We start from the raw sequence: 288,358 nt of genomic DNA, 5'->3' as shown, positions 1-288,358 counted from the left end.
AACAGAAAATCCTTTGGCATAGAAGGAGAGATGTTCCACTGCACTATCCCATACTAGTACTCCTTGGAGAAAGTTATTATAAAAGTTGCAGTAATTTATTGCTCTTAAATATGTTTAATATGTGCATATCAGAGCCTCATTGTTCTTCTCTAGAAGAAGGGTTGTTATTTCAAGATAAGCAAATACAGTAATAGTTTATGTTTTGGTTCTCATTGTGGAATGGAAAAACTGTGAAAAGGCATACCACTCTTTTCCCCACCTTCCATTTACTCTTTGCTGAAAAAAATAATCTAATAATCTGAGCGACAAAGCTCATTCTAGGGTTTCTTTGCCGGAAAAGTGATTCCTACAAATATACACTACACAAAGTTTGTTGAGTGGAGTCACTGTATTTTAATCCTGCCCTGTACAAAGCATTACGCTTTAGCCCCAAAAGTTCTTTTCTCTCTCTTCCCCAATAAAAAGGCTGATCGAGCAGAAATTTCTTGTTTCAAGGAAATCATGATTTTCGCAGGCTTTTGGGTCACCCAGGCAAAGAGCTGATATACCCGGACAGCCAGAGATGAAGGCAGCAGCTGGATTCGTAGAACATTTGAGACCTCGAGCAACTGGCAGAGAAGGTTGAAGAGGAGAGAGACCAGCAGAGTGCAGATCAGCTAAGAAAGAACAGAGGAAGAAGTCATCTTTCACATCTGCTCACGGCAGTTAACAAGATCACCATTGCACAAAACAGTGAAGACTGCAACAACATGCAATTATGCTGAGGATGCATTCAGATATAATGAACTAACTTGGTACTGTCTCTGTAAATAAAATCAGCATCTGGACCCACCTCTCTTTAAATCCCTGCTGGGTTTAAAGCCTTGCCAGAGAACTAGATAGAAACATATTTAACACACCTGTTAAACTGTCAACAACCACCCAAGGCCTAAACAAGGCTCAAGAGGCAACACAAGGAAAAATTTAAAGCACTGATTTTGGCAGTTTCCTTTGCTACTGCTGCTGTTGCTGCTATTGTTACAGGCCTGCTATAGCGCTCTCTCTATATATACACACACACATACACACACACACACATATACATATACAGTGGTACCTCGGGTTAAGAACTTAATTCATTCTGGAGGTCTGTTCTTAACCTGAAACTGTTCTTAACCTGAAGCACCACTTTAGCTAATGGGGCCTCCTCCTGCTGTTGCGCCGCTGCTGCATGATTTCTGTTCTCATCCTGAAGCAAAGTTCTTAACCCGAGGTAATATTTCTGGGTTAGTGGAGTCTGTAACCTGAAGCATATGTAACCCGAGGTACCATTGTATATGTGTGTGTGTGTGTTCATTACTTACACACACACACACACACACATATATATACACATACAGTCATACCTCGTGTTGCATCCACTTCATGTTGTGTCTTCTCGTGTTACGTCCTGCAGCAACCCGGAAGTACTGGAACGGGTTACTTCCGGGTTTCACTGCATGCGCAGAAGCACCAAATTGTGCCACACCCCTGCGCAGATGCAGCACTTCGAGTTGCGGGCATTTCACGTTATGGACGGGCCTCCGGAACGGATCTCATCCGTAACACGAGGTACCACTGTATGCACTGAATAAAGGTATCAAAACCAGGCCCTGTGTAACCTACAAGGCCACAATTACCCTCCTTTAAAAGGTTTTCTCAAATGTGTGAATTTTGACCTGCCTTGAATCTTCAGCATCTGGTCATATACAGCACCTTATGCCCACCCACCCCAACTCAGAATTCTCTACACCCGCATCTGATCTTCTCTGCTATCCTGTTCACTTTGCAGACTGTTAGGCAGTGGCCTTTTTTGATCTTGAGGCTCTGGCAAAGGCTGGTGACAAGAGCACCAAAATTACAAGAAATCAAGCCTTCAGTGTCTTTGGCCCAGTCCTGAAGAACACCCTGCCAACAGATATTCAGCAGGCACCTTCTGTACCAACTTTTAAATGTTTGCTAAAAACTTTTCTATTCTGCCAGGTTTATGCAGGAAATTAAGAGCACATTCCTTACAATGGTCTATTGATGTTTGTTTTTAATTTCTTTTTGCTTTTAACTTGTTTTTAACTTTGTATGATGTTTTTGATTAGTTTTATGTTTTATATTGTTGTAAACTGCTGTGATATATTTTTATGATACAGCAGTATATACGGTAATCATTTTAAATAACTAACTAACTAAATAAATAAATAAAGGAGATAGAAGAGTTCAGCTTCCTTTACATGTGTGCACCTTAGACCATATTTACAAACACACACTTTGTCATTCTTATGGCTGCCTTCATGTATAAATATGGCTGGTCCTATCATGGCTAGTTTTTGGCTCTCTTCCTAAGGCTAACCAACCTGCTGTGAAAATATGACTGGAGAATCAACTACGCCCCCTTTGACTTGAGATCTTTAGAAGAAGAGCAAATCAGTAGCATAGTCCTATGCTTGTCTACTCAGAAGTTGGCAGGAGCTGGGACAGAGCAACTGGAGCTCACCCCATCACAGGGATTCGAACTGCCGACCTTCCGATCAGCAAGCCCAAGAGACTCAGTGGTTTAGACCACAGCGCCACCTGCGTCCATGCCAACCTAGCAGTTTGAAAGCATGCCAGTGCAAGTAGATAAATAGGTACCGCTGTGTGAGAAGGTAAACGGCATTTCAGTGCACTCTGGCACTCGTCACAGTTCTCTGTGTGCCAGTAGTGGTTTAGTCATGCTGGCCACATGACCCGGAAAACTCTGTGGACAAATGCCGGCTCCCTCGGCCTGAAAGCAAGATGAGTGTCGCAACCCCATAGTCGCCTTTGACTGGACTTAACCGTCCAGGGGTCCTTTACCTTTTACCTTACTCAGAAGTAAATCCCTTTAGCGGGATAGGGCTCACTTACAGTGCAATGGATAGAGGATTGCACCCTAGAAATGCATTAATAGTATCTAAAGCAATTATTCTGTAATGCTGAAGCAAACAGATAAGGGACTCACATCTTTTAGGCTGCAGTCCCAACAAATAGTCTTTCCGTGTGTCTCCTGCCCCCACTGCAGCAGTGTTCACTGCACAACCAACTGGCTTCTATTACTGTGACTTGTGGATTTATGTAACTCTTATTGATCTCAAAAGGGGTTTATAATTCCTTTTAGCTAGCTAGCTTTGAGCACCCACCCCACCCAAAAAAAGCAAACACTCAAAACAGGAAAGCAACAAGCATTTCACAAGACAGATTCAGATCTTAACACAGCTATCAGAACACCAAAATGTGCACACTTCATATCCTCTGTTTCACCTAAAGGTGTGTTCATCATTGTGAGCTGCTAGCACTTGTACAAAAGCTTATTCTATTGAAGGAAATTTTAGGAAGCAGTTGTGGTTTTGTGAAAATAGCACAGAAAAAAATGTGAAAACCTGTGGTCGTCTGCTACCCATTGCCTTTTCAGGATTGTAGGTAGGATGCAAACCACACAAGGATTTAGAATTCTAATCCCAAACCTATTATTCCATGACCTGGGAATGATTAATTTGGTACAAACTTGGTCCTTTCCATCTTGCCTACAGAAATATGCTTTGAGAAGTAGACGGAGAGGGAAAAACCTTTTTGTGCTCATCTGAAAAAAAAAAGGAGTACAACTTACCATTACTGTGTTATACAATGAACTTTTGTCCAAGCAATACTGTTTTACATTATGGTCCAATTTGTCTGAAATAAAGGCAGAAAGCCCTTTTATCTGGACAGCCTCTTTTGAACTCAAATAGGCAGGCTTGGGTTTCATTTTTTTCACAGGTAGAGTTGTCCTAATGTCACTTGTTGAGGATCTTCTGTGCATCTTGCCCTGATTGTTATTTCCTCTAGACTCATTTTCTGATTCGAGGTCAGCATTCCCATCAGAATTATCAGAGGGTGGCATCTTTATCTCTTTAGTGATGGAAACTTGGGCTGAAAACAAAAGTTCAGCTTCAGTAACGTGATAGGTAATTTTAGTCGGATTACAAAAACTGCATCAGCTGTGCTATGAAAGTACATTGAACAAAACTGTTTTTGTTTAAGTGTTCAGAAATGCACCAGCTTTGTATAACAGGAATTAGCTCTCCTTTAGATAGCCATTCAGGAAAGTCAAGGGCTAAATTGCCTCTGCAATATCAGTAATACACATTTACCCAGGCACAAATGAAGACTTGGTCCCATTCAAGTGACAAACTGCTTTCAAAACTGATAATACTCTCAGGATGAGAACAGCTGCAAAATCCATAGAATAGTTTATGGAAAGTAGCATACTCACATTCCCAATTCTTAACAAAAATGAATTTTCTCATTATCAAATGTGGTGCTTTGGAGAAGGCAAGTGACAGTTTAACATCATTTTTCACCATTAAGTGCAAGCCTTGCTGCAAACAAAATGGATCTTCACCCAATAATAAACCCAGTGATGTAAGTGAACCTGCCTATTACACTGGCAAAAACAGAAGTGTTCACCATTATTCAAGTGGAAATGCTGCTGACTTACTGTCACTCCAATTCCTATAATTAGAAAAACGCTTTGTGCATAGCCACACACATGGATACAAACAAAATTAAGTCCTAGCGTCTTTGAGTTTACTCCCAAATAGGATTGTATCTTTTAGTCACTTATGCATAAATAAATTCTATATATGTTTGATGGTATGTGCCAATATTTTTTTTTGGTGGGGGGGGGAGCTGTGGCATGTTTGAGAGGACATCTTTTAACATAGTATGCTGCAAAAAGCAGTTTTGTTGTTACAGCAGCAATTCCACTCCAAAGCGATAATTGTGCTACAGTGACTCCTGGCCCCCAACATACCACTGTATCAGAGCAAAAATAACAGGATTTACTTACAGACTTAGTAACTAGTAGGCATTCAAGTGTGCTTTCACTGGGCATGGTTTGACTAGAAAAGTACCATTTTAGTAGCCTTTGCCCCAGAGCATCTAACCATGGGATCCCAAGAGTCTTTGGTTTCTGCCTCAATAAATCTGTATTAACAGGACAATAAAGTGGTGAATCGCTCACCATATTAGAAAGGAAACACCTAGGATGGATTTAAAGGCAACAGACTGTGAAACCCTCTCCTTTCATATTAAAATTTTACAAGCTGCAAAACACTGAAGAGATACCTACTCAGGGCCAACCCACCCATGAGGCAGAGTGAAGCAGCCTGCCTCAAGCGGTGGGATCCTGCAGGGCGGTGCCCCTGCTGCAGTTGCCAGAGTCACACAGTGACAGTTTCCAGCAAGCTCTTGGAAGAGTTCTGTGAGATTGCGCCAGCAGGTGCCACCACACGACCCCAGTAAGCAAGGCTTCAGCGCAAGGGTGGCACCTTCCCCATTTGCCTCAGGTGGTGAAACAAGCTAGGCTGCCCCCTGTACCTTACTGTACTTGCACTATAGGTGTTGCAATCTCAAGAATGCCAACACACAAGTTATTAAAAATAGATCGAACAGAAAGCAAAACTGAAGTTGAAACATGAGATAATAAAGCATTCTTATCCAAATGAGCTCTAGATATTTCTATTAAAATAGCAGTTCAACAATGAACAGTTATGGAGAGAGAGAGAAAAATAAAAAAATATTCTAGTTTTTCTAGTGCCTCTGTTTCCAAATTACAAAGCAAAGCAGCTTCCGTTCCCATTAGGATTGTCAAGCCTTTTAATTTTTTATCTGTCACAGGCTAGTTAAGAGGTACACTATGCCTTCAAACTTGGCCAAAAGACAAATGACTAGGCTAAGCACCCATTCCTTTTTCAGTGATTCTAGTGATTCTGCCATTGACAAACAGTACACACTAGCGGTAAAAATAGTTTGAAGCTACCCTTTTCACAGCAGAGTATCTCAAGAATGATTATGACTTGCAGTGCCTGCAGTCACCTCCTATTCTATCCAGTTTGAGATTTTTGAACTTGCAAGTTGCAGTAGCAATGTTTCTTATTTGAAAACATAAGCAAGCATAGTATTGTGTATGTGAAGTGAAATAATAAAATATAAAAATAGACAAGGCAGAACAAGCCAAAGGAATTCAAACAAGAAATTTCTCCTCAGCTGCATCAACTCTCCCTTTTCAGCCACTATATATGTTCTCTTTCATACCAACAATCGTGAGGTGTGCAAGTACCGTACAGTACAGGTTTCAACCAAATTACAGTGGTACCTCGGGTTAAGTACTTAATTCGTTCCGGAGGTCCGTACTTAACCTGAAACTGTTCTTAACCTGAAGCACCATTTTAGCTAATAGGGCCTCCTGCTGCTGCTGCCGGAGCCAGATTTCTGTTCTTCTCCTGAAGCAAAGTTCTTAACCTGAAGCACTATTTCTGGGTTAGCAGAGTCTATAACCTTAAGCGTATGTAACCTGAGGTACCACTGTACAAGGCTTATTTGGGTATACCAGAACCGTTAACAAACCTTCCCGATACAAAGTTTATTTTTAGACTTGAATAAAAAAAACAGTTATTTAAAACAATGTTGTCAAAACTTTAAATTCTCCATGTCTTTTTTTCTTTTGAAACTGCCTAAATGCCTGACACACAAGATCAGCATTAAGCTAAAAATAGTTTTGTAACACAATGCTTTAAAAGGAAAGCTAATACCTAAAGCCTTAATACACAAGCACATCTTAGCTGTCTCACAGCAAGACTTACCATCATTAAGTAGATGTTGAAGCCAGAAAATGAAAAGAATCAGTAATATTCCAAAAGGCAAACAAAACCAAAAGAAAAGGACAGGAAATGTTAGGTCATTAATTAAAGGGACCAGAGGGTACTTCATTTCTGCTCCAAAATCCACCTCAGCTGACTGTGCACATGTTTTACTAATACTTGCTGTGCTGCACTAAGCACCTTAAGATAACTACACTCTGTTATTACGTCACAACATGACTCACAAAGCAACTATGCTGTCATTCCAACACCACTGATTTTAAAAGAAGGCTGCAATCCCATTAAGGGAGGAACACAAAGCTTATATTGAGGTTAATTGGAGAACCTGCAGCACACCTGGTATAATGACACCTCCTGTACTTGTAATTAGAAACAACAAACTAATGGGAAAATAACAGAGCTCCTCAAATTCCTTTATTAGGCCCACCAATGGTCCCAAAAATAATGATATTGTGTTCTCTTTTCACAGTTATCACCAAATATTCCTACTTTTTTCTAAGATATATCTCATCTCACAGGTAATGTTTTCCAATATTGTGGGGCACTGCAAAGTAGTATTAAGCCTGTTTTGCAGGTGGAGGGCATAAAAGCGTATAGCCCAAAAATGTAGCCTGGTGTATTTCACTGGTTGATGGGGGGTTGGGGGCAGCTGCATACTGGGTCTCAAAAACAGTTCTCAGTGAGGAACCTGCAACCTTTCCCTGCCATTACAATATCCCTGGGCAGAGGCAAAAGCAGTCAGCACATGGCTACGGTAATTATCTTCATTCTGAAAATCATAGTCCTCTGAGGGGAACAGAGTTGCTTCCTAACAACCCTATGCACCCTTAATAAATTACAGCTCCCAGGATTCCTGTTTAAATTGGTATGATACTGCTCCTTTAAATGCATGGTGCAGAAGTGACATAAATCAGGCGCAGGGCGAGAGGTCAGATAAACATGCCAGGCGTGCCAACCTTTGGGCTACAATTCCCACCATCCCTAGCCAGTGTGACCAATGCACAGGACTGATGGGGGTTGCAGCCCCAAAGATAGATGGACATGGCATTCATACAAAAGAAAAACAATTTAAAAAGAAAGGAACGTCAAGGATGTGAGGGTCTTCCATGCTTCAAATTTGTATGGGGTTGATGTGACCATACAAGAACACAGGGCTGGAACTCAGCCTAATTCCATCACGCCTCCACGGGGAAAACCTTCCAGGAAAACTCCCAACCAGTCCAAGAAACCGGAGAAGCGTGTAAACTGCAAGTGCTGCGGCACCTTGAATGCTAAGAAACGTGTTGCATGGTATAAATACTCCAAATGCGTGTGTAAGTTTGAGCGACAGAGCGAGGAAACCCCGCTTTTCGTTATGGGGGCCCGACTGAAGAGCGGAACCTCGAAAACGCCGCTCTGGTTTCCAGCCGGCGGAGGGAACGGAAGTAGCCGAGGCAGGTCCGACGGAGAGGCGTCCCCCCATCCACCCCCTCCGTACGCGTGCCGGACGGGCGATGGAGGAGGCCGGAGGGGTCTTCCCCTTCCGCGACGTCCGCTGGGACCCGGACCCGGCGCTGGAGCCGAGCCCGGCCGTGCGCGTGCCTTCTCCGGCTCCCTTGGTGCTGGACAACGGCTCCTTCCAGCTGCGCCTGGGCTGGGCCTGCCGGGCCTCCGAGGTGCCCAGCGAGCCTCTGCTCCGATTCCGGTCGCTGGTGGCGCGCAGCCGCGGGGCGCGCGGAGGGGCCGGCCCCGAGACTCAGGTGGGCAACGACCTGGGCAGCCCCGAGCCCCTCCGCTGGCTGCTGCGCTCGCCCTTCGACCGCAACGTGCCGGTGCAGATGGAGCTGCAGGAGCTGCTCTTCGACCACGGCTTCCAGCGCCTCGGGGTCGCCTCGCAGGTATCGCCATCTAGTACCGTGGTTCCCAGCGTGGGACACACGCTTTTAATTTGCATACCGCCTTTCTATCTTACAATACCCAAGGCGGGTTACAAGCTGAAGAAACAAAGAACAAACACCTTGTAACAGTCTAACGCAATACAAAAATGTGATGATAAAACATAACTTTGAAATATGCAACCTACGTCAAACAAAGTAACATTCAGCAATCATTAGAATAGTATAGAATCATATTAAATATCAGCATATAAAATTTAAACAGAAATCTACGCTTAACAATTACAATAAATAATTTCTGAACTACAATCGATAAAACGACGACAAGTATATAAATAAATATAGTGGCATACTCATTGTTAAAATTAAAATCAGAATGTACGTGGTGGTCAGCTGGTGACAATGGAAAGGTTATCTAAACAAAAGTTTTTCTAAACAGAAAATACTATTTTTTCATATCACTTCATATTACTGTATTATCAGGATATTTAGAGATGCTTAGGTGGGGCATGGTAAAAAAAAAAGGTTGGGAACCATTGATCTAGTCCAAACCCCATGCAATGCAGGAATATGCAATTGGCCCATTCCTGGGATCAAACCTGCAACTGTGGCATGAACAGCACCAGACTGACCAACAGACCTGCCCAGGAGTTTGTGCATGTCCTACTCAACGTATATAGTTCCGTTTCATCAGTACAGCGATACCCAGCCTGCTTCCCGCCAGATGCTGATGACTGGCCTGCCAGTCACTGCCTCTCAGGATTCATAGATCATCGAGCTGTAGAGTTGGAAGGAGCTCCTGAGAGTCATCTGTTTTCTTGTATAGCTCTTTAAATAACTTTCAAACCTAGGTAAACTGTTTTAACCAGGTCTTCATTTCTTGCCATTTCATTACAGGGCTGTGTTGACCACCCAGTTGTGGTCACTGAAGCGGTCTGCAACCCTCTCTATTCAAGACAAATGATGTCGGAGCTCCTGTTTGAATGTTACCAAGTTCCCAAGGTTTCTTATGGCGTGGACAGTTTGTACAGTTTGTATCACAACAAGAGGCAGGGCTGGCCTTGCAGTGGTCTCATAGTTTCCTCTGGATATCAATGTACACATATTTTGCCAGTCTTGGATGGCCGGTGAGTTGGCTGCAATAAACTGTATCCAAGCATTAGTGGACATTACTAACTTATCAGTGGGTCAACTCTTAGTAAAATTTAGTTGGATGCAATTCAGTTTTTTGCTTGATACTTTAAAATACTGTGAAGTTCTGCTTCTAAAGATGACCATCAATTTATATAACAAAGGCTGCGGCACAGTTTGGTGTTGCCAACATGTTCTGAAAGAGCGTCTTTATCAAATTAATGTTTATGCTCCCTTGATAAAAATGTTTTTGAAAGGCGTTGGGAAAATGAATCTGTGCAGCTGTCTTTCATTTTGTTTGTCATCTTTACCACTGCAATTGATCCATTGATTTTGTGTCGTGACTTTTACTAATCCTGTATGCGAGAAGTTGCTAGAATATGTAGATGCTAGTACCTTAGTTTTGCTTACAGTTACAGATAGGTAGCCGTGTTGGTCTGCCATAGTCAAAACAAAACAAATTCCTTCCAGTAGCACCTTAAAGACCAACTAAGTCAGTTCTTGGTATGAGCTTTCGTGTGCATGCACACTTCTTCAGTTTATAGTTTATAGTCATGGGGTGGTTGTTGTCGCCTCAGTTTCCCTCGAGTGTGTGAACTCTCTTATGCAGTAACTAGTGGGGCATCCCTGATTCAGAGAAAATAGTTTTTACTTGTGCTGCATGAATATTCCCTGAAGGCAACAGAAGAGAGTTGCTATATGAATTGGTATGGGTTTTCTCTGCTTTTTGGGGAGGAAGGGTGACATATAAATTTAGTAATAATAAAGTGTGGAAATGTATATCTAAAATGTGGACACTAAATTTTGTTAGAGCATTTGTTTTAAGCTGCTCAGAATTCTGGCATAGTTTTTTTTTAACTTAGATGATAACCTGCTATTGAGAACTCTAGTAGAAAGAACTTACTGAACCATTCCTATATTGTGTACCAACTCACATTTACTTTGTTTCTATGGATTGGTAGGTTGGATGCTAGAAACTGCAAGCGTATAAATATTGGAGGGTGCCAGGCTGCTCTGTACCTTCAGCGTCTCCTGCAGCTAAAATATCCTGGGCATTTTGCTGCCATTACCCTCAGCCGTGTAGAGGAAATACTGCATGAGCACAGCTATGTTGCAGAAGATTATAAGGATGGTAAGCATTGCTATTAATGGCTGTCATGCAGCTTTAAAGTTACATACTATATTCCCTCATGGTTTGGTAAAAAATATTTTTTCTCTTAGGCTTCTGGCAATCCCAGGAGAAAAAAATCTTAAGAAGTAATTTTATATTGTTAAAGAGGTATGAAAATATTGTAAATATTAAAATGCTGGTCATGGTTAGTTTTAAACCTGCTTTAAAAACATGGTTAACATTAAGTATATTGCAGATGTAAAACTTAATTTATAAGATTGATTAGACACCCTTCAACATAAGGTCCAACAATAAAATAATGCAGTTATAATAACAATGACAACCATTGCAATTATAGGAACTGTATGCATTCAAGAAAAGAGGTAGGTCCCACCAAACAAAATACCTTCATTGTCAAAGGGTAAAGTCATACATCTTTAGCATACAGCAAAATCTGAACAGTGAACAGGATAGCTGCACCCCTCACGGGGCCACCATCCTCTTTACTTATGAGAGTGATGAGACTACCACGGGCATCCTCTCTGCAGTTCTAAACACCTAAGAAGGTTGGTGGGATGGAGGCAATCTTTCAGATATTTGGGACCTAAATCATTCATATCTTAAAATACTAATGTGAGCTATTAGTAACAGGAAAGTTAACCTGATTTTACCTTATTAATCTTTTGTATGGTGAATAATCTTTCGGATGCAGCAGCTTATCCCAAGCAGTATCTAGTGATGCAGATTGCTTTGAGCAAACTTATTTATTATGTGCACTTATAAAAAAATAAAGTGTATTAAAGGGGCTGAATTACCTTGTTGAATCTGGTCGGCAACTGGTTTTAGGAGGTCCATTTGGCAGACACCATAAAAGACTGTATGCCTATTCTCCATCCTACTCCAGACTGTCAGCAAATCACATTGCATCATTGCATCATGTCATTTGCACACTTTCTCCCTCTAGGTTTGCATTAGGGAGAGTTGGCTCTTGGGATTCTACTTGCTCATTCTTCTGAAGCATAGCTACTCCTTGGAACAAGGGTCTGGGACCTGAGTACCTTTTGCTCCTTTCCTTTTCATTCATGTCTCCTTCTACTTGGTGCAAAACTGTCGGGAAAAATATGTGCATCTAACAGACAATAGCAGTTTCAATTTGAAAAGTAAGCAAGAACAGTAATAGTTCAGGCTGTTTGTTTCATTGTTTATAAGCTACCTTTGAGAGTTAACCTCCCAAGGTGGCTCACAACATTTTTTTTAAGATAACATTTTGTTATAGATTATCAGATGGCTTTCCCTGTAATTTCCAAATACCCAAACTTGCCAAAGGCGTTTGTTTAGCAGCACAGAGACCCTGTAGAGTTGTGCCTGCAAAACTCATTATTGTGCTTCTGAAACTTCTGAGCAGAAATGCAGAAGTGGAGGTCACCTGAATATTATGAGAACCATGTGCATAAGATGCAGCTGCCCTTTTCAAATAAGCTGCTGGGGAGCACCCTCACATCTGAAGAGAAGCAGGAGAGGCGGCAGCAACAACTTCGACGGCTCCAGGAGCTCAATGCTCGCCGAAGAGAGGAAAAGCTGCAGCTTGATCAAGAGAGGTTGGACAGGCTGCTTTATGTTCAGGTAACCCTGCACAATGTTTGAGATGCAGCTTTGGGGAAGTTGAAAAGGAGAAGCTGATGGCAGGAGAACATGATATGAAAATACCAGATTTCATTCTTGGGGAAAATACTTAATGTCATGGGATCACTATGATATCATCTCAGTGAGAGAATTGCAGATACCACAATAGTCGCCAGAAAATAAGGGCAAGTTTTTTGCTCATTTGGAAATGTTCTCCTGCCCTGGGCTTTTCTGCAATATTCCCCTTAGTTATATTGCAGCCAACAGAAATCACATTGTATTGTGTTTTGTGTGCAGGAACTACTGGAGGAAGGTCATATGGATCAGTTTCACAAAGGCTTGATGGAACTCAACATGGACTCTGCTGAGGAACTTCAGTCTTACATTCATAAGCTGAGTATGGCCATTGAGCAAACCAAGCAGAAAATCCTACAGGCAGAAGTGAGCGTTGAAGTGGACGTTGTTGATAGCAAGCCGGAGGTACTGCAGTAAGGTTGCATTAATTCTGCCAGCACATAACCCTTCTGTATTTTACTGGCTATGTTACAACTTCCTGCAAGTTGTCTATTGCTATATTCTCCTGCAGCTGTATCCTTTTTGTCTTGCCATCCATCACCATCCGTCTGTCTTATACTGATCTCAGTTAGTGAGTGCCAGCAGGACTGCAGCAAAAATATGGCCACTGAGAAACAAAAGGGAAGTACAGTGGTACCTCAGATTACATACGCTTCAGGTTACAGACTCCGCTAACCCAGAAATAGTACCTCGGGTTAAGAACTTTGCTTCAGGATGAAAACAGAAATCGTGCTCTGGCGGCACGGCGGCAGCAGGAGGCCCCATTAGCTAAAGTGGTGCTTCAGGTTAAGAACAGTTTCAGGTTAAATACGGACTTCCAGAATGAATTAAGTACTTAACCTGAGGTATCACTGTATTGCATTGCTCGAGAGAATCCAAAGGGTTGCAGAAGTAGAAAAAGATAGTCGGGGTGGGGGGGGAGCCTAAAGAGTCCCCTCCACCTATGAAAAAAAAATTGCCCAATGAGGACTGAGCATGGTCTGGGGTCACAGAATGCTTAGTGTCTAGGGAAGAAAATGGGAAATGGATGGGTGCAGAGGAACAAAGTGTCTTGAAGAAGGATATGGCTGGCGTGAAAGAAGGACATGAAAGCTGAACAGGAGCCACTCCACTCTCCAGTGGAGCTGCTGAGAAGTAGGAGTGGGCCCTCATGTATCTCAAGGTATGCAGAAATGCAAAATATAAAAACATGGAGGAAAATCTTCCCCCAAGAGTTCTGTGAGGCTATGCTAATATTTGCTGACCTCAGAGCTTAGTAGCCTCATCTCCTTGCAGAAAACTGAGCTGCCATTTGTTTTGAGCACTCTTGAGACAGACCATAGCCTGTTTTAAAATAAATAAATAAATATGACCTATTAGAGGTTGAGGATAGGAAAGCGGTGGATATTCAAGTTGGAATTATGCAAAGGTTCCTCGTTGGCATTTGGCATCTTTCTTGAGCGTACCTTGTGCCCTGTTAGAAAAAAAGTCAAAAATGGAATATGAAATTAGGGTCAGCTTCACATAACAGAATTGGGTAGATGCCAAGAATATACCGTACTTTTTCATGTATAAGACTATGTGTTTTTTTTTACTAAAATGTATCCTCTTCTGGATACATTTGAAACAACTATGTATTGCTCCAAACTACTCATCTCAGAAGTGAAGATGCCTATTGACTGAGCCACTTAGCAATATCATGGGCAGGGCTTTTTTCAGCCAGAACTCACCTGAACTGTGTTCCGGCACCAAAAAAAGCCCTGATCATGGGTCATAAACCAGTAGTAATGAAACTGGTGAAACGTTAATGTCATAATGTTAATATGAGGGGAATGATAGAGGAGGGTGTGTGAAAGTTAATTGATAGCTGTTGGCATTGCATACCACATTCTGAGTCTATGATTTCCATAAACTATGAAAATGAATACTGGTCGTGTAATGGCTTTGTTTTCATGAGCATTTGTCTAGCATGCGTAGGGCAAAGGAGAACCATGCACTGAAATCAGTGACATCTTCTAAGCAGGAGTTATTTGAGGATACATTTTTACTTCCATGCAGAAAAATGTTTAATCTTTATCGTTATGTAAGCCTTTATTTATAAGTTCTGTAAACGTTCTCATATTTGCTAAATTCAAAAATAGCCTTTTTTGGTTTACAGCTGGCAAAACCAAATTCTTGGCATGAAATTCCCAAACCCCAATTGCTTAGCATTACAGCTCTAAGTAAAGTAGCCTACCTCAGGTTTGAAACCTCACTCAGTAAATAGTTTTTTGTTTTTTTTAATATCTTCAGCCAGCCCTGGCAAGAACTATGGAGGCATCCTGATTCAGTCATTTTAGCAGCCTGGTCTTTATTGCCCCTTCTGGCATAATACTTACTTTCACTGAACTTTGCCACCTGAAAGTAGCAATTTCCCACTATTTACAAAACCTCTTCTTTAGACTGCAAATATTGGCTTACCAGCTTCACATGAACAGACAAAAATACTTCATAAACCTGTTGATGAGTCTTAAATGTAGCAAGTTTGTGCTATGCTGAACATCTAAACTTACTCTAGTCTTTTGGTATCAATTATATATTTATGTTTGTATGTATATGTGGATTAGGCATGCTTTTGAACAGAGGATTTAAAAAAAGTGGATAACTGTGTTAAAGTAATTGGATGTATATAAATATATTGATTGATTTTATTATCTCATAAAATTTATACACATAACACCAGTCCTGAGAGATCTGCATTGGCTCCCAGTACGTTTCTGAGCACAATTCTAAGTGTTGGTGCTGACCTTTAAAGCCCTAAACGGCCTCGTATGAAGGAGCATCTCCATCCTCATCGTTCAGCCCGGACACTGAGATCCAGCGCCAAGGGCCTTCTGGCGGTTCCCTCATTGCGAGAGTGAGGTTACAGGGAACCAGACAGAGGGCCTTCTCAGTGGCGCCCACCTTGTGGAACACCCTCTCATCAGATGTCAAGGAAATAAGCAGCTGTCCTATTTTTAGGGAAGTTTTTAATATTTAATGCTGTATTGTTTTTAACACTCGATTGGGAGCCACCCAGAGTGGCTGGGGAAACTTGGGGAAACTCAGCCAGATGAGCGGAGTATAAATAATAAATAATAAATTATTATTATTATTATTATTATTATTATTATTGAAAACCTCTCAAAGCTGTTTACAAAAAGATAAAACAATAAAATTGAGGAGGAGAAATGTTTACTAAGGCTGTAGTCCCAAGCACATTTAGTAGCCCCCTTGTATGTGGGACTTTTAGTAGTCCACCTTGTAGGTGGGACCCCCTTTAGTAGGTGGGACTTTATGATTAATCGCATCGTCTTAGAACCGCATAGCTGGCATTCAGCCAGCAGGAAAGGCTTGTTCATTCTGGTCTTAACTGGTTTTAGACGTTGGCATTGGCAAGCCAGCTTCTGTGGCTTCACTGTTTTAATATAAGAACCTGTGGTCTCTTTCGTTTTCAAGATGCCTGATCTGGATCCAATGGGCAGCGAACAATCAATGGAAGACGTAGAAAGCATGAATGAATTTGAGCCCTTATTTGCTGAGGAGCAACCCGAAGTTGAAAAGCCAGTTACTACAGTACAGGTTTGTCTTTATACACATCCTATCTCTTAGTCTACTTTACGATATATATTTTTGCAAGGTTTTGCACAACCTTGGTGGCAGAAAGTGAGGAGGAATTAAAGAACATTTTAATGAGGGTGAAAGAGGAGAGCGCAAAATATGGTCTGAAGCTCAACATCAAAAAAACTAAGATCATGGCCACTGGTCCCATCACCTCCTGGCAAATAGAAGGGGAAGAAATGGAGGCAGTGAGAGATTTTACTTTCTTGGGCTCCATGATCACTGCAGATGTTGACCGCAGTCATGAAATTAAAAGATGCCTGCTTCTTGGGAGAAAAGCAATGGCAAACCTAGACAGCATCTTAAAAGCAGAGACATCACCTTGCCGACAAAGGTCCGTATAGTTAAAGCTATGGTTTTCCCAGTAGTGATGTATGGAAGTGAGAGCTGGACCATAAAGAAGGCTGGTCGCCGAAGAATTGATGCTTTTGAATTATGGTGCTGGAGGAGATTCTTGAGAGCCCCATGGACTGCAAGAAAAGCAAACCTATACATTCTGAAGGAAATCAGCCCTGAGTGCTCACTGGAAGCACAGATCGTGAAGCTGAGGCTCCAATACTTTGGCCACCTCATGAGAAGAGAAGACTCCCTGGAAAAGACCCTGATGTTGGGAAAGATGGAGGGCACAAGGAGAAGGGGACGACAGAGGACGAGATGGTTGGACAGTGTTCTCGAAGCTACCAGCATGAGTTTGACCAAACTGCGGGAGGCAGTGGGAGACAGGAGTGCCTGGCATGCTCTGGTTCATGGGGTCACAAAGAGTCGGACATGACTAAACGACTAAACAACAACAACAACAATTTTTGCATTTAGTCAGCTACACTGGGCATGGATTTTGAGCTCTGGCCTTACTGAGTAAGTCCGTGGAAGAGAATCTATCCCTTGACCTGCTTATTATCTGTCAATAATAATAGTGACTTAAACCCATGGCATTGAACAATGAAGATTACAATCTAGTAAATGCAGTACAAAAGGAACAAGGCATAGGAAAAGAACTGGGGAAGTAAATTCAGGAACTAATGTTACCCAAATGTTGAATGACCAGGTAGCATGGTTGTGGGAAATTGTTCTGGGAGGGGAGAAGCCCGAAAGGCTTTCAGACCCAGCTGATAGAGTATCTTATGCTATCTCATCTTTCCTTCTACTGCAACTACCTATAATATCTCATAACAGAATGTGTTGAAAAGTTGAAGTCTCTCTCTGGATGAGGGCAGACAATACAAATTCGTATCTGAAGAAGTGTGCATGCACACGAAAGCTCATACCAAGAACTGACTTAGTTGGTCTTTAAGGTGCTACTGGAAGGAATTTGTTTTGTTTTAATACAAATTCTGGTGGTGATAGAGCTTAATCCATATTTACAACATATTTTCAATAAAATGTCGAGCGTTACATAAAAGGTTCTGACAAGCAGCAGTATGTTTCTGATTCTGATATTTTTACAGCCCGTGTTTAACCTGGCAGAGTATCACCAGCTCTTTATTGGCACAGAAAGAATCCGGGTTCCTGAAATTATCTTCCAGCCATCCTTAATAGGAGAAGAACAGGCTGGGATGACAGAAACCATACAGTTTGTCCTGGACAGGTTAGTTTTCAAAAGTGAACTCCTATTTAAATGACAGTGCAATCCTGTACATGTGTATCTGGAAATAAGCCTAGTTGAATTAAATGGTACTCTTAGGTAAATGTGGGTAGCATTGCAGCCTCTGTGTATTTAAGAACAAGCTGTCACTGTTAAGAGAGTACTTGTTTTTTCTCCTGTAGAACCCAAATAACTAGTCTCCTCGCTTTTTTTTTTTAATAACCCCCCCCCTCAGTTTTGCAAAATACTGGGGGATCTTGTGTGATTATACATTTTGTTAGCTGCCTTGAACATAGTGCATGATGCAGGGCACAAATTATAAAAGAAGATGGTTGAGACACATTTGAAAGCCATGTACGCACACAGCCCCCCCCCGGTGTCTCATTGTTAAAATTTAAATTAACAGGCAGTCTGAAGAGAGGAGCTGTTTACTGGAAGGATCTTTTGAATTGGAGCAAACTAAAATCAGATTTGTGCTTTAATCCTTGAAAAAGTTTAAACATTAAATCGGCCTCTACCACTACAGGGATTTCCCCTTCCCATCCACCCTTAGCACAGGGGTGGGGAATGTTTTTCAGTCCAGGGGCCACATTCTTTTCTGGGCCACCTTCTGGGGGCCATATGCCAGTGGTGGGTGGGGCCAGAGGCAAAAGAGGGCAAAACGACAAATGAATTTTACCTTCTATTCTCTGTCCTCAATCCCAGTCAGCTAGAAGCACTTTGAATCTGTTAAGGGAGTTTTATTTCTTCAGGTATCCTAAAGAGCAGCAGGAAAAACTTGTCCAGAATGTCTTCCTTACTGGTGGGAACATGATGTATCCTGGAATGAAAGCCAGGATCTACAAGGAGCTGCTTGAAATGAGGCCATTCCAGTCGTCTTTTCAGGTGTAGTATTGGCTTTAGCAATGCAATGGCTACATGCAACATCCAAATACTGTACATGGCAACGATGACCAAACTTTATTGCACATCTGAAGCTAAGGGGGGCATTTGAACTGGTGTGAAAAATCTCCTGAATTGGGCAGCAAGCTTACAGAGGAATGTAAATTTATAGAATACATTGGTAACCATGCTGGCCAGCATAAAGTACTGTAAAGGTAAAGGGACCCCTGACCATTAGGTCCAGTCGTGGCCGACTCTGGGGTTGCAGCGCTCATCTCGCTTTATTGGCCGAGGGAGCCGGCGTACAGCTTCCGGATCATGTGGCCAGCATGACTAAGCTGCTTCTGGCGAACCAGAGCAGCACACGGAAACGCTGCTTACCTTCCTGCCGGAGCGGTACCTGTTTATCTACTTCAGTGTTTCCCAACCTTGTGCCTCCAGCTGTTTTTGAACTACAACTCCCATCATCCCTGACTAGCAAGACCAGTGGCAAGGGATGATGGGAATTGTAGTCCAAAAACAGCTAGAGGCACAAGATTGGGAAACACTGATCTACTTGCACTTTGACGTGCTTTCGAACTGCTAGGTTGGCAGGAGCAGGGACCGAGCAACGGGAGCTCACCCCGTCACGGGGATTCAAACCGCCGACCTTCTGATCGGCAAGTCCTAGGCTCTGGTTCAACCCACAGCGCCACCCAGGCAAAAATATTGTCCAGCACTTGAACCTTCCTGTTCAGGGACAGTATGACCTCGAACTTGCTTGTTGGGAAGCAACCGTGTGGGAGAGCTACTGATAGCCCTGCTTTGTTTGAGTACTTTCTTGGTTCATCACTGAGGAATAGGATGCTGGCTAAGAGGAAGCTTTTGGCTTTCATATTCTGGCAATAGAACAACAAACAGAGGACATGGTTGCTGCATTCTGCTTTGTGTCTTTATAAAGGTAACCCTCCTTCCCGTTTTTCAGTATACAAGGCAGTTTACAAATGATCAAAGGAACAAGTTCTGAGAATGCACTGCAAGGGGCAGACCATAGAATATGATAGTGTTAAATCCAAAAAGCAAAAGAAGCACTCCTTAAAGACTTGAGGAAAAGAAAAGCATTTTAGATTGGTGTCTAAGAAAGAAGAACTGACACCCAGCAAACCTTTCTGGGGAATGCATTCTATACAAGAGCTAGCAGAATAGAAAAGACTTTCGCTCTGGTTGTTACATTGCCAGCGTCAGAGGTCAGGGCCATCGAGAGCACAGCCTCAGAAGGTAACCTTAAGGAACAGGTTGTTTCATACCAAATAGGATTGTCAGATGTTAGCACCATGTAGCTTTGCGTGTTGCCATTCTTATTCTGTGGCCTTTGACTTCCACTAAACAGATCTTTTTGTTGTCTTGCTGCCATCCAGGTGCATCTTGCTTCCAATCCTGTTTTAGATGCATGGTATGGAGCCCGAGAGTGGGCCCTAGAGTACATGAACCGCGATGAAGGCTGGATTACTAGGAAAGATTATGAAGAAAAGGGTGGAGAATACCTTAAGGAGCACTGTACTTCCAACGTCTATGTGCCCATCCGTCTCCCAAAGCAGGCTCCGCGGGCAGCTGAAACTCCAGCATCCAGCAAAGCGCCGGGAACTGCCGCAAACAATGTCTCTGAGCAAGCATAGTATGCAGGCTGCAATGGTATGTAACTGCAAAATAGACACAACCTGTGTAAAGCTTTTCAGAACTGCAAGGCAGCTGCCATCCTGCAAAACCGGGTGCAAGTTTAAGTTCGATATTTCCGGGCACCTCAGCTTGTGCAGTGATCAATTGTGTGTTTTATCCATGGTTGCCATGGAAGAATTGCAGGCTCTTCACCAGTTTTTGGTGTAAAAATGCAAAAGAAATATTGGCCTCATTGAGGCTAACATATCATGTGTTTTATATTAATAGACCATGCTGTAAAAAGCTGTTGGCAATGTAAATAAAGTCTTTTGGGTTTTCCCCTCCCCATGTTTATCAGTGTCAAATGTTCCTAACATACCATAGGACTGATTTCCAGAGAGGTAGCCATATTCGTCTGCTGCAACAAAAACGATGAAAACCCTTATGTCAATATGGACCAAAGTGTTTATTTCAAGCTTTGGTCAATGTGAGCTCGCTTCATCAGATACATCAGTAGCAATGTTAATCCAGGAGGGGGAGCCTTTACCCAAAGGAAGAAGGTAGTTTGAAGGAACAAATCTTTGCTGAAATTGAGATTTGGGGTTTTGTTTCTTATTCTAGTCATCTGTTCAGATGGTTGTGGACTTTTCCTTTCTTTTGTTCAATAGCTAAAGGGGGGGGGGACCCACAGTATAGTTTCAGAAGTTTATTCTGACACACGTTTGTAAAACGAGAAGGTTCAGCAATGCATCAGTTTTTGAAACATTTATTACATAAGGGAGGCAAACACTGGTGTTGGTAGAGAGAGAAAACGCCATATTTGGTTCAGTCAGGGCATCCTACATTAGTGATGAATTACTAATTGAACATGGCTTCATTGGTTAGTGACCCCCTGCATGCCAAGGAGAACAAAACCCTTGTTCATTACTCTTGCTTATATTAAGCAGCCATTGTTTTAGCCTGTCATAGTGCCACACAGATTTTCTTCTAAATGAATGTATCCCTGTATGCTTGTATATCGGCTCTGTTAATCAGGCACACAACTGTGAATTAAGGAAAAACTAACTCTTTAACAAGGGGAGAAAATAGGGAAAGCAATTAGCCCAAATTATGGCCCAGTTTTCAACTGTCAGTTATTGTAGTACTGTCCAGGTAAAACAGAACATTAGTCTGCAAGGAACTGATCCGAGATTGCTCTTATCACAGAAACTGGAGATAATTTGTAATTAATTGGTGCCTATATTCTTGTATAAGGTCTAGTTCAGGGTTTGCTTGGGTAGGCTACACCCAGCTGCAGATGCTGTTTTATTTATTACATCTAAATGCGTTTGGTTGCTGATGTGCCCTCAAACACTCATTAAGGTATAGCAAAATGTTAATGTCATAGTTTTCTCAAGGTGGGAAACTTTCAAGCTCTCAGAACGAGGTGAAAAAGCATAAGCTGGGATGTATATTTCTCAGTGTAGAACACTGGGAAGTTCACAAACTTAAGTACCGTATTTTTCACCCTATAGGACGCACTTTTCCCCCTCCAAAAATGAAGGGGAAATGTGTGTGCGTCCTATGGGGCGAATGCAGGCTTTCGCTGAAGCCTGGTGAGCGAGAGGGGTCAGTGCGCACTGACCCCTCTCGCTCTCCTGGCTTCGCGCAGCTCTCTGCAAGTTGTGGGAGGGCTGCGCAAAGTCGCGCAGCTCTCCCATGGCTTTTGGAGAGCTGCCTGTTCTGGGGGCTGGGGTCGGGGGAAGCTCAGGTTTCCCCAGCACCGCATCTGGGGGGGAAATAATTTTTTTTCTTTATTTCCCTTCCAAAAAACTAGGTGCGCCCTATGGGCCAAAAAATACGGTAGGTTTTCTAACAATAAAAAAGCAAAGCAGCCGAATGGCCACAAATAACCTCTCTGAACAAATGTACATTGATCATTTCATATACAACAACCAAATGTGTGTTGTATATGTAATATCATCCTCAGTAACGTCTTAATGATCTGGATTCTTACAACATAGACAACACCCTGCCTTTCAGTCCAATTTGCCAATTGCAAATACATCAACACTAGCTTCTTGGCATCATGTACATTTGCCTTAGAATAGTAATTAGGCTGTCTTCTTAACATTCTTCTAAATAACTTACAAAATGAATCTATAAACATTGTAGTTTACTGCTTTTTTATTAATATGCATCCCAACTTACATATTTGCTTGCTGTTGAGTGAGAATTACATTTGTGTTTCCTGTCTAAGAAAAAGATTCCACACTCCTTCAGCTCAGATGTAAGACATAATACTTTTATGTAATGTTGTGCTTGAGCACAGGTGATCCATAATAGGGAGTCCATTTATAGGCAGTTGGCAAGCATTAGCTGTCTTACAGAGTCTGCTTGGTTTGTTCAAGTCTGTCACTTTTGGCCCCAGGCCACAGTCAGGGCAATTGAGGCCCCCAAGGCTGCAGAAGTAGATTATCAAGGCAACTCTTAGGTGGTTAGGTTTCAAACATCCTGTATCTTTCTTGCTTTGCCTATGTCATTCTTGGAATGCGATTTAACTTTTCAACATGGCAGTATCTAGAACTGAATGCAGTACTGCAGATAAGACTGTAACCATTGCTGGAGAGACAGACACGCACATTTCTTTCCAGTTCTTAGGTACACAGTGCTTCTGTGTTAATGTAAAACAGTGATTGTCGTTGAACCACACATGTCTCTGAAAGGTAATGAAACCAGATTATTGTAAACTTCATTATTCCTCATTGAATGGTTAAAATCTACAGAATTATGTGACCTGTACCATGTTCAGAATTGTGGAATATACAAAATCCTCAGGTTAAACACACAAGATGCAACAATTCTGCGCTCAGAAGGCACAAGCATTTTGTACATGTTGCCTGAAACTTGCTTAGAAAAGTCCAACCCTTATTTTAATACTCTACTTAGGCATATTGAAAAAAGATAGGAAGCTTTGTGCAGCTGACTGCTTGCAAGTTGTTTCTGCCCCAAATTTGGCCACCACATGGTTTATCTTCAAAATGATTGTTTTTTTTTTTTTCATCTTGCCTTGACAAAAGATTAAGACTCTAATCTCCCACTAAATCAGTAGCAAACGTCCTGCTGATTTTAACGGGCAGGATTGTACCTTGACTTTAAATTGCAAAGAGAAAGCAGGAATAATCAGGTAGTACTATTTTTGTTTTGCCCTGCTCCTTTGGCAAGCTTTCTAACAGCACTTTAGCTTCAAAACGTCATTCCCAGAACTCTACCATTAACCACAATAATGGGTCAATTAAGTGTACCAGGAAGTAATGACAAGGAAATAACAAGAGACGTGTTGATTTCAGCTGCCCCCAGACAAAAGAAAATTAATGTTTGCCAAGTGGAAAATGTTAAAATCAACAGCAGGGGAGTGGAATAAATATGTTCAAGTTTGTAAAGTCTTATGAAGGACACAACACAGTAGAAACTAGGGCTGCAGTCCTGAGCACTCTTCCTAGGAAAAGGGTCCCATTTAACTGAGTGGGACTCCTGTGTGAGTAAACATACTTAGAAGCAGCTGTAAGTCCCATCACCAGTGTTAACTGGAGTTTGCAATTTAGTTAAATCAATTTACAACCTGTACCAATTTACAACAAGTATTTGGCACTTTGCATGGCCAAGCACATAAAGAAGAAAATCAGCAATCATTTTTAACTTTTTTATTATTTTATTTTGCTGGGTGGGTGGTGGTGGTAATTCTAGTCTAGGGGTCGATGCTGTGCCTGCAGTATGTGATGAGTTTTGAACAAGTTGTTGTTGTTGTTGATGATGATGATGATGATGAACCACCCTCTTGATGAAGGGTGGTGTGTAAATCTAATAAGCAAAGTTAAATTGATGAAACAGTTTAATTGATGAAAATAAAATTAAAATAAAAGGTATCCTATTGCATTATAGAAGTTAACACTTACAATTCCATATATACTTATCTAATGTGTAAGTATGATTGTTTATCTATCCCCTGCCATACTTTGTATAAATGCTTTTCATGTGTCATTATACTTGTTCATGCAACGTCTCTGTCTATAAGCAATCCTTTCATAAGTTGCAAGTGCAGTCATATCTTTACAGTGCATCAGTATCAGTCTTTTGACACAAAGAATCCATTTATGTTAATAGGTCTTGACTTTTGGGCAGGTACTCCTTGGGAGTGAGAGTTGAGTTAAACATACAGTAGTGACCAAAAGATTCAAATATACTTTCTCTCAGATAAGTGTGTGAGCATATATTCTCTTTTGCACACAAAATCTAGTGACCAAATTAGATTTGTATATGTGGTTACTATTACAAAGATAGCCTGGTCCCAGCTTATGTTCTTGCATAGGGTGATTTCTACCCTTCTGGCCTAGTAATTTAATTACGCTAATCTGTGTTTATTGGGATGCGGGTGGCGCTGTGGGTTAAACCACTGAGCCTAGGGTTTGCCGATCAGAAGGTTGGCGATTTTAATCCCTTCGGGGTGAGCTCCCGTTGCCCGGTCCCTGCTCCTGCCAACCTAGCAGTTTGAAAGCACGCCAAAAAGTGCAAGTAGATAACTAGGTACTGCTCCAGCGGGAAGGTGAACGGTGCTTCCGTGCGCTGCTCTGGTTTGCCAGAAGTGGCTTAGTCATGCTGGCCACATGACCCGGAAGCTGTACGCCGACTCTCTCGGCCAGTAAAGCGAGATGAGCACTGCAACCCCAGAGTCGTCTGCGAATGGACCTAACGGTCAGGAATCCCTTTTGTTTATCTCCTTTATGAAACATGCAGTTCAACTACCAGAGACAGCCACAGAGGTTAGTTTTTGCCTATGATGTAGAAGCAGAACCTAGACTTTCCCTAAAGCTCAGGTCCCATAGAAAACAGAACCTATTATCTCTTAAATCATTACGGGCTGCTGCAGTTCCTTACATACCTTTTCACTGGCTTGGCTGTTTTAATTAATATGCCACATCTGTGTTTTTAGGCAACCGCATACTTTTGATCCATGAATAATTGAACTTGTGGCCAAGCTACATGTTATGCAACTATATATATATATATATATATATATATATATATATATATATATATATATGTGTGTGTGTGTGTGTGTGTGTGTGTGTGTATATATATAATCAGGAGTCTGGTGGTCATTTTAAAGTGTTAAAAACAGCAGCTTCTAATGAGTGCAACTAGGAATTGAGATGCAGGGGAAAGGAGGATCTAACCCCCCCTTCATTTTATCAACACAAAAAGCAGCGACAATTTGTTGTTGACAAAGGACATATAAAAAGCCCCATTACCTTCAGTAGCTTAGGGCCTCATCAAACCTAAATCTGGCCCTGATTGTCCTCTACTCTGACTAATCTTCGCCAAACACAGTTTTTTCTACCACCATAACAGCCCTCAGAAAACTGATGTATGCTGTTGTGTACAAGTGTACCATTTGAGCTTCCCTAAGCACCACACTAGTTCACCTATGTTAGACATTCACTGGTTTGGCAGGGTTAAAGGCACACTCTCTCTTGAGCAGTTGCCTGGCAAAAGGAGATCGACGTTTCTGCACTCCTTTCCAAGTCATTTATTACCTTGGGAATTGACACACATTCCTGTTTCTAGGTCACTCAAGCGTCTGCTAGTGGCTCGGAGACAGATTTTGCTAGAGAACAGTGCCGTATATCATAAGAGGTCTTGAGAGGAGGTCAAGGGCCCCTGGGACATTTTGTTCTGCATCCAAATGGAAGGAGGCAGGCCATTTCCCCTTTTAGTTGGGAAGAGAAGTGCACACACCCCTCATGTTCTCAGGCCACGTGTAGATTAGTCTTTGGAAATGGCTCTCACAGGCAACTATTGTACCCTGTGAGCTAGTGTTAGTGTTTACACAATAAAAAATAAAGTGCACATAAATGAGGTGCAAATACATAAGGTGCACATTTTATTGCTGCCATAAAAGCAGCGACTGCCTTGTATTAACATGTTTTTTTTTTTTTGCGTGGGGGGGGGGATTATCAACACTCATTTAAAAAATGTTTAAAAAATTAATTTTTATGTTGTGTGTACTTTGGAACAAGTCTTTCAACTTCCTCCTGAACTCTGAAAGAGCTGCCTTTGTCCAAATGTTTTAGAGAAGATCCTGATATTCTGTGAAGCTGTCTCTGTGTATGTGTTCTTTAAAAATGGATAGATGAATGTGGTAAGAAAATAGCTCTTGGCAGAAGACTCTGGCGTGAGTACGAGTAAGGCCTTCTCAAAAATTCACTTTTTGAGTCTGGTTTTTCTTACGGTACAAAGAAGCAGGTTTTCATACATCTTCCAGATGGTTCCTTACAATGATTTTAAAATACAAGTCAAGGAATACCTAGGAATAGCATTCAGAAAACATCTGGAAACAGCTGCATTGATTGATGGTGCCATTTGCAGGTCTTGTTTTGGAATGAATTATACTGTTGATCTTACAAGCGATACGCCAATTCCACCTTTTTTTCTTTTTTACACAAGGGGGTTCCTGCGTCTGTCTAATATTAGGCAGAATTAGTCTGTGTAATATGTGACTTAGGAGTCAGAGGGAACAACTCGTAAATCTGAGATACAAACTGAGATACTCATAAGTTGCTGGCAGTGGTGCTTGGTGGGTTCAGTCCTACTCATGCATGCTGGAGGTTCTTATTCAACTTATTGGGTGTCTCTCCGATGATGGAAAGCAACTGGCAGCAGAACAGGGATGGAAGAAATTTTCAGCAATTCCTCCCCCTGCACCCCTTCCCAAAATCTACTCCAAAGGATTGCATCTGGAGCAGTTTTTGAGAGAGGTTGCAGGGAACGGGGGGAATTGCTGCAAGCTTGCAGCCCTCCTTTTTTTGCTAACAGATGCCTTCCATCAGCGAAGTGACACCCATTAAATTCAACATACAGTGGTACCTCTGCTTACAGACGCTTCAGGTTACAGACGCTTCGGGTTACAGACTCTGCTAACCCAGAAATAGTACCTCGGGTTAAGAACCTTGCTTCAGGATGAGAACAGAAATCGTGCGGCGGCAGCAGGAGGCCCCATTAGCTAAGGTGGTGCTTCAGGTTAAGAACAGTTTCAAGTTAAGAACGGACCACCAGAACGAATTAAGTACGTAACCAGAGGTACCACTGTAGTGAGAAAATGTGGCGTAAACAGGCACAGGGTCGGACTGTTAGAAGCTGCGAGTACATCTGATAATGTGTGTGTCGAGTCCCATTAGCAACCTAGATAGGATGATTATTCTAAGTTTTGAATGCCTTCAAAAAAATCCCCAGTTGTAATTCTTGGGGCTTTGCAGGTTTTCTTCCAGGTAACGGCTGTGGGCAGCATTTGTCAGATCCAGGCTGGAGTTAGTTACTCCTAACTTCCATGAAGTCAATGTTACACCAGCATTCTAATTCTACCATGCCCCTATTTTTCTCCAGCGCGGCACCGCAAGCCACCTTCTGTTTTCTACAGTGCTCAAAAAGATATGGAAGTAGTGCAAGTTTCTTTGCTTCTGAGTCAGCTTACCCAGTGGCTTCTGAGTGGCAATAAACCTAAGGTTTGTGAGCAGGGTTTGACGTTTCAGCCTTTGCTAAGAGAAGGAAGGTTGTAGATTTAAATAAAACATTACCTTGAATGCCCCCACCAAACCTTGTAGTCTAAACCAGTGATTCCCAGTTAGCTAATTACAGATATTTTTCAAAATCCAAGCCACAGACCCCCTACTTTTGAAAATTTTGATAATTCTATGGCAGTTGCCTCTGCAAAGCAATTTTTTGAACAAAATGTGGGTTAGCCTCGAATAAGCAAAGGATTTTTGGTATACTAAAAAACAGACCGTAAAATTTGTGATATTACCATGCAAAAATGACAAAAATATAGTTGAAGGGGGGAGGCAAGGGATGGGGCCCTAGACCCCCTGGGTATGTTCTGCGGACCCCCAGGGATCTTTGGACCCCTAATTGGGAACCACTGGTCTACACCCTTAATGAGCAGATTGCGTGCATGCAATGATTCTGGAAGTGTGCAGAAAAAACGTAGAACATATTGCTAGCTGTGGCAGTCACATTCTTGATAGTGTGCATGCATGTATACAGACACTTCAAAACACATTTTTTTTTTTTGCCTTTATGCCAAAAATATATGCTTGAAAGTATACGGAGAGGGATAATACTCTTTGCAGTCTTGGGATCAAGAGGTTGGGAATGAGGCTTCAGGGCCCTGCCTGATGACCACACGAAGCAACTGCAAACATATACATGTTTATGAAGAAGTAAGCCCAACTGTGTTTTTAGCTAAGCGTGTGTAGCATAGGAGCTGGATTCACTATCTCTACTGCAAGGTAAATGGAGGTGGGAAAAGTGGGTCACACTATAGGCTCATACTTCACCTGCGGTGATCCATATAATAATGTGATGCTATAGAATCTCAAGTTGTAGAGTCGGGGTTCCAGATACTGCCCAGTTGCAAGAGTGTGCCCTGCCAGTGCTGCAATTTGCCATTGCTTTTATTTTGATAGATTCCTGTTAGAAGATATTGTGGCAGGATGTGTTCAGGGGAGAAATTATCTCTGTGGTAGCCAGACAACTGCATGATTAATACCTATTACCGCTAAACAAACAGCTCATTAAGTTCTCTCCAGGAACCATGCTACAACGCACCACTTGAGGTTAAAATGAAGATGTTCCGAGTCTTCTGAAATTAGATGGAGAGGGGAAGCATCGTTTTGGGTTGAAAATAACTTGCTTTTGATTAACAATAAACAGAGATCCAAGTGCTTGCAATGTAGTGGATTGTTACAGATGGTAGGGGTAAGTAGACTTCAGTTTTCTGAGATCTACTTGCCTTTTGTTTAGAACTCTGGGGAACCCTATTGGACCAGATCTCTATCTCCCCATCCTGGCTTGCCAACTTCAATAGGAGATACTGCCGGTGCAGGATTAAACTCCCCACATATCAGCTGTTGCGCAGGGAGTTCGATTCTGATTTCTGCAGGGTTCAGGCACATCAGCTACCGTATTTTTTGCACCATAACACTCACTTTTTTCCTCCTAGAAAGTAAGGGGAAGTGGGGAGGAGAGAGAGATAGAGAGCCTGCTTCTTTAAAGGAGCAAAGCGGGAGAGGAGAGGAGCCGCTTACACAAGTGTAAGTGGCTCCTGTCCGGTTGGTTCATTTAAAGCAAGCAGGCTCTCTGTCCCTCTCTCCTCCCCACTCAGCTCGCTAAATAGCAAAGTTTTTCAGCTCGCTAAGCCGGGGATGAGCGGGGAGGAGGGAGAAAAGCAGAGCCTGCTTGCTTTAAAGGAGCAAAGCGGGAGAGGAGAGGAGCCTTCTCCCCTTATACCCCTCTTCTGCATTATTAGCAGCATCCTTCTCCACCCACCCCACGCGTGTTCCTTGTCCCTTGAGTGCTTGGGAGGAAAGGAAAAGTTGCATTGGGCTACTCCAAACTCACTGTCAGATCACATGTCTGTGGCCACAGCATGAACCACAAAAATCATACATCCACTGTTTCGTTTAGAATATTTTTTTTCTTGTTTTCCTCCTCTAAAAACTACGTGCGTGTTATGGTCGGGTGCGTGTTATAGAGCGGAAAATACAGTAGTTTCTCGTGGAAATCAGCTGGCGCACCCAAGCCAATCAGGAATAAACTCCCTGCTTTCTACAGCCTCTTCTCTATCTTCTCATCACATGCGATATCCTTGCCATTCAAAGATCACTGTCTCTCTAGAGAGGCCAGTTCTATGTGCTGACCCACCATCACCACCCCAAACTCTGCTCCAACCTCCACTTACCCTGGGACTGCAGAAAGGAAGGTCCTTGGATTGGTGGCAAAAAAAGACCTCTGGGAAGTTCTACCATTTTCATCCAAGCAAGAAAACAGCAAAAGCATATTGCCTGGCCCAAACTGTTCATAATTCAGCATGGATGGTCAAATGTACTCCATCATGTGTGCCTTTTTCTTCCACTCTTCTTCCCTTGAGTGTCCTTTTCTTTTTAGGATACACATTCTTCAGAGGGGAAAAACCCCCACTTAAGAAACATCTCTCAGTACTGTACATTATTTCAGAGCAGAAGTAGCAGTCTCACCTTCCCTTATTGCAAAAGGAACATGCAAGTCCCTATGCAGTTTTTTCGGAGCTGAGCTAACCTTTCTCAGAATCTAATAATAAAAAAGCAATATTTTAGCAACTGTGAAGGCATGAGGGAAACATCTCATATTACATTGATGGTTGTGGGCACTGTGTCCAGGACAGTTAAAACAGCAACAACCAGGCATATAAGTAGAAATACACAACTTTTTTTATTAAAGTGTACAGTTCCACCAGCAACTGCAATTTGTGTAACCTCTTTTCCCTACAACAGAGGCGAAATGCTTGTATGAGTCATGCAAATGCTTGCAAGTGTGCCTTGATCACCACCAAAACTAGTTGTTCTGTATAAGCCTTTTGCATTTGCAGCTGTCTTCATTGCCCTCTGCTGTTTTCCAAGAAAAAAACATGAAATTTAAAAATGCAGGGGTTAATAAAAGGTGGGTAGTGCAGAGCCAGAGGCAAAACTAAGTGGAATCTTAAAATTGTTAAATCAATAAATCTAGCTGATCGATTAAAATATTTCAACTCAAACCATAACCTGTTCCAAGCATAGTGTTGGATTAGAAGTCTGAACAAAGAAAAACAGCTGCCTGATTATGTGCTTGAAAGACAAATAATACATTTTAAAAATAGAAAACATGCCCTTAAGCACTTGATTTTAATGCAGTTTTGACGCCTTTTGCTATGAAAGCAGGAAGTATGCTCATCTGAGGTAAAAGCCATTAAAAATGAACAATGAGTTCATTTCTCTGTCTCCAAAGTGGTCTGTAAAATGTTATCTAGCTTCACCAGCTCTAGCAATATAATCCTATAAACTTCTATTTAGAAGTAAGCCCCGTTGAGTTCAGTGAGATTTACTCAAGCGAAAGTATGTGCAGGAGTGCCGCCTAAAATGCTGTCTCTGGGTGCACACACATGCCTTGATGTCATATGCTGACCAGTTTATTCAGGGTTTATTCAGAAGGGTAATTAAATTAGGTAGGTTCAAATGGAAGCCAAGTAGATCTGACAATTTTGCATATATATTCAGTGCTAACAACTAAATTGCTAAGTAGCGTTTCTTTGGAGCAAGCTGGGATCAGCTCCAAAGTAAACCACTGCATTCCTCAGTAACTGCATAGTAACTGCATAGTCTAGGATCTGCTGCCTGACATCTCTTTCAAGAAGATAGGCCAAACATAAACCATAGCTTTGATTTTGGGTGATATCCGATGTTAGTTTTCCACTGTTGAACCCAAGGCAGTGTATATGTGCTTCCCAGTCCAGGCACTGACCAGATGCAGATCTGTTTATCTTCAGCAAGATGGTGGTTTTATATGCTTTCTGCCATAACCTGATAACTTTCCCCCCATTAGGCATTTTGCCCACTTGGTCATTCCATCACACGTCCCAAAATCCTGCGGCAGAGGTTGCTCACCAGCCAAACTGATGTGGAAAGGGTTTCCCTCAAGCTAGAGGCTGAAAATGATTGCTCTGAAAGAAAGCACTCTACAACAAAGTGTCTACATCTTCAGAACAATTGTGCACACAACTAGATGATAGGCTGAGGCTGGGCCAACCTTGGAATACTGAAAATTTCAGGTGACAGACACAGCTTGTAGAAAGGAAGATTAAGGGGAGCAGTCTTCAAATATCAAAGGGCTGTCATGCAGAAGATTTCAACTATATGCTGTATATAAACATATCTTACCATAGGGAAAGACTTCCTCATGCTGACAGCTATTCAACAGCGGACAAGACTGTGCTCTCTCTTTTGTTGGATGTATTTAAGCAGAGACTGAACAGCCATCTGTCAGGAATGCGGCAGTTTCAAGATTCCTGTATTGACCAGTGGGTTTAACTAGATGCACTCAAAGTTCTCAGCATTACAGTGGCACCTCTGGTTGCGAATGGGATCCATTCCAGAACCCCGTTCACAACATGAGCAGAACACAACCCGCATCTGTGCGTGCGTGGGTCGTGATTCGCAGCTTCTGCACATGGGCATGACATCATTTTGAGCATTGCACATGCACAAGCGGCGAAACCCAGAAGTAACCCTTTCCAGTACTTCCGGGTCGCCGCAAGACGCAACCTGAAAATATTTAACCTGAAGCAAATGTAATAAGAGGTGTGACTATATATGGGTGGCATCCAGCTGAAATTTACTCAGAGGAGATTAATGAACATGACTAAGTTTGGACCATTAATTCCAATGGGCCTACTTTGAGTAAACATTCGTTGAATACAACCCTATATCTTTCATATTATCTCTTCTAAACCTCTTCTGTCATTCTGCTATTTCATGCTTGAAGAGGTAACTGAAACAGACAGCATGGCGAGCTGAGAAGTAAAACCAAACAGTTTATACACATTTTTCCTCCCATCTTAACAGGACTGGGCAGCCATGCAAGTTTGTACAGAAGAAAAGAAACTCTGCTGCTGTTAGAGGAAATCATTTGTAGGTCTTAAGTGAAAAATGGAGGTTATCCAGCCAGAAGTTAATCACTTTAAAGTCTATTGATTTTCAAAAAGAGATTGCTTAAATCTCTTCTATTGAAATCGATGGGATTTAAAAGTGATTAACTTTTATTGGATCAGGCCCAATAGATCTCTTTTAAAAATGTTTTCGGTGCTTTTCTACCAGGCTTCTATATCTCCCTGGCTCAACTCTGGAATTTAATTTTGCATTGTAATGTCTGAACAATGTGCTTGAACAAGTTCTCAGGCAGTTTATATTGTTCAGGGCGGCAAACTAGTCTTTGCTGCCTCATTTTACTTAAACTCCCTCTACCACTTTCCCTAAGAAGCAATTTCTGGCTTTTAAAGGGTTGTGTTGCCTAGTCTGTACCTCTGTCTCAGTTGCTGATTGCTTCCTTTCTCTCCTCTTCTCTGACAAGTCCTAATTTTCCAGCAAAGGAATGTAAATTCTGCAGCTCATAAAGCTGAAATTGGGGGCCTTCTTCAGCCTCGTGGATTTATTCCCATTTGTTTGTTTAATTTATGGACCACCTACCTTTTTATTTGTTTATACCCTGCCCCTTTCCCTGAAAACAATCATTAAAAACAGTTAAACATTGATAGAATTAAAACTACATATGTACCTAAAATATATTACAACCATACACATAATCACAATAAAAACAGCAGGGCACCAGCCCTTTCCTTAAAAGTAGTCAGTTCCCCAAAGCCTGTTTGAACAATAAAGTCTTCAGCTGCCAGTGGAAGGACAAGGAGGGAGCAAGTCTTTAGGGAGGGAGTTTCAAAGTCTGGGAGCAGCCACAGAGAAGGCCCATGTTTGTCAAGGTAATGTACAAAGATACACAAATCAGAAACAAAAAACCTCATGTGACATGGCACTACAGAACAACATCTTTTTGTGTTGCAGTCTCCCATTTCATACCTACAAATATATCTGTAATATCTCCTTTATGTTGCCATACTACCATGCTCCTCATCATCTGTGTTCCCTTGCACCAGGAAAGTGGTCAGTGGCTGCAAAATGTGGGGTGCGTAGGGCTAAATCATGCTCACCAACCCCACAAAAACATTATTTTATTATAATTTATTGAATTGATATACCGCCATATGCCCGCAGGTCTCAGGGCAATACACAGGATAAAATCAGAATATAAAACCACAAAGTACATGATCAAAATAAAAACAGCAACAACCCAATAACCCCCGGTTCACTCTGCTGTGAACTGGAAAAGGGGGCTTCCTTTCTCCAGGCACAGAAACAGCAAGTTGCCTATGGTGGGAAAGAGTGGTCTCTTCCAGTTGACTACTTTGATACATGCCCAGTATCAAAGATAGAACCAGTTAAGTTACAAATGTGTCGTGCCTGAACCCAGTAATCAAGGTTCAACAAACAGGACACTATGTAACTGAGGAAATAGACCTTGAAGTTTATAGGCCTTATCTAATGCTAGTCTTGTTCAGAGTAGACCCATTGCGAGTACTGAGACCATATAAAACTGGTCCTGAAAGACCTACATTGGCTCCCAGTACATTTCTGAGCACAATTCAAAGTGTTGGTGTTGATCTTTAAAGCCCTAAACGGCCTTGGCCCAGTATACCTGAAGGAGCATCTCCACCCCTATTGTTCTGCCCGGACACTGAGGTTCAGTGTCGAGCGCCTTCTGGTGGTTCCCTCAGTGCAAGAAGCTAAGCTACAGGGAACCAGGCAGAGGGCCTTCTTGGTAGTGGTGCCCGCCTTGTGGAATGCCCTCCCATCAGATGTCAAAGAGATAAACAACTACATGACATTTAGAAGACATCTGAAGGCAGCTCTGTTCAGGGAAGTTTTTAATGTGTGACATTTTAATGTATTTTTAATCTTTGTTGGAAGTAGCCCAGAGTGGCTGGGGAAACCCAGCCAGATGGGCGGGGTACAAATAATAAATTACTATTACTATTACTGAATATGACTAAATTAGGTTCCATTTAATTTCAATGGGATGCAGCCTCAACAGTCACTGGCAGGGGAAGAGGAGTGTGGGGGGAGCACACTGCCCCCAGCAGCGCGATCCCGGTGGGGTGCCATTGCGGTTGCCCCCCCCCCCCGCACTGGGCACCACGCCCCCAGGATGTGCGCCAGCCCCGCCTCCGCCTGCTCTCCGCTCCCCTGTGCATGAAGCTCTGCCACTGTCGACAGTGTACTCCAAGGAATACAGAAACTCATCAACTGTTTTGTCCAAGCCTGAGTGGCGTTTGGCCATGGAATCCCTTGCAGTTGACCACAGTGCCTGGAGGCAGACAGGTTGTGTATCCGCAGCAGTGACCAGTGGAGAAATGAGTGCTGGGAGGAACGCGGAGAGAAGGAACACCATGGTACATCTGAAACAGCAAAACCAGACGCCTTCATCTGCCCCAGCTGCAATAAAACATGTCTCTCCTGTATCAGTCTCTATAGCCACAGCAGGTGCTGTAACTCTCCAGTAGTTTGACTTGATCCCTGAAGGCGTACTTTTCCACTCTCCCAAGAGAGATGGATGCCAACATTGTTGCTCTAGGTAGGACCAGCATTGGGTACATCCTTAAATTCACAATGCTTAAAAAATAAAATGTAAAATTGTTTTTATTAATAATCTTACTGTTTTATTCGTTTTTGTAAGCCACATTGAGGTTTTTTACATAAAATGTATTATATACATTTAAATGTATATAATAAATTTTTATGAAATACATTTTATGAAATAAACAAACCTTAAGGTCTAGAAATGTGAGTTTAATGTTTAAAAACAAAGACAGGTGGGATTATCAAAATGTTTAATTGTGCACCCCATAAACACTTTGTATTTCTAAACATGCTGCACTGAAGGTCAAAGTGGTGGAAAGGCAGAGCATCAATCTTTTTAGCAAACAGTAGAGGGGCCCATCACAAAAAAATGTAAGGTGGTCAGATGCCCTCTCTCCTCAACTCCAATAATTTGCGCAGTGTTTTTCCCTTACCTGGTGACAGTGATGGACATGTTAAGCAAGCATTTTAAGCTCTGCATAAGTGGGAAGCTGCTCAAGTGTCCTTTCAATCACCCATCTCTCCTGCTCTGTTCTTGGAAGGTCACAGCTTATCCTCTTATTTACTAAAGTGTGACTTCTTTATCCACTATCTTGGGATTTCTTGCAAGCACGCTTAGCTCCCCTTTGCTAGAATGGCTCTGTCCTTACACCCAAGTGCAAGCCTTTAAGGCTGCAATCCTACAGACGCTTACTCAGGAGTAAAAATCCCATTGAAATCAATTGATGGGTGTAAGTCACTTAGGATTCCTGATAGGTAAGCAATCGGGGGTTGTCATACACGATAATACTGTCAGCCTAGGACCTGAATCAATGGATTCAAGTTATAAGAAAGGAGATTCCGACTAAACACCAGGAAATACTTTGTGACAGTAAGAGCTGTCCGACAGTAGAAAGGACTTCTTCTGAAGCTGGTGGACTCTCCTTCCTTGGAAGTTTTTAAGCAAAGGTTGGATGGCCACCTGTCATGTATGATCTTGTTGATATTCCTATATTGCAAGGGGTTGAATTAGATCAGCGTTGGGGTCCTTTCCAAGTCCACAATTACATGGTTCTATTGTTAGGCTTCCTGAAAGAATCCTGGGAACTGTGGCTTGTTTAAGGGTGTTGGGAAGGTAAACTATAGTTCACAGGATTCTTTGTGCTTTATAGGTTGAAGATTGAAGTCTAGTATCGTTTAATAGGCTGTTCTAGTAGCAATAGCTAAAACTATCCCCCCCCCCGCCATATCATTTTTATTAATTTTACAATAATGCTTTCCATTACAATTTCTCCTCTTATACATTTTTGCTTTTTAGGGCCATGACTTCCTTCAAACCTTCTTTGTGATTTTCTATCTTTCATTTCAAATTTCTGCATTTTCACTGCTTAACCATTGCTTTCAAATCAAAAACATCAAAGCATCATATTTTCTTCTTCTCCTCTGCAGTGATTTTTCTACCTTTCCTTACAAAGCTTCTTGCAATCCTACCAACGTGTTTGATTGACTACAATTGTCTTTCAAATATTTTAAAAATTTAGTCCAGTTCTTGAACTTCTGGTCCCGCTGTTCTCAGATTCTTCCTGTCATTTTGGCCAGTTCCGCATGCTCCATTAACTTCAGTTGCCATTCTTCCTTTGTCGGTAATTCCTCTTGTTTCCATTTCTGTGCTAATAAACTTCTTGCTGCAGATGTTGCATATAGGAAAAGCTTAGTACAGTATCTTGTCTGTTAATGTCTGTGCCTACAATTCCCAGTAGAAAAGCTTCCGATTTTTTAGTATATGTATATTTCAACATTTTCTTAATTTCATTATATATCATATCCCAGAAGCATTTCACTTTCTTACATTCCCAAGCAATAGCTAAAACTTGGTTCAGTGCTGTAGCTGAAATAAACATGACAGTAGTTTCTTGCCAGACACCCAGTCATCTATATTATAATAAATATAACATTTCTACTGCTTCAGGTAGCATGAGTGCCTTCTCATGTTGGCATTTTGCTTCACAGGGTTAGCTGAAAGCACTAGATGTTTTAAAACGAGCAGGTCCAGTAGCACATATAGCGACAGTCTGTGTAAATGGGGTTTTCTAATAAGACTGATGTGAGCGAAGCTTTAACATGCAGACTTGATGAAATATACATCAGAAGCAAATCTGACCTGGACACATCATGTGTGAATTTTAGCTCTCTAGAGCAATAATTAGGAATTTGATTCAAATGAATTTAAAACAGGATACCAGGTTCCTCCATTAATTACTACTCCTTACAAATCCCAGAGGGATAGTGCATGTTTGTGATGTCTTGAAGGCTCAGCAGATTTATTGTAGCATAACCCTCCATCCCCTAGAGTCCCTTATTCTGATAATACAAATGCCACACACAAAGGCTTGTTAGCCTTTAAGGTGGGACAAGATTTTTCTTGGTATTGGCTAATTTTCACACTCTGCCACTGAGGCATTTAAACTGTTGTTGCTTCCTGTGACCCGATCCTTAAATTACCGTAATTATTTGTCAGGGCAAGATTCTGGAGCACAGCTTCAGCCAAAGGGGTGTGAGGGTCAGATTCAGTTTGTGTGTCACCATCTACCTGTGGCCAAAGGAGAGAACACAAACGCTCTGCTGGATCCGGCCAAAGGCCCATCTAGTCCAACATCCTGTTCTCACCAGATGCCCATGGGAAGCCCAAACTACAGGGAGACTGGCTAAGAAGCCTCTCTTAACAACAAATAAGAGGTGCCTGTTGCCCAAACAGGACTGTGTTTTTAAATATCAATTTTGCTAATAAAGGACATAACAAAGCTTGGTACTGATGTCTTGGAAAAGTCACATAGGGAAAATATTTCTTTATTAAAACAATATATTTGTATTACATCTTTCCATTAACCCCCACAAACCCTCAAGATGCCTTACAAAACATTGGAATCAAGTGACATAATACTGTCTTTACTCGAATGTGATGTGCCATCAAATCTAATGCGCACCTCAAATTTCAAAACCTTGAAACCAAAAAAGTATTTGCTGGCGAATGTAAATGCACCATGAAATCTAATGCACACCCTAATTTTCGTGGCGTAATTTGGCCTCAGAAGGTGCACATTATGTTTAAGTAAATGCGGCAAATACAATAACAACTGTGGATGGAGAAAACAGCAGATAAATGCAGATAAGATACAGGAAGTTTAAAATTTAGTAGGTTGGCAAAGCAAATTCTTTTTGGAAGACAAAAAATGCTTTCTGCTGTGTCAGAAGGCTAACCAAAAGTAAGTTCTGTTGAGGAGAGTCGCTACCTCTTTTATAATACACTTGTAAGGATGACCACATCCACACCATACATTTAAAGCACTATGATACAACTTTAACAATCAAGGCTTCCCCCAAAGAATCCTGGGAAGTGTAGTTTGTTAAGGACACAGAGTTGTAAGGAAGCACCTATTCCCCTCACAGAGCTAGAATTCCCAAAATGGGCTAAGAACCAACCCTTCTCTGGGAACTATGAGAATTGCAGCTCTGTGAGCTCTGTTAACAACTGTTAACACTTTTGCCAAACTACAGTTCCCAGGATTCTTTGGGTGGAGCCACGACTGGTAAAGTAGTATCATAGTTTTTAACTGTTTGGTGTGGATGTGGGCCATGTTTACTCAGAAGTAAGTACCACTGACTTCAAGGGGGCTTACTTTCTACTAAGACTTAGTGTGAGGAAGCAAGTTACCGTATTTTTCGCCCTATAGGAGGTACTTTTTCCCCTCCAAAAATGAAGGGGAAATGTGTGTGCATCCTATGGGGCAAATTCAGGCTTTCACTGAAGCCTGGAGAGCGAGAGGCGTCGGTGCGCACCGACCCCTCTTGCTCTCCAGGCTTCAGGAAGCTATCCGCAAGCCTTGTGCACCCGGCGGGAGTTCCCGCGGGCGCGCAAGGCTTGCGGGCGGCAACCTGCAGCACGGAGCACGGGGCGCCCTCTTGAGGACGCCCCGTGCTTCGCACAGGTGTCTGCAAGCCTTGCGCGCCTGGCGGTAGTTCCTGCGGGCTCGCAAGCTTGCAGGCGGCAGCCTGTTCTGGGGGCTGGGGTCGGGGAAGCTCAGCCTTCCCCAGCCCCAGCCCCACGGCTGGAGGGGGAAATAATTTTTTTTTATTCATCCCCCCCCCCCCAAATGAGGTGCGTCCTATGGGCCAGTGCGCCCTATAGGGCGAAAAATACGGTATGTGTTTCATGAAAGGGCAGCAAATGGTTATTTATTTGCCGCTATTGTTTATTAATTTATTGAACCGCCTTTGGCATGCCTCTGAAGGTGATTTAAAGCCATACCATAAAACCAGCTGAAAATAGTTTTTAAAATAGTACTTCCTCTCAAAAATGGGGAGGTGTTAAGAAGTACAAAAGGAATGCTGAAGGAAACCCTTTTCATCCAGCTGGAAAAGCTTGTCAAAACAAAAATGTCCTCAATTGTTTCCGGAAAGTACAGATAACAGGCACCTGTTGTATCTCAACAGGGATGCTGTTCCAGAAAACATGCCCTGATTGTCTTTTTTACTGCCAGGGAAGAAGAGAGGTGCCTGTTTGGAATTCTGCCTCAAATGCCAAAATGGCATGACTGGCCTTGAGTATTATGCACCTTGAACAGGTGAGGGGACAGAAAGCCATTTTGCTGCTTGGGTCCTACTTGGCCAATGGTGGGAAACTTCTTTAAAGCCAAGGGCTGCTTTCCCTTGCGAGCTGCATGCCAGAGGTGAGGCAACAGATGTGAGTCTTTATCTTTGCACAATAGGCTCCAGTCTAGCCACATAAAAGCCAGAAGTTTCTACACAGATCTCTCTCTTTCTCCAGGCAAGCAAGAAGTGTTATTACAGCTCAAGGACACATTTTAGCCAAGCCAAAGAACCAGAGTTGCGTGTGGAGCAGGGCCAGTGAAGGTTGTGGCCTGGGAAGGAGGCTTCTGAGGGCCAGATAAGAATGGCTTGGAGGGCCATCTTTGGTCCTCAGGCCCTTGGTTTCCTACCCCTGAACAAGGCACACCGCCAAACTTTTTGTTTTGTGTTTTTTTTTTACTTCCAGGCTGTAACTTTCCTTTCTGCTTTTTAGGTCAGGTACCTGGAGGGACTACCTCCATTTGGGTCGCAAAGCTGTGTCAGATTCTCCCATCTCCCGAGATCTATGGTTTACTTTTTACTCCCACATTTAGTGCAGATACATTTAAGGCCTGTGAATTTAGGTTAGACATTTTCTCCTCCCCAGAAGTATTGGTCATGCAGCCTTAATGCCACAATTAAGTTTACTTGGCGTAAAATAAAAGATGGAAGGGCCCCTCCTGTAATTCAACAGTTATACAAGGCAGAACTGTAGTATGTGCTTATTTACAAGTCTTACTTACAAGATTAAGAGAGGCCTGCGAAAGCCCAACTTCTACACAATTATTAAAAGGTATGGTTGCCAAATTTTATTCATCCACTGTAGCTGTTTCTTTAACAGCAGAGTTTTTTCTCTCTCTCTAGCAAGAAACAGGTGAGGATGTTTACTTCCATGCTTTGAAAGCACAGCTTAGGCACATCTGCTGCTATTAGAGATATAGGAGCAGGCCAAGTTATTCTCCCTCCCTCCATCAGTTGGCAACCTTAATTAAAAGCATAGGAGCCCTGTCGCCCTTGCCTTTGAGATCGGGGCAGGTTCTGTGGTGGGTAGCCTGCAAGTCCCCCAAAGCCTCATGTCATATTGTGGCTTTTGATACATTCTACTTCAGAGGAAAAAAGTGATGTTGTAGATTCAGGCCATGAAGATTTAGAAAACTGGGGGGCAAGCAGATTGTAGCTGGGGGAAAGGGAGATTCCTTCAGCTAGAAAGCTTTCCAGAGCACAGTGGTACCTCGGGTTACCAGAGAACTTTGCCTCAGGATGAGAACAGAAATCGTGTTCCGGCGGCGCGGCAACAGCAGGAGGCCCCATTAGCTAAAGTGGTGCTTCAGGTTAAGAACAGATTCAGGTTAAGTACGGACCTCCAGAACGAATTAAGTACTTAACCCGAGGTACCACTGTACCAATATTCAGCAACTGCTAGAGGACCCTGAAGAACAGCTGGATGAAAAGTTCTCAGCTTTAGATGTTTTTGTATTATTTTACAGCCTATCTTTAGTTACTTTTAAACAACCATTAGCTGTTTTTATGCTATGTTTGTAAATTGCCTTGACATGTAAAAGCTGATAGATGTGCCCAGGTGGATCTGGACTGCTTGGGTGTGACATACTTGCCAAGATGGCTGCTCTGTAGCCTGTCCTTGAGACTGCTAGTTTGCACAAACCCTGCCTGCTTAAATGCCTCATTCTCATCCAGAAACTTGTTTTAGACATGGTGGTACCCACTTGCCCTCTGTCTGCTAATCTCATTCCTATCCATTGTCCTTATCCTCAATCTACTGCTGCCCTTCTCTTGTTCCCTCTGGGTTTGCTGCTCCTTCTTTCTCCCTACTAATCCCTATATCAGGTCTAGGGAACTTTTGGTCCTCCAGATGTCGCTGAACCAAAATGCCCATCAGCCCCAGCAAGCAAGGTCAATGAGGGTTGTAGTTCAGCAACAACTGGAGGATCAAAGGTTGCCCACACTTGTCCTATACCTTATTGAAACTAACAAAAATATGTGTCATTGGAATAATCACATGTTCTTCCCCTGTCTACTCATGCTTCCATTTCACCCTTCTAATGTTGTTTTCCTGTGTCTATTCTATGTTGTAAGGCCCTTGGGGTAAGGACTTGCCATACCTGCTCTTTGTAACATGTTGTGGACCACCCAAGGGAAAATCAACCCTTTATCAAAGGGCTCACAGCTGCTCCTGTAAGCCTACGGTATATGGTAGATCTCAAATAAACAGCCAGTGGATTTGAGTTTACCTTACTAGACCCACTACTTTAATCCACACTTCTGTCAGTTGTGCTTAATGCTGTGACCCCTAATTACACTAATGAACTCCCAAAGGCATTGTAGGGAGAAAACCGTACATCTTTTCACAGCAAATACAGGCTTTGATTAAACATTGGCAGACTAGTCTAGTAGTTAAAGCTAAATACTTTCAAACAAACAAAGACTTCTAGCTTTTGAGAAGACACTGTCTCAAACAACTTATTTGGTTCGTTGATTCATTAACTTATATTGAGCGCCTTGAGATTGTTCAGCAACCTAGAAGTACAAAGCAGTGTTAATGCAGCACCTGCTCAAGTTTTACTCTTAACCTTGAGTACAACTATAAGTTATTCATCCCCTTAGCCCAGCTTTCCCCAACCTGGTGCCCTCCAAATGTTTTGGATTACAAATCTAATCAGCCCCAAGTAGTACAGACATAATCATAGGAATTTATTTATTACTATATTTCCAGCTTGACTGGGGGTGCTTCCAGAAGGAGACTTTATTTGCAAATGGGTCATTGGCAACAGCTCTTTTTTAAAAATAACAACAACATTGATTTCTCATTGGAAGCACAAATCTGGATTAAATTGAGAAAAATATAGGCTGGCATTTTGATACCAACAATGTCATGTGAACTTTGCAAAGAAACACCTTCCATGCATCAGGAGAGCCAATCTCACAATAAACAGCCATCTCAAAGCTCCCTTGAAAATTGTATAAATTGTGACAATATGGGATGCAAAATTAAAATTATTGACCTGACTCATTTTAATAGAAATTTGTGGTCTTGTCCTTTGAACAGTAGGAGTGACTGGACTTCAACATTGCAGAAATTTCATACTGATCACCATTGGAAGGACCTCTAGACTATAAGAAGTTCTGGCTTGATTCAACATTAATGGGAGCCATGTTCATCCCCTCTCACGCACTTACAACTCAGATTTCACTGCAAGTGCACATAAGATTGCAGTCTGAGTCCAACTGGGCTTATATCTTTGGTTTTCTTTTCTGGATTGTATGACAACAATAATTGCTATGGCTGAAACCCACAAACCACTTAAACTGGAATGCTTGCATTTAAACCAACACTGTTGCCAAGCCTCAAACCAAAGCAGAGTACTTGGAATGGGTTTTCTTTTCTTTAATCAGAATTTAGCCCTTGTAAAAAAGAAAAGTGCATTGGGGAAGGCGAACTTTGCCCTACATATATGTCTTAAACAGAATTAAGCCTTAATGATTTTGATGTTGTTAACTTTCAAGTATGATGCATGTTTAGAAGAGCAGCCTTATTTTCAAAACAGGACCCAGACATTTTGCTGCCTGAGACTAAATACAAGATGGACCAGCCTATTTCACATGCAAAAGCTGACCAGACTGACACCTACATCTCAGTTTGCACAGTTTGGGGGCCTGATCCCCCCCCCAAAAAAAATTGGCAACAGCAGCAGCAATATATACACAAGGTGCTTGGATGGGTGAAGTCCATCACTCTGACAGGAATGCAAACCACCCCATCCCTTTTCATCAGATCAATACTTCAATAAAAGGAGAGAGGGCTACAAACTCCATCCTCAGCTGATCTACCTAGGATCAGCTAACAGAGGTGTGTGCCTGTAAGAGTGTAGGATAGCCACACCCACTCATGCAATAAGCCTCCTGAGAGTTTAGGATAGAGTGAATGTGGACCTCAGCCCAGAAAAAGGCTATTCCCCCCCCCCCGTTGTGCTCATTTATGAGAATTATATTAAGATTCTGCTTATTATGCATATTTTATATAGCTGCCCTGCGGCCATTACTTTTGTTAAGCATACCAATTGTTTTGAGAACGTTGTGCTTATGCTTATATCCTGTTTCTTGAAAATATGTAAAAAGGATAAAGAATACCGAAAGCACACAAATAAATGCATACATAAAAATGGGTCATCATCCCTTGCAGACTATCTGGGATGTGCTACTCACAACTTTGCCCTCCAAGATCTCTGTACTACCGTGTGAAAATGTACTTTGGGATTGTGTATATGCTTGCATTGGGTACAGGAATATATATGCGCGCGGGCGTGTGTGTATTCCAAGTATCTGATTCGTCTCTGGGAGCACAATTTCGAGGTTTGGTGGAGCATCCTTTTAGCCCTGCAGCCTGGCTCTCTCCCGTTTGTGCCCGCGCCTTTCCCATCTCCCCATCTCCCCTCCTTTACGCGCCCGCCCGCCGCTCAGCACCTTCCTCACTGCTCAGCATCCCTGGTCCACGGCCTCCCCCCTCTCCACTTTGCATAGCCCCGCCTCGTGGGGCGGAGCTGGGCGGGGCCACCGAAGACCGGACCCAAAGGCTGTACCATCGGATCCGGCGGCTTTCATTCTCTTTCCCCCCGCCCGCCCGCCCTTCTTTGGGTGAGTCCTCCTGCCTCCTGCCGCTTCTTGAGCCCGCAAAGGACACTGAGGCTGCTGGGGGCGAGCGGTTCCCCGGAGCGCCGGCTGCAGCAGGGTTCCGCTGCTTCGCTTGGGGCCGGCGGCTGCGGTGGGGATTTGGTCAGGCGCCTCGGGCGGATCTGGGCTGCTTGCCGCTGAGCCGCGTTAAGCGAGTGGCGGAGCAGCTGCGGCTGGTTCAGAGCGGCTCTTTGCAGCGGGTCGCTTCGCGGGCGCGTCTCGCACCTAGGCGCCACCATCGCTGCTTCGGAGCCGCTGCAGGAAGGAGGTGGGTAGCTTTTTCTTCTTGTTCTTGTTAGGGATTGATGCGGAGGAGACCCCGCGTATTACCTGAAGAAGGGTCTAACACGTATGTTCGAGATCGTCTCCTAGGCTGTGCCTATTTCCCCCCCGTGCGTTTTGCTGAACGCAAAAAGAGAACTTCCAGCTTTTTATTTCAGAAGTTTAGAAGGAAAGAGCTAATGAAATGGCCTCGGGGCTCTCACCTGTGGAAAACCCTACAGGTGTGGGGGCATGGTTATGCAGACGTTCACACGGTCCGTCAACACGTGTAAGGAGGAAAGGATGGGGGTCCTCTCTCCCTCTTTCTGCAGGGGAGAGAAAGGAGGAGTGACACTCTGCACATCGTTAGAGGTTCTCTTGCCCTCATTGTGTTGGCTGATGTAGGGCAAACTGGAGTGTATTTGGGGTTTGAGCCTTTGCCTCAAAAGAAGCCCAGCATGTAAGCAGACCTTATGGGAAAGTGGGGATAGATTGGAGGCTCTGAGAACTGAAGTGGGTTGGACTAGATGACCCTTGGGGTTCCTTCCAGCTCTGCAATTGTATGGTTAGGGAATCCAAATCCATACAGAAACAGAAAAGCATTCCTAAAGCTTTGCATTCATATAACGGAGCTCCAATGCGTTTAAGACTCCGCCTTTCTTCCTTGGCTTCCTTAGAGTGTGTCTGCATATATGCAATAATGTGTGCATATTCATGTTTCCTTGGTGGCTTAAGGGAGTCCTTCTGCTATGGATGTTTCAATCTCTTAAGCCGTGGGCAGTGCAGTGTACATTTCTCTCTCTCCCATGTGTGTTCCTGCTCCTATTGCATGCATTATTCTGCCCTGGTCTTCTGCATAGCTCTGGTGAATGCATAGCAGTTATTTCCTGACACCCTTTTGCTATTTCCATTCCGTGCCTTCTCCAAATATCCACAGGAGGGAAATCGGGTTGGGGAGTGTGATTGAGGGTGTCGTAATGCCACCGCTGTGTTAGCAAATGAGGGGGGGTGCTTGCATGGGAGCTTGGAGAGGGAGGACTTGTGTGGGTGAGGCAGGGCAGAGATGCAGAACCGTTGGGGAAGGAAAAGGAGACCGGGGGAGGGGGGGGCGTGATTTTGGAATTAGTCCTTTCTGAAACATCAAATTTGAAAGTTATAAAATGATTTTACGTTCATGGACGTATGATTGTATTTTTAGGTGCTTTCATCTAAGTTGCTGTCTTCATTTGGAATAAGGTGACATTTGCAATAACATGCTCAGTTCTTTTAAAAATATATATCCTTCCCCTAAGCAAAGCAATGTTAGGAAGGGTGATGTATGAGTTAAAACTTAGGGATAGGAGGTATGGAGACAGGAACCTCCTAGCTTCAGGTCAGCTATACAAGGGTTCTACTCCTTTGACACAGCTGCTTACTGATGTTCACTTTTAAGATAAGTAAAGTGAATATACATGCAGAGACTGTGCTCCAACCTGTGTGTGTTTAAACTGACTTTATCAACATACCATGCATAGGCTCTGTTCATGTAATCCCTGACCATGCCAGTGCATATATCGTTTGACTGTTTGCAGGATCTGTTTCCAAGGTCAATTGCATGTGCATCATTTGGGGACAGGGACAGCAGGTGTGATTCTAACACCACCACCTGTCACAAACCCAATATGTGGTCTGGAAAAGGGCTCTGTATTCCGTTCCTCTGCAGCTTTTTGAATTGTATATGATTGTAAGCTGCTTTGGGGGTATTTTTGCCTTTCAAACTGCAAAAGTCTATTCAAACAAACTTGAATGTTAGGAACTTGCTTCTTCAAATAGGTTAAGAAGCTAAGGTTCTCAGCAAGGGCATACCTTTTCTGCATTAAATGCCAAATTAGATGTGGTATTAGGAAATATGAGCTGCACTGATAGTGTATCCTAATGTACAGTGTGTTTGCCTGTTCTGAGCACTGAATGGGCCTGTTAATGTACTCAAACCTGTCTCCTACACACAGTGATGATTAACTTGCGTTATTTCACTTGCACATTCACAGCTGATGAGAATCATCCAGTTGAAACTGCTGTGATGTCATTCACACTGGACCTGGGCAGGCCAAGGCATTACAGCCACCATGGTTGTCATCAGTTGCTATGATGACAAAATGAGCTTTGACACCCTTGGGCCAGGCAGAGTACTGCAGAGGGTGCACTTGGGAGATGTAGCAATTTTATTAAGGGGGGGGGGGGACTTGATGGGCAGTTTCTGGCAGACGAAGCTAGATCTGCAGTTTCTGCATGCCAGAAATTTTGAATACCCCCCCCCTTGCTTATGTAAATCAGTGAAGCTGGGTTGATGAGGGCAGGATAGCCAGCATGTTTCCATATGTAAGTGATGCCTGCTGAGTGGGTGCAAGAATCAGAAGTAAGGATAAATTTGTGATGCGGGAAGCAGAGGGGGAGGTTGCAATTCCGACAGTAGGCTATGTGCCCTCCCTTCCCTTGCACCCTTGACCTCCTGAAGGTATTTTGGTGATAGATGAGGTTGCAAACAACCAAATGGATAATCTAGTTGAGTCCTCCTACATGAAGGAGGATAAGGCTGTATATGTTAATCCTGGTGTACTACTTTGGGACAGGAGGGCAGTTTATTCCATTGCACGATTGGCTTTGGGTGTTATCACTTTGCAGAGTTTCCATTATCGCAGAGTGGCAGCCAATTTAGAGGTGTGCTTTTTTTCATTTTCCTTCTGCCATTCTTGTGCTTTCACTTTGCTTCACTTTGAATTTTCTTCCACCTTAACTGCGATCTAGGCACCATCTTGTAGTTAAGCAAAATGTGAGTGCTTTTTTATTTTTTAAAAAATGAAATCGTGTTTGAAAAGTAGGGAGCATCTGGGATTGATTGCTCTATTGCAGTTTTCCACTGAGTCTCTCAAAGCGAAAATGCCAATGTAAAAATCTAATTTGGGAGAGGAAAGAGAGAGTTTTCATGTCTTGGATGATGTATGTTGTCTCAGTACAGCATCTAAGCCGCATTAGGAACAATCCTATTAAATTTTTTTCATTTAATGATGAAGTTCATCATTTATATAGCACTTATGGTAATATAATAAAGTATGTTAGAATAGCATTTTCCTCAATAAAACACAATGAAATTTGCATCTTCCCTGGCCTTGTTACAGGTAGGATGCTAAAAACACAGGTGGACATTTATAAATAAAATAATAACTGCCTAACCTAGTGATGAGAGCCATCCAAACTATTGGGAACTATTAATATTAACCACTCTCAGTACGTATAAAAATGTCTTGGTTCTGAGTCACATAGGCAGGATCCAACACCTTATTGTTGTAGTTACTATTTACTTATATGTCTTGCTTTTCCTCTAAGGAGGTCAAAGTAGCACATATGGTATCCTTTCGCCTCCCTCCCTTATAACTTTACAACAATACTGCGAGGTAGGTTAGGCTGATGGTTGTGAGTGGCCCTCTGTCATGCACTGAGTCAACAGTGGAGTGGAGATTTGAACCTAAGCTTCAGGGTTGTTGTGATGATACAATGGGATAAAAGGGAGAACCAAGGGTGCTCACCTACAGTAAGCTCCCTGGAAGTAGGGTAGTATAAAAATGTAGTAATTTCTCATCACTTCTGAACTGCAGCACTGAAATCACTATCTGTTTCCATAAGGGTGCTGAAATATCTGTACAGCAGTACTCTCTTGATCAGCCTTGGTTATAGGAGCTGTCCTATTGGCAAAATGAGTTTGGGTTTGTCTGCTGTGAAAGCCATGTCTGTGTGGCCTGCCGATCTGTCACAGCAGTCGCGGAATGAGAGGTGCCTATGAATTCACCCTTAAAACTACCTTTGGGAAATGGGGAGATGCCTCCAGGAAAATGTTGTTATGCCTCTGTCTGCCCTTGCTGTTTTCATTAGATGCACAAAGAGCTCATTTCTTGGTAGCTGCAATGGTGTGTGTGTGTGTGGGGGGGGGAATACTCTCTAAAACCATGGGTAGGCAAACTAAGGCCCAGGGGCTGGATGCGGCCCAATCTCCTTCTAAATCCGGCCCATGGACGGTCCGGGAATCAGTGTATTTTTACATGAGTAGCGTGTGTCTTTTTGTTTAAAATGCATCTCTGGGTTATTTGTGGGGCCTGCCTGGTGTTTTTGCATGAGTAGAATGTGTACTTTTATTTAAAATGCATCTCTGGGTTATTTGTGGGGCCTGCCTGGTGTTTTTGCATGAGTAGAATGTGTACTTTTATTTAAAATGCATCTCTGGGTTATTTGTGGGGCATAGGAATCCGTTCATTTTTCTCTCCAAAATATAGTCTGGCCCCCCACATGGTCTGAGGGACGGTGGACCAGTCCCCAGCTGAAAAAGGTTGCTGACCCCTGCTCTAAACTCAAGTATGCAGGGCCCAAGCCACTCACAGCTTAACAGATCAAGAAGACAAGGATGACCCTGCAGCAAATGTTGCATGCCGATTGCTCATATTCCAGACACTGCATTTCATACACCTTCTCTCCCCCCCCCAACCCACTCCCACACTAATTTTCCACCCCCTACTTCTGAACAGACACTCAGCAACCTCTAGCCAATGAATCTTCTCAGATAGTCCTCATTGAACTGTTAGTGCTTTTTCCACCCTTGGGTTTCTTCCCCTAATTATTTCTTTTCTTTTTTCTCAATTCTGAAAACCTCAGGGTTACTCAAAGGCTTTTGGTTGTGTGAATGTTTTGCTTGTATAAGGATCCCCACTTGGATAATGAGCTCACTGTTAGTATTTAGGATGGTGATTAGAACCACAAAATTTGTTTTTGCAAATGTCATGTGTGGTGCAATTCCTTGTATGCATACTTGGAACACAGTTCTGCTTACTTCAGTGAGCCTCAGGTAAATGTGCATATTTGTTTATTGTTATTATTATTATTATCTTTTAAAACACATACCAAGTCATACCTTGTGTTGCGTTCCATTCTTGTTACGGACTTTCAGCTTATGAATGTGGCAAACCCAGAAGTGTTTACTTCTAGGTTCGCCGCCTGCGCATGTGCAAAAGCAATCTACGCGCTTCGTGCACGTGCAGAAGCTCTCGATCGTGCTGCGCACATGTGCAGAAAAGGCGCTCTAGTTGCGGACATTTCAGGGTGCAAACGGCACCCAGAAATGGATTAAGTCCGCAACTAGAGGTACCACTGTATTTTTTCCTCCAGATAAAGAAGCTCAAAGTGGGTTTTCAGTGATAAAATATGCATGCAGTAAAACAAAATCCACAAGGTGCATTAAACAACCAATAGGATTGCAACCTTTATAAGTCCACTCTGCCCACACATCATGCATTTAAAGTACATGGTTTCTCCCCTTCCCCAAGAATCCAGGGAACTGTAGTTTAAGGGAATCCTGGGAGCTGTAGTTTAAAGGAACTGGGAATTGTAGCACTGCAAGGGGTAAAGTACAGTTCCCAGGGCTTTGGAGAAGTAATGCACAAAGTCTTCATCCAATTCCCCACACAAGGGAAATGTCAGGAGGGGACACCTTGGTGATGTCCTTCTGTTGACCTGCACTGTTTTGAAATGCAGGCCCTCCAGTTAAATGTGGAATGTTTGGCACCCATCGCTGAGTCGCTCAGCTGAAGGCTTTTTCTCTGCCTTAGCACAAAGCAGGCAGTGATGCTCTGGTCTCTTGGTACAGAAACATTGCATGCATGGCTGAAGCTTCCACATCTTCCCAGCATGAACTCCCTTTTGAACATTACACATCATTTGTGCATTTGCTTGTTGGCCTGTTCAACAGCATCCGAAGCGGCCACTGATTATGGAAATGTATCCTTCATAGGGCTTTCTTTGAAAACAGTGACCAGAAGCTGCAGGTAGCTTGGAGCAGAACTGCTTGCCTATGAATGGGAATGGCCTCAAAGAGTATGTGGTGCTCCAGGGTTTGCACTGATTCTTTGATTCTCTTGTACGTACCTGAAGAGGTTTCAGATGTTACTGGAAGAATAAACAACTGGCCTCATTAGGGTCTCATCTTGCTGCTTTTGGGATACAGAACTCACTTTCCTTTTTAAACTTTTTACAATTATATTGAGTGCATCCTGTCTGCATCCTCAGCCAGACCCTGTTGCTTCAGAATGATGATTATTGCTCTTGGTGGCTGTAACTTTTAATAAAAATTATATTTTCTGTTCATTTGGGAACCATACTGAACCCACAAAAACTACCCTGGGGTAAGTGTGCTGAACTACTCTCCTGCCAAGTGGGTATTTAAACAATCACATAGCAGGTGCTAATGTGTAGTAGGACAGGTGTTCATGTGGTTGTCTTCATGTGCTTGTTATCTCCCCTTAATGCAAGTAGGGTCGGGTCACCCATCTGTCAGTCATTTGATATCCTGATGGCATCAAGGGGCTGAAAGGTGAGCGATCCTGCAAACACCTCAAAAGTTTATCTGCATGTGGGTGCTTGCTTTTCCAGCAGGATTGAACCCTCTTCTCACTAATCTTCACCTGCCAGGGAGTCCAGATTGGCCTGTAAGACCATTTCCCACAAACCACTGACGTCTGCCCATCAGCTGACGTCACTAGGCGACATCAGCTGATAGTCAGTGGGGGACAGGGTTCAATCCTGATGGTTGCTGCTGTGACAGCACACTAACAAACTAGACTTCTGCAGCCAGCAGGATTAAACCCTGCTCCCTGCCCATCAGCTGAGGTCATCCAGTGATGTCAGCTGATGGCCAGGTGGGTAAGGCTTGTAGGAGATGGCCTCATGGGCCAACACAGATTCCTTGGCAGGCCAAAATTGGTCCATGGGCTGGAGATTCTCTGTTACATTAATATTCAGGATAGGACAGAAAACAATGTGGTATGTTCTTAGCTACATGGTGATGAGAGATAACATGTGTAATTTATCTCCTCTGCTGATTTATAGTGTGGCTCTCTTTGTCAGGACTCCTGTTCAGTGTGGTGGTGCAATTAGATGATCGTCAGGTTCTGCGTGAAACTGAAATGTTGCTGTTGGTGCTGGTAATAGAGGGAGAAACCTTTTGTTTTTTTTAGGAATGGGAGTGTCAAAAGGAAAGGAAAGTTAGCCCCATGCAGTGTTCGGAACTCCCATTGTTCTAGGCACATTTTGCGACAGGGAATTTCATTAGCACAAGCAGTTTCTGAGCTCTGGGCACAGTACTGCACCTAAGATTTCAGATTAAAACTGCCGGGTGGAAGGAAAGGAGGGCCTTTTTTTGCCTCTTCACTTCCAGCTACTCTCTTCAGGCTGGAGAAGAGACAAGGATATTAGGGAGATGGGCAGGGGAAGGACTACACCATGTGAAAAATGAACGTAATATTTTAGCTGCAATTCATTCATTTTCAGCTTTGTATTCTTGTTATTTAAAAAAGCGTGCCTAGGCATTCTGTTGTTGCGCCCACAACCTAGGCTTAAGGTGCCATTTAACTCATAGCTTTCATACCACAGTTTCTAACACTGGTCCCATGTGGAGGCTTGTTCTGAATCCTAGGCATAGAAATGAGCAGCATTGTCCCTTGCTCTTCTTAAGAATCTTTATCCAGCTGACTCATTTCTAACAAGGTTTCTTTATTAGGGAACTGACCTCGTGTGGATTCTGTTGTACTCATGGTACCAGCTTTATCTTGGCATTTGTCCCCTACTCCCCCTTTTTCTGCTGCATCATGTTTAGCCTGCTTTTTGCATTTGAAAGAAACAGTGTGTTTTAGTTAATGCCTAATACTGCACAGCCATCTATAGAGCTGTTTCATGCTCTCCTTTGACTGGATTCTGGTGTTTATAGAGTGCTTATATGCTAGTGTTTGGCTGTGTGCGGCTGGTCACGCTGTCTCTGTTATTTACATTTCAATAAGAATTGCATTTCTCAGTCATTGGTTCTCTCTGGTTGTACAGCAGCAAAACAAAAAAAAACCCACTGCTGAATTGTTCTCTGGGCCTCGCCTCCATCAAAATCTAACTGCCGCCTGTCTATAAATTCACTTTGTGCCACCATAACTTGATTGGGGCCCATTTCCACTGAGATCCAATTTGATCCACTCAGTAGATGGTGGCACTCAAGCAATAGTTTTGTCTGGGCTTTTGATTTAATGATGTTGCTTCCTGCTTCTATCACCTGGTTTGTTTTGGGTGTATGGGATTTTACTGCAAATTGTTTTATGGATTTATTACATTATGATCCCACCTTTCTTTCAAAGGGCTCAGTTCCGCCCCTTCTCTTTTTATCCTTACAAAACACACACACAAAAAACACCCTGTGAGGTAAGTTAGGCTGTACTAGGCAGTGTGGGTTGCTGGCATCTGGGGGCAGGTGTTGTGCCCCCTGGTGGACTGGGCAGCTGGGAGGGCGTGTGTGGATTCCACATGGAGGGTGGATGGAGCCTGCCTTCAACAGGCTCCTTGCCTGCTGCCTCCACCGACCTGCCCACTACTAGACCAACTTGCCTGCTGCTGTTCTTCATCTGCCAGGGCTCCATGCCTGTCATGGGGGTGCCTGACTGCGCCCCCTCAAAAATGTGTGCCCGGGACCATGGCCCCCACCCCCACGACACATTTGGCTGTAGGGGAACCACTGGTCTGGCAGATGTTTCAAAACTACAACTTCCATCAGCTCCAGCATGCATGGACCCAGATGCTGGGAGTTGTAGTTCAGTAACATCCAAAGGGCCCCAGGTTCCCCACGCCTGCTGTCAGAGAATAGCTGGTCCAAGGTCCCCCAATGCATTTTCTGGCTGAGCAGGATTTTGAACACTGTTATCTCAGGCTCTCAAGTTGATTTGTGCTATGGAACCAGCAAATTTTGTACAATGTCCTTCAATATGGTGGTATTATTTTAGTTTGCCTTTCTTCTGAGTACTAAACCTGCAACCCTAAGCACACCAGTATAATTATGGAGTGAATAAACCCCATGGAGCACAATGGGACTTTATTCTCAGTTAATAAACTTAGGATTGTGCTTCGCATCCATTATTGTACCTTTCTTTTTAAAGGAGCACAGTTTCTCTCTTTCTTGTTGGACTTCAGTTCTGTTTAGATTTTGTGATTGCATCTTTCTTCTTAAGCAAAAAAGACAATACAGAGCAAGGCGGGCAAAAGCTTCTCTTTGTCTGGCTCTGTGGTGAGGTTCAGGCTGTGCTTTAATGCTGTTTGAGCAAGCAGCACACAAGCTAAGGCTGTGTTCCTACTCTGTTTACTGCGCACTCACTGGCTCTCCAGGGCTGAGTTCTCAATCTGTGCTCACAGTTACCCAAAATGCATATGTATCCCTACTTGGTTATAAAATGCAACTGTTTGATGTGTTGTTTCTTACAAACCAGCTTCACACCGACCAGAGCCCTTGAGCCATTCCTAAGTAATTTCTAGCCAACTAGTGAACACCTTGGCATAGGGTGAAGACATTCTTATCCATCAACATCCCTGTGTACACAAGCAGATATGGATCTAATGCTAATTAAGCTGCTCTGATGTGAACAGTTGCGGGGGGTGGGGTGGGGAGAGCTGTGATATGGTACCCTATTATAGTGGCAGCAGCTGCATCCTGGTTGTTAGCCCCACCTGCCCTGACCAGTTATGAGGGAGTGAGGGAGTCTCTGTTCTCACTGGGGCTCCTGCAATGGAGTCTGCTGAGTCCAAGGAGGACAGTTCCACATCTCTGGGCTGGAAGAGCAGACTCGTGGAAGTGCTACTGGGGTTGTCTCTGTGCTCCCTTCCTGCTTCTGATTTGGAGTCCCTCAACTCTTGAAGAAAGGGAAGTTGCCTCCATGTTCCTGACACCATTCTAGGCTTTCCCCTTCATGGTTCAGGAGGACAAAAGTGTGAAAGGTGAATTACTTTCCCAGTATGTTTCCGAGCACAATTCAAAGTGTTGGTGCTGACCTTTAAAGCCCTAAACGGCCTCGGTCCAGTATACCTGAAGGAGCGTCTCCACCCCCATCGTTCTGCCCAGACACTGAGGTCCAGTGCTGAGGGCCTTCTGGCAATTCCCTTGCTGCGAGAAGCTAAGTTACAGGGAACCAGGCAGAGGGCCTTCTCGGTAGTGGCGCCCGCCCTGTGGAACGCCCTCCCACCAGATGTCAAAGAGAAAAACAACTACCAGACTTTTAGAAGACATCTGAAGGCAGCCCTGTTTAGGGAAGCTTGTAATGTTTAGTAGACTATTGTATTTTAATATTCTGTTGGAAGCCGCCCAGAGTGGCTGGGGAAACCCAGCCAGATGGGTGGGGTATAAATAATAAATTGTTGTTGTTGTTGTTGTTGTTGACTGTGTCCACCCTGAGCTTCTGGATGCTGGTGGTTTTCACCCTTCAGTTGTGATCCTGCCTCCCTCGGGGAAAGCAGTAATTGGAGACAAGCTATTGAACAAATGAATTTGTACTTTTCCAAACATGCAGCAGAGCAAATGCCATGGTGATTCCTTATGGATGAAAGGATACTAGTCCGTGTCAGGTGTGACCTTGGCTGCGGGGAGGTGGTGACATTTCTTTGCAAAGGGACCTGGGCTGAGCATAGACTGCCATAAAATGTTCTGATGCCTGAGGACCCCCCCAAAAGCCAACACTAAATGACATCCTTTACCCCATTCATGACAAAAAATACACTAAGAAGCTTAAGTAATGGACAATTTTTCTCTCTTTGATGCTATCCCAAGAAGGGTTGCAACTTGGGCAAGGTCTTCTCTCAGTGCTTGACACAGCTTTGTGTGGAATTTGAATGACTTTTGCTAGCAAGAAATGTTCAGCAGCCGTGTTTAGGTTGATCCGTAAGCTGCCCCTAAATGGTTTGAAAACTGGTGAGTTAGCCTGCCCAGATTCCCCTCCTGTGAAAAGGGTGGATAATTTCTAGTGCAACACTGGACCCCAGTTTTAATAGTAAGATTATTTTATTATTGTTAAGCAAAGGGCTTGGTCCTCACTGCGTCTAGCTCTCCTGAGTCGGTGCTTCTCAAAGTATTTGATGCAGCAGACCAGCAATTCTCCCCCTCAATGTGCCAGGGACCAGTAACCTATTTGTACTATATTAACATGTTTGCTTCAGCACAAAGCACATTTACTTCACCTTTCAACTTTAAAACCCCCCTTTGTGTCAGAAGATAGTGCATCTTCTATATTCATAAAAAGGACATGGACAATTTCTTAAAAGGTGACGGCTTTTCCCATCATTTTACATAAAGGTAAAGGACCCCCGACAGTTAAGTCCAGTTGTGACTTAATGACTCTGGGGTTGCGGCGCTCATCTCGCTTTACTGGCCGAGGGAGCCGACGTTTGTCCGCAGACAGTTTTTCTGGGTCATGTGGCCAGCATAACCAAGCCACTCCTGGTGAAACCAGAGCAATGCACAGAAATGCCATTTACCTTCCTGCCGGAGCAGGAATTTATCTATTTATCTACTTGCACTTTGATGTACTTTCGAACTGCTAGGTTGGCAAGACCTGGGACCGAGCAATGGGAGCTCACCCTGTTGCGGGGATTCGAACCACTGACCTTCCGATCGGCAAGCCCTAGGCTCATTGGTTTACACTGCAGCACCACCCATCATTTTACATACCCTCCTCCTTAAATTAGGGAAGATACAAAGGGTCAACAGTCTCCCCATTTAATAGAGGAAGAGAGAGGAGACAGGAGGGTTGTTCTTGCTGTTTTTGATGATCCTGGATTTAACTGGGAGGCTGTTCTATATGAATCTGGGTAGTGGGGTAGAAATGATGACCCCATTTTGACACTGTCCTGCATGCATGTGGAAATGAGGAAGAAGAGAGAGGAAGGTGGTGGCAGCAGCAGCGGGATCTGCTACAGGGTGTGGAGACCTGCACATGTTGGAAGGAGGGCGTGGGAAGGAAAGCAACAGGAAGTGGGGAAGAGCTCAGTAATCCTAGAGAGCAGGTGATAAGGATTTACAGGGTGTGTAGACCCTTTCCTGGAAGCAGAGCAACAGCCAATGGCTCGTTGACTAGCACTAGCCTGCAGACCACCACTCTGAGTGGCACATACTTTCCTAGGCCACTGCTTCCTCCTTCCACCAGTAAGAACATTCAGCATTAACTTATTGAGGGGGTGGGGAGCTGAGGATCTCATCACCATCACATACCCAAATTGTTTCATTGAAGAATTGTAATCCCTTCACAAGAGTCCAGTTGTACCTCGAGTTAAGTACTTAATTTGTTTAGGAGGTCCATTCTTAACCTGAAAGTGTTCTTAACCTGAAGCACTACTTTAGCTAATGGGGCCTCCCGCTGCTGCCACCGTGCCGCCAAAGCATGATTTCTGTTCTTATCCTGAAGCAAAATTCTTAACCCAAGATACTATTTCTGGGTTAGCAGAGTCTGTAACCTGAAACGTATGTAACCTGAGGTACCACTCTACTTGGTTAAATCTAACCACGACCTATTCATTTTGCCCCCTACAAATAGGGTGGAGAATTTTGGTCTAACCCCAAAACCTGGCCACCCTATTTATTGCAGCTTTAGAGGAGCAGACAGAGAGAAACTTGAATAAATAGTCTTTATTTGATTTCAAAATAAATAAGTAGCAGACAGAAGGCAGTGGTCCAAGGTCCAATCAAGGCAAGAATTTTTTCTGGGGGGGGGGGCAGAAGTCCAGGCCCCCATTCAGCAGAATGAGCAGAAGGGTTCCCAAACTCAACAGTGCTGTCTTGCCACATTTTGAGGGAGATGAATAAATATTTATTGCCATTTTCAGAGGCGGAGTCTTGTAAGACCATTAAGCCCAGGGTTGTAAAAGTACCTAATTGCACCATGGTCTGAGTGAAAAAGTATTACTTGATAGTAGCCCAAATGTTTCGATTGGTTACTACTTATGTAAATCTGTGTAAACAGCTTGAGCTGTCTCTCACACTCTTTCTTAATAGGCATCTCTCTCAAATGTTGTTATATATACACACACACAAAGCTCTTGATCATCTCCTGTCTAGCCTCGGTGGAGTAAATAAATTTCCTCATTCATTAATCATATCCATTAATCTTTCTGCCATTCTGCCACTTTTCTTGAGCTTCCTTTTGAAAACTGCACTGCTTCCTTGGTTTAGAAATTTTTGGCTTTAAAGCAGGATGTAAGCCACGGAATTCTGCATTAATTGCTCTGTATACACACCCTAAATCTAAAACTTCACATTTTGCTCTTTCGGCCAAGTATAGAAAACTGGTTGCTGCTGCGGGGGCGGGGGGCGGGGATATAACTGCATATTATGGTTCCAAGATATTGTTGGACTGTGGAGAGAGAGTGAATCAGTGTTTTATTGTTTTACAAAAGCCATGTGAGCAATATTGAGAAAGGGTCTATGTTGCATTGTCAATGGAGTGAAGATTTCTCAGTCAGTCCTCCACTGTATGCAAACAAATGCAAACTACCCTTTCCTTAGACAACGACACTTTGATCGGTAAATAGTGGAATTTTTTTGGAGTAGTGAAAGGTGTAGGTGCCTATTCTACTCAGTTTCAGTGGTCAAGAGAGCATTTTACCTTCAGGACCATAATAGACATTAATTTCATGATTGCAGTTACTATGTGTGTCTTTTGTTAGGTCTGGAATAGCTTGAGCGACCTGGAGCCATTGGGTGCAGGGAATTCCCTGCAATGGCCATTGATAAAAAAACATATTTCTGCATCTGTTATTTGGTTTTCAAGGGAAGCTCTCATTTACACCAGTTGAGGCTTCCCTTGCTGCTGGGGGCAGGGGGCAGGGAATTAATCCTACTCAGGATTCATTGTGGCTAAAGTTTCCATATAAAAAATATGCACAAATGCCATGCCCCATGTAGACCTTCTTGTCTGAGTTTTCACATCCCACATTCAGAATAAGCCCATCTTTTCCATAAAGCTTTTGACGCGTACCTGTAATCTCTATATTCTACTGCAACAAAACTTTGGTACCCCACCCTCATCTCGTTTACTATTCTTCATCCTCCTTTCTGTTTTGTAATGCATTGTGGATACAGTGTGTTTGCATGCATGTGCACACAGAGAACTCCCATTTCCTCTTTAGCTGTGGAATCATGAAAATTTTCCAAGGTTGCATAGACCTAGTTACCTCCTTAGGCTCACGGGGGCATAAAGAAAGCTGAAGGAAAGAAGCAGCCGCAGGATAGGAAAGGAACCGCCTCGTAGCCAACCACTTTTGTCAAGTTACACCTCCTGGGACTGATTTGCCAGCTGGATCACCCTTTAGGGAAACTTAAAGAGGCTTATTGCAATCTTACCCGAAATCTGTCTTCTCCAATTAGGCAGCTTGCCGTTCCAACTTCTTTCCATGTGCTTGCCTGTTCATCTATGCAGATGGATCTCTACCATTCAGTTCTGTGCACAATCTCTGCATTGCTCAATGACAGAAACATTCCTTCATTCCCCTTCTCATGTGCTGTAGCTTCTTGCTGGCTTCTTAATGTATTTTTGGTCTGAGTATTTTATTTTGAAAGTTATCTCTTAAGCAGGGTTCTGGTGACTCTCTGGGTGATTTGGGCAGGTCTCTTGGGACCTTGGTCAGCAATTTTTTTTGCTGGAGGGTTGCTTTGACAGGGGAGGGAGAGGTGGCAGAGATCAAAGCCCCATGCATCTCAAATGGGCTGCTTTCAGGTTGGGTGAAGCAGGTGGCATCAGCCAGTGGGCCAGATTTGCTGACTGAAGAACCACTTGCACAAATATTAGATGGGGGACACCTGGCATGCCAGTAGTCCATGTGAAAAGGATCTTGGGGTTTTAGTAGACCATGAGTCAACAGCTGCATCAACAGAAGTATAATGTCCTGATCAAGGGAAGTCATAGTCCCACTCTGTTCTGCCTTGGTCAGACCACATCTGGAGTACTATGTCCAATTCTTGGTGCCACAATTTAAGAAGGATATTGACAAGCAGGAACATATTGGAGATAAGGGGTGGGAAGACAGCCTTCCACTTAAAAAAAAAAGTACATGGGACTACACATGTATGGATAAGTGCTTATCTTTCAATATTCTTAAAAATGCAAATGTCCAAGAGGAAAACGTGGTACTTAAACTTCACATTCACCTAGACTATGTTATACCTTCAGCCTTAGTACAGATTCACAACATACATTAGAAACATACTCAAAGCACATGATTTCCCCCATTGGGTCTTGAGAACCGTGGTTAGTTAAGGATGTTGGGAATTTTAGCTCTGTGAGGAGAAAGCTACAGTTCCCAGGATTATTCAGGGAAAGTCATGCAGCTGAAATGTGTGTTGACTGTGCTTTAAATGTGTGTAGATCTGCCTGCCTGCCTAATAAAATGTATGATATGTTGAACCATATCAAGTGACTATTTCATTCTTAATCTTCTCTGAAAAGGTGAGTTCAGAGCAGGGGAGTAGGATTGGTATGCAGAGATGAGGATTTTGTGTTACAATACAGCAAACATCCTGGGCAATTTATCCCCTCCCCCCTTGCCCCTTCTCCTGGAATTACGGAAATGAGTTCAGTAGTTATTTTTCTGTTTATATCTAGAACAGTTTGGCAGAACTCAGGATTAATGAGGCTAAATGGAGAATGTGAAGTCAGTCTGATAACTTTCCATTTATCGAGGGGAAAGAGCAGGTTTCCCACACTCTCCCCCAGGCAGAGTTTTTGCACTTGAAGCAAGTACTCTATTTGTTTCTGTTGATTCCCATAAGCCTAAGGCTTGAAACACTGGGCATTAGTGGCAGCGTAGTATGTCAAGTGAATTGGGATCTACTGGCATCTTTGCATTGTGAATGGACATGTAACTCATAGGTGGGGACTGAATGCATAAGCAATGGCTTGTGGGGCGGGTAGCAATACTGTTGAGGTAGCAGTGATACACCTGGCAATGGGATACTTATTCCTCAGGCCTCTCTGGGGCTCTGTGTAGGATCCCGGGGAGCACCTCTCAGTTCATGGCAAAGCCTACAGCAGCCTTTCTCAACCTGTGGGTCCCCAGGTGTTGTTGAACTACAACTCCCATCACCCCTAGCTAGCAAGGCCAGAGCTCAGAGATGATGGGAGTTGTAGTCCAACAACATCTGGGGACCCACAGGTTGAGAACCAGGTGCCTTGATCTGCTCCAGGGATGAGCCCAAGCATGCACACACAATTCTGCTGGTGGTTGCCTGTCTTAACATTTATTTTCAGGGGAACCACTGTTGCTTCTTGACTACCTGCTTATTGAGCATTCAATGCAGCATCTGAACTTAGAATGGAATAAAGCAAGGCATTGAATCGGGAGTAGACAGAGGCAAGATGTCAGGAGGTCGCTTCTACACGACCTGTTTATTCAGCACAAATCTTGGTTTGTTTGCACAAACTTTGCAGGGAAGTTAGAGGGTGTCAGCTGCTCGTTGAGCATTCATTCTGGTGTGTTTGCAGGGATGTTGCTTGGCATTGCATCAAGCTGTTGTTATCCCACATTGCCCAATGCATTTTCCTGTCACTTTCCTTACTGCAAAAAGTTTCTGGCATGTGATGGAATCCCACCTGCAAAATATTGACTGTCTGGAAGCACCCTGTCTTTACCTACCCATAGACTAAGAGCTGAACATGTATTTCTTCCCATTTTACTGATATGCAAGCACAGATTGGAACCTATGGAATAACCTGATAAAGCAGGGGTTGCCCCCCCCTCTTGGATTATTGAGCAAGTGCCATTGATGCCACCTCTGGTGACTTCTGCCCCAAGAGAGAGAGAGAGAGAGAGAGAGCATGCTTAAGTTTTCCAAGGGATCTAGGTAAATGGTGGATCAAGTAGAATTAGATTGAGCCTTGAAGCACATACTGTACAGCTGAAAGCAAGAAGTGGGGAAAAGTGGAACTCTTCCAACTTCATCCTTCAGTTCTCTCTGCTTTCCAAGGGAGAAAAAGGTAATAACTTTCACTGCCTTTTTACCAAGGGGATGGTGAGTGTGGTGGTGTCAGAAGCTTTTGCGGGCACTGAAGACCTTCAAGGACACCTTGCACCCACAGGCACTATACTGGTGACTTCTGCAATTAAAAATAAGGGAGCCCCCTCCCTACAAGGGTGCATTTCTTTTGGGCTTCAAAGTGCACTTCAGGTGCTTGACTTTTTAAACTAGGTTACTGGCTAGAAACCATTCCCTTGAATCCTGGACGTGTGTAGGGTGATTGTATTTGTTTATAGTGGTAAGGGAAAATACTCTGCACATGCTCAATGGCACCTTTATTATTTTAACATTCCACCTTTATTATGTAACATTTTACATTCCAAGCTTCTCTCTCTGGCACTCCAAAACCCCGATGCATTATCAAAAATCAACATGCATTGCATATCATGCTTAAATGAATGGATATTCTTGGTTAGCTGAGCTGTTAATTGGTTAAAAGCCTAACCGTCAGTTGAATTGAAACGCTTGGTTGATGTTTCTCAATTACTTGCACCTGTGGATCAGCCATTTCAAAACAAAAAGAAAATGTGGAGTTTTCCAGATTTCCTAGAGCCTAGACTGTATATCTGTGTGCATGCAAGTATACATGTGACAGTCCTGACGCCTGACTCCTTTGGTTCCCCACTCAGCACTGGCAAGCATCACCTGGAAGGCTGGCCAGGATCCTGCATGCTCTTAGGTGGCAGCAGAGTGAAACTAAACCAGGACCTGGGCAATGAGGGTTACTGCTCCCCAGATCTATTGCACCTTGTAAAGTAGAGCTGCAGCAGCTGCAGCTGCTGCAGGATTCCTTTTCCTGGGGTTTAAGTGTCATTCCGGTGCCCAGCTCAATTACTCAGGCCATGGATGGGAGCACAGATGAAAGAAGCCGCCTCATTTACAGAGCTCTTTCTGTTTGACCACTGCCTTGCAACATCCTTACCCGTGTGCCAAGGAAAGAAGCGAATTCATAACTCTCCTGCAGGGATGAACATCCGTATTTGTTCCTCAGTGCTGATTATCTTTTATACTGAAGGTCTCTTTAAGTGCTTGCACTAGAGAATCCATATTCTGCGAGATCTTTTTATCCTAGCTTGCTGTTGCTGCGAAGCTTTGCTCAAGCATTGAGCTCATTAAAAAGAAAAGGGAGAAAAAGACTCACGAGCCGCATAACATAATTTAGGGTCCTTGGCAGGCATGCCTTTATGTTTTGGGAAATCAGACCTTGGACAGTGGCCAGTTGTTGACAAGTCAGCTGTCAGCCAGCACCGATAATTTAATTCACTGCTTAGAGTATAATAATAATAAATAATAATAAGTATGACTAATGGAATTATTTGGGGTTGTTTTTTTCTCCCCTAAAAAAGAAAAGTAAAAGCTCAGATGAGAGGGGGCACCTGATTGAAGAAGGAAACACAGTTAAAAATGTGGAGTTCTGAGAGGTCCAGTCCCATTTAATATAAATAAGACTTAAAATAATATAAATAAGTTCTGAAACAGTGGTTGTGATTCGTATTCATCAGGAAAATGCTGTGTAAGATTTCGAAGAAGGCAAGGAAGCCACTTGACCATTGTATTGCCAGAACGGCCAGATTCAGGGCTTCCAAGAGGCATCTGCATTGCCACTGTTGGAAGTAGGATGTTGGAATGGAGAACCTCTTGCTCAAATCCAGTAGGTATCTAACATTCTTACTGCTCCTGAAATGGTTGTCACTGCAGGATGATCCATATTTCCTCCTAGGCTGAACTTGGATGAGGGTGGCCAACCTCAGGCCCAGGTGCCAAAGGTGGCCCTTCAGTCCATTTTGCTTGGCCCTTGGAACACTCCCTTGGCCATGCCCCATCCCAAGCTAGACTCCTTGCCAGTCCTTCACACTCTCCTTTAGTGCTTTTGCCTAGCAGGATTGCATCCTTGAACTGTGGTGCTTTCTTCATGTTTTCTGGATGGATGGGTGTATATGTGTATAAACTTCTGACTTGTGTGTGGCTGGAATGTGTGGCCACCATATGCTCTGTTTATTTCTGTCCTTGGTGTTGCGCTCCACTGGCATGCAGGCTCTGGAAGAATCTCCACAAGGGAAAATAGTTTGCGGGCTGAAAAGTGTCGCCCACCGCTAGGCCTGGGTGATGTATCGATACATCACCCAGAACCGGTTTGAGGGCCAGAGCATGGTGGTGCCTTCACCCACCTCCCTCTGCTGCCGGCACTTGGAGAAATGAGCTGCATCTACCCCAGCCTGTGAGGTGCTGGGGTGAAACCACCACCGCTTCTACCAAGAAAGCAGAGGTGGTTTCTCTCAGGGGGCTGGGCCCAAGGCAGCTTGTTCCTCCCTCAACTTTTAACATTGTGATGTATTGCTATATCACGATGCTTGGCTGGTGGTGATACATTGCGATGTTGAAAAGCTGATATCACCCAGCCCGGCCTACTACAGTTCCTAGGATTGTATCCAATGCTAGTCCTATGCTGAATAGATCTATGGAAATTAACTGACATGGCTATGTTGTATTAATTCCAATGGGTCTACTCTTGGTAGGATTAGCATTGGCTACAACCTCTGGGTATATACACCATATATTTAAAGCTCATAACTTCCACAAAGAATCATGGGGAACAGTAGTTTACCCCTCACATGCCCTTAACAAATGACAGTTCCTAGGATTCCTTGGGGGTAAATCATATGCTTCAGATGCATGTTGTGCATGCATCCCAATTCTCTAAAGAGCACAGAAGAGGCAGAGTGGAGGCAGAAATCTAAAATCTTAATTCACTTCCACCCCTCCATGAGAGCAAGTTGTCCTCTAGGGAGCTCTCCTTGGTGCTGCAACAACTGAGCTGCTTTGCCCTGTGGACTCCTCCTTGACCAGAACAGGACAACATGGGGCTTTGGGGGCTTCTCATTAGCTGCAGTCTTCAAGGTGCTCGTGAAAGTTGCAGGCCGTACAAGGACTGTGAAATCCAACCCGCTGAGGGCGAAGTTGGCACATACATTTTCAGTTGTTATGCCTTCTGGTTTTGGACCAGTTCCTCTGCTTCTGGATCTGTGCTGGTAGCAGTAAGCCAAAGGCACAAGATGTTTCTGTGTAATCATTCGTTACATTGCTGCTGCAGAGAACGAGCATCCAACAATCCTTTAGGAAAATGAAGATGGCAGATCCAAATGAAAAGGTACCAAGATTCAAGGAAGAAGTGTCCTTTTTTCCTTTTTCTTTTTGGCTAGGTGAAAGTTTTGAGGGAAGTGAGTGCAGGGAAGAAATGTGATTAGGGAAGAGACGTGAACATGCAAAAAGACTTTGCTGGAGAACTTGAAAAGGCTTGATGTGGGGGAAGAAAATAAATCGTTAAATGTCTATTAGCCTCCACTGAAATTTTGTTTTTTTTTTTAAATAATATTTTTTAAATTTTATTTGACAATAAATATATATAAAAACATATCAATTTCAGATATCATTTCATAAACATCCTTGGACTTCCTCACGCCTCTTGTTCCTACTCTCTAGACTCATAAGTTTTACCAGCAAATTATTAACTTAATTTAGTTTATCTAATTAAAATTTCCCAATATTCAAATCTCAAATTTAATCTTTTAGATTTCTTTTGTCAAAGGTTAATTATAGGATACCATTTATCCACAATTTATCTTTTTTTTCAATTACATTGACTTTTATACATAAAGGTTATTAGTTTGTTAGAGCCTTGATGTTACAGATCTTACATTTTTCTTAACATTCATACAGTTTACAATGCTTTTGCTGATAGTCTTTAAACTTCTTCCAGTTCTCCTCCTCCAATTCTTCTCCCTGGTCTCGGATTCTGCCAGTCATCTCATCTAGTTCCATATAGTCCATCAGTTGCATCTGCCATTCTTCCAGTGTGGGCAAGTCTTGAGTTTTCCAGCCTTTAGCAATAAGTATCCTTGCTGCTGTTGTAGCATACATAAAAAAGGTTCAGTCCTTCTTTTGCACACTGGCCGACAATGCCGAGGAGGAAGGCCTCTGGTTTCTTAAGAAAGGTATACTTAAATACCTTTTTCAGCTCGTTATATATCATTTCCCAGAAAGCCTTCACTCTAGGGCACGTCCACCAGAGGTGAAAGAATGTTCCTTCAGCCTCTTTACACTTCCAACATTTATTATCAGGCAAATGATATATCTTTGCAAGCTTGACTGGGGTCATGTACCACCTGTATATCATTTTCATAATGTTTTCTTTCAAGGTATTACATGCCGTAAATTTCATACCAGTGGTCCATAACTTTTCCCAGTCAGCAAACATGATGTTGTACCCTGTGTCCTGTGCCCATTTTATCATAGCTGATTTGACCGTTTCATCCTGTGTATTCCATTTTAGCAGCAAGTTGTACATTCTTGAAAGTATCTTAGAGCTGGGTTCTAACAGTTCTGTTTCTAACTTTGATTTTTCCACCTGAAATCCTATCTTTTTGTCCAACTTAAAGACTTCTTTAATCTGAGCATAATGTAACCAATCTCGCACTTTATCTTTTATTTTCTCCATACTCTGCAACCTCCAGTTATCTCCATCTTTTTCTATTATTTCCCAATATTTCGGCTGCCTCCACTGAAATTTTGAAGCAGATTATCCTGCTTGACATTTCTCCTCTGGTACTGGGGAAAAAGTTAGGCAGAGAAGATTGGGAGGTATCTAGCTAAATAGATCCAGCAGTGCAAGAATTTTCACTGGTACAACAGAACAACATCTCCCTGTGCAATGCTGTGCAGTGCCAGGTCAATGATGAATAAAACCACTGCCATCCACGACCTGATTGTGGATGGAGGATTTGACCTGGCATGTGTGACAGAGACCTGGTTGGATGAAGCAGATGGGCCTGTCCTTGCCGCTGCTTGTCCACCAGGTTTCTCTTATGCACAGCTACCCAGGCCTTGTGGGCGGGGAGGGGGGGTTGCAGTGATTTTTAGGAAGTCATTAGTTTGCACCAGGTGTCTTATTGGAAAGACCCAGTTCTCTGAGTGCATGTTCTGGAAGTTGGGCAATAGGGGCAGTACAGGATTCCTTTTGGTGTACCGACCTCCCCGCTGCACCAAGGATTCCCTGCCCGAGCTGCTTCAGGTCATGGTGGATGTCCTCCTGGAGACACCTAGTTTGGTTGTCCTAGGGGATTTAAACATCCATGCCGACACGACCTTACAAGGGGCTGCTCGGGACTTCGTGGAAAGCATGGCCTCCATGGGGCTGTCCCTGAATAAGTCTGGCCCAACTCATAGCCACGGACATGCCTTGGACCTGGTGTTCACCTCTATGGATGTTGGTGATCTGACACTAAGTAAAAGCGAAACCAAAGAAGTGCCATGGTCAGATCACTTCCTGGTGCAACTGGACTTCTCCGCGACCCTTCCCCTCTGCAGGGAGGTGGGACCGATTCAGATGGTCCGCCCCCGCCACTTAATGGATCCAAATGGTTTCCAGAGAGTGGCAGGGGATGTTTTATCTCATGTTGATGGCCTTTCAGCTGATTCCCTGGTGGCCCGCTGGAATGTGGAGTTAACCAGGGCTATTGACTGTTTGGCTCCAAAGCGCCTTCTCCGATTGCATGGAGCCCAGACAGCCCCGTGGTTATCCACGGATCTGAGGGCAATGAAACAATCGTTGAGACAGCTAGAGCGCCGGTGGTGGATAATCCATTCTGAATCTGACCGGACACGGGTTACAGCTCAATGTAGAGCCTACCAAGTGGCGATAGCGACGGCGAAGAAGACTTTCTTCACCGCCTCTATTGCATCTGTGGAAAACAGCAGCAGGAGACTCTTTCAGGTGGTTCGCAATTTAGCGGAACTACCTGCTCCATCAGGGCCCAGTATGGGCCACATGGTCTCCTGCAATGACTTTGCAAAGTTTTTTGCAGATCAAGTCGCTCAGATTCGAGAAGAGGTAGACTCCACCATGGGAGCAGGGCCGGGGCGGGAGAGTGCTAGAGTCAAGTTGTGTGGGATCAATTCCAATCTGTTACCTCCGAGGATGTGGACAGGCTGCTTGGACGAGTGAAGCCAACCACCTGTCTCCTGGATCCTTGCCCATCCTGGCTTATAAAAGCTAGCCGGGAAGGACTGGGCGATGGGCTTCGTGGGGTGGTGAATGCTTCCCTCCGTGAGGGAGCCTTCCCAGACCCGCTGAAAGAGGCGGTTATTAAACCGCTTCTTAAAAAACCATCTTTAGATGCGGCCACGATAGCCAACTATCGCCCAGTCTCAAATCTTCCATTCTTGGGCAAGGTGATTGAGCGAGTGGTTGCTGAACAACTCCAGGCATGCCTGGAAGAAGCGGACCATTTGGATCCCTTCCAGTCGGGATTCAGGCCTCATCATGGGACTGAAACTGCCTTGGTCGCACTGGTTGATGATCTCCGGCGGGCTAGGGACAAAGGTGAGAGTTGTTTCCTAGTTCTGCTGGATCTCTCAGTGGCCTTTGATAACATCAACCATAACATCCTTCTGGACCGTCTTGAGGGGCTGGGAGCTGGGGGCACTGTTATACAGTGGTTCCGCTCCTTCCTCCTGGGCCATGTTCAGAAGGTGGGGGGGGGATGAGTGTTCAGACCCCTGGGCTCTCACTTGTGGGGTGCCTCAGGGTTCTGTCCTCTCCCCCATGCTTTTCAACATCTACATGAAGCCGCTGGGAGAGATCATCAGGGGATTTGGGCTGGGTGTTCATCAATATACGGATGATACCCAGCTCTACCTCTCTTTCAGATCAGAACCAGTGAAGGTCCTCTGTGAGTGCCTGGAGGCGGTTGGAGGTTGGATGGCGGCTAACAGATTGAGGTTGAATCCTGACAAGACAGAAGTACTGTTTTTGGGGGACAGGAGGCGGGCAGGTGTGGAGGATTCCCTGGTCCTGAATGTGGTAACTGTGCCCCTGAAGGACCAGGTGTGCAGCCTGGGAGTCATTTTGGACTTACAGCTGTCCATGGAGGCACAGGTCAAATCTGTGTCCAGGGCAGCTGTTTACCAGCTCCATCTGGTACTCAGGCTTAGACCCTATCTGCCTGCGGACTGTCTCGCCAGAGTGGTGCATGCTCTGGTTATCTCCCGCTTGGATTACTGCAATGCACTCTACGTGGGGCTACCTTTGAAGGTGACCCGGAAACTACAACTAATCCAGAACGCGGCAGCTAGACTGGTGACTGGGAGTGGCTGCAGAGACCACATAACACCAGTCTTGAAAGACCTACATTGGCTCCCAGTACGTTTCCGAGCACAATTCAAAGTGTTGGTGCTGACCTTTAAAGCCCTAAACAGCCTTGGTCCAGTATATCTGAAGGAGCGTCTCCTCCCCCATCGTTCTACCCGGACACTGAGGTCCAGCACCGAGGGCCTTCTGGCGGTTCCCTCACTGCGAGAAGCCAAGTTACAGGGAACCAGGCAGAGGGCCTTCTCGGTAGTGGCGCCTTCCCTGTGGAACACCCTCCCACCAGATGTCAAAGAGAACAACAACTACCAGGCTTTTAGAAGACATCTGAAGGCAGCCCTGTTTTGGGAAGCTTTTAATGTTTGATGTATTATAGTATTTTAATATTCTTTTGGAAGCTGCCCAGAGTGGCTGGGGAAGCCCAGCCAGATGGGCGGGGTATAAATAATAAATTATTATTATTATTATTATTATTATTATTATTATTCATCTCCGCACTCTCCATGAATCTGCTTTGAAGCATTGGGGGGAAACCCCATAACAGATTTATTTGCACAGCCCAAAGTCTTTTTAGTCCGATACCAACCACTGTTTCTAATGGGTGTGTCTACTGTGTCTTTTACTAGAACCTTGAGATCTAACAGCAGCAGGCAGGTGCAAAAGACAAACTGAGCCTGTTGCCTCTGAGCTGAGGGATTTGTTTTGAGTACCAGAACTGAACAGAGCTTGCTGTCATGGGTCAGGAGTTGGCTTCACCTGCTGAGCAGCAGCCTGAAGGAGCAGAAGCCAAAGTGACTCTACCAGCTGGTGATCAGCCTTCTTCTTGCCCCTTCTGAGCACTAGCTGGCTCCAGGTTTCTTCAGCAGGGTTTCCAGCCTCAGATTCTGGAAACAGCATTAATGGCCCCAGGCCAGACCTTGCTGCTGCTTGCTTCTCGTGACCTTGGACTCTCAACTTTCTTGATCCCCAGATCATCTGACTCCATGAATTGAGATACTCCTGACCTTAAGACTAGACCGAACCTTGCATATGGACTCTTGCCTCCAGGCAAGTACCCCCCTGAGACTCAGCTGGTTGGCTCACTTCTCCCTCCACTGAGCTCTGCCATGGCTGGCTGCACAGGACTAGGACACTTGCAGTCTACATTAAAATCTATTCCTGGTCCCTGAAAGTTTTCTTCATTTCATCTGTCTAATTGAGGGTAGGAAGTCATTTTGGTGTTGTTACACAAATCAGCATTGGAAATCCTTCCTGATCTACTGCAAATCCTGATATACTTTTTGCCCACACTTTTTTTTTTAATACTACGTGCTAGAGCAGGAAAATTAAAGTGATAATTTTTCACAACATGCTAGTTTTATTATTTGGAAGGAGATTTAAAGCAGCAGCAGCAGCCCTTGACACCCACTGTGTCAAGACAACAGCTTGAAGTTTAGAGTCACTGCTCTGAGACACATCACCCATCAATCTCATAGAATCATAGAGTTGGAAGAGACCACAAGGGCCATCGAGTCCAACCCCCTGCCAAGCAGGAAACACCATCAGAATACTCCTGACATATGACCATCAAGCCTCTGCTTAAAGACCTCCAAAGAAGGAGACTCCACCACACTCCTTGGCAGCAAATTCCACTGTCGAACAGCTCTCACTGTCAGGAAGTCCCTCCTAATGTTTAGGTAAAAACAAAATAAAAAAATTCCTTCCAGTAGCACCTTAAAGACCAACTAAGTTAGTTCTTGGTATGAGCTTTCGTGTGCATGCACACTTCTTCAGATACTGTATCTGAAGAAGTGTGCATGCACACGAAATGTATCTGAAGAAGTGTGCATGCACACGAAAGCTCATACCAAGAACTAACTTAGTTGGTCTTTAAGGTGCTACTGGAAGGAATTTTTTTATTTTGTTTTGACTATGGCAGACCAACACGGCTACCTATCTGTAACTGGAACTAATGTTTAGGTGGAATCTTTTTTCTTGTAGTTTGGAACCATTGCTCTGTGTCCGCTTCTCTGGAGCAGCAGAAAACAACCTTTCTCCCTCCTCTATGTGACATCCTTTTATATATTTGAACATGGCTATCATATCACCCCTTAACCTCCTCTTCTCCAGGCTAAACATGCCCAGCTCCCTTAGCCGTTCCTCATAAGGCATCGTTTCCAGGCCTTTGACCATTTTGGTTGCCCTCCTCACAAATTCATGTGCAGCTTTTTCTTATATCGAAAGGATTCCTGTGTCAGATGAAGCACGGTGGCCTCAGTAGGACAGTAACTGCGTGTGATCAGAATCTTAAGACCCCTGCTTTCAGACCAAAGGTTTCATCTAGTTCAGTGTCCTCCTTTCCACAGCGACTAGCTATCTGGGCATAAAGACAACAGCCTCCAGCATCTGTTGTCTGGGGGCTGTTGCTTCTGGAGGTTCCATTTAGTGTCATGGCTAATAACAGTGATGCTCCCAATGTCCTTCCAACCAGAAGACTAATGAGATCTACACCCACACAGCTTTAGCAATCCTGGGGCTGCAGCTGCTCCAACAACATGTGAACCAGTTGTGAACATTTGCGAACTCCCCCTCTCAAAACTGCATGCTTGGTAAAAGGGGAAGGGAACCTTCCCCTGAAAGGGTTTGTCCTTTTAGGAAAACTGGAATGGTGCTTTCCTCCTTGATTTAGGAAAGTACACTTGAGAAGCCTTCCTTTAGTCTTCATCTCAAAGCACATCTCATAAATCAGTGCTTGGCTTTTGGTCAGCTCGCACCGCTCTCTTGATCTGCAATACGCTGCTTTCTTCTTAATTATAAATCATTGCATCCAAAGAGCATTGGGAGCTATGGAATTGAAAGACACATTATTAATGTAAGAGATTTCCTATTAGTCATGGTTCTATAGGTTTTGCTTCCAGCTAACTGGCAGTGCCCTTCACCGCTGAATAACACTTTTGGCCAAAAGCATTATTACCAGGCCCGCCAGTTTCCCTGTTCATGCAAGTGTGGGAACTTGTAAGTTACAGATGATTGTACTCCACAGGGGTGACTGTATCGCACCTGCACACACACAGTTACATAGGGGAAATAGCCAACTGAGACAACTAAGTCTCAATTTGGGCTTAAACAGAAGGGTGCTTATTTACAGTGCCAAGTGGTGGTTAGAGAGTATAATGGATTTGTGGCTTGAAGTGACAAATGCAGTGTTGGTTGGTTAGAACAGGTTCATACACAGGCTACCAAAACCCATATTGCCTGGGTCATCAGCTAATTACTACTAGTACTACTACTACTACTACTACTATTACTATTACAATAGTTTATTTATATGCCGCCCATCTGACTGGGCTGCCCCAGCCACTCTGGGCAGCTTCCAACAATTATAAAACCACAGTAAAACACCAGACATTAAAAACATCCCTATAAGGGAAGATGTCTTCTAAAAGTCAGATAGTTGTTTATTTCCTTGACATCTGATGGGAGGGTGTCCCACAAGGCAGGCGCCACTACCGAGAAGGCCCTCTGCCTGGTTGCCTGTAACTTCACTTCTCACAGTGAGGGAGCTGTCCAAAGGCCCTTGGAGCTCAGTGTCTGGGCTGAATGATGGCGGTGGAGACATTCCTTCAGGTATACATGGCTGAAGACGTTTAGAGGAGGGGTCAGCAAACTTTTTCAGCAGGGGGTCAGTCCACTGTCCCTCAGACCTTGGGGGGGGGGGCGGACTATATTTTGAAGGGGAAAAAAGATGAACGAATTCCTATGCCCCACAGAGATTCATTTTAAATAAAAGCACACATTCTACTCATGTAAAAACACCAGGCAGGCACCACAAATAACCCAGAGATGCATTTTAAATAAAAGGACACATTCTACTCACGTAAAAACACACTGATTCCAGGACCATCCGCGGGCCGGATTTAGAAGGAGATTGGGCCGGATTCGGCCCCCTGGCCTTAGTTTGCCTACCTATGGTTTAGGGCATCATAGGTCAACGCCAACACTTTGAATCGTACCCAGAAATGGACGAGGAGCCAATGTAGATCTTTTAGGACCAGTATTACTGTGACAGAGATATTGGTCACATACTTTCAAGCCTATGTTCTTCATGACTAATCTCTTGGAGGGTTTTGTTTTTGTAAACAAAAAACACAATTTTCAGGGTGTATCATGTTTTACAGGACACAGCATTACAGAGCATGCAGAGGACCTAAAGTGAAAGACAAATTTGCAGATACCTGGAGCACTAGCATTGATCCCGTCTTTAGCGCATGGGACACTATGGTGAAATGTGTGTCCACCAATTTGTTGATGCTTCAGTGAGTTGAAGCAGAAGTGTGAACTCAAAGAAGAAAGTGGGTAATGTGACAAGAACATCAGCCCTGCAGCGTTTGTTAATGTGGTTATGGTTCAGGGGGGAAACCACTTTAAAAAGTTGTATTCAGTACCAAATTCCTATGTGCTCTTGGAGTGGTTGAATAACTGAACTGTTTCGGAAATGCAAGAGAAGGCAGTTGGTACGGTGTCCCTGGCAATGATAACATGTCAGAATTTAGGTAGGGGAACTACATCTCCTACCCATCCACAGTGTCCAAAACTGCCACTATGTGAAAATCTTAAGGAAAGCAATTCTAACCTTTTGTTGTCCTTATCAAATGCAGACAACATATGATGAACCTGAGAAAGGCATGCAGTTGAGTGAAGGTTTTTAAGGGAGTAAATATGAGGGAGTGGTTTAAAACACAGAAGGTAGGTGAGGGTTGAGAGGTCAGACTTTTTGTATTACTTACAAACACTCTGGGAAATGAGATCCTCGGTCACTGAGATTTCTGCAGAGCATGCATGTAATTCCATTGGTGTAGGAAGGGCAAGCTATGTCAAGTATGCATTCACACAAACCATGCTGAGGTGGGTGTAAAGTAGCTGTGCTACACAGCACACAGACTTCCTGATATATTTCTGCAGCAGCAGCTTTTGCTGCTCGTTGATTCTCCTTGGAAGCAAGATTGCAGGAGCTGTGCTGCCATGTTTGTTTATATATAAGGAAGATTTAAGGCTAGTTTGGTGTATCCAGTTTAACAAGATGGACACAAATTTTCAACATGGGGAAGAGCGAGAGCAGGAGTAGGGAATCTGATGCGTCTAATGTAGATGTGGCAGCTATTTTTGTCATCCAAGGAAGCTCAGATTAGCTGCTGATAGTTACGAAGGAACATCCCACTCTGGAAGGTGATAAATTTGCCAGGGTCCTGATGCCATCTAGAAGTCCACTGATGAAGCTGGAGAGAACCTTCCAAACAAAGACACCACAAGGTCATTCCTCTTCACTTTCATCTTCAGTTGGATTGTTGGTGTTCTCAGTTGAGATGACCAGATGCTGCATTTCTGAATGAGCCATTTAGAAAAGTTTTGTGTTTCGCATGTGACTTGGCTTGATTGAATGAGTCATCTGGGTAGAGGGCTATCTGGGCATAGGAATCTTCTTTATACTGAGTCAGACCATTGGCCGATCTAGCTCAGTATTAACTAAACTGACGTGTCAATGAGGAGTCTTTTCCAGGCTTCCTGGGAGATTGCGGTGGAGGAATAGTGTTTTTAAATATTTTGATCTACAGTATTTTAATTTTAAATTGTATGCTTTTTCCTTCTATAAGAAATCAGGTTCCTTTGATACAACAAAAAATATAGTAGACAATGAATATAGTAATGTAAAGGACGCGGGTGGCGCTGTGGTCTAAACCAATGAGCTTAGGGCTTGCCGATCAGAAGGTCGGCGGTTCGAATCCCTGCAATGGGGTGAGCTCCCATTGTTTGGTCCCAGCTCCTGCCAACCTAGCAGTTCGAAAGGACGTCAAAGTGCAAGCAGATAAATAGGTACCACTCCGACGGGAAGGTAAACGGTGTTTCTGTGACCTGCTCTGGTTCGCCAGAAGTCATGCTGGCCACATGACCCAGAAAAACTGTCTGTGGACAAATGTCAGCTCCCTCAGCCAGTGAAGAAGGAGGAGGAGGAGGAATTTGGACTTGATATCCTACTTTATCACTACCCTAAGGAGTCTCAAAGCAGCTAACACTCTCCTTTTCCCTTCCTCCCCCACAACAAACACTCCGTGAGGTGAGAGAGGCTGAGTGACTTCAGAGAAGTGTGACTAGCCCAAGGTCACCCAGCAGTTGCATGTGGAGGAACGGGGAATCGAACCTGGTTCACCAGATTACGAGTCCACCGCTCTTAACCACTACACCACACGCCGCAACCCCAGAGTCATTCACGACTGGACTTTACTGTCAGGGGTCCTTTACCTTTACCTTTTATAGTAATGTATAACAATGACCAAGAACCTTCAGCATCCAAAGCTGTGACCCTTGGCTTGAGCATCTCGCACTTTCTGTCCTTCATGGTTAAAAGGACCCATTGATGGTCTCTTCTCCAGAGCTGCCTCAAATCCTAGACAGAGGGAGCCATTCTGGGTTGGCAGCAGTGATGCTTTGTTTTTCTGCAGAAAGTGTTCTATTTTGTAAGTACTTCAGCCCCAGTGAATGGATGCCAGTTGTGAATGCAGTTGTAAGGAGCTTGGCGGCTTCAAGGGTTTTAGCTTCAGTGACTAAATACATGCAAAATAAATACACTAGATTAGTGCAAAATAAATACACTAGATTAGTTCCATCGCTAGGATAGGTGCCTTCCAAATATTGCTGGCCTATGACTCCCATAATCCCTGACCATTGGGGCTGCTGGGAGTTGGAGGGTACCATGATAGGTACCCTTGCTCTAGGGCATCATAATTCCCCCCCCCCGAAAACCCACACCACTGGTTGGCAGTTTCTCCTCTTTGTTGGCTTTCCCCCAATACACCACAGAGTCCAATTCATATATTTTAACTGGAACTGCATGGTTGCACTTCCATTACTTCTGAATCTAAACCAGTTCCCCTAACATTTAGATAAATTGCTGTATGGGATGATTGTTTAAGAAGCAGCAAAGTCAGTGTGCTAGCATCTTGCAAAGTGCAGGACTGTTTTGGACATATGATCAGACCCTCTTATGCGATTCTTTTGTTTGGATGTTCCAAGATGCAGCCACAGGGAAGTGGCAGTCATGTTATTAGGTAACTTATGAATGGCTTCTATAAATCAAGACTTAAAGCTGACTAGTAGCTTGTAGGTTTCCTTCAGAATGGGGGGAAATTGTTTATCCAACCCCCGATTCAACTTATTTACACTTTCTGCAGGCATCAGAATGATCCTTTGAATAGCCCTTCAGTGCAATGTTAGAGAGGACATCGTACTTTTTATTTTTATTTTTCCTAAGTTGACAGCCACAAGGAAGCTCAAAACAGGTGTTAATAGCATTTGGACACTTGCCCTTGGTATTTGGCGTGGGCTGTTAAGAGCAAGCCAATTACTTAGCCCAGGGATTACAGGGACTCTGATTTCCATTGCCCAGGGCAGGACAGACTGGTTCCAAAACACCTGCTTATAGGTATTGCATGGCATTTTACAAAAGGTTCTGGCACTGATGGGAGGAGGCTGTGTGCCAGCCAGCCTTACGCTGGTGCTCAGCAATGCAACCGACAACCTTGAAAGACATTCAGAGGCTTCTTAACTGAAGAAGCTGGGAGGGTCAATCAAATACCATCATCTGCAAGTTCAAGACAAAATGGTCATCTTATGGGAATGTTCTGGCTCTGGTTGCAAGCAAGGATTGAATCAGGTGGCCTACAAGACCCCGTCCAACTTTGATTTTACACTTAAAGGGTAAAACCAGATTAACATCATTCTGTATCCTGAGGGATGGTTCTGTAGCAGAATTCTAAACACTTGCCAGATTCTAATTCCCAGGAGTCCTTGGGGTAAGTTATGGCAATTAAAGTGGCAAAAACTTAATTGAGCTTTATAGTGTGGACAGGGCTATGCGGTAGCTGTTACTTCCACCTTACCTTTTGGAGCTGTCTGTTATTTCTCCCCCGCCTCCATCAATCTTTACTTCCAGATCCCCTTCCTTCCTTCCCTTCCTCCCATCTTTTACTGTGTTACCTTGGCGCTGCTTTAAAAGTCAAAATCATGAATGGATTTCACCTGGTCGAGGTGTGTGCACGGTCAAACAATTGGCTAATGGCATGTTTAAAATGTGTACTTTAACCAGGCTTTTCAAATCAGAGCTGCTTCTTCTAAAAAGGGTATTATGTGCTGATGGCATTTCTGTTGACAGTCTCTGGGCATTTTGGCAATGTATGGTTTTTGAAAATACCGTTTTCTGAACAATAAATGATTAGATGTTCAGTGGCCGTGTTTACTTGCTTAGACACAAATGTCATTTGTATTGAAACTGTAGTCTTCTGATCAACATTTTCAGGGAAGAAATGTTAATGGGCTGGGAGAAAGCTGTCTGCTTGATTGACTTCCTTCTCGTTGTCCACTTCTGTCCCATCACCTCCCATCATCCAGATTATTTTTTCTGGTAGCCAGTTCAGTCCTCCTCCACTTGACTGCCTGTAACCCAGAGGAAATGTTTGCTGTTTGTTTTTATCGTCTAATCATACCCAGTGTTAGGGTCACAATTTGCTTGGGGTGGAGGGAGTACTAATGATGCTTGTGAGGGGTGATAAGGACAATCGCTCCAAGTGCAACCTAATTTATAGCCCCAAACAGTTATTTGTTGTTTAAAGTAATTGAACACAGCTTAGACATGTTTTCTGTTCAGAAAACACGCAGCATGATCTGTGCTCACACAGAGCTCATCCTTTGCATGCAAAAGTTCCCCAGTTTGAATCCCCAGCTTCTTTAGATAGGTCTGGGAGAGGCTGCTGTCTCAAGCTGTGGAAAATTTCTGCCAGTCAGTATAGATCAGGAGTAGGCAACCTAAGGCCCGGGGGCCGGATGTGGCCCAATGGCCTTCTCAATCCGGCCTGTGGACAGTTCGGGAATCAGGGTGTTTTTACCTGAGTAGAATGTGTCCTTTTATTTAAAATGCATCTATGGGTTATTTGTGGGGCATATGAATTCATTTTTTAAAATCAAAATATAGTCAAAATCAAAATATAGTCCGGCCCACCACATGATCTGAGGGACAGTGGACCGGCCCACAGCTGAAAAAGGTTGCTGACCCTTGGTATAGATATTACTTAGCTGCATGGCCTGACTTATCCTGTGCTTGTTTCTAGAACCAAATCCCACAAATTTAAACGAGCAGAGCAAACCTATACATATCACCTCAGAAATAAGTCCTATTGACTTCCATGGGACTTACTACCAGTTAAACCAATATTGGATTGCTGCCTTAGATATGTTTTTCTTTGAGGTGGTAGATGAAAAGTCATAGACTGGCTTGCATTGAGGCTTCCCTGGGTAGCAGGTTGGGTTAGGAGAATTGTATCTTTGCACTCTGCCACTGGCTTTTATGCCTGAGGTCTAACACAGCATATATAAGGAACTAAATACTCCAGCTGGGCAGAGAGGGAATTTGTGACACCTGACTCTGACCAGTTGCAACGGATCAGGATGAGCAAAAAAGCTCTGCCACTGCCAACCTGACTTGCTGTAGAGCACTAGGTGGTAGAAAGTGTCTATACGAGCAGCAAGACCTTGGGATTTCACCACCATTCTCAGTAGTACATAAACAAATGTTAATTGCTTGTTTAACTGTTTGAATTGCTATTCTTTTTAACAAGCTTGTTTTATTGTAAAGTTTAATTAGGTCTGCTTTTAATGTTTTGATGAAGTTGTTTCATTGTGAATTTTAATTACATATGGATATTATAACTGGTAAACTGGTTTTGCCCCTAAGTATATTAATTAATATATGAATATAATACATATAGCATACAGTATATAAATAAATAACAATAGCAATTATAATTCCATTCCTCTTTACTACCAGATTATAGCAGTTACTGCCTGCAGGGATCAATTTCCTTATAAAGAATATTGTTTTTAAACTTTTATATCTACACTTCTAGAAGGTAGAATCTCTGTGTGTGAAGAATTGAGAGCTGGTCCTGAATCTTGTCTGTAGAGTTTACACTATTTCTTCTTCTTTTTTCTCAGGCAATTTCACAACACAATTAAAAGAAACATAAATAAAACTATTGCATATTTTTAAATTAGTTGTTATAAAGGGTTTTTGGGGGGGTTATACAGTTGCATATTTAAAACAATTGCATATGTTAAAAACAATTTCAAATCCACTAAATATACTAACTGGGATCAAAATATCTACTTCCACATGTGCCAAAAAGTCAGAGATGGTGCCTCTCTGATGTGTAACAGTGGGGAGACCCAAATTGAAGGTACCCCCACACTAAGGCCCAATTTTGACATCACATGGACCTCGAGATAAGCTGTTATCTGCAGGTTGCCCCATGAGGCAGCGGGATGAGGCATCCTCCTCAGGCACCTGAACCAGAAGAGGAGGAGGAGGAGGAGGAAGAGAAGGAGTAGTAGTAGTTTGGACTTGATATCCCACCTTTCACTCCCCTTAAGGAGTCTCAAAGCGGCTAACCATCTCCTTTCCCTTCCTCCCCCACAACAAACACTCTGTGAGGTGAGTGGGGCTGAGAGACTCCAGAGAAGTGTGACTAGCCCAAGGTCACCCAGCATCTACATGTGGAGGAGCAGGGAATCAAACCCGGTTCACCAGATTACGAGTCTACCGCTCTTAACCACCACACCCCAAGAGGCTGTACCCCTATGGCCGTCCTGCCCTCCACTGCCGGCAGGGATATCTCACTGAAATCACAGGAGATCTGGTGAGATCTCTCTGGGAGCTGGCACCATTGCTGCCATGCAAGCCAGGTAAGAGAGACTGAAGTGAGGCAGCCTTTTCCCATTTCACACCAGGTGGCAAAACAGGTCATGTGATCCGTGATGCAGAGCGCAGTAATCAGATGGGAGTATAAGGGGTTAGATGATCTTTTAGGCCACCTGGTAGCTAATTGGCGGCCAGTGCAGATCATTCAGCGGTTGTGTAATATCATGGCAATATTCTGCCCTGCTGAGTAGTTGAACCACCCAATTTTTGCATTAGTCACAGCTTTCTGATCCGTTTCAAGTGAAGCTAGAACTTCTGGTAACTCTAGGAGGAACAAAATAATTTTAAAAATCCTTCCGGTACACCTTAAAGACCAACTAAGTTTGTTATTGGTATGAGCTTCCGTGTGCATGCACACTTATTCAGATACACAGGAGGATGTTAAGCTTTGTAAATATATATCAAATTCCTTTATGCATCTTGTTTTACAAGCTCTCCTGCCTTGCTCCAGTCGGGAGCAATATTTGATTGTACCTTAGCATGCATATGCTGCTTTATAGACCTGTTAGTTAGCATCCACTGTCTTGAGAAACAATGGAGTACACCTCATTGGGGGAGGGGTGAAGCCAAACCGCTGTGTCAGCACTGAAGTGACCTCCCTGGAGCGCAAGCCTGGGCAATGTGTATGGAGATCCTGGGCTGCCCAGATAAGACCCCCCCCCCCGGCCTCACTGATGTGGTTCAAATTTCCTTTGCACAGCAATACGTTTGGCACCAGCTGGGCTTCAGGAGTTGCAGGAAGGAGGCATACGAGGCGCTTTCAGAGGCGGAGCAAGGCGGATGTGGCCCGCCCCGGTTGTCATCCCTGAGGGGTGTGTGACATCGCTCCCTGCCCCCCTGACGCTCGCCCCCTCGGCTATCCCTGCCCCCTGAATGCATGCCACTCCAGATACCAGAGCAGCTAGCTCCACCTCTGGGCACTATCCAGCTGTCTTAGAGACTCTACTCTGGATTTGTATAAGGTTTACTCCACTGGTCCTGTTAGCTAGGGATGATGGGAGTTGTAGTCCCAAAACTTCTGGAGGGCCGAGTTTGCCTATGCCTGCCTTAGCCTTTTTTTCTTCTGAAGACATCCCACAAGACTGCGGAGGTTTAGGATCTGAGTTTTCCTTCTCCTAGATAGACTACCTTCCCAGGTTGATGAGCTCCATCTGCCCCTCACTGCCCTCTACAGCACATGCAGAAACCACCTTCTTGACTGTTGCACCCGCTATTGGTGTCATCTGCTCAGTCCTCTGGAGCCTTTTTTCACAGGCACGGGAAGTCTTTTGACTCACTGAAGTTTTGAGACCCATCGGCTACCCTCACCTGGTTTGGCCAGTTAGTCAAAGCTGTTCCTGGGTTGTGGCTGCTGTCGCATGCCGACAGCTTCTAGGAGCCATAGGTGAGAACTGAGTGCAGGGTGGGGACCCAAGGTGGACAAACTACCCTAGAAGGAGCATGACGTGTTCCCCACCAAAGTAAAAATAAAGCTTCAATAACAATCAGACAACAAAAGGGATGGAGGAAGACAGGGACATATGTGTTAGTCTAAATATGCACAAAATGTAGTTGCAGACTCTTAATTGTAGAGTTGAAAGGAACCATGAGGATCATCTAGTCCAACGCCCTGCAGTGCAGGAATCTTTTGCTTAATGTGGGGTTTGAACCCACAATCCTGAGATTGAGTCTTGTGCTATACCAACTGAGCTATCCCAGCAAATCCTCTGCATTTGGAACTGAAACCTAAGTTGGAGAAAAGTGCCTTCAAAGTGTGTGTGTGTGTGTGTGTGTGTGTGTGTGTGTGTGTGTGGAGTTATGAGTAGAAGTGATGGATGGAAAGATCCCTCACTTTTTCACATGAGGGTGAAGTTTACAGGACAAGGATATGTGTGTGTGTGTGTGTGTGTGTGTGTGTGTGTGTGTGTGTGTGTGCACACGCGCGTATGGGGGCAGGGGGAAGGGCACATTAGGGCAGTGGATGCGGGTGGCACTGTGGGTTAAATCACAGAGCCTAGGGCTTGCCGATCAGAAGGTCAGTGGTTAATATGTGACATTTTAGTGTACTTTTTATCTCTGTTGGAAGCCGCCCAGAGTGGCTGGGGAGACCCAGCCAGATGGGCGGGATACAAATAAATTATTATTATTATTATTATTATTATTATTATTATTATTATTATTAAATCCCCGTGATGGGGTGAGCTCCCGTTGCTCGGTCCCAGCTCCTGCCAACCTAGCAGTTCGAAAGCACATTAAAGTTCAAGTAGATAAATAGGTACCGCTCTGGTGGGAAGGTAAACGGTGTTTCTGTGCACTGCTCTGGTTCACCAGAAGTGGCTTAGTCTTGCTGGCCACATGACCTGGAAGCTGTACGCCGGCTCCCTCGGCCAGTAAAGCAAGATGTGCTCTGCAACCCCAGAGTTGTCCGCGACTGGACCTAATGGTCAGGGGTCCCTTTACTTTTTACCCAAAGTGGATGGTACCACCTCCTGGGTAGAGTTGGGATGACCATGGGGGTCGCTAAGAGGCAAGGGGGCAGTGGGGCATGGGTGTGTGTGCTGAAAGTGTACTTGACTTTGAAAAGCTGGTATTCCCGGCTCAAATTTTGTTGAATTAATTAAACTAAATAGTTTTATTGTAATAGAGTTTTTATTAATTTGCAATTAATTGTTGCTGCTTTGAATTTTATTGTACTACTATCTTCCGTAGTGGGTCATGCAAACTGCTGTTCTGAATAATGCTTTTTTAAAAAACAAAGAAACATTTTTATTAAAGATTTCTTGGTTTACAAAAGTATATGCAATGTCTTTTATTTTCAAGTTACATTTTCTACAGATCAGTTTCATTTGTTGAGACATTAGTGTTACATGAGGAAGAAAAGGGGGAAAGAGGTGGAGAGCTGAATAATGCTTTTTATAGGGAAGGGGACCCTGGAGATGAGTTTATGGAACGAAGGGGGCTGTGGCTTTAAAAGTTTGGGAACCTCTGCATTAGCACAATCTGTATCTCCACACATTGCAGGGAGGGATATATAATGAAAGAAGAAAAATAAAAACAAGTGTCACATTTGAGGGTGCAGGTTCTACTGCTGAGGTTACCAGGGCTATCCCCCCCCCCCCGCACTTGCACGTTACCCAGAGCTGTGCATTGAAATCTTGTGAGCTGAGGTTAGATGTTAGCAGACAACTGCCCTCTCCTTTCGCTGCTGTTTCCCTGCCACCTTCCTTTTCAGCTCCTGGTTTATGGATGAGGTTTTTGTTGTTGTTGCTGCAAGCCTGCCTTACCGTAAAATGGCCTCACGTCCACCCACCCAACGCCCCCTCCTCTCTCTCATTCACTTTGCCCTTTGAGGTCAATATTATTCTTCCTTCCACACTTCTTCTGGTTGCGCTTCATAGCTTGCAGGATGTTCTCGGCACATCTCAAGAAGCGGAAGTGCTGAGCTCATGGAAACAGATCTGAGCTTGTAGAGAGGAGAAACACACTCTCCTTTGGGGGGGGGGGAGCGAACGAGCGCAGATGCAATGCTTTGTGAACTACAGTGGCCTCTGCTGCTTCACAGGTAAGTGAACATTGTGCCTGTGCTATAATTAGACTGACCAGTTTGTGCAAAAACCGAAACCGGCAACTGTATTTCTCTCTCTCTCTCTCTCGATTTTGGAAAGGAAACTAGGTCATTTCTGAAAATGGGCAGCCTGAGCGGCGGAACAGAGGTATGCACTGGGTTTCTGAACTGTGTCATGTGCTAATTAATGACTTGGGCCAAAGTCAGAATGCAACTAGCCGGTTGCCCTTCACTGGAGTTTTGCATGCAGGTGATTCTTTCAGATCCTTATTGCTGCTCTTAGTGGCAACTGCTGTATTTAGTCCATAGAAGGAATCAAACATGATGTGAGAGAACTGTGCTCGGATCCACACAGGGCTGTGTTTGAAAGCAGAAGGAAAACTTTACGATGGGATTGGGGGCGCCTACCTTTAGGCAGCATGAGGTGAGCACATCTGGCAGTTGATCTGGTGTGTCATGAAAGGAGTGCAAATTGTTTGTATCCTGTTTTTAGCAAGGGAGGGTAATCTCTTTGGGCAAACAGGGCCCAGCTTCGTCAACCTCAGTCAGCCCTTAGCCAGTCTCCACTTACCTGCCTTCTTACTAACAACTACAGTGGTCCCTTGGGTTAAGAACTTAATTCGTTCCGGAGGTCTGTTCTTAACCTGAAACTGTTCTTAACCTGAAGCACCACTTTAGCTAATGGGGCCTCCCGCTGCCGCCGCACCACCGGAGCACGATTTCTGTTCTCATCCTGAAGCAAAGTTCTTAACCTGAAGCACTGTTTCTGGGTTAGCGGAGTTTGTAACCTGAAGCATATGTAACCTGAAGCATATGTAACCTGAGGTACCACTGTACTTGTCAACTTCCTCCTCCTTAGTGTCATCTGCCCAAAGGAAGATGGGGACAAAACTATAATGAGTTGCCTCTGCCAGTCATTGGCTCTTGCAGAGTTTGCTCCACCTACTGTTGTCCACCCTACCTAATGGGCTCCAGCCACCACTGCTGCCAAGTCACAAAAGCTGGGGGTCATAAAGCGCCATGCCACCATTTTGTGACTTACTCCCTTACCACCTGCCACCCTTTTGTGACTGGTGGACCTCCTTAATTTTCAGGGTAGTCCCTGGCTGTAGAAACTTTGAACAACCTGGGAACTAGCTGCAGGGTCTCCAAACTTCCTCTCCTCTGGTGCACAGCTTCTCTTTCTCTGTTTCCTGTGGATTGCTAACCACAGTTTGCCACTTTGGACAGCAAACTACAGTTAACATTGAACAGGTAATGGAGAGGAAAGCTCTGTGTAAAGGGGAGTCCATGGTGCATTTGCAAGAGGTTCTTCAGAACTGAGCTGAAAACGCAGAACTTTGAGGATGAGAAAAAAACAGTGGAAATATAGAACAATGGTTGCAGGCTACTTATTTAAATTAGCAGGCGCAATTATGTACTGTGAAATGCAATTAGTGTGAAAAGTGGGGAATATACACAAGCCATAAGTAGTCATGTTGGTCTATTGGAGAGCGAAAAAGCCATTCCCCAAACAGTAGCAGTAATACCTTTTATTAGGATTGACTAAAATGTAACAAGTCGTGAACAAGCTTGAGGTCCTCAGGAACTTATCTCTCTCTCTCTCTCCCCTCCCTTGTTATGTGTAATATTCAGCATTGAAGCCTCCCAAGACTGCACAATGTTAATTAATTTGTATTCACTTTCCTTAGTGCAAGGGGGGACGGGGGGGGGGGGTTGGTGGAGGGCAAAATAATTATGAATATATTGCCTTCAACAGGAAAAGACACATTTTCCAGGTGACCAGTTTGCCAAGCATTCACCCAGATTTGTCTGCGGGGAGCTTTAATGTTTATTGAGCAATTAATTCTGATTTATTTGCAGAAGGTTAGACAATATTGCACCAAACACATGTTATCCCATACTTTCCTGTGCATTTTCCTGTTGTATTTCTTAAAACATGGTGTGCATGTGCAAGCGGGTTTATCGCACAAGAGCTACAAATCACCTTTTAGTCGTACAACCTCAATTTGGTGGTATGTGATTAAATCCCACCTGAAAAATGTAGCAGCCTGGACACACTTCTAGTAGTATTTCAACTGTATGTGTGTGATAGTGGTTAGGATCAGTCTAGGACCTAGGATACCAGGATTAAAATCCCACTCAAATCATGAAGTCAACTGGGTGACCTTGAGCCAGTCACTCTCTCTTAGCCTGACCCACTTCACAAGGTTGTTGTTGATGGGGGGTGGAATGGAGAAGAGGAGAAGCAGATACCAAACCTTTAGGTTCTTGGAGGCAAGGTAGGATATAAATGTAATACAGTAGGCCTGCCACTTCGGGGGGGGGGGGGGGTCTGTGCACAAAGGCAAAAGCTTGCAAAGTTAGGAATCACTGGAACACGCCCCCCCCCCAACTGCAAGGCAGACAGCTGCTTTACCAGGCTCTGGGAACATCATAGGAGGGCTCTAGGAGCATCCCAGGGGCCTTGTGCAACCTTTCCAAAGCCCACTAAGTGAGGTGGAAGGATGTAAGAAGGTATTTCTGGTTGTGCGGGTGGGAGGAAAAAAATGGAGGTGCTGGTGGTGAAACAGCAGTTTCCCTCCATCATTCGTTTGTTCGTTCATTCATTCATTCATTCATTCATTCATTCTCCCCTACCCCATGAAAGGTTGTAATCACATAAGTAAAGTGAGCATAAGCTGGGTTGAAACTATGCTTTATTTCCTCCGTGTCAAAGACTTAGTTTGGCACACACACCCCATGTACATTTGCATACAATGCCTCAATGGCGCCCCTCTGGAGGCTTCACCCATGGGGGGAAAAAATCCAGCTAGCCCCCCGCCAGCTACAGCTCTACATACCTGCCGCCCACTCTAGGAATATGTTTCAGGGGCTACCAAAGCTTGCTTTTTCAGAAGGGCTGATGTGAGAAATGTACCCCAGTGCTTTTGGGGAAAGCAGAAAATGTGCTCTGGCATACGGAATGGCTTGGGATATGGGGCATTTGCAGCTGGGGTTCTGATCAGCCTTCCTTGTAGTTTTTCCACCCCTCCCCCTGTGTTGCTACGAGTAGGAGTTAGGTTGCCTTGAGAGCTCTTCAAGTTTCCACCTCTGCTTTTGCTTCCAAACATATCTATCCCTCCAGAGGCTCTCTCACCCGTGTCTCTGTTTCTCACTGTCTCCTATTAGCGGGGATGTTTGTTTCACTCTGTGTGGTATAGTGCTGGGTGAGTCAGAAATGCTCTGCTTTTAAAAGGGAAAAAAACACACTGTTCAACTTGCCCTCCAAAGAGTGAAGCATTTTGGAAAGAGTTATGGTATTTCAAGAGCTTTGTGGTTACTTACCTCTTCCCCCCTTTCTGCTAAGGAGGGTGGTTGAGTGATAGAGGCCGGGCCATTTTTTGTTGTTGCTGTTTAATCTAAAGCTAGTGCATAGTTTGTATCTGCCTCTTCCGAAAGACAGGGGTTAAATAAAGCATGCTGTGTTGTATTCTTAGCCCTGATATTAGCCTTTTTCAAGAGCCAGGGAATACTCAGTGCATACGATATACGATATATTTATTGTCATTGTCCTATGCAGAACAATGAAACTGAAAAACTACATAAAACTACATAAAAACTACATAAAACTACATAAAACATTCAAAAAACCCTAAAAACTCTGAAACCCCGTTTTAAAATACAATATACTATAGAGACCCCTTATGCTGCATTTATAACCAGAATTGCATTTGCGTAGAAACTGTTTCTCAGGCGGCTAGTCCTGGCCTTTATAACCCTATACCTTCTTCCAGAAGGCAGAAGCTGAAAGAGATCATTTCCGGTGTGCTTACTATCCTGCGCTATCTCTGCCACTTTCTTATGGCACCTGGCAGCATAGATTTGATCTAAGGTGGGAAGAGTACACCCAATTATTCTCTCTCCAGTCTTTGCGATAATACGTCTTCCCCTTTCCCCCTTCTTTTTGCAAAATGGAGGACAGGGCCCATTAGACACCCTCCTGCCACATGATGTCACGTGTGCCGCTGCCCCTGCCAAGTTGGGCAGAACCTGGTGTGTGTGTGCTTGGCAGACAGTGGAGGAGTGTGCATTTGGGGACAAAGTTTAGCTATTGGAAGGTTGCATCGCATGCTGTGGCTGTAGAGACTGATGCGGAGGGAGATGTTTTGTTGCAGCTGGGGCAGATGAAGGCACCCACTTGTGCTGCTGCAGATGAACCATGACATTTCTTCTCTCTGTGCTCCTCTCGGCAGGCAGCTGTATGATTAACCTAATGGATATGACCTTTGAAGAAAAAAAAATGGTAATAAGTGTTAGTGTTTAACCAACGTTGCTGAAGGCAGAAGGAGCCTTGGGAGCCTTTCTGTCTCGTTTTGTGATTCCTTGGCCTGTCCTCCTTTGCTGACCTCCTTTTGTCACTGGTCCCCCAGGCTAAGCACCTTGAATGGTGCTAAACCTGAGAAGGAGTTGACTTAATTAAGGTCTTGCAGCCCACTCCCAGCTCCCAACAGAAAAAAAGTCAACTTTCTTAAAACATACATCCAGAATTCAAAATAAGTGAAAGAATGCGCAAATTTTCCATGGGAGATTGTCTAAAACAGAGTTAGACCGTTGGCTCACCGACTGGCAGGGCCTCTCCAGAAGACATGTGCCTCTCTCAGCCGTACCCGGGGATGCTGAGAATTGATCCTGGGTCCTTCTGCATGCAAAGCATGTGCTATGAGTCATTTCACAATAGAACAGGGAGTACATTGAACAGAGGCCACAGAAGCCAAATTAAAAATATGATTTTCAGATATATATACAGTGTACGTTTGATATATTTGGGTGGAAAGTGGGCATGTGTTAGTGCTTGTCCATACAATCAACTCAGTGGGGATGGTTTAGTGAGATATGAGATCAGATCTCCTGGCTCCAGTTCTGTGTGCACATACCCAGTGCTATTTTCTAGAGAGGTTCCAGAACTCACCATGAATGCCTCCCTTGTTCCCTTATAATGGCAAAGGCACCCACCTGAGAGGTGCCACAACTGAGCTCCGTCTGAAAAAAAGACCTGCACACACCTAAGTTACACCCAGTGGATCTTGCCGCTATGTAAAGACGCAGCAGAATGTGCCGTCTGTTCACAGGAGCAAAGAATCCCAAAGTGTTTCTGTACCTTAGGACCTTTTACTGAGTATTTTTTGGGTTAGGCAATGATTGTATTTTAAACCTAAAGCCACAATGACTATATTTTACCTCCAGTGTCAGAGGCATAGTGAATGCCAGTTACTAGGACTCACAAGTGTGGAGGGTGCTGTTGCATTCTGGTCGTGTTTATTCTGATGAACTCCACCCACTGTAACATTTCCTCCCCCTACCCCCACAACGTTTAATCTTGCTATACATTCATACCTTGGAAGTTGAACAGCTTAGTTCCCGAACGTTTTGGCTCCTGAACGTTGCAAACCCGGAAGTGACTGTTTCGGTTTGTGGACTATTTTGGGGAGCCGAACGTCCGACGGGGCTTCCATGGCTTCTGAATGGCCGCAGGAGCTTCCTGCAGCCAATCAGAAGCCGTGCTTTGGTTTTCGAATGTTTTGGAAGTCGAACGGATTTCTGGAATGGATTCTGTTTGACTTCCACGGTACGACTGTAATAACAAAGTGATTCTGCTGCCCTGACACTGCCAGGTGGAATCACTTTTAAGACCTCTGATTGAGGTTTTAACATTTAAAACAAGGAAAACGTGAAAAGTGATCATTAATCTTACCCATTTCCTTTGTTGCAATTTTAACAAATGAACATCTGGATGGGTGCATTAGCTGGACAGAGAGACTGAAATGAGTTCAAGGGTTATTGTGGTAGGATAACCGTGGCTTTAAAAAGACTACTTTGAGAGTTCAGTGTTCTTTAATGGGCATATGCTTTTTAAAAATATAAATATTTTTATTAATTCTCCAAAGTTATTTCAAAGCATTTATCATCATATACAGGTTTTTTTTTTAAAAAAAATACATAGTTTCTTCTTGACTTCCCACCCTCCTTTCCTGATGTTTTTTGTTTCTTTTACACATTTTTATTGTTTTATAACACACCTTTTTATTGTCCAAACCCCAATATCATTAGTTCTTTCAACAATCCACTGTTTATACTTCAAATTCTGCCTTCGACTTTCATGTATGGGTGATGGTTGGATAGGTAATCGATGAATGGTCTCCATTCCTCCTGAAACATTTCATCATTATGTCCTCTTAATTTAGTAGCCAATTTCTGTATAGGCCATTCAGTTTTATAAGCCATTCCTCCTTGGGTTGGTAATCCTCCTTTCCTGGTGCGCCTATACTTTTAAAATATTCAGATAAGTTGTAGGTCTGTCGGCTGACCAAATACCTAATTGCAACTTAATATACACCTGTTGGGTGGAAATGCTCATTTTTGCGGTGAGAAGTTTCATGAAGAAAGAGCAGCATTCATCATTACGAACATTCAATGGCTATTTAGAATGTAGCAATCGGCACAAGTGTTCTTTTATGTCGCTTTTGTTTTCGCCGGACGCAACCCACGCTTACTTGTTTTCTGCCTCTCTCTCTCTCTCTCTCTCTCTCTCTCTCTCTCTCTCTCTCTCTGTGCAGGATACCACAATGTGCTCTCCGGTATCTACGCAGTGCTGCTCTCAGTCCAGCCGCAGCATGTTCCCGTAGTGCCAGGCATCTTGTCGCAAGGTTGGGCTTCTGGTCCAGCAGGAGTGTGGCTGACCCATTGGCAGGTGGGCCATGGACACCCACATGGACTTGTTGACAGAGCTGCAGCTACTGGATAAGGTGCCTACCCTTGAGCGGCTCCGGACAGCCCAGAAACGCCGCGCTCAGCAGCTGAAGAAGTGGGCGCAATACGAGAAGGAGATGCAGCACAAGAGGAGGAAGCATGAGAAGAAGAGGAATGTTGCCAGCCGCAAGAAGGTGTCCTTTGAGGCCAGCGTTGCACTGCTGGAGGCTTCACTAAGGAACGATGTTGAGGAAGGTAGGAGATGCTGCAAGTTCTTGTGCCCCGTGTGCCCTTGCTAGGTTTGACTTCAAGCCATGTGCTAAGTGCCCAGTGGTGCACCTGAGTGCTCATTTAGGACCCTGGATGGTTGTCCTTTAGACTGCCATATGTAATATGTCCAGTGTGAGGCTTACAATGAACATTTCTCTTCTTTGCCCCCCATCGCTTGACTGCCGTTCCATGTTTTGCATCTTCTAGCACAGCGGTTCTCAACCTGTGGGTCCCCAGATGTTGTTGGACTACTACTCCCATCATCCCTGAGCTCTGGCCTCGCTAGCTAGGGGTGATGGGAGTTGTAGTTCAACAACATCTGGGGACCCAAAGGTTGAGAGAGGCTGCTCTAGCAGATTCCTGATGTGTTAGGGCGGAAGCAAAAAAAAATAGTCTGGTTTTTAAGAAAGGAAAAAATACCCCAGAGTGTGTGCATCATGGCTACAGGTATAAAATGGGGTTTGTTTCTGGGTTACCCTGATGCATTTACTTGGGCAGGGATGGGAGAGTACCAATTTGTTGTAGAAAAGAGTAATATAGACTTAAAGTAAAAATGAGCATTTGTAACCATGCCTGTGTTAAAGAATTGGACTTAGGTGAAATGTTTGGAATGTTGATCTTTGTTTGGTATATGTTGTGTAAGTGGCAAAAGATACGCTTAGAGCATAATAGCTGCTCTGGGTTTTGGTATAAGGATTTATGGTGATTCTTTTCAGGAGACGTCTCACAAGAAGGAAGTAGGGAGAAAGAAGGAAAGTTAATGATTTGCCTCTTGATGACTTTACTGAGATTTATTTTGTTTTTGCATGGAAAAAGTTATTGATTGTGAAGATGGATATTCTATCTGAAGTTTAAAAAAATAGTTGTTGTTTTAGGACTCTCTTCTCTTACATTTCCCTAATAATTTGTTTCATATATGGCGGAGTCTAATAATAAACATTCCTTTGGGTGGCAAATTAGAAGAAATAGCTACAAATGGCCTGTAAAATCAATGGAGTTTGCATCAAATGTTCACAGCCTATTATGCTGTTCAGTTTATTTATCTTTTGTCAGTATGTGAATTGGATGTAGTTTGGGCTGGAACAGACATTACGGCTAGATCCATTAGATGCAATAATATGGCTTGAAAGGAAACACCATCTGAGATCTGAATTACACAACAAATTGTTTAGAAGCCGAGAGGATGATAAAAGTAGGATTAGGCCAGATATTTCCCTACTGCCCTTGGTCATTAGGCATAAATTGTTCAGCTGGGACAAGACAATACGACACTATTGTGTAATCTGATCTCAAGATTTAAAGATTGGATTGTTGGAGGGAAGATATCAAATGATGTAGTGAATGAGGAAATGGAGGGGGGGGCCTTTTATTTTTTTTCAGCATTGACATTTTGTATATATCAAATGTCTGGCAGCAGTTCTAAAGGAAGTAAATTCATTCCAAGTAGCAATCAGGACGTGTTGTCTAAAGCCTTTTAAATGTGTATATGATATTTTGGTTTTGAATAACAAGGAAAATAATTAGAGAAGAATGAGGAAATGTTTGCAGAATTGGTATAAACAGCAGCATATACACATACACCAGGTATATATTAAACATTTACCGAAGGTTTGTTTTATGCAATTATCTGTTGATGGTTCTTTAATCAGTATGGACTAAAAATGAAGTACAAGTTATGTTTCTAGGAGAGAACATATCCAGGGCTGGCACATGTCATTTAACAGTATGAAACAAAATACAAGATGGTTCTCATAGCTGTCAAGCGTCCCTTATTTGAAGGGACAGTCCCTTATTCCAGCGCCATGTCCCGCTGCTGTCCCTTATTGATGGATGTCCCTTAAATGTCCCTTAAATGATGTCCCTTAAATTTCAAAGGAAGCAGCTCCTCTCCCTCCCTCCCTGCCGACCAGGGAGGAGGGAGGCTCCAACTGTGTTGCTTGGCTTTGTTGCTCACCCAATAAGAAGTCTAAGAACGACTGGGGGGTGGAGCTTGCATGCCTTATGTATGGCTAGCTAATTCAAGCAGAGGGTTTTTTTGAATGCTGGACGCCATTTTGTTGCACATGCTGCTGCAAACTTTGCAGTGCAAAGCCAGGCCGGGGAGCCATCTTAAGTTGAGGCTGCATAGGCTTTGTGGTGCATGTGATTCAGATTCTGTTCAGTTGAACCTCTGGTTACAAAGTTGGTTGGACAGTGTTCTCGAAGCTACCAGCATGAGTTTGACCAGACTGCAGGAGGACAGGAAGACTGGAGTGCCTGGAACAGGTGAGGCTGCAGGTCCCTTATTTTGGCTGCTGGTCCCTTATTTTCAAATCTGTAAGTTGACAGCTATGCTGGTTCTCCCACCCCTCTGTTCCATCTACAGAAACCAAATGTACTGGTCATTGATTCTTACTTCAACCCTGTTGGCAAGAACACATTCACCACCACACCTGAGAGCTAGCTTAGGGGATGCTATGCTCTGTCTCCTAACACCTTGCTGCCTCTTGCTTGTGATGCTACCTATTGGCTTTCCGCTGCCCACTTAAACAAACACTGCAGTTACTGAATTCAGCAGGACTTGCCCCTTCCAAGGAAATGTGCAAAGAATTGCAACCTGAATTGCCGTTTGATTTGATGCTCAAGTTGAAGTTGCTGCAAGAAAGTGGAAGAACTCTTCGCTTTCTGAAGGGGTGGAAACAAATGGGAAATGAAGTTTAGATGGTAGTGGAAATACTGGAACTAAAACTAATACTGCAGTGGTATCTCAGTGGCATCCTAGCTATTCTAGACCACAGGTGGGTAACTTGCAGCCTTCTTTATGTTTTGGACTACGTAACTTGCGTCATCCCTGACTATCCTGGTTAGGACAAATGGGAGTTCTATTTCAGCATGGGAATGGGAGCCAAGAAATGAATAAGTAACACCTGGAGGGCTACATTGACTACCCTAGCCTTTCATGACAGTCATTTACATTGGAAGCTGTTTCCCCAGCTCTGCCCCACCCCAGGCCACATGCTATCTGACATCCTTCCAAAAGCAGTGTTTATCCATAAGAAGGAAATTACCCACTGAACTCCAAGCCATTGCTCATTGAATGCGTAAGTGGTGTTGCTGTATCAGTGGATTGGCTAAAGTGATCATTCGTGTTGTTGTATGCAACAAGTGTATATTGTCATTTAGAGCATCTTTATTTAACTGTCAAGGCACCCCAAAGCCTGGATTTTAAAACCGCTGGACTTAAAAATGAGAATTGTTACAAGAGTGTGTGGGAATTGTTTACTGCCTTGAGCAAGAACTGGTTTTCCTCTTCAAAAGAGAAATAAAAGATTTATGCTGTTTGGTATTTATGATGTCATTTAGATTTTAGGCTCATTTGTCAAGGAAAGGCTCAAAAAGAAAAAAGGAAAAGGAAAATCTATGGGAGCCTTAGCATATCCTGTTGCAAATGCCCCTGCTTATTTGCGTGGTATCAGCTACAGGCTTAGCTCCCATTGTAGCTGGCTCTGCAGAGGAAACAAACAAGTATAATCCCTGCTTAAAAATCTGCCAATCTAACCCTAAGATTGATAGGTAGGCAGGACAAAGGAGGCAAGCTAAAGGCAACAGTGACAAGTTTGGGATTATTCTGATAGGCAGCCTGCCCACAGTATAATCTTTATGGAGGGCACTGTAGGAGGCAAGGCACAAATAGATCCTGAGAAGAGATTTGCACAAACATGTCTTTGCAGCAGTAATGGGGCTTGAGGTAAATTGCTAGTTCCATCCAGTTAATTACCTCTCTAGCCACTGCTTAGAGGTCCAGGACTCTAGGTCAATTAACTGGACAAGGGCAAGCATCTCTACAGGAATGGCCCCTCCGTATTAGTGGGTTCTCCCCCCCCCTTTTTTTTACATGTGTATTCTGCAACAGTGAGAGATTTTACTTTCTTGGGCTCCATGAACACTGCAGATGGTGACAGCAGTCACGAAATTAAAAGACGCCTCTTTCTTGGGAGAAAAGCAATGACAAACCTAGAAAGCATCTTAAAAAGCAGAGACATCACCTTGCCAACAAAGGTCTGTATAGTTCATGTTGAACTTAAAACAGTGCTCCCAACGCTCTATCAGCATGTGAAATGTCCCACAAGAGGGGACAAGATACTGGACAAAGTTTATTCGAATGTAAATCACGGCTATAGGGCTTTACAGCTGCCACATTTGGGCCAGTCCGACCATATGTCTCTGTTCCTGGTACCAGCATATATCCCACTCAGGAAACGGGCTCCCACAATATCAAGGACTGTTAAAATCTGGCCTGAAGGTGCTATCCATCAGCTGCAGGACTGTTTTGAGAGAACCAATTGGGACATTTTCTATCGCTCAGACCTGGAGGAGCACACGGCGGCAGTTCTGTGCTATATCAATCACTGCACAGACACTGTCACAGTAAATAAATCCATCCGGTTTTACCCCAATCAGAAACCCTGGATGAATAGAGAGGTCCAGTGCCTGTTGCGGGAAAGGAACAGGGCTTTTAGGTCGGGCGAGGTGCAGCTTTACAGTGTGGCAAGAGCAAACTTGAAGAGGGGTATTCGACGGGCAAAGCTGGTCTATAGGCAGAGGATTGAGGATAACTTAAGGAGTAACAACACAAGACAGATGTGGCAGGGGATTCAGCATATTACTAACTACAAACCTAACCTTGGTGCTGTCGATGGTGACCCTTTGCTGGCAGAGGAGCTTAACTTCTTCTTTGCTCGCTTCGAGAAGGAGCCACCTGAGACGCCGGTATTACAGCCACCACCCCATAGGGGTCCCTCATTCACTGTAGAGGAGCATGAGGTGAGACAGGTATTGAGGATGGTGAATCCGAGGAAGGCTGCTGGACCTGATGGCATCACGGGAAAGGTGTTGAAGGGCTGTGCGGATCAGCTGGCGAGGGTCTTTACTAAGATCTTCAACAAGTCCTTACAGCAGTCTATTGTCCCACCCTGCCTGAAGTCGTCAACTATTGTTCCTCTGCCTAAAAAATCCACAATCAGTAGTCTGAACGACTACAGACCAGTTGCACTGACTCCAATCATCATGAAGTGTTTTGAGAAACTGGTGCGCCGTCACATTATTTCCTGTCTTCCATCAACTTTTGACAACTACCAGTTTGCATACAGGGCAAATAGATCCACGGAAGACGCTATCACTACCACTCTCCATGCTGCTCTGTCCCATCTGGAGCAGCCGGGGAGTTATGTGAGGCTGCTGTTTGTGGATTTTAGCTCTGCTTTTAACACTATCCTCCCCCATAGACTGGTGTCCAAGCTAGAGGCGATTGGATTCTCCAACTCCACCTGTCTCTGGGTTTTGGACTTTTTGTCAGAACGTTCTCAGAGGGTTAGAGTAGGGTCACATATGTCCACAGCCCTTAGCCTTAACACCGGCTCACCACAGGGTTGTGTGTTGAGTCCCCTGCTCTATACTCTCTATACGTATGATTGTACAGCCATTTATTCCAGCAACAAAATCATCAAGTTTGCTGATGACACTACGGTGGTGGGGCTCATTTCAGGAGGGGATGAGTCCGCCTATCGGGACGAGGTGGAGCGGCTTTGTGCTTGGTGTGGAGAGAACAATCTGGCTCTTAATACGGCTAAGACCAAGGAATTGGTGGTGGATTACAGGAAAAAAAAGGCGGACATTCAGCCCTTGTATATCAACGGGGAACGGGTGGAGAGGGTGGCGGAATTCAGGTTTTTGGGAGTGACTATCGATCAGGGCATGACTTGGAGCGCAAATACCACTGCTCTGGTGAAGAAGGCCCAGCAGAGAATTTATTTCCTCAGACTTTTAAAGAAGAACAATCTGAGTGAGAGACTGCTGGTGTCCTTCTACCGAGGTTTCATAGAGAGCGTTCTTACATACTGTATTTGTGCCTGGTTCTCCAGTTGTACAGCTAGGAAGAGGAAGGTGCTCCAGAAGGTCATAACCACAGCCCAAAGGATTATTGGTCATCCCCTCCCATCTTTGGAAGAACTGTACGGTTCCCGTTGTCTTAGGAAAGCAAACAATATCCTGCAGGATGTAGCTCACCCGGGATACAGTCTGTTTGTACTACTGCCTTCTGGCAGGAGATACAGAAACATCAAGTCAAGGACAAACAGACTGAAAAATAGTTTCTACCCAAGAGCTGTGGCCTTCTTAAATGCTGTAACTCGATAGTGTGACCTGGGAGTTTGATGGGTGTGGGTGTGGGTGTGGCTGGAATGTGGTTTGTTTGGTTGTTGTTGTTGTTTTGCTTTTGTTGTTTTTAAGGGATGGCATCCAATTTCGTTGCACTTGTGCAATGTTGCACTTGTGTAATGACAATAAAGAATCTATCTATCTATCTATCTATCTAAACCTAGAAAGCATCTTAAAAAGCAGAGACATCACCTTGCCAACAAAGGTCTGTATAGTTAAAGCTATGGTATTCCCAGTAGTGATGTATGAAAGTGAGAGCTGGACCATAAAGAAGGCTGATCGCCGAAGAATTGATGCTTTTGAATTATGGTGCTGGAGGAGACTCTTGAGAGCCCCATGGACTGCAAGAAGATCAAACCTATCCATTCTGAAGGAAATCAGCCCTGAGTGCTCACTGGAAGGACAGATCCTGAAGCTGAGGCTCCAATACTTTGGCCACCTCATGAGAAGAGAAGACTCCCTGGAAAAGACCCTGATGTTGGGAAAGATGGAGGGCACAAGGAGAAGGGGATGACAGAGGACAAGATGGTTCGACAGTGTTCTCGAAGCTACGAGCATGAGTTTGAACAAACTGCGGGAGGCAGTGGAAGACAGGAGTGCCTGGCGTGCTCTGGTCCATGGGGTCACGAAGAGTCGGACACGACTAAACGACTAAACAACAACAATTCTGCAACATGTCATTGATACAATAATCCTTCGTTGGTGGTGGATACATATTGGACTGTCCACCCGTCATTCCACTTTATTAGTTTTTCTGCAATGGTACATTTAGAATAGCACCTGTACCATCACGGACACAAATCAATTTCAGAGTTATTGTATGAATTTTAAAGGCCCTTAGCAACTCAGGCCCAGGATCCCTCTACAGAGTGCCTGATCTCATATATCCCTACCCAATCATTGAGATCTCCAGGGTCACTGTTAGTCTCCACCCCCACGGCTTGTATCCACCAGGAGCCATTCATTCACCATTGTGGGACCAGTTTCATGAAACTCATTTGGGTTCAGACAAGCCGCTTCCCTGTTGAACTTCTGGTGCCCCTGAATACTTTTTTTATTTCAGCAGGCTTTTAATTGAAGTCTGATTATATAGTTTCAACTCATTTTTAGTCTTGCTGTATTGAATCTCCTGTACACCTGTTAGAAATGACTGTAAGTAAGTGGTATATAAGTTGTCTAAGTAAATAAATGCCCATTAAATAAAATATATGCACAATGAATAGATCTGTTGGTTAGAGTGTGGTGCTGATAATGCCAAGGTTGAAGGTTCGATCCTTTTAAGGGACAGCTGCATATTCCTGCATCACAGAGGGTTGGATTAGATCAGGGTTTCCCAAATTTGGGTCTCCAGCTGTTTTTGTACTACAGTTTCCCCATCATCTTTGACCACTGGTCCTGCTAGCTTGGGATAATGGGAGTTGTAGTCTAAAAACAGCTGGAGGACCCAAGTTTAAGAAACCCTGGACTAGATGTATCCTCATGGTCTCTTCCAACTCTATGAGCCTATGAGAAAAAGGATGCCTGGAAGGGCCTTAAGTCTTCAGTTGCTTCAAGGGAAATGCTATAGGTAAGATGGGTTAATAAGTACTATGGGTAAATTGTAAGTGCTAGCCCTCGAGATACTTTTAGGCTGAGTTTAGGGGTATTTAGTTCTAGCTAAAAGCAGGGTGTGGGTGTTAAAGTACCTCATTTTCTGTTTCTTTGAAACCCTAGGATTCTGAGGACAAAGAGACATGTCACACTAAAGACTAATGGGTAGCCCACACACAAATGGGATAATATCACCCTTCTCTGGTGGCATTTCACTGTCTTTTTAGACCTGCAGGTTGCTTAATTTTTGCCAGCTGCCATCAGGCTGTCACTTTATCTTTCCTTTCAAGTTGTTTTCTTGATCTTTCAGTGCTTGTTTGCTGCCTCCCTTGAGTGATTTTGGGATAGAAAGTTGGGATACAAGTACTGTGAAATGAATGAATGGGCTAGAAATATTGTCTTGGGCTGTATGTTGTCAGACTATGAGGGTGGGGAATCATGTAATTGGAACTTGAAAGGAGAGAGAAAAGGATTCATTTTATATGGGAAACTAGAGGTTGAAATGAAAAAGAGTAGCCCCTCTAAGCAGGCTGGCTTTCTGCTTATAGGTGTTTCAGAGCCGTAGCTACCAGGGGACTAGCCAGGTGAAGCCTCCAGAGGCTCCAAACCTGTGTGTGTGTGTGTGTGTGTGTGTGTGTGTGTGTGTATGCAAACACACATGGGGGGAGTGCCAAATCAGGTCTTTGACCTGGGTGAAATAAAGCCTAGTTTCGCCCCTGGGTGTTTTTAATTTTTGTGAGTGAACATTCACGTGCTGTGTGTGTGTACACACACTGACTGGCCTGAGTTGTGGGCAGTTTGACAGGCAGAAACCCAAAATTGGGTGGGAGGAGGGGAACATTAGTTGGGACTAAAGAACTACACAAATGCATTTCACTCAAGTGGTGCAATCCAGAAACACTTGAACTTGTCCTGTATCTTGGGACATAAGCAGATTTTAGCTTATGAAAGTTATCGGACACATGAGATAAATGAAGGAGGATACTCTGATGGGCAGATGCTTGAACAGAATTTACAAGGTGAGACAGAGGAACACCTCCTGATAACAGATAATATGGTTCTTTAAATACCTTTAAGAGCCTTTTGAAAGTTGCAGATGTATGATGGATCTCATAATCCTAGTTTGTTAAAGTATCTTAACCTAGGAAGAACTGAAATAGCTCATCAATTCAGTATTCATCATGTACTGTAGAATTTTCCTTTATGATGATCCTTTAATTCAGTCAAAGTAGTGATAATGAGCGCAGTGGTGTTTCGTATGTGCTGTGTATATGTATGTAAAATCATCCATTCACCTTCTAGTGGCTGTTCACTTACTGTTTTTGCACCACTTTCAACATAAAACCAACTTCAACAATTAGAAAAGCATTTTTTTTAAAGAGAGCCTTTAATTAGCTTCTATAAATTGCTTTCTCTTAATGCACTCCTTTTTTAATTTCCAGTTATTCCCTAGATGTTCAGACTTTTTACAAAGGTGCCTTGAATTTTCCATATAGCCCTTTTCTTCTGAAACTGGTATTTACTTCTAAGGAGGGATTTTGACCCAAGTACAGAATCTCCCTGGTGGAGGCAATCTGTCTGACATCTAGGTTCAGCTCCTTGTTTCAGTACATTGTCCCCAGAAATCACCCTCATTTTTTCTGCATAATATTTATAGCATTTAAAGGAATAGCAGAAGTACAGTCATACCTTGAGTTGAACATGCTTCATGTTGAGCACGTTCAAGTTGTGCTCCGCGGCAACCCGGAAGTAACAGCGTGCATTACTTCCAGGTTTCGCCGCTCGCGCATGCGCAGACGCTCAAAATAGTGTCACACGCAGGTGCAGAAGCGGCGAAAAGTGATGCGCGTGTGCACAGACGTGCCGTCGCTAGTTACATTTGCTTCTGGATACGAACGGGGCTCTGGAACGGATCCCATTCGTATCCAGAGGTACCACTGTACAGTGGTACCTCGGATTAAGTACTTAATTTGTTACGGAGGTCCGTACTTAACCTGAAACTGTTCTTAACCTGAAGCACAACTTTAGCTAATGGGGCCTCCTGCTGCTGCCGCGCCACTGGAGCCCGATTTCTGTTCTTATCCTGAAGCAAAGTTCTTAACCTGAAGCACTATTTCTGGCTTAGTGGAGTGTGTAACCTGAAGCGTATGTAACCTGAAGCACCACTGTATAGGATTAAACCATTGTATTGGGCTTCTTCTTGTAGATGTTGGAACTCGAGCTGCACGTTGACTATCTACCCCAAAATTGTGTGTGTTGGCTGCTGGTGGTAGGGTTTGAGATACAAATATTTCCCACCTCTGATACCTGAGATTAACAGGAGATGTTGGGGGTGAACCTTTTGTGTACAAAGCACTTGCTCTGCCACTTAGCCTGCTTCTGAGTCATAAGGGAAACACTGTGGCGAAGGACCTAGCTCTTTCCAAGCTGGGTTAGATATTGGTAGAGAATGATGTCAATAATTGCTAGCTGATAATGCCAAACTCTTGACTATGTGCATAGTTCCTTTCCCTTATCCCTGAAAATGGTGTTCATTTTGATGCTAGCAGATTAAATTTTTCATTTTCGTTTGTTTTGTTTTTTGTAGCAGCATTAACAAATGTGTTCCTTCCATAGCAGCACATACGGAGCTCATTTGAATTGCTCTCATTGGTGTGTCTGCATGAGGTACAACCAGTTCGGATGCTTAAGGTTGCCATCTGCTTTGCAAGCTCTGTGTTGCCAGATCTCAGCAGGCAAACTAGAGGACACAGTATCCCTCTTAGCTGTGAATGTCATTGATTTTGGCAGCTGAAGGCCTGGCTGTCAAGGGGCTAAGAATGTTTAGTTAATTAATCATCTGATCTTTAAGTGATTTGATTAATCTGTTGAATTCTTACATGCTATCCAAACTTAGTAATGTGGCCTTTTTGCAGTTGTATCAGGCACATTTTCTGAAGTGTATGATGGCCTGACAGTGCAAATTATTTTATTTATATTTAGTCTATTCAAGAATTTCTATGCTGCCTTTTAAAAGAAAGTTTTCCTAGCATGGGTTACACAAATATTTATTTTTTATTAATAAGCAAAAACACACTAGTATCTAAAATATTATTTAAAAAACAACAACAATGACCCTGTAATAAATAAAAGAACAGCATAAAGCACTTCAGACCAGCAAACCAATATAAAGTTCACAATATCACAATCTAAAACAGAGAGCGGTAAAAACCCCGGTGGCCTGAAATGAAAAATCCATTAAGTCCCACCTAAAAGGAAATGGGAAAGGAGCTAATCATATCACTTATGGGACGTAACTCTACAGATATAGAGCCACCATGGAAAAGGCCTTGCATCTTCTGCCTGACCTTAGGGTCCAGTCAGGGTGATCTGGGTGTCATATAACCTGCCCCAAGCTGGTTAGGACTTAAAGGCAATATGAGTACTTTCAATCAGCAAAAGCTGGCATGTATAAAAGAAAAGTCCATCTTCGGTAGTGTCTTGTTCCTCAGTTTTGGAAATTCAAATATATAATGCTTCATATTACATTGGAGATAAAATAGCTTTAAAAATGAAGAAGGCTTAATCCTATCAGTACTGCCTAGAAGATCCATATTTAAGAACCTGTGTTGAAATTGCTTTCAGCTGAGGGCTGTTGGCTACAGCTGCCTGCCATTAGTGCTGGTATTTCAACTTGAAAGGCAAAGCATCTGCTAGTTTGGGATGTAAATGGGAAGGAAAAGCCTTCTTTAAATTGCATTTTCCATAATATGGTAGGGAGAGGAAGCTATTGGTACATATGTTCAGCCTGCTCAGCTGTGTGCCTTTCAGTCTCTGCTCTGCCAATTCATTGAGATGGGATGGGTTTTAATTTGTGAATTAAGATGTTCATTGATGAATTAAGGCTTGCTTAATCCCAGTGTGAAGTAGGGTTGCATGCAAAGAGATTGCATCAACTGAACAGTAAAAAACGAAACATTGCTGCTCGCCTTGTGCATATTGAAAATGCCATCTGTGTCCAACAGCAAGTGAGTAACCATAGTTCAGCGGTAGATGATTACCATTTCCTCCTTCCTTTGGGCAGAACCAGACAACGCCAGACAAAGGACAGGAAACTGCTTTCATTCTGACTTAGCTTCAATATGCTGCCATGTTAACCAGTCATGTTTCACTGCGTAACGACATCTGAAAGTCAGTTCTACAGCACTGGCATTGTTTTATGTATAAGAACGTTATGGGGAGAGAATGGGCAATGATGAGGGGTGCCCTTGTCACCATTGCCAGGGCCACATAACTGGGTTGTGCGTGGTGATTGAAATTTGCATTGTGAAAACACTGTTTCCTCTTCTGCAAAAAGAGATATCCGGAGGATGCGATGGGAGGATGCAGCAAGGTGGAAATATCTGCAGGGCTGGCCCTACCATTAGGCAGAGAGATGTGGCTGCCTTGTGCTTAATTATTGAACTTGCTATGGTGGTGGTGAGAAAAAGGGGGGAATGTTGCGTATAGGTTTTTCTGCCTCAGGTGCCCAAAACAACTTGGCTTATGTGGGGTTCTATGCACTTTGACTTAGAAATGGAAAGAGGGCATCCTGCAACAAAATGTGTTGGACCAGAATTGCATAAAGCGTGTTCTCCTTCATGGAGAGCATGTGTTGCCGTGGGGGCTAGCAAGACACCCACTGTTGCTGGGTGGGGAAAAGAGTTTGGCCACCATTATCATTGAGCTTACTGTTGCTGGGGAGATTTAAATGTTGCCATTTCGTGATTGATAGCCATAGCTTTTAAATACCCTGCGCACAGCCTTGAGCTTCCTCTTTTCACTGTGCGCATCGGATCACCCGCCCTCCCTCCCTATTTTCAGGGTTGTTCACATTGACCTTGCTATGCCTGTTATGGGGTCGTCTGCTTTGGGGCAGGGGCCCGGTAGGAATTTGTCCATTTGGCTGATTCGCTGGTGCCATTTGTTTTTTGCCTACTGCATAGCAAATCGTCACAACTTGTAAGGTTGCGGTTAGGCATTGGTTTTATGAATTGGTTGGTGAAGGGGTATGGATTGGCTGTGCCTGCCCCTCCAAATGCTGCTGCTGTAAGGGTATTCCATTAAAGGAATCCAGGGGCTCGCCATGCTTTTGTCCGATCCCCTGTCAAGGGGCTAGGGCCATGCAAGAGCCCCTGGGAGCATTTGGGGAGAGGTGAGGCATGGTACCCAGCTCTGTCTCTCTGCCCAAAATGTTTTCCCTTTCTGACTTGGCGTGCGTGCGAATGTCAGTCTGTCCCCGTGCGGGGTCAGATAGTCGCAACCAATGCCTAAGCAACCACTCACATCGCTTCTAATTTTAATAAACTTGTGGCCAAAATTATGTCAAAAACCTTAAAACTAAAATCATGTGTCAACTGTGTTTTATTGGGGGGTGTCTTGGGGACCTCGACATGCAAAGGGACAGCTTTTACTCACCCTGGTCCTTCACAAGGAGCATTTTTTTAAAAAACCCAACAAGCAAATTGTCCTTTCCCCTGTGTAAAGTGCCATTTTCTTCCTAGATTAAAGCAATTTTCTCTCCATCTGTGCACCACTGATTGCTACGTAGGCCTTCATGTTAGGTGGCTGGCTGCTGTCAAGGCAAATGTTGTAGTAGTCACATTTATAATGTTGGCCAACATAATTGGATGGTTCCTGTGTCTGTGTTGCTAAATGCTACTTCTGTGAACTGTTTCTCTGTACACTTGTCTCCCACTCTCACAGTTTCTTTCCCTTCAGGCCTTTTCATTTTACAGCACATCCCAGGCTCATAACTCCCTTTTAGTTGCCAAATGCGTTAAATCCTTATTTAACTCTAGTTGCTATAGCAGTTGTCTAGGTAGCTCCTGATAACGGATGCTAAGATTTCCATGCATGCAAACTCTCCCTCCTGCTTGTTTTGTTTGGAGTGTGGTCAGTTCCTCTCTCCTTTGCAATAAGTAACAAAATGCTTTCCCAAATGTAATTGCATTTTGGTAATATCTGAATGAGCTCATGGATAGTCAGACTCTGGCAATATTGTTAAATCTCTCCCAAGTCTGTCTGTCTTTCTTTCTTTCTTTCTTTCTTTCTTTCTTTCTTTCTTTCTTTCTTTCTTTCCTTCTTTCCTACAGCTGCATTTCTACATCATGATAAGCCAGACTATTTTTAGTTTTTTTTTTTTTAGTTTTCAAATTATTACAGAACGACGAAAACAGATGAGCAATAACAAAAAAATTATAATATAGCCAACTTAAAGGCAGGGCAAATGAGCTCTAAACATATTAAATAGTAACACCCAAACGGAGATCATGATATAGGGAGACATGCCTGTAAATCTGAAACTGAACTATATGAAATAAAATCCCACCGTACTGAGAAGAAAATGACTAGAATCTTCCTGTCCCTCAGAGACCCATAATTTATGTGCTTTTTTTTTTCTTTTTTTTTGATGCAATAAAAGATTTAGATATTGTTAACCATTTCCATTGTAGTGCTGACACAGATGCTGGCAGGATCTCTATAGAAGTCCTTGTCCAATTTCATGTTAGTAACTGCAGCAATAATCAGTCCATGTTTCAGAACTTTTTCTTAAGGTGTATGGTCACACTTCTGGTGAGCTATTCCTGCATTGTTTTGTATTTATTCATTTCTCCTTTCTTCCCAGTTCCTCTCTCCTTGTTTTACTCCCCTCTCATTTCTTTCTGGCTTCCCCCTCTTCCTTTTAATTCATCTGGAATAATTTCCCAACATTTGTTTTTGGTTTTTTGGGCACCAGCCTTTCCCTTTGCCTGCTTCTTTAAAGCCCCCCCCCCCCGCCTCCCTTCTTCCAAACACTTGTCCTGTTGTACCTCTTCCCTAGGCCCTTCCTCCAACCCTGCCCACCTCTTGGAATCTGCCAAAAATCCTTCATTGAGCTTCACTCTTTTATGACATCAGTCTACTTTAGCCAATACTTTCATAGTCTTCATTGCTTTCACCACCATGTCTTGTAGTTCATTATAGTACAGATGATGTGACACAAATCCAGTTCCTTAACATTTGTTGTTTGCAGAAATAAAACTGCTAAAATTTGGTAAGAGAGTGTTGTGTGTGCCATTTTTTGCATTTTCTTTTCTTCACATGCTTTTGTTAATCTGTGTGTCCTGTTCAGTCTTGCCGGAGCAAATGCTCATTCATATTTCCACTCTGTGTTTTGAATCCATTCAGTTTGAAACATAACTTTAACTTTTCATCATGCTTTAACCCTCTTGCTCATACTCAGGTTTCTAAAGAAAGAATGCCAAAGCCCAAATCTGCATTTCCAAATGACCTTGAGGGCAAAGCCTATAATCCTAGTTTAGATGAAGGTTACATTGTGGTGAAGGGAGTACTTTCTGTGTATGCTCTAAGGTAATTTTTTCTGACATTAAGCTGTGGCCTTAAGGATCCTGTAGCTGAATCCTGCTGTACTCTGGCTCAAATTAAGACCAGTAAAAAAAAAAACATTCTTAGCATGAAAAGGCAGCTCATCAGTATCCTGTGAATATCCTTGCAGCACCTCTGATCTGATGCCCTCCCTGCAAAGGGGTGAAGCTGCTAATCTTCATACCAATGACTTTTAATCAGAGGTGATTTCTTAAAGCATCTTCACATATGTGAATATTCCACCCCCAATAGTTAACTACTTTTTAGTGCTGCAGAATGTACAAAAGTACAAAAAAGAACCCTGCATGGTTAATTCAGTTTGATGCTGCATGTAAGCAGCTGATTTTGAAAGCTCACCTAAATGAGTTTGCTGCAGAGACAAAATTTAAACCTAGGACTTCTTTTTCACAGGTCAGTTTCTTTGCCACTGTACATTAAGCTTTAAATCCTTATAAACAAAGAAGCACCATGGGCAGGCATGGCCAAACTTGGCCCTCCACCTGTTTGCGGACTACAACACCCATCATCCCTAGCTAACAGGACCAGTGGTCAGGGATGGTGGGAATTGTAGTCCCAAAACAGCTGGAGGGCTGAGTTTGGGGGTGCCTGACCATAGGGGGAGGGAGAGAATGACAAGACCAGTTAAAAAAAAATGTTAATATGAAAAGGTATCATATTAACAAAGGTATCATCAGTATCTAGTGATCCTGTGAATACCCTTGCAGCTTTTCACAGGAGCATGCAATATATTCCTGCTCCGAAAATTCCTAGCTGTGTTTAATAAAATTGACTAAAAATTCCTAGCCATTTGGCATTTATTTATATTCCTCTTGCAGTTTCATCATAGCTGTTGCATTTATTATCTCCAAGTGTCTTGCCAACATTCTGTATGCATAAAACTGACACAGCTACTTAAGGTGGCTTCCTGTTTCCACTGTGTAGGAGTAACATGATGGCCACAGGCGGTGTTATGTCATGTGGTGCATCCAACCACCAGCTTGTGCAGCAGTTGTTTCGGTTTCCCGTATTGATGTACCTTGTATCTTAACTGTTTTGTTTCCTCCTGTAAGTTGCACTGGCAAAGCGGCCCTTCAAGATTGTATCACTGTTTCCTGGTGGGATTCAATCCCAAATGGATGAGATCAGGTTGCACAATTGAGGCTGATTTGATGCTCTTGCACACCAAGCCTGCTTTCCTTGCCCCATCTGGAAATGGTGGGATAATCATGGCTTGATGTCACATTGTATAACCTCTCCACAAACAAATCGGCTCAGTGAATAGCTGTCATTGTCTGACCTCCCTGCAGGCTTTGCGCAAATAAATCAGCGTGAATGCTCGCTAAACGGGTTGTCTGAAAGTGACATAAATGTTTGGGTTTTAATCACGCCTTCAGCATCAAGGTCTTCCAACAGAGAAGTGGTGGACCTTCCCCAATATTGACCTTGCATCCTTTCTCTCCCTTTAGTAGCCATGAAAGATACAGAGTCCAGTCTGGAAGGTGCAAGTATGTTCAAGAAGTTAGTTACAAGAGAGATGCCAGTAGAGTAACAGTTTGTGCATGTATCAATATCAGAAGCAGAGGCAAAGCATATGATTGTAGGTCCATCACTGTGTCTGTAAGACCTTTGACTCTTCCAAGGTCAACATGGAACATGGAAAACATGTTCTGTAGAAAGAGTTCTGTACCCACAATTAGCAAGTCAAGCAACTGCCTCACCGCAGGCTCCCCTCCACATGCATGCACGTGGCAAGAGCCATACTGGAACTGGTGATGTGACTTAGACCCTAAGATCCTTCAAAGCAATCCCTAGGGGTGCAGTGGTGTTGGTGACCATTTTTTATTAATGCATGAGAAGCAATCTCAGGCACATGGGTGCAGTCACTACACTCTGCTGGGTGTAATGCAACTGCATTTGCATGAGGTCTCACCCGTGACCTGATTTGCATGAGGTCTTAAAGATAGCAGAGCAGATTCAAAACGAGGAGCTTCATGCGTGACAAAAGGGTGCAGACAGAGGAAAAGCATTTCTCCTTGAGCCTCATTTCACCAAGTGCTGAGATGTTCCAGAGGCAACCCTGTTGGGTTTCATTTCGCATGGATGAGAGAGCATTGAAGGCTACTGGTGCATTTTGTTTTTGGTGTAATAAACAAAATCTGCCCTTATTTCCTTATGGGGGACACAAGAGTCCTTACAGAGTCCTTTGTAGGTTCTCCATCGGTAGGAGAAAATAACAGAGGCCAACCAGAGAATATTGAGAAGCAAAGCAGGTAGTAAGCCTGATCTTTATTGAATTGTTGCAACAGGGTGCTCCCCTCACACGCAGGAGAAAGGAGGAGGTCCCAGAGCAAAGGTGTGCCTGCCCTTATATAGACATTTTAAATTGCCTTCCCTGGAGCTCAAGACCACCCCTCCATACATCATACATACATCACAGAAGGGGTGTAACCCAAGACCACTCCCACAAACATCATACCTACATCACAGAAAAGGTGGTCTACAACAGAAATTTGAATGTTTTTCCCCCTGTCTGTCAGGTTATCTGATAATGCCTTATCTGATTGCCTTTCCTGGTAGTCTTTCCATTCCTTTGAGATGGTGATTTCCCAATTCCTGAGACAATGGGAAGGTTCCTTCACCCCCTCCCTCCTTGCAGAGAAAACATTTTGGTCAGTTTGGGAGTCAAAATGGTTTCAGGACGGTCTTCCTGTGCTGCTCCAGACATGTGGTCCACATATCTATGTACATGCTTGGTTGGTACATTTATGAACATTTATTATATATATAAGACCTTAAATTTTTTATTTCATTGGGTTGTTGTTGTTTAATTAAAATACAGAAGCATAAGTGAAAATACAGAGAATAAGTGAAAGCAGAGAGGCACTTCTATACAGTAGCAGAGTTGTAACCCTGCTTTAGTTTTCCATTCAGAGTCACTTCATGTTCAGACAATACACATCACTCTCTTTTAAGGCTCCTCCAGACAACTTGATCATTGAGCATCTTGATTTGATTGTGTAGAGCAGGGGTTTTCCACCTATTTGAGTCCACGGATCCCTTAACCAACTGCATTCTTTCTGCAGCACCCCTGTGGGGCTCAGGAGCCCAGTTATGTCACCCTTTGCCTGTAGAGCTGGCAGTCTCTCAGCCTTTTTCAAACACTTTCCTTTGTGGAGTGTTCTCTAAGCCTCCTCTCCCTTCCCTTCTACTTGGGAGTCACCTGGGCAGCTTCTGCTGCCCCGCCTGGTCTCTGAGCTGCCCCTCCTGCCCCAAAGAGAGGTACCTCAGAGGCATCACTTGCCTGCGGAGGTTATAGCCAGGGCTGCTGCAATAAACAGCTGTGCAAGCCTTTGGGAGGCAGAGATGTGAGACGACATCAGAGGAGGGAGGAAAGGAAAAAGGGACAGAGGTCAGTGTTGCCCACAGCACCCCAGGGTGCCATGGCACACTGGTTGAAAACCACTGGTGTAGACATTATATCTCCCCCAGTTGAGCATTATCCCATACTTGTTAGTGCATTTCTCCATCACTATCCTAAAGTCTGTGTGGGGCTTTTTTTTAAGTGAAATTGTTGTAACAGGGCACTCTTAATTCATTTTGATTTTGCAAACCTTAATTTACAGTATGCTGGCAGTCTGGAGGTGACTTTTATTTCTTCATTCAAAACTGTTTCTCATATCTCTCTGTCCTTTCTCTTTCACTGTAAACACGGCGTATTCCCTGCACCCTGGTGAGTATCTTATTCAAAAGCATAGAAAGATTCACGCACAGCAAGAGATTCTTTCCCCCATGGCTAAAGCATCAGTAATCATCTTGTAGTCCTGTACTATTCGTCTGCACAGCAATGCAATGGTCAGACAGCAACTAGAACAATAGTTCTCTCAACATACTGCCACCTTTCAGAATTTCTGTACGTATTTATGTAAATGCATGGAAAACCTACTAGCGTACAGCTGTACTCATTTTCTAACTTCTGGTTCTGCACACAGAGATTGGGGACTGAGCCAGTGGTGTATGGCGATATCAGCAGCATGGTCCCACTCCCCCAGCCCCCCCTACAAAATGAACATGAGTGGATGGAGGTCTGAAGGAGGCAACTGTGTCAATTTATTTAGGAACTTTTAGAACTTCCCCCATCTGACTCACATTTTTCTAATTTCTTCTTGTAATTAGTATGTTATGTCATACATCGGTTGACAGTTAAATTGTACTCTTCCATAAATACCCCTTGGCGAGGATGCCAGAAATAACACTTTGCTAGAGATGGTTCTTCAAAATTCGTCATCCCACAAGTTTGTTGGAGTGTGAGGTCGGTCTTTGCATATAATGCTTATAAAGCTATAATACTAAGCATTTCTGCAAGCCTTGAGTGGACATCGCTGGTGCTACTAAGCATTGGGTCAAATGCCCCAGTTGGTGTCCATTTGCTGGAGGGTTGACTCTAGAGCAGCAGTTCTCAACCTGTGGGTCCCCATATGTTGTTGGACTACAACTCCCATCATCCCTGAGCTCTGGCCTTGCTAGCTAGGGGTGATGGGAGTTGTAGTTCAACAACATTAGTGGGGACCCACAGGTTGATGAAATTGGGCATTTCCAGACCTCCGAGGCTAACAAGGATCATCATCCCAGTAGAACTGGCATAATGACATTTTCACTTTGCATAGCGCACCTATAGTCGGTAATAGCATGAAACAATAATCAGTTTACATGTCTTTGTTAAGGGTTCCTTGCCCAAGCTCTCCATCAACTCAAATCCTTGAACCAACACCTATTTTCTTGCACCAATCCAAAATTACTCAATCAGGATCCATGTTTTAGTGAAAACAAAACAAATTCCTTCCAGTAGCACCTTAAAGACCAACTAAGTCAGTTCTTGGTATGAGCTTTCGTGTGCATGCACACTTCTTCAGATACACACATGCATGGTATGAGCTCATACACATGCATGGTATGAGCTCATACCAAGAACTGACTTAGTTGGTCTTTAAGGTGCTACTGGAAGGAATTTGTTTTGTTTTGACTATGGCAGACCAACACGGCTACCTATCTGTAACATGTTTTAGTGGTCAGGATTGTGAGTTTATTCCGTGTTACGTTTAAATTAATATTATTACTTGGTGAAATAGCATGATTTTCTTTCTTTTTTAAAAAAAAAACCCAACACAATAGAAATCCTGCAGCAACAAAACTACTTGGCTTTGGCAATCCTCCATCAGCTGGGTGTGAATGGTTTTTCCACTTGGCTGTGGTCACCCAGTTTAGGAATGTGATTTCTATCACACCCTTTCCCCTACTCTTGTTACACAGGAAGTGTCTCTGTGCTTTCCACTCATGGCACAGGAAGAGGTGGGTGAACTTTCCACAAAAACACATGGCATAATGGTAGGTGTTCTTTTGCTCTGACACCCTATTCAGTGATTCTAGCTAAGATAGGTCAGACGTTCTGATTTTCTTGGAAATAGCTCTAAAGTCATCCATGATACATCCCAGCTTGGTACCCCCCAGGTGTTTGGGCAGAAGCTGCATCAGCTTCAGCCAACATGATCAGTAAGTCAGGGGTCTTGGCAATTTTAGTCCAATAACGTCTGGAGGGCGTCACATTGTAGAAGGTTGCTCCAGGCCTTAGTAGCACAGTTATATCCGCATAACTGGTTCCTGCATTAGAGATGCTTGGCCTCTCTCCATACATGTAGATAACATGTCGACAGACAGCACAGCAAGGAGGCATGTGGACATTGATGATTGGACTGGGAAGTACAGACCTGCTGCCCCCTTTGTGTATTTGATAGAGAACAGGGAGGAGTTCCTCTCAAAATGCCTTATTGTAATGCTAAAATGCGGCTGTTTGCTCAAATGCTTCCCATGCAAACATTGATCCTGTGCTTTATTCTGATCCTCCTGTCCCTTGAAAAAGAAAGTGCAGGTCTTTTGCATCTGGTCTTGTTATGCCCTCATTTGGACAAAGAGCAAAACTTTCAAAATAAGTACGATAAGGCAAAAACGAGCAGGGCAGAAGACAAATGTGAAGCAACATGTGGTATTCCTTTGCCAACTGGTTAACTGGTTCTTACCCTGTCGTTGGAATAAAATGTGGCAGATGTTGCCAAATGGGCTACTTGCTTCTCTGTGGATGCTGGAAGGTTCCAGCAAAGTGTGTCAGTCATGTATACTGTATATGTTTGTGAGGGGAATTACTCACCAATCACCTTCTTAAATAGTGATTATTTGACTATATAGTGGATACTAAATTTCCAGAGTAAATTATTAACCAGCTTTGTCAAAGTACAAGCACACAAGAACTCCTGGAAAGAACAAGTGCTTCCAGACCTTTTAGCCTCGAAATCCTTCCTTGTTGCTTTTTCTACTGCTTCTGATGCCCATCATGTTAACAGTATTTAGAACTGTGATGGGAGGAGAAGAGGGTTTCTAATGTGGTAGTTAGAGATTGACACATGTTTTTGGAGCCCTAAGGGATGACGCTGGTAGTGTTGATGTTGAGGAGGTTCCACTCTGCTTAGAAGCTACATCTACAGTTTGGTTCTGTGTGTGAGGGTTTCTGTATCAAACCTCCAGGTTCAGAGGTATCATTGAATACCAGTTCCTAGGAAAACAACAGGATTGTCTTCCGGCCTTGCTTGTGATTTCCCAGAGGCAGCTGCTTAGCTTCTGTAGAAAGCTAGATGGACCTTTGGAAGGGTTGCCCTATGTCCTCTTTTTCCTGGACATGTCCTCTTTTTCATGGGTAGAGTCGTCATAGCAATCCACAGTTAAAAGTAGAAGTCAAGAAATGTGGCCTCTTTTTTGCTCTTCAAAATATGGCAACCCTACTTGGGCTGACCCTATCTGCCTACTTGGAAACAGCTCCCTCTCTCTTCAGTGATTATCCTTTGTTTTAGGATTGTAGCTTTTACAAGTCAATGGATGCAGGTGTGTTCCCCCCACCTTGGGTTTTACTTCACTTATTTATTTCTATATTTATAAATAAATAGATCATGACATGCAGGTAGGAATCTGCCCCCACCCAGAGTTTTATAAATAAAAATATTAGACAACATCATCTATCTATCTATCTATCATCTATCTATCTATCTATCTTCTAAACATCCCTTCACCCAAAACGATGAACCACGGTTAACATTAAAAGCAGCAACTGAAATGTGTGACTGCATTGCAGCGTCTACTTCAGCTCTCATTAAGTGGGGTTGGCTGCTTGGTGCAACAGTGAGCTAATCTCTCTCTGATAGGATTTATAAGAAAATCCAGTTGTTGTCCCTTGACCCTGGTTATCTTTCCTCTGCTTGTATACACTGGGGGAAGAGACTGTCTGTTGACGTCTGTTTTGTCAATGATTAGGGCTCTCAGGGGTTCAAGTTCAGTCGAGAGTGTTGATCATGAAATTGGGATGAGTTGGGGAAACTGAAAGCCTTATACCGAGATAGAGCATTGCTCTACCTAGCTCAGTATCATCTACTGATTTGCCTCTCCAGGGTATAGTACATTCCCTGCTCTAACTACTGAGTTATAGCCTTTCACTGTTCTACAGCATTTCACAGTGGAATTAATAATTCCAAGTAAAGGCATTTCTTCTTTCATAATACTTCGCCTCCGTGTAGTCCTTGAGGGTGTTCAAACTGCTTTACATGCACTGTCTGTGATCCTTGCGACCCAGACTGCCAACATGAGGCCCACAAGCTCTATCTGTTGAAACTATTGAAGATGTTTCTGTTTTGACAAGCTTTTCAAGATGGATCAAAGGGTCTTTGCCTTAGGTTTTCATACTGTGCTGTTTCTAAACCTATCTTTAGGGGGGCTTTTTTGGAACCAGTAACCAGTTTCAAAGCTATTTTTAAACTGTCTTTATGGCATGCCTGTAAATGGCCTGTAAATGACGAACATAAAAGGGGATCCATAAATTAATCAATAGTGATGATGATCTGGCCCCTTGATCCCAATAAAAGCATACAACTCAGCCACTTCCTCCTAGGCAAACGAAATAATCTCTTTTAATCTTGTTTGTCCCATTAGGGAAAGCACCAAGCATTTCTGTAATTATGTATCTCAGCAGCTTGTTGCCATATACAAGGCAAGACATAAACAAACGGAACTGAGCAGCTCTGCCCAAGTGATGTGATCAAAATGACAAGTTGAGTAAACGAGCCAAGCAGCAGCGTAAAGGTTCTGTTGCAGATACACACACAGCTTTGTGGCACGTTTTTATGACAAACTTTCTCCATACAATGAAGAAAGTCAACTTTTTCAGGGACAATTTGCTTAGAAATCTTTGTCTGTATCTCTCCGAGCTGGCCTCCATATGGTAGGGCCCCATCCCAGTCAGAAGAGGCCTGCCTGTTTACTGGCCAGAGGTGTTCCTCTTGGGAACACTGGTAGTGTTTTCTAATACAGTGGTACCTTGTTCTTGAACCTTGTTCCTGGAAACGATGCCTTATGAGGAACGGCTAAGGGAGCTGGGCATGTTTAGCCTGGAGAAGAGGAGGTTAAGGGGTGATATGATAGCCATGTTCAAATATATAAAAGGATGTCACATAGAGGAGGGAGAAAGGTTGTTTTCTGCTGCTCCAGAGAAGTGGACATGGAGCAATGGATCCAAACTACAAGAAAGAAGATTCCACCTAAACATTAGGAGGAACTTCCTGACAGTAAGAGCTGTTCGACAGTGGAATTTGCTGCCAAGGAGTGTGGTGGAGTCTCCTTCTTTGGAGGTCTTTAAGCAGAGGCTTGACAACCATATGTCAGGAGTGCTCTGATGGTGTTTCCTGCTTGGCAGGTGGTTGGACTCGATGGTCCTTGTGGTCTCTTCCAACTTTATGATTCTATAATCTGTTCTGGAAGACCATTCGACTTCTGAGGCATGTTTGAAAATGGAAGCATTTACTTCCAGGTTTTCGGCATTCGAAAACCCAACGTCCGGCTTCCAAAACGCTCGAAAACCGAGGTTCCACAGTATATATCAACCACGTCCCGGTTAACAGTGCCAAATGTAGCACAGGCAGCAGAAGCTTTCGTGGCACTCCTGGACTGGTGGAGAAGGGGCCTATCTTGTCATAGCAAAATTCAGGCCTAACCTTCTGCTCCCAGGAGTTCCATTTTTGCTACTTCTGCTTCTCGCAGGTCTCTCAGTTTGCACTTTATGAGATGCATGCAAACAGAGTTCTGCACTGGTCCATGAAAGTGATTAATAGGCATGGCTCACATAACTGTATCATAAACATCTGCAAACAAGTTTGACCACTGCCAAATATATATGCATATACATAGGCCTTGGGCTGAAAGATTCCCCACCCCTGATCTGGGTCCTGTGAAGTACCCAGAATAGTTGATTTCATGATTGACAGCACTGGGCATACTAGAATGTCATTACTAACCTTTCTGCCACAAGCAGTACCACTGTGCAAGTACCATTTCTAGTTGCTTGAATTTTTTCCTAAAAATGAAAAAGCCTTTCCTTTCCTCAAGGCTTTGATTGTTTTGTTTCTCTTGTGCTGCATTTCCTGAAAGCTTCAGAAGAATACCAGCGTCTGGCTTCCTGTTCAATAGCTACGGCTGATCTGTTATCGTTTCCGTTGAAAGAGAGAGCGAGAGAGAAGCAGCTGAGAGGCCAATTTTGAGTGGAAAAGAGCCACTCTTTAAGGGTTAAGCAGCCCACATGTATGTATGCCCTTCTTTAAACCCAGGGATAGGGTACCTCAGGACTGGGGAGGAAGAGGATTCAGCCTTTTCCCTGTCCCTTGGCACACTCTCCTCTCAGCAGTCTTGCTTTGCAGCCTCCTTGAGTGGTTTTTTTGCCTGGCTGGAATGTGTCGTGGAACTCTGATGATGCCTCTCCTGGTTGGAGAACAGAGATGGTGTGTGTAGTAATTAGTTGTTTGTTATTGCTTGCCACCAAATGCACAAGAAAAGCTCCCATGTTTATTCCTTGTTTTTCCCCCACTAGTTTCCAGTTGACATTCACACTCCTTGTACTTGCAGTTGGATGCACCTGTCAATGTCAGTTTTTCTCTGTTTCCCATTTCTGAGTTAGATTCTTCACATTTCTGCACCGCTTTCCAATTTTTCTTAATCGGTTCCTCATGAAAATTCATCAGTATTCTCGTGTGAAATTCCCCTAGCATTCAGTTTTGTATGCAATAAAACACATATTTTTGCAAGCAGATTTCCCTGCCACAGTGCAGTTTTGTATGTTATTTTCACTAATATATGTATTTCTGCGCAGATGACTTGGCCAGTTTTTGCATTGCAAAATTCAGACAAGTGTAGATTTTGAAAGATAGCTGTGCTTTGGTTTGTATATTGTTTCTGGAAGTGCAGGTTCCATAGGTTTATATTAAAATTGTGCTCTGAACCAAATTTGCAACCCATCCCAACCTGTAGAACACACACGAACCTCTGAGCCTGACTTCTGTCTCACGGCGTATACAGATTGGTGTTGGAATCAGATTCTGCTCTTTCTCTTAGATACTATCAACCCTCAGTTTGTGGGCATCTGACGTCAATACCTTTGAAGGTGACTCGGAAACTACAACTAATCCAGAATGCGGCAGCTAGACTGGTGACTGGGGGCGGCCGCCGAAACCATATAACACCAGTCTTGAAAGACCTACATTGGCTCCCAGTACGTTTCCGAGCACAATTCAAAGTGTTGGTGCTGACCTTTAAAGCCCTAAACGGCCTCGGTCCAGTATACCTGAAGGAGCATCTCCACCCCCATCATTCTGCCCGGACGCTGAGGTCCAGTGCCGAGGGCCTTCTGGCAGTTCCCTCATTGCGAGAAGCAAAGCTACAGGGAACCAGGCAGAGGGCCTTCTCGGTAGTGGCGCCTGCCCTGTGGAACGCCCTTCCAGCAGATGTCAAAGCGATAAACAACTACCTGACATTCAGAAGACATCTTAAGGCAGCCCTGTTCAGGAAAGTTTTTAACGTGTGATATTTTACTGTATTTTTGGTTTCTATGGAAGCCGCCCAGAGTGGCTGGGGAGGCCCAGACAGATGCGTGGGGTATAAATAATAAATTATTATTATTATTATTATTATTATTATTATTATTATTATACGTCTGCGCAGGTTCCATGGGTTTGATTCTGATATATATCTTATCAGAGGAGAATATAAAGAGAAAATGGTGTGGTAAAGAGTGATATTCTTTCAAACTGCTACATCTCAGGGAAATGGACACTGGGCTAGCTTTCTTTCACAGTGGTACTTCTCTAGTCCTTGCATTGTCACTGCCTGCCTTCTGCATTGCGCTGAACTGCTGGTGCGAGTGAACGAGAATGTGCAGCAAGTTTCTTCTACTGTGGCCAAGGGAAATCGAAACTGTTGATTCCTCCATGACATGATGCTCTTAACAGAACAGGAAACTCCTGCTGCTTATAAGCAGGAAACTCCAGGGTGTGTGCTAAGCGTAACTGGTATTTTTGTTATTGTTGCTAGAATCTAAAAGCCTAGTGGTTTGTTCACATACTATTTCTACTAGAGACAGTCATAATTCACACTGCAAAAATTGTCATTCTCTCCCTCCCCCATGATGCTTCTTTGTTTTTAAGGATTTAAATCTTAATGCCCAGTGGCAAAGAAACTGACTTGTGAAAAAGAAAGTCGTAGGTTTAAATTTTGTCTCTCCAGCAAACTCACTAGGTGAGCTTTCAAAATTAGCTGCTTACCTGCAGCATCAAACTGAATCATCAATGTGGGGTTCTTCTTTGTATTTTGTACATTCTGTAGCACTAAAGAGTAGTTAACAATTGGGGGGGGGAGAATATTCACAGATAGGAGGATGCTTTAATCACCTCTGATTAAAAGTCATTGGTATGAAGATTAGCAGCTTCACCACTGGAAAAGGCATCAGATCAGAGGCTCTGCAAGCGTATTCACAGGATCACTAGATACTGGATGAACTGCCTTTTCATGTTAACATTTTTTTTTTTACTGGTCTTAATTTCAGCCAGAGTACAGCAGGATTTAGTTACAGAATACTTACAGCCACAGCTTAATGTCAGAAAAAATTACCTTAGAGCATACACAGAAAGTACTTCCTTCACCACAATGTAACCTTCATCTAAACCAGAATTATAGGCTATTCCCTCAAGGCCCCTTCTCCACCAGTCCAGGAGTGCCATGAAAGCTTCCGCTGCCTGTCCCACATTTGGTACTGTTATCAGGAATATGGTTGATATTTTTTGGAAAACACTACCAGTGTTTTTTTCTGCTAATTTCTCTCTACAGCACATGCGGAAGCCGCCTTCTTGACCACTGGACCCACTATTAGCCTCGTCCACTCAATCTTCCTTTGCATGCAGGGGAAATCCCTAACTCAGCAAGGGCTTGAGACCCATCAATAACCCTCACCTGGTGTACCCAGCCAATCAAAGCAGTTTCCCAGGGTGTGCCCTCTGTCACATGCTGACAGTTTCTAAGAGCCTCAGGTGAGAGCTGAGTGTAGGGTGGGGATCAAAGGTGGACAACCTATCCCAGAAGGAGTATGACGTGTCCCTCACCAGAGGTACCACCCCTTCCCTAACATCCCATAGACCCCCCTACATGCAGAAATGCTACAAGAATAATAATAGAGTTCAAAATTGCCATAGTCCAACAGGATTGTTGAAAAAGAACCATTTCAGAACACATGGGTAGATACCACTGAGGTCTTTGAGATTCATTGCCATATCTCCTGTATTTTTTAAGAAGATGAGTATGGGGTGCTCTGAATTGCATTTGAGACCATCATGCATGAGGAAGGGGAGCGGACCCTTTCATTGTTTTCTGGTAATGAATAATCCCCCAACTGCTATTTGTTCCATTAGGATAAAAAGCATCCTGATGAATCCCACACACCCAACTTCGATTGCCACAGACACAATTCCCCTACCCACATCTGCATGGCTGGTTTTTTAAAAGGGGGGGAAATTTGATCACAGTTCTTTGACTTCTTGCCTACCTTGGTCTTTATTTAACAGTAAATTGATGCCTAATGTGTGAACAAACCTTAAAATAACTCTTTCAGCAGAACAGTGCAATGCTAGGAATGTATCTGGGGCACACACACCTTGTCTAAGTAGATAGTCAAGAGGCAACTAAATGATTATCAAAGCCAGAAGCTGCGGCTGGAAAGACCGGTGAGCAATAGTCCCTTCTCGACTCCAAATTGCTTTCATTTTTCTCTTTCAGCTGGTGTTAAAGCAAAAGCCCAGGTCAGCAAGTTTTCGTCGGATCCTATTTTTCTTATGAAAGGAAAATGTCATCCGTGAGCTTGGGCAGATTATTCTACACGAGAAGTTAAAATCAATTTGGCACTGATCTCATTTAACATGGCAGGTCAGTGTCAGCCTGCCTTATTAGCTCTCTTGATGAAACCTGAGGAATGTCCTTCCAGGTATTAAAAAAAGTGAAATCCTGGTAATGGCATATTGAGTGTAGGCAGTAGAGTAAACTGCAGAGGGATCTAGAGCCAAAGGTGGCCTTGCATGCTTTTGCTGATTTTTAAAATTCACTCAAAATCCTGCTGTTGTTACCAAGGGTTGAAGCTGCTGAAAATCTTACCGTTGAGCTTATTCACATGGGCTCCCCTCCCAAAAAAAAATTCCCATCTTACTCCTTAATCTTGATGAAAAGTGGGGTTTCCCCCATGTTTTGCTAGAACTGTGAACAATTCTCACATTTAAAAAAAACACCCAAAACCAGCAGTTCAGGAATAGCTTGGACATACCGTATAGGCCCAAATATAAGCCACACCCGAATATAAGCCACACCTTTAAAATTGGAGGGGGGGAGACAAAAAGAAAAAATACCTGAATATAAGCCACTCCCTTCCTCGCTGCTCCTGGGGGCGGGGGCGGGGTGTGCTGCGTTGCTGGCGGCATTTCCCCTTCCTCACTCTCCCATCCCAGCCTTTGGGGAGAGGACAGGGGACTATGCGCAGGGCGGGCACCGCTTTGCCGCACTCCTAGTGCTGTTTGCCCCGTGCTCCTGGCTGCATACCATAAGGCCTGAATATAAGCTGTACTTTAACTTTTGATGGTTGGAATTTGGCGGAAAAGCGAGGGTTATGTTCAGGCCAATACGGTATGTGGGTGCAAGACACAAGAGAACAGAACAAAGCTCAGTGGGTTGGAACCATAAAATTCCATCTTTAAAACGGATTTCCCCTCCATCTCTGGTTGTTCAGGGTTGTATTCTGAGTGAATAGTTCCCATTTCCAATGGCAAAAGAGTTCTTGCTCCATAGTATGCTTCTGAATACCAGTAGTATCGTATTTTTCGCCCTATAGGACGCACTTTCCCCCCTCCAAAAATGAAGGGGAAATGTGTGTGCGTCCTATGGGGCGAATGCAGGCTTTCGCTGAAGCCTGGGGAGTGAGAGGCGTTGGTGCGCACCGACCCCTCTCGCTCTCCAGGCTTCAGGAAGCTATCCGCAAGCCTTGCGCACCCGGCGGGAGTTCCCGCGGAGGACGCCCCGTGCTTCGCGCAGGTGTCTGCAAGCCTTGCGCGCCCGGGGGGAGTTCCCCGGGTGCGCAAGTCTTGTGGGCGGCAGCCCGGAGCACGGGGCGCCCTCCGGAGGACGCCCTATGCTTCACACAGGTGTCCGCAAGCCTTGTGCACCCGGGGGGTGTTCCCGCGGGCTCGCAAGGCTTGCTGTTGGCAGCCTGCAGCCCGGAGCATGGGGCGCCCTCCAGAGGACGCCTTGTGCTTCGCACAGGTGTCTGCAAGCCTTGCACGCCCAGGGGAATTACCCCCGGGCTTGCAAGGCTTGCAGATAGCAGCCTGTTCCTGGGGGCTGGGGTTGGGGGAAGCTCGGGCTTCCCCCGCCCCAGCCCCACGGCTGGGGGGGAAATATTTTTTTTTTATTCATCCCCCCCCCCAAAAAAATGAGGTGCGTCCTATGGGCCAGTGCGCCCTATAGGGCGAAAAATACGGTATTTCCAGGTAGTATGCCTCTTCTTTGTGGGGAGTGATCTTTTTTTTCCCCCTGGGCCAACATTGGGGGGCGGGGCAGGTGATTCCTAGATTTGGAAAGTAGCATTTTCCTTGGCATCTGCTTCCCAGATTGAATATTGGGGAACTAGAAGGTTGCAGGGAGTATTATTCAAGACCATTTGCATATGTGTTACAAACACACACACACACACACACAGAGAGAGAGAGAGAGAGAGAGAGAGAGAGAGATTCTTTTGCCAGTTGCTTTTCTATGAGCCATTATAACCCTATGCTACATTTTTGATCAGAGGTGTGGGACAGCAAAAAGGCTACCTACCAGGAAATTCTTTTGGATGAGATGATGATTATACCCTGAGAGTCACCCCTAGTCTTCCTATGGAGCTGACAACTCGTGTCAGTATCAAGAGCTGAAGGAGATTGCAGGGGGTGCCAAATGGAGATTTCATCTGTGAACCTTCAGTTAGTTCTGGGCAGAGGAAGGAAAGATCTCCACAGAGAGAGGCCAGTGAAACCTCAAATTACCAGTTGGGCAGGTAATTGACCCCATAAAAGCTTTTAGGAGTCTGGATCAAGCTTGTTTGCTGGTCTGAGCAACTAGGAGATCTTTTCCCATTGTCTATAGATTACTTTTGCCTTCCCCCTTCTTGTTGCCTTGTCTCCCTCATTCCTCCTCCCAGTGTGCAAAGGAGTCCAAGTGTTACAGCTTGTCATAACCTCTCTCCTATTGTCACATGCTCATTCATTAAAGAATACACACACACACACACACACACACACAAAATTACAGTGGTACCTCGGGTTAAGAACTTAATTTGTTCTGGAGGTCTGTTCTTAACCTGAAACTGTTCTTAACCTGAAGCACCATTTTAGCTAATGGGACCTGCTGCTGCGCCGCCGCTGCACAATTTCTGTTCTCATCCTGAAGCAAAGTTCTTAACCCGAGGTAATATTTCTGGGTTAGCGGAGTCTGTAACCTGAAGCGGATGTAACCCGAGGTACCACTGTACCTGATATGCTGCTTGTGGTGTACCAGTGTGTGAGAGTGATGTGTCTTTCCCTGTTTTTTTTTTTATTTAGTGTTTTTCTTTCTATACATGCTCCATGAATCTAGGGGTAATTGTAGTTCCATACAGCATGCAACGTACAGTGTGTGTGTGTGTTGGTGTGTGTGTGCAGCTATAAAAGGGCATGTGAATATCTTGTACTTTATAAGATGCGCTGTAGTTACATGACATATGCAAGTGTCCTTATGCTCAGTTTTTGCTCCGGTGTGAAGTGTCCCTTAGGAGGACTGAGTTGAGAGACCGTGACCTTTTCAGACATTTCTCTCTTTCATCTAACTTTAGCTTTCAGTGTGTTTACATGTTCAAGGGAGACTGAAGAGAGTTCAGGGATTGTCTCTGCAGGATTACTAAACCTGTAAATTGACTCCAAGCTGGTATGAGAAAGGGAGAGTTTGGTTTTAATTGTTAATGTCTGTAAACCACTTTTCATCCATATGGATGGGAGAAGTTCCCGTTGACCTCAATCTGATGTGGATTTTGCCCTTAGAATGCAAACATTTCTTTGCCTTGGTTTCATTTCCAGTTAATGTCATGAAAGTAGCAACTGCTGTGACTTTCTGCTCTAATTCTGGAGTGATAATGGAGTTCAGCAGCCATTACCTTGGCATCCTGCTATATTTATCTCTCTTCCTTCATGGCTATTGTGGTGTGTGTGTGTGTGTGTGTGTGTGTGTGTGTGTGTGTTTGTGTGTGTGAATTTTCTCTCTCTCAGGTTCTACTCAGGGTCCCAAAAGTAACACAAACCAGCAGAGGTGAAAGAGGTACTGTTGCTTCCAAAGTGTCTGGTTTTGCATTAGAAGTGTTGAGTGCTGGAATATCATGACCCTAGAGACCAGCAGCAATTAAGACTCAAATTTGGAGGCTGCAGTCTCCAGATGGAGAGCCAGGCAAAGGTCTTAACCTGCTACCGGAGACTGGAAAACCATTGCACCTGAGATTGATGGACCCAGAACAACCTCCCATCCTGCCAGGGCCTGTAGGGCCAGAGGCTGGACTTTAAGGGAGTGCCTTCCTCCAAAGAACCTAATGCCTCTCACAGTACCTCACTGGTCAGGAGGCCATGGAAAGGGTGCCCATCTTCAGGCCAGAGTGCTAGCCATTTAAACATCTGAGATGATCCAGAATGGGGTGGAGTTTGGGAGATGTAATCTAAGGGCAGAGACTTGAAAAGGCTCAGTCTATTGGCAACTTTAGTTGGAGAAAGTTGCTCACTTGGAGCTATCCCTGGTCCTGCAACTCTTGATCAGCCTTGCTCTGTGGAATCAGTCATCAGTTTAGAGCATACCAGAGAGGCTACTGTGTTTGATTCAGATGTTGATCTAAGTCAGGCATGGCCAAACTTGGCCCTCCAGTTTTGGGACTACAACTCCCATCATCCCTAGCTAACAGGACCAGTGGTCAGGAATGATGGGAATTGTAGTCTCAAAACAGCTGGAGGGCCAAGTTTGGCCATGCCTGATCAATAATAATAATAATAATAATAATAATGATAATAATAATATATTATTATTTGTACCCCGCCCACCTGGCTGGATTTTCCCAGCCACTCTGGGCGGCTTCCACAGAGACCAAAAATACACTAAAATGTCACACATTAAAAACTTCCCTGAACAGGGCTGCCTTAAGATGTCTTCTGAATGTCAGGTAGTTGTTTATCGCTTTGACATCTGATGGGAGGGTGTTCCACAGGGTGGGCGCCACTACCAAGAAGGCCCTCTGCCTGGTTCCCTGTAGCTTTGCTTCTCACAATGAGGGAACCGCCAGAAGGCCCTCGGCGCTGGATCTCAACGTCCAGGCAGAACGATGGGGGTGAAGAAGCTCCTTCAGGTATACTAAGTCAAGATCCTCCAGATGTTGTTGGATTCTAGTTCCCATCAGTTCAAGCCCAGGGCTTTTTTTTCAGCCAGAACTCGCCAGAGCTCAGTTCTGGCACCTCTTAGGTGGGCACCATTGCCTTCCTAAGAGAATGATGAGTTCATGATGAGTTCCTGCACCTCTTTATCTAGAAAAATAGCACTGTGCACAATACTTGCAGTGCCACCAGTTTTCCATCCCTGTTTGGACAGGGGTATCCTGAAGATCACTCCATCTTGGAGCACTTTTAAGACATTGAAGGTCAAAACCACCACTTTAAATCTGGCCTCCTAGGGTGCAGCAAAGTATCCTGGTCAAAGAAGCAATGGCTTCTCTCCCAGAGCTTGTAAGCTTTGATTCCTTTATTGAACCCAGGAACAGAATGTTATGAAACTCTCAGTCATCCTCAGTCAGCCAGTGTGGTGTAGTGGTTAAGAGTGGTAGACTCGTATGCAACTACAGCAGCAAGAATACTTATTGCAAAATATTGGAAGACACAAGATCTTCCCACGCTGGAAGAGTGGCAGACGCAGTTGATGGACTATATGGAACTGGCTGAAATGACTGGCAGAATCCGAGATTTGGGAGAAGAGACAATGGAAGAAGACTGGAAAAAATTTAAGGACTATTTACAAAAACATTATAAGTTGTATGAATGTTAAGAATCTGCATGACTTGGAAAATTTAGCTCCTGCAACTAGATTGAGAAAACAGAAAATTAAGTTATAAGTAAGAAAAAGTTGAAATTTAAAGCTATTATATGTATTATTTTAAGGTATAAATATTTGACAAAAGGTATTTTAAATTTAGAAGTAAAATATTTTGAAAGATATAAATAAGACATGAAACAAGGTAATAATCTGCTGATATGTTTTATTGTAAAGAACGCAGGGTGAGGGAGATGTGGGGAAGTTCAGTTAACAACTTAAAAATGTATTCTGAAAGTTGGATTATTTTCCTTTTTTCTTTTCTATCCTTTTCTTTCTTTTCTGTAAACTGAAAATATAATAAAAATTTTATTAAAAAAAAAAAGAGTGGTAGACTTGTAATCTGGTGAACCAGGTTCGCGCCTCCGCTCCTCCACATGCAGCTGCTGGGTGACCTTGGGCCAGGCACACTTCTCTGAAGTCTCTCAGCCTCACTCACCTCACAGAGTGTTTGTTGTGGGGGAGGAAGGGAAAGGAGAATGTTAGCCACTTTGAGACTCCTTAAAAAGGGAGTGAAAGGCGGGATATCAAATCCAAACTCCTCCTCCTCCTCCTCCTCCTCCTCCTCCTCCTCCTCCTCCTCCTCTTCTTCTTCTTCTTCTCCTTCTCCTTCTCCTTCTCCTTCTCCTTCTCCTCCTCCTTCTCCTCCTCCTCCTCCTCCTTCTTCTTCTTCTTCCACTAATGATTCATAGATGCTAGGGTGACCATGTGCCCTACTTTATAATAATAATATTTTATTCTTTTTTCCATATAGAAAGTTACATTTGTTACTCAACTACTGTATTATGAAGACTTAGCACTCTATTTAAAGGGCTGTCCAGGTTAAAGAAGAAGAAACACAGGGGCCTTGAAGTTGCCCATCAACATTTCACACCTGGACAACAGACTGTGTGTGCCCACCTGTTCACAGTCTTCCCCATTATGGTGGGATTTATTGCATTTTTATTAGAATTATAGTAATTATTTTGCAGATTGCATATATGCATACCAATTTTTGTATGCAGATATGTGTCCCCTTTTGTCCTGTATTTTGGTGATACATTTTTTCTTCTTTTTCCAAGTGTAGGAAGTCACCCTACTCTTTTCACTGTCAGTTAGTGCTTAAAATAGCATTGAATAGATTTTGGGTATTTTATCCAATATTTCACAGTAAAGGAGTAATGTGTTGCCACTTTCCGTTGCTAAAACCTCTTGACATCCCTTGGACATGATTGTGTGGAGTCGAGGAGCCGTTCGTATGCCATTGTTAAAAATAAACTGTCTCCTCAGTTTGGCTAGATCCAAGCTTCTGTTATGCAGTTGGTCTCGTCGGCAAAGTTGTGGTTCAAAAGTCTGCCGAACCAGAAATGTAGGCTGTCTCTAAATTGCAATAATTTGGTCTTAAAAAAATAATAAAAAAAAAAAGCTCGCAACTTTGCCACATTAATCTAAGCCCTTGCCTCCTAATTAGAAGTGACTCATGGCTCCCCCGGAAAGTTGGTGTGATCTACGTCTGTAGCATATAATTATCTCTCTCTTCCGTGGAGCAGTATAGGCAGCCACTTAAGCATTAATTAACTTTAATGAACTTACTGAGATCAACTTTGGCTTCTGGAGCAGTTTGGTTTATGCTGTAAATTTTGAAGACAAAACACTGCGCTGTGGGATTAAGTAATACCCTACAGCCAGCCTTAGGGCGTCCCATCTTTGTCCCTTCTCTGGGGCCACTTTTGAAATGCCAGCTTGTTCCCTCCTGTCATGAAGAACTGGGGTGAACTTATTAGCAACAGCAAAATGCATGGGATTAAATCCACCATGTGTTATTAATCTTGGCAAGCTAATGAGAGGTTAATGAACATAGTTCAGTTGCTAAATTAAATGCAATGGGTCCCTTGCTTTCTAATAACTGAGCGTTTGGAGCAAAACAAATTGTTTTGAGTAGCAGAAGTGTGTTCTGGTTGCACTTGCCTTCATCCTTACAAGCTGCACTGAACACAGTTGGACTTAACACCTGAGCATGGAACTAGGTTATCCTCTTGCTGGAAGACACAGCGCTCTGTCTTTGCCTTTCCCCTGCATTTCCCCTTTGCCTTGCCTTTTTTGGATTTGTGGACCTCTTAAGTCCCTGGCACCTTTTTCTAATGCTTCTTACCTGCCCGCTTCCAATAGTTTGGCCCAGGTAACATTATATGACCTGGGAACATTTGATTTGCAGGCATTGTTAAACTGAAGCAGGGCGTAGGCCTCAGTCATGAACCTTACTAGGAGGGCAGTGGGAGCCTCATCTAAACTGGTCTTGAGCACTTTGAAGGAAGGATGGGATAGACCAAGAATCATAGAATTGTAGAGTTGGAAGGGATCACAAGAATCTTCTAGTCCCACAACCCTGAGATTAAGAGTCTCTTGCTCTAAAGTATGTTCAAATGCTGTAAAATGAACAGAATAGTGCATATACCGGTTATTAATTGTGTTTATACCCTACCTTTCCTACAAAGTGGCCAATTCGGTGTTTATGATTCTCCCTCTTCATTTTATCCTCACAATAACCTTGTGAGGGAGGCTAGGCTGAAAGTAACTGTGAGCCAATGAGGCCCAGTGATTCATGGCTGAGTAGGGATTTTAATATGTGTCTCTCTGGACCTAGTCTGACACCCTAACCGTATCTCCTAGGGACCAGTATATGCACAGCTAAATTATACCCCGTGCTAAATAATTACTTATATTACTCCAGCTGCGAAAGCTCCTCCAGAATTGTGAGTTCACAGTTCAGAGGTGATTTAGTAAGTGGTTCTTTTTTGATGTTTCTCGTATTGTGAATTCTGCTTGAGGCCTAAATTGCACATAATGTACATGAGACTCCTTTCTGTTTCTGTCCTGCATTAGCAACATTCACAGCTTCAAGGCATTTTAGTGTCAAAGTGTGGGAACTTGCTCATACTTTGGCAAGTCTCCAGGGGGAAATGGGAGCTCTGTGTTGTCAGCATAGTAGGTGCCAGTACTTTAATAATGATAGCAGCACTTAGCGCTTTGGGGAGTTCAAAGCCCTTCACGTACATCATTTGGTTGTAGTCCTTCCAGCAGCCCCACTGTTGTTATGCTCACGTTGCAGGGGGCTGTAAGGTGAAGCTGACAGAGAATCGCCTAAGGCCACCTAGCTAGGTGGGAAGAGACTTCCTGGTTCACAGCTCGGCCTCCTATCCATTACGCTATACTCGCTCTTGGGGTCTTGTTGCCCTAGCTTTCACTGTATAGCTCAGCTGAAATATTGGGTCCAGCAACAAAAGCTCCTGCTGGATCAAGCCCCAAACCCGTAGAGCCCAGCACCCAAATCTCACAATGGTCAAACAGATCCCTGTGGGATGACCATAAACAGGACATGAGCACGATAGTCCTTGCCCTGCTTGTGATGCCCAGCAATACAAGAGGTAGAATATGGCCGCAGAGGGCTACTAGCCACAATGGCTCTTTCCCTCCATGAATTTGCCTAATCCTCTTTGGAAGCTATCCAAGTTGGTGCCATCTAACTGGGATCTGTCTAGTCAAGTGACAAAGGTGTGGTGACAGGCCTAGAGACCTGTGAGGTAAAGTTAAATTAGTTAGGTACGGGTAGCCCTGAGGGAGAAGATACAATTATGAGGCAAAATGGCAGTCCTCTCCAGGCATGGAGGACACGGGTGGCGCTGTGGGTTAAACCACAGAGCCTAGGACTTGCCGATCAGAAGGTCGGCAGTTCGAATCCCTGTGACGGGGTGAGCTCCCGTTGCTCGGTCCCTGCTCCTGCCAACCTAGCAGTTCGAAAGCATATCAAAGTGCAAGTAGATAAATAGGTACTGCTCCGACGGGAAGGTAGACGGTGTTTCCGTGCGCTGCTGTGGTTTGCCAGAAGCAGCTTGGTCATGCTGGCCTCATGACCCAGAAGCTGTCTGTGGACAAACGCCAGCTCCCTCGGCCAATAAAGCAAGATGAGCGCCGCAACCCCAGAGTCGGTCACGACTGGACCTAATGGTCAGGGGTCCCTTTACCTTTACCTTTACTCCAGGCATGGGGAGGGATGTCATGCAGATCATGGCACAAACTTGTTTTCTATTGATCTGGAGGGCAGGGCCTGAACCAATGGGTTTAAATTGGAAGAAAGGGGTTTCAACTAATCATTAGGAGAAGCCCATGTCATCTGATTGCCCTCCAGTTTCTGTTTCTCATTGGGACTCAGCAACGTTCATCACAATATGTTTTGGATGCGTTATAAACATGCAGCACCAGGTGGTACCAGAGAGCAATAAAGGAATTTATATGGATTTTTACATAGGTTTCCCCCCCTTTTGTTGTAACAATTTAATTTCTGACTTATTTATAGCGTTTTATCCTGTGTCTGGATCCACCCATGGACAGATGATAAACATCAGTTGACTTTTTCCCTTTCATATTGTAAGATCGGCAGTTCAAATCCGCACAACAGGGTGAGCTCCTGTTGCTCTGTCCCAGCTCCTGCCAACTTAGTAGTTCGAAAGCACGCCAGTGCAAGTAGATAAATAGGTACTGCTGTGGCGGGAAGGTAAACATCGTTTCCGTTCGCTCTGGTTTCCGTCATGGTGTTCCGTTGCACCAGAAGTGGTTTAGTAATGCTGGCCACATGACCCAGAAAGCTGTCTGTGGACAAACGCCGGCTCCCTCGGCCTGAAAGCGAGATGAGTGCCACACCCCATAGTCACCTTTGACTGGACTTAATCGTCCAGAGGTCCTTTACCTTTTACCTTACCTCCCTTCCATAAAGTCCATCTGCAGTTATTGTTTAAGAAAGGCTGAGGTAACTCTCAAACAAGATACAGCACAAGAGTGCCTCCATTGATCCTTTTCATGTGTGCACGCGTCACATAGGAACACTGATGTGGGGTAGAAAGGGAGCCATTTTAAAGTGGAAGGCTTTCCAACTTTAAAGGTGTGAAAAGGCACTGGCTGAGGGTTCCTGTCTTTGCTGCTGATTCCAAAGGGTGTTTCTTCCTGCTCTCAGGGGAGCTGTGCAGCAGCTGCCTTAAGCACAGCCTGACTGTTAACATGGTGTCAGGCTGCACAGGAGATCATGTTGCAGACAGCTAGACGGGGAATTCTTCGGTTGCTTTGCTAATTATGATCACTATAGTTCCCCGCTCCCTTTTGAATTTCAGGCCTAGTAGACTGCATCTGGTGTAGTTCTTTAATTCAGATTTTGTATTTACTCAGCTGGAATGCTTATGCATTTGGATTGGGGGGGGGATGCAGGTTCAAGGCATTTGCTTACCTGAGAGCAGACTATTTTCCTTCCATGATTGCAGGGGCAGAAACAGGCCTGTTGTGGAAAAGGTGAGCAGGTGTAGGTTTTTGCCTGACGGTTATCTTCACATACGGCTAGAGATTTGACTAGCAGAAAACACTGTTTCTTTTATTTTGACATGAGAGTTAAGCATGCAGACCCCTTTATCCTGTTTGAGGTTCCACATATATCAAAATAGACCAAACTTCATACATTAGCAATATATTTGAATTGGTTTTAACACAGGGATAAGGGAAGAAAATTTCCATCATTCCTAACCATCCCCCCTACATGGCTGTTGTGAGTTGGAGAACTGCAGGTTCCTCAACCCTTGTTAAACCCTTGGCTATGCTGACTGGGGCTGATGGAATTCAACAAACATCTGGAGGGCCAGAGGTTTGCTCACCTCTGCTCTAACTGCTATTGAAGGATAAATTTCCTATGCATCAGAACTTTGATATGCACGTACTTTATGTAGCCTTTGTTTGAAGACGGAGAGAGGAAGAGAAGTGCTCAGATTTTCTTACTATTAAAAAATAAAATTCTAGAGAACATGAGTAATGGTTAGGAAATTATAGTTGTAAAGGTCAGCATTGAGAATCTATATTTTTGCTTTTTTCCTATCAATGCAAGTAACTGTTGCTATGCAGGCTACTACCAACAAATCCTTGATTTTGACTGGAACATGCCAAGTTGGCTGGCAAAGCATGTACCGTAATTCCCTCAGGCCTGCCATAGCGATGCTTTCAATATGCATTTTCATTACATAAAGGAAGAAAGGAAATAATTCATTTTGTTCTTCATGTTTTCAGACTGAACCTTTGATGCATGAACTAAATGTAGACAAACACCAACTTGTGGGATTATGGAGTTAGGTATTGTATTGAACTGCCTATACTTCCATCATTTTTCTCACTATGAAACAATTTATAATTAGGAATGTCAAAAGAACCCACTAGTTCAGCATCTCTTTTCCTGCAGTGGTCAAGGAGAATCATAGAATGGATGGGACCACAAGGATCATCTGATTGCAATGCAGGAATCTTTTGTCCAACTTGGGGCTTGAACCCGCGACCTTGAGATTAAGAGTCACATGCTCTACCTCAGTCGTTCTATTTACAGCATATTTCACTTTATGAAGAATGTAATGTCATTATCATTATTATTATTTAGACAATTAATATAATATAATATAATTAATATATTATAATATATAATATAATATATATAATATAATATAATATAATATAATATAATATAATATAATATAATATAATATAATATAATATAATACAATATAATATAATTAATATAAAGTGGCGTACAAGGAAGATAGTACAGTGAAAATCGAAAACAATTAAAACTATAAAATCAGATTTCAGCTAAAATGTCTGCTGATTTTTTATTTTATTTTTTTAAGTATTCGGTAGATGCCAGACATTCAGTAAGGAGGGGGCCTGTTTGACCTCAATCAGTGATCAGGCAGGGAATATAAGGGTTTCCATCTTGGTAGCAGCACAGTTCAAGGTGGACTTTTGTAGCACTTGCATTGATACACATTTGCATGCCTTCTAACCATTGCAGCTTATCAGTTCAAAGCACTTTCCCTGTGCTTAGCTAAGAGTTGTCCTCTTTGGTTATCATTGATACTCACCTTTCATCTCCTAACCTCAGTCTGCAGGACCAGACATATTTGCATCTCTGAAATCCCCGCTCCCAGCGCCCTTCCTGGTATAGATGGCGCACACACAGTGCGCTGCTTGAGAGCTACATGTATTGGAGGAATATTCCCCAGGGATTATGACTTACTTTGAAATCCGGCTTCATTGATTTTACAGAGTTCACTGGTTCTGTTCTGTTGTTACACAGAAGGACTACAGATCCCTCAAAGCAAGCACCATGATTTTCTCAAGGAAATATGCTGAGGCTCCTGCCAGAAACCCGCTGGTAGCATCTTGAAATATGTTGGCACGCCAACCTTTTTGCCTTTGCCAGCAAAGAACGAGGTCACATTTTACCCACATGACAACCACACCTGCGCTTGCAGTCTGGACAGTGAACTTCTGGGGTCCACAGTGTACTGCGTCCAATAAATACAGCATTACATGCATGCCTTCTCCCTTGCACGAAGCTGGCTCACTGTGCCTCGCCCTCTCTGCCAAATAAACATAATACTTGGCCCTTGTGTTGAGAGGCAGTGGCAAGTGGGCCTTTATGGGTCAGTATGGAGATGACAGAAGGGATCACTGTAGACTCCTTGAATCATAAAACTTTTAACCCTGTTGACATATTAACATGCACCATTTGAGGTTTGGGCGGGACCCTCACCTTCCAGCACCCTCATGCCATTCATGCTTGCCTGAGTAACATCATGAGAAGAATGTTTCCAGCTACCCCCCTCCCCTGCCTCTGGGAGCCTTATAAGAAGCTGTCGAAGGAAAGGGACTATGAGTAACATCACAGGGTGAGCTGCTGCCTGAAGGGGATGCCCAAAGGAGCCGTGTTCCTTTGGGGAAACTGAGGCCTAGACATCTGATCTGCTGAGCTTGATTCTAAGTTAATTTGCAGCAAACATACCAGCAGTGGCCAGAACATCGAGGACCAAGGTGAAACTGTTCAGACTCCCTTGTTTTTGCTACTGCCCGGAGGTTTAATACTACTGTGTATGACATTGAATTTTTTTATTTTTCATTGCTGTTAAATTTGCTGGATGTTGCTGTTTTATTGCTGCTGTTATGAAATTATTCTTGAAATGGTTGAATTTTGGGGGTGTATTTTTCTAAGCTGCTTTGAGCATAATTTTTTTTGTGGCAAGGCACATAATGTGGTGGCTGTGATGATGATTGTAGAAGCAGAAAACCTTTAAGACAGAAGTACACATTTTTCAGTCTCTTGCTCTTCCGGGGGGGGGGACATTCCTTATTAGGGATCCGTATGACATATGGGCAGTTTACTATTTGCAATATCATTTGGAGCAGCCCAAATATCATATTTTGGGCCTGGGGGCGATGCAATCACTGCAAAAGATTTACCCTGGAATGGAAAATTTAAGTGAGAAGTGCAGGAATGTCCAGTGAGCAGGAAAGCTTCACGGATCTTTCTTGCCTATATTTCTTTTCTGGCATGATGTATTCCAGGTGTGTTTCTCCATAGAAATAATTCTAAAAGCACTTCTTGGAGAAAAGCCAAGTTTTTGTATGAAGTTATTGTCTTGTTTAATGACATGCATTTTAGAGTTGATGAAGTGCTCAGTGAAGACGAAAGCTAGGCCAAAAGTTCAGATGAGCTTGGAAGAATGGAACAGGGGTAAAACGCCCTTTTGCCTGCTGCTGCTACCTCTACTTGCATTCTTGCAGCAACAAAAGCAGGGCTCCTCCTAGCTGTTTTCTGCCCCTCCTGGCAGCTGCTAGTCGCCATTTTGTTCCTTGCATAGTGCCATTGTGACCAGCGGCAGAGCGGAGCAAGCCAATCGGATGCCTGTGCCCTGCGCCCAGGGGCAGGGCCAGCCGGGGCAGGATGCTCTGAGGAGCCTCTGAGGAGTCTTCTTGCCTCCTCCCACTCAGCCGTCCTACAGTTTGGGGGGGAGGCGGCAGGTGGACCATTTGGGGCAGCACAGGAGCCTGCGGGTGCCCAAGCCACTACGTCACTCCTAGGAGAGACATGTGGCTCAGGTGCACTGCAAGGACCGTGGTGAGTGCTGCCTGGCATTTTGTCACCCCCCTCAGTGGTGACACCTGGAGTAGACCACCCCTACCGCACCCCGCTTCCTCCGCCCCTGATTGTGACCAGTGTTCTCTTCTCATGTAGCATGGTTTAGTGGGGCATCCTGAGGTGGGGTGGAAATGGCTGCCATGTAGAAGGAACATAGGCCGGATAACCTAGACACGTTCTGAAATTCATTGGCCATGTCTCCTCACCCAAAAATAGTTGAAATGCCCCTTCATCATTTTGCTGCCCATGAATGTGAGGGGGGGGGCTATGCATTTTGTCTCTGCCGTAGTCAAATTTTCCTTTGACAACAACTAAGGCAATGGGTGGCATTGTGGTCTAAACCACAGAGCCTAGGGCTTGCCAATCGGAAGGTCGGTGGTTTGAATCCCTGCGACGGGGTGAGCTCCCGTTGCTCAGTCCCAGCTCCTGCCAACCTAGCAGTTTGAAAGCACGTCAAAGTGCAAATAGATAAATAGGTACAGCTCCAGCGGGAAGGTAAACGGCATTTCCGTGTGCTGCTTTGGTTCTCCAGAAACAGCTTAGTCATCCTGGCCACGTGACCCGGAAGCTATCTGCAGACAAACGCCGGCTCCCTCAACCTATAGAGTGAGATGAGCGCCGCAACCCCAGAGTCGTCCGCAACTGGACCTAATGGTCAGGAATACCTTTACCTTTACCTTTAAGGCCATATTCACATATTATGGATATGTGTCAAGGTACAGTGAATTTGCATGGATTACCTCTGCCACTGACATCCACAGCTACATTTGAAAATGGGAATAGAGTCTCTGCATGTACAGGTGTATGCATATAAAGCTCTCTCCTTGTGATCAGGAACCCTGAAAAATCAAAGTCTCCAATCATGTACCAAGAGCCCTACTTACCTACAGGTATATGGGGGTGGGGCGGTCTGTTTTGACCTTAAAATGAATGTGTGGAGGTCAAGGGTGGTAGTCATAGAATCATAAACTTGTAGAGTTGGAAGGGACCCCGAGAGTCATCTAGTCCAGCCCCTTTGCAATCACAACTCGCTGTTGCATACTTGAAGCTTGTGTTTCCATTTCCATCCTCTGTGTATTCATTAACCATGGAATTGTTATGGTTTTGTGTTTGGCTGAACCTACCAGTTCAACATTATACACCGTGACATCACATCCAGTGAAGCATATGTGTAGGATCTGGGTGCAAGGTAGATTCTTGGCCTACCCCATAAGTTTTGTTTTCATCTTACGTTTCCGGATATGGTCAGCCAGTCACCGCAAATCACAATGCCATAAAATGTTGAGTGAATGGATATAAAATTAAACCTTAGGAATAGCTTTCCTTAGCAAACTCTTCTGCAAATGTGCAGATGGTATCTAAGTTTCAAATATGAATACATTATCAACTTAATAATGATTAAAAAAAATTCCATTAACTTTCCCAGTTTTGGTAGGTTCAATTTTTGGTGTATTTGTCTTTCAGTTTTCTGAGATTCGCTCACCAGGCTGTTGTTGCCTCAGAGTTAATTTAAATGTTTACATTCTCTTCCCAAATAGGTTTCTTAGAAGAAGCATTTGTTTAAATGGGCTTGACTGTACTGCTGAGATAAAGAGCTTTCCAGGCTCATCAGAATATATGTTTTCACGCAGTTTTGCATCTCAAGTCTCCAGAATAAAACAACTGCTGGGAATCATATTGGAAATATTCTTCACTTTGCAATTCCACAAATACACATTTTATTATAGTTTCAAAGAGAAGTTGCCCTCAAGCAGAGACATTGTTTTGGATGCCAGAGCAAAGATTAAAGCTAAGGGTGTTTTTTTTTATATATGTAAAAAGATATATCTATGAAAGAAAAGTGAATAGAAACAGCTTCAGCTATATTAACTCTGATCCATTAAAACATATTCTTTCAGCATGGTATGCCCTAAATACTTTGCACTATAATTCCCATCATCCCTGGCCATTGGCCAGGCTGTCTGATGTTGATGTGGATTATAGTCCAAAACACATGGAGGCTACAAGACCAGGGGAGATTGTGATATAATGATTCTTGTCTTTGTACCTGCTAAGACAAGTAAGACCAGGGGCAGCCCGTGCATGTGGCGAGGTGAAGCCATTTGTCTCAGGAAGCCAAACCAATCCCCTTCCCTTGCCCTCACTGCTGCGACTGTGCCCATGCTACTGCATTGTGGTGGCAGCGTGGGTACAGCCTCAGGTTGAGGAGACAGTTGTGGTGACAGGGCTGGCAGCAGTAGGCGCACCACAGTGGAGGCAGGGAGGGGGCAAGGTGGGACCCCAGATCTGTAGGGGACATGGGCATCAGGGCAGGAGCAGCATCTTGGCCAGCCCTGAGTAAGGCCAAGGTTCTGGCTACACATTAGGCTGGCAGATCTGGGATTGATCTCTTATATCTAACATTATTTTTACTAAATATAACTATGGGATATTGCTGGTCTGAATGGGGAAGTGGCTTGGATACTTTCCCCCTGATCTAAACCTCCCTTACGGAAGATATTTGTTCTGTGGGGTAAGGGGCGGGAACATACAGGCACTGTATCATGCCTTAATTTCTCCCTCCAAAACAAATAGCACCTGGGGGAGGATTAATTTGTGAAAACAGCATATAAAAAAGGGTTTTAAAAAGTCGCAATGTCACTTCCTCAATGAAATATCTATCACCAATCTCCCTGGATAAATTGAAGCTTGGTGATCAGTTCGATGAATTTTTTTCCTGGCACAGGCACCAGGTAGCGTATTTTATCACATATTCTGATATGGAACTTGATAACCTTGGTGTCTGTGACAGGTGGAAGGAATATGATAACCAAACTTACGGCACCTGCAGCAACTTTCCTTCCTTAAAATTCAGTATTAAGTTAACACAGATTCGACAGCAGGAAAAGTTGGATTCTGTGACTCGTACACAGTCTGCAGAATGAGCACACTTTCACCCACGGTTCTCTATTTTGCATAATGTATTCTGCTTCTGATAGTTACACAAGAAGAACCCTGTTGGATCAGAGCGCAGGCTCATAGACTCCAGCATCCTGTTCCCCACAGTGCCAGTAAGATACTCATTGAAAGCCCTGCAAGCAAGACATGGAGGCAATAGCCCTCCCTTGCTGTTGTCCCCTAGTGACTGGTATGGGACTCCAACTCCCATGAGCCAAAGCCATAATGGCAGATGGTGAGAAAGGATGGACACTGTAGTCCAACAACATCCAGAGGGCCACAGATACTTGAAAGTGAGTGTGGCCTCCTCAAACCTAAGGACTGTATGAGCTGCTCGGGGAAGTGGAGTGGGGTATTGCTGTTACTAATCTGCCTTCAGCCCTAGGGAATATATAGCATAGGTGATGTTTGACCTGGAGGGCTTCCTGGTCCAAAGATTATTCAATTCGCCCCCAGACTACACTATCTCTAAATGTGACCGTCTCTGACATGTACTTGCCAAACGTATGTGAATTACAAGTGACTTTTGGTTCGCTGTGTTCACAAATTAATTGGTGCCATGTGCAGTGTGGAGTTATGCAGTGCAAGGTGTGAAAAAGTCCAGAGCCTGTTTCTTTTGTAAACTTGATATTACTTGTTTTGCAATCAGTCTCATTGTTCCTTCTGCACTGAACCAGTGAGTCAGTTTCCGTTGTTTGTGTGATTTGATTTTTTTTTTTTTTTAACAGTTATACAAGAGACAGAAAACACAAAGCTTACTGCAGGAGGTGTGGGCATATATTTTACTTAATAACAGTGGAGTCGGTTGCAATTTGACTGTGACTTTGAGCATGGGAGGTAGGAAAGAGATGGTCTAGAAAATAGTTTTTTGTGTGGGCAGCCTTAACAACAGGGTACCAAAGATCTTTCAAAGGAGACCGAGGACAGAAAGAATGCTGTAAAGCAAAAAGGTTGTTGAAAGTTCAGCAAGGCAAATTAGCTGCTGGCTCCCAAAACATTAGGTTATTATCAGACCTTATAGGTGCACTAAAAAACAAGGGTTGTGTGCACGTTTGCCTCTTTTACAAGTTACACGGTCTATGATTACTTTGAAATGGAGTTGCCATCCAATTAAATATATCTTAAGTTGATTAATTGTAAGAGTAGGGCCATTGCTAGGCACCTAAAGGACTTGGGGTGGATGCTGATGACACTTATTGGCATAATATTTCCATATGCTAATATAGATGCCTCTGGCCAGTTTAAGATGGCAGTGTATTTTGCAGTGTGTCCTGCCAATGGGTATGCAAAGTTTTTGAAAGAGGGAAATGGGTAGGAAAACCAGGGCTCGTGCAAAAGACCCCAGGCTACTCTCTATTAACTCACCAGCTGAAGATCAATGATCTATGTACTTGATGATGCACCAAATTTAATGCATTTTTGTGTATTTTTACAGCCAAGCACTATATTGCAAAATTTGGAAAAGTGCAAAATCTGAAGGATAGCTTGAATACAGTAGTACCTTGGTTCTCAAACTTAATCCATTCTGGAAGTCCATTCCAAAACCAAAGCGTTCCAAAACCAAGGCATGCTTTCCCATAGAAAGTAATGCAAAATGGAGAAACCCATTCCAGACTTTAAAAAACAACCCCTAAAACAGCAATTTCACATGAATTTTACTATCTAACAAGACTATTGATCCATAAAATGAAAGCAATAATCAATGTACTGCACTATAAAATAAAAAGACAGTATTGTAGATGCTAAAAAATATCATCTATACCGTCACAAAAACAGATTAACCGAAAAAGCCTCAAAAACAAAAAAGCAAAATAAATAGCAAAAACAAAAGCGCCAAACTTAATTCATTCCAGAAGTCTGTTTGTCTTCTGAAATGTTTGAAGACCAAGGCGCCCCGAAAACAATAGCCGACAGCCGCATCAGACGTTTGGCTTCCAAAAAACGTTCACAAACTAGAACACTTACTTCTGGGTTTTCGGCGTTTGGGAACCAAGGCGCTTGAGAACCAAAGCACTTGAGAACCAAGTTACCACTGTAATCTGAAGGATATTTCTGTTCCAATCTGCACATTAGTTCAGCAGGCATGGATCAGGCCAGTTTGCACAGAAATTGCATTCCTCCAGCTCCTACACTTTTTTGTGGCTGTTGAACACCAGCGTCTAAGCAGTCTGACGCAGTGGCAAAGTGAAAGCTTGCACACAGATGGAGGTCTGAAATGTAACTGAAAGGTCAACAGAGTGTTTTCTAGGAGTGATAACTCCTCAGGACTAAGCAGTAATCTGAAAGCAAAGAGGCTTTGTCAAGAGATATTCATGAAAAAGAAATGCGGGGGGTGGGGCGGGGCAGGAGAGAGAGATATTCTGGAATGAGGCAACAGTCTAGCAGTTTATCTTAGCTGTGTGAAATTTCCTCTTGCACATGGCCTCAGTAAGGAACAGATGGTACCTTGGAGGCCCAAATCCTTGCACAGCGATACCATATTGTGTAGCTGGCATGATGAAGGTTGTGCATTATAGGCATGAGGTAGTCTCTTTGGGCTTTGAACTCTCTGAGCCTTGAGGAATCTTTTGGAAGTGTGTCTGGATTCCTGGCTCAGCAGGTAAGACTGGCCGTATATCATAGATTGTGATAAAGAAGCTGCGTTCAGAAGCAGAGCCAGCCCTGAAGAATGATTGGATGCTCTCAGATAAGAAAAGTAGGCCTGATGTACTAGAACAAGCTGCAGCTATATATCACAGTGCATGACCCTTTGAGCAGTTAAAAGTGCAAACCTAAACAGTCAAATTTAACAGTAAAAGAATGTGGCTAGTGAAGCAGAAGTTGCTGCATGCTATTTGCTAAAGTAGAGTGGGCCTGCAACTTACGCTTACTCCCAGCACTTGTGATCGCAACCTTACATGGGTGGGTGAGAGAATAAATAAATGGAAGTGGAATCTACACACATATAAAAACCATTTAGATTTTTTTTAAAGTGTTTTTAAAAATACATTGAATTTTCCATAAGGCTCACCATCGCTATCTAGTATCACCTTGCAGCTGTATAGCTGAGTCCAGAGAGGGGAAAACACAGCATTCCCTGCTTTCCATTTATTTATGTCAGTAATTGGGCTGGCAGGTGAAGTTCCGCCTGCCTCTCCAGTGTGTGAATGGAAAACTAAGCTTCAATGCTCTGACTTTTCAAATATCCTGAAAATTATAATGACAAGGATTTTCTGTGACCTCACAGAACTCCTGCTCCCAGGGTATCCTAGAGCAGTGTTTCCCAACCTTGTGCCTCCAGCTGTTTTTGAACTACAACTCCCATCATCCCTGACTAGCAAGACCAGTGGCAAGGGATGATGGGAATTGTAGTCCAAAAACAGCTGGAGGCACAAGGTTGGGAAACACTGTCCTAGAGGAAGAGTGTAACTATAGAAGCAGTATAAGATTGGAGTACATTTTGCAGTTCTTTGCATTCTTGAAGTTCCTTTGCTGTAGTCACTGAGGATCTGTTGCCAGAACACTGTTGCAGAATCTTGGGGGATTGTAATGAGGTGTGGCAGAAAAACCAACCTGCTGCCACTGCCAAGTCCGCAGGAATACAATCCCACCTACGCCTGGCCCATTCATGGCATCTTCTCCATCAGCTGGAAACTGGCCATTAGCCTGAAAACACTCTGAAATTTGCAGGGCCTCCTGAGCACCACTGTATTTGTAACTGAGAGTTAATGTTCTGAACGATGATAAAATATCAGATGGCTCACACAGAGCCATATGGTTAACAACCTGCATTTCAGAAATATATAAGTCAGCTTCTTACTTGGTTTGTAGAGGGATGGTCACGCATGTTTTTATCTACAGTGTGAATAGAGCAAATTGTTTTCCTTTTTTGGTGGGGGAGGGGAGGTGTAATAGGAACAATTTCCCCATTAAACCTTAATCTTTACTTACAGCTGACTAAGCTATTCCAGAAAGCAACCATAGCATCGGTGGGTTGGTGAAATGAGGGAAACTGTCATGTGATCATTCACTGCATCTAATCCTCACAAACAACACCCTACCAGTGTTGGGAGCCTATCCCATCTGCGCTACAAAACAGCTGATGTGAGCAACTGCATCCCAGGAGGTAATCAGAATGATTTGTATGCACAGGGAACTGGCTCTTGAAAGTAGCAACATGCCCATGCTCAAGTTATGTGTAACTCATGACTTCTCCCCAGACTTGCCAGGACATTATGGAGTAATGTCTCCTCCTCCTCACTGTCTTGCAGTTATGACCATTTGGACCTTGCCATCCGGTGGAATTGATGATTGAGAACAGACAAAAGGAAGAATTCTTTCACACAGTACATGCCCATAGGATGTGGGGCTCACCACTAGTTTAGATGACGTTTGTGGAGAATAGACCTAACAATGAATCATGGAATTGTAGTGTTGGAAGGGACGTCAACCCCCTGCAATGTAGGAATCTCAGCTAAAACATCCATGACAGACAGCCATCCAACCAACCAACCAACCAACCAACCAACCTACCTACCTCTGCTTAAAAACCTCCAATAAAGGAGAGTTCATAACTTCCCAAAGGAGACCTTTCTACTGTCTAACAGCTCTTACTGTCAGAAAGTTATTCCTGATGTTAAGTCAGAAGATCTTTCTTGCAACTTGATGCCATTGGTTTGACACCTTCCCGTGAGCCTTTGGGACCCAATTCCTCCCAGCAGAACAAGGAGGGCACAGGGTGGAAGCTATGGAATGGAGGACGAGTGCCCACCTCTAGACCAAAGGGTTGGTCTTTTAAGACGAGTTATCCACAAAGGGGTGGAGCCTGGGAGAAGTAGTCTGGATGCAGATGCTTTTAAGGGCTCAGGGCAGAGCCATACCTACATTTCAAGCAAGTTCAATGCACATTTAAAGTGCATGACTTTCCCCCAGGATTCTTTGGGGGAAGTCATGTGCAGGGTCTCGATCTGCCCTCAGCTTGCCCTCAACCCTCAAGGGAGTACTCAGAGCTGTCACTGGTCCTGCAGCCACTGACCTGCCTTGCTCCCTTCCCTGTGGGATCCTGCATTGGGCAGGAAACCTCTGAAAACATATGTTGGACATAAAACTGGGAAGGTCTGCTGCCTTCATTCATAGGTTTTACAGATAAAACAGGATTGCCATTGTTAGCAATGGAAAATATATAGTTCCATGGGCTCTTTTTATGACTTAAACATACATGGTACTTCTCCTAAAATATCATCGTCAACGGAGAAAAGAATAGAACTGGCAAGTTTTGTTTATTTTGACATTTGTTCTCAAATGTAAGTGGGGAGGGGAGAACTGACAAGATTAATCTCCGCACAGTAACAGGATCATATCACTGAAAGCAGGGTCAACATGATTATACAGATCCCCGTGTCATTAGTACACAATAGCTTTTAAATGAGCCAGATTGAATTAAGCGTCCTAATGGAAATCACATCCAAAGTAAACAAGAGCAAACCAGAGCCTCTGTTGAGTGACACATCTATCCGTCAGTTGGTATTAGAAGGGCAGGGCGGTGTGGTTAGCCAGCCAGCAACAGAAGCATAAACATAAATTTGGATTTGCTAGATGAGTTGCACAAGTTATCTAAACTGGATATACTGTGAGGTGCAGTTCGACTGCATATGCCATACATGCTGGTTAAGCTCATTTTGATTTTCAAATATTTTTTTTTGGAGGAGAAGGATGGGAAAGGGGTAGAGGGAAAAACCCATAAAAGTATAAGGCTATCTTGTTATATATTTAGTATTTCTCTGTATTCAAGGGGGGGGGCAACTTCTGAGAGTACACTGCCTTTTTAAGGGATACACCTAAGATGTTTTAAGTAGAGCTGCACCAAGTTTTTGTGCATTGTTCTTTTTTAAAAAAAATGTTTTGAAATGTGGACACTGAGAGAGAGAGAGAGAGAGAGAGAGAGAGAGAGAGAGAGAGCGCAGCTAAGCAAGTTACAGGAACTTGGAAGGCATTTTTCCTCCATCTATGTCCTGAATCCTATTCATAATTACAAATTTGTAAACACACATTCACAGGTCTGTTATATTAGGGTTGTCTGAGGGAGAACTAGGCTGCCTGTGTCTTCAAGAAGAGTGCTGTGTGAGCCAGTTTTGTGTTCTTCAAATTACACTAATGTGCTGATGTGGAGGTAGAGGAAGACCCAGTCTCCTGGGTCCTCCTGCTTGTTGCCCTCGTCTGTTCTGTTCAGTGAGGTCCAGGATTCTTGATCATGCCATCCTCTCTGTGTAGCTGGGAGAATATTTAGAGGGCATTCCCATCTCACATTACTGCATTGTGTAGACTAGACCACCATTCTGAGGGTTCCTAAGGTAAACAGCCATAATGATTAAGCCATGTTATGGATCAGTTCATTTGTCCATTTGAAAATGATAAAGGTAGATAATGCACTTTTGGTATCGCAAATGCCTAACACGTTGTGGTAATCCAACCCATGCACTGACAGGGTTTTTCTTTTTACATAAAATAACAAAGTATGATCACCTTTGAGCATTCGCTGTTCCTAGCAATAACAAACATCAGTTATCTAATGGCTTTACATTGTCAACCACCACCCTCATCTAATTGTTTACGTCAGTGGACCTTAGAGACAGAATGCATATATAGGGTGGCATCCAGTGCTATTCCTACTCAGAGTAGATCCACTGATGTTAATTGAGATGGCTAAAATAGGTTCATTAATTTCAATAGGTCTACTCTATGTAGAGCCAGCACTGGAGACAACCCATTGCCCAAGACATCTGTGATTTCAATTTATTTAGACACATCTTTTAGGTCTTCGCTTGTAATTTGAATAGCTGACAGAGAAGTAGCTTATTAACACTCACATTTCCTCCTGTAATGTACTTGATACAGCTTATGTTGTACACCATATAGGCTGTGTGCACAGCCTTTTAATGGAGTGCTCATTTAGTTCCTTTTAAAACTCTTCATTTTGTAGCCTTCTTTCCCCTTAAGGTTTATATATCCTTGGTCAGCATAATACTGGTTCTTTAGTAGCACTGGCTCCCCCAAGCCGTTGGAGGGGAGAGGAAATGAGAATGATTATCTTCTTGGCTTGTGTTTTCATTCATTCAGGAACATTACAGAGGGGTGAGCAAAATGCTAAAAGCAGTGCTTTCATTGACAAAATGTTGTTGGTGATTCAAAAACCAGACCCATGGAGGACCAGTTCATGGCTCTTGCAGCCTAATCTTGTGCAAAAGTCCCAATATATTCAGTGAGATTCTTCTAAAAGTTGGATTAAAATACAATTTAAAAACAACAACCATGTAAGCATGTATAAGATTGCAGCCTTAGCCACGTTGCTTTGGTATTCCATGGTAGTAGAGTTCTGGACCTGAAGACAAGAAGGGCTGTATTTTGGAATGCTCCTACTCAACACGTTTAGTGTATGTAGGAACTAGCTAATGGGGGATACATGTTTAATAGCTTCTTGCCATTGGATAATTTAACTCATGCATGGAGGTATTTGGGTCTTGGTGTGTATGTGTGTGTTTTTATGTATGGAGGTGTTCAGACATATAACACTTTCACTGCAGTAAAAGTAATACTGTTCAGAATTCTATCTCCTCAGTTTAGAATGTAACCTTGCATACTAATAGTGGACTCATTCACCAGGTGTCAATCCTTATGTGGTCAAAATAACACCATCCACACAGGAAATTTCAACAGGCATGGGAGAATCCCATTCTGTAGAACGGCCTCATAATAATTGATATTTGTCAGCCTCAAGGCTGCTGTTGTTACCCTGCAAGAGTCGTTTATTGGCTTGGGCATTTTAGCTATTGAAATCCTCTCTTTATTCTTTGTTGCCAGTTGTTCGTTCCATCTGAAGGTGAAATTAGCGATAATATTTACTGAGGACAAACTTCTCTGTTTTGTCTCTTGCAGTCTGTTATTTATTGAACAACAACTTCAGCCCAGACCTGTGCAATGAAGATGGATTAACTGCACTGCATCAGGTAAGTGTTTAGGGAAGGTGAAGTGTGATATCAGGCAGGGTCAGATGAAAGAAAATGCTCACGTAGGCTGTTGCCATGCTGTCAATGTAGCACGGGAGGAATGAACTAGAACTGCAGGAAGTCCCCAGTTACTTAGTAAGCCAAAGGAGATAAAAGGTTAATGTAGTTTGTGTTGATCTGTAGAAAAGAATAAACAGGGAACACACCTAGGATTCTGGGACAGAGAAAAAAAATAGTTGCTCCTCATTTTTGAAAAGACGAAGCCTGGCTGCTTTGGGTTTGCCTCTGATGTAGGTCATACCTTGGAAGTCGAACAGAATCCGTTCCGGAAGTCCGTTCGACTTCCAAAATGTTCTAAAACCAAAGCGTGGCTTCTGATTGGGTGCTGGAAGCCCCGTCAGATGTTCGGCTTCCAAAAATAGTTTGCAAACCAGAACAGTCACTTCCGGGTTTGCAGCATTTGGAAGCCAAAACGTTCGAGAACTAAGCTGTTTGAAAACCAAGGTATGAATGTCTTTTGTAACATTTTGTTGGGTCCTAATAAAGCTATTACCTGACTGGTGATTTCTTTTCTTCTTTTTTTAAAATAATATTTATTACTTTTAAAGCTTACAAAAAAGAAAGAAGAGAAAGAAAACAAAAAAGAGAAAAAACAATACAATACAATATACAGTGGTGCCTCGCAAGACGAAAAGAATCCGTTCCGCGAGTCTCTTTGTCTAGCGGTTTTTTCGTCTTGCGAAGCAAGCCCATTGACGGCTTAGCGGATTAGCGCTATTAGCGGCTTTTAGTGGCTTATCGGATAAGCAGATAAGCGGCTTAGCGGCTTAGAAAAAGGGGGGGAAAGGGAAAAAACCCCGCAGGAACTTGCAAGACATTTTCGTCTTGCGAAGGAAGCCCATAGGAAATTCATTTTGCGAAGCACCTCCAAAACGGAAAACTCTTTCGTCTAGCGAGTTTTCCGTCTTGCGAGGCATTCGTCTTGCGGGGCACCACTGTATAAACAATACAAAACACAACCTTGACACATTAAACTAAACACAATAAACAAAACAAAACAAAACAAAACAAAAACAATTTAAAAACATACATCATACCTTTTCCATACTCTATCTTTCATTCCCTTGTTTCATCGACCTCCTCTCACCTCCCTCTTTGTATTCCACTTCCATTAGTTGTTTCAGCAATTCCTTTCCATCTTTCTCTATTTTCTATCATATAAATGTCTTAACATATTTTTAATCTTATTTCCATTAAAACTAGTATACTTATTTAAGCTTAACTCCTTATAACATTTCTACTAAGGCCATAAAATTTCATTCCAACATTTTTCTATCACTCATTAATTTTACAATATTTCTATATATAGACTTTAAATTTTCCAATCTTCTTCCACCATCTCCTCTCCCCGGTCTCGGACTCTGCCAGTCACTTCCGTCAACTCCCTACAGTCCATCAACCTGGAGATCTTATGTCCGAGGCTCTTAACTCTTTTCCAAGTCCCTTCTGCAGGTCTTCTTCATATTCTTTGATGCTATAGAGCAGATCTCGGGGAAACTCTGACCTAACAATACTTTTGTTCCTTCTCGACAGGTCAGCCAAATTTCCATAGTTAAAGCTAAAATCCATGAAGTATTTCAGGACATGTTTCAAGATTCCTCCAAGTCCAAAGGCCCCCAGAACTCCAGTCTCCTCCTGACCCAAGTCCATGTACCTGACTGGGATTTCAATAAACTAACTTACGTTTTACTTGTTACCATTTGGAAAGCTGGCTGTACACCATTGGTTGACCACCATTGGTACACACACACACACACACACCCCTACAAATAATTTCACCTGTTGTTTTATATAGATGGTATCTAGCACCGAGTAAATTGGCAAAAATGTATAAATCAAAATCGAATAAATGTTGGAAATAAAAAGAGAAAGAAGATTCTTTCTACCATATGTGGTGGTCTTGTAGTAAGGTTAAAGCTTACTGAGAAATGATATATAATTAATTGAAAAAGATGTTTAAAATAACATTTGCCAAAGGAACCAGAAGCTTTCATTCTTGGAATCATAGGGGTAGAACTACCTAAACAGTACAGAAATTTATTCATGTATGCGACTATAGTGGCAAGAATGTTATTTGCCCAAAAATGGACAGAAGTCCTGATGAAAGAAGAATGGATACAAAAACTTATGGACTATGGAGAAATGGTGAAACTTACCAGAAAAACAAGAAATCAAGATAACAAACTTTTTATATATATATAAAAGAATGGAAATGGTTTATTGAATATTTACAAACAAATTGTAAACAGATAAGGACATTGGCAGGGTTACTGTAATAACCTGCAGTTTCATCAGAGTATATAATTAAAGTAGATGAATAAAAGAATAAGTTAAGTTTATTTAGAATATGCAGAAAATGATAAAAAAATCAATTTCAGGAACCATAGAAAGAGGAGGAAGTCAAGTTTTGAAATGTTAAGATGACTGTAAAACTATTGAAATGTGGAGAGGGAAAGAGAGAGAATGAGAGAGAGAGAGAGAGAGAGAGAGAGAGAGAGAGAGAGAGAGAGAGAGAATTGTACCTGTTGTTCACACAAACTGCACTCTGGCTAATAATTTTATGTTGGGTAAAATAGCACGGGGAAATGTTTAAACCTCACTTCCCGAGATCCAGATCCCCACATGCATCCTCACATCTGTTTTAATAAACTAATACAAGGATGTGGATCACAGCTGGTTCAGAAAGCCCCTGCCAATATTGGACTTATAGGCTAACCCAGTAGAAGACAGCTTTATGTGTTTTGAACGAACTGTGTAAGTTAACGGATGACAGCATAAGCAGAAGAGTCCTCAAACTGGATGTGCTACATGCATGTTTCTGATCTTCAAAACAACCCAAAAGATGATGAGAAAAGGACCATGCAGGATAATTGGCAGATCATTCTAGGGTAGATCATTATAAGGCAGATCATTCAGGTTGATAATGTGTTTGAATGGGCTTTTGATGTGAGGGAAATGAGACTGGACTCACTGTCGTATCCTTATTTCCTCAACTTTCTGAAATCAGATGGCTGCTGGGTTTTCCGGAGACCATCTGGATGCCTATTTTCTAGGCACTGAGGAGGTGGGTAGTAACAACAGAGGGAGGGTTGTTAAGCTGATTCTGGAGGCGGATAACTTCATCCAAATTTCGTTCTTTCTTAGTAGGTTTTGTAAATGCAGCTATTGATGCCCCATGGCTGAAGCCCAGATTCTTCTGCAAATGAGCATTATTTTTCTGGCACTGGGTAGTTGTTTACTTTGACATGCAAACTAGCTCCTGAAACAAGCTAAATATAAAGATATATATTTAAATATATATTTCAGCAAAGCTTCTAAAATCTTAATGGCAGTTGGTATCTGTTCTGGTTTGTTTGTTTCTTTGTTTAACTGATTTTATGTAAGTGCTGTTGGTTGTTTTAAACTGTTGTTCTGTTTCAAAAATTGTTTTTATATATGTAGTTGCAAACTGTTATTTAATATATGTAACTGTTTTAGATACATTGTTGTATTGTTAATCACGTTGAGGTGTCTCATAGGAAGTGATTCATAAGTTAAGTTAAATAAATAAATATGATGATGTTTCCTTTTTGTGGTCCCTATGGCAAAGGAAAACATTTTTGGTCTGTAAAAGTGACTTTCTAGTCAGGTGGGAAAGCTTCAGACAGGGATCTTTTGCAGAAAGCAAGCTCACTAAAATTATTGACTCCAGTATCATATATTGACCAGGCTCATTGTTCAGTCATCACATAGCTTAAAAACTGTTTGTTCCTCTAGTCATGAGCAGAAATGAGGACATACAAGGGTTAGTTTATACCATTTTGGTGATAAATGCAAACATTAATAGATAATGTGAACATGTAACAATGTCATATCACTACTGCAGATGGAAGGCAAATTTCTAGACAACTGAACTCCAGATATCCTTTTGTTGTTGGTACTGGACATTTAGAATTTCCTAGGGTGGTGTTTGTTTCATAATGGCACCACACTAAAGGCCCGATTCCAACATTATGTGCAATGGACTTCCTGGAGGGATTGTATTTGCATGTTGCGCCTCCTGTCGACATAGTGATCAGTTGGGTAGGGAATGAGGCAGTCTTTTAGATATCCTGGTCCTGGTTTGTGAAAATTCACCAGCATTTTAGTGCAAATTCCTCCTAACGTATGGATCTTTGTATGGTGTTTGCCTAAACTACACATTTTTGCAAATTGATTTCCCCTAACATAATGCATTTTTAAATATTAATATTTAAATATTTAAATATTATATGCATTTGCATTTTTGTGTACATCTCTTGACTGGAGAACTGCACCATTTTGAGAAGTGTAATGGATAGCTGCCCACATAGTGCAAATTAAGTTTGACTTTAAATGTGAATTGAATCAAATTTCTCCCCCCACTCCCATCCCAAAGTTATCAGGAACAAGCCAGGCCGAATTCAAGGTGTCACAATTAAGATATAAAGCCCTCAATAGCTTGGAACCAGTTTATTTAAAGGATCATCTCACCCCCATATGTACCCCATATGTACCCAGTTAAGTGCATCAGTCCGCTGGAACTGGCACTTCTGCAAGCTCTCCATAACATCTGCAGCTCCAAGATCTGTTTGCAGAACAGGACATGGATGGCGCTGCTTTTTCCCTGCCTTAAAACTGCATCATGGGGAAGCGAAATAGCCCTGAATTTTCATCTACAGCTATGAAGTCTAATTTTCTGGAAGGCAGATTCAAGGAAATCGCCAGAGATCAGTGGTTTTGTTTATGTGGTGGCCCCTGGGTGGAAAACACCAGCTTCTATATTCTGCACTGTAAGCTTTATGAAACACCTAGGCATAAGTATTTAGAGAAATCTTTAGCAGTAGTTGCTACCCTCCGGAATATGGATGAGGTTAAATATCTGTTGTCCAGTTCAGACAGGTCTGTAATGTTTAGCACAGCTCAACTTAGACAAAGCCATGTGGCCTTCCTTGAGTGCCAAGATTCTGTTTTTATGTATGTTTTATTTATTGTACAGGTCAAGTTTCTTTCTGTATGGTTCTTATGTATAATTTATGTCCATATGTTTCTGTTTGGCTGAAACCTGTATTTGGTTGCCTTATTAATAAATCTGAATTTGAATTAGCCTATAATGTTTGTTCTGCATTTGCAAGAAATCATTCCTTTAGTGTGGCAGCCCCTGTTCTTAGCATTCCCTGCCGGTTAATATTAGACAGGTGCCTCATTGTACAGTTTTCAAGGCCTGCTAAAACCATTTTTGTTTAGGCAATCTTACCCAGACATGTAATTTTACTATGTCTATTTGGTTTTTATATTTTGATAATTTTACTATGTTAGCTGTTTTAAAATCTGTGGGTGGTCTCCCCCCCCCTTTTTAATGATTCCCCCTCTTTAATGTAAACTTGCCTGAGATTATTATGTTGTTTAAGTGGGTTATTGATTTTGTTAAATGAAACAAAACCTCTGCTGTCTTTTAATTCTCAACAGTGCTGCATAGACAACTATGAAGAGGTCGTTAAGCTTCTTCTGAACCATGGTGCCAATGTCAACGCAAAGGACAATGAGCTGTGGACTCCTCTGCATGCGGCAGCAACATGTGGACACATCAACCTGGTGAAGATTCTGATTCAGCAGTAGGTGACCTGTGTTACTTTTCTGTCTTATGCTGGGCCGGACCCATTTTGAATACCTTTGATAAAAGTTGGGGTCCTTGTTGCTAAGTCATGTGTTTCCAGTCCATCCCCTCTGCTGTTAGTCTTAGCTGATCAGCAACACTTATTTGATTTCAAACAATGTGTCACCTGACATTCTGATGTCAGGTGATTGACAGGCAGGCGGACCTCAAACTGCCAAAGGTGGTCCATGGGGGTGAAGGACATCAGAATCAGACTTGTCTGATCCAGTTCACTAGCCTACTCTTGGCCAGCCAGAAACTACAGCAAGTAGCAGGAACAAGACATGATAGATGAATATTTTGGGCAGCCAGCCACACAGCATCCATTGTTTTTGTGTTCCAGAACAACAGTCCTGGTATTCCCCCATGGGTAAGCAGTCCTATAGTTCTTCATGACTTATTCAGATTAGACTTGGCAGAAGTGAAGGTTTGGATTTATGCCACACTTCATTTCATGTTACCACTTGATATAAGCTAGAGTGCCAGAAAGTGGTTCACAGAACAGTTTATTCATGCTACTGATGAGAAGGCCCTGTTCTGCATCTCAACCTTTTGTGCCTCATAGGGCAGAGGGACACAGGACAAAGTCTCTCTTAGTGCCCCAGTACATGGGCAAGTTCATGTGAGAAGAGATGGTCCTTAAGACATCCTGATCTCAAAGAGTTCAGGCTCTTTTTACCTTGAATTGGATCTGGAAACAAATTGGATTTGCCCTTCTGCTTTGCAAATGTATAATGTGTTGATGCTCCATGGAGATTCTAATAAAAAAAAAAAGGAAGAAGGAAAAGTAAACCACAAGAGTCTGATGTCAGCCATCTTGCATGTTTAATGTGCTACTTCATAACTGCCAGTTTCTGAGCCTACTTTATATGGCTGTTATGAATCAAAAATTGGGGGTAACCTGAGCTCCCTGGAGGAAGAAAGGGATACAAATATGGTAGGATAAATAAATTCTGCTTTGCCTGTGCCTCAATAATAAGAATGCTGTTGTTTTTGCACCGTGCCAGTTGATTCTCTGTACCAGAAGAAGCAACGGACTGGGAGTTTTTCCCCCAGAACACAACACAGCATGTGGTTGTTGCAATCAAAGTAGTATTCAGTAAGAAGTCTATCAGATCAAAGGGTCTGTTTAAATACAGAATCAAAAGGCTTCAGTGCCACAACATGGAACCCAGAGAGACCTGTAGAAGTAGCAGCCGTACAAAGGATGTCAGATCCTGTGCTTTGTTTGCTGATTTAGACGGACTCTATAAAAAGAACCTGCAAGTGTGTTTTACATTGTAATTTCCTCTGTTCTCATGGGGAGGAAAAATGAGCATGAATATCAATGGAAGCGACTGCCTAGTCTCCACTTCAAAGGGATATAAATGTCAAGGCAGATCAAGCTTAATCTGTATTAGGATATTATTTTCACGTTGAGGCCACATGTGGTTCAGAATATATTGGGACACCCCTAGGATTTTGTTACAGGCACGGGAATTGACTTGTTGAAGCAGAATGGTGGGCCTGTCGGTTTTGGTGCCCTGTGCAAAACGGAATGCATGATTGAGAGAAATGTGGGAATGGGACAGTGAAAATGCATGTGAGAAAGACAAGTTCTTACATCTTGGGGTGAGAGGGAGACAAGCTCTCACCGTTTGGGGTGAGGAGGGGGGCTGGTTCTCTTGCAAGAAGGCAAAGATCCGCAAGGTTAGAGGCAGCTGATGTAGTAACTGCATTACAGATTTAGGTAGGGTGGTGATAAAATTCCAGAGAAGCACGGTCTGTGTGACTCCTTAATGACATATGCTATTTGGACTGAGAAGCTAATCTGGAAGTAAGGGCTTTATACAGTCTGGTGTATCCCTACTGGCCTGGATTTATGCTGTGTGATCAACTGATTGTATTCAGGCTAGAACTATGGACTAGAGGGTGTTCTTGATCTACAGCAGCAGTGCAGAGTGGCCCTCACAATGGTGTTGCGACTCCCAACTCCTATCAGCCTCAGCTAACATGGCCAATGGTCAGGGTGTTATAATCCAACAACAACTGGAAGGTCACAGGCTCCCCGCCCTTTAACTACAGAGCCTAATCCACTTGGTTTTCTGAGAGACAAGAGATTAGAGTACTGTGACCAAACAGTGACAGCTGGAGGCTCCGATTCAGATTCTCTCAGGGTGTCTTGCTGTATTAAGTGGGAAGGAACTGTTGTTTTCTTTGGGAGTTTGTAATTGAAGGTATTTTCATTCCATCTTAGAATCCAATGAATTCACTGAAAGTCTTTCTTAGCAGTTGCCTTTCCTTATCACCTAGGGGGCAATCCTGGCAGCAGATGGAAAAAGTAGTCAAGGGGATACAGTTCCCCATGACTAAAGTAAGGTCTCAACTCCCACCTGCTTTGCTTCATTTGGCTCTGGGGGAAAAACACCTCTGAAACCCACCACAGTCCTATATGTCTCCAGTAATGCACTGTTAAGTTTTGGGCGCCATGTCTGAGTCGTTGTTGTCAATTTATTTATACCCCACCTTTTCCCCTGACAGGGAATCAAGACAGCTTACAAATAAAAAGAACAGCTAAAATCTTAAAGAAAAACCAATAATTAAAAAACAATTAAAATTGATAGAGTTAAGCCTATAAAGCAAACAGATAATTGCAATAAAAACAGCAGAGCACCATCCCTTTCATTAAAAGCAGTCAGTTCTCAAAAGCCTGATGGAACACAATTTGCTGTCACGTGCTGTGCATTACCCTTGAGATCCTTGAATCCAAGTGTGCTGATATCTCTCATGCCTGGCTTTCTCCTTGCAGTGGAGCAGACCTGCTAGCGGTGAATGCAGATGGGAACATGCCATATGACCTGTGTGAAGACGAACCAACTCTAGACGTCATTGAGACCTGCATGGCATACCAGGGTAAGGCCCGGTTATGAGAAACTGGAGCTTCAGGTGTGGGCTTGTGTTGCTATTTGACTTCTTCCTGTGGAGGTTGAATGTCCAGTGCAGGTGACTCAAGCATCCCATCCTAGCATGGCTCATAGCAAGAATGATGAGAGCTGTAGTCCAGCTACATCTGCAGAGCTACAGGTTCCCTCATCATCCCTGTAAAGGAACAGCCATGCTGCTATTAGAAAATGTATTAGGGGTGGATGTGTGTTGCATCACATGAGCAGCAGAAGCATGCAGCCTTCTAAGGCCAATATAAAACCCAAACCTTCATGGCATGGTGACACTGTGGAGGGTTGGGGAGGGGTATGTATTATTTGTGAGCACCCAGGCCATGTTCTCATGAGTCAAACTATTGATAGCCACCAATTTAGAGGAATTTAAAAGAGGATTAGACAAAGGCTAGGAATAATGGAAGCTGTAGTCTACCTGTTACCCTATCCCTGATCTAGCACATTAAGTTATCTTTTCGCATCCATGAAAATATTTAGGTTTAAAGTAGCTCTGTTCAGCTGCACAACTGCTGCACCAAACTTTAATTTCTTCCGGCAGTTTTGTGCCCAGTCCTGGGCAAAAGAAAACCACTTTCTGGAAGTAAACAAGGCAGTAGTCTCTCCCCATGCAGAGCTATGTGTGTGCCCTGATGTTCCCCACATGTACACCAGAGCTGCTGAAGTCAATGACTGCAGTCTAGCAGATTTATTTATGTATATCCATCCCCGTAACCATTTCGATTACTATTTGTTGATTTTTTTCTATGTGTGTAGTCTAAGGGGCTAGCTACATGTTATGTGCAAATAAAGGCGTTATTAATTCTGATGCTGCTGGGTTTTTTTTAAAAAAACAAAAACAAAAATTGCTCTGTTTGAAACACAAAAGCAGCAGGGAGGTATGCTTAACCCAGCCAGATGGGCGGGGTATAAATAATAAATTATTATTATTTTATTATTATTTTATTATTATAAACATTTTGTCATCCAGATGTTTCTTTGCTCCAAATGCCTCCCTCTCTCATCTGGCTTTCCCCCTGAAATTTTTTTTTAAAAGGTGTTCATAAGTTGAAGCATGCCTCCTGGAACAGATTTATTTTAAAAGCCACTCTCCTATACACATTTGCCTGTAACATGTATGTTAGCCTTTAAGCTAACCAAACTATTTTTCCGTTAAGTCAAATAGAACCTCATGCTGTTCCTACTCCTCTCCTTTTGCTCACTGTAGGAATCACACAGGAGAAAATCAATGAGACGCGAGCTGCGCCAGAACAGGCAATGGTTGATGATATTACAGAGATGATAGCAACAGGGCAAGATCTGAACAGGACCGATGCACAAGGTGCTACGCTGGTGAGCCATATTCTCACTGAATTATTATAAGAAGCTGGCTGCCTGCCTGCCTTTGGATGTAATTGGACTTGTAAATCTTCGACATTTCCTTTATTGCTTTTTTGCTGTGGATCTTCTTGAAATGACGGATGTTCAGGGTACACAATTACTTTTTAAGAGGGCTGAAAGGAATTTCGGTTCCAGTGGTATATTATTTTTATATTAGCCCAATCAAATCTTTATCATTACGGTTGATGGCCAGCATTAAGAAACCAGGATAAGAGGGTTATGTTGCTCTTATTTTAGTTATTCCATTTGTGTTTCGCCTTTTCTCCAAGGAACTCAAGGTTCTCAATAGCTCTCCCCCCCCTTTTTTTTCTCACAACAACCATGTGAGGTAGGTAAGCCTGGGTGTGTGTTAAAATACAAGACATGAGAGCTCCATGATCTGATGTCCTGAAGCTTCTGTTTTTAGCTTTTAAAATTACTGCAAGGGTTTTCGTTTTGATTGGCCCTGTGGCAATAGAGGAAGAGTTGTATTTTCCACAGCGGGGCAAATAGCAGCTTTGCAGGAGGGGATTTAGATCAGGGGAATTTTGCAAGGAGGGAACGGTTAACTCCTCCTCCCTCCCAAATCTGTATCTCTTCTGAGCTGCTTTATTATTTTAAAAAAACCTTCTGTACTTTGGCCCTAGTATGAGCAGGCATTGACAACACACCCTTGCCCCCCCCCCCTGGAATACTCCCCATACTCTGGGCTGACCCACAGTCAGACATCTGGGCTCCTGCTTAACTATTTATTCCTCCTGCCACCTTTTTACAGCCTTCCTCTAAGCAGCTCAGCTTGGTGTGCAATGAGGAGTTTATCTCACGACAGCATCACTAAACCTCTCTGAGGGTTCACCTGAGAAGTGGTGACTTCTCAGAGCTGCTGAAATCAATGACTGCAGTCTAGCAGATTTATTTATGTATATCCATCCCCGTAACCATTTTGATTACTATTTGTATGTGCATTCCGCCGTAGGAATTGCTCCAAGGACATCCTTCTGGCTGAAAAAGGCATCATTTCATCACTGGTACAAAATGGGAGATTCTGATCGCTAACTACACCTGGTTTTGTTACTGTAGTTAGGGGTCAGGGATTAACGCAACATCGCATGAACTCTTCCAGATAGGAACAGTTTGAGAGTGTGTTGGGTGTGTGTAGATCTCATCCCTTTTTGCTGTGGTCTTGGGTAACAAAACAGGTGGCTACATAGTGTTCAGTGTGAGTTAATTCTGCAAGTGAGCTTTAAATTGATTCTCACACTCATCAGTGCTTAGGAAAATGAAACCACGTTCATTTTTAATCTGGAATAAATACCGTGATGTTCAAGAGTAGGTTTGTATGTTAAGAGCTGCCACCACCGACTGCTGAAATGTGGCATGTCAGGTGTCCTAATGTGGCAGGTCAGGTGTCCTAAATGAAATTGGTGTTTGCAATTGCTAGTTCTCATCAAATGCACAGGTTGCTGCACTTTATTAATTTTAGCATTCCATGGGACAATTGCTAGTATTACTATCCCTCCTTCCCTACAGAGGTGTGCCTGGCACCTTCACTGCATATTTCCACAGTATGCTGAAGATGCATCTATTTACCCTGGCCTTTAACACTTGAGATGCATATTTTTGGACCCACCCTGATCATAATTTGTTTTAAACCATTTTTTATATTGTATTTAAAATTGCAGCAACCTTCACCAGGATCTTACGAGTGAAGATCTGTATTTTTGTTTGATTGATTAATAATATTAATATCCACTTCAGTGAGGCATTTTAATTCAGGAAAACAGTATAGCAACATAGCTTAGTTTGTAGTGCAGGAGACTGTTAATCTCAGAGCTGTGGGTTCAAGTCCCACGTTGGACAGAAGATTCCTGCATTGCAGGGGGTTGGACTAGATGACCCTTGTGGTGCCTTTCAACTCCGCAGTTCTGTAACTCTACAATTTTAAAAATTATAAACCTATTGGAGAATTAACAGATTAGAGTTAAATGAATGTGACACAAGATTGTAAACAAGATGATAAATTGCAGGCAAGCATTGACAATGATGCAAATGGGAGCGGGAGATGTGAGGGAGTCCAAAGAAGTCACGAAAGTATGTTATGATATATGTTATACTGTTTTCTATCTTTGCATTTATGTTTAAAAACTTTAATAAAATATATATTTTTTTAAAAAAAAAAATCTTCCCCAGTACTTGGCCCTGATCCAAATGGTGATGGTTTGCGGGGGGGGGGGGGTGTTACTGCTACACAGCTGTTCCAACAGAGGGGAAATGTGTTGGGAGATTCACTTACGTCTACTCTGGCCCTAAGACAAGTTGTTTCAGTAGCAAAATTGATAACGAAAATCTGTTTTGCACATCAAGCTCTCGCAAGGAATGCAAGGAGCTTCTCTATCATAGCAATGCTCCGTTCACTTGGAGCCCCCTATTGGTTTTGTGGAGTTCTGTCTGTTTGGCTGTTAATGGCGAGCTATGGGTGAAATGGAAAGGTTGTGGGTATTGAATTTATATCAAGCCATGCTTATTTGGCTGGGCCAGTATTAGGAGCAAGAGCCATAAGGGTTGTGCCATTGTGGCGGAGCACACATTTTGCACACAGCTTCAGTTCCCAGCATCTCCAAGTAAGGCTGGAAGAGACCAGGCAGACCGATGATCTGACTTGATATATGGCAACTTCCTATGTGCTCAATGCCATACTTTGCTTGGGATAGTCTTGATTTTATATTAGGATCAGGTTATCTGAGCTTGGCAAAACATCTGCAGATAATAAAGAGTCTTGTTGCTAGCTGTGCAGGTTCAGTGCTAAGAAATTAAGAGGCAATTGCTGAGCATTTGCTTTGAGTTGGAAAGGAATGGGAGCTGAGGCAATCTTAAGAACTCTTAATTTCTGAAACGGATGCAAAGCTGAATGAGGTATTGGTACAAGAAAGCTGGAGCCCAGTTGAGAATGCAGCTTAGGTCTTTGGGATGCACTTAATCCTTAAGGTCAAGCTCTAGGTTGTTTCAGACTCAATATAAAAGGCATTGCCTTCTCCTTCTCCTAGTTGCATATAGCTGCAGCCAATGGCTACCTGCACGCAGCAGAGATTCTTCTGGACCATGGAGCAAGGCTGGACCTCAAGGACTGGGATGGCTGGGAGCCCCTCCATGCTGCTGCCTTCTGGGGACACGTACGTGTTTTGTTTCCATCCTTTCAGAAGAGGGCAAGACCAACTCATGAGAAGTAGTTCCTCAAAGACTTTTACCTATGATAGCTAAATAGAACCTCAATATTATTGGCTGGGGAGCAACCATGAAGAGAGCCTTATATCCTACCTGTGAGCTTCCCAGCTGTGGGGAGACAAGATGCTGCAGTACTTGACTGGAGAGCCAATGTGATGTAGTGGTTAAGAGCAGTAGACTCGTAATCTGGTGAACTGGGTTCACATCTCCGCTCCTCCACATGCAGCTGCTGGGTGACCTTGGGCTAGTCACACTTCTCTGAAGTCTCTCAGCCCCACTCACCTCACAGAGTGTTTGTTGTGGGGGAGGAAGGGAATAGGAGATTGTTAGCCGCTTTGAGACTCCTTCGGGTAGTGATAAAGCGGGATATCAAATCCAAACTCTCTTCTTGACAAGGCCTTCTCCTACCTGCTCTGGCCAGGTTGAAGATGAAGTTCAAAACATATGGAGGGCACCAGACTTCTGGTCTGATTCAGCAATTTGGCTCTTCTTGCAATGCTAAATTCACCTGTATAAAAGACATGGCCCTAGTGTTCGGAGGACTAGTAAGAATTTTGCTTTCTTTCCTTTATTCCAGATGCATATGGCAGAGCTGTTGGTGTCTCATGGCGCAAGCTTGAGCGCCCGAACCACCATGGATGAGATGCCAATAGGTGAGCTGTAATTCTGCCTCCGTTTGCACTTTCCATTCTTGGGCAAATGCATATCCTGGCTCCCCATCTGAATATCAGTCTTCTGGGGGCATGCTCTTTACACCTCCACCCCCCCCAAATTGCTGGGGGGGGAGGAATCTGAACCCAAGACTGGTTTGTGCATATGAATAAAAGAAGTTCATGTTTTCTGTTCTCAGTCCCAGGTGTTGCTGGGCTTGGAGTACTCCTAATAAAATGCAGTGTGTGAGCTGGGGACTTTAGCTACATCATTGCAGGGCAGCCAACTCAAGGGTTTGGTTTCTATTCCCTTTAGACCTCTGTGAAGAAGAAGAGTTTAAGGTTCTGCTCTTGGAGCTGAAGCATAAGCACGATGTCATCATGAAGTCTCAGATGAGGCACAAGTCCTCCTTGAGCAGAAGAACCTCCAGCACTGGAAGCAGAGGGTGAGTGAGCAGAGAGAAGCCATGTTGGGTAGATGTATATTTCCATGCCCTAGTGCTTGGCGAGTCTGAGCTTTGTAGCCGCTTAGTGTGATTTCCAACTGGCTGCAGTTGACTTCTATAAGCTTACTTTCAATAAATAAAAGCAGATTCAGCAGGAAAGGCAACAAAGCAAATGCACGCCATGATTGCAAGATTTAACTTGAGAATGTGGGCTTGTGGTGGGGACAATACTGATTTCCTACAAGAGATATTTTAGGAGGAAATCCTACAGGGTGGTTTATCGGGGGCTAAAATTAACCTTATCCTTCTTATTATTTTATATTGCACTGTTACCAAAATGTGTTGTTTTACAGAAGAACATAAGCAAAAAAATATATCAGGTGGTTCTTGCTACCAAGACCTTACAAAAACAATTTTATCTGTGTTAGTTTTGAAATATAGATCCAAAAAAATGGGAGGGAGAGGCATGGGTTACAAGAAGTGAATCTGATCAAATGCAGTTGCATGCAGTTCTATACATGCTCTAAGTCCCTTGAACGCGGTGAGATTTTCTTAGGCCTGCATAGGATTGTGTTGTGTTGAATGTGAGAACTAAGGAGTTAAGGATTCTCAACCTTTTTATATACCTACAGTATATTGAAGGAAGACGCACAGTTTGCTAGCATGGAATGAGAGCCACCTACTGACCATTTAGCATCATAGGAACTAATGCTTTAGTTATGAATTATGGAGCAATTACATGTCCTGGGCAAAAATATTATAGCAGATTTGCATATTTGCTTACTCACAATAATTTATGCAAGCATTTCAATGAATTCAGTTGCTGCTAAACCAAGGCACAAGTTGACAGATTTTAGGCTTGCGCATGGGATCTTTTGAATTCTTTTTGCTACTGTCCTGAGATTCACAAGCTGCAGTCTTATGTAAAAGATACACTCTTCGGCCAGTTAAAGAATTCTGAATTTGAGTAACAGAACTTAAAGGAGCTCACAGCCTTTTCATGCAGAACTCCACTCCTGGGCTCTTCATTTCAGCAGTATAACTTAGGGTGTAAAGGGAGTCATTTTGCTGCTGCTATTATTAAATATAACTGGGAGTCAGAATCCCTTGCTTATAACCTCCAGGTTGGATTACTGCAATATGCTATATATGGGGCTGCCCTTGGCCTAGAAGCTGCAGCTAGTGCAAAATGCAGTGGCTTGGCTTCTCACTGGGGCAGCCTATCTCCACCATGTTATGGTACTGCTGAAAGGATTGCACTCACTGCCAATAAGCTGCCGAGCTCGATTCAAGGTGTTTGTTCTTGTGTACAAAGCTCTATACAGCTTGGGATGAGGGCATCAAAAATATTGCCTCACCCCACCTTGGAAAAAACAACGACTTTGAGTCACGGCTGGGAAAGGTGGGTGCGCTTAGGCCTGGTAGGTCAATCTCTGAAGTCCCATAGGCCTAATCACTATTACTACTACTACTAATAATAATATAATAATAATAAGTACAAAGGGTGAAGGGTACTTTCCTTATTAGCAAGGCCTGAAGATGCTTATATGCAGTTTATATGCAACTTGGTGAACAATTCTGAAGGGCTGTTCACACTGCAAAGGTAGCTGCAGAACGATGAATGTAGCCGCTCCACTTCAGTGATTAATGTCTTCACAATCCCTCTCCTCTGTCCTTTTTTCCTCAGGAAAGTGGTACGGAGGGCAAGCCTTTCTGACCGTACCAACCTTTACAGAAAGGAGTATGAGAAGGAGGCCATCATCTGGCAGCAAATAGAATCTTCAGAAGAGCAGAGGACCTCTGGCTACAACGGTGACATCAGAGAGTCTTGCTCCAACCAAGAGAACACAGATCCAGTAAGGGGCAAAGTAATAACTAACTAACCCTTCTGTTGGAGTGAAGGTATTTCCAGTGCTCCAAAGTAGAGTGGAAGTTTCGTTATCCCAATAGCCTATGCTCCAACGTGTGCTCATCTATCGCCTCATGCTGATCTCATGGGGGTGTCCCCTTTCCCCTGCCCTGCCAATCCTGAAAGGTTTTGGATAACTTGACAAAAAGAATGGAAGCAGACTGCCCTGTGTCTGCTTATTGGCTTATGCATGTTTTCACAAGCCACAGGCTAGCCTAACATAGCAGGCATGCATAGCTCCTTGGTGCATGGAAATCAGTAAACGTCAGTCAAATGATAAATGGTTAGTCTGTGAAGAATACAGAGAACATAAAGATTTGATTGATTATGAAATAATCTAAGGAAGGGAAATAATTGAAGAACAGATTTAAATGCAAGTAAGACAACTAAGAGACGTGTGGTGAATGCGGTGGAAGTCTTTTATAATATTTTAACTAAGATTTATATATTGCAGTATTTGAAGCAAGAATTTGGTAATATTCCAGGTTATGAAAAGTATTTTTTTTTCTTTTGTCTTTTTTCTTCATATCTTTTATTTTTCCTTTTCTTTTTCTTTTTATTAGTTTTCATTTTGTAAAATATGTATATAAGTGTGTTTACACTGTTATGTATTGTTCTTATGTATTGTTCTTAATTTTTTTTGAAAAATTTAATATATATATATATATATATATATGTGTGTGTGTATATATATATATATATATATATATATATATATATATATATATATGATAAATGGTTAGTCACGGCTGAGCCTTTTTCATTTTCTTTTCTGTTTCAGAACTCTCCAGCAGATTCACCCACAGTCCTTCCAGAGCTGGTAACCAAAAGCACGCAGTGTGACTCGGAAACCCTCCTCCAGAACGGGCTCAACTTATCCTCTGCCACTTACCAATACTCTATCCCTAATGGAGATGTTTGGAAAATGCATTCTGCCCTGGACAATGAGGCAGGCCAAGCACTGCCCTATGAAACCCCCGGAGTCCCTGACTCTCATCAGATCTGGGGGGGCTACAAAGAAAGGAGCCACCAAACCCTCGCGGAGCTGAAACGGCAGCGGGCAGCAGCGAAGCTTCTCAACCACCCCTTCATCAGCACACACTTTGGGAGCAACGGGGGCAGCACAGCTGAGAATGGGGGAGAAGCGAAAGAGCACCTCATTAGCTCCAGGACTCCTTCCTATACGTCCAATGGGACTTCAGTTTATTACACAGTGTCGAGCGGTGATCCACCTCTCTTAAAGTTCAAAGCTCCCATGGAAGAAATGGAGGAGAAGGTGCACGGGTGCTGCAGAATTTCCTGATCCGATTTCATTCCTAACCAGCTGAGATGCTAAGCTGGGTAGGCATGTTGCATCCTCTGCTGAGTCTTGGTTGTTATCACTGCGGAAGGGGAGAATCTGGATCAGTCATCTCAGGCCAGGCTGTACCAGGCTTACTCATTTTTAGTACCTTACTTTGCTTTTGCAATTCCATTAAAAAAATCAAGCAAGTGTAGGTGGCAGAGAGAAATCCAGGACAGCTCCTTATTGCATACTCTTGTCCACACGAGAGAGAGAGAGAGAGATCTCATTACATCCATATGATTGCAAACCCCATCTCTATTTCTGAGCTTCTTGGGCCACCATACTCCTTAAAAAATGGCACTTTTGGAACAAACCCTATCAACACATCCTTGGTGCACCATTACCAAAGGTATGCGATCCAAACCCTAGCACTTTTATGAGCAGCATAGGTGGACTGTTGAAGGACTCACTTTGCCTACGCAAATGTGAGGTTTTTGCACACAGAAGACATATGCACTTTACTACAACAACCAGTAGACTGTTCTGTGACAACACAGTTGGGACACTTAGCCATCCTGTTGCCAATTTTTTTGAGCCACCATTTCCTGTTGTGCTCTTTGTACAAACACAGAGAGTTGGATAGGTCTTCTCTGCAAGCGGCAACCCTATTATAAATGAGTGGGATATTCTGAGCTCCTTAGAGGAGTGATACAGCTAAAGGGATTAATGGTTCACACATAACCTCCATTGCAGTCCTTTCACTTAGCACTTGAGCATAATTTGACACATGGCTGGCAAATTCAACTTTAAGTTCATCATATTTCATCAGAGAGCAGCTGTGTTTGGATTTCCCCCCAAACCACTGTTGGGGAAAGATTAGGGTGGATGGGATCTTCTTCCATTTGTCTAAACATTATTTTTTTGTCACTTGGACCGTTGTAATTGTATTTTTGGTTAGCCCATGCTTACTATGCCTAAGAGAGTATTTGAAATGGCTCTTGAACATTAAAGTTTGTGGCCTGTTTTGTTTTGGCAAAATCTTCCTGTTCTGCTGTGATTCTCATATCATCCTCTGATATTTACAATTTCTGGCTTTTCTAAGCTATTCCTCAGCTATTTTAGTAACCAGGGTTACTAAAACAAGGTTTGGAAACACTCAACTGTTTAAAAATATAGGCAGTAATGTACATTGAGAAAGTTGCATGGCCATCAATGAAAATTGCTGGGTTGAGTTCTCCTCTACCATAACATGCAGCAGTAACATTTATCCCATGTTGTGGTGTCATGACATTGTGCATTACCTCACCTTACTCATTGGCTGATGTGACTGCAGATGAGGAAACACTTCATGTCATGACATTGTGCAAGAAATAGCAGATCTTATGGAAAGACAGCCTCATATCATCTGTCTCGTGTAATTCTGCTCACATGGGAAGCTCTTGACAGTGAACAAAAGCCATCACACAGCAATAAGAATATTAACCAAGGGCTGGAAGCAAATCCTGCGGCCAAATAACCATGCTGCTCATTGAAGGTCTTCAGCATGAGTAGTCTCTCCTTCGGCTACACCATTGTGCAAGAAGTGGCATTCATCTTAAATTTTCCCCAAACATCAGTTTTATTTACTTCTGAAAGGCTGCTTGGTTTTTCATGTGCTGTGCAGTCTCGTCTCTTAAAGATTAGACACAGAATTCTTTCTCTGACAGCTCAAAGACCACGTCACTGTGGCATCCATTTTGAGAGTGAGGCCTAGCTTTTCCTTTATGGCAAAAACAATATACAATGCACAGCATAGCTATCTAAGATGGCTGACTTGCCGTCTCAACCTCTGCAGAATACAAAGCTGCTGCAGTGACATTGAAAGCAGCTGTAGGCCATGTGCAGTCCCCAATCTCCAAGTGGGGTAATCTCTCAGGGGGCTCAGTATATACTTGAGTTAGGTTTCCTTGGGATGTCGGTCACTGGAGGTTTGTGGTGGTGTCTTTGTGATGCATGGCTTTATAACACACATACAGGTTGAGCATAAGATAACACTCCAACATTAACACTCCAACAGAACTTGATTTCCTAATAGTTTATTTTGGGGGTGGCTTTTTTTGTGGTTATGGGTCATCACAGTCATTGCTTTGGTTTCTCATCGAGTGAAATCAGGCCTTTGTGTATTTGTCTTTGGTGACAAAGTTAGATCGGCTCCCTTCTTTCCTACTTGCTCCCAGCCAGAGGAAGTGACACATAGGAGTTGAGCCCTGATTCCCAAATGGCTCTTCCCTTCCAGAATCTCTGATCCATTGAGACATCTCCTTAACCGAGTCGGGTCCTTGACCATTCTTGCAGGGCCATCAAGATAATCTTGAACAATCCTCTTTGTCATCTCTACTTTCTTCTTATCCAACTCTACAAACAACCATGAGGCTGTGAGGAATCCCAGCATCTTGGCTAGCCATCGCCACCCCAGAACATAGCAATATATGCTCCAGGTATAAGCTGTGGAGGGAAAACAACTATAGCCACTTACTGCTATAGTATGGGCAGGATTCAACCAATGAGTCACAGCAGTGGAAGCCCGCGGAAAGACTCCCACTTGTGCAACAGGGCTTCCCCCACTTCCCTCCCCTGTGCCACCTGAAATTGGCTTGGAGGGTTGTGAGAACCTGCACAACACATGAGGGAGATTACTCCAGCTAGCAAGCTGAAACGCTTGCCCTGATGGAATTATCTATCATAGCGCAACATTAAATTCCTCCATATATGTCCTGGGTCTGGGCCACATACCTGCCTAAATGTGACGTGTAAATAAGCCTCGGTGTAAGAGAGTATAGAAGCAATAACAGTTATGGCTTTGCAAAGGATATATCTCATTTAAGTGATTTTGTTGAGAAAGCACCTCTGGAGCTAGAGCTGAGAAAACTAGTAAAATAATCGAAGATTGCACACACAATGCAGTAAACTTGCAAAAACTCCTTCAGCTCAGTTAATCAAGTTGTGCTTAGTGCAATCTTTGCTTCTCCTCGCAGTATAATTTACACCACAGATTTTGAAAAAGAATCCCCAATTAGTGCCCTTCAGATTTCATTGGGACTGTAACTTCAATCAACCCCACTTAAACCACAAGCTGTAAACCCCTCTTTTTTTCTTTGATTCACCACTCTTGGTTTGTGCAAGGGAGACAAGCCTGGATGTTCTGGGTAGTGTGGCAGCGGCGGCAGCAGAAGCTGACCAAAGTGATCACAACCTTCAGGCTGGGAATCCATATTTGCTCATTCATTCTAAGCCACAGTTCAGCTTAGCTGTATGTGCAAAACCGGGTTGTTGTCTTTCCTGTTATCAGATGGAAAAGCAGAAGTAGATATGCACAAGAAATATGGGGGTAGTTTTTGAAGATACGAATAGTTCCTTAATTAACATCTTGAATGTGACAGATCACTTTAATGTTCAGTGTGTCTGTTCTGAACAGAAGTCTACTGTGCCCTCAACTGGAGAGTAATTGTTACTGCACATGATCTATTTTGCTGTCAGCTAGTGAATTACACAGTGCCATTTTCCTATAGATCCTTCATAACCCGTGTAACCTAAATAAATCTGGCAATTTCTGAAGGCACAGTTCTTTCCATAGTATGTTTCCGAACACAATTCAAAGTGTTGGTGCTGACCTTTAAAGCCCTAAACGGCCTCGGTCCAGTATACCTGAAGGAGCTTCTCCACCCCCTTCATTCTGCCCGGAGACTGAGGTCCAGCGCTGAGGGCCTTCTGGCGGTTCCCTTGCTGCAAGAAGCCAAGTTACAGGGAACCAGGCAGAGGGCCTTCTCGGTAGTGGCACCCACCCTATGGAACGCCCTCCCACCAGATGTCAAAGAGAAAAACAACTACCTTTTAGAAGACATCTGAAGGCAGCCCTATTTAGGGAAGCTTTTAATGTTTGACAGACTATTGTATTTTAATATTTTGTTGGAAGCCACCCAGAGTGGCTGGGGAAACCCAGCCAGATGGGCGGGGTATAAATAATAAATTATTATTATTATTATTATTATTATTATTATTATTATTATTATTATTATTATTATTTTATTTCCAGGGCTTGTCCCACCATACCAGTGTGACAGAGAGCTGAAGGAAGAGGCAAGATCACCTTCATATATGTGTTTTGTATTACAGCTTACATTTCCAATCTTTTTTTTCAAAAATTGAAAATGATTCATTTTTTAAAAAAAAGTTGTACATAGGCTTTGACCAGTAGGCTACTTCTTTTGTCAGCCCCCACTTCTTGTACCTTTCCCTGACACTTGAGGATTTCCTGCATGTTGTCTGAAGTGCAGCATGGAATGTGTTCCTCTCAGGTGCCCAACCTGTGTACTTTGTTGTTGTTTTAAAGAAAGCAACCCTCACATCCGTTCCCTCCTTAGAGATCACATCTTCCTATGCTGCAGCAAAAATGTGTGTTACCACTAGGTAGCTCTGAGAGCCACTAGGGGAAGCCAAATCCCATAGCTTATCACTGTTCCAGGGTACACATTCCCAATCCAGACTTGGCAAGCATCTGCTGAAAACTCACCCTAGTGATCATTTGTTTATTAATCACAACTGCATAATTACATGCAAAAGGAAACTTTATTATTTGCCATAAGCTGAAAGCACATATGAAGTTCACGACCCTGAGGGGTTGTGGTTGAAGATGCAACATCCTCACAGACATCTTCAGATATATGAAAGCTGTTATGATGTCGCACAATTTTCACAGGAGCAAATCACTTGCAGGCACTGTGACCTGTAAGATGTAAATGCTAGTTGTATATTGAGATGTGAAGGATACATAAACTTATTTATTGAGAGGGAAGGGAACTTGTCAATAGGAGAGTACTAGTATGAGGCCTTCCTAATGGGCATCAAAGAATTTTATGGCTCTGCTCCATCTCTAGACATGCACATCTCATAGCTCTGGATGTGGATTCCTACACAATCATCATAGTGGGTCTCACATTAAGCATCCACATCAGGTCACCCAAGGAATTCATTTGCTTCATTGGGGTGTATGTCTGAAGAGTGTTATAGTTATGCTCTTCTTGTTTAAGGTTTTCGGTAGATGGAAATGTTGAAGCTGTAAGTGGCTTCCAGTCTTACGAAGAACTGCTCTGCTTAGTGTTTGGCAACAGTTCCATGAAACTTAAAGTTGCTTTTGAACTCCTGACAAGACAAACGTTCCCAAGAGTTATTCTTGTAATGCAGTTTCTAGTCATCTTATGCTTCTCTCCCCCTTTCTCAGGGTTTTTCAGATTTGCACCTAACATTTCCAAAATCCTGGTCTTGGGTAAAACAACAGATAAAGTCTATAATAGTAGCCTTACTTTAGAGCAGTGTTGCTTCATAATGGAGAGTTAAGAAAAGCAGTCCATTATGTTACATAGCTGTGGAAAGTATAGATCTCTTTTCATTCATTTGAGTTTATTTGCATAATGGTGGCTTGCACAGGTTGAGTCTTGGGTTACAACCCTTAAATTCTTCTCTAGAGCAATCCAGTGAATGTTAATGAGGCTATTCTGGAAGAAGTAGGTATGAGAATTACAGTCTTGATTTCTACACACATTTTTTTGTGCTCACCTGAAGATTATACTGTCCTTCAAGGCTTACACTCAAGGGCAATATACAAAATGTTGCTACTGGAGAATTGCACTCCTTCAAGATAGTGACAGAGTTAGATGTTAACATATCTCACATCTAAAAATTCAACTTTTCCAGGTTTTGACTGGAAAGGAAGGAAGGAAGCTGATTACAGAGTAAGTCCTGTAAATGTTATCCAGGGAAGATAAGCTACTGCACATTCAGGAAATAACAGTTTGATCAGCCCTTTGCAATAACTTGACTCTGTGGATCTCTATAAATGATGTACAAACAAAGAATGAGATTGTTTATGTGGTGGGGCCACGGGGCGTGGGCAGTCTTGGCAGGGGAAATACACCTGTATATTACATTAGCAGCATTGTGTACAAAAATGTCATTTTGGCACACAGAATCTAATATAACTTTTAAAATAAGGATGATTTGATATTTTATGGAATCAACTTCATATTGCTGTAATGTATGTATGAAAAGATGGTGGTTCCTTAACTGTTGAAACAAGTATATAAAATCTAAAACTGTCTGCAAGTATGATGACAAAACAGTATATGTGTGACAGTATTAGTTTCTGACTTTGGTGTCTTAACAGAACAATTTTTAATTTAAAAACTATTAAATTACTTTTAAGAACAAGATAGAAGTTGAGTGTTGAGTCCTTGTGCCGAGTTAAAACACTATATAAGAAATACTTGCCCTCTCAGATTGGCTTTTCATTATGCTGAAAGATGCCTACATATATACAGCTGTTCCTGAAGGACGGGGAGCATCTGGCAACAGTTGTAGGCCAAAACTGGTCCAGGACCAAAAGATGCTTTACTAGACAGCCGTCACTTGCAGTGCAGGGGTTTCTCATGAAGGGCAATTGCACGTCACAGCTCTTAACAGTGGGTTACATCAGGTAGTGATTATTGGCACTGGAACAAGTATATCCCTGCTCTCCTCTGTGAAATTTTGGAGCATGTGGTTTAAGGCCATGCTGGACATGGGGTTAAGTGCATCTTTGCATTTAACATGCATGTTATTTTAAAATGTAAATTGATAGTTAACGGGTATGCAGGGGGCAAGGAGGAAGACTTTAACCCTATTGCTCTTCTGCCAAGATCCTAATTAAAATTGGGGCATGCTCCAGTCCGACTTGCCCCTACCCCTGAGCCAATGGACACAGGGACGCGGACTTATAAAAAATATTGGGGGGGCCCGGGAAAGCTCATGAATAATAAATAAGCTCATGAATATGCAAATAAAGTGGCGCCGCCTCCTCGTGAGCGAATAGGGGAGAGCGTGCTGCGCCTATTAATCAGCTCCAAAGGAAATTGGGTGGAGCTTTTGCTCGGGAGGGAGGGCAGGAGGCATGCAGCCCGCCCCTCCCTGTGCATTTTGGGCTGGGGGAGGGGCGGCGATGGCGCTCTGCTGGAGGGGCGCCGGAGATTATTGGGGGGCGCGGAGCCCCCCCAAACGAATTTTTGAGGGGGCTCGGGCCCCCTCAAGCCCCATGGAGTCGGCGCCTATGAATGGACACACAGTTTCCGCTGTGGGAAGGAAGAAGCAGTATTGGAAACAAATAAAATGCACAGTGCTGCTCTACATAACAAGGAACAGCTAGTGCGTACTAATGTTGAAATGGTATTTGTGCTGAATATTGGATATCCACAGGGGACAGGGCAAGTATGTGTGGAAGCGGGGAATACAGTATGCAGGTTGCCCATGCCCATCCTGGCTTCAAAACAGTCAGGAAGTGGTCCTCCGATAGCATAGAGGCTTGTGGAAGGAGGAGCAGGGCAGAGTTCTCCCGTGAACTATGTGCAAGGCTGGTTTCTGCAACGGAGCAATCCAAAGGAGTGAGCTAATTCCACGGGCGAAGCTGACGCACCCTGCAAAAGAATGTTCGCAGCATCCATTGCAAAATGTGCTTCCTATTATTCATTGCCATCTGAACTTTCCCATCCAAATCGCAAAACCTGTGTTCATGGCTTGCTGCATAACAGCCCCATCTCTGAGAAGGATCGCTCAGATTTTCAGCTGGAAAACATGCTAGCAAAGAGGTGCGGCCTAGTTCTGCAAAAAGACCATGTCCGACCAGGGATCCTAGGTGAGCAAAAGCATGCTACATAACTGGATGGGGAACTGCACGTAGAAATAATGCTGGTTGTGTGGTGGTTCCTCATTTTCCAGTGGCTGGGGCTGCATGTGTTGAGAACCTTCAGAAAGCTGCAGTTACGCCTACATGTGTTCATGGAAGGAACTGCCCTACCAGTCACAGCACAAAGCATGCTTTGGCGCTAGCCACATCAACGCCCAGAGAATGAAAGCACATGCCCCACTTCTACTGCAGAAGCTAAGGAGGTTTGTTGATAGGAGATCACCTGGGAACCATTTGGAAGCTGCTGTGAGCTCCTTGGTGATAGGACAGGGTATAACAAGAATAATTAAATGCAACACCAGCAACCTATACACACAATGAGAAAAAGGGGTACCATAGCTGTTGCAACAGGGACAACTATACTAAGGTTACCAGATTTTTTTTCCAATGAATCCGGGGACACTTCAAACAAACAAAGAAACAAAGAAACAAATTACATTCAGGACGTTGATACTGCAGCGAAGGCAGAGGGGCAGCCGCTGCCTTGACCTCAATCACCTTCCTCTGAGGCTTCTATCTCCTTTATCCATGAGCCTGGGCAGCCCCTGAGTTGTTGGTTCTTCGGTGGTGGTGGTGGTGGTGAAGCAGTGCACAGTGGGTCAGGCATGGAAGGCGGAGGAGGGTTGAGAGCAGTGGTGGCGGCGAGGCTCGGGCAGTGCGATGCCTCCCTTCCCATCGGAGCAGCCCCGATTCCTTTTCTACTTGTGTGCAAGCAGGAGCGGGTGGGGATCCCTCAGCTGGGAAGGGAGGCTTCACACTGCCTTTTGGGGCAGCCCCATCCCAACTCCTACTTGCGTGCAAGCAGGAGGGGGCAGGGATCTCTCAGGCAGTGCGACGCCTCTCTTCCCATTGGAGCAGCCCCAATCCCATTCCTACTTGCGTGCAAGTAGGAGGGGGCGGGGATCCCTCAGCTGGGAAGGGAGGTTTCCCGATGCCTAACTGAGAGATCCCTGCCCCCTCCTGCTTGCATGCAGGCTCTGATAGGCAGCGTGAAGCCTCCCTTCACAGCTGAGAGATCCCTGCCCCACTCTTGTTTTCATGCAAGTAGGAGTTGGGAGGCTGCTCCAATAGGCAGCATGAAGCCTCCCTTCACAGCTTAGTTGCTGGCGTCAGGGAAGGTGGAGGCAGCCCGGAAGCTGCATCTTAGAGTCTCTGCACCACCATCATATGGGGACTTCCAAGCAGCTCCTGAAGCCAGCCAGAGCCAACTGCCCCAGGCTGCTGAGACTGCTGCTGCTGCATTTCCCAGGGACATTAGGTGAAATCCAGGGACATTCTGGGGATGGAATTTGTCTGGGGACTTATTTTCAAATCTGGGGACTGTCCCCGGAAAAATGGGGACATCTGGTAACCCTAAACTATACAGCATTTGCTTTTGTGTGACTTTGGTTGTCATTTACCTCTACCTGGTGGTAAATTTGGTGTATTGCATTTATTTGAAGCAACTGAATATCATGCTGAAGCATATCCAACACCTTGGCAGATCTGCTTGCCTTCACTTCCTGCCCTGCTGGTATGTGAACAGCAGTGTTAAACCTATTGCTGGGGGCAGTGTGCTGTCATGCATAGTTCACATACAAATCACTGAGGCACATGTTCCCGCTTCCCCTGAGTAGCAGCTTTTTGTGAACCTGGTCAGGGACGTAGATTAGCATTTAATCTGGCTTCTACTCCTATTTAAATAGCCGTGCTCGGATTGAGATCCAAGCAATCTTAAAGACTGCTGCATGGCTTACTTACTAAACACCCTACAATGAAATATTATACTGGAAGAGAATGTAATTGGGGAGGTCCATGGCTCAGAGGTCAAGGTTTGCATGCAAGGGTCTCTAGGTAGGACTGGCCTGAAAGCATCCCAACCATTTAGTGTCAACAATACTGAAGTAGGTGGACCAGTGGTGAAGCAGCTTCCTATGTAATTTTTTTTTAAAAAGTCATTTTTGTCTTCCTTGTGTTGGACGGATCCATTTTGGGGGAAATGCACCTGAATAACAAAGTTACATGGAGATGACAAGAGATGATATTCTAGAGTGGGGATGGATATTTTAGTGTCCCCGTCCCCCCAAGTAATTGCTGGACTGAAGCTGCCATCATTCCTGACCACTGGCTATGTTGGCTGATGGGAGGTTGGAGTCCAGCTACATCTCAAGACCAGCTCGTTGGTTACGGGATACATCTAAGAATTCTTAAATGGCTCAAGGGTGAACTCTTTAAAAAATATGTAGCTGGTCATCACCCATTAGTGAAAGTAGGCAATATAATGCCTTATTTCATTTTTAAAAAGATACGCAAAGGAAGCTGGGAAATAAGCCTTGGCTATGTTGGTGAAAAGCGTAATATAGAGAAGCAAGTCCGGCTGAGCAAGAACCAGCTTCTCCTCTGAAAAGGGAAGTCCTTTTAAACTTCTTTCAGAGTGTCATTTAAACACATGGAAAGGGCTTTATGGTAAGTATTAGATATCAGGACTTTTCCCACAACAGAGGGAAGCAAGCAACGTGGGCCTCAAGGCTCTCTGTTTGGATGGGTGCTGTTTATCTTGCTCATAAAATTATTTGCAGTCAGGGATGACAGAATATGACCATGTTTTCAGGCAACACTAGATGATTCAGGATGGTGAAAAGCAAGTGCTCCAAAGGCAATCTTGCCACACTGGGGAAATGAGAAACGAAGTGGCACATGTGGTATAATGTAAGTAACTACAAAACAGCCTTTGCTCCTGGTGCCCTCCAGATGTTTTGGACCAAAACTCCCATCAGCTCCAGCGAGGATGGACTAAGACCTGGGTTCAAACCCTTTGGCCAATCACCATTCCTCAGCCCAACCTACCGGTACCTCACAGGGTTGTTGTGAAGATAAAATAGAATGGGGGAGAGAGCCTTGAACTCCTTACAGGAAAGGTGGGGTACAAATGTATAGATAAATATGAGAGGTACACAAGAATTTGGGGCTCTTACAGCCCACAAGCTCTCTAATCCCTATCCAACTGTACCACCCATACTCTGTCCAAGGCCACCCCAGTCCTAAAACAAGATCTTCCACATCTGTGATCTCTCCTTCCAGATCAATCGTGTAGCAAGGCATTATGCATGCTAATCAGTGTGCGCTACAAGCAAAGACCAGAAAAAAACAAGTTGTGCCATGCCAAAGATGCCCACAGAACAGCTGTGGATGACTGTAGCAAGCATACCATGGAGGGCAAAGAAAGCATTCTTTCATCGCCCGCTATTTTTCTTCGTGCTCTCTGAGCATTCCTGTGTATATATACACATGCTGAAACGCATAACCTTCCATGGCTTTGGGAAAGACAGGAAGAACTCAGAGCCCTGGCCCTTCTCTTGATTAGAATTTGCTTTCTGCCTAGTGCATAAGGACTCAGAAGTGGCTTGTGCAAGTGTGCATCCATCCTGTGCTTCCAGATTGCCATCAGTAGGCTGGAGCTGAAGAGGCTGCATCGTTTGCCAGCAATCACTGCTCTGTGAGATGGCTAAAAATAAGCAGATAGGCCTGTGTATGCAATGCAGACTCTATGGTTGCAGAGCAAAGGTCTCAGGGTCCTGCAAAGGGCAGTGATACTGTCAGATCACACTCACCCAAGCTGTCAAAGACAGCCCCTAATGGTATTGGAAGTGCTTCACCACCAGCTTCTTTTCTGTCCACAATGGACAGCAAAGGAAGATCTTTCTAAGATCTCCACGAACACAAGATCATCCCCAAGTGTCCTGCTGGAGCTGCCCCGAAACTTCTAGGTATAGGGCGGTATTTCAAGAAACAAGAAAAACAAGAAAACAAGAAACAATAAAAAATAATGTTTATAGCAATGACCCACCCACCAACAGCATCCTGGTACACAAGGAGAAGCTAAAGTCAATTCCCAGTTCCTTCTCAGGAGTTCCTCCTATATTCATTCACAGAGGCAGTTTTAAAATAGATTTATTCCATCAATGAATGAATGAATGTAACTTGGGTTTGAATGGTGGACCACCATAAAGCAGAGGCCCAGAGCACCAGTAATTGTAGCCCGTCAGCTGCTATTGATTGATGCCCCATCCAGAAGTCAACTTGTGTGCAACATACATCCACGTGATGCGCCGGTCCCTATCAGCCAGACTGGAAACTAGAACAGACAATATACTTCAGAAATAAATAAAAAAAATTGACAATCTTGCATGAAAAAAGAATTAAGGCAGAGCAAAGTTGTAGAGCATTTGCTCTGCATGCAGAAGGCCCCCAGGATCAATCCCTGTTTACTCCTGGCAGAGCTGGAAGAGAACCCTGGAGAACCCAGCTGTCGGTCAGTATTGGGCAGGTGTGGGGAACCTTTGCCCCTCCGAAGGGCAATGCTTGCTAGGACTGATGGGAGTTGTAGTTCAGCAAAGGTTCTGCTCTGCTGGACTGAGCTAGATGGACAAATGGCCTGACTACCTTATGAAGTAGCCTCCTGTTTCTAAAGCTGGGGGAAGTAAATCAGAACCTCCAGATTAAAACACATAAATACATAATAACCATCACATCTTGAAAAGGATAGGGGGTAGGGTTGTGGCACCTTAAAGATATATTGTGGCATAATGCCACAAAAGTAAGTCCTGCTACCTTCAGAGGTCTTTAAAAGGTAAAGGTACCCCTGACCATTAGGTCCAGTCATGACCGACTCTGGGGTTGCGGCGCTCATCTCGCTTTATTGGCTGAGGGAGCCGGCATACAGCTTCCAGGTCATGTGGCCAGCATGACTAAGCCGCTTCTGGCGAACCAGAGCAGTGCACGGAAACGCCGTTTACCTTCCCGCTGGAGCGGTACCTATTTATCTACTTCCACTTTGATGTGCTTTCGAACTGCGAGGATGGCAGGAGCAGGGACGGAGCAACGGGAGCTCTTTAGTCCCTGGTAAATTCATTGCCGGCCAAGGTAGAAATCCTACACATACTTACCAGGCGGTAAACCACACAGAAGGCAGGGGGGCTTACTTGTGAGTAAACATATACAGGATTGCGCTGTAATATGTTTGTCTCCAAGTTGTCCAAAACCTCTTTCAGTGTGAATTTGCCGCAGTCCTGACCCTACTTACCTGGAGTAAACCCCATAGAATTAAACAGGGCTTAGGTCAAAGTAAACATCGGCTGCAACTCGGCTGGCGGTCTACTTGCTTTGTCGATAGAGAAAAGCGCTCAAGCAAGGACGCAGCCTCAAAACTTGAGATTATTATTATTATCATCAGCCTCCATCTCCGGCGGGATCCAGGTGACGCCGCAGTTTGCCTTATACCTACCTGATCGCAGCTCAGGAGCGGTTACCCGTCTGAGCTCAGTTCCCACCGCGCCCAAGCTCCGGGCGAAATGAATGGATACATGTTGCGCCTAAGAACTTACGGGAGGCAGAAACTGCTACAGCCGCCGAAATCCTCCCCCTCTTCGCCATGCGATTGGCGAAAGGTCTTCAAACGCAGCCAACCAGAGACTCGCTTTCGCACCTGCAGCCAATAGCAGAGGCGCGGGGACGAGTTTAGTTTCAAACTCCCTATAAAAGGCGCCGTCGTGTTTGGCATCCTCTTAGTCCCCCGGGAGCGCGTCGTGGTTTTTGTTTAAAGAGGCACCGGCTGCCCGCATGGCGAACCAGTCGCAGTGCCTGGACGATGCGCCCTTTCGGGGCTTCCGCACCCTGTGGGACCCCAGCCCGCCGCAGGTCTACAGCGAGGCGCAGCGCCTAGCGCTGGAGGAGCTCATCGCCGCTGGCCGGCCGGCCTTCCACGCCTTCCTGCGCCGGGAGAAGCTGCGCGCGTTCCTCTCCGAGCCCGAGATCCGAGCGGTGCTGCGCGCCGCCGTGCCTCCGTCGGGCGCGGACGAGAGTTCGGATCAGTCCCCCAACTCCTCTCTGGATTGCTCGTCTCTCACTTACTTCCCGGTGCAGTCCGACGTGGAGCCGCCTGTGCTGGAGCTGGGCTGGCCGGCCTTCGTCGGCGGCTCTTTCCGGGGGCTCACCCGGGTCGAGGCGCACTTCCAGCCCAGCTTTGGCGAGACCATTTACCCCTGCAAGGAGGTGGTGCGCAGGCAGATCCGGTCGGCCAGGGAGGTGAGTCAGAGCCGTCCAGGGGAAGCAGCGGCAGCTCCGTTTCGGGGCTTGACTGGATTAGCCGCGGCTGCATGGGAATCCGGTTTTTTATCTGATTCCTGAGGAACGACCTATTGCCCCCGATTCCCTCGGAGATTCTCCAACACTTCCCAGCTGTTCCTTAGACCATGTCAGGGCGCCGGAATGTGGATATGAAGCCTTCGAGCGGTATCTGGAAGCTTTAATCAGCCTTTCATCCAAGGAGCTCGGGCCTGACAAACCTGAGTTTCTTCCTTCCCATTCAGTTCTCACCACAGCCTTTTGAAGTAGGTTAGACTGAGAGACAAGGCCTGCCTGAGTGGGGATTTGAACTTGGATCTCTCCAGCGATAGAGCAGCGCTTTTAACCATTATACCACACTGAGGCTCTCTATAACAGGGGAGCTTCGCTTATGGTCCCGCCGGTGGGTTTCTCCCATTCAGGCTAGGGGCTGCCACATAAAAGTCTCCCTGTGGAACTGTTTGTTCCCCACAGTGGCATCTATTTTGAGTATTTAACGTTTTGTTACCATGGATTACATATATGCTGCCCCAAACTCCCTTTGGAAGGGAGGGTGGGGCAAAATGTAGCTAATAAAAATATTTTTTATATAGGCACCCACACCTCTTTTATTGAGTGAAGTAAGTTGGATTTCTATTTGGTTGCTTGATCTTTTAGGCTGAGGGGGTCTGTGATAACACAAAGACCGCTGCCCCAATGAATGGACCAAATGCCCTATAATGGTGGTGTGTGTTCTCTCTCTCTCTCTCTCTCTCTCTCTGTTGTGTAGCCTGCATAAGAGATGGTCAGCAGCCTAGTTTGAATAGAGCAGGTTTCTTGGAATGGTCCTTTTATGCAGCATGGGCAGAGGTAGTAGCTCTTGAGTCATGAAAGGATTATAAGTCACCTTTTTAATTGAGACTGCCATAGATGAATGAGTACCATAGAACTGCTGCATAACTGACAGTTGAAGGTGCCCATGCTGGCCGTTGGAACTGGATGACTCTGATGCACTTGGATTTTTTTCACACTTTGTTCTAGTTTTAGTAATGCACATTAAAAATAAATAAATTACCAGCATGAGCTGTACCGCCAGAGAAAAGCTATGACAGAATGATGTTGCACGACCTTAATACCACCTCAGACTAGGTGTAACCATTATGCAGTGTTCTCTTTCATTCCTCATCCATGTGCATTTCAGTATTGCAGCTGAATTTAGGAGGAATAAGTTAGAAATCCAACAAAATTATTTGTAAAATACATGCTTTGGGACATATGTGATCAAGTCAATCATTATATATCTCACATCCATTTTGTGAAGTGGAATGAGGTGGAGTATTTGGCCAATACCAATTAGTGTACTGTGCTAGATGAAAGGCAAAGATGGAAGAGAGAAGTTATTTTGAATTGATGTATGACGTCCAGTCTTCCTTGGAGTCTTTGGTGTTTTTCTGACCATGCATGCACAGCACTTCAGATGCATTGATATTTATTACCTTGACTACAACCCAGTAAACTAGTCCAGTTATGAGCTGAGGTTGCTTGTCTTAAGGTGAGAGCTTATGCTTGAGCTGAGGCTTTAAGCTGGAAATTGGGAAGGCCTGCTTCAACTGCTCCTTTATAACCTCTGTGGAACCTCTGACCTGCAGGCCATTCGTGGGGCACAATGCCATCAGCTGAAATCACTAGGTGATGGATGCAACTCAGTCCTGCTGGGATCTGCTTTGCTACCACATTTCCTGTGGGGACCATGTTGTCGATGCAGACCCCTGCAACCAGCAGAATTCAACCCTCCACTCACCAGCTGGTTCAGTCCTGCTCAGTTTGCTCTTCACACTTATTCCCCTCCAGAGAACAAACACATGCAGCCAAAGCACAGTGTGGGGCTATTTGAAAGCCCTTTTGCAAACAACCCTGTGCTGTTCTTTAAACTTTTTTTCAGAAAAAGGTTTGAAGAGCAGTGTGGAGTCTGTTTGCAAAAGGGCTTTCAAGCACCCCCACCTTGTGCTTTAAAGCCCTTACCGTTGGAACTTCAAAGCTCAGCATCACATGATTGACAGTAGTTGGCTCTGCCCACCAGTTGAATTTGGCCCTGCAGGGTGAGGAAACAAGGATCTTGCCTACTGGTTTCCCATCCCTCCCTCTTGCGATTCCCAGCAACTGGTATTACTACCTCCAACAGTGGAATTAAGAACATGGACATTTGGTTAGTTGTCATTGAGATTCTTATCTTCCATTAATTTCTCTGATCTTTTTACAGTCATCCAAGCTGGTGGCCATCAGTGCACATTGTGGGAGCAAGCTACATAGTTTGACTATGGAAGAAGTACTTTCTTTTTTCTGTTCTGAATCATCCAATATTCAGCTTCATTTAATGTTCTTGAGAACTAGTACTACGAAAGAGGGAGAAATCAGTCTCTCTGTCAAGTCTCTCCACCTTGTGCATAATTGTATACACTTCTATCAGGTCTCCTCTTGACTTTAAAAAATCTCAATTGCTGTAATCTTTCCTTAAGAGAGGAGTTGCTCCAACTCCTCATAGCAACGACTCTGGCTTTCCCCCCCTTCATCATCCGGTGACTTCCCTTTCAGCAACAATACATGACAATAGCTTTGTGATTTGAAGGGGAGTCTTTTGTTGTTGTTTAGTTGTGTCTGGCTCTTCGTGACCCCATGGACCAGAGCACGCCAGGCGCTTCTGTCTTCCACTTCCTCCCGCAGTTTGGTCAAACTCATGCTGGTAGCTTCAAGAACACTGTCCAACCATTTCGTCCTCTGTCGTCCCCTTCTCCTTGTGCCCTCAATCTTTCCCAACAGCAGGGAGTCTTTTAACCTATATTAAAACAGGGTTCTGGATCAAGACTCTTTGCAAATAAGCAACACCTGGCAATGTTGTCCTGCATCATACAGCAAGGCTATATTTGACATGGGAGAGGTCTAGTGATCTAATTTTGAAGTACTGGGTGGCAATCCGAGCTAAGAATACTGAAGCAGAGGTACCTGTAGTATTGTGTAGAGCCAATAATTAGCAGTGAATTTTCTCGTGTTGGGTATGTTCCCATGATTTATGACTGCAGTGTGATGCAAACCAGCGAGCTGTTAGGTGGTTGAATGCTTCTTTTCCTGCACACTGCTGACATACCTACTCTGAGAAAGAGCCGTATATTAGGTGAGCAGAAATGGGGAAAGAGAGGTGGGATGAGCAGATGTTTTGAATATGTACTTACACTCTTGGAGACTGACAAAGTCTGTATAAAAGGAGGATAAGCAAAAGTGAAGGGGTCTGAAGCCACTATGGAAGATGCCATCACATAGCTCCATCTTTGTACATGACCATTTTTTATAAAAGGTAGCTATAGTGTAATTCAAATGCCATGGATATTTGCATGATTATAATTGTGGCAATTTGTAGCGGCAATAACTCACAACATTCTTGTAAGCAGATTGGCTAGATTTTCATTCCCCATGACACATTGTGTCATCTTCCTTATTGATTCCACCTGGTGGCATGTGCCATGGAAACCTACCTGGCCACACTGCGTTTCCATCTAGCTACCAGTTCATTCTTGGGGCACTGCTAGACGGACAGTATTTTGCAGGTGAGATTCAGTCACATACTGGCCAGCTCCAGTTGAGCAATTAAAGTTGGGGGTTTTTTTGAGCTCTTGTGCAAAGAAGCAACTTTCCACCCAACAAAAAAGGCACTGGGAAGTGTGGAATAACATTTGCTTGACCCAGCATGGGACGACCCTGCAAAGAAATTGGAAAGAATGTTCAGTAAATAACAGATGTAGTCTAACCTCCCTGCTAGGGGTGGGCAATGTTAAGTTTTCAACATTGCGATATATCGCCAGCAAAACATTGTGGTCTAGCAATAAACCGCTATGTTGAAACAAGCTACATTGGCCCCAGCTGGCGAGGCACTGGGAGAAACTGCCTCAGCTCTTACTGTGGGAGCCAAGGTACTGCTCAGCTGTGGGGAGGAAAGACTCCTGCAACCAACTGAGTGAGCCCCGATTCCCCACTTCTCAGCTGAGAGCTGTCGGAACCATGGAATGGAAAGCCGGCTTGGCCCAGCCAGAGCGTCTCCCTTCTCACCCTTGCCGCTGCGGAGATCCATCAGTCATCCTCCGACGTACGTCTGCAACTCAAGCTGCAAGAGCACACATTACTCAGCAGAGTAAACACATTTAGGATCGAGGCGTGGATACTATACTAAACTACGCATTTATTATACATAAATCAGGACAAAGAAAAACATGGCTTGTCTCCTTGTCGTTCTTCTTGGAGAGAGAGAGAGAGAGAACAAAAGCAATACAGAGTGGATGTTCTGCTCATGGGGCTCCAGCAATCTGTGCTAGAATGTAAACAGACATGTGACATGTAACAATCCCACATATCTGCAGCAAGGGTGGAATGGAATTCTCAACATCAGATCCCCGACCCTGCTCTTGCTTGCATGTATGTCTGAGTGGGATGGCTGCTCAGCTGGGGAGTACAAGCCGCTCCTCCCCAACTGGGAGAGCCAGGACTTCACTTCTGTTTGCATGGAGCTGGATTGGGGGTGCTCAGCTGGGGATGTGTAGGATCCATCACACTTTTCCACTGAGGGGTTCAGGGCTGTGCTCCCCTCATGGGAGAAGTTCAAAGGAGCCCCCGCACCACCTGAAGGCAGCCAGGTGGAAACGGGGGACAAGGAAGGTGGAGGCAGCCTGGCAGCTGCATCTGAGACCCCTGCACTGCCTCTGAGGCATCTGGTGGGCCCTCTCTGCCTTACCAGGCGGTGCTCTGGCCTGGCTATCAGTTATCTGCCAGTTAAGTTTGCTAACTTGTGTAGCGTGTTTTTCCCATCGCTGTGGCCTTCTGCAGCATTGATGGCTCCACCTAGAAATGGGTGGATTGAAATTGGTACATACCAGGATGTGCACACTTCACTAGTATTTCCAGCTGCTGGGCTCTGTGACATCATTGCCTTAAAACTGACGGCCTGCCACTTTGAGAGGTACGCTAGCATTACAGATTTCAAGGCTCTAGTTGCTTTGCTAATTCTGTTCAGAATGAATCATTCAGAGAGGGTGACTGCTGAATTGCTTCTCACCAGGGTGTTCAGCTAAGATTGTTCCTTGTATAAGAAGCCTGAATAGGTGCTTGATGACGTTTATAAGTTGTCCAATACTAGGTTTAGAAGAAATTAAGTAATTTTCTCGCTCAAGTCTAGCCACTGGAGATAACTTTGGGATTGTAAGATAAGGCTTCTAAGCTTCTCTTGAAACTTCTTTGGCTGTGATAGGTGTAATTCTACATCAATTACAGGTGACTTCTAAGAGGTTTCTGCTTTTTGTGCGCAATTAAATATCCATAATACACAACTTGGTTTGTGGAAATGTATCCATTGTAATTGCTAGTTATAGTATCTTATGCAAGGCTATTTGGCCCTTAGGGGTTCTGAGAAAAAATTGGTTTAACCTCTGCTTTGCTAGCCTCTTAAAGATGGTGGACTACACAGAATATGACCCAGGTTTCTAGAATCTCTGCCCATAAAGAGGGTGCCGTGGCAATGTTAACTCATGAAGGCACGTGAGATGGTTTAGCCATGAAGGAAGCAACACCCATTAATTTGCCATGTAATGCGCACTGTACTTTGGGAACTTTGTCCTAAATTGATCAGAAGAAGCACCCCGCTGTTTAAAAGTAGAAATGCAGTAGACTGCTTGGTGAAAAGGTGTTATTTACTCCAACCTCTGAATCTGCATAGTCTCTGTAAGGTAAAGGTAAAGGGACCCCTGACCATTAGGTCCAGTCGTGACCGACTCTGGGGTTGCGGTGCTCATCTCGCTTTATTGGCCGAGGGAGCCAGCGTACAGCTTCCGGGTCATGTGGCCAGCATGACTAAGCTGCTTCTAGAGAACCAGAGCAGTGCACAGAAACGCCGTTCACCTTCCCGCCGGAGCGGTACCTATTTATCTACTTGCACTTTGACGTGCTTTTGAACCACTAGGTTGGCAGGAGCAGGGACCGAGCAACGGGAGCTCACCCCGTTGCGGGGATTCGAACCGCCGACCTTCTGATCAGCAAGTCCTAGGCTCTGTGGTTTAACCCACAGCGCCACCCGCGTCCCTGCATAGTCTCTGTACTGCGTTGCAAATATGTCAGGTGCAGCACAGCACTAGTGATCACTTGATCTCCTGTGTTCCTCTTGGTAAAGCCACAAAGTAGCATTACTTCTCCCTCTTTTGTAACTGTAGAACAGGCCTTCCCAATCTTGGGTCTCCAGCTGTTTTTTTAGACTACAGTTCTCGTCATCCCTGCCCACTGATCCAGCTAGCTAGGGATTATGGGAGTTATAGTCCAAAACCAACTGGAGACCTGAGTTTGGGAAACCCTGCTCTAGAACATTTCAGAACCTACGACCCTCTAGATGTTGCTGACCTATAAACCCCTTAAGCCCTAACAGGTGTGACCAATGACAACTTATGGAGGGCCAGAGGTTCCTCACTCCTGCTCTAGAACTTGGAGACATCCAAAGAAACTGAATGGCAAGAAATTGGGAATTGACCAAAGGAAGTACAACTAGTGCATAGTTAAACTACAGAATTCGCTACCACAAGATGGTGATGGCTGCCAACTTGGGGTCTTTAAAGAGGGACTTGACTAGTCAATGCAAGATAAGGCTGTTGATGGCTGTTGATCACAATAGCGATATGCTGCCTCTGCAATTGGAGTCAGCGTGCCCCTGAATTCCAGTTGCTAGAGAACAATGGTGACAGGGTGGTTCTTGCACCTGTCTCCTGCTTGTGGACTTCCTGTAGGTGTTTCACTTGTCACTGTGGGAAACAGGGTGCTGGGCTAGAGAGGTCTCCAGTATGAACAAGTGGGGGTGTTCTGTTAATTTCACTGCTTGCGGTTGCATGGCTTGGAGGATGGCAAGAGAAGCAGGTGTTTAACACATTTTTCCTGGAAAACCTCTGCTTTGTTCAAAACCCGATATACCTACAGCTAGGCAGAATGGCACCCCCATGCATGTACAAGAAAGTGGTATCAGCAGACTTTTGGGAATAGTGGCAGAATCACAAAAACCTTAAGGAGACCCCCTACCCACCCAATAAGGACTAAACATGCTTAGCAGTCTTGCAGTGCTAAGTGATTTTTTTGGGGGGGGGAGGGGTTGGAGGTGGGGTGGAGAACCTGGCCCTGTCTAACTGGAATTCTGAATACCAGCATTCCATGCTGCAACGTTTAGTTGCATTCTACATTTGTGCACTGTTAAATATGAAATATGTGGCTGCAGCTATCATACACTGAAGAGGCACAATATAAACTGCTCTAGGGTTTTTTAATTCTTTTAAAATGTAAAATAAATGTCTAGTTCAGATGCTGGCTCCATGCCTGTTCTGCAGTGCCTCCAGGTGACCTTTTTAATCCAGCTGTCTTTAAACAGGATCAGATGCAGATCTTGTTTTCCTTTTTTCCTTTGCCATGAGAAGAGTGCAATGATTTTTCAAAAGGGTGATGCACCCTCAGATAAAGAGAAATAAACAAGCGATTAAAGTTCCTGAAATGCCAGGCAAGAAAGAGCTATTAAGTGACACTCTTGTGATGCATACACAGGAGATGGGAGGAAACTATAATTGCCATTTGATTTCTGTGTGTGCTCTCTCAGCCTTTTGGGGGGATGGGACATGTTGTCTACACAGAGTGGATGTGTGTTGAAGGATGGGATTATGCCTTTGAAATGCAGTAAATAAAGTACTTACCAAAATGCTATATAAATGAGTCAGAGAAATTGATTGTCCATGTAATTCATTTATGCTTGATCCCTATGGTTAATACATACAGTGGCACCTTGAGTGAAGAACTTACCGGTAATTTGTTCTGGAGATCCGTTCTTAACCTGAGGTACCACTTTAGCTAATGGGGCCTCCCACTGCCGCCGTGTGATTTCTGTTCTCATCCTGAAGCAAAGTTCTTAACCCAAGGTACTATTTCTGGGTTAGCGGAATCTGTAACCTGAAGCGTCTGTAACCTGAGGTACCACTGTAATTGGCTTTGGGGTATTGCCAGCTCAAGGATCACAAGACTAGATCCCTTTTTAAGAATCTGGATCTGGCAATGACTGTTAGGTAAATAGAACCTCCATATTTGCAGGCAATATTAATACATCCATGTACCAAGTCTTCCGCTTGTTCTTACATACCCCAAAACCATACCATGCATGAGAGAGTGGTAGCAGTAGACTGTGCGTAGCTAGAAAAGCATGCATGACTAGAAAAAAAGATCTGCAGGAAAAAAATCTCTAAGAGGAGGAACCCCAAATCCAGTCCTACATTATTAACTCAGTGCAGAGTGACTGAAACCTTTGAGTGGCGGGAGATCAGAATGGATTAGCTAGAAGAGGAAGAAAGAGAAACAGATATATTAGGAGAACTGCAAGTTGAATGGATGATGTGCACAGCCATTGACCATTGTGCACATTCACCAGGCATCATGGAGAATGTGCACATCATCCATCCATGAAGAAGGAAGTATGCACATTCTCTGGCCATGATGCACAATTGCAAAACAGGCCTTGCAGAATGATGCATATCTCAACGGCATTTTGTACATTCTCCAGGCAATATACACATTATCTGGTCAGTATGCATAGCCTCCCAGAAACGTGTATCTCTCTCCCCCCTCCCTGCAGTTCAGACGTGTGCAATCTGCATCCCTGCGAGCTGCTTCTAGCACATTGCCTAATGTTATGTGGTCCACAACATTTTCCCCTATTGATCAGCAGAGCAATGGGAAGAAGGGACGGGGTTCCAGAAAAAAAATGGTATCTCCCCCGACCCCCACTCTGCAGTTCAGCCTCCTTTTTGCCACACTCAGCTGTTCCTTCGTCAGCTGAGCAACACAATGGGTATCACTGGATGAGGAAATATTTAAATCTTCCCCCCTTCTCCCACCATCCTAATGGAAATTCCACACACACTCTTTCTGCTATTAAGCTTAGAAAAAGCTCAATAGCAGCATGAGGCTTATCATAATTGAAATTACAGGGTTGGGAAGAGTTAACCAGCCAAGGAAGAGAAAACAGGAGAAAAGAGCCCTGAGACTGAGGAGAGAGTGTTCGTGAAGGTCATATTTTTTCTGGATCTCCACTGCTTCTTCCCATTCTTCAGGTGATCAGTGAAGCACCATCCCGAATTTGGCCTGGCACGTGTCTCAATGACACCAGGTGATTGGCAGGTGAGTTGCCCCACCTGCTTGCCAAAATTGGCCCGTAGGGTGAGGACAGAGGATGATCTGGTCCACTGGGCCCAAACGATTCTCCACCCCTTCTTTAGAATGTTGGTATTTGATGCTTTGATTAGAACCTGACATGTAGTGGAGTGAAACTTGAGGTATTGAGAGTAGATCAAGCCACCTATTTCGTGTATCTTATTAACACGTGTCCTCGTGGTGGGTCTTAGAAAAATTCAAAGAAAGTAAAAAATTAGAATTATCTTGTTCCAAGCAAATACAATTCTGGTTCTAAACGCAGCATAAGGGGTCTCTATAGTATAGTGTATTTTAAAATGGGGTTTCAGAGTTTTTAGGGGTTTTTGAATGCTTTATGTAGTTTTTCAATTTCATTGTTCTGCATGGGACAATGACAATAAAGATATCGTATATCGTATTGTATATATATATCGTACTAAAGCATGGTTCTAAAAGGCACAAGAAACGAAAAAGTTATTCCCCTCGTTCTGAAAATATCTTATGTACAGTAAGTACCACGTGAGCCTCTTGGGGGAGGGCATTCCATAATAGGGGTGCCACCACCAAAAAGGCATCTCTTTAGGCAGGGGCACCTCAAGAAGAGCTTTTGACAAAGTCCTTATGGTCCAGGCAGATGTAAGTGGGAGGAGGTGAACTTTCAAGATGAGAGATAGCATTCCTGAATGTTTCCAGCACTTAAAACTAAACATGAATGAATCGATTTATTTCAGTCACTGACCAGAGTGGAAAACTAAACAACATTTCCCTGCAAGTAGAACACTTGCAGAACAGAAGATCAGCTAGGACCCTTCCCCTTTCAGCAGGGAGTTCTGTTTTTAATGTGGGATATTTTTTTTTAAAAGGTTCTCCTGCTTGCAGTCTGCTTGTCTACCACCTCTGGACTTCATTCTGCTGTCTGTGCAGATCAGACATTTTTCCACCTAACAGTGGAAAGTGGGCAGTCTTTTTTCCTTTTAGAGCTCTGAATCTGGAATAACTCATTCCCATAAACGGAGACTCAATATCCTTTCCTCAAGAAATGGGACTGCTTGCGGGCTTTCCCCCATAGTCCTGAAGTTGAGTTTTGTGGGAAATGACATGGCGAGGAGCAGTTTGGGGAGGATGAAACTGTGTGGTTTCGGTGACTGGAGGAGGGTGTGAGGTCTTTGCTGATCAGGAACACATTACAGGTCAGGCAACTAGTATGGCGGAAACTCTATAGACACTTCTGTTTGATGACATTAATTGAAAGGAGTGAGGTGTGTGGAATAGAGGACCATGCAATCTTAACTCATGTAGGGAGGCTTTTATCTTGAGGTCATTCACGGTCCAACCAGAGGGAAGGGTTTAAAGTAATCAAATGAAATATAATTAAAGAGTGAGGGAGATGACACTAATTAAATAGAAACAGTTTTATATTGCTTGGTGACAGGTGAGTCAACATTTGCGCTTTTGATTTAGCCTTGGGACTTCCATTCAGTGACTGCGCTGTCAGAAACACCCCAAAGCCACTAATTTCCTCCTGTCTTGGCAATGGACTTAGCTGCCACTAGTTCTTGAGTCAACGTGAACAGGACATAGCTGTATGTACATTCCTGAGTAAGGCAAGAAGACAAGACTCCTGTGTCTTTTAATAGCTGCATAGAACTTGCCCCCAAAATCAAGTTTTCTGGTGTTGGGTATTTAAGGAAATGGAGGCAATAGTCAGACAGAATATTGTGCCATCCTTGCAACTGCAATTGTTGAACCTGTGGACAGATGGCAACAAAGATTTGAAAAATAAAGAATTAATCAGTCTTTTGCTGACAGCTGCAAGGCTCTGGAAAGATTTGTGTGAGGCTAACACAGAATATCGACATCATGTGGTCTGAGAAATAGCACTCCTAGGAAATACAAACTCAGAGTCACAAGAGGTCACAGTAAAAGAAATGTTAGTTGCAGTGTGGTTTGGTCCCATAGATTACACAAACAAGACGGAACATGGGCAAGCGCCACCAGTAGCATTCAAGAGGATTTGGTTATGATACTAGGTTTTCTCATATGTTGTAATAGCTTTCTTTAGGAAGAGACAGATCCTTTCTCAACTCTGCAAGTACATGGATTATTAAATGCTTTGTCCCTTGGCTTTTTTTTACTTGGTAACATCTTAAAGGTGTGGCATTGTATTAAGTTTCCCCTCACTGATAGTTTTGTTATAACCTGCTTATTTTGTTTTTATATTGGGTTCATTCATTTAGTTATTTTCTTTGTGTTGTGACTTGTACATGTTTTGGTATGTATGATTTAGTTGAATCTTACGTGAAAATAAAAAAGTCAACTAACCAAAAATATGGCGCACAAGTCTTGTTTCATGCCCAAAGGCTAACACTGAAAAACACTGTCCTCTGATCATTCACCCTGAAGAGGCAGAACATCTAGAATTCACTAACTAATTTTTCCTATTTTTGTCTAGTAACCCAAAGAGTAAGGTCTTGTCTCACTGGCAAATTTGTCATATGGTTCCATAGATAAAGAAGCTTAATGAAGATGATCTTATTACAGTTTTTGGACTAAATGTGTGATTACTCGAAATGAGCTCTTCATGATTGTTTTCTAACAGCCAGTCATATTTCAAAGCTAAACCCACACATTCATAGGAATCCTAGTTATTTCCATGTGTCAACAAATACTGTTTCTTTGTGTTTGTGAGATGTATACGTATTTCAGAATTCATATCCATTATCCTTGAGCCATTTGCTGCCAGTGTTCAAAAATTGCCAGGTGCCAGGCACATTTTGCTCCTGGCTTATTAGGCACTTGTAACCAATGAAGATGCCTGGGCGACAGGGCATTCTCTGTGGTGGCCCCTAAGCTACTCCCTCCCTACAGAGGTGTGTCTGGCACCAATACTGTACAGCTTCTGGTGAATGCTGAAGATGCACCTCTTACCCTGGCTTTTGAGACAGGTGTACATTTTTTACTTTCCTTATTTCTGTGACTGTAGATTGTTTTAAACTGTGCTTAACATTATGCTTTGATGTTGAACTCGGGCATAGGCAAACTCGGCCCTCCAGAAGTTTTGGGACTACAACTTCCATCATTCCCGACCACTGGTCCTGTTAGCTAGGGATGATGGGAGTTGTAGTTCCAAAACATCTGGAGGGCCGAGTTTGCCTATGCCTGTTGTAACCCACCCTGAGACTTTGGGGTGAAGGGCGGGTTAATACAAAATAATGACAATAATTATTTTGGTAGGCCTAGCATTGCGGGCTACAATTTAATAGGTTTCAATTAGAACTTTGAAAATGTTGCCTCTTTGTCCTTGCAACACCCCTATAGGCAAGTCCTGATTTCTGTTTTACAAGTGGGCTCTCCAGTTCAAGAGGAAGAATGTTATTTTTCTTCCTTCCTAACACAGTGCTTGAAAAATCTTTGGCACACTTCACTGTTTCCTCCCCGCACCTGACAATACCTGAGATTCCTATGCAATGCTAACACAAGGTTTTGCCTGTTTTTGGCCCTTCCTCAACGCTTATGAAGCGTTTAGAGAGGAAAAAAACCATGGTAGAAGTCACGTGTACCTTGTAGACTTGGCTTTGCTATCTGAAACGCCAAATCCTTTTAATAAGCTGTGTTGGCCTTCCTAACAAACACCTGCAGCAAGCTGGTACATGGCCCAGCCTCTGCCTGGGAGGAAGGGAGGGGAGGAAAATGTTGACTGATAGTTGACTCTGCCACAGTTTCTCTTCAGGCCATGGCATGAGATTAACAGTAGAACGCCTTGATTCAGGGAAAACCACAGAAATGCAGGCTCCTCAGTAGACTTGATGGTGGTGCTGGTGGTAGAGGGATCGTTGTATACCCCCTGGGTTATGAGAACAGATACCTATGCCAGGAGTGGTGCCCCTCCAGATGTTGCTTATTTCATCCGCCCATTTGTTATATTTCCATGCCGATTTTCACTCACACAAGTCACAAAGCAGCTTACAAACAATGAATAACAAGAACAGAACAATTACAACATAAACCATATAGAACAGTGGTTCCCAACCTTTTTTTGGCCATGCCCCACCTAAGCATCTCTAAAATCCTGATCCCACCCCCCACAACATATAATTCTTATTATTCAAAAATAATAATAATAATAATAATTTATTATTTGCACCCCGCCCATCTGGCTGGGTTTCCCCAGCCACTCTGGGCGGCTTCCATAAAAACCAGAAATACACTAAAATATCACAGATTAAAAACTTCCCTGAACAGGGCTGCCTTAAGATGTCTTCTGAATGTCAGGTAGTTATTTATCGCTTTGACATCTGATGGGAGGGCGTTCCACAAGGCGGGTGCCACGACCGAGAAGGCCCTCTGCCTGGTTCCCTGTAGCTTTGTTTCTTGTAATGAGGGAACCGCCAGAAGGCCCTCGGCGCTGGACCTCAGCGTCCGGGCAGAACGATGGGGGTGGAGACGTTCCTTCAGGTATACTGGGCCGAGGCCGTTTAGGGCTTTAAAGGTCAACACCAGCACTTTGAATTGTGCTCGGAAACGTACTGGGAGCCAATGTAGGTCTTTCAAGACCGGTGTTATGTGGTCTCGGCGGCTGCCCCCAGTCACCAGTCTAGCTGCCGCATTTTGGATTAGTTGTAGTTTCCGAGTCACCTTCAAAGGTAGCCCCACGTAGAGCGCATTGCAGTAGTCCAAGCGGGAGATAACTAGAGCATGCACCACTCTGGCGAGACAGTCCGCGGGCAGGTAGGGTCTCAGCCTGCGTACCAGGTGGAGTTGGTAGACAGCTGCCCTGGATACAGAATTGACCTGCGCCTCCATGGACAGCTGTGAGTCCAAAATGACTCCCAGGCTGCGCACCTGGTCCTTCAGGGGCACAGTTACCCCATTCAGGACCAGGGAGTCCTCCACACCAGCCCGCCCCCTGTCCCCCCAAAACAGTACTTCTGTCTTGTCAGGATTCAACCTCAATCCATTAGCCGCCATCCATCCTCCAACCGCCTCCAGGCACTCACACAGGACCTTCACCGCCTTCACTGGTTCTGATTTGAAAGAGAGGTAGAGCTGGGTATCATCTGCATATTGATGGACACCCAGTCCAAACCCCCTGATGATCTCTCCCAGCGGCTTCATATAGATGTTAAAAAGTGAACTATTCATGTGGAGGAAGCCTCAAAGGCCATTCACTGCTAATAACTCATTCTCAAATTGCCCACCTTAAAAATCAAATTGCCCCACATTGGGAACCAGAGATATAAAATAATTAACAAATCCTCAGTAAAAGAATTACAAATCACCAGTAAAACAACCACCTTCTATAAAACACTATTAACAAAACGACTAAAAGGAAAAAGCTAAACAGCAGAACCACAACGGAAGTCCTATTCTAAGATTCACAAAGCGTTATAACACTTGTGATCCACAAAATAACATTAACACACCAAAAACCAACTAAGCATGGTTGAATTCGCAGAAACACTCCCCCCACCCCCATGACTCATAGTCTTCCACTCAGTTGATCAAAAGACACATGAACATAAGGCCCGTGGCAGCAACTCCATTCTGAAGGCTCCTAAGGCTGGAGGGTGGGGCAAGGTAGGTGGAAAAAGCCATTGTGTGATGAGACAAGGTCTCATTCTCCTATAGCTCCCATCATGTTTGACACTGGCTAGAGCCAATGGGAGTTGGAATAGCAAAACACTGGTGGGGAGGGTCAAGGGTTTCCCACCCTTGTTCTAACGCTATGCAAGAAAATTTAAAAGTAACAAGTTGCTAGGTCTGGACGGCATCCACTGGGGTGCCCTCCAGATGCTGTTAGACAACAATAATGCCCACCGACAGACCATTGGCCATGCTAGTTGGGGCTGATGGAAGTTGGAGTCCAACAACATCCTCTCCCTAGACCAAAAGCGTGTTACAAAGTAAGTTTCTGCACATAACTTCTTATAATTCATTTTTTCTTACTTTAAAATCTTCCAGGTTATCGCTATAGTTATGGACTCCTTCACAGACATGGACATCTTCAGTGATCTCCGGGAAGCCTGTAGAAAGAGGCTGGTTCCTGTCTACATCCTCCTGGATCAGGCCTGCCTTTGTCATTTCATGGATATGTGCAAAAACCTGGATTTTTCTCCTGAACATGAGCATGTAAGTTGTGGGGCGCTTCTGATTTTACAAGTGGAAAACAGATTGATCTTGGATTTACCTCAGCCCATTATTCAAGAGAGGGAGGAAGTCTCATGCTCAAAGCTGCTTTTCCCTTTCCTTGTCTAATGCATTTGGATGCCAAACCCTTTACCCAGAAGTGAGGTTTCCTTGATACATCCCAGTTAAGAGACCAATCCAAACTGTGGCTGGAGACCTTGTGCCAGCCTGGTTGGGAACTATGCATGGGGTGGTGGTAAATCTCAACTAGCTTGCTGCAGGCCCATCACTGGGATACAGTCCTGGCTTGAAGAGAGCTTGGCATTTTGGCCTAAACTGTGTGCCATTTTTTAACAGCTGATGAGAGTCCGAACTATTACTGGAAACACTTATTATGCAAGATCAGGAGCCAAGATAATTGGGAGTGTCCATGAGAAGTTCATGTTGGTTGATGGTGTAAGAGTGACTACAGGCTCTTACAGGTAAGCTACCTGATACCTTTTGTATTTCTTTAACAAACCCGAGAGTCTTCTGTAGAGTGTAGTCTGATGGGAAGTCTGTGATAGCCTCAACAGAAAAATACCCATCGCCTGTGCTTGAAGCATCATTTCCCTGGTACAAACATGCCCCCTTGACTAGCAGACCCTTTAAGAAATTGACAAAGGCTTTATCTCACCTGAAGCGGGGCGGGAGGAAGGGCCAGGGGGAGATTGATTAGTCTTCTTGAGCTGCTTTTAGTTCCCTTCACTCCTGATTTGTATTTATATGCAGACACAGCCGTATGGAATGTATGTATATTCATTATGCAGAAGTGACATACAGTGGTGCCCCACAAGACGAATGCCTCGCAATACGAAAAACTCGCTAGACGAAAGAGTTTTCCGTTTTTGAGGTGCTTCGCAAGACGAATTTCCCTATGGGCTTGCGTCGCAAGACAAAAACGTCTTGCGAGTTCTTGCGAGTTTTTCCCCTTCCCCCCCTTTTTCTAAGCCGCTAATCCGCTAAGCCGCTAATAGCCGTGCTTCGCAAGACGAAAAAACCACAAGACGAAGAGACTCGCGGAACGAATTAATTTCGTCTTGCGAGGCACCACTGTATGGCCTTTCAGACTGTCCAAGCAGCAGCTGTTGAATTTCAGTTTGCCAAGCTGTAAAAAGGCACCAAAGTTCTACTGAGGGGGTGGGGGTTGTGGAGAGAAAAAAGAAGTAGCAAATGTGTATTTAAATGGGAATTAATTCTTGTTCTGTCTCACAAGGGGGAGCAGTTCAGTCTTACCTACTTCATACCAACAAGAGGAGGCCATGAAACAATGTTTTAAATAATATTTCCAGTGCTTTTTTTCCTGGGGGGATGCAGGGGTACGCATACCCCTAAACATTTTGTGAATCTAGGTCTCGCCTAGTTGAGTATTTCAATATGAGTAGGAAAATGAGAGTACTGCTGAACATTTTTTTAAGAAAAAAAGCACTGAATATTTTTATTGGGATTTTATCACACTGCAGTACAAATGCAAGAGAAAACCCAGAAACATGTAAATGCTACAGAATGAAATAAGTAAATAAAAAGGTTGAAACAAACAAACATAGAACATGTGTCCCATACTGAAAGAACAAGCCCTACCACAGGCAAAAACACATGTACATTACAAAAGGCTGGACTCGGAAGTAATCGCTAAGTAGGGACTGAGTACCAGAACAGATACCACAACCAGATTGATGCTGTGAGAGAATGTGAGGAGTAGGTGGTCTAGTTTCCCCTGGAGTTAATGAAGAAAAGGTAACCAGTCATCAGAGAACTTCACATTGGATTCCAACCCCCCAGCCAATTTGCATTGCTATGTCCATTTGTCAGCCATAAAACATTTTTTTTAAAGGAACAGTTATGCATAGCATAATACTCTTCTTCTTTTTCTCCTCCCCCAACCCCTGGTAGCTTCACGTGGACTGATGGGAAACTAAACAGCAGCAATGTATTGCTACTCTCCGGCCAAGTGGTTGAACACTTTGATCTGGAGTTCCGCATCTTGTACGCACGATCGAAACCTCTTGACCCGAAGCAGCCATCCAGCTACAGGAACAGCGATGCCTCTGAGCACATGAGCAGTAAAGCAACACCGTGCAAAGACTTCACTGTGCATAACCTCCTGAGAGCGGAGTTCGCCAGGCTCTCAAGCAGCCCAAAGAAGCTTGAGAGAGAACTGGAGCTGGCGAGGGAACTCCAAAGTGGAAGGGTGACTGCGAAACGCCCTCACCTTAGTGGCGATGAGTGGCACAACGGCCCTGAGGTCCTAGCAAACCCTAAGGGGACAAGTAGCCAGTCAACTCAGACCGAGCCATTGGAAGAGAAGCCCGCCACCGCCCTCTTTAACTGCGCCACACAAACCAGCATTTCAGTGGCAACAGCCACCACCCAGACCACTACTCGATCCAGGATGGTGGGCACTCAGACGACCGTTTTGTACAAGACCACCACAACGCAGACCGAGCAGAGGGAGGCTGCAGAAGTGGTCCAGAATCAAAGGGTGCCCGATCAAAGGCTGCCCGAACAGAGAGTGGTCTTCAAAGAAGCATCTCCTGATCAGAGGGTGCCATCTAAAGAAGTATCTCCCATTTCTAGGAAGGCCACTTCAACTTCATCTAGTGCTCGGTCGCTTTCTTCGCTTTCTTCCCAGTGCTCTCGGGCAAGTTCTACAGGCTCGCTGACATCCCTGAGGTCTATAGACTATGCCGCCAACCACAGGGCCGACTATTTCCGCAAGCTGAACAAGGAGAGGGAATTCCACTACTCTGTCATCCGGTCCAAGCTGAATCACATGGTTTCCATGCTGTCTAGGAGGGGCAATGTGGCAGAAAACTACATAGGCTGCCGCCCGATGAGGTGCAACTTAAAACCTAGGCAGCGGATCAGCACGAGCCTCATAAACCTCAGAGACTTTGCACTGTATTCATCAAATGACTGCTTCTGAGAAATGGGATCGTGAGAGCCGGCACACATAATTGCCATACGGGGCATGCTGCTGGGTTGGTTGTTGTTGTTTTTTAACTTGGCTGCCCAGCCATCTTTGTGATACTGCAAGCCTTTTTCAGGCTTTGCTGTGCCATGGAGAAAAACGGTTTGGAATGCCAAGCCAATATGCACATTATACCTTGCGGCACAAAGGTAGCAATCACATGGAAACTACTTCACGTTGCTTTTTGTGGCTTACTTGTAAGTGCTCCAGCCTTCACACTTGGTCAATTCTGTACTGCCCTTAGAAATGTTGCTTTCTAGTGCTTTTCTTGGTCTAAGAAATCATGGGGTAACTTGGTTTTATCAAGGGACAAAAATATTAGCTGTTTTGATTGTTTAAAAAACCACAGTATTGCCTCTTTTTTTGTCCCAATATAGGAGCATGTAAAAATATTTTAAGTGTATGACCCTGTAGTTGATGGCCTGATAACTGATGGCTAACAAAAGACAATGACAAAGACAATGTTCAGTGACTCGTAACTTTTCCAACAACTATGGCCATATCTTAGGGCAAATTTCCCAGTTGTTGTTCGTTATTTTCATTGTCTTTTACTTTTATGTATGTAACTCTTATTTGACTCTGAAAAATAAAACATTTCCAAAAAAGAAATCACATCTTTCCCAAGTTAGAGGATTTTTTAAAGGTAATATAGTGTCAAACCAAACATCAGTTTATATTCTGCTTGAACATAAGTGTGTTTAATGATTGCAACGTTGACTCCAAAATGTCTTCATGTTTCATTTTTCCCCTAACAGCCATTTGAGGTGGGTCAGTTCAGGACCAAGTGACTTGAACAACTTAAATGCAGATCCAAGCTTATTATTCAGTCCACAAGGGTAATTAATTCAGAATAAAGAAGAAAGCAAAGTCTGATGTGGCTCAATTTAATATTACTTTGTGCAGATTTTACTTTGTTCAAAAATGCACTGAACAAGGCCATCCAGATAATGCAAAGAGACAACTTTGAAATCCATATGTCCTTTGTTTCTAAGGGAATCTGCTCACATCTGTATGTATTTCCAGTACATCCAGCTTCTTTGATGAGTAAGTATAACATCTGTTCTGCACTTGTCAGAAATCGATCTTTTTGTGTGGCAGCACCTGCACTTTGGGAGAGAATAGCTACGGGTAGTAGAGGCTTGAAAGCTATCTCTGGTGAAAGAGGCTTTTGGGTCTCTGACAGTTTTGCTTTCCTTACAATATAGGCCACAATGGGGACTGTCTACACTCTATATTTCCAAAAGAATAAGGCTGCAATCCTAAACTTGCTTACCTGGTGGTAAGCTCCACTGCATTCAGTGAGATTTCCTTCTGTGTAAACATGATGGGGGTTATTTTGGTGACTGAGTCTGTAATCCCAAACATAATCTCTGCCAAGAGACTACAAATTCTCAGCTCAGAATTTAGTGTTACTTTTATTTAAAGTATGCCAAATGACACATTTTCTTACTGTGTTTTCTCACATGCTGGCCTGGGCTTCTTTGGAGAAAGGGTGGGATATATGTTTTATTAATAACAACAATAAATTGGGCACTGCTTGTTAAGGAGAAGACCTTAAACTCTTATGGGACACTGATCCCCTGGAAATCTTATTCTACTATATAACAACAACAACATCAACAACAATTTATTATTATTATTTATTACTTATACTCCGCCCATCTGGCCGGGCCTTCCCAGCCACCTTGGGCAGCTTCCAACAGGATATTAAAAATACAATAAAACATTGAACATTAAAAACTTCCCTAAACTTCCCTTCAGATGTCTTCTGAAAGTCAGATAGTTGTTTATTTCCTTGACATCTGATGGGAGGGCGTTCCACAGGGCAGGCGCCACTACCGAAAAGGCCCTCTGCCTGGTTCTTTAGTTTAAGCCTTTAGTTTGAGATCTCAACAGGCAGTGTACACATGCTGCAAACATATTTCTGCACGCACAAGGGCTAGAAGCTTGCAATTCTCAACAAGGTGAATTATTCACTGCCCCCCAACACATTTTGCAGGATTCTGTACTGCTGTGGTACTGCAGCACACAGAATGCAGTTTCTCTCTCAAAAGTGGTGCTTATTCTACTGCATCAGTATTCCTCCACTGGATCTAGGGCCATTTTTCCCAGCTCTTACAAGCAACGCATAACAAACAGAAAATTAAGACTGCTGGATAGTACTGTGTGGTAACTAGTTCTGAGAGACATGATACATCTTGTTTGCCTTTCAAATGCCAATAACTTAGAACATTCTTTTCCATTAGCCTTCGGCTGTAATCCTATTCATGCCTGCAATCCTATGCATACATAAAAGCTTGAGACGAAGTCTCATTGACCTAGTATGACTTCTGAGTCACGAGCAATAGGATCGCACTGTTTTATTTCTTGTCTATAAGTGAACACTATTGATTGATGACAGTGCATTTCCTAAATGGAGCCTAGTGCAATTGACTGAATGAACAACCAGCTGAACATTGCAATACATTTATTTGACTGGAATGGAATGCAGAGGGTTTGGCAGCAAAATTCTAGCTTTTAGATAATAAATAAGGAAAAGTGAATTGCATTTTTAGTAACAGGAGTTGTTGCAAACTAAGCACATTCTGGTTTATTATTAGTGTGAAGTGTTGCTTGGGAATTCAAAGAAAGCAAAAAAAAAAAAAAATCAGGTTTGAAAGGTTGTCTGCTATCTTGATTCAAAATGGCATTCAACTATATCTAAACATAGATAAATCTCCTTGATCTCAGGAAGCATTATGCAAAATTTGGCTATGATAGCTTGGTGACCACATTCTTAGAGAACAGGCAACCCCCAAATATAGTAAGTTATTAGTTAGAGATGAATGGAGGCTAGACTTATGCTAGTTCCAAATCTGCATGTCATATTCTGGTTGCTCTTTCTATCTGCTCTTCTCAGATGAAATTTCAGTGTTGAAAGCTGCAGAGCTGAGCGGATGTTGGTCAATGCCCTTTTTAACTACCCTTTCATTTTGCAGTGAGTTTATGCCTGATTCACAGCGGAAGTAACAGAGGTGTGGTTGCTTGCAATGTAAGAATCTGGGAAACTGTTTGAAACCACTCCCCCATATACATAGCTGGAGCAATCCTGTTGCACTTTATTTTTTTTATGAAGCCCTACTTTAGTTTGGTGAGAACAGAATGCTGAATTTAATGGCCCTTATATTACAGTGAACAATTCTAGAGTGGCCTCTGCTATGTTTGCTTGCTTTACACAAGCTGGGAGATGTTCTCTTATGAGAAAAGTACAGTTATCCCCTTCGTGTTGTCTAAACAGCTGCCTCCAGGAACAAGTTGCCCCCAGTGGTTTTTTTTCTAGAAAAAGGTGCTGGAGCTCACTGTGAACTTGGTGAGCTCCAGCTGAAAAAAAGAAGCCCTGATTGAACGTCACCTTGTGCGAACTTGGCCACACAGGCCCAGTTGTAGCAGCACCATTTCTGATTCCCACAACTGCAAGAAGGACCTCTTATTGAGCACATCTGCCTGGGGGAAGGGCCATACTGCAGTAGCATCCATCATTCCTGCAGAAAGCCCCAGGTTCGAATCTTGGCATCTTCTGGTAGGGCATGTCCCTGGCTGAAACCCTAGAGTAAGGTTGCCAGACGTCCCCGTTTCCTGGGGACAGTCCCCGGATTTACACATCAGTCCCCATACAAAATCCATTGAAGTTTAAAAGTGTCCCCAAATTCACTGAAAAAAATCTGGTTACCTTACCCTAGAGGGCCGTTGCCAGCCAGGGTCGGTGATACTAATCTTGATGGATCAATGGACTTGACTGCAGATAAAGCACTTTCCCCGAACAGTGAGCTTGTGTTGCCCAACCCCTCTGTCTTGTCCAGTGCCAGATTTACGTATAAGTTAAACAAGCTGTAGCTTAGGGCCCCACTCTCTTTTTTAAAAATAATAATAATAATATTTATTACTTTTAAAACTTACAATAAAGAAAAAGAAGAAAGACAAAAGAGAACAAAAAAGAAGAAAAAAGAGAAAAAAACAATACAATACAATATATAAACTATACAAAACACAACCTTAACACATTGAACTAAACACAATAAACTAAACAAAACAATACAAAAACAATTTAAAAGCATACATCATACCTTTTCCATATTCTATCTTTCATTCCCTTGTTTCATCAACCTCCTCTCACCTCCCTTTTTGTATTCCATTTCTATTAGTTGTCTCAGCAATTCCTTTCCCTCTTTCTCTATTTTCTGTCATATAAATGTCTTAACATATTTTAAATCTTATTTTCCATTAAAACTAGTATACTTATTTAAGCTTAACTCCTTAAAACATTTCCACTAAGGCCATAAAATTTAATTCCAACATTTTTCTATCACTCATTAATTTTACAATATTTCTATATATAAACTTTAAATTTTCCAATCTTCTTCCACCATCTCCTCTCCCCAGTCTCGGACTCTGCCAGTCACTTCCGTCAACTCCATACAGTCCATCAACCTGGAGATCTTATGTCCGAGGCTCTTAACTCTTTTCCACGTCCCTTCTGCAGGTCTTCTTCATATTCTTTGATGCTAAAGAGCAGATCTTGGGGAAACTCCAACCTAACGATGCTTTTATTCCTTCTCAACAGGTCAGCCAAATTTCCATAGTTAAAGCTAAGATCCATAAAGTATTTCAGGGCATGTTTCAAGATTCCTCCAAATCCAAAGGCCCCCAGAACTCCAATCTCCTCCTGACCCAAGTCCATGTCCCAAAAGTCAGTTAATCCCTGCATGGAGGGATCTTTCCAACTTTCCTTTTCCAGTCCAGGCCGGGCTCCGATCCTCAAAATCTGACTTTTTCTAGTTTCGATCACAAAAGGCCTCAATTTATAATCCTCAATTTGCCTCTGTAAGGCTGAGGCTCCCACTTGTATTACTTTAGGTTCGACAACAACAACTTTCTCCTTCTCCTTTTCCACAATTTGTCCTGCTAAAGTAAATTCCTGTACCAAATCCTGAATAATTTCTGTTTTGGTGCTCACTTTTTGTCCCAAATTAATCACTTTTTGTCCCAAATTAATCACTTTTTGTCCCAAGTTATCAATTTTAGTAGTCAAAACATCCGTCTTCTTGTGAAGTTGTTCCAACGAGTAGCTTATCTTACATAATGCCGTCGTTAAGGCTTCTCCTGTCGACATTCTTAGATAGTCCACGGTCAATCCCTGATTCTCACAGTTCTTATCCTGCAGCTGGAGATTTCCCAGCTCCACTCTTGTAACAGTTTCAAAAGCCCCCTCTAGAGGGAAACAGTCTCCACTTGTATCAATCCTTTCAAGCACAGTTCAAAAAGTAAAGTTAGTTTCAATTTTCAGTTACTTTTCCTCCTTTTTAAATGCAAAAGAGGACAATGGAAACAATATATTTCTCTTATTTAACTAACTGTCAACATACGTTCTCTTCACTGTCAATGAACTCTCCCAAAAACATCAATCTACTGGCAGCCCGTTTCCAGGTTCAGAGCAGTGGTAATTTAATTTTTATCACTCTCTCCTGCAGGCTACACAATCCAAAATTTCCCCCCTCTTCTCCTGCTTCCAAGGGGGGTTTAATGATTTCAATCGATGGAAGTTTAATCCTTTACATAAGGCTTTCCAAGACCTCAGCTTGCAGCTTCTTTGCTTCAATCTATTTACAAAAGGGGAAAGCGGACTTCCTGTTTGAAACCTTCCCGTTTCGGTACCAAATTAAGACGTTTGTAAATCCAATTTTCCGTTCTACCCACGGGTAGTTGTTTGAAGTCAAATTGTCCACAGGAAAAAGTCAGCGCTCTCTGGCAACAGCAATGCGGCTTCACTCCGTGAAAAAAGCAATCAATTCGAAGCACCGCGCCACTCACCCCACGTCGCTCCGGATCCCCAAAACTGGGTTTCCCCGCGAGCAGGGGAGGTGCAAAGGGTGCCAGCTTAGGGCCCCACTCTCTTGTCCCCCCAAAAAAAATTTAAAGGGAAAAAAAATACTTGATGTACATTTCCAAAATGTAAGATAAAAAGCAAGCTTTGATGAAATATGTATTTTGTTACGTGCAAATGGCTTTACTTACCTATTGGATCCATAAATTACCATATAGCATACATTCAACATAAAAAAGCAACAATTTGTTGTTGACAAAGAACTGCTGGACATATAAAGGGCTCTACTTACCTTCAGTAGCTTAGGGCCTCATCAAACCTGAATCCCGCCCTGGTCTTGTCTGAAGCCCGTGGCGCGGCTCAGCCAACCCAGCCTGACTCAGTTCCTCTCCACCTCCGGGTGCCAGCGAGGGAAGGCGCCTCGGGCTGCGACCCAAGGGACCTGTCAAACGGGACGCAGCTTCCAGTTCAGACGTGCCGGATGAGGAGCGCGTGGGTTGCACGTGGGATGAGGAGGAGCGACTTGAACTCCGCGCTCCCAGATTGATGCAGAGGACGCCCATCCATCCCTCCATCCTTAGCCAACGTGGGAAACTTGGGAGAAGCCTCCAGAGAGGGAAACGGGTTCAGGGCTCTAAAAATCCCTTGTTTAGGGCAGTTTTTAATGTTTGATTGGGCGGCTCCCAACAGAATATTCAAAGCGCAGAGTGGCTGGGCTAAGCCAGATGGGCGGGGTATAAATAATAAAATTATTATTATAATTATAAATAAGAAGGGAAAGCTTCTTGGGTGCCTCGCTCATGGCATGCCAGTCTCATTGCCTGCCACGGGACTCCTGCGCCGCAAATGGTGGTGAAAAGGACAAAATAAAGCGGCTCCTGCTCCTTATGGGATGCAGAGAGCCCGCTTGGAATTCGCAAGGTTTCCCAACGGAGTACAAGACAGAATGCAACCAAAGCAAAGCGAAGCAAAGCGGCAGAGACGCCTGATTCTTTATTTTGGATACAGAACAGCACAACAGGACAGGGCTTTTATTAGGGCCGACTGCAAATACCACGCAAGGCTTTGCATTTGTTCATGAGGCAGCACCGTACAAAAAAACCCCAAAGCTCCCGCTCTTCCCCTCGCAGCCAGCCTGGCTGGGAAGGAGGCGGCGGTGGCTCGAGCCTGAGAGTTAAAGCAACTATGGCAACCCCGCATCCAATAGCAAAGCCCTCCCCGGCCACGTGACGCGCACTCCGGGGCCGCGCTGCTGCGGAGCGAGCTCCTTCGCTTCCTTTTGACCTTTCACCCCAAGATGGCGGCGCCCGTCGGTCCGCTGAAGTTTTGGAAGCCGGGTAAGGGCTGAACCTCTTGGGGAAGGGGGGTGGGGGTGCGAGAAGCTGGGGGGGGGGCGCGCTGGGGGAAGCTTTGGCGGAAGCGCCACTTCGCGCGGCTGAAGGGCTCGAGGGCTCGGTGGGCGGGGTACGGAATGCTGCGAGGCGCTTTCCTTGCGGAGGACGGAGAGGAGGAGAAGCCTGTTTCTCTTTCCCCAGATGCATTGTCTGGGGGTGGGCGGGGTGGATAACCCCCCCCCCCACCCCAACCCCAGGCCGTGTATTCGTGGAATAAACCAAAATAAAAACACTGCAGGCGTGTGAGGCTCCTTAACGGTCCTTTCTCGGGAACGTGGCGGCGTGAGAGGGGGTACTCTGCACGTGCTCGAGAGCACCTTCACCCGCGCCATCCTTACGCTGTTGCTGCTGGTTTGAAAAAACGGGTGCTCGAGTGAGCTGTGCTGTAAACGGAGCTTATAGCGCTTCTCCCAGCATCCTGGTGGGAGATAGATATAGATAGATAGATAGATAGATAGAGTGCTTCTTTCTAGGGGGACGCATACCCCTAAACATTTTGTGAATCTAAGTTTGGCCTCATTGAGGGGCATTATTTCAATATGAGTAAGAAAATGAGAGTACCCCATTTATTTATTTTTTTAGAAAAAAAGCACTGGATAGATAACTAGATAGGTATAGTATATTGCAGTGAGGGGGAGGGTCTATGTTGGAGTCCTCTTTCAGTTTCACTGTTAATAGTTTCACTGTTAATAGGTACTCAAAACCGCTTTGAACCCCTGCCCCCCAATCGTATGTTATATAAGGCAAAAACATTCTTCTTCTCCCTAGCTAATTAAACAATCTATGGCCTTTTAAACTCGGGGGGGGGGGATCGTGTTTTTTACTATGTAGTGTATTTTTGTGTTAACTGCCATGTGATCGTCAAAGCATGGTATAGAAATTTAATATGAATGAATGAAGCATAATGAGCCTACACTCAGCTTAATAGGCAAAGAACCTCATTCTGGGTTCCCATTCCGAACCAGGCTCATTAGGAATAAAGCTGTATTAGGAATAAAGCTGTATTATAAACCATGGGACTTCAGTTTAAACCTAGCAGTGATTGGATTTGCATCTTTTCTGCCTGCAGTTTATCAAACCACAGAATGCTTGTTTCAACAGATGTTATCCACGCAGTGGTTCAAACAAATGGGAGAAGTTTAAACCATATATGTAATTTGTTGCACAGAGCTGTAATAATAATATGGAATGTTTCCATATTGATCTCTGCACGTTATTAAAAGGGCAAAATTTGAAAACAAGGGACATCTGTGAAATATTAGGAAAAGCTTGTGTGTGACTGAAAAAGCAACAAGGTCAACATTTTCATCTGGTGAAATTAGATCCCGTCCTCATTGGCTCATGGCTTATGAAACAATACAAACTTAGCAGTAAAGGGTTTCTGCAGTGCTAAGCAATCTGCATGCTACCTCTTTGATATATGCATGATGCTCTTGAGATTATTGTTCTGGCGTGAAGGATAATTAGCAGACAGTGTTTCACTGTGTGGATGAAATTTTATAGGCCTATTAATATTTATTTAAATTAGAGTATTGCTCACTTTGGGGTCTGGAGCTAACCTGCCCAAAAATTCAAGAATAGTGTTTGTAGTAATAGTTTCTTTTAGTGTCAAATATTTCTTTGTGTCTAGTCAGAAGTTATTACACGTTTTTGTTTGCACTATTTCTATCATAAAGAAAGTGCTGCACAGGAGTGTAAGTAATTGGGAGAGTTATGCTTCCACTTTGGTAGAACAAATATAAATAATAGCCTTTAGGCTGCAATCCTATACACACTTACATGGGAGTAAGGCCAACTGAACACATTTAAATTTACTGCTGAGTAAACATGCATATGATTGCACTGTTATTGTTATGTAATTGTTTGTTTTGGTTATATGTGAAATTGTTTAAGTCACTCATTGCAATCTTATTTATACTCACCTGAGAGGGAGCTCAATTGAACTTAGTGGGTCTCTTTTCTGAATCAACATGCAGAGGATCAGTGGTGGACTTTGGGCTCTCAAATTTCAGCGGCGCCCTCTGTGATGCTAAAATTTGGTGCCCGCACTTGCGCTCCGTTCTACAGCATTGTTGTGGCGCCGCACCCTAAAACTGCCTCTGATAGGATTGATTTTCGAGCTAGGCTAGGAAACTTAATCAGACAACTACTATCTTATGACTGTCCTAAATCAACATTCAGCTTCATTGGATGTCCCCAAATTCTAGTATTATGGAAGAGGGAGAAAACCTTCACCAGACCTTGCCTAATTTTATCATGACCTTTACTCACATTCTGTCTAACCTAAAAAAAATAAAAATAAATCTGTCTTCATCCGGGAGTTGCTCCAGCACTGGTTTTTTACTCCTTTCAGCACCCTTTTCTGTTTAATATCCTTTTTTGGGCATAGCAACTGGAAATGTGAATACAGTGGTACCTTGGGTTACAGACGCTTCAGGTTTCAGACGCTTCAGGTTACAGACTCCGCTAACCCAGAAATAGTACCTCAGGTTAAGAACTTTGCTTCAGGATAAGAACAAAAATTGTGTGTTGGTGGCGCGGCTGCAGCAGGAGACCCATTAGCTAAAGTGGTGCTTCAGGTTAAGAACAGTTTCAGGTTAAGAACGGACCTCTGGAACGAATTAAGTACTTAACCCGAGGTACCACTGTAATATTTCTAGGATAGTCAACCACATATCTGTATGAAGGCAGTGTGATAATAACAGATTTATTTTCAGTTCCTTTCCTAAAGATCCCTAGCATGAGAATTGGATGTTTGTTCCTATTCTTGTTTTCTGTTCTCTAACCTGTTGCTGATTCATAAAGCGGATTTCTTGCCTCATATTATGTGATTGCAAATTTATTCAGGAGTCATTGGTGAGGGGCTTCATCAAAAGTTTCTTTGAAAGTTGAAGTACACAATATTTTTCCAGATTTTCCCCTATCTACATGCTCACTGACACACTCAAAAAGTTTAGTCAGATGCTAGTCAGTCTTGCTCCAGCAAGACCTGCTCTTCTATATGCTTGGTAATTTTATCTACACATATTGATTGGCATTGAGGAAATTATTGCTGCTTTTTGAAACTGGTTCTTTTGAGCATACTGGATGATAAATTTTATCTGAAAGTGTTTTTTGTTAAGTATTATACTGCCGTTTATTTACCACAGGCAATGTTGCAAATTAAACCTTCCAACTCTTATGACCTTGACTGCCAAAGAAAATATAATTTGATTGGATTTTAGGTTCTACCAATTCTTTTGTTAGCTTCTGACAAGAACATTGCATTTGCAGAAGTGATGTACATGATTCGTGCCATATATATTTATGATACATCTTTGGACATTGTGTTGCTTCTATTGATCACCAGCATGAGCCAAGTTTTAACAAAGATTGTGCTTGAACTCTCAGATATTTTTAATTGGAACTGACTAGAAACAGGCTGGGAAGTAATGGCTCTTATTGCCTCTGCAGGAATAATTTGGAAGTGACCAATTACTTCATTATTGCTTGAATTCATTTTTTGTGCACCTGTAGAATATGGTGGCAGATGTATAATGAATGTGAAACATTAGCTATCAATTATGAGTTGTATACAATTAAGCCCTCATTGAATCAGCGACCCATTGAATTTGATAAAACCAAAGGTAGTCACGTTTATTAACTTCAATGGGTCTGTTAGCAGGACAAGTATTGAATTCTGCATTATGCCTGTATTGTCCCCATGCTGATACCTTTCCCAAGTAAGATCTAGTTTGTATGAGGCGTGCTGGTTTCTTTGGGACCATTTAGTGCTGCACAGTTGCGTCAACAACAAGTCATGGCAATGATTTGTCCTTGAATAAGAAATCACCCAGAGATGATCTTCAGTTTGTCCAAAACATCAAGAAGAACATCCAATTGAAGCACATTGGCTACCAAATGTGTTGGGATGCTGATGTATAGTGAGGAAAGTTTCATGCTTGTCATTATGGCTATGCAGTTCTGAACTACTTTTGACAAATCAATGAAATCTTTGAAGTTTCCTAGAACTAAAAGTCACCATCACATCTGAGCTTAATGAAGTAGAAGGTTGGGCTGTAAACTAACCAACTACCGAGAAGCTCGTGAATGATAAACAGTGCTACTCTACAAAATAACAACTTGACCATCATGACATATATAACCAGACATACATGTTTATACTAACAGAAAACACACTGTTAAGTTTTACTCAGAGAAGACCCATTGAAATTAATTGACCTAATTTAGTCATGTTCTTCGGGAGGCAGTGGAAGACAGGAGTGCCTGGTGTGCTCTGGTCCATGGGGTCACGAAGAGTCAGACACGACTAAACAACTAAACGACAACAAGTCATGTTCATTAATTCAGTAGGAGTACTGTGAATAAACCCAGTCAAATACCACCCCATGCATATGGACAAATATGTAAATGTGTCAGGAAAACCAAGTTTTGGAAAAACTGGGTGCATGGGGATCTTCAAAATTGTGATTGCAAGGATATATACACACACATGCTACTTGAGTGCTGCTCATACTCTCTTGGAAATGTATCCTGACTGGGCCTAAGTCAGCCTGGCATAATTAGAGGTTTTCATTTATTGTGTTCTGCAACCATATGGCATAGCTCCTACAAACTGAAGGGCATCTCAATGAACTTGCGTAGGGAAAACTGCAAATTATGCATATCCATAATGATGGGGGTGTTGTTGTTTTCTCCTTGGAACATCAGTTGCATGATTCAGCACTTACAGCTGTCAGTAGCTCTTTAGTAATCTGCAGCAAATCCACAAGGATTAATGATATGGTTTTGAAAGGTAAATTTATTTCTGACTAAATGTTTGTTTGTAGTTTGTTTGTAGTTGTTGCAGGCATTATTAAGTGAGCCTTCGAAAAGATAAAACATCTTGAAACATGCATCCTATATGCGTGATAAGTCCTTCTGAGTTGAGCAGGCTCTGTCATCATCGGCACACTTCTTATGGAGCTAAGCCATACTGGATTCAGTGAAATTATTTCTTAATAAATGTACATAGATTTGCTGTCTTCAGGTCCCTATTCAATGAATGCATTTAGGATTGGGCCTTGCAGTTGGCTTCTGTGCATGCCTACTCAAAAGTAATCATTATTGATATCAGTAGGGCATACTCATAAATAAATGCATACCGTATTTTTCGCTCTATAACACGCACCTGACCATAACACGCACATTGTTTTTAGAGGAGGAAAACAAGGGAAAAAACATTCTGAATGAAACAGTGGATGTATCATTTTTGGGCTTCATGCTGTGGCCACAGACATGTGATCTGATGGTGAATTTGGGGTGACCCAATGCCAAAATCCTGAGAATTCCTGTGGATCCATGCTTTGTAACCACGTTTTTGCACCATTGCAGCCCCAGGCAACAGTGGGTGCGTGATTTTTTTGGTGCAGGCTGTAGCCATGGACATGCTATGTGATCTGATGGTGAATTTGGGGTGACCCAATGCAAAGATCCTGAGAATCCCTGTGGATCCATGCTTTGTAGCCACGTTTGTGCACCATTGCAGCCCCAGGCAACAGTGGGTGCATGATTTTTTTGGTGCTGGCTGTAGCCATGGACATGCTATGTGATCTGATGGTGAATTTGGGGTGACCCAATGCAAAGATCCTGAGAATCCCTGTGGATCCATGCTTTTTAACCACGTTTTTGCACCATTGCAGCCCCAGGCAACAGTGGGTGCGTGATTTTTTTGGTGCAGGCTGTAGCCATGGACATGCTATGTGATCTGATGGTGAATTTGGGGTGACCCAATGCAAAGATCCTGAGGATCCATGTGGATCCATGCTTTTTAACCACGTTTTTGCACCACTGCAGCCCCAGGCAACAGTGGGTGCGTGATTTGGGGGGGGGGCAGGCTGTAGCCATGGACATGCTATGTGATCTGATGGTGAATTTGGGGTGACCCAATGCAAAGATCCTGAGGATCCATGTGGATCCATGCTTTTTAACCACGTTTTTGCACCATTGCAGCCCCAGGCAACAGTGGGTGCGTGATTTTGGGGGTCAGGCTGTAGCCATGGACATGCTATGTGATCTGATGGTGAATTTAGGGTGACCCAATGCAAAGATCCTGAGGATCCATGTGGATCTATGCTTTGTAACCACATTTTAAGTGGGGAGCGAAGGAAAAACAAAGAAGGGACATTAGAGGGGTGTGCAGAGAAGCAGCTGGCTAAGAATGCAGGAGAGGGATTTAACGGGTTGGAGGAAAGAAAGGCAAAAGTTTTCCCCCACCCAAGCCAGCCAGCCATCTCTCTCTCTCTCTCTCTCTCTCTCTCCCTCCCTCCCTCCCTCCCTCCCTCCCTCCCTCCCTCCCCCTCTCTCTCTCCCTCCCCCCCCTCTCTCTCTCCCTCTCCCCCAGCAGCACAGAGAGGAATTCCCCTCTGCTTGCCTGGAGGGGAGGGGCTTTCCCTGCTCTTTGTTCCGTTTCAGCAAACACAGCAACGAAACAGAGGAGGGTGGGCAATAAGACCCTGAGGCAGAATGCAGGAAAGCAGCCGCTTCCTCTTTTCAGTTTTCCCTTCTCCGTGAAGCGCCGTGATTTGATTTTTGCCTGGCGATTTGATTTTTGCCTGATTTTTCGGCTGCAGGGACCACACATTCGCTCTATAACACGCAAAGACATTTCCCCTTCCTTTTTAGGAGAAAAAATCTGCGTGTTATAGAGGGGAAAAATACGGTAATTTGTTAGAGTGTGGTGAACTGCATTCCATCATTAATAAAGAGAAATGAGGGAGTGGGGAAGTTCTGTGTCTTGTAGTTAGAAAATGGCATGTGCTAAATATGCTGAATTTTCTCCTTTTTTATTTTGCAAGCTTTTAAATAAAGGCTTGCCAACTTACCTAGAAAACCCCCAGTCACTCCTGCTTCTGAGATTTTAACAGCCATAGAAATTAGCTGGGTTCATTGTACGCTATGAGAACCAGCATGACCCTCTGCTAATGTCACTTAATACACTAGTTGTTACAGACAAACAGTGGCAGCCCCATTAAAGACACAGGAGCATGATTAGGAAAATGTTGGAACACGTTTTTCTAACCTTACTTCAATTATTAAATTGGTCCCAATAGGCAATCCTGCTGTTCTAAATGGTGTCTCGCTTCTTTTTAATGTGGGTATTTCTTCCCTTTTCTCACCAGTTTCTCATTTTCAATTTTAAGTTTGCCTGATGAGAGAGTTGTAGGAAAAGCCTTCTCAGAATGCACCCAAATTCAAATAACTAAAAGCTTTTGGTTTAACATGTCATCTTTAAGAGCTCTCCATGTTCACTCAGTCTCCAAAATGTCAGGAAATTACAGCTGTTAAGGGCCTTAACTGACACGTTACTTGGCAATATTAAATGGTGTGATATCCTTTCCTGTGGATTGTTCCAGCTTCATAACTACCTTGGAGCTGGATGGCTGCCAGCAGCAGACTCCCAGATTTTTCTGTTCAATGGAGTAGACTCCTGGATCCTTTGCAACAGAAGTTATGATTCTACATTCTTCTTCTTCTTTGGTGATCACTCGTAGCCGAATAAGATTGTCTTCCATAAACACGGTTTTAACAATGAGTCCGTAAGTGACTGTGGAGGCCAATTCTGGATCCACACGTCCTTCGACAGTGGGGACATTGGTTTCCGGGCAGGAGTTGATCACGGTGTGGGTTTGCCAAGTGTGCCTTCCTCTTGCGTCCTGAGTTTGAGTGTCTTCAAAGCCCATGACACCTTTGGTAAAGGCTGTTCTCCAACTGGAGTGCTTGCAGGCCAGTGTTTCCCAATTGTCAGTTTTTATACTACATTTTTTTTAGATTTGCCTTGAGACAGTCTTTAAACCTTTTTTGTTGACCACCAGCATTATGCTTTCCATTTTTAAGTTCAGAATAGAGTAGTTGCTTTGGAAGACGATCATCAGGAATCCGCACATGACCAGTCCAGCGAAGTTTTTGACAGAAAAATAAATTTAAAACTTCGTGGAGGATTCTACATTACAAGTACCCAGCTGACAGCCAATACCATCCACATAGAGTGACAGTGTTGGAAGGCTCTATTTAACTCGGTAAAACCTGTTTACATAAAAATGGGGACAAGGTTTTATAGGCCTTGCATTGCTCACACAGACACACACTGGTTATGTATAGATACTCAATCCTCCCCATGGAAGATCAGCTGGGCAGTGGGGAAAGGTGGATGGGACTTCCTGGGGCTTGGTGTGCTGTACTGAGATTGGCTAAGGGCCACATGCAAGCTATGTCTAGTGGTTTAAACAAACAAATTTTGAATATCTTAGAATTCACACTGGTTTGTAATTCTCCCTTGCATGATAGCCTTGGATGTTACAAAAGCTACAGAGGTTAATTCTGATAAACTTATCTTTCCACTTTCTTTGCATTTGTCTAAAAGTCTTGTCATCCTATTAGTAGTGACATTTATTTATTTGGTCATACAGGGACAGAAGGGCCTGGTGTCAGCCTTTCAGAGGAGAGACAGAGCGCTGGTGAAAGCTCTAGTGTTTCAGTGATCTATAATCCGTATGTTTCCCTTTCTATTGAACAACAGAGGCAAAAACTACCAGTTTTTAAGGTATCAATTTCTTTAAGTACTTTGCATTATCGTGCACATTATCTTCTGGGTATTTTACCATTTCTTCTACATTTTCTTTGCAGTATGAAAAATGATAGTGCATTTGCAACATAGAAAGTGCAGTTCTCTGCAAAACATTTTTTTAGAACATTCAATTATTTTGTACAGTAACTCTGAGTGGATGAAAATGCACACGTCCCGCTATCAGTTTGGGCACATGTTGGATTCAGTGGGCTTTAAGGAGTTTGTGCTAGGTTGTAATCTATGCTGTTTTTGTGCAAACACTTCTCTCAGTTGATGTTTTGAACTTGTTTTCTTCAGCCATTCTAAATCACATTTGAATATCTTTTTCTTTCAGCTTAGAAATCACATCCTTTATCTGGTAGAAAATTATCAGACATTGGTGATTGTTGGAGAAACAGGATGTGGGAAAAGCACTCAGATTCCTCAAGTGAGTATGAAATGATTCATTTTTCTTCATCTGTAGGAATTTATATTCTTACCCTTCAACCCAGTACAGAGGGTAGTTTGCAAGTACAATAAAAGCAGAAGAATATATAAAAGCAGTATAAATGCAAAGAACAGAGTCCAACATTGTATAAATGGACTTCTGCTCGAACAATGGGACTTCACCTTTTTTTCTCCTGCATGCAGTCCATATTTTCTCTGGAGGGTCCCCTAGCGCTAAAGCAGATTTTGAGGGCACCTTGAAGACTGCAGAGGAGAGATGAAGAAGTTGGAAGTCCTGTTGCATGAGCATCTTAGCATGGACAGTGTTGGGTGCAATACAGCATCTACAAAATGGATCAAATTAAAGTTATGAGATAATATGACATCTTCATTATGTGCCTGACAAGTCTCTCTGAGGAAGGCATTCCAAAATTGGGACACCACCACTGACCGTTCCCTCCCCCCTCCTTAAAACCCCTCACAATGCCATAGATAGTAGGAGAACTTGTGAAACTCTTACGAGGATCATAGTGTACAACAGGAACATGTGGAGACAGGTGATCCTTCAGGTACCCTGGCCCCAGGCTGTGAACTTAGATCGATAGGAGAGGCAGGAAGGTTCTTTGTGCTAACAGGAATTGTTGGACCGGCTTCTGCTAGTGCAACTATTTAACTTAGAATTTTTATACCATCTACTGTATGTTAATAACTTTGTTTCCTCATTACAGTATCTAACAGAAGCTGGCTGGACTGCCGAAGGGAGAGTGGTGGGAGTAACACAACCCCGGAGAGTTGCTTGTGTTTCAGTGAGTGCCTCCAGTTCAACCTATTTGTCTATGCATTATTCTTTTGGGGAATGATAATATGTTCTAACCTTTTGTATAGCACTGTTTTGTATAACTGTGTTTTGGCACAACCCAGTGTTACGATAATGAAGCAATGCAGCTGCAAAGTCCTAGCTTGAAGTGTAAACATGATGGGAATGTTGGGACTGCTGTGGGAACAGAGGGGCAGTCATTTCTCAGTGCGCAGCACCGGAATTACCTCACAGTGTAATATGAGCTGTACAGGATGTAGAGGGTGTGTTTGTTACAACACTGCTGGAGTATGGAGAGAGCAGTCACATTTTCTGTAACGCTGCAAAGACAGAAATAAAAGCATGTAAATACGTTTCTGTCTATCTCTTTTCCCTGCCTGCAGGGAGGCAGGAAAGAGGGGTGTGTTCTTCTCACGTTTGAGAAGAATCGCCGATCGAGACCTTGCCTGCGTCTGCTGGGGAATGCAGCCAGGGAGGTCATCAGGGAATCAAGCCGAGTGCCTGGACTGCTGCCAGCTTCTTCCTGATAAAGGGCTTGAATTTCCAACATTTCCCAGTGCATAGCTAAGCATTCCTGAATCTCATTAAAATCCATGTGGTAATGGGACCTTAACTGGGCTCCATAACTGATTGTCTTCTGACACAGAGTCTGACAGATGCTGACTTGCTCAAGGCCCTATGTTTTCAGTGAAAATCTTTGCAATAGGGTGTTGGCCCAGTTTCCCCTCCTTCCTAATGACGTGTGTAGTAAGAACAAAGTAATTTGTTTCTTTCCCCATCACAATTGAGCATGAATTCTGGTGAAGAATTCCTTCTTGTTTTGACTGAAACATTGAGCAAGTATTGGTGAAAGCTTCTTTCTCAGGCTTTGCTGTCCTGCTTCCAGTTTTTTGTCAATGGGTTTAAACTGCCACATCCTGTGGGTCTCTCAATGGAAGCCATTTGCTGGAATAACATCATTGTCATGCAAAAGATTTTACTTCGAGGAGATGCATTGAATAGCAGTTTAAAAATCATCAGCTTAAAAGTAGGAACAAAAAAAAAAAAAAAATTCCTTCCAGTAGCACCTTAGAGACCAGCTAAGTTTGTTATTGGTATGAGCTGAGTATCTGAAGAAGTGTGCATGCACACAGAAGCTCGTACCAATTACAATCTTAGTTGGTCTCTAAGGTGCTACTGGAAGGTATTTTTTAATTTTGTTTCGACTACGGCAGACCAACACGCCTATCTACCTGTAATTAAAAGTAGGAAGTTAGGGAGGTGAGAACAGCTTTGTACAGGATCCAAAGCAGCATGTAACCATTAAAACATGGTTCATATTTTTTTTATTACAAGGGCTTGAAGTAGGGTGCAGAAAGTATTTAACATTTTTGCAGCCCTTGTTCATTTATTGTGTGATTGTTCTTTGCCCAGAAGGGTAGTTGTCATTGTTATTTTACAAAATATTGAACTAGCAGTTACGATGTGCAGGACTTTTTAAATAAATAAATAAATAAATAAATAAAAATATAGAATGCTATATTACAGGCATTCTGTTTAGAGAGAATTTGTGCCTCTTCTAAAATGCGCTCCAGGCTGTGTATTTACACGTAATTTGGATTTGCATTTTTATGCTTCTTTTTAGTTTGTTTCAAGGCTGCATAGTTTTACCATATGGCCCATTTTGATGAACAAATGTGAAACGTGCTTGGATATTTAAGCCTTTGGCACAAAAGCCTTTCACAGATCCAGTTTGTGCTTTCATTTGTAGCACTATAACTAATTGAAATTGATTTTTAGAGTGGGCTGCTTATTGCTGATAAGAACATTGTTAGAGAAAGCAGTCTTGAAGAAACATAAGCATGACATGGGGAGGAAGCCTAGTTCAGTTTTTGAGTGGTTGCAGAGGATTCAATTTTCAGTTTCGAGTGGCTACTGCAGATTCAATTTTCAGCCTGCCATCTCCAGTTAAGGGAGTTCAGGTAACTGAGTTAGGAATTTCCTCTGTAGGAAAGCTGTTGCCAAAAGGAGCAGACAGTACTGGGCTAGTGGGCAAGTGGTTTGGCTTTGTACAATGCAGTTTTTCTATTCATATGAAGTGTGAGGGGTTTTTATGCTTGTTAGTCTCTCTCTCTTCAGTAAGCTGGAAATATTGGGAGTGCAGGAGATGAAAATATATTGCCTGAAAACATAGAGTGAAGAAGAAAGGGACAATGGGAAGATAATGTACACAGAAAAGGCTTCAGTGCTTTTGTGCAACTTATGCTGTAGGTCTGTAGAAGTGGTTACAATAGTCTCCTATGCCAAAACAGGAAAGTTCTGCAGCACAAAAAAATGGCAGGGATGTATTGTGGCATAACATTTGGTGGGTAGACCCCACTCTTTTGGGTGCTAAAAACTGGTGGTGTGTTTTAGACCCTTATCCTTGAGCAGTGGCCTTCTGGGTTGAAAAACCTAGTTGTATATGTTCAGGCATTTTAATGTTGAGACTTTTGCCATTCAAAATTTTGTCTTTTGAATTAGGAAAGTATGAAAATTGAGAGGGCGGAAAGCTAGCTGTTAATCCATTTATCCAGGAATTAAGCTGACTGTATGATTCCACCTTCCTATTTCTAACCATTCATCAATCCTATTTTTTAATTCACATAGGTTGACAGTAAGCCAGCACTGTATAAGTGGTTCCTGAGAGGAGATGTTTTTATATGTGACCATTTGAGAAGTCTTGCGATGCATGCAAGGCACTGAGGGATACTAGGGAAAGTGTTAATACATTATGAAGCACCAGCCTAACTGCCAATACAATTGTAGGCCGTTATATCCTGGGGCTACATCTGGCACAACTAGAATTCATCCAGAGTCAAGTGGTTGATTGTAATTGAGGGAATACATGCATTATAAATAGCCTGCCTGCTGTATAAATGGATTCTAGCTACACTGATGTTTCAGTGTCAGCTTTCTGAGTTTGATGGTGTGTATAAATAATTAAAAAAAATAATTTATTTATTACTATTATTGTTTGGGCAATCAAAACCTTGTGTTCAGTCACTAATATGAGTAGAGTTTTCAAATATAAGTTGTGCTAAACCTGTAGGTTGTGCAGTCCCTGTAGAAGCACAGTAATTGCAACTCCACTGATCCTAAAAGATCCCTGTCATACGAGGGATGCTTGTGCAGAAGTTATATAATTGTCCAACAGGATTAGCTCAGTTTAGCCAAATTAGCTGAATTCAATTTCTAACTACAATTATTACATGCCAATTATTATTAATGAGGCCTAGTTCAAGAATTAAGTTTTGTTTGATGTCTACAGTTTTAAACTTCCTCCTCCTTCTTCTATTAGATCGCAGGCCGGGTAGCTGAGGAAAGGGGTGCCTTGCTGGGTCATGAAGTTGGGTACTGCATACGATTTGATGATTGTACTGATCCACAAGCTACAAGGATTAAGGTAACATCTTTGAACAAATGCCTGTGACCCATAGGTGCAGAAATTTGTGTCCCTTGCTTTATCTTCCTAATCCAGTGAAATGTCTACCCAGCACTAAAACACTATTCCATACTCAGCACTATACATAGCACCATACATAGCCAGTAGAGATTCATAGGCTGAGAAAACGCAGTAGATGCAAGAGAAACCTGCAAAAATGTACATGTTGCAGCACCTGTTCAGTATTCCAGACAGGTAGCCGTGCCCTTCTCCAGGGGACTCCATTTCCCCTCACCCCCACCTAGCTTTCTGTTGTTAGATAAAGTTGCTTGGCACTTCTACACAATTTGGAGTTCCCACAATCACACTGGTACCTTCTTGTATGTGGATACTGCTTTCCTGGCTTCATAAGGATGCATTCTTGGCTCTGAACTTTGGAAATGCAGGGAATTGTGTATCTGTTGCCTAGAGTTATGTGCTGCTGAAGTTGCCGTTGATTGTTCTTGTATCTGTGTTTTAGTTCCTTACTGATGGGATGCTGGTGAGAGAAATGATGGCTGATCCATTGCTAACAAGATACAGGTTAGGCTAACAACCCTTTTAACTGCTGTATACATTAATGATGTAAGGCTCCCCCCCCCCCTTTTCCTTTTGCTCACATTTATCTTTAGTTTGGTAGCAGTGATTAACTTTTCATTTTGCTTATTGTTCTGTAATTTGCCATGGATGCTTATGGAACTTAATAAAACAATAAATTCTGAGCACCACCTTCTGTAATTGTGCATCAAATTAGGAGCAGCACCAATGAAGTACAGTGCCCTTGATCCCAGAGGAATACTACAGTTCATCAGGGTTGAAGAACCTCTGTCCCAGGGGCTGAATGCAGCTGTCTAGGCTTCTGCATCCAGCTCTTGAGCCTCCTCTCAGGCCACACACCCTTGCCCCAGCTGTACCCTTCACCAGTCCTGTTTTGTGCTGTCCTTGACTACATTTGCCAGGCGCAGATGTGTCATTGAACTGTGTTAATGCCTTCTTCTTGTCCGGGTGGAAGATGGAGGGGTGTCTGTGTAGAAACCACTGACTTTTGTGTGGTTGGAATGTACAGTGGTACCTCGGGTTAAGAACTTAATTTGTTCTGGAGGTCCGTTCTTAACCTGAAACTGTTCTTAACCTGAAGCACCACTTTAGCTAATGGGGCACGATTTCTGTTGTGTTCTCAGTAATGTGCTGAACCTAGGAAAGAGTCTCATTTGTTGCTCCACCCACTGTTATTACCCAGTACTGTAGTCACACCCAGTTTTACCTCTGTATCCACCTGTACTGACTGTTGGGCTATTGCCAGGAAGACTGGGGCATCAGGCCGGCCACCAGCTGGCTCCAGCCACTGGCCGGCAGCCGGTCTCCCTTGGAACAGCATCAATTAGATACATTTAGAGACCCGTGCACGCTCTATCAGCAGAGTGCGTAAATCTTCTCACAGCAGAAGAGGCGGACAGAGAAATGTGTAAGCATAATGTACAGCATTTTATTAAGCATAGTTCAGGAACAAAGGAAAGCGTGTCTGCTTCCCTTCGTCTCCAGCAAAACAGCAGTAATGCAAAAGCTATATACAAATGGAAGTTCCCAGCAAGTTCTGGAAGTAAACAAGCATGTGACTTACAATAGTCATGCCTGTTCCCTTTTAAGGAGGAACAGAACTATATCCTAACATTGACGTGCAGCCTCCCAAAGGTTGCTCATAAGGAAATGTGGCCCTTATGCTGAAACTGGTTCCCTGTCCCTGGTATAAATGAACTTGCACGCACAATCTTCAGGCCTCACATTTTGTACTTTTACTGTAAGGAGTCATTGTCTTAAGAAAAACTATCCCTAGCGTTTCATTACCCATTCCATTTCCCCCCCACAGTTGTGTTTAATTTATGGTTATTGCAGTTCTGCTGGAGTTTTAAATTCAGCTGAGTCATAAATGTGTGACTTTCAAGATCAGCTTGCATACTACTTCCATAATTATTTGAATTGTGCCTATTATATAATGTGTTACACTTGGTAAATTGGAATTTTTCAGGTGGACTTAATTTCAGCTTTCATTGATATCTCATAATTGGAACTCTGCTCTTTTCTCTTTGATTCAGTGTCATCATGTTGGATGAAGCCCACGAGAGGACTTTATATACAGATATTGCCATTGGCTTATTAAAAAAGGTTAGAGCTCTCTTTGTGCATCCTACCTCCATTCCCCCACATTTATTTAATTTCTGAATTGAGCAAAAGATTATAATGTTTCTAGAATTATAACCTGCTCAGAGTGTCTATTCAGTTGCCTGTGTTTGTGAGCTGATTACCTTGGTCCTACTTTCAAAGAGTTTGCTGCTCTGTTAAGCTTGCAATGGTGCTAATTTTGAGTTGATTTTCATAATGGATGCTATTCTTGAAGGTACAGTTCTGATGGAAACAGCAACATGAATCCTACCATACTTGTTAATAGTTTACAGCCCTTTAAGACAAACAGTGCTAGCATCATTTCATAAAACATTTTCCTAAGGTTTGTAAGCATGATACACTGGTGGTGAGGATTATTTTAGTGGTAGCATATTACTTAAGCTCATACACCTACATGATTTTCAAATGTGGGAATATCTGGCTTGGTTTGCAATGCATGTACTCTGAATAGGATAAGTCATTTTCTGGAAAATCGAGATACTTGATTTGTCTATTGTTTTTGTATGCAGACCAATGTCTTTCTTAAATTATACAAACAGTTCTGGGATTCTGTGGTGATTAATCATAATTGAGGATTAAAAACCCCCTGCTGTGTCTCACAGGTTCAAAAGAAACGAGGAGACCTTCGCCTGATTGTTGCATCAGCTACACTGGATGCAGAGGTAGAACTAACATATTAGATTCAAATAATTTCCCCATTTTATTTCTGATAGAAAATGAAACAATTATCATCTTGTCTTTCATTCTATAGAAGAATAATGGGGAGCCTGTGGCCCCCCCCCCAGATGTTGGCATCTCCTATCATCTTTTATCACTAGCTATACTGACTAGGGCTGATGAGAGTCAGAGGCTAACAACATCTGGAGGTTCTCTGTAGTAGGGTATGGGATATGGTAGCCTAATCAACACATTCATGCAGTGGCAGACGTAACCCCATCAGAATAGATGGCAGTTGAACAAAATCACTGTTAAGATTTTATGTTAACTCCCATTAACTTACTGGGTATCTCTCCCTACCCCCATTCAGTTTGGGCAGGGGAACCAATTTCTTAACAATGAAAATTTTGGAGGTGGTGGAAGGGGGAAAGAGTTTTCAGCTTGAATTTTAATCTCACCCAGATAACTTTCGCAGCTGAAATGCTTGCCTTCCATTGAGGTGAACATTTATGAAGCCACTAAGATTTGTATTTCCAATCCAAGTAAAATAAAATTTGGATTGTATTGCCCACACTTAATCTGCTGGTACTAATTTGCATAAAGTTTAAGCTTAATTGCTGTTAGTTTTGGGTTATGCTACACGCTATTTCCCTGAACTCTGCGAAATGAATCCTTTCTAGAAGGTTCTAGAGCAGATAATACCCAACTTGTGAAATTGTGTGGTCAGTTTATTTTTAAGGGGATTAGATTTATTCATATTTATGAAATAGTTATTGCAGAAATTGCAACTTTTGCATTCTTTCAGTCTATCTTTTCCCCCCCTGTTTTTGATTAAAAATCAAAAGGCTGCACCATTTACATTGGTAACACAACTTAAAACTTATATAGTCAGCCACATTTTCTCCAAAACATCTGATAATTACTAGATTAAGCAAATTAGGAAGAAATTACAAAACCAAGGATACCTAGACTGGTTGCTACTTTGAAAAATATTTCAGCACTAGTTATGGGGAAATGTACTTGTTAATGTTATTAGGTTATATATTGAAGTATGTTTTGTAGCAACATAAAATATCAGAAGTTCACAGAGATGGATTAAATTGCTGGACCTCCATATGTTCTGAGCTGGGGTGGCAAATCTGAGCCTGCAAGCTGGGTCAGACCTGCCTAAGTCATTCTAAGTAGCCTAGCAGGAACTAATATCAATTTACCACCACCAGCAAAATCTGTGTCAGAAGTCTTCTCCCTCTTTGCACATCCTGTCACCAGCTGCTTGCAGCGATACATGAGGGATTGTAGGTGTCTTTGCCAGGTTACCTGGGACGTTTTTTCCTCCCAATCACAACACAGCACTAGGAGGAAAAGTTCTTCTTAAATCCCAGGACTGTATGCTCTTCCATACATATGCAGATAAGTAAATGAAGTCACCTGGAACATAAGTTGCTCACAGTAATGTCTTGCTTTCCAGAAAATAACAGGTGATATCCAACTAATCTGTTCTGTCAGTGCAAGGATTTCCACTTAAGCAGTTGAACTCGCCATGTGTCCCTTAAATTTCATCTGGGGGTTTCCCCAGTCCTCCAGAGCAGATGTGAGGAGGGCAAGGAACACCCACAGGGAGATGAATGGGGGAAGGTCCATTGCTCAAGCAGAAATCCTTGCCAGTGACAGAACGAGTTAGTTAGGTCCCTCCCTATGCTTATATTTTGAAAGAGAAAAGTAGCAACACCCTACTTTTGGCTCCTGAGTTAGGAACTGGACTCTTTTAAATAACACACTGATTTTCAAAAAATTGTTTGCTATCTTTGCCCTAGAAATTTAGGGATTTCTTTAACCAAAATGAGACCAGTGACCCAAGCAAAGATACCAGCATGATCCTTACAGTGGAAGGGCGAACATTTCCAGTGGATGTCTTCTACATTCAGAGGTCTGTTCCTGTTTAATACTCGTAAGTGGTGACTAGAGGAGCGTGCATCTTGTGACACCCGCTTGTCGTCCAAAAGTCTGGGCGGGAAAGGGAAGCGTTAAACGGACCTTAGGTATTATTTTAAAGAGTTGTCTTTACATGGGTACCGGCACGTTGAGGATGTAAACCTGAAATCTTGCTTTCCAATTGAATGTGTCTTTCTCCTATTTTGTGAGCAACAGGCGCAGACTTCAGTGGAGGAGGGCTTCGGGAACCTTCCCCCGTCCCCTTCTGCACCGGCCAGCTGGAGCAGACTTCAGACGAGTGCTACGGGGACTCGGTGGAATCTTCATGCTTTTCCTCCCCTGGAATCTTAGTCCTTCCCTTCCCCCTCCACAGAAGGGATATGGGCAAACCTGGCAGCACCTTCATGCCCTCTCTCCTCCTCCTCCACAGAAGGAGATGGACAGGTCCGGTGGCAGAAGTGGGCTCGTTTTTTTACCCCTGCACACACAGTGCTTGCTTTTGTGCTTGCGCTGGGCAAGGAAATGTGGGTGTCATAGGCGGATAATCGTGTGCTTTGTGAATTGTGTCCCTGTATGTTCTTGCGACCTTAATATGTTTGTGACAGGCATCTTTGAGGAATGCTCGAGTAACAGTGGCAAAGCATTCTGGGAGAGTAGCCATGTTAGTCTAGGGTAGCTGAACCAGCAGTCTTCAAGGCTTATTATATCATTAGATGCATGAAGCAGTGCGTATATATGGGTGTAGTAATTTAGTCCTTTGTTTTTCATTCCTTAAACACTGTATGAGGTGATTGTGTATTATGCAAATATTAGAGGCTTGAGTTTCCAATCTCCCCAATTTTTATTTTAATATTTTAAAATGTACAAATTCCCATTCCTTTCTGAGGAAAACTAGGACAGCTATTTGATTTAAAACAACAACAACACGTGGCTACTTGCTAGTGCATATAGGGCCGCCTCATATGTGCATGTACATAACTTGATTCCTATATGCTTGGTCCTACCAGCTGACTGGGTGCACTGATTTCACTGGAAAGCTTTTGTATGATGTGGTATGGAAATTCTGTGGATGGCGTTGTATCTGTGATGACCCTCTCTCATATGCAAGATCACATGATGCAGGCACTGAGTATTAAGCTTCCATGTGTCATCCAGTCCATAGTTAGATGTAAACTTTCATATAGGGCAATGCCATATTGAACGCCTTCTCTGCATATTAGAGGCTCTTACAAAATTTGCTTGTTGTGTTAAATTGGATATTGCAGGCCCTTATAATAGATGCATAGAATTTATTCGGGTAATAAGAAGCAATTTTGTGTATTTGTACAATGCTGAGTGCTTTGTAGGCAAATACTAGTACAACTGAACTGTTTAAAAAAGTAACTTGTTTAGATGTCGAAGCAACATGTTGATTGAACTGTTTTTCTGCAATTATGAAATAAATTCTTGTGCGTGTATGTGATATAGAGATGGAGGACTCTCTAGATACAGATATTCAGGATTTGTGATAATGTCAAAGAAACAAGTGAAGTTATTTTAAGTGACTTGTGAAGAATTCAGAAAGGTCCAGCTAGCGCCAGGATTAATTTTTAGGTCATGTATCAAGCATACTTCAAGTATGTGAGCTGTCTGTATTACTTATGAAAATCTAACTATATATTCCCTTTTTTATCCTGGTAATAAGAGCATGTTTTGCCTTCCTTACTTGAACCTCATGTCTATGCTTTTTCCAACAGTCCTGTTCCAGATTATGTGAAATCAACTGTGGAAACTGTTATGAAAATTCATCAGACAGAAGGTGATGGGGATATACTGGCATTTTTAACTGGCCAGGTAGACACAAAAGAAATGTTTGTCCTGTTGAAATTGTTACTTTGGTATAAGATATGTTCACTTTGTGCTGTGCACTAATTCTGAAAAAAAATTTTAAATGCAGAATGTGTGTGAGAGGGAGCAAGGATGTAAAATGGTAGTTTCAATAATTCTAGAATTTAGGGTTGCTGCATACACCTGTTTGGGGTTATACTAAACTGTGAAATACCACTGTGGTATTTGGGAAGCTTCTAAGTCGCCTGCTTCCACCTGCTTAGTATGGTTTTGCTTCAGCAGCCATATTTCAGTTCATTCAATAAGTTGTATTTCAGTACAGCTTGAGCTTCCCACTTACTCTGCCGGGACCATATATATATATATTTTAATAAAAATTTATTAAAATTTTCCAGAAAAGATAAAAAAGGAAAAAAGAGAAAAAAACGGAATTAAAAACACTCAACGTTTACAATCCTTATTTTCAATAACCTATTTCCGCGACTTCCCCTCGCCTCCCCTTCTTGTATTCCATTTCCAAATGTTAGTTCAACAAGTTCTTATCCCCAATTTTTAACCTTAATTCATTATTATATTTAATTCATTTTGTATATGAAATTTTAACTTATATACATCAGTCTTTAAACCTTTTTCTAAGGTCGACCCAATTTCCCTTCCACGAATTCCCCATTTTTATACTAATAACAAAACAAAAATAAAAAGAATCAGAATATATTTATACACCCTTTGGATTCCCAAACCCCACCCTCCCTTTCCCGGTTTCGATCCCCAAACCAATGTCCATCAGTCCATCTGCTATCAGCCTGGAGACCTCACGTCCGAGGCTCTTAAATCTCTCTCAATTCCTCTCTGCCGGTTTTTTTTATAGTCCTTTGTATTAAACACCAAATCTCGGAGGAGCTCTGTCCCAATAATGTCCATATTTCTTTCAGCCAGATCTCCATATTTAAAAGTGGAGCTCAGATCTTGTTTCTTAATCCTTTTAAGTCCAAATGTCCCAAAAGCTCCAACTTCCACCTTGATCAAATTTATAATCCGTAGATCTTCAGATCTCCACAAAAGGAGATCTTTCCATTCCTCATTCTTCAATTCAAACCAAATTTTCGTCATCCAGTCCTTATTTTCCTTTGTATCCATCTTGACAGGCCTCTGGCTCTCCATTGCCATCTGCAGCATTACAGCCCCTCCTTCCTGCTCCTCCTGATCAGCATATATCTCTTTCTCCACTTCCTCAAATTTCTCAGATTTCTTTTCTTGTTCAGCTGCCTGGACTTTTTGAATCAAATCCTTATCCAACTCAGTAAGTTTATTTACTGTTGACTTCAAAGTTGTGACACTTGTAGCCAAAACATCACTTTGCTCTTGCAACTTTCCCAAGAGAAAAAAAGCCTTGTCCAGCTCAGCCTGTATTTTTCCACCTGTAGCCATTCTTGTAATGTCCATGAACCCCCTCTAGAGGGATTCTGGTTATTTAGTATTCCTTCCACTTCCAGCCCAAAAGTCAAGTTAACTTGTTTCAGTTCTTCTTTGTTTCCAACAATTTATAACTATATTGTAATGCATATAACCAGCAAAGACAACAGAAACAAAGTTCTCTATTTTCCCCCAACTTTGACAGCTAGTTTGACAGCTGTCAAAATCTTCTATGTCTCCTCAACAGGCTCTCTCTCGCGGATCACTCCCGGGTCCCGGGGGGGGGGGTGGCACTTCAGCTCTCAAAATTAACTCTTATCCTCCAGCAAGATTACTTATACTATCGAATCGTGCAATTAATAACTTTATCCAATAAAAAGGAGATGTTCTCTCGACCTTAGTTATTTAGTCCTTGCTTCAAATTGTTTACAAGGCGGAGAGACGGACTTCCTCTTTGCGCCTTCCCCGATCGTGCCGAATTCAAACAAAAATTTTTCTTTTATAAATCCGATTTCCGTGTTACTCACGGGCTTTTACTTTTGGTCCAAATGTTCAAAGGAAGAAGTCAGCGCTCTCCGACCATGGCATGCGGCTTCACTCAGTAGGAGTAGCAGTCAACTCTCAGCACCACGCCTCTCCCCGTCCCCCGTTCCGAAGCCTTTAAAAAGGCTCCTTCTCGGGTCGGGGAGGGCGCAAGTGGTGCCCGCTGAGTCACCAGGTCCACAGGCTTCAGCGCCTGTGGTTTCTGAGGGTCCCTGTGTCGCCACGGCGGCAGGACCCGTCTCCTATTGAGCCGATTCCCTCCGGAGCTCGGAGGGAATCCGCCATTAGACGATGGCGCTAACCCGGAAGTCTCTGCCGGGACCATATAACACCGGTCCTGAGCGATCTGCATTGGCTCCCAGTACGTTTCCGAGCACAATTCAAAGTGTTGGTGCTGACCTTTAAAGCCTAAATGGTCTCGGCCCAGTATACCTGAAGGAGTGTCTCCACCCCCATCGTTCAGCCCGGACACTGAGGCCCAGCTCCGAGGGCCTTCTGGCAATTCCCTCATTGCGAGAAGTTACAGTGAACCAGACAGAGAGCCTTCTCGGTAGTGGCACCCGCCCTGTGGAATGCCCTCCCATCAAATGTCAAGGAAATAAGCAGCTATCCTATTTTTTAAAGACATCTGAAGGCAGCCCTGTTTAGGGAAGTTTTTACTATTTAACACTTGATTGGGAGCTGCCCAGAGTGGCTGGGGAAACTCAGCCAGATTGGGGGGGGTATAAATATTAAATTATTATTATTACTCTGCAAGCTACTCCTATTGTACAACAATACCATGCAAATTTAGCATTCCTTTCTGTTAAGATCCTCAGATGTGGTCCTTTCTATTTGCTTTTCCAGCCCTGGATGTGTCTGAATTGGTGCCTGTGCTCTTTGGCTTTAATTGATCATAGCAGCAATTTGTGAAAGTAGTAATGATGATGTACAGGAGAGAACTACACCAGCATTATGTTTCCTCCTCTACAAACTGTCCACAGTTGTAGCACCATGTATATTTCTGTCTCTAACACAGTATGCCTTCCTTGTTGCACAGATACAATGTAGGCTGTAGTGACAGGAGATGCAGTGGAGCGCACTTGACTTGGCAAATCACAAGTGTTAAAAATTCCCTGAAATAATTTTGACAATATAGAGGGAATTTGGCCTGTGTGTTTCAGATGTTTGGAAGCTGCAGTCTCAAATGGAGATGCCATTAAAACATGTAGATTCTGAAGACTGTCACTTGTACTGCTAGTATGAACTGTTCTACTACTCAGGGAGAAAGAAAATTTATTACAGTACCTCCAAATTAATCATAACAATTGTATTACCTGTATGAAATAATTATGTGTGATTATGGAACTCCTTTTTGGAGTTCCAGAAATGGAGAAAGCATAGTTATTTTGGTCAATTGAAAGGCTGAACTATTTCTTACAGCACTTAAACGAAAGTATTTGCAGTTAAAAGTTGTCTTTCCCTGCTACAGCTCGTAATGTGGAAGGGGGGTTTCCTGGAACTATCCCACTGTGTGGTCCAGCTAGCTGCTGAAGCTTGCAGCTCTCATCACAAGAAAATCTTAGTTCAGTAAAGAGAGAGAGAAAAAGCAGAAATCACTTGTGCATCCTCTTGTCATTGTTTGTTGTATACAAAGCAGACCTCTTGATAACTTGTGATTCGGAAGTTGGATGTTATGCAGCCTTTAAGCATGAACTGCAAAGTCGGATTCTCATTCTTGTGTGTCTGCAGGAATGGAACGATAAGACACAGTAATTGCAGGGGTCAGCAGACTTTTCCAGCAGGGGGCCAATCCACTGTCCCTCAGACCTTGTGGGGGGCCGGTCTAGATTTTGAAAATAAAAATAAAAATTAACGATTTCCTATGCCCCACAAATAACCCAGAGATGCATTTTAAATAAAAGCACACATTCTACTCATGTAAAAACACCAGGAAGGCCCCACAAATAACCCAGAGATGCATTTCAAATAAAAGGACACATTCTACTCATATAAAAACACACTGATTCCCAGACCGTCCACAGGCCGGATTTAGAAGGTGATTGGGCCTTAGTTTGCCTACCCATGGAGTATTGGATAAAGATCGCCGGTCATCTGGCAGCTTTTAAATAACATGTGAGAAGAAATTCTAGCAAGACACTAAAGTATTTTGTTTTTTTAATTCTCTAAATCTGCTTCAGTGTCCATGATATGATATTGGAGCTTAAATGCATTTTGATCTGTCACTTATATTGATTCTTTTCTAGGAGGAAGTGGAAACAGTTGTTTCTATGCTGATAGAACAGGCCCGGGTCCTTGCTCGCACAGGGATGAAAAGACACCTGCGAGTTCTTCCAATGTATGCAGGATTACCTGCTACTGAGCAGATGAAAGTGTTTGAGAGGGTATCTCCCAACGTTAGAAAGGTAAAGTTGCTTCCGTTGTCATAAATGAATAGGGCACTGTGCTTGCAAATTGGTGGCATTGCCCACCGTCGATTAATGTTTCGCCACATTGCATTTGGTAACCACATGATAACAATGCATTTCCCCACGTTACATTTGGTAACCTATGCTATAGGGTTTTCTGTAAGTCTCCCTCTTGGGATCAACTCCATGTACCCTTCTTGTTAAACAAGAATTTTTACTCATTTTTATATTGCTTAGAGCAGCCTTTCTCAACCTTGGGCTCCCTGATGTTGTTGGACTACCACTCTCATCATCTCTGACTGCTGCCCCTGCTAGTTATGGATGATGAGGGTTGTAGTCCAATAGCATACGGTGATCCAAGGTTGAGAAGGGCTGGCTTAGAGGTTAATCATCTCTATGCTTTGCCTCTGCAGTTCATGGTAGCTCTTTTACTTCCCTCAAAATGCTGAATGCAAGACTACAACCCCTGCCCTGCGACGATGCCCACCCAAGTTGTTTGTAGTGAATGTTGCTTTATATTATCTTATTTAATTCTTTGAAGACTTTGTGCTTTTCTTCTCAGCTCCAGAGTACATATCTGCCCTTACACAAATCAACGGCTCTCTTATTTTGCAGCACCTTCAGGGTTTTGTGTATGTGTGCTTAGTTCTTTTCTTTAATGCAGCTTTTCAGGCAAGCATTATAGCTGCTAGCCTAACCACTCCTAGAAAACTTTTTGAATTAGAGTCCCATTATTGTGATTCCCCCTTTATATCAAACTTTTTCTGCTTCTATTTTCTTAAATTTAGCTAGTCAGGAATCAGCAGTCATAATAAATCTCACACAAACTGGCTTTCTTTATTCTTTCAGGTGATAGTGGCCACTAATATTGCAGAAACGTCCATCACAATCAATGGAATTTCATTTGTGATTGACTGTGGCTTTGTGAAACTCCGTGCGTATAATCCAAAAACAGCTATTGAATGCCTTGTGGTTGTCCCAGTATCAAAGGCCTCTGCCAATCAGAGAGCAGGTCGTGCAGGCCGGAACCGCTCAGGAAAATGCTACAGACTTTACACAGGTGAAGTGTGTGTAACACTTAAAGCTTTGCTCTTTTGTTTGTGGCTTGGGTGGCACTGTACTTAAAAATCTTTCCTCTCCTCTTCAGTGGGGTCCCCTGACCCACCAGCTTGCTGTATTTGGGGTTGGGTGTGGGCACCAGGGATTGCCCAGGTGAGAAGGGATGGGAAAATCCCTTTCCATCAGTTTCCCTCTGTTTACATTTCTCAGAAACATTCACTTTGCAGGCCTTTTTTACCTGATTCAAACCCTTCCATCTCTGATTCTACATGCTTGACATGTTCAATACTCGCTTTAGCATTTAGATAAAAATTCTCAGGCACCAGATACAGTGGTGCCTCGCAAGACGAAAAGAATCGGTTCCGTGAGTCTCTTCGTCTTGCGGTTTTTTCGTCTTGCGAAGAAAGCCCATTAGCGGCTTAGCGGATTAGCGCTATTAGCGGCTTAGCGGATCAGCTGATAAGCGGCTTAGCAGCTTAGCGGATCAGCTGTTAAGCGGCTTAGCGGATCAGCTGATAAGCGGCTTAGCGGCTTAGAAAAAGGGGGTGGGAAGGAAAAAAACCCCCGCAGGAACTCGCAAGACATTTTTGTCTTGTGAAGCAAGCCCATAGGAAATTCGTTTTGCGAAGCACCTCCAAAACGGAAAACCCTTTCGTCTAGCGGGTTTTCCGTCTTGCGAGGCATTCGTCTTGCGGGGCACCACTGTACTACAAAATTACCTTCTTCAAAAACCTTTTGCTAACATCATCTTGTTTAGTTAAGTTGTCTTGTTTATCTCAATTCCTTACTAAGCATAATGGTTAACATTAGGAATGTCTTGTTTATTCTTGTTTTTTCTTAAGTTCTGGAATGTTGTAGAGGTTTTTGACTTGAAAGATTTGCATTTTGAAACGTGTGCCCTCTTCACAGAGGAAGACTTTGAGAAGTTGCCACAGTCCACCATTCCCGAGATGCAGCGCAGTAACCTGGCACCAGTCATCTTGCAGCTCAAGGCTTTAGGAATTGACAATGTGCTTAGATTTCCTTTCCTCTCAGTAAGTATGGGATTCTTGTTTAATTTTTCCGTGCTCCGTGGTTTGTCAACTTTGTCTACACGGTGTAAGCCATTTTACAAGGACTCCAAGGTCTGCTGTCCTGTTGTGTTCACAGGGACCATATGCATATCTTCCTGTTAAATGCCAGATTGAGAAGTGTTCCTTCACTTTTATGTTCCCTTTTGTTTCTGCATGTCTCATGGCTCTTTCTGAATAAAGGTTCGAAATGCCTGCAGGCTATAAGGCGAAAGGTTAAAAAGAGCTTGTAAGTCGTGAATGTTCTCTGAATATTACTAGTAGGTAGCAGACCATCAGAGGCCAATGGTTCATAGCCTAGTAACTATTGCTCTGACACCTAGGAAGTAGGATAGGGTGGACCTAACACCAAGGTCGAGTGTTTGCCCAACTGCTTCTGAAGAGCCCTGTGTTTTTAGTAAAGAAAGAAAGAACCTCGGGAACCTCTACAGAAAAAAAAATAAAGCATCCATTTTCAGATGGCTTTCCAATCCAGTGCTGCTGTTTTGTTAATTTACGCAGTGGAACTTACCCTACCTTTGCTCTTCCCTGCAGCCTCTCTGGTGCAGACAATGTTGGTGTTATTGGCAATAGGCTGCTTGGTGGTTGTGGTTTTAATTGTAAACTACTTTGACATGCTGAATAGCCAATAAAGTGGTATATAACGATAAATATATAGATCTGTTAACTAGATTTTGCAATCTCTTCCCATGTTTAGCTTGTGATTGAACGATATTTGCTGAATGGGGACATCTAGGGGTCTTCATGGCTACCAACATGCTGCAGCATGCAGAATATAGAGTAACCCGGGAATGAATAGCTTTTGGTCACAGCAGCACTGTTCAGGTTTCACATGCCCAGAGCACTCTGTCTTGGAGCAGCACAGCACCCTGGACTTGTTCTGACCAGGAGCCATTGAAATTGCACTGAACAAATATAGTCAGTTCCAGCAGAGAGAGTTTGTGGTGATGTCGCATGGAAAGATGTTGCACAGTCTAGCACAGATGAGTTGTGCATTGTGCCCTTGTGGGCAGCTTTGGCAGATGATTCACTAAAATTAAATTTTGCTCTGATTCCATCTCATACAAGTCCAGTGTCTCTTTGCTTCCTGATTCTTTTCATCCCAGCCTTCAATACCAGTCTCTGGCCAAAATATTGGAGCACATGGTTCTAGATTTTGCAGGGTTCCCCCTGTCATCCCTTCAACACACTCCAGCTGTCATGAGCAATTTAATAAAACATATACAGTGGTGCCCCGCAAGACGAGCGCCTCGCAAGACGGAAAACCCGCTAGACGAAAGGGTTTTCCGTTTTGGAGGCGCTTTGCAAAACGAATTTCCCTATGGGCTTGCTTTGCAAGACGAAATGTCTTGCGAGTTCCTGCGGGTTTTCCCCCCTTTCCCCCCTTTTTCTAAGCAGCTAAGCTGCTTATCAGCTGATCCGCTAAGCTGATAAGCCGCTAAAAGCCGCTAAAACGCTAATAGCGCTAATCCGCTAAGCTGTCAGTGGGCTTGCTTCACAAGACGAAAAAACCGCTATACGAAGAGACTCACGGAACGGATTAATTTCGTCTTGCGAGGCACCACTGTATATTAAATGTAAGCATACTTGTACTGTTCAAATAATTTCCCCCACTAGCAGGATTTTGATGTTTTAGTTGTACCTTTCTAAATCTTTGGATTTATTAGATCCTATTTATAACTTACATTTTCCAGTGCCACCTTACCCTTGCAGTTCTGGAATATTTAAAGTTTCTGGTTTAGTACTTAATATTTGGACTTCAGTGCTTTATGTGCCTCCACAAGGCAGTTCTGAAACTCTGTTCATGTTGATCAGGGGTCACCAGCTTTTTTTTAAATGTAGTGGGCAACGGTCACAAAATGTGGGCATGGCATAACACAAAATGGCTGCCACATCTAAAAGAGCAAAAAAAGAAAGAAAGGGGGCCACAAAATGGTGCAGCCATTCTTCTTCCTATCAGCTGCCCCATCAATAGCGGGGAAAGGATCTCCCATCAGAGAGAAGCTGTTTGTATCTTGCATTGAATAAAATGTAGACATGTTTAAGGGAGCTTGTTTTATTAAAAGAGGCTGAGGCACTGTGGACAAGAACTAAGCAGGAAAGCCAAACAGTCTATTGTGGATTTTTACTGAGAATGTTTATGGGTGCCATGAAAGGTACTGGCACTTGGTAGGCACCGAGTTGAAGACACCTGAGCTAACCATTTGAGTGCAAGGCTGTAGTGTGCTGAGATGTTATCCAGCATGACTGCTAGAGAAATTTGTCTCGAGTAGCTAGCAAAACCAGAAGATTTTGAAGTCATGATGTTCACAGCTTGTACAAGGCTATGAAGCAGTGTTCACCTGCATGGCTCACGATGCTTTTCAGGAAATATCTAGAAAAGTTTTCGACCATGAAATACCTGCAGGCATAAGTGGGACCTGGGTGAGTGATCACATGGGAGCCCTTATCCCTGTCCCTTGAGTTCATTGTAATGTAATAAATGTCCCTACAGTAGGCAGAACAAATGGTATGTATGTGTTTTTTCCCCAGCCTCCACCTGCTCAGTCAATGGTGCAAGCTTTGGAGCTGCTCTATGCATTAGGAGGTAAGGTTCCTCTGCTGTTATATTTTTCAGCTGAATTGTGCACCATTGCCAGCAATGCTGTTAAGTTCATTAAGGCCCTGCACCTTTAGACTTAACTCCAAAATGTTAAAAGCAAAACTGAAATGTAATAGTAGACTTGTATTGTTAGCATCTCATGAAGAGCACGTCAGGCTTTTGAGATGCTGGGAGAGAATGTGTTTTCTTTAAACAAGGTATTGTGGTTTCAAGATAGTCATTTATCTCGACAATCACCGTCTGAGTCGGGTTTCCATGCTCAGATTTTCTGCAGTTGCTTTCACATTGTGTTCCCATAATAATAATTCTGTCTGGTTCATATGGAGACACATGTGCAAGGCGAGCCGCTGATGGATTTTCATGGGTGGTTTGCAAGTACAGACATGTGAACAAGCCTTTCTCATTATATAGTCCGTTGGAGTAATTGAGAATTATAATAAGTAAAGCAGTCCTTCAAGGTGTGGGGTTTTCATTAGAACCCTCTCTCTTTCCTATTCTTAGCCTATATGGATATTGACTATGTAGTTTTTATCTAAAAGAAGGCACTATCTTATATAGCCAAGTTTGGGAGTGATAGCTAGGCCTCTGTCTGCTAATAGTATCTTTGACTAGATGCTCCAGGAGCCCTCTTTGCCCTCTGTGATAATACCTATAATCTGAGGTTGCTATCAGATCTATTTGCAAAGCACGCATAATTAAATCCTTCAGTAAAAGAAGTAAGGGTGTGTTATATAGGTGCCGCTACAAGATCAGAGACCATGTGAGGCAGCTACCTTGTGGCAGCTGGGAAGATACGGTCTGGTCAGTAGCTGAATGGGAGACAGCATGGGAGTACCATGTTTACCACCTTTAGCTCCATGGTAGAAGAAGGGTGGGCTTAAATATAGTAAAATAAAAATGCATCTGCTTTGCCTCATGGATGAAGTCAGTACAGTGGTACCTTGGGTTAAGTACTTAATTCATTCCGAACTTGAAACTGAATTAAGTACTTAATTCATTCTGAACCTGAAACTGTTCTCAACATGAAGCACCACTTTAGCTAATGGGGCCTCCTGCTGCCGCTGTGTGGATACTGCACAATTTCTGTTCTCATCCTGAAGCAAAGTTCTTAACCCAAGGTACTATTTCTGGGTTAGCGGAGTTTGTAACCTGAAGCGTACTACAGGTACCACTGTAGTGGTATTCAGGCTGCTGCTTTTGGCTTACTGGTAGAGTTAATAAACAACAGCTTGTTTATAATCCGATGGAGTGCCCAAGAAATCCATCTTGCATGCTGCAGAATGGCTCGTTTCTGATTCTCCCAGCAGCTCACAGTTTCTGCTTTTTAGGCACAGGAATAAATTTTAGCTAGAATTTTAGTTCCGCAGAATAGTACATGCAGTATTGCAATACCTCTCTGGAGAGAGTCATGCCTATAATTAATTTGTTTTGAAATACTTTATAACCCTGTGTTGAGTCATCAGTATGTATTTGCATTTTATATTGCTGCTGTTTTTCCTGCAGGGCTTGACAAATATTGCCGCCTCACAGAACCTCTTGGAATCAGGATAGCTGAGTTTCCTTTGAACCCCATGTTTGCAAAGATGCTCCTAGAATCAGGTAATGCCAGTGTCATGCAACTGTAAATCAGCTTGTGTATCGTTAGTCCAGCTTAATTAATATGCTGTAGGTCTCCCAGTGACTTCTATGTTGTGGTACGTGGCATACAAGTGCCATAAATAAATCCACCTCTATTGTATTTGTTTTTGTTGCTGTAAACTGATTATTTGTTGTTTGAGCTGGATACCATAATGTGAACAAATGAGTCTTTGAATGCCGGATGCAACAGAGAATAGTGAAGAAAGTAGTTTGCATACCTAGGTTTTACATTGAGCTGGAAGCCTTTAATCCACTGCATGGCTCTGGAGATGCATCAGGCAACGCCACAGTAGATGGTATTAGATTGCTGCCAGAATCTCAAGCAATATGGGATTTTAGTTGGATTATCTTCTGTGTGGTTGCTAGTGATGAGCAGACATCCTGCGCTCCCTGCCTCAACTTGCTTGAGAACTGAACATGTGTGTTAAATAAATGTAGTCCATCAACAGCTGCTGCTCTGGTATTTGGCCTGCTATCACTATGTTATTGTTATTATTATTATTATTTAATTAAATTTATATCCTGCCTTTTATCCGAAGATCACAGGGCTGTTTATAGCATGTTCTATCCTAGAAAATAGCTGCTTCAACAAGCATTTTGAAATGACATTTAGAGTTTCTGTTCTCCACTACATAGCAGAAGCAAAATATTAGGATTGTATCCAGGGGCAGCATCCTGCTAGCGAAAGTTTTTCCGCTTGCTCAAAGTGAGGCAACCCATTTTCACCAATCCCTCGAACCCATTGCGGCCCTCTATGCTATATCCCATACAGTTCCAGGGGGTCACCTAGCCTTTAGGGAAGCTTTTTTTGGTTGGAATAGGGACTGTATTAAGTTAGAGGGATTGGCCACCTCATGAGAAGAGAAGACTCCCTGGAAAAGACCCTGATGTTGGGAAAGATGGAGGGCACAAGGAGAAGGGGACGACAGAGGACGAGATGGTTGGATAGTGTTCTCGAAGCTACCAACATGAGTTTGACCAAACTGCGGGAGGCAGTGGAAGACAGGAGTGCCTAGCGTGCTCTGGTCTATGGGGTCACAAAGAGTTGGACATGACTAAACAGCAGCAGCAGCAGCAACAACAACAACAACAACAACAACAACAACAACAACAACAACAACAACAACAACATGGGTGCCCTGCCCTGCAGAAGCACTTCTCTTGGATGGAGCCACCACCTTATATAACCCATAGTGTTTCCTGTGAGAGCTGCTTTAGCTATTTTTAATCCAGCAAGTGTGAGGAAGATAAAATTTTCTTAATGTGCTTTGTGTTGTCAGTGTAAAAGTAAAGTTCCTTCTCCCCTAAACTCATTTTGCAGGGAATTTTGGTTGCTCACAGGAGATCCTGAGCATTGCAGCCATGATGCAGATCCAGAATATCTTTATGATTCCTCCAAACCAAAAGACACAAGCTGTAAGTGCCATTTCTGAACTCAGCTCTGTTACATTTGTGCTCAGCCACTGGAAATCACTGCCCAGGAAATCGGTTTGCCCTCACTGCTTAACTGGTATTGCAATGCAAACTGAAAAAATGTTGTTCCAGCAGTTCTGTTGCCTTGGCTCTCATTATTTCTGGCTCTTTCAGTTCTGTTGTTTTCATATGATGCTTCTTGCTTTGCATTTTAATTGTGATTGTTGTTTAATCTTTGTTGCTGTTAACCACCTTGGGCATATTTTGCAAGAAGTGGAAAGGTGCAATATAATATTTTTTGAGTGAGCTACTTGCTTTCAGGGTGTGGGGAAAGGAATGAAATATTCATTTCAACTTTTTCTGAGAGGTTGGAAAATGAATGATTCAGTAGCTAAAGAGATTATTCCACTGAAAAAAATGTTGGACAGACATACAAATTACGTCTAAGTTGAAAACATTGCATTACATTTATTTGTGCATACCTTCTAGTGGCAAGTGGTGAGCATGAGAATCTTACAGTATGTTTAACTTTTCTCCAAAGATTTATTAGAAATACATAGTAGTTTTATGCTATGGGTATGTGCGCTATTTCCCTTAAAAATGCTTTTAACAAAATAATGTTATTCATAGAAGAAATTGTAAGTACTAAATGCGGAAAGGAATAAGCAGTGATGGTAGATGCACTGAAAATTGTAAAGGTTGAGGGTTCTGTTCTCAAATTCATTCACAAATGGAGTCCTACTGATATTGCTGAATATGGTTCCTGTCTAAAGGGTGTCTGTGGGGTTTTGTTGTTGCTGCTTTGCCAAAATGTTCCTCCTTTTCAGATCAGAGAACACAGAAAATTTGCTGTGGAGGAAGGTGACCATCTCACTATGCTTAATGCATATGAAGCCTTTATAAAAGTAAGTAAGCTCAAAAGGAGGTACGAGATTTTTGCCGGCCTTGAATCCAGTTGTTGTGGATGTTAGAAGTTTGGGGACATCCAACATAGCAATTAATAGGATCAGATGTGTGTTGTGAGCGAAGCAAAGTCAGTTCTGGTTTTGATGTAGCCAGGGAGTTGTGCAGAGCCCTAAAGCTCCACTTAGTTTGATCGGAGAATATATTCATCTAAATCAAGCTAGGTTTGTCCTGGGGTGTAAAATCACAGCCCCACTGGTGTGTTTATTGTTAGATGTATTTAAAGCATTAGAGTACGTTACCAGAAGCCCCTTTCAGCCATTCTTGGAATTCAGAGAATGGATATTATGACAATACATTCTGAAGTTTATTTGGCAGTGAAGACTAGGAACTTGTGTGTATGATGTGATATTTAAAACAAATGATGAGGCTCTCAAGTTTCACACACACACCAGGTCCTCTGCTAACCCATGACCTTGTAAAATATTTGTTTACCATCATGTTTGCTTACACTTGGAGTGTAAAAAAATAATAATAATGCTTTGACTGCAGAATTCCCTCATCTATAATGGCTTTGTCAACTAAAATTTAGATTCAGAATGAAAAGAAATTTGATAGTGGCACACATAATTCCTCACAACATTAGAACCTGGGGTCATCCAGTGAAACTGAATATTAGTTAACTTTCGTCTGTCCTGAACTCCGGAATTTGCTACCACCAGATATGGTAATGGCCACTAAATTGAATGACTTTGAATGTGGTTAAGACAAATTCACAGAGGACAAGGCTCTCAATGGCTACTAGCCATTATGATGGTGCTGCCTCTGATATTGGAGACAGTTTGCTCCTGAACGCCAGTTGTTGCAGATCATAAGTGGGAAAAGTTCTTTTCAGCTCCTATTTCTGGCCTTCCCATAGGCATCTTGTTGGTCACAGTGAGAATAACCTGCTGGCCTAGATGTGTCTTTTATCTGATTCAGCCAGGCTCTTCTTAACATTCCTAACATGAGATTTTCCCAGGATCAACTGATATGTTTGAAATGCAGGAGTAGCTAAGTACCAGAGTCTCCTTTCCAGATTCCGGCCTTCAGCATGACCTGTTCTTGGAGATAAAGTCAGAGCTAACACCTTTATAAAGCAAGCTTTTTAAGGTCGTTCAGCTGTTCCTTTTTCTTTGCAGCACAACAAGAGTTCCCAGTGGTGTCAAGATCACTTTCTGAATTATAAAGGTCTTGTCCGAGCCACAACTGTGAGAGAGCAGCTGAAAAAACTTCTTGTCAAGTTCAAAGTACCAAAAAAGTCCAGTGAAGGTATGAGCAAGAGAGAAGAGATCTTGGCAATTTCTTATTTATTGCCTATACTCTGTTTAGTGCAACCCCCCCCCCCCCGAATTGCCAACTGTGAGCTGCATGGGAGCTTCACAACATTTGTAGCATTGGTTTCTTTCCATTGTGCGTTAATCCAGTGGTGGCTGTCTGCTGATGGAAGAGAATGCATTAACAGAATGTGGCAATTTGTGGTGGTCTCCCAATCTTCCTTTAGCCCATTCCCACTCTAAATCTGCTCCAGATAGTTGAGGGACCTTCCAGAGCAGATTTAGTGTGGCATAGGGGACTGCAGTAATGGATAGGGGTGCCACCAAAAATTACCGCCTCCTGTTTTTCTGAATGAAAGCCTTCCGTCAGTGGACAGTCACCGTTGGATTCCACTCTTGCTTTTTTTAGCATGATCTTTTTTATCCATTTGCTTTACACTGCTTCAGTGATGTATATTGTGTTTTTACTACTAAGTGTAGAGCACCTATTCCTCACTTTTACATTCATTTCAGTCTTTGTATAACAAGCTTGAATATTTATTTAAACCCATGAGTTCTGGAAACTGGAATAGACTTTATTAGCTTTGCAGACAGCCCTTTTGGCATCTGAGACTTCCCTCTTCCTTGCAAAGTCTATTTATGTTTGACTAGATTATATGTTGCATTGGGGGCGGGGGGAGCCAGGCAACAGTATAGTGTATTGTGGAAACAGAAGTGAACACACCTAACCAGAAAAATTGCTTAAGCAGGAAGGTGCTTATTAAAGAGAACACAATAATCAGAAGCATGCTTGGCATAAGTTAAACGCGTACATACCTTGGATCCAGGTGTGTGTGATTGTAAACATAAAGAGCATACATGATAAATGTAATCACAGGGAAATTGTTATTAAGATTTATTCTTCACCCTTCAATTAAGTTATCAGGATAGCTAACAAAAACCCAGTTCTGTACTACAATACAATAAAATGTAATCCGCCATAGTACTTGAAGTTCAGTGTGTTTTAAAACTACTGAAATTGTAGGTGATATTCAACTAAGTTTTACTCGGAGGAAACTCATTGAAAGTGATTAACATGACTTAGTGTGCTCTGAGTAAAACTTACTTGCATACCACCCTATGTAAAAACAAAAACCCCCAAAAGATGTCTGGAAGAATGCTTCCCTCCTCTTTTTGTTAAACAGTTGCCACAGTAAGGAAAAGCTTAGGGCAGATGCATGTAGTGAGTTTTGTTGTTTTAATAGAAAGCAGATGTCAGTTTCAGCAGATGAATTGTGTGTGTGTGTGTGCGCGCGCGCATAAGAAGGTATGGGAGCTTATCCACTTTTCATCTGGCTCTGCCCCCCCCCTTCACTCCCTCAGCTCCTTTTTCACCTAGGTAGAAAAGGATATGTGCCTGTATTATTTCCCTTTGCGATTGGAAGAGCAGCTGGGGGGAGGGAGTGGTGTTGAACAGAAAACCAGCAGTAGAGAAAGGTTAAGCATCCCCTCCCATTCTATTATCAAAATGTCAGCCTCCTACAGCTGGTTTTTGTTCAAACTTTTTTTAAAAAACCCCCAGACAATGTGTTACATGTGTTTGCCATGCAAAATTTAGTTTGGTCCTTCCAAAAGATGTCCGAGATCTGTCACATCTCAGAAAGTGATTTCCACAGATAAATGATCAGCTCCACCTATTTTATCTGGTTGTGATAACAATTCAATCATCTACTGAGCTTCAAAAGAGATAAAACAGCTATGTGATGCTTACCATCCCAAATAATGAGCACTAAACTAAGTGAAATTTTTAAAATTCCTTCAGAGTTCCACTTTCCCCCCCTGCTCGTTTGCGATCATTTGACTAGGCAGTTAATTTGCTCTTGACCATTGGCCACACTGGCTGAAGTTGATGTGAGTTGTAGTTCAAAACATTTGAAGCACACAATGTTGGAGAAAGCTGGTGTTATCTGATGAGCTTTGTGGAATGACTGGTCCATTTCCTCCTTTTAGGAGATCCAGACCCTGTTCTAAGGTGTATAGTTTCTGGATTCTTTGCTAATGCAGCCAGATTTCACTCTACCGGAGCATACAGGTAAATGTGAGGTTTGTTGTGATAAGCATCCCAAAATGAAAAAAAAAAAACACTGCCCTGGCTTTACTAGTGATAATTACTGTAGTTCAGGCCTCTGAGAGTAAGGGGAAGACGAAAGGGAACATAGTGGGGCCATATAGATCAGAATTGTCTTTAAATCCTTAACAAAGGGCTCATTGGAAAGCCAGTAGCCGTAAAAAAAATAATGATGCTTCCTTGTCAGTACCATCAACTGGTAATACGTCAGGTTGAAACAAATTGGCATTTTGTCTCCTGGCTTAGTTGAGCTTCAACAGCTTAGAAGGGACTGGAAAAAACTTGAAGCAGTCCACTAAGTGGACTGAGCAGTATTTCAGGCGAATAAGAGGAAAAGGAAGGTATTTCAAAGGCACCAATAAATAAACAAGCTTCCAGGTCAGTTTTCAGCATCCTTTGATGGTTTTGCTTATCTATGATCAGGCTTATAATTGAGGGAAAAAAGGTGTATTTTTAGGCGCAGTCCCCTTGCTGTGTAATGAATAAATATTGTAAGTCTAAAATAATTGTTGTTCTTTCAAGGACTATTCGCGATGACCATGAACTTTATATACACCCCACCTCAGTGCTGTATGCAGAGAAGCCTCCTCGTTGGTACGTTGAAAAGGTTTTCATTAGCGTGCTGGTTGAGCTTGACACTCTACATCGTTGAGAGTTGCTTCTTTCACAGAACACAGCCCATCTGGTAGATTGTGGCTTCAGAATACGTGCTGTACTCTTCATTCCACACTAACATCGAGAAAAAGCGATAAAGGTAGATGGAGCACTACCAGCAACAAGTTGTAGAAGTTGTTGCATGACTGGGAAGCCAAGTAGCTGGTTTCCCCCTACCAAACAGCAGGATCAAGAAGCTTGTGATCTGAGAGGGTGTAAACATTTGCTTCCATGACAGTGGGGAGGTTTGTAATGCCTTTACAAAGGCATGCATGTGAAATTCAGCATATCTTGTGCATATCCTCCAATTTTGAAGGATGATGCAATGAGCAATAACCGGTAGTGCTGCCTTTGTGTTTTGATTGCGGTATAAAAACGTACACTTGCATTAGATGGTTTTCCAACCATTGGGAATGACATTCCAGGCTCACTAGTAACCCAATCCACATCAAGTCATAAGGAGAAGGTAGGCAACATAGAGAGGGATCTTTTATATAGGAAATTCAGGTGGGAACATGCATAAAGTTAGTGGGTGGTATTCATATTTTATACATAGTAAACCCATTGAAATTAATGGACATGGCTAAGTCAGGCCTGCTCTCAGTGAAACTTAGTTGAATACCACCCAGTGACTTTTGAATTAAGGCTAGATGTCTAGATCTTGAAACCTTTCCAATGCAATATTAAGTGGGAATGTATCCAAATGTTCTCTTAGTGGATGTGCCTTTTCTTGCTATATTTTTAGGGTTGTCTACAATGAAGTCATGCAGACCTCCAAGTATTACATGCGAGACGTGACAGCAATTGAATCTGCTTGGCTATTGGAACTGGCCCCTCACTTTTACCAGCAAGGAACGGTACGGACTCGGCATAGCCTCCAAACGGTACCATTGCCGTATTGGCAGCTCTTGTTATTCTTCTATGCTTTTACCTGTGCTTGCAAAATGGGTTTGCATAAGTATATCCCCTCTCCCCACCACCCCAGTTTTTGCTTCTATTTATTTAATTGTTTGACAGTTACCAATAATTAATAAAACTCTGTTCCAGATAAAGATTACTTTATATCACAATATTATGCAGATAAATTAACTTGAAAAGCACAATATTTCTTCTAGCAGTGCCTCCTGGGATAAGTAGTCCAAGTTGTAGTGTAGCTTGTTGCCCAAAGCTCCGACCAGTTTGTACATCACAACTATCGCAATACAGTGCCTCCAACTGGTCTGGAATAGTTTGATGATCAATTGTATCAAAGGCTTTGAGAGGTCTAGCAGTATGAAAAGGATTGTGCTCCCTCACTTGAGTTCTCGGTACAAATAATCCACCAGAGCAGTTTCTGTTGAGAACAGTGGTCTGAAAGCTAAGTGATAATGGATCTAGAAAAATCAGTTTCACACGAATATCTGCTCCTTGCATTTTCAATGTTATACGGCACTACAGAAACCATATGCATCCCGGTACACAAAACCTGTATGCTTGGGCAGTGTGTGAACCCATCCTGAAATTATTGATATTGTCTGCTTTGTATCCTGTAATGCATTCAAATTGATTGTGCTGCAGAACATAAAAAAGTTCTGGAAGTGGTTTTGGCCACTTAGCAAAAGTGTTTCAGGTATGGTTTGAGAAGGAAATGAGCCAACACCACAATTATATTAAATCTTCTAGGAATCCGGTATCTGTAATTAAGTGAGTTGATAGCACTAAAATATTCCAATATTGTGCCTCCCTGTGTCACATATAAAGTGGTTCCTTTAACTACACAGCAGTTATGCAAATCATTATTCCATTACTTAATCAAAAGTAACTGGCAATTGCTATAGTAATTGCTCATAATTATCATAGCTTCATATTATATGACTCCATAGGCATGTTGTACCTCCTTGTATGACTAGAAATTCTGGCAGAGACTTCTCAGTGAAAAGGCTGGCACAATTTAAAAATAATATCAGTTATGTGTGATTGGTCAGAATTACACAAATATAAGGAAATTTGTTAAATTGAGAATTTGTTCAATGTACAGAGTAGATTCATTTAAGTTAATGGAAATGGTTAGCCTAAGTTCATTGTTTTCACTGTGTCTACTCTAAATATCACTTGATTGATGCAACCCAGGGTTTTGGGAGATGGGGGGCAATCTATTTTTGACTGCTTTTGTCCAGAATGGAAAATAATAGTCGTATCAGCAGGACAACTTCTTCTTTTTCTTTTTCTTTTAAGAAAAGCTTCCATCTTTGAACATAACGCAGTCAACAGCAGAAACTAGGAGTCTGTTCCATAATGCAGGAACTAAGGATACCTGGCTCTGTGAATCATTTGATGCAAAGTCTCTAAATTGTGAGACTTAGTGGCATCTCCAGATATGAGAGCTCAGGTAGAAATTGTTGCGTGGAGGTGTTCCCTAAGGTATCCTGAGTTCCTACCGTATTGGGATGCAGCTTCCTATTTTGAAGCTCGAAAAGTAGAAATGTGAGTAACTCACATGCCTACTTTTTATCACTTCTAAGAATGCGCTAAGTGACTTTAAAGCTTTCTTTACCTGTTACCTGTAGCAGTGTGATTGGTGCCACAATGTTGTTGTATCCCACGCTACTCTAGTAGTATAAGGGTTTTTTTTGCAGAAGTGATTTGGGCATAGTATCAAGGCAGTTACTACTGCCATGTTGTGTAAATGCACTCAGATCTGTGTAACAGGCCTGATTCAGCATTTTATACCTTATGGAATAGTGTTGGAGCAGCCATAAGATGGCAGAAGTCACATTTCTCCATGTAAAATTCAAAGTAACCCTAAGGCGTACCTGCTAGTGCTAAATGCTGGAGGTTGGGTAATAGTATGGTTCTGGAGACAAAGAGAGAAGAGAAGGAATAAGACAGGCATAGGTAAACTCGGCCCTCCAGATGTTTGGGGACTACAATTCATCTCTGACCACTGGTCCTGTTAACTAGGGATGATGGGAGTTGTAGTCCCAGAACACCTGGAGGGCCGAGTTTGCCTATGCCTTGAATAAGAGAACTCCCGTAAATAGCTTGATCCCACACCACAAGCATGCACTGGAAGGCAGAAGCCCTCTTCTTGGAAAGACTGGTTGGGTGCCTCTATAATGCTGGAGTTGCTGTTGGTGTGATAACCTGTTGTCTTTGCAATAAATAAAGGCATTACCCTGACAGCATTAATACTGTTATGGTAGATAACAATATAGCAGATGTTTTCATTAACACAAAACTCAGCAATGTTGCAGGTGAGCAGGGGTGTTTTTGTTTAAACAGCAGGCAGCGAAGTTGTCTATGGATTTTTAAATAGCACTGATTCCTATACTGGCAATGCTGGCGGGCTTGATGTGTTTTCTCAGCTATTGCAAAATGACATTTTAGTTGGCGTGGAGTTCCTAATGCAGGACGGAATTTGTTGCTAACATGGAGACTGATGTAATTTGGAATAGAAAAGTATGTCGCTTGGAGCATTTATGAATGTTATGAAAACCAAAAACGATGCTTTCATTTCTTTGCAGCACCTTTCCCTGAAAGCCAAAAGAAGTAAAGTGGACGATCACTGACTCGCCGCGGCTGTCGAACTTTTCAGCGCGTGACGCAGAACCTGCCGCCAATTTGAAACTGTTCTACTGTCCATCCAACAATTAGTTGATTAGCAACCTGACCCCACATCAACTATAACTGTTGAAATGCCTGCCTGCCAGGATCCTGTAGGGATTTTTGCATGACCAATACATTGTAACACTTAAGTAGAGCTTGCATTGTGGATATTTTTTTATCCTACAGTCTTAAATGTGATGACCGCTTCTGTTCCCCAGGGCAATTTTGCTCCTTTTAAACTAGGTAGTTTGAAACTAACAATACAAAAGAAGACATAACAAAATTGTAGGGAATTTCGCAATATGTGGATAGCAACACTTGAACCCCTTGGGGAGGAAGGGGGAGGGTGGGTGGGGGGAAACGACACCCTCAGAATGAGGAGGTGGCGCTCAGGATCCTTTAGACCACTGTGAAAGCTGTTGGTCATCCTAGACCTGCCTGCAAATTGTAGGCAGATTTGGGACCACAAGCAAAGCCTTGAAATACCTTAATGGGTTGCAATGAAAACCTTGAAACTGTGATTGTGCCTAACTGCTGTGATTTTCCTTTTTTTGCTGTCAAGCAATAGGTTTCTAATACTTTATTGACTTTCCCTTCTTTTCTCCTTCACATTTTTTTTCATGACTTGCTTACAAGCCGAACCTGTTTCCATAAACATGATGTGTTAACGTGCACCAAAGTTTCCCACCCACCCCAAAGTTTAAGCTCTTTTAGAGAGGAGTTTAATTGGGCAGGATGTACATTACGTTTGCAAGCAAGGTTGGATGCAAGTTGCTTGCCTTTTTGTTTCAGAATGGGAAATAACTTGAGGGGCAGCCTCCTGCAGAAATAATCTGGTTGTATTACTTTTTTTGATCCTGTGGATGTTGGAAAACGGCCGTGCTGAATCCGTGGTCTTGCAAATCTTGCTTTGGAGTGAGAGTCATGATTGCCACCTCCAATCAGACAGTTGGCAGTTATATATTTTACAAAAGTATAAACCTCTGCAGCCTGGAAGCCATCTAAGTAACATATAACAAGATAAATGGGGTGGTGGGTGGGGGAACCTGCAGAAAAAAAGTGTTGACTGCACACAAGTGAGGAGTGCCGTCATTAGATAGACACAGGAGGACCATCTTGAGAGGAAGTCCTCTTTTGTTCTCCAGACTGTGGAGGAGGAAGTTGAAGAGGTCATAGAATAGAATAGAATCATAGAGTTGGAAGAGACCACAAGGGCCATCGAGTCCAACCCCCTGCCAAGCAGGAAACACCATCAGAGCACTCCTGACATATGGTTGTCTTTCACCAGGAAGTCGGACAGAGGCAGGGCCACTTAGACCTCCACCGAGTGTCCTGAAGATACTTCCTGTTATTTCCAGACAAAAAAACCACACCATTCCTTATTCTGCTTCTGATGTCACTACAGTATAAGATTGAAAGATGATCTATGAGGAGAAGTTGGGTTTTCTCATCTCCTTATGCTTCTTAATCCCTTTCCTTGAGTGCAAATTTTCCTTGCTTCCATCCTGAATAGAGGTAATATCTGATTAGAACGTGTGCAATATGTTTTAAGTTCCCAGCTTGCAGTTTGTAGAACTGACGCGTTTTCAGGAAAAGTTCCTGTTGCTATATGAGCTAGTGAAATCTATCTGATGGTGCTGCCTTCAGGTCAGTGAACGGCAATGTGCTTCCATGAACCCTGGGGGAAAAAATGCGTATAGGATACATGGTGAACTTAGCAGCTGTTTATGACTACCTTCCTCAAGGGTGAAGCGTGGTCTTTGTAGCATGCACTGGTTAAACTGCAGTTGCTGCCTTTCCACACAAAAAACCCCTTTGTTGCATCAGCAATATAGTTTCAGATAAGTAAATATTTATTTTCACATAACATTTATTTAACAATGATGTGGTTTCAATGTGTGGGTTTGGTTTTAGAACATTGGGTTGTTATTGTTGTTTTTTGAATGCCTTGTTCCTTTGCCTCTTTTTAAAACATATGTAAATGACAGCATTTTATTTTTTTTTACACAGAATAAGGGTCTTCCTTGCCCTGGATGTGCATTAAGAGCCACTTTTTCAGATCTTCCCTCCTATTCTTCTCCCCACAAACCTGCAAAGAAGCTTGTTCTGTCAGAATGTGGTCCATTCAGTGTCTTTGTGCTGTATATATTAGCTTAACAAAATTTCATTCCCACCCCTGGAATTCTGATGCAACTGGGTTTGTCCCTCTCTTTCACTCTCTCTCTGTATGTGAACTCTGTAGAGACGGGGTTGTCTTTTTATTTTTATGTACTGTGTGGTGTCCAGAATATTGTTGACGCTCCGTTATGGGCATCTGAACTTGTATCTAAAAGCTGTTTTCCCTTTCAAGGAGCTTACAAAGACCCAGATACAAAGTGTGTAAATTTCCATGTTGCTTTGTCCTCTGGTATCATACTTTATAGAGAAAAAATAAATAAAGCTGTGGAATTAAGAAATATTGGATTGTTGTGCCTATTAATGCTTACTAAGCTGTGGAACCTCTTAAGTTAATTATCTGCATCACTTATTAAGACTTTGTTTTATTATGGACCGGTGGGAAGTTGTTTTGGAGAATGAATTTGTTGTAAATATATCCAGTGGCATCGTCATGTATACTCTGCAACTTAATCAAAATCATCTGTCAAGAAAAGCCGTGAAGTAAATACATTTATTTATTAGACTTACTTACTAAACTACTTTAACTTTTCCATTGTGTTGTCCCCCCAACCCCACATGCAGCTGTAATTTCTTTAAAAACAAATAAAAAAACCACACACACACAAACACAGGCTCCACAAGCAAAAACAAACGTTACCAACAGTTCAACAGCCACAAAGTCACTGAGTCACTAAGAGATGAGGCCCAAAGGTTTGTCGAAAGAAGCCAAATACCTCGGGTTACAGCCGCTTCAGGTTGCGTTTTTTCCGGTTATGGACCGCCAAAACCCGGAAGTACCGGAACGGGTTACTTCCGGGTTTTGGCGGTCGTGCATGCACAGATGCGCAGAATTGCAGCCCGCGCATGCGCAGACACACTGCTGCGGGTTGCGAACGGGCATCCCGCATGGATCACATTCGCAACCTGAGCGTCCGCTGTACTCGTTGGAAAATGGGTTGGTGAAGTTGCAAAGCAGGATACTTTGTGGACCACGTTTCTTGGTACAAGCCAAGCCTAATAAGATTTGGGGAGATCTTGCTGGCCATTCCACAGCCAGCATGTTTGTCACTTAGTGGGCCTTAACATAAGGTTACCAGACGTCCCAGTTTCCTGGGGACAGTCCCCGGATTTACACATCAGTCCCCATACAAAATCCATTGAAGTTGAAAAGTGTCCCCGGATTCATTGAAAAAATCTGGTAACCTTACCTTAACAGCATGCACTCTCTGGAATGCCTTCCCTCAGGTCGTTCATGAGGTGGAGACAGTTATTCTCTGTAAATGCCTTTTAAAAGCTCTTTCTCTTAACTTTTTTATTTATACATTGCTCAGTTTCATTTTTATTTGAGATATGCACTTCTGTTTTCTTTTTTTCCAGTTGCTAGATAATTTTTTGAATGTTGGGAATTTTTATTATAAACTACTTGAGAGGTTTTATTGTTTAATAATATGTTTATAATTTTTTTTTACATTTAAAAAAAGAATTAATGAAGCAGGCCTCCCAAAGGAAACCGTTCCAAATTATGTACTTCAAGATTTGTACATTTTTCTTTCTTTCCTTTGTGCAATTCTTTCATTGGTAATACAAAGAGGAGAAATAATATGAATCAAATAAATAATAACACACCCTGCAATAGCAATACTCAGGGTGACCATCAAGCCTATCACTTCCCTATTTTAATAAGAGGTGAGAGATTATTTTTCTAAAGGCTACGTACTCAGAAAGTTGGGTGCTATGCTCATTAACCTCATTATGTGCTTTTTTGGTACTTAATGTTGAATCATGGGAAGACAATCAATAGTTCTGAATATTGGCTGCTTTGAACTTCCAGGCACTCAAGCAGAATTATACAGATAAGCAGAAAGACAAAAGGGGTAACAAGTGTGGGGCACATTCTGAAGTTGGATATATTATTTAACATTGTCGCCTTGTTCTGTACTCATTGATTACCAGTAAATTTAAGCTTGCAGAAGGATGAATGGCTTCCTGAATTGGATTACATGACTGAATACTTCACTGGGAGAATCTTCAGAAGTTGCTAGTTTTGGTTGATATGTCAGTGGAAATACCTGTGGTTTATCATCTAAAAAAACCCCCGACTATCTGAAAGGGCCTCTTGTACACTATAACTTCCAAAATTCCTTCACAAGCTCCAGCTCTCTACAGTTCAGACCCAAGCAACAACATTTTACTCAAGAGTAGACCCATTGAAATTAATGAACCTAAGTCATGTTCAGTAATAGAAATGGCTCTACTCTGAGCAGGACTAGCAGGACTAGTGTTTCAGTCTGCAAGGTTTACCTCGCCTGGGCCGGTTCACTCCCGTGGAGATCGCTCCGTGGGCCGGATCACGTCTGCGCAGATGCGATTTCTGACGCCGCGGAAGCGAGTCCCCGCTCCATGCTGTGCTGGTTTAGAACAGCGCGCGGGGATTCACCGAGCGGGCGGCTCGGTTCAGGGGTGGCCCGTGGGCTGTTTAAATGACCCCCGTGGGCTGCTTGTGGCCCATGGGCCGCAGGTTGTCAACCTCTGGTTTAAAGCAACTTGTGGTCCTGTTCTATTGCAGCTTAGGTGACAGGTCCATCACTACAGAAAGCACAAAGCCAAAATGGCTTGTAGTCAACCTCTCCTGCCCCTATATTGACAAACCTGAGGCCAGATGGCACTTCTTGATGTGCTAGAATGGGCCTTGGGGCGCCCACATTTCATGAAACCTCTCTTGAATTAGCCGTTCTGTGTAATGCAAAGAATTAATTGGCTCTTCCAAGAGCTGCAGAAACCAGGGATGTGTACCAAGCACAAGATTCAGTTCAGGCCCTGATTCAGCACTTCAAAAAACAGCCCGATTGGGTCAAAGGCGCTTCAGAGGCTGCCGATTCAGGTCAGTCCAGAAGTGCATTTTGGAAAAAAAACGAAACTTTGTGTCTCATTTGCTATTATGAAGTAATTCTTAAAATGGTTACAGCTTTTTGACAGAAGCAGATGAATTTTGCAGGCATAGTAGGCCCTCCTGAGTGGACATGTCATGCCAAATTACAGACGTATTAAGCCTAGGGGTTTTGTTGTTGTGATGCCGGCCACCTTTTAAAAAAGGATGGATTATGCACATTTTTTTGGCAGAATTGAATGAAATTTGCAAGCAAGATGTATGCTTTCACATTTCCCATTACAGTAGTTTTCATGTAACTGCAGTTTTGGAGTGGGTAAAAACGGATTTGCTTAATCTCTATTATTTTGTGGACCATTTGTATGACAATAGCAGGTCAGAGAGGCACCCCCAGCTAAGAAAGCAGTTTTTGTGCTAGGTGCCTCTAAGACTGATTTAGAAGGGGAAACTTCCCTCCCTATGGTTTTGGGGACAAATTCTTAAAAAATAATAATGATCTACATTGTAGAGGGGACGCGGGTGGCGCTGTGGTCTAAACCACTGAGCCTCTTGAGCTTGCCGATCAGAAGGTCTGGTTTCTGTGTTCTGTTGCACCAGAAGTAGTTTAGTCATGCTGGCCACATGACCTGGAAAAACTGCGGACAAACACCAGCTGCCTCGGCCTGTAAAGCGAGATGAGCGCTGCAACCCCAGAGTTGTCTGTGACTGGACTTAACTGTCAGGGGTCCTTTACCTTTACTTTTACCTTTACCTTTACATTGTAAAGATACTCCTAGGAAAGCAAAATTTCAAAAGATTGTGTGCATGGGCTATAGGGTTGTGGGAAATAAAACAAAAACAGCAGGGGTCAGCAAACTTTTCCAGCAGGGGGCCGGTCCACTGTCCCTCAGACCTTGTGAGGGGCCGGACTATATTTTGAAAAAAATATATATGAAGGAATTCCTATGCCCCACAAATAACCCAGAGGTGCATTTTGAATAAAAGCACACATTCTACTCATGTAAAAACACCAGGCAGGCCCCACAAATAACCCAGAGATGCCTTTTAAATAAAAGGACACATTCTACTCATGTCAAAACATGCAGATTCTCAGACCGTCTGTGGGCCGGATTTAGAAGGCGATTGGGCCAGATTCAGCCCCCAGGCCTTAGTTTGCCTACCCATGGAAAACAGCTTCAGGCTTGTGTTCTGCTCAGCTCGCAGCAGAAGTCACAGAAGCAACACAGCACTAAAGCTAAGGTTCCATCATTAGTGCAAGAATTTCTCCTTGCTGGGTAGAATGTTCTCTCCTTCTCCTCCCGTGTGTCCTCTACATTTGTTTTGTGGCTCCCCACAACCCTCCAGAGCAGATTTGGGGATAGAGTGGGGTTTGTGGTTGGAGGAGAAGGATAGGGAGGGAATCCTTTTGCACTAGCACTAACCCTTGCACTTGTGCAAAAATGTAGTTGAATATTGCATTAAGTTCATAGCTGATTTGACAGAAGTGGAAATGTAGCTATCCCCAGTGTTTTCCAAGCAAGCACCACTAGAGGATGGAACAGAGAAGAACAAGGTGATAAAAATTACTTCCACATCTCTTTCTTGAAAGTGCTGAGATTGGAGAGACCTGGTAAGGCCATCCCAATGATGAGAAGCTAAACTTGTCAGACAAAAAAGAGCTCTCCTCCCCCCGGAATTTTCCTTATATGGCAAGGAACATTTCAATTTTTGCAGACTGTTTTGCATGCTTTGTCGTTTCTTAACATCTGAATTGATTTGAAGGTCCCTGCTTCAGAGCTCTCAACTTCAACTTTCGACAAGCCCTACTTTGGTTCTTTGATATGGGATTCATCCAGACACAACGCACACCCCAAACAGAAATACACACAGGTTGCTGAAGGCCTCTGTCTACTGAGAAGAGCTTCATCCTTGTCTCTGGTGATGACAGTATTCTTTTTCTTTGGGCGGGGAGCAGATAATTAAAATGAAACATGGCCGTACACTTTCAAAGGTAAATGAGGGAGTCTGGGAAATCCAGTAGGGTGTAGTGGTTAGGGTGTGGGTCTAGGACGTGGGACACCAGGGTTCAAATCCTCACTCGGCCATGAAGCTCGATGAGTGACCCTGGACCAGTCATTCACTCTCAAGCTTAATCTACCTCACAAGGTTGTTGTGGAGATAAAATGGGGAGGGAGAGAACTATGCATGCCATCTCAAGTTCTTTGGAGGAAAGATGGGATATAAATGTAAAAACAGGGATGATGAATGGTAACATTACCCTTTTAGCCACCCTTCCACCCTTCAGAGCCGAAATTTCTTTGGACAGAAATCTTGGCTCAGTTCCAGTCTGTTTCCAGATCCAGTTCAAGGTGCTTATGTTGGTGTTTAAAGCCCTGAATGACTTAGGTTCCAAATAGCTGAAAAACTGCCTCCTTCCCTATGAATTCTTTCAGGTGTTAGAGATGAGCACAGGGGACTTACTTGGTAGTTCCACCACCCTCCGAATCTCAGGGAGCAGGTGGCCTGAGATCTCTGTGGCAGCCCCTAAACTGTGGAGTTCGCTCCCTGCAGAGTTGCTGTATGTTGGAGAGACTGGTCTTTGGCACTTGAGATGTATGTTTTGGGACCCACCCTATTCTTGTGATTGCAATTTATTTTAAACTTTTAAAATCTTTTATTGATGTGTTGCTGTATAAAGTTTTAATGTTGTAGCCAACCTTAGAGTGAAAGGTAGACTGATGGTGGTGATATACTTTGGGATAATTTGGGTTGGGGAGCCAGGTTCTTGTTTTTGTATCTTTGGTGGCCTTGTCGGACCATCTCTGAGGATGGCTCCAGCCCTTTGTCTTGCCAAACCAAGTGAGAATCCAGGCTAGCTTGGCGAAAGTGGAAATTGGACGCTGGGATTCTGATGGGAGACAGCCGAGCTTGTAGGCGCTCAAGTAACAAATTGAACAGTGAATATCTTAAGACGGCTCTGGTTTATTGTCCAGACCGGGTCAGCGGAAAAAAATATTGGGAGGCTGAACAAAGAGATGGGCTCTTTTAGCAGATAAATGGGCTGATCATTTCATATTGAGGAACAATCTCTAAAACATAGTTTACTGCGCAGCTGAGGACTGAAGCATTTGCTGATGCCAAGAGCTCCTGCTCTGACCCTAGGCGCGAGCGGAATTAAATGGTGTGCTGTTTTTTGATGGTTAAACTCCCTGAAGAAGACACACCATTTGTTACCAGGGCTCTGATGAAGTAAAGTGTGGTTTATATGTACAAGGCCGGCCTTCAACTCATCTCAGAATGAATGGAGAGGTAAAATTGAATTTTACACTCCTGCTGCTATGATTAATGTTCGGGCTGTCAGGTGCCGCTTTCGATCACAAGGGGGCGCTGTGGTCTCACGGTCTCGGATCTTTTGCCCACTTATGCAGAGAGACTCCAAATGGAAGGGAGTCTGCATAAATGAATAAAAGGTTGCAAGAATAAACCTGTTACAGCAATAAATTCCCTGCACGCCCACCTCGGTAAAAATCCTTTGATATGAGGCAGTACCTGACAAAGGAATAAACTTGTTAGATGAATAAAAGAGACTGTGTATGTTAAATCACAGCTTTTAACACCACAGCCCACAGCGACAGAGCTGTGGTCCAAAGGCAGAATCTCCACAACAATCACATTGCATCTGGTGAGGGGAGGATGAAACCCAATAAAACTGGGCAGGATAAAATATTAAATATTATTAGCCCAGTGTATGTTGCACTGTCTGGTAATTTCACACACAAATGCACGTATTCAAATTTATATCACAATATATTAAATCATCCAATTACAACCTATCATAAATATACCCCCGAAAAGAATAATTATAACCATAGTTTGGCTTGAATTAAACCCCTGAGTCCTACAAGATTCCTAATAATTTATTATCTTACCCTACCTCCAAGTACCTCAGGGTGGTATATCTACCTTCCCAGTTCATCCTCACAAGGCTCCTGTGAGGTGTGTTACAGGACGTGGGTGGCGCTGTGGTCTAAACCACTGAGCCTCTTGGGTTTGCTGATTGGAAGGTCAGCAGTTCGAATCCCCGCAATGGGGTGAGTTCTCATTGTTCTGCCCCAGCTCCTGCCAACCTAGGAGTTCGAAAGTATGCCAGTGCAAGTAGATAAATAGGTACTGCTGTAGCGGGAAGGTAAACGGTGTTTCTGTTCCATTGCGCCAGAAGCAGTTTGGTCATTCTGGCCACATGACCTGTAAAGCTGTGGACCAATGCTGGCTCCCTCAGCCTGAAAGCGAGATGAGCGTTGCAACCCCGTAGTTGCCTTTGACTAGACTTAACCATCCAGGGGTCCTTTACCTTTATCATTAGAGGGAGAAATCATGACTGGCCCATAGTTACTGAGTGAGCTTCATTGTTGAAAGAGGGCAGGGGGGATTTCAATTCAGTTTCTAGCCACTATACCACACTGTGTCTCTTATGTACTCCTTCTTGCATGGTAGCTGAGTAAATTCAGTATTTGCCTACTGGAAGACTTCATCTCTGCACTTGCAATGATTTTGCTATCCGAGTTGAAGGACAGGATGTAGCCCCGCTCCCCAGAAGCTCACTGGGGACAGGGCACGACACCCAAGGTCAATAGGCGGCATAGGGCAAGCTGTGTTTTCTAACACCTTGCCAGCATTGTCTGCTCCCCCCGAGGCAGCTTCTTCCCTCTGCCTAATAGTAGGGCTTGTTTCATCATAGCTTCGGTTTCTTTCCAACTTGCAGAATAGAATCATAGAATCATAGAATCATAGAGTTGGAAGAGACCACAAGGGCCATTGAGTCCAACCCCCTGCCAAGCAGGAAACACCATCAGAGCACTCCTGACATATGGTTGTCAAGCCTCTGCTTAAAGACCTCCAAAGAAGGAGACTCCACCACACTCCTTGGCAGCAAATTCCACTGTCGAACAGCTCTTACTGTCAGGAAGTTCTTCCTAATGTTTAGGTGGAATCATCTTTCTTGTAGTTTGGAACCATTGCTCCATGTCCGCTTCTCTGGAGCAGCAGAAAACAACCTTTCTCCCTCCTCTATGTGACATCCTTTTATATATTTGAACATGGCTATCATATCACCCCTTAACCTCCTCTTCTCCAGGCTAAACATGCCCAGCTCCCTTAGCCGTTCCTCATAAGGCATCGTTTCCAGGCCTTTGACCATTTTGGTTGCCCTCCTCTGGACACGTTCCAGTTTGTCAGTGTCCTTCTTGAACTGTGGTGCCCAGAACTGGACACAGTACTCCAGGTGAGGTCTGACCAGAGCAGAATACAGTGGCACTATTACTTCCCTTGATCTAGATGCTATACTCCTATTGATGCAGCCCAGAATTGCATTGGCTTTTTTAGCTGCCGCATCACACTGTTGGCTCATGTCAAGTTAGTGGTCAACCAAGACTCCTAGATCCTTTTCACATGTACTGCTCTCAAGCCAGGTGTCACCCATCTTGTATTTGTGCCTCTCATTTTTTTGCCCAAGTGCAATACTTTACATTTCTCCCTGTGAAAATTCATCTTGTTTGTTTTGGCCCAGTTCTCTAATCTGTCAAGGTCGTTTTGAAGTGTGATCCTGTCCTCTGGGGTGTTAGCCACCCCTCCCAGTTTGGTGTCATCTGCAAATTTGATCAGGATGCCCTTGAGTCCATCATCCAAGTCGTTGATAAAGATGTTGAATAAGACCGGGCCCAAGACAGAACCCTGTGGCACCCCGCTAATCACTCTTCTCCAGGATGAAGAGGAACCATTGATGAGACCCTTTGGGTTCGGTCAGTCAGCCAGTTACAAATCCACTGAGTGGTAGCATAGTCAAGTCTGCATTTTACCAGCTTCTTTACAAGAATATCATGGGGCACTTTGTCAAATGCCTTGCTGAAATCAAGGTAGGCTACATCCACTGCGTTCCCTTCATCTACCAGGCTTGTAATTCTGTCAAAAAACGAGATCAGGTTAGTCTGACATGACTTCTTTTTCAGAAATCCATGCTGACTATTGGTGATCACAGCATTCCTTTCTAGGTGCTCACAGACAGTTTGCTTAATGATCTGCTCCAGAATCTTCCCTGGTATTGATGTCAGACTGACTGGGCGGTAATTATTTGGGTCCTCTCTTTTCCCCTTTTTGAAAATAGGGACAACATTTGCCCTCCTCCAGTCTGCCGGGACTTCGCCTGTTCTCCAGGAATTCTCAAAGATGACTGCCAGTGGTTCTGAGATCACATCTGCCAGTTCTTTTAATACTCTTGGATGCAGTTCATCTGGCCCTGGAGACTTGAATACATCTAAACTAGCCAAGTATTCTTGTACTATCTCCTTAGTTATTCTGGGCTGTGTTTCCTCTGCTGAATCATTTGCTCCAAATTCTTCAGGTCGGGCATTGTTTTCTTTATCGGAGAAGACTGAGGCAAAGAAGGCATTGAGGAGTTCAGCCCTTTCTGTGTCCCCTCTTTGCATTTCACCAGCTTCTCCTCTGAGTGACCCCACTGTTTCTTTGTTCTTCCTTTTGCTACGAACATACCCATAAAAGCCTTTTTTGTTGCTTGTAACCTCTCTAGCAAGCCTGAGTTCATTCTGTGCTTTAGCTTTTCTGACTTTGTGTCTACACGTGCTGGCTATTTGTTTGAATTCCTCTTTGGTGGTTTCCCCCCTTTTCCATTTTTTGTACACATCCTTTTTTAATCTTAACTCAGTTAAAAGTTCTTTAGATAGCCACCCTGGCTTCTTTAGGCACCTTCCATGTTTCTGTCTCATTGGTATTGCCTGAAGTTGTGCTTTTACTATCTCCCTCTTAACAAACTCCCAGCCATCATGAACTCCCTTTCCTTTTAGTATTACTGTCCATGGGATCTCACCCAGCACTTCCCTAAGTTTTATGAAGTCGGCTTTCTTAAAGTCAAGAAATTGAGTCCTAGTATGCTTGGCTGCTCCTTTCCGCTGTATAGTCAACTTCAGAAGAGCATGATCACTCGCACCTAATGATCCTTCCACTTCCCTCCCTCCCTCCCTCCCTCCCTCCCTCCCTCCCTCCCCCCCTCTCTCTTTTTCTTTTCCTTCTCCTCCTGCGATGAGGCTACATTTTAATATTTTAATGTTCCATTATTTTAATGTTGTATTTTATTTTTGTTTTTAAGTTGTAATCATTCTTCTTGTTTTTATTATTGTTCGTAAGCCGCTCTGAGCCCGGCCTTGGCTGGGGAGGGCGGGGTATAAATAAATAATAATAATAATAATAATAATAATAATAATAATAATAATAATAATAATAATAATTATTCTACCCCACTAACCAGGTCATCAACATTGGTTAGGACCAGATCTAAAATGGCTGTTCCTCTTGTTGCTTCTCCCACTTTCTGGACAATGAAGTTGTCTGCAAGGCCAGTGAGGAATCTGTTTGACCTTATGCTCTTGGCTGAGTTTGACATCCAACAAATATCCGGGTAATTGAAGTCCCCCATTACTACTATCTCCCTTCCTTTTGCATGCTTGGCCATCTGTTCCAGGAAGGCATCACCTATGTCCTCCGTTTGGCTTGGGGATCTATAGTAAACTCCCACAATGAGGTCACTGTTATTCTTCTCTCCCTTAATTTTGACCCAAATGCTCTCACTTTGGCTTTGAGGTTCTAAATCATGGATCTCTTCACAGGTATACACATCCCTGACATATAATACCACTCCTCCTCCTTTCTTGTCTGGTCTTTTTCTCTGAAATACATTGTATCCCTCCATTATTACATTCCAGTTGTGGGACTTATCCCACCAGGTTTCAGTGATGCCTATTATGTCATATTTAGTTTGCTGTACCAAGAGCTCAAGCTCATCTTGTTTATTTCCCATGTTTTGCGCATTAGTGTACAGACATTGAAGTCCATTAATCATTCCCCCGTGTCTCTCATTTAAGGATTTTTCCCTCCCACCACTAGGTCTGCGTGCTGTTTGCTCCATTTGGTCTATGACATTTGGATGATCATCTTCATCAATTGATAGACTCCTACCTTCAGGAGCACTGTCTCTCTCCCCCACATTAGTCAGTTTAAAGCCCTCCTGATGTTTTTGGCAAAAACATTCCTCCCAACCGTTGTGAGGTGCAGCCCATCGCTTGCCAGAAGTCCATCTTCAAGAAACTGCAGTCCGTGATCTAAGAATCCAAACCGTTCCTGTTTACACCATTTGCGAAGCCAGCTGTTCACTTCCACTATTTTTCCCTCTCTCCCTGGGCCATGTCGTTCAACTGGGAGGACAGATGAGATGACAATTTGTGCATTTAATTGCTTCAATTTCCTGCCCATAGCCTTGTGGTCTCTTTTGATCTTCTGGAGGCTATTGCTTGCAGTGTCATTGGTTCCCACATGAACCAAGAGGAAGGGGTATTTGTCAGTGGGTTTTATGATTCCTTGCAGTCGTTCAGTTACATCTTGGATCTTAGCCCCGGGGAGACAGCACACTTCCCGAGACATCTTGTCAGGCCCACAGATCACTGCTTCTGTTCCCCTCAGTAGGGAATCCCCTATCACCACTACAAGCCTCCTCTTAGGTCTGGTCGGGGTTCTTCCGTGAGCTGTCCGTTCCAAGGTCGCTTGCACATTCCCTGAGGACTGACTTTGCTGCTTGTCTTCATATACCTGATCGACTGTAATGAGGGAGAGACCCTCAAATGGAGTCTGCTCTTCGTCTTCCATGCTAGGGGAGAGGACCTCAAAGCGATTGTGTATTTCTAAATAATCAGAGCGAACCCTGGGCCTCCTACTTCTTTGAGTCACGTTTCTCCATATATCTGGCTCCTGTGTTGGTGAACTAGCCTCCTTCTCAGGGGAGTCCCCTGTCTCCTCCTTGGTGGAGACAGTGTGCTCTGTTGCTTCCAAGAAGAGCTCCAGCTCTCTAATTCTTTGGAACGTAGCTACGTGTTCCTCCAGTTGCTGGACTTTGTCTTCTAAAAGGGCAATCAACATGCAATTGCTGCAGGTAAAGCTGCCTGCAACCTTTGGCAAGATGGCAAACATTACGCAGGAACTGCAGGCGACTGCAGCTGTTCCCTCACCCTCCATCTTGAGAACGTGTCGTTGGGGATGACTACAGCAGTCCTCCATCATAAAAAGCGTGAAGACAGGACAAATAACTCCCCCCCAAAACCTAGGTCTCCCCCAACAAACGTTTGAGACTAGCTCTCCTAAATCTAAAAGATGGATCAAACTGCGCGCGCCGCTAGGCTAATCACCTGCCTCAACAGAAACCCTGCCCCCTCTGACCTTTGCACAGGGAGAGCAGCTAATCAGCCACAAGAAACACACACACAAGAAAACCCTTTTTGCTCCTTCTTCAGCTGCTGCCCTGCAAGCTCAAATCATTTGTTTTGGGAGCTGCTACCTTCTGTCAGAGAAGCGCGGGGAAATGCTTGCTGTGCTTCTGGCTAGCATAATGGAAGAGCAGGGGTCAGCAACCTAACGTCGATGGGCCACAAGTGGCCCACAGGTCATTTAACCGGCCCCCGAGCCACCCGCTCGGCAAGTCCCCAGGTGCTGCGCTAAACCAGCGCAGCTCGGCGCAGGGACTCGCTTTCGGGGTGTTAGAAATCGCTTCTGCACATGCGCTAGAAATCGCATCTGCGCAGACGCGTGTGCAATCTGGCCCACAGAGGGATTTCCGCTGGAGTGAACTGGCCCAGGTGAGGTAAACCTTGCCAACCTCTGTGGAAGAGGGTTTGCACATCTCCCCTGGGGCAAGATGTGAGAATCCTTCCCTCATAATTAATTAATTAATTAATTAATGACCCTCCCTTCACCCTCAGGTCCCAGGGCAGGTTACAACATTAAAAACAACATTACACTGGCTGTATACACAACTATAGCATTAAAGCACATTCGAAGCACACATTTCCCTCAAAGAATTCTGAGCTGTAATGATTCTTTTTAATTTAGTTATATTTTATTGAAAATTTTCTGTGGAGAAAGAAAGCGAAGGAAAGGAAAACAAGGCAAAACAAAAATAAAAAGGGTGCTTGAAACAGTGATAACAATACGATATATGGGTCTATAAGTAGGTAGTATGATTGTTCCAACAAATGTAAAATTATTCACAAGTAATTGTTGCTTTTTATACATGCATTCCATTCTGTGCTATAACAATGTTCAGTGTTGAAGATACATTTGAGAAATGTCTGTGCAGCAATAGGGCTTATGGGCTGAGTGGAAATGTAGTCGGAAGCATCTGTAGGGCAGAATTTGGGGGAAGCTAATATAGGGACCCCTGACAATTAAGTGCAGTCGCGAATGACTCTGGGGTTGGGGCGCTCATCTTGCTTTACAGGCTGAGGGAGCTAGCGTTTGTCTGCTTCTGCAGACAGTTTTTCTGGGTCATGTGGCTAGCATGACTAAGTCGCTTCTGGTGAAACCAGAGCAGCACATGCAAACACTGTTTACCTTCCCCCCGGAGCGGTACCTATTTATCTACTTGCACTTTTGGGCATGCTTTTGAACTGCTAGGTTAGCAGGAGCTGGGACCGAACAACAGTAGCTCACCCTGTTGTGGGGATTTGAACTGCTGACCTTTCGATTGGCAAGCCCAAGCGGCACAGTGGTTTAACCCACAGCGCCACTCGCATCACGTTAATATAGGCTACCTTGTTTTATATCAGGGATTTGAAGCAAAGATCACATTGTAGACACTGAAATGCCTGGCTTTCCCTGCTCACTGTATTGTATTGACCTAAATGACTACCCAATAAGTTCCCAGACAACTAAAGCACAGTGAAGTACATTTCTAACCCCTTCTGTCCCCAGGGACAACTTTTTTAAAAAAAAAGTTAATAGAATTGTGCATAATTGGATCAAAGAAATGGAAAGATGTAGTCCAGTTTAGGTCACAGGGCTCCTTCCTCTTCATCCAGGCCTATCAAGATCTCTTTGCATCTCTGGCGTTTTTAATCAATATCTCTTTTTCACACTTTGAATAATGATGGTGCGCTACTCCCTCTGCAAAGACAAATGTGTATTTCCAAACCTCTCCATTTAACCCTGCCCCCAGCTTCCCATTTATAAATATTGCATCCAAGACTGAGCTGTATTCTTGTACACAAAGTTTAGTTTGCTAGTTTCTGAGCTGAGAGTGAGCTTTTGTCTAAGGGCAATTACCTATAGATATGTCCTGATTTCTCTAGGCTCAACCAGTCCATGAAAAAGTTTAGCCCTGATATTAGGAAAATGTGATCTGAGAAATCAGTAATTAAGTATGGTGTCGGGAAAGTAGATGGAGAATTTTTGTCTCCCTCTCTCATAACATTGGAACTTGAGGCCATACAATGAAGAGGATTGCTGGAGGATTCAAGACAGACAAAAGAAAGTACTCATCCAGCTCATGCCTGATTGGTTCAGAAATTACATTGATTTGACTCATTTCCAAATCACTCTGAATTTTTTCACAAACAGATTGAGATGACATTGCACAATGCCATCAGTTGTACTGGGGTTGTTTGGAAGGGCTGCACACAGGAAAGCATTTTTTTCCGGGGGGGCGAAGGTAAAGACCACCATCTAAGACAATAATACAGTGGTACCTCGGATTACAGATGCTTCAGGTTACAGACTCCGCTAACCCAGAAATAGTACCTCGGGTTAAGAACTTTGCTTCAGGATGAGAACAGAAATCGTGCTCTGGCGGCGCAGCGGCAGCGGGAGGCCTCATTAGCTAAAGTGGTACCTCAGGTTAAGAACAGTTTCAGGTTAAGAACGGACCTCCAAAACGAATGAAGTTCTTAACCCGAGGTACCACTGTATTTGGAAGAACATTTCCAGTGGCTTCTGCAGCAACAATTATTATACAGGCCTCAAAAACAACTGGTGGGAGAGAAACAGTGACTTGCTGCTAAATAATCTCTTGCTCCAGTGGTTCTCAGTGGTGGGTCCTGACATGGGCGTAGCTAAGGGGGGCAACTGTCCCCCCCATCAAGTAAAACAATAGAAATACTTAACTAACTGACCAATCATGTCGGTTCTGCCCCCCCCCAAAGTCCATGGGTCCTGAATGGATGTGTGGTAAACTAGGAAGTCTTCTGTGACTGAACTGTAGAAGAATTTGGGGGGTTCTAATGCTCTCCTCTCCACTGAGGCAGGCATGGCCGAGTCCTCAAAGCTAGTTTCCAGGGCTGAACTAGGGAGTTTGAGCAAGATGTCATCAGTATGCTTATGAAGGAGCAGTATGACCCAACTGTATTCTTCCTGGGGACTTCAAATCCATCAGCAACCCAATTTATTACACAGTATTAATATTAATAGGGATGTGGGTGGCACTGTGGGTTAAACCACAGAGCCTAGGGCTTGCCGATCAGAAGGTCGGCGGTTTGAATCCCCGCGATGAGGTGAGCTCCCGTTGCTCGGTTCCTGCTTCTGCCAACCTTGCAGTTTGAAAGCACGTCAAAGTGCAAGTAGATAAATAGGTACCGCTCTGGCGGGAAGGTAAACGGCGTTTCCGTGCGCTGCTGGCCACATGACCCAGAAGCTGTACGCCAGCCCCCTTGGCCAATGAAGCGAGATGAGCGCCGCAACCCCAGAGTCGGTCACAACTGGACCTAATGGTCAGGGGTCCCTTTACCTTTACCTTTATTAATATTAATATTTCAATATCACAAATATTTAAAGCAACTTAAAATGAAGTCCATCAGCTACTTCCAGCTCCATCAGCTTCCATCTGGAATTACCCAGTTGGGGAAAGTTGTCTTAGTCAATTTCCCTGAATGACTGATGTGTGTGTCGGTGAGTGCCTGAGCACGTGTGTGTGTGCATACATACATACACAACCACACACACAATCTCTTTTTATTCCATGGGTGGCTAATCTGTGAACCTCCTAAAATTGTTGAACTGCAGTTCCCACCAACCCTGCCCATTGCTCATATTTGATGGAGATGATGGGATTTGAAGCTCAACTTCGGGAGATCCACACAGGTGAGTCGCCCCTGTTTCATTCTGATTTCATCCATTTTATATGATTGTACTTCCCCTGCCCTGTCTCTGCTGCTGTAAGCTCCTTCGAACAAGAGCTGGCAAAGTGGGCTATATATATTTTGAATAAATATGTCTGAGGATGGGCTCCATCTGCTCTTCCACCCTGGCACAAGGCCCCTTTAATCAAGTGGCTTATCAGGGGATGGAGCAACGAAAATACAGAACAGAAACTTCAATTTACAGTGTTCCTCTCCCTTTTGAAATTGCAGTGATCATCATCATGGGGGCAAAGAGAGAAAGCAAGAATCCCTGTGACAGACAATAAATGGCTGAAGGCTATCAATGAGTCAGTTCCCCTCCAAAAGGAGGAAATTGTTTTTTTGACAATCTGCTGTTGTGGTAGAGGGAGGGGGGAAAAAAAGGATCCCTGCAAGAACAAGGAGTTTGTGTAGAAGGGGATAAGTTAACATTAAATGGGCATCCGGTGACAGGAGAGGAAATGGTGAGACAGTTGGAAATGCAGAAAGAGAGCTGAGAAAATCGATACAAGATAAGCGTTCAAGGGGTAGCGCTGTTCATCAGGTGACAAAGTTAAAGGCAGCAAGACACTAAAAGGGAGAAAATATCACTGACCTCCTGCAATATTGATCAAACAGCTGAGACACCCAAGGCCAAACTCACCAATAAAGTGAGACGTATCAGCAAGAAGGCTATGAGATCAGATTGAGCTGGTTTGCGAAGGTCTTAAAAAATAAGGGGAGGGGAGAGAAAAAGGCTTAGCTGTGAGAGTTCTTGTTAACCGTCTCCTTTGTCTTGCGAAGTGCAAGGGCTGGGCAAGGTGGAGGCTTAATCATTCCTTGCACATCAAAACTAAAAGTGAGCAGGTACCTATGTTGAAAAGGAGCCCCATTACCTATCGGAGCTCTTAAGTGGGCAGAGTGGGCATGCAATGCGAGCGTATGGCTTGTGAATTTGGCGAGAGAGTAGCATTTCCCTTTTGCGATCACACCCAGAGAGATGCTCGAGGCGTAAGAAAATTAACAATGTAGTTGATGATAGGAAGTGCACAACTTGGATGGAAACAGGTTTCTAGTTCTAATCTTAATAACTAATTTAGAGAAGACAAAGACATGCTTGTGCCTTTCCCCCCTCAGAGGATAGAATCAAGGTGACCTCTTGTTTTGAGGTCCAAAAGAGAAGTGTGAGGAGGTTGTAAACAGGATGCAACCTAAGATGTATCAGTCTAAACTTCAGGGGGATAGGGAGGTCAGCAAAGAGGTCAAAGGCACAGTTTGGGAATCTGGAGGTCTCTTATTCTATTTGTTCTAAGCCCATGCAACCCCCTCTCAGCAAACTGAGTTGCACCCAAACTTCCAACTATTGTACAGTGGTACCTCTAGTTGCAGACTGATTCTGTTTTGAGGTGCCATTCGCACCCCGAAAAGTCCTCAACTAGAGCGCCTCTTCTGTGCATGCATGGGTGGTGAACCCGGAAGTAAACACTTCCAGGTTTGCAGCATTTGTAAGTTGAAAGTCCGTAACGAGCGGAACACAACAAGAGGTATGACTGTATATGGATGATACCTGCACTAACAACAAAGACTTTTGCAGCATCTTAAATATGATAACATTGGTTGCAGTAAATATTTTTGTAGGCTAGAGAGCTCTTGCTCCACTTGCTGTTGACCAGTGCTCTGCCCTACCTGTCCCAAGAGGTACCTGCTACCTCTGTTTCACATGCTGCATCTTCTCCTGATTTCGGTGGTCCAGTTTCCAGCATCTCCCTTTCAAGCCCATTAACTGAAAGCAAGTCAGTCTTATCACTCACGTTTTTTGGGCTGGGCTGCCTTACAGCTGGCCTTTTACATAGTCATTATAAATAGAGGCAAGTGTCTCTGTGTGAGAGCTATTTCTCTCTCTTTATCACAGTTGAGATTGCCTGACTCGACAGACAGGAAGAGTGGAAACACAATCCGCAAGCTCAGGCTTAATCTTCTATAAATAGTGCAATTGTATCCTCTGCCAAAGCTGCTTGAGTGAATAGGATAGAATAGCACTGCATTTAAGTACCGGTGTACCATTTTGCACTCGCACGGTTACACTGGACGCTGCATCCTGCCATTTGTGATGCAGAGAAAGGGCAGTGTAAGTGCAGCTGCAACACACCAGACATGAGCAGAGCGGAGAGGATTTATTTATTTATGTATTTATAACCCGCACCTTCAGAAAAATATGCATTCAGGTGGTATGCAACATATCAGAATAAAATCAGCAAAAAAACCAACCCCATAAACACACTTATTATAAACATCAACAAAACCAATATTGTTCGGTTAAAATGAGAAAAATTATATTGCAAAGGCCTGTCTGAACAATATCGCTTTCAAAATACACCTGAAAAAAGGGGGAAATGGAAGGTTCCTTCCAAACTTCTCCTGGCAGGGAGTTCCACGGGAGCCACGTCAAACTTCAGGGGCACCAGAAGTGCTCCCTGAGAAGGCGTCAGCATCATTAAGGTTGTTTGGGCCTGAGGAGTTTTGGGCTTTGGCCTAGTTTTGGGCTTTGGCCTAGTAGCAAAGCGGCAACCAATGCACCTCCCTCAGCAGCAGACTACCCTGTGTTTTTATGAAAAGAATTTGTATATAGTAAGAGGCATGCTTGAATTTGTATATAGTAAGAGGCGTGCTCCTGATGTCAAGTGTGGAGACTAAGAGATGATGACCTGGCCAATGTTGTGTTCAGGAGTCAGAACATGAGGGGATTATAAATAGGATGGCCTTAGTGGGATTGAACCTTTTTGAAGGGTGTTGGTGCTTTGTCCTGTGGGGAGGGAATGTGTAATGGTTCTAGGGGGTTGCTCGTGCGTAAGTTGGCGCCACACCTGGCTGGGTTACCTGGGTGAACCCTTTCTGTCCGTGGCTGTCTCAATCGCTGGCAGGATCCATCAGTGGGCGTTTCTTGAACTTCTTCCAGCAAAGAAGTTCTTTGACGCCCAGTCTCCTCCTACTCTCCCTGCGCAGAAGTCTTCTGCGCAGGGAGGATGTGGGCAGCGGAGGACCCGTGCTCTCCCCACTGGTCTCCGGCGAGGAGTCCGGTAGCCTTCTCTCCAATTCCCCCATCTGCCCCCCTCCTCCACTGGTGCTACGCTGATTTCCTTCCCCAGCGGATGGGCTGCCTCTCTCCCTACTGGGACCCTCTCCGGCATCCCTCTGGAGCCTTCCCTCCGCCTCTGGCTCCGATGGCAGTTCCCTGACAGAATGGTTGCAGAATGAGCAGCTTTAGAGCCTAAGGTAGAGATGGAAATAGTACAACAAGAATCAGATTATGAGCATGGAGTGGTCTCAAGGTTACGGTAAAAGGTTACTGTGGGTCAACTTTTGACCTGCCAGATGTTGCTGAACTACAAATCCCATCAGCCCCAGCAAGCATGACCAATGGCCAGGGACGATGGGAGTTGTAGCTGAGCAGCATTTAGAGGGGCAAAGGTTCTCCACACCTGGGTTACTGCTTGGTCCTGAAGTCTCAGCAGAGAAGAGTTACAGGAGAGAAAGAGGGGGAGAGTGTCCTGATATGAAGGAAAATTGTCCCCTCTGTGACATTTGGGTCCCAAGAGCCAATTGCCAAAATGAGGTGATTAAAAACTCTGAACTGCCTCACTTCAGATGGTGGGAGAGAGTAATTCTGACTGCTCCCACATTTTTTTAAAAATTGACTGCATGTAAAAGTAACATATAAGGCTACTATTTCTCTCTCTCTCTCTCTCTGTATTGGTTTGTTACATGCAGGAAATTGCTCGAGCTTGTTTATGTGGGAGAGCATTAAAAATATGGTCTTCCTACCTGGAGTCTGAAATGGTTTAGTCCAGAATTCTACCTGCACCCCACACCATCACAATAACAAAATCTACTGCTTCATTTTGTGTAAAGTGTACATTGATTCTTACTGATATGAGTTGGGTTGAATACTGCCTGCATGTTTCCTGTTATATCTCTAAAGACAAACAGGTGTTTTGTTTTAAGATTCAAAAGATGCATAGTGGCGTTGCTGTCTTTTTGCTCACTCATATCATACAGAGCATTCGGATGAGATCATTTCCAAATAGTTGGCTTTCAACTCCTTGTCTTTTCTGCATACCCCTCCTGTTCCCCCCTTCCCAGATGTAAATTTTTGATTGATTAATTGATTGAGCTTACTTATATGCACCTTTTCCACAATGAGTTGTGCTCAAGGCAGCTTACAGCAAACACACACAACATCAAAACACAATAAACAAAATACAGAGCTCATCGATAATTTTTTTAAAAAATGATGAATCAACAATTTAACAAACACAGAATAAATTCAATGTTACAAATAACCCATCTCATCTAGGTTTACCGGTAAGTACATAAATATAAAGCAAAACAAGAGTTAAGTGACAACAAAGTTTATGGTACTAGTCTTCTGGTGTGTCTTAAATACAGTACAGAAGGGAAGGGGGGTCTCTCACCAGGCTAGATGACATACAGCTGGCTCCCATATCCTTATTGCAGGGGAGGCTTATAAGCAGCAAAAGGCCTCCCCCCCCCCCAGTTTTTGCTCTACATTGTAAGCTGCTTAGTGAACCTTTATCATGAATTGATCTAAACATAACCTATATAAATACTTTTTTTAAAAGTATTTAATTTTGTTACTATGGCCTGTATCTAACATAGCTATAAGCTGGTGCTCCATCTCCCCCGCCCCTGCAATGTCCCCTAAATCTTTTCTGGGATTTTTCCCAAGCCCCTGGAGCAGATTTGGGGCAATGTGATGGGAGCCATGCCATTGCTGAAGCATATATCCTTGCAGTAGCGGAACAAGTGTGCTGGATACCACCCAATCTATTGAACAATTAACTTTTACATCTGACTGCTCTTTAGCTTCTTTGTGTCCCCGCCCCCCCCCCCCCCATGGACAGTAAGAGGGCATCCTTAACTCGAATCAACTCTTCCCTGCTGCAAATCTCTGAACTAGACAGACCTTGTAGTTGATCCAGGAGGGCTGTTCCTGTGCTGCCGCTGCTACCAACAATATTTATTTATTTAGCACTTAATGAAAAGCAGTAGTTTCCCTTGACTTACACTGAAGGGGCACATAGTCCCGGGCAACGTTTTGTGTTTTTGAGAGGCCAGACCCAAGTTGTCGGATAACGGATGATGTGCCACTGCTTGAGCGCCTCCAAGCACTGTTAGATCAGCACTCTGCCCGCCTGTTGGTATGGTAACGGCCCTTTATTTAGTGGGACACGCCATCCATATCGCTGTCTGGCTATTTGTACTTGTCTAATTATTATTACTCTTTGCATTTTCTTCCAGTGGATGAGTAATGGAGGAGGGTTAGAAGGAAGGGAAGGTGCGGAGGGAAGGGAGCAGTGATTTGTGGAATAGGTATCTTGTCTCTGAGAGGGGAACATTTATCTTGTTGAGCTTCAGCTACGAGCAGAAAGCTGCAGATAGGAATATGTTGTACACATACACACACACAGGCTGCATGTGTGTACTGTACTTGCATACATGCACCTTGCAACTTTATGGTTGACAACCTGTTGGGACTAAGGGATTACTTTTTTCTGATAGTACAGCCCATGTTCTGATACAAGTCCTGTTCCTTTCAACTGGTCTTGTCCAAAACAACATCCCAGTTCAAGCTGATAGTTCAAGCTGCAGGTGTGGATCTAAAGAAGACTATGGCCAATTCAGTTGCAACATGTGTTTTTCAAACAGAAGCCCCCTCCATGTCACATGGAAAACATCTTTTGAAACTGAGGCTGTGATGTGGTGCATGATCCACTTTATGTTTTGGGAAGTTGTTCACTATGCATTTGGATACCCAACCAAATTTTGCACTCCTGAATCAAGAGCAGCTTTTTGTCTATGTTCACTTACAATTAGACACCATTTGTCATGGGGCCAGGAGTCAGCTTCGTCTGCTGAACAACAACCTGAAAGGGGAGAAAGCAGAGTGATTCCACCAGCAGCTGATCAGTCTTCAAGGACACAGAGGAGAAGGCGCTGATGCGAACCAGTTGGCTTCAGCCTTCCTAAGCAGAGATTCCAGAAGCAGTCAGACGTTGGTAACAATGCTTGTCATTCCTGGTCCTACTTTGCTGCTTTCTGTTTGTCCTGACTGTTGACCCCATGATCATCGGATTCCCTGATCCCTGGACCATCTGACCACACAGACTGCTGTTCTCTTGACCCTAGGACTGCACCTGACTTTGGATACTTACTCTGCCTCCAAGCAAGTATGCCTGGAGACGCTTCTGGTTAGCTGGCCTCCCCCTCCACTGAGCTCTTCTCATTGTTGCTCAGCAACGAGTCTACGACACCATTTTGATTCTAGATGGCCAACTGAACCTTTCTAAGCTGCATTGGTTTTAATCAACTTTTGTACGATGGTTCCTGAGATCAAGGAGTAAAAAGGTAAAGGGACCCCTGACTGCTAGGTCCAGTCGTGGACGACTCTGGGGTTGCGGCGCTCATCTCGCTTTATTGGCTGAGGGAGCCGGCATACAGCTCCCAGGTCATGTGACCAGCCTGACTAAGCTGCTTCTGGCAAACCAGAACAGCGCACGGAAACGCATTTACCTTCCCGCCAGAGCAGTACCTATTTATCTACTTGCACTTTGATGTGCTTTCGAATTGCTAGGTTGGCAGGAGCAGGGACCGAGCAACAGGAGTTCACCCCGTCGTGGGGATTCGAACCACCGACCTTCTGATTGGCAAGCCCTAGGCTCTGTTGTTTAACCCACAGCTCCACCCGTGTCAAGGAGTAGGGTTTTGGTTATATTTGGATATAACTAAACATAATTTAGAATCAAAGTGATTTGTGGAAGCTTTCAAAACTGCACTGATTTTTTTTTTTGGGGGGGAGGGGTTCCTTACAATTCCTGAGCAACAGGAATGATATGATAGCCATCTTCAAACATCTTAAGAGCTGTCACATGGAAGATGCAGCAAGATTATTTTCTCCTGCTCTGGAGGGTAGGACTCAAACCAATGGCTTCAAGTTACAAGAAAGGAGATTCCGACTAAACATGAGGAAGAACTTTCTGATGGTAAGAGCTATTCGACAGTAGAATGGACTCGCACAAAAGGTGGTGGACTCTCCTTCGTTGGAGATCTTTAAGCAGAGGTTGGTTGGCCATCTGCCATGGATACTTTAGTTATTATTGTTATTTTATTGCCCACCCTTCAGCAGCAAGTCCTAACAATTGAAAATTCAGAATTACAAACACTAAAACAGATTACAGTCAAAGGAATAGGGTGGGCCCTATCTCTCTGCCCTTTTCTCAAGACACTCAGATCAATATTTAAGTGTGACAACAGCCTTGTGAGGTGGTCAGGCTTGGAGATCAGAGTGATCTTCATTGCAGAGCCAGGGCCAAAACTGTAGTCACTGTCTTACAATGACTCTCCTCAGCTACATAGGTACAGTTTCAGCTTTAAATTGCTGTGGCTGCTTCCAAGCAGTAAAAAAATATGATTTGACTGGCTGTATTAGTGCAATTCAGAGACTATGGAATTCCCTTTCCATATGGGAGACCTGCTTGCATCTATTGCTTGCGGCTTATTGCAGGGCAATTAATGACTTGCCAACAAATATAATCGCCAACATATTATTATTATTGTTGTTGCTGTTGTTTAGTTGTTTAGTCATGTCCGACTCTTTGTGACCCCGTGGACCAGAGCACGCCAGGCACTCCTGTCTTCCACTGCCTCCTGCAATCTGGTCAAACATTATTATTATTATTAATTAATTAAAATTGGTATACTGCTCTTCATCTGAAGATCGCAGGGTGGTTCAAAACGTAAAAATACAAAACGAAAACATGAAATACATAATAAAACAAAAGCTATTTGCTTAATACTCCTGGTGTGTGTGTGTGTTGGTTATGTGTTGTTTATAAAACAGTACATTCAGACAGTTAAAAAACAACAATGCTGGTTTTTTATGCTGTTTAATGAATTAAACACATCATCTGCTTTGATTATTCCCAATAGGAAATCAGATAAAAATGCTTTGGAATGAATTAACTAAGCCACACTTCTACAAGTGATGCGGTGACAAAAAGCTCTCCTGCGTGGTGAGCCGCTTCAGATGATTGACTCACCCCATGGAAGCAGCCAGCATGGAGAAGGTGGAGAGAGAGAGAGAGAGAGAGAGAGAGAGAGAGAGAGAGAGAGATTGAGATTTAGAAATGACCAGCAGAAGCAGCTCTCCTGAGCCAAGGTAGCCATTTCCTTCCTGCTAAGTGTCCCATCTGCTATGTGCATGTTTGTTTTTGCTTTTTAAAAAAAGAAGTTCCAGTAAATATATTTATAATGAAAATAATACAGATTAGTGGCCTTTGCAAAGCAGCTTTTGGCTAAAATAATTCTGTAGGCTGCATGTTTTGGCACTGAGCAGAGGATGCTTGCCAAGGAAGTGGGAATGGTTTCTGCTATTGCGAGTTGGCTTTGGTCAAGCTTGTAAGTTCATCTGTTCAGGATGCAGGGGGAGGAATTGCACTGGCCCATCTCTTTCTGCACAAATGAAATGATGGATGATGCATGGCTACTTGACTCTTAGCCTGCTTTTATATGCCTGGAAAAACAGACTGCAGTATGTTTTGCATCTTATTGATTCTGGAGGGCCATTATTTCCTATTATGTAAGTGTGACAATTATTGAGTGAGAGAGAACCTAATGTGTGGAAGAAGGAAGGCTTGTGCTTATGTGTGTGTATTTTCGTCATGCCACAATTACACCAAACAGACCTAGAAGTCAGGGCCTGTCCAATACCAGAAACTGGTACAGTATTAGGAACATTACACAGCAGTCGTGGGTGCTGTATATTTGTATGAACTGGTATAAAATAATGCCAAAAGACCGAGTTGTGATTTAGCACCTCTCTGGTTTGGGTTTGAATAGCACCAGCCAAGTTAATCTCAGAAGTTAAAGGCTTTGGCAATCCCACTTGTTATTGAACACATTGTGTTTTGACTATACTCGATTTTAGCTTTAGGCATGATCCCTGGAATCGTAACCCCTGCATAAGTTGTGGGCTTACTGTGGACTCAACCACATTACAGGGTGGTCAAAATACAGGGTTATAAAACTGTTATAACAGTGTGACACCAGATGGTGCTGTATAGCTGAAATCACATCTCAATTGTATTTTCAATTGTGAGCTTTACAACGTTTTTTTTTTTTTTTTTTTTGTAGTAGAGCGTATTCAAAGTGGGTTTTTTATAGCTGTGTAGATCTAGCCTGTATATGCAGAAACTGATTGCATGGGTTTAGACAGCCAGATAGCTTTCCAATCATTATCACCTATAGATGGTTCCATATCGGAGACCTTTGTGATTTTAAACCAGCCATGGTACCTGTTGCGCTCTTAATTGGTTCAACGTATAGTTTAAATTCTAGAGCAGACCCTGTTCAGAGATATTGGTTGCTTGTAACAAATTTTCAAAATGTGGTGTGCATTCATATTTCACTGTGTGGATGCCAAGTACTTATTCTGCTATGATAAAGTTCTGCAAGGTCTGCTAGTAAAATGGGAATGGGAGAGATAATTTCCATGGAATTCTGTTTTAAGCCAGCAGTTCCAATTCTGCAAGATGTGTACTAATGAGGTGGCGGAAGAGCCTGTTTTAGTGTTTGGTGTGCTTTAGCAAACTCACAGTTTACAAAGCTTATCTTGACAATTATCTTGCTTAGGAGGAAACGGCACTGAAGATGAAATGGGGTAAGTCGCTGAATATCAGAAGAGGGAGCTAGGAGATCAGTTGGAACCGGGTGTTTCCCATTCAGAGCTGGTGAGTCTGCAGTGAAGTTGCCCCATTGCCCTAGTGGACCATGGTTGTAGAGGAAGTATCCATAGATATATATTCCACTTCTGGAACTCCCAGCAGCAAAGACTGGTAGTGGGTAAAAGGTTGCAAATCTATATCCCTTGGCTGTACCACTTGCAGGCAGGTGCTCAAATTTTTAAATATTCCACCACAGGAAAAAAAAAATCTCTTCACATACAAAATGAAATCTCAAGGGGAAAGATTCCAACATAGCCCTCACACTGACATGCTAATTGTCTGTATGAATGTGTTCTTTATATTGGAAGAATATTCAATCACGTGAGCCTCAATGTTCAGTCTGATGTGCTATAGTCTAGATTGGCTCCTTCACTGAAAACTAAGCTATTAAGTTGGACTAGAAGACTTCTGTGCTTTTTATTCCTCTAGCTTTTTTATTCTTCAGTCGCAGTCCACTCCGACCAACAGAATTCTTTTCTTATTACAAAATCTGTTTTAACTGTACAGTGGTACCTCGGGTTACAGGCGCTTCAGGTTACAGGCGCTTCAGCTTACAGACTCCGCTAACCCATAAATAGTACCTTAGGTTAAGAACTTTGCTTCAGGATGAGAACAGAAATCATGCTCCGGTGGCGCGATTTAACCTTAACCTCAGGTTAAGAACAGTTTCAGGTTAAGAACAGACCTCCAGAAGGAATTAAGTTCTTAACCCGAGGTACAACTGTATCCAGTCCCTGTGCGAAGAAACCTCTTGTTTTTAGCTGGGCCAGGAGGAATATTCTGTATAGCAAACTGATACAGCTTTTTGCAACAAAAAAATTACTAACGCATTGGATCATCATATATGCTTATACAGTGGTGCCCCACAAGACGAATGCCTCGCAAGACGAAAAACCCACTAGACGAAAGGGTTTTCCGTTTTGGAGGTGCTTCGCAAAACGAATTTCCTATGGGCTTGCTTCGCAAGACGAAAATGTCTTGCGAGTTTTTCCGACTTTTTCCCCCTTTCCCCCCTTTTTCTAAGCCGCTAAGCCGCTTATCTGCTTATCTGCTAAGCCGATAAGCCGCTAAAAGCCGCTAAAAGCTGCTAAAAGCCGCTAAGCCGCTAAAAGCGCTAATCCACTAAGCCGTCAATGGGCTTGCTTCGCAAGACAAAAAAACCGCTAGACGAAGAGAATCGCGGAATGGATTCTTTTCGTCTTGCGAGGCACCACTGTATATCATTTGGTAGATGAATCAGAGTGCACTTGTTGGCTAAGTTAGACAGCAATTGCAACTTATGTAACTGTGGGCAGAGAGTGTGGAGTGTTTAGAATGATATAGGATGCGTTTAATTTTGCCTCCTCTTAACTCTCTGTGCCCCTAGCAAACTTCCGAATAGTATGAGGAAGGGTATGTGATGAGGACAAAAGACCTGAAATGAAAAGGCCTCAGTATAAGTTCATTGTAGGGCAAAGTGTGTGAACAGCCAATTATGATGTTATTATGAAAGATGGCATTACAGCACTGAGAATATTGATTGGGCCTATGGCTATGGTGAAGCACTGAAAGAGATAAAGAATGAGGGCAAGATCAATATATGCATCTTTAGACCTATTTATTGCTGGGTGATTTCTCCATTCCCCTTTCCTGTTCAATCTGGCATAATTTACCTTCATAAAGTGTTCAGCGTCAGGGGTCCATTATCAGAGTAATCAGTTTTGATTAGTAGAGAAAAGGGTACAAAATTGTTTAGCCTCTAGATAGAACTGTGAAAAGTGAGTAAACTATGCTTGACAGCACCTAATGCAGTTAGAATGTAGACTTAATTTGATTCCAATTCTTTATGGCTTTCCGTGATTTCAAGCATCTATTGGTTTGTTAGGGGGGAAAATATAATAGGAAATGGGCCATGGCAGGTGGGAGGAGAGAGATAATTTAGATTTGCAGGATGCAATTTTCCTCAATATAAACATTCTAATGCAATTTGATGCCTGCTGTGTTTTGGTGTGCTTGGGCAGGAGCATTTAGCCTTCAGATTTATTTTTAGAGAAGCTGAAATGTGTACATAGGATGACCAAGGAAGCAGTCTTTGGCTCCACATTCTCACACTCCTTGCCAAGCTTTTAGGAATTCTCTCCTTTAAAAACAATATTTATGCACAGATGGAGCCAAAGGGTTCCGAGATCCAATGTGATGTGGCAGAAAGAGAATTGGCTTTGGATGTGGGAAAAAGAGAAGAGGTGGAGGCAGCATCAAAAGGCAAAGCAGAAGAGAAGGCAGAGCCTGGAGAGGGTGCTGAAAAATCCATCTCGGATGTTGCCTTGATAGGAGAACCTCAGTGTTGTGCCCTTGAGGAAGGTAGTTTCAGCACTCCTTGCTGCTGCTTTTGCTTAGGTACAATATAGGAAACTCAGATTCCCAGCTATAGAAAGGGAGTGGGAATGGCAGATTTGGGTTGCTTTGCATTGTTGTTTGGATATAAAGCTCTTGGGACGTGGGTGGCGCTGTTGTCTAAACCACTGAGCCTCTTGGGCTTGCTAATCAGAAGGTTGGTGGTTCAAATCCCCATGACGGGGTGAGTTTCTCTTGATCTGCATGCCAGTGCAAGTAGATAAATAGGTACCGCTGTGGCGGGAAGGTAAACGGTGTATTCATGTGCTCTGGTTTACATCGTGGTGTCCTGTTGCAGCAGAAACGGTTTAGTCATGCTGGCCACATGACCCGGAAAGCTGCCTTTGGACAAACGCAGGCTCCCTCAAAGCGAGATGAGCGCCGCAACCCCATAGTCACCTTTGACTTAACCGTCCAGGGGTCCTTTACCTTTACCTTTACCCTTACCTTTATCTATACAAAGCTCTAGTCCAGAGGATGGTGTCTTCTCCATCCTTCTCTTGGTATTGTCCAGTTACGAAGGCTTGTTCCAAATGGCAGCCTCTGAAACTCTTACAGTCACTGGATTTATGCTTCCGTAATCATAATGTGGCTCATATTACTAGAACTTGGGGCCGTCCAATAGAGCTGAAAGTTGAGAGTTTCAGGACAGACAAAAGAAAGTACTTCTACACATGGCACATAGAATTCATTCCATAAGAGCTGGTGATAACTACTAACTTGGATGGCTTAAAAAGATCAGTCAAATTCATGGAAGGTATCAATGGAAAACAGCTATTCTGGACATGTTCCACCTCCTCTGCTGATGATAGGATGCCTCTCAATTCTAGTTGCTGGGAATCACAAGTGGGGAGAGTGCCGTACATTTAGGTCCTGCTCCTACAGGAATCTGGATGGCTTTTCTTTTTTTATGCTCCTTTACATGATAGCCTTCAGTGCTGATAAATGAGCAGACCCACCAATCCTAGTGATGTCTGTGGAGTGTGAGCTGAAGCACATTTAATATGATATATCCCAGAGCAAATATACTTAGGACCTCAGCCATAATGAAGAACTCCCATGATCCAACCCAGAAGTGCTGCACCAATCAATAACCTGACATGAGATAGGGAGTACGTAAGTTATACCAACTTTTCCCAGGGGGAAAAAAACTTGCTGTGACTATGCCACCCACTATGAACCCTTGGGACAGGGTGTGGAGACAACCAAATGGATACACCTCACCATAAATATTTGGAGTAAGAATTCCTGTAACCTATTCTGAACTTCTCCACTGAGTAAAGCATATGATCCTCTGTGGTGCTTTTATCCATCTGTAAACTGCTGGGCTACTAAACAGAAGTCAGCAACACAGCTTAAAGTACAGAATTTCAGTGTGGGTTATTGGCAGGATAGCATTTTGGAACAGAGAATTTCTGTACCAACGAACTGCACACCCCTTTGCAAAATTTTCTCTTTATTTTTATGGCCAGCCAGTGTTTGCAAGGAATTCATACTGACTGATCAAATGTATTTCTTACACCCTGTCTCTTGAGTCCTCAGAAATTGCCAATTGCATTGGTGTAGTAAAGGCTGATCCAAAGAACTGAGCTGCCTGTTTCTTTGCTTAATTTACAGTGAATGACTGATTTATACATATGCATATAGAATCTTCCCTGTAACATACTTGACATATGATAAACAGCAAAATGTAATCAGTATAATGGAATGACTAGCCTATAATTGTCAGAGGAAGCTGCAAGATGGGTAGATGGAGACTATTAAAAGAGCTTTCATATTATCAACTGTATTGTGAGTGTGGTGGGGGAAGGTTGGGAGCAGAATCTCCTTTTGGTGTTTTGCCTCTTCTGATACCATCTTCCCCTTAAATAGGAGGAATTTCCAGTGAATGGAATTCAAAGTCAAGAGCTGGTTAGTTGATTGTCTTTGTGTGCAGAATCTTTTCCTTCTGTAGCTTTGGATTCTTGGTACAACTTGATGCAAAGCAGGGCAGTCAGTAACATTTTCTGATAAGGGTGTAATAGCATTGCTAGTTCTTGGGCTGACCATTCCATCTGCTCTAATGCTTAGCTGAGGAGAGGCGCTTTCTTTGCTGAAATTGATAAGACGTGTAGCTATCATTTCAGGATTCAAAGATTAGGTCTATAAAGCTGTACAGTGGCTCAGGAAATCCATACCTTATTAGATGAGTTCCAGCCTCATCCATCCCGTTCCCTCCTTCTTACTGTAATCTGACATGAGGATTTAATTTCAGCCTTGCTTTAGATAAATAATCAATTATGGAGAGAGGTAGCGAGGAACGCCAGAGCAGCTGGCAGGTCAGTTTGAACATGCTTGCTGTGTGAGCAGTGGCAATGTTCTCAGAGGTGTACAGGGTCACCTGCAGCTGTAAAGTTTTATGCCATTATAAAATTGACAGTAAAATCTGGGCACACAGGACTTTCCCTATATTTAATCAAAGCTTTAAAGCTTTAGTTCCTGACACCCACACCCTCTTCCCTTAAAAGCATTCGGCAGCCCAGTGCTAGGGACGAACGCAAGCTGTCAAGGTACAAATGGCAGTTTTAAACATGATCTGTTATTTGGTGGATGGAGCTGAGACACCCAGCTTTGTGGCAGCCGCCATTAAAATCTACCACTGCACCCTTCATCTTGGCTCTTGGGTAAATAAACAGCCAAGATAGAGGCATATCAACAGAGCAACCCACTTACTTCTTCTCTATGTGCTCCCCCCAAAAAAATTATCCTTGTCGATGGGGCTAGATGACCATTTGGGTCCCTTCCAACTCTACAATTCTATGATTCTACGCACAAGTCTGCAGTTTTCAGCCCCCCCCACCACTCAAGAAAGGATTGTGTTCAGTGTGGTGATTTGTGACCATCCCGGATTTTTCCTCAGCTGTGCTTTCTAGAGAGAAGCAAGCGCTTCGCTTATGGTAGGCATGCGGCCTCTACACACCACAAACGATGTAACAGCTTGTTCACACCTGTTTCGTGTTGTTACAAAGGTTGTCTATATTTCCCAGGGGTTGCCATTGCCTTCTCTGACTGGTGTCAGCACTTGCATCCTTATTAGCAACTTGCCATTAGACATGTAGACATCAGTAGATAATGGTACTTACGTCCCTGCTTTCCCTGCTAATTTCTACAAATCCACTAGGTCACATCCAAACCATACATTTAAAGCCCTCTTACACTTCTTTAACAGTCATAGAGATTCCTGAGAACTACAATTTCTTCAGGGTGTTGGGAATGGTATGTCTGTGAGGTCAGCACCCTTAACAAACAGCAGTTCATTGGATTCTCCATGACTGTTAACACAGTATAAGATTTCTTTAAAGGTGTTGCTGTGGCTGTGACCTTAAGAACCAAAGTAATATGTAATGATTGGCAAGTAGTTGATACTGATAGCTGATACATATGGGGAAACTGGATCAGGACCCTGGCATGAGGGGAGTAGGGTGTCTCCTTGCCACGGTCCCAATTCAGATCAGTCCTCCCCTCTTGCTATTTGCAACAGGAGGAAACTGGTGTCAATAGGAATTTTCTTTCCTTTGCAAATAGGAGCTGTGTGTGTATAGGGCCACGAGAAGGGAAATAAATTAACGCATCCTTCCCTCATACCGTGGTCCTGAACAGCACTCCATACAATGACTAGTTTTTTAAAAGGTCAGCTTTATGAATGTAAACAACATGGCAACCATCATGCTTAGTCTGGACCCAAAAGGAACATCTCTGGTCTGTTGGCAATCCTATTATCAATCCATTGATACATTGTGGAAAAAGACAGGGTGGGTACACCCTATGGAGTACACCAGCAGCACTCCATAACTTTAATTTTTGCTGAACCAATGAAAGCAAGCCAAAGAGTCCTGAATAACAAGAGCCTCATAGTTTGCTTCTATTTAATCTCAGAATAAATGACCATGCAAGCAACAGTGTTGCTTTTAGCTCAGGAATGAATTGTGTGGGTGCAGGCCAGAAGAAATTGCAAACAGGCATTGATGTGACTTACTGTATTTATTTTTTACGAAATTATACCCCATTTATACTGCACAATGGTGTTGCTCAAAGCTGGTTAGGAACAAAAAGCAAACCTAGGAGAAGCAATACAAGTGCAATACGACAAACTCAAAACAAGAGAAAATGCAAAAACACAAGTTTCGTTAGAGCAGTGCTAACAACCCATATATAGATATCAAGTTCTAATGGTCCAATTGCATCACAGCTTTTAATCAGATGACTTTCTGGTGACCTCATTCCCATTGCTTGCCCCTCCTTCTCCCCAAAATGAGTTATGAGCTCCAACTTTACACGGATATTACACTCTACACAAAGAGTACAAGCAAGGAAATGTATTTTTTATATAAAAAATAAAGAAATAAAAAATACCAGAAGACCATATGCATCTTTCATTAGTTCGTCCAACTTTTATAATAAGACTTGTGGCATTTGGATAATAAATCCATGATCTTAAAGACCTTGTAATCAAGTTCAAGAATTCAAGGGAAAGCACTAATGATGTAAATACAACAACCTTGGGGAAGAAAAACATTTTTCATGCAACATTTTTCATATACAAAAGAGCAGCCATCTGCAAGGGCAAAATGACTTAAAATTAATTACCCTGAGCTCTTCTGGATTGAACAGACATATAAACCCTCCACTAGTTAGAACTCAAAAGAGTTTTTGCTAGAGGCAGCCAATCTTCAGCCCGTGCCTGCCCTGGTTTATGAGTCCAGAGGAACTGAGGTCATTGAATACTGGAGAGGAAGAATGGAGGCTTCATGTGCATGTATGTGCAAGGCGGAGAGGGAATGCAACTTTGAATTCTTCCCCAGGTAAAAACACTGCCTGCAACTAGAAAAGCAACACAGCAGGAAAGAAGGTCCCTGGATAGCTCAATTGGTTAGAGTGTGGTGCTGATAACGCCCAGGTTGCAGGTTTGATCCTTATATGGGACAGCTGGAAATTCTTGTATTACAGGGGGTTGGACTAAATGATTCTCAGGGTCCCTTCCAGCTCTACAATTCTATATTCTAAGGCAGGCATAGGCAACCTTTGGCCCTCCAGATGTTTTAGACTACAATTCCCATCATCCCTGACAACTGGTCCTGTTAGCTAGGGATCATGGAAGTTGTAGGCCAAAACATCTGGAGGGCCACAGGTTGCCTATGCCTGTTCTAAGGGCTTGTGTGTTGTTGTTTTTAACACGCAAATGGAGCATTCTCAATAATGGCATTCTCCACCTGCTGGCTAAAATCAACAGTTCTACCACCTCATTTTCCTACAACACTGTCCCTACATTCTGCAAAATAAATAAAAAAATTAAATAAATGTCCAGTAGCACCTTAAAAGGTAAAGGTAAAGGGACCCCTGACCATTAGGTCCAGTCATGGCCGACTCTGGGGTTGCGGCACTCATCTTGCTTTATTGGCCAAGGGAGCCGGCGTACAGCTTCCGGGTCATGTGGCCAGCATGACTAAGCCGCTTCTGCCGAACCAGAGCAGCACACGGAAACACTGTTTACCTTCCCTCTGGAGCGGTACCCATTTATCTACTTGCACTTTGACGTGCTTTCAAACTGCTAGGTTGGCAGGAGCAGGGACCGAGCAATGGGAGCTTACCCCGTCGTGGGGATTCGAACTGCCGACCTTCTGATCGGCAAGTCCTAGGCTCTGTGGTTTAACCCACAGCGCCTTAGAGGCCAACTAAGTTTGTTCTGGGTATAAGCTTCCCAGAACAAACTTAGTTGGTCTCTAAGGTGCTACTGGACAATTTTTTAATTGTTTAATTTATTTTGACTGTGTCAGACCAACATGGCTACCTACCTGAACCTACATTCTGCAGTTGGCAGGTACATTAAAAAAAAAAAAATGCCTGGGGTAGCTTGACTGTGGTAATGCAGGCACTGGAAGCTTCAATATTGGGTTACTGCAACACTCTATGTTGGGCTCCCCTTGTATTTTGGTCCAGAATGCAGAATGCTGCAGGACCATTGAACACCCCTGCTGGGAGATCTTCCTTGGCTCCTGATTTGTTACTGGGCCAAATTCAAGGTGTTGTTGCAAGCATCTAAAGGCCTATACAGCTCAGTGCCAGTTTATTTCCAGGATCACCTACCCTGTAAGTGTCCACTTGACTGCTTAAATTTTTTTTGAAGCACTTTGATCTTAGGCAGGCTCCTTCACTCTTTAGTTTTAAGCACCTGCTAAAAGATTTTCCCCCCTCTAAGGAACCCTACCTAGGCATGTAAAGTTATTGTGCAATTTTAGCATGTGTTTCTAGTTAGTATAATTGTTTTAAAATAACTGATTTCGTTCGCATTTTACTTTTCATGTAACTTGTTTTTAATTAGTATTTTTATGAAGGTTTCAGATTGTCTTTTGTAAATGGCTTAGAGGTATCTTTGAGTAAGTAGCATAGATATATATTGCTAAATAATACAAAGAATCACACAAAGAAATTCCTTACCTAGTGACAAGAACTAGGGCTGCCATATGTCTGGATTTCCCCAGACATTACTGGGATTTCAAAGGCGGAATTGACATCTGGGGGCAATTTCTGAAAGGTGGTGCTTTGTCCTGGATCTTAGGCAAGTCAAGCAAAAAATTGCGGGGTTGTTGTTTTTTTGGCATTTTTGTAAAAAAAAAAAAGAAAAAGGCTCAACAACTTTGGGGTATGTCTTAAGAAAGCTTGACAATTTTGGGGGTTTCCTAAAAAAAGCTGCCAACTTTCAGGGTGTCCTGGTTTCTACTTTTTGAAATATGGCAACCCTATAAGAATGGACCCTGCCAAATCAAAATTCTATCTCGGAGTCCTCTTGGCTTTGCTCGTTTTTCAGCTGCAGTAGTTTTGTGTGTGTGCATGTGTGGTTTTCTCAGGGAAGCATTTTAAAACTCAGCTGCACTCTGATCTACTCTATCATAGAATTGAAGGGTTGGTAGGGATCATCTAAGGGACACGGGTAGTGCTGTGGGTTAAAAGACAGAGCCTAGGACTTGCCGATCAGAAGGTCGGCGGTTCGAATCCCCGTGACGGAGTGAGCTCCCGTTGCTCGGTCCCTGCTCCTGCCAACCTAGCAGTTCGAAAGCACATCAAGTGCAAGTAGATAAATAGGTACCGCTCCGGTGGGAAGGTAAGCGGCATTTCCGTGCGCTGCTCTGGTTCGCCAGAAGCGGCTTAGTCATGCTGGCCACATGACCCGAAAGCTGTACGCCGGCTCCCTCGGCCAATAAAGCGAGATAAGCGCCGCAACCCCAGAGTCGGTCACAACTGGACCTAATGGTCCCTTTACTTAGGGATCATCTAGTAGTCCAACCCGCTGCAATGCTGGAATCACAGCCAAGGAATCCCTGATGGATGGCCATCAAACTTCAGTATAAAAACCTCCAAGGAAGGAGAGTCTGCTGTCTTTCAGGGCAACCCGTTTTGAACTCTGTCATCTCTTTTCTGCTACATGTACCACTCCTGCTACGTTTCACTGCTGCTCCTGGAAGCAGCAGTCCTGCCTGAGGTTGGCCAGGGATTGGAAGGCTGTGACCTGCCAGATTGTACGCAGTGACTCTGAAGGGAACAGGATGCTTCCTTTCCACCTGGAGCATTGCTGGACGGGGCTGGAAGTGAGAGGGCATCCTCTGTTAAGCTCTTCGAGTGAACAGGAAGCACACACACAACATATTCTTCCAAAATTGTAAAAGTACTTAAGGTATTTTTTTGGGGGGGTGATTGTAAGCAATTAAGATGTCTTTCATCTGATCAGTGATCAGTTGGCATTTCACGCTGCTCCTTTATAGTTCTTACACCATTTTAATGTTGATTTATTGTGTTTTAGTGTTTTATAACTCACGTTGAATGCCCTTCTGAAAGCAGGAGGTATAAACCATGCAAATAAAATTGCAATGCAGAAACTATTTTTTCCTGTATGCTAGGGGAGCTTACTAAAAATATGTGACATGTAGATTGCCAAATATTGCCAGCTATTAGGGATGGATGACTCGGTCAGTTCTGGTTTCTCTCCATTTGTCTTTCCCCCCAATATTAACTTCATGTTAACCACATTTCTGTATCAGTTTACAATTTAAAAAATAAAATAAAAAGTCCTTGCTAAAATTTACCAGTGCAGTTCTGTGCAGTTCTTATATAGATGTGTTTGTCTGTGATTTTGCATCATATTCACATTTTTGCCAGTAGTTCCCCCAAATATAATGCATTTTTAATATGTCATTTTCATGAATTGGTGCATATTTGTGCACACTTTGCCCTAATATGCACATAATTTGCACACATTATTTGGTTAAATTGATCTGTTAGGCAGTTCTTTATCTCAGCAGGCACTGCAGCTGTTACCCTGCTGTGGTTTTTTCTTCTTCTAAGGGTGTGAGTCTTGGCACAGATCCTGTTCTCGAACAGATCCTGGGAGCTGTGATAGCGTTGGCCCTCAGAGTAGCATTGCCCATCTGCTTGGGCGGCAGGAAGAGATATCTGTTTCTTTTTCCCTTCCACTTGACGTTGTATATTGGAATTGCAGTAATTCTCCAGGGCCATCACATGAGAGCGGTGATGACCTGCTCTCTCCGGAAGAGGATCCTATTATCAATACAGCACAAAGGCCTCCTTGCAATGATGAAATTTCAGAGCTGTGGGTAATCCAGGAATGTGCCTTGTTAATTTTGGAATGGAAGGGAATGGCTATTTTCTAATATCTCATTCACTGTTTGCACAGCAGCTGAAAGGCCATTAGCTTCACTTGGCTAAATTTCCTGATGGTAATATGCAGTTTCCTGACTCCTTATGGACGATAGGAGGCGATGAACTGATAAAATCAAGGGTTTTCCTCTCAAGATTTCAAGACAGGTTTTAATTAGTCATGGGAAGTTAAACCTTATGTGGTAATAATAAACACACTCTGCTTATCATCTCTAGAGCTCAATGCTGCCACGAAGAATAGACTTCTCAGCCCCAGAATATGAGTGTAGGGAGAAGGGAATGAAAGAAGGAACTATAAACTTATGATGGGTGCATTAAATTGGAATTCAGAAACTTATTTAAAGCTGAAATGAGTTTGCCTCCATAATTCTTATTCAAAAGTCTCCTCTGTGACTTTTAAAAAACCATTTTAAGATTTGTGGATATGGTATATGATGATGGCCTCAATTCAGCTAAATTTAATCTTGACAGTCCCATTGAAAGCAACAGCACAGAAAATAATCACAACTAACTTGTTCTGTTGGTTTCAATGGATCTTGGTTTCTCAGTGGCCTTCAATTCCACCATTTATTTATTTTATTTGTACGCTGCTTTTCCACAAAAAACCCCCAAAAATTCAAACAAACACTACAAAAACAATTTCATGATGGACCAGACTTGTTTTCTCCTACTCCAGAGAGCAGGACTAGAACCAATAGCTTCTAACTACAAAGAAGGAGATTCCAACTAAATATCGAGAAGAACTTTCTGACTGTCATTGCTGTTTGGCAGTGGAACGGGCTCCCTTGGGAAGTTGTGGACTCTCCTTCCTTGGAGGTTTTCAAGCAGAGGTTGGATGGCCATCTGTCATGGATGTTTTGCTGAGATCCCTGCATTCCAGGGGGTTGGACTAGATGACCCTCAGGGCCCCTTCCAACTCTACATTTCTGTGATTCTAGGCAAGAAGTGGAAATGATCCTGCTCCACATCTTCCTCATGTTTCTGGTTTGTGGATGTGGCAAGTAGTTAAAATAGGGTTGCTAACTTTTTGTTCCTGTCAAAATTTATTTGCTGTTTACTTTTTGGTGTGCCCAGAAATGCAGCGGGTGAAACTCCACTTGCTATCTCTGTATGGCATTCTTTGGAAAAGCTTCCTGCTAAATTTCTGCCAGTTTTTGCAGAATATTGAAAGGACAGAAGCCCAACCAGAAAAAACCCCAATAACCCTGATAAGGACCCTATGAGTGGGATTCAGCTAATAAACCCCACCAGTCGAAAACCTCCGCTAGGGCTTTTGCTTGCACAGCAGGTCGCCCTCCCTCTCCTCTCCCTCTGTGCCCTCCATGTCCCCAGATGTAATGAACACTGTGAGGGTTTGCAGGGACCAGGCTCTGGCCATGCTTGCCTTGGGGGAATCAGGTGCAGGCCGGCAGGCATGCTCAGATGATGTGATGAGCTGCAGCTGGGGCAAGCTCAGGATGACTCATATAAGGCCTGCATTTCACCCTTGGTTTGTGTCACAGCAATGTGGCCTTATGCTGAGCTGTAGTCTGCTTCGGGTTCCTGTGTTCCCATTATCCTGCATCCTGGCCTCCTCTGGTCCCTGACCTCTGTTGGACTTGCGTCTGACTGTGGACCCACCAGTTTGACTGCTACCAGCGCTACTGCTCATACACTGGTTCTGGCGTGCTGGTCCTGGACTCTTGCTGCCCATGCCCAGGATCATGACACCCAAATTGTCCCAGGGTGGTCTGGAGAACCCCCAGAATAGCAGATGGAACATTTGTTTGTTTTTTAATTTTTTTAAATTTAGTTTTAATTATTAAAATAATTCAACATTAATACATACATATTACAAGTATACAAACAAACATACATTTCATACAATCCTTAAAAATATTCATACATACCCACACTCAATTCTACAGATACTTCCTTTTCCCACCACCATCCCTCACCCCTCACCTCACCCTTGTGTTAGACTTCCAATCTACTCAATTGCAATTTCTTTCCACTTCTATTACTTTCTTTCACACACTTTTAAACCAACTTTTCTACTTCTTTTTCTGTTGCACATTGTTATCCATCGTATTTAGTATTTCAGTATTTATAACGGAACTTGTTTATTCTAACAGGAGTTCTGATTTTTCAGTATGATTTTGCAAGTATCCTTTAAACATCTTCCTGTCCTTGTCTATCTTCTCTTTTGAGATCCTTCCAATTTCTCCCCTTGTTTTGGATATATTGTAATACTCCGATAATTTGGCAAGCCACTCTGTTTTTGTTGATATTACTTACCTGGCAGGGGAGATACCATGATCACAACAGATGGAACATTTGTAATAGCACAGTGTTTAACTTCACCATATAAGTTCTGCTTAATGTAGGCTAACAGGTCCTTCAAGAAGTCTATAATCAAACTCTTTCTGCATTGATTTGCCTGCTGAGAACTCTGGTGAGGACCCTGGGGACATGTTTCTAGGATGCCTACTCAGCTTACACAGGGCTGTGACCTAGCTTGTTGGGATTGCCTATAGCCCTGTGTGACTTGAGTGTGCAGCCTAAAACAGGTGTCAGCAGACTTCAGGCTTGTGGGATTTTTACTAGAACCTGATGTCAACCAACCAGAGCCAGATGCAAAATGGTGGCTCACAGGGTGGAGTCAATGACCCAACTACACGCCACACACTAGAATGACCTGCATGTACAAGCGCAATTCTACACCTGAGTTATTTTTATGGAGGCTTTTTGTGGAACTACAAGAAGTCAACCTGCAATCTACCAGTAGATTTTAATCTACCTTCTGTCAACCACTGCCTTGAAACATACGCAACACTCCCCGGCAGCTGCAAAATGCACAAGCGGAGCAGTCCTGGGTAGGCAAACTGTTTTTCTGGAGAGCTTGTCCACCTTTCCGATAAAAGGACTTCTGAGGTGCCCAGAAACAGTGTTTGCAAACTGCTGATTTAGTGTAAAATATGAAGACACCATTACTGGTTCCACTATGCTTTGGAACAGTGCGATCACTGCACTGTTCTCTTGCTCTGAAGGAAATGCATTGCCAGAGAGCAACAAACCTTAAGAAAAGAGGACCTGCAACTTCTCAAGCTGCACTATGCCTCAGCTGAGGCAAAGGGGGGGAAATCGGAATTCTATCCCTGTCTGAAAAGTAAAAGGGACAAATTAGTTTCTTGTCACTGCGCTGCAATAAATACATTGTCATTTTTATACCCCAGTGAATCATATTCTCCATTTCCCCCGTAACTATTATACAGTCTGCTGGCAGTACATCATTTTTTGGTAATTTTATTTTCGCCAATTGTTTTATGAAATTTTTGAGTTTTATGGACACTAAAACAAATCTAGCCTGCAAGTGTTATAGCCCCTTAAATCACCAGCAGGAAATCTCAAGGTTCCTCCAGACTGTGAGGGAAGGAAGCTTTAAGAAAGAAAGATTGCCCCTAGCTTATAAACTGAGCAAAAACCCAGAGATAAGTTTGTAAAAGGGACATACATCACTGGTGGCAAAAAACTGGAACATAAAACAACATCGCTCCACTCAGCTCCCTTAAGAATAAAAATGGATTTTTATTTAGCAGAAGCACTAAAGGAGTTAGGAGAAAGGAACACACAAGCTTCTCCATGCTTTCTTAGCCATAACAATCCTTATTTCCTGCTGAGCAAAATTGTCAGGCAGTATTATGGGGCGACTTTGGAAGGTAATAGCCCCAGCACCAAGAAAATAGACTAGCGGAAAACATTCTTTTGCTCATAAATATAATGGTTCAGCTTGGTTCTTCAGAAAGTGAATTGATGCTACATTCATGAAATGGACAATGTGTGCCCTTATTCCTCAATTCTGGTATGTTTTAAGTTTTAAAAGCAACTTTTAAGATTTCAGGTTATCTTTTTCAACTTACGTACACACTTTCAAGATCTTGGCTGATCTCTTCTCTTATTTACTAATTGCTAAGACCTATTGCTATTGGAGTTAATTAGCAGCATTACCTTAATATGTAGTTTGATAATTATGATCATGTAACTTAATAGACAGTGCTGCTTTATCAGACGTACTTCATTTCCAAAATGATTTTCTGAAACCATGTTTTCTGTAAATTTTGATGGTGAAAACTGAGTTTTATTTTACTTTCTATGCATTTCCTTCTGTTAGTGGTTTTTTGTTTGTTTGTTTTTTAAAAATGCCCTCTGATTCCTCTCCAGCTCTTAGTTCTTAGAAGATATTTGGGTATAATTTGAGAGCATTTTTTGCAAACTTTGCACCCAAACTACAGCATCTAAGGTGAGACAGCAAATACTTGGTTATTTGTTTAAAGTCCAACTTTCCTTATTCTTTTCACATTAAAAATACTTGGAACATCAGCCTGTTTAGAAGCTCTTAGGTATTCATCAGAACATCATGTATCAAAGGGTTTCCTCTTCGTCTCTACCAGGCTCTGCACCCAGAATTCTTAGTGATGTGCAAATATTAGTGAAAGAAATCGTGCTGCATAAAACTGTTAAGCCGCATGACTTAATTTTTACAAGAGGAGGATCCAGGGCATAAGTTAAGTTTGGGAATCTAGAATATATACTTGTGAGTTGCAATATAGGGTCACTCATGATAACTGAAAAATTGATTTGTTATATTCAAATAAACCATCACAAATACAGCACTGCAGGTGAAGTTGTCTCTCTTTCTTTTTCTTTTTTAGTGGTGTCTTATCTACCCACCAGCTAGCCACTGCATATAGGAAGAAACCACCCAAGTGATATACATGGCAAACATGTATGTGTGAGTCATAGCTGGTTATATCCTAGTTAAGATATGAAACTGGAACCTTGGAATTGGATTGCAAGATTGCATATATCCTCTCATGTGCGAATTCTGCCCCGCTCAGGTAAAAGGTGGACTTTTGCTAACCTAGTATAATGTCCAGGGTATGTTTCCCTAAACTCACTTTGAAAATCTTGATTAAAATTCAACCCTGTGTATGGAAATTTGGGTATGAAGAGGTTGATTAAAATTCAACCCTATGTATGGAAATTTGGGTATGAAGAGGACGAGATGGTTGTATCTACAGTCCTTGCCCACAACTTCCATGCATCTATCATTCTTGTGTTGGGAGAGGTTCCACATGTACAAATATTTTCTCTGTGCGCATGGTGCATTTGCAAGGAAGTAGACAGTGTATGCAGAATGCATGTGAGCAAGACTATGCACATGTAGGAACAATTAATGTATAGAAGTTGCGGGCAATAATCCCACTTCTTCCTCCATGTGTTCATTTGTGAATGTGAATGTGTGAAAAAAGCTTGTCTTGCTTGCCATGGAAAAATGTAGAAGACCCTAGTGGTTCACCTCCAGTACCAAAGAAGTTAGGATGAAGAAGTCTCTCTTCCATATCTAAGTGTGTCTTCTCTTCTTCTCAGAGGTGGATTTAGGGAGCGTGACTAGTTCAGTCATACTGGGCATACAGCCTCGGGGGCACTGCATAGACTACAGTGTCTGCATAGACACCACAACTATGATGTAGAATGGAAGGTGAGAGGTGGGGAGGGGACACTGAACTTTGGTGTCGCAAAGGGCGCCACTGAAATTTGAGACCCCAAGGTCTGTCACTGCTCTTCATTCAACTTCTGTGTGACTGTGTTGTATTTTGAGCTATTCTTTTCTAGAACTAGGGATCCAACACAGACATGTACAACAGTGAGAGGAATAGCATGGATGCAAATGTTAGGATTCTCCACTGGGAATGTCTCTTGCACAAGCCCCATAGAAATGAATGGGAGCTGTGCAAGAGCAGTGCCATGCTCTCGTTCAAGTTCTATTTGTTTAAATGTGGCAGATAATATTTCCACTGAAAAGTAACCATTAATTGTGCCTACCTTAGGCTGTCCCAACCTGGTGCTCTGTAGAACTTCCACCATACCTGACCTTTGGTCAAGCTGGCTGAGGCTGATAGATGTTGCAGTCCAAGCTAATGCAAGGCTCCAGGTTAGGGAGGAATAGCTTAGCTTGGTCACCACAACATTGAGTACACAACCTTTAGAGCTGGGATGGGGAACATGTGAATCTGCTGGCCATGCATCACTGGCCATGCAGGCTGGAGTTGATGGTATCCAACAGTATCTGGTGGGCCACAGTTTATCTACCTCTGCTTTGAAGGATCTTTACACATTGCATTTTTAGATGTACCCCTAAATTACTAAATTGGTAGTAAAACCAATTTGGGGGACAGATAGACAGCATGCATTATACAGGTGCATTTGTCAGATGGCAGACTGGCACACCAAGGTTTGTTGCGGAGTCATGTGTAAAACCACCTTTGGGGTCATTTAGCTGAGCCAATCTGCTAGCTGCTCTGCAACACAGAACTTATTCAGATTGCACCAACCTTCAATGCCATTTTTCTTTATTGTAAGCCAGTGCAAACTTTTAAAGGGTTTCTGCAAATACTAATTGCCCATCGTGCTGAAGACCTGGAAGGTTTTATGTCTTCCCAAGCACTATTACGTACATCTTTACTCTTCTTGTCGCCGTTGCCCGCCAGCCCCGTGTAACATTTAATCTCTAACTTGGAGCCCCAGAGCTGGTGTGGTTTTACAACAGTTTTGTCATGTTTGCTGTCACACTCCTGACAGCTTCGTGACAGGTGGCAGATGTGCTGATGATGGATGGTTTCTCCCCTGTGCAAGGACGATGGGATAAAAGGGCAAACAAACTGGGTAATAGATGGGAAAAGCAGAGCGGTGTTGATAAGGCCTGGTCCAGACTCAGTGATGTATGGGAAAGCAAGCTGTGGGCAATTTGTTTTGGTGGAATGAGAGAATTTCAGCTGAAAGAGAGGAAAAGGAAGCAAGCAAAATCAAGAGAGACTGTAAAGGAATTGCACAAGAAAGCAAGACATGGGCCTTCTCAATATATCAGGAGTTGAGCCGCTTCGTGCTGAAGTCAAGCTCATTGTAAGAGCACCCCAGCTCTTGAACGGGTCTTGTGTCTAGGGCTGAGTGTGTAACTCAACTTCCATGCCCATTGGCTTCACTGGTTACAGACTTTGGGGGCAAAGTCCAGGATTTGGGGGGAAGAGCCAGAGCCCAAAATGATGCTAGAGTGTGTGTGGCAACAAGCTGTGACATGCGCAATGAAGTAAAATACAGTCATACCACGGAAGTCGAATGGAATCTGTTCTGGGAGTCCATTCGACTTCCAAAACATTTGGAAACCAAGGCGTGGCTTCTGATTGGCTGCAGGAAGCTCCTGCAGCCAATCAGAAGCCACAGAACCCGCACCAGATGTTTGGGTTCCAAAAGAACGTTTGCAGACTGGAACACTCACTTCGACTCGCAAGGCATTCTACGTCCGAGGTATGACTGTACTGTGCCAGCCAGGCTCCAGCTACCTACCATCTTCTATCTCCTGAGAAACACCTTGGGGATTGTGTGGGAAACCAACTTGGTGAATAGTTGGGAGTTTTGGTTGGTGCTGCTCTTTGCTTTGCAAAACACATCACTTAAGCAAGCATGGAAACAGCATTGTCGGAGGCAGGGAGAGCAGCCCAGCTGAGCAAAAAGTTACAAAGTTGAGAACAAAGATTTTAAAAAGAAAAGAAAAAGAAATCTTGGGGCAGTGGCAGTGTAGGAGAAGAGCAGAACAGCCAGGGCAGTAGGGGCAGGAGAAAATGGGGGCAGTAAGGTTGAATCAGGAGCAGGTAGAAGGGCACAACTTGGAGCTGGTGGTGGAGGGGAAAAGGTACTTTGCTTGCAGCTCTTGCAAACCTGGTGTGGACCTCTGTCCATGAGAATATACAGAATTTGGCATTGTGCTAGTACAGATGCAGTCTATAGTCCTCCTCTGGAGGTCAGTTTGAATGCATGGAGAGGCGAGTGGGAGTGTGTGCAGTGAGCCTGGCCTCTTCGATGACCTTGCACATGCTGGAGCACTCTCTGGCCAGGCTGAATTGATCTGAAGCGGGCTGCCTCACTCAATTAAATTCAGGTCGAACTCAAAGGCAAACATACCTAATTTGCACTTTCGAAAACAATATGCTTGCTGAAATGTAGCCATCTCTTGAAGTTTGCACTTATCTGAATTTTGCAATGC

General features: G+C 43.3%; 4 protein-coding genes and 2 long non-coding RNA genes across 14 annotated transcripts; 4 read left to right on the top strand and 2 right to left on the bottom strand.

The window, feature by feature from the left end:
• Nucleotides 1–380: 380 nt before the first annotated feature.
• Nucleotides 381–7,594, bottom strand: LOC309345156. The gene is made up of 3 exons (XR_014158021.1): nucleotides 6,654–7,594; nucleotides 3,638–3,939; nucleotides 381–656 (listed from the first exon to the last, which is right to left on the bottom strand). It is a non-coding gene; the product is annotated as an uncharacterized lncRNA (long non-coding RNA).
• Nucleotides 7,595–7,949: 355 nt separating this feature from the next.
• ACTR5 (actin related protein 5) lies at nucleotides 7,950–20,546 on the top strand. The gene is made up of 9 exons (XM_081867728.1): nucleotides 7,950–8,548; nucleotides 9,443–9,672; nucleotides 10,639–10,808; nucleotides 12,193–12,410; nucleotides 12,708–12,890; nucleotides 15,942–16,064; nucleotides 17,549–17,688; nucleotides 18,438–18,570; nucleotides 19,965–20,546. The coding sequence occupies exons 1-9, from the start codon at nucleotides 8,165–8,167 to the stop codon at nucleotides 20,220–20,222; spliced, it is 1,839 nt and encodes a 612-aa protein (XP_081723854.1). The 5' UTR covers nucleotides 7,950–8,164; the 3' UTR covers nucleotides 20,223–20,546.
• A 62,607-nt stretch (nucleotides 20,547–83,153) lies between these two features.
• On the top strand, nucleotides 83,154–162,369 carry PPP1R16B (protein phosphatase 1 regulatory subunit 16B). Of its 5 annotated transcripts, none has more exons than XM_081867754.1 (11): nucleotides 83,154–83,172; nucleotides 89,772–90,159; nucleotides 143,744–143,814; nucleotides 149,341–149,486; nucleotides 152,316–152,419; nucleotides 153,668–153,792; nucleotides 156,864–156,989; nucleotides 157,619–157,694; nucleotides 158,008–158,137; nucleotides 159,825–159,993; nucleotides 160,828–162,369. In XM_081867754.1, exons 2-11 carry the CDS (start codon nucleotides 89,913–89,915, stop codon nucleotides 161,347–161,349), a joined length of 1,716 nt encoding a protein of 571 aa, XP_081723880.1. In that variant the 5' UTR covers nucleotides 83,154–83,172; nucleotides 89,772–89,912; the 3' UTR covers nucleotides 161,350–162,369. The 5 variants fall into 5 exon arrangements, with proteins under 5 accessions (XP_081723880.1, XP_081723883.1, XP_081723882.1 ...); XM_081867757.1 differs by lacking the exons at nucleotides 83,154–83,172; nucleotides 89,772–90,159 and adding exons at nucleotides 132,860–133,015; nucleotides 133,730–133,785; XM_081867756.1 differs by lacking the exons at nucleotides 83,154–83,172; nucleotides 89,772–90,159 and adding an exon at nucleotides 133,593–133,785.
• Nucleotides 162,370–172,996: 10,627 nt separating this feature from the next.
• On the bottom strand, nucleotides 172,997–174,521 carry LOC309345234. Of its 2 annotated transcripts, none has more exons than XR_014158125.1 (2): nucleotides 174,445–174,521; nucleotides 172,997–173,195 (listed from the first exon to the last, which is right to left on the bottom strand). It is a non-coding gene; the product is annotated as an uncharacterized lncRNA (long non-coding RNA). The 2 variants fall into 2 exon arrangements; XR_014158126.1 differs by lacking the exon at nucleotides 174,445–174,521 and adding an exon at nucleotides 174,345–174,432.
• A 154-nt stretch (nucleotides 174,522–174,675) lies between these two features.
• FAM83D (family with sequence similarity 83 member D) lies at nucleotides 174,676–194,147 on the top strand. Its single transcript, XM_081867739.1, has 4 exons — nucleotides 174,676–175,144; nucleotides 190,364–190,531; nucleotides 190,886–191,010; nucleotides 192,461–194,147. Exons 1-4 carry the CDS (start codon nucleotides 174,680–174,682, stop codon nucleotides 193,491–193,493), a joined length of 1,791 nt encoding a protein of 596 aa, XP_081723865.1. The 5' UTR covers nucleotides 174,676–174,679; the 3' UTR covers nucleotides 193,494–194,147.
• Nucleotides 194,148–194,563: 416 nt separating this feature from the next.
• On the top strand, nucleotides 194,564–242,568 carry DHX35 (DEAH-box helicase 35). 4 transcript variants are annotated; one of them, XM_081867656.1, is made up of 23 exons: nucleotides 200,588–200,735; nucleotides 209,240–209,373; nucleotides 209,732–209,824; nucleotides 210,552–210,629; nucleotides 213,960–214,064; nucleotides 214,564–214,625; nucleotides 216,176–216,245; nucleotides 216,866–216,925; nucleotides 218,735–218,847; nucleotides 219,069–219,296; nucleotides 220,589–220,685; nucleotides 224,882–225,040; nucleotides 225,893–226,103; nucleotides 227,012–227,136; nucleotides 229,705–229,759; nucleotides 231,278–231,373; nucleotides 232,734–232,828; nucleotides 233,653–233,730; nucleotides 234,910–235,039; nucleotides 237,034–237,115; nucleotides 237,674–237,745; nucleotides 238,551–238,689; nucleotides 241,309–242,568. In XM_081867656.1, the coding sequence occupies exons 1-23, from the start codon at nucleotides 200,696–200,698 to the stop codon at nucleotides 241,351–241,353; spliced, it is 2,367 nt and encodes a 788-aa protein (XP_081723782.1). In that variant the 5' UTR covers nucleotides 200,588–200,695; the 3' UTR covers nucleotides 241,354–242,568. The 4 variants fall into 4 exon arrangements, with proteins under 4 accessions (XP_081723783.1, XP_081723782.1, XP_081723785.1 ...); XM_081867657.1 differs by lacking the exons at nucleotides 200,588–200,735; nucleotides 219,069–219,296 and adding an exon at nucleotides 194,564–194,582 and having other exon boundaries at nucleotides 238,551–238,662; XM_081867659.1 differs by lacking the exon at nucleotides 219,069–219,296 and having other exon boundaries at nucleotides 200,589–200,735; nucleotides 238,551–238,662.
• Nucleotides 242,569–288,358: the final 45,790 nt, after the last annotated feature.

Source organism: Podarcis erhardii (genome assembly GCF_964252035.2).
Source record: "Podarcis erhardii genome assembly, chromosome: 6".
Taxonomy (NCBI): domain Eukaryota; kingdom Metazoa; phylum Chordata; class Lepidosauria; order Squamata; family Lacertidae; genus Podarcis; species Podarcis erhardii.
Note: the sequence above shows the minus strand (reverse complement) of the source record. Positions and strands in the feature narration are given on the sequence as shown.

Bases quoted from the DNA above. Each gene is read 5' to 3' on its own strand.
- ACTR5 (XM_081867728.1), top strand. From the start codon at position 8,165: ATGGAGGAGGCCGGAGGGGTCTTCCCCTTCCGCGACGTCCGCTGGGAC. The intron at 12,891-15,941 runs GTACTGCAGTAA...TTCGTTTTCAAG, and splicing joins TTGTTGATAGCAAGCCGGAG to ATGCCTGATCTGGATCCAAT. The intron at 18,571-19,964 runs GTGTAGTATTGG...GCTGCCATCCAG, and splicing joins CATTCCAGTCGTCTTTTCAG to GTGCATCTTGCTTCCAATCC.
- PPP1R16B (XM_081867754.1), top strand. From the start codon at position 89,913: ATGGACACCCACATGGACTTGTTGACAGAGCTGCAGCTACTGGATAAG. The intron at 152,420-153,667 runs GTAAGGCCCGGT...TGCTCACTGTAG, and splicing joins GACCTGCATGGCATACCAGG to GAATCACACAGGAGAAAATC. The intron at 159,994-160,827 runs GTAAGGGGCAAA...TTTCTGTTTCAG, and splicing joins ACCAAGAGAACACAGATCCA to AACTCTCCAGCAGATTCACC.
- FAM83D (XM_081867739.1), top strand. From the start codon at position 174,680: ATGGCGAACCAGTCGCAGTGCCTGGACGATGCGCCCTTTCGGGGCTTC. The intron at 175,145-190,363 runs GTGAGTCAGAGC...AAAATCTTCCAG, and splicing joins AGATCCGGTCGGCCAGGGAG to GTTATCGCTATAGTTATGGA. The intron at 191,011-192,460 runs GTAAGCTACCTG...AACCCCTGGTAG, and splicing joins GTGACTACAGGCTCTTACAG to CTTCACGTGGACTGATGGGA.
- DHX35 (XM_081867656.1), top strand. From the start codon at position 200,696: ATGGCGGCGCCCGTCGGTCCGCTGAAGTTTTGGAAGCCGG. The intron at 209,825-210,551 runs GTGAGTATGAAA...TCCTCATTACAG, and splicing joins AAAGCACTCAGATTCCTCAA to TATCTAACAGAAGCTGGCTG. The intron at 210,630-213,959 runs GTGAGTGCCTCC...TTCTTCTATTAG, and splicing joins GGAGAGTTGCTTGTGTTTCA to ATCGCAGGCCGGGTAGCTGA.